Here is a 288,358-nt window from a genome sequence, read left to right on the forward strand (position 1 = left end):
GTAAAGCACTTCTGAATGCTGTCTTCCTAGGAAACCCTGGAAAAGGTAGCCATAAGTCAGAATTGACTTCCTGGTAGATTATTATTATTAAACATAACTAAAGATATAATAACTTCCTCAATAAATATTTCAGTTCAGACAATGAAAATCATGTCGTTCCATAACTAGGTCCCTATGAAGAATGTTTTTTTCAATGAGGTTGTTGAATTTCTCTGTAGCAACAAGTTGCTTTTAGCAATATTTATCTCCACTAGGACAGATTTTTTTTTAACTTGATGGGACTTAATTATCTCCTGTTGAGATTATGGCCTGGCCGGAAAGGCCTAAACAAATCCCTCAGCCATGCTGCCCAAATATTTCTGGTGTGCCTGAATTCCAGGATGGCCAGATGTGCTGATAGCTGGGAACACCTTGAGTCACTCTGATTTCTCACTGATCCAGGGAGTTACCAAAAATTCACGAAGTTAAGTGTTTGAGTTTGTACACCATCCCTGCCAGACAGGAATAGCAAAATACCCTTCTTTAGCAGCAAAACCCTTCTATTTCTGAAAAAAATCCTAACTGTTGTAAAATTGTATTATTTTATAGAAAAATCTGCAAAAAGAAATAAAAAAGAATGAAGTTCCAAACAGTTGCATATGATAGTTTCAAAAGTTCCAAAAGCAGTCCAAAAAGCTGTGGAGCAAATAAGCATTCAGAAAGATCTTGAGGCAAAGACAATTTCAGGTTAGTTCCCAAAAGAAAATAAGAAAGCTAACTATCCTAAGCTCATACTCACGTTCAAGCAGAATGTGAGTACAGTTCCAGAGCTTGTACATAGTACAAATCAAGTACCAAGACAGCAGATGGGCATAGCATTCTTCTTAAAGAGACCAGGTTATACTAAGCAAATTCTCTTTCCATTTTCATACCCATCATTCCACTTTCTAGACCCTTCACCCCGAAACCTTTTTGAAGATAATAACTTCTCCAAAGTAACTTCGCTCTCTCCCTCTTTCTTCTTTTCAGTTGAAACAAGTTTTATTAATTAGCTCATATTAGGAGTGAGTTATGGCTTTGGAAATTCCTTCTCACAAAGATAAGCCACAGATGGCATAACCTCCCAATTAGCAGTGTCTCCCCTTTCTCCTGGCCTGATCTCTCAGGAACAAAGTAATAGCCTGTATTTCGAAGGGCAATGGAAACTACCATCTCCCTATTTTTTTTCCCAGTTTCTTGACACCTCCTTAAGAACAAACCAGATTAATTTGCATCACAACACGGAGAGCTAACAAATAATATAATGATGCTTAGGAGATCCATTCCACCAGCACAACCTCACTGATTTTTAAATATTATAATTAATTCTAGGCATAAGATACTCAAAGCGATACAGGCTATGGAATATCCCATTATGCAGTCAATGATTGATTGGGTCTTGCTGTCTCTGTGCATGTCTTTTTATAATCAATTAATCCATAAAATAATTGTACATTGAACTTCCTGGTTAACCATGCCTTGTGGAATAACTTCAGTCCTGATAGTTATGTTCTAAATGTAACTTTGCCATACCCTTGTTACCCAAAAAATGAACACATTAAGTAACTGTTACTTGTGACTCCTACCTCTAAGCTCTGTTACTAGCAGAGAGATAAGCATGCTGGATAGCTCAGTGGTTTAGGCATCTGACTGTGGAGCCAGAGGTTGGGAGTTCAATTCTCCACTGTGCCATGATTAGAGATGGGTATGAAGCACCTCCCTGGAAAAGACCCTGATGTTGGGAAAGTGTGAAGGCAAGAGGAGAAGGGGACGACTGAGGACGAGATGGTTGGACAGGGTCATTGAAGCGACCAACATGAATCTGACCCAAGTCCAGGAGGCTGTGGAAGACAGGAGGACCTGGTGTGCTCTGGTCCATGGGGTCACAAAGAGGTGGACATGACGACTAAACAACAACAACAACAAATGAACCACCAAGTTCGGTGGTTCGTGCCAGTTCATCCTTTGAACAAACAAGTGTTTGGCAGTTCTCAGGCCTGCCTCTTTCAGTGAGTGGCCACTCTAAGGTTTCCCTGCTCTGCCTCCCCCAGACGCTGCCTCTGAGCGGGTGGCTGCCAGGGGAGGTGGGGCTGGGAATTGCTGAACACCTGCTCATCCAAAGGACTGTCAGTTTGTGCCCATCTCTATACCAAACTAATTTAATAGGAATCCAAAGAAGCCATGCAGTCATTTTACCATACAAATGTAGAAGAATGCAACACCTTTATTAAACCATTTCTTTAAAAAAAAAAAAACCATTAATGCAAGCGTTCATGGATTAAATCTCCCTTGTTCAGGCATGCACCTGTAACTTGTGAGCAGTGCAGAAAAAGCATTTATGAATGTCCCAAAAATTCGTAGCAGAAGTTTACCCAAAGTTATCCTTTGAAGGTGAGTTTAAAGCTAGTTATAAGCAGGCATCGGGGGTGTGTGTGGGTGGACATTTCCATTCAGTGCTGAGATAGAGCAGCTCATTTTTAATCCATGAAAGCTTGCATTAATTAATTGATTTTTTTTTTAGTGGTCTAATAAAAGTGTCACATTTCACTTCAGTGTATTTGATAATACAGTGGTGCCTCGCACAGCGAGGGTTAATCCGTTCCGGATTAACCCTCGCTGTGTGAAAACATCGCTGTATAGATCAAAAAAAGCCATTGGAACGCATTAAACTTAGTTTAATGCGTTCCAATAGCAGCTTTACTCACCGTACAGCGATGTTTCTCCGATGGCCGGCAGCCATTTTTGCGCCCTCCCCTCACTTAACGAGGGCGCGAAAACGCTGCGCGTGGCCATTTTGGGGCTTCTGGCGGCCATTTTGAAGCTGCCAAACAGCTGATCAGCGGGTCGCAAAGCGAAGGTCGGTAAGCGAACCGCTTACCGACCTTCGCTCTGCGATTTTGAGCCATAGGGGCTGTCGGTGTGCGATCGCATTTGCGATTGCTAGAACAGCCCCGTTGTGCGGATTCGTCGTTCTACAGTGCACTCGTTGTGCGAGGCACCACTGTACCTTGAAAATAAGATCTAGTTCTAGAAGGAAGGAAGGAAATTGTGGGAGCCAAAAGAAATGGACTCCAACTCTCAAAGAGAACTCTAAGCAACACAATTTGAAAGGAGAAAAGAAAGCAGAAATTTATTCCTAGTTGAGAAATTTATCTGGCTTCAAATCAAGAACTTCACTTCACTGATAAGAAATCTGCTGTTCATGAAACCTTTGAAGATCATTAATTTACCAGCCAAATGAATGAGGCCCCTGTCTTTTAATTTGATGCCAGCATCTCTCTTTCCTGTTAGTCTTTCACAAACACTAACAAACAACAAAATCTAGATGCCTAGAATTAAAAATAAAATCCCTGCAGACTTGGGTTTGAAACTTTGAAAGGAAAACTAAAGTAAAAGAAAGCTTTGGGCTGAACACAAACATGAAGGAAATGCCTAGAGATTTATGTTGAAAGAATTTGAAAATAAACTTCTGCAATGCATTTATTTGTCTTTTGAAATCATACTTTGGAAGTCTATGGGAAAGTTTTAGGGCTTGATAGTGAAATGGAGAATACTTGTCTGCTCAAGTTGAATTTCTCAGTGGTTACTTCCTTGTTAACCTGCCTTTCGGTTGCATTATCTGAGGGGGACCTTTCTGCTCTTCACGTGCTATCCAAGTCACCATCAGAGTGCAAATAATTAACAGTAATGATGTGCCATCAAGTTTATTCCATCGTATAATAGGGTTTTCTAGACGTGGTTGAGCAGTGTGCTGTATCTCGCTGGTGGTGCTCAGTGGCTACCCTGCAGCTTGCCCAAGACAAATACATCTGGCAGAACACGTAACAATCCAAGCAACCTTACCTGAATCCTCTGCAAGAGTCGGGATTTGAACCCGTGATTGGCTGGCTCTGCTGCTAAACTCTCCAACTCACTGACCTATGCCATCGATCATGTAGCTATTCTGAGCTGTATATTTGCAATGAATGAATGAATGAATGAATGAATGAATGAATGAATGAATGAATGAATAAATAAATAAATAAATAAATAAATAAATAAATAAATAAATAAATAAAATAGCTGCCTTATAGCAGATAAGAGTTTTATTCCATCTAGCTCACTTCTGCTCTCTCTCGTTTCAAGTGGCATCTTTCTGAGTCCTACCTGGAAGAGACAGAACCGAGGGTCTTATTTCGTCTGCCTGCCACATACCTTGGTACATGGAGTACTGAGAAGAAATGCATTCCTTCTCAGCTATCATGGCTTTAGAAGTCACTCGCAGAGATTCTGTGACCTCACAGCAATCTGACCAAGATTAAGGGAGGAAAACTGATTGAATGGAAAACTCTTATAATACTCTCTGCGGACTTAGATAAACAAGATCTGAGTTTCCAAAGCTCAGACAAGCTGTTTACTGGATCGCCACAACATATTAACCTGATGAGTAAGTATATTTAAGTTCTAATATACAAGAAGCCAAAATATTGCGAAGCAGCAAGTACAGAGGGCCATGAATCTCCCTGAATCAGCAATTTCGGCACTAGATATAAATATAATTTCCAGAGTAGAATCTGGCCAGGAATAGTCAAGGACGAAAAGAATTTAAAAAGCTTCCAGTCACTGCTATCTGAATCAAATACTGGAATAATTATATATAAGAACGTCAAAGATGCAGTAAACATTTCTTGTTCTCCAATTATGCTTTTAAACACCGTAAAAATGGGTAATATACAGTATACCCATTCCCAATACAGTATATCAACACATAATGCTCTCCAGGAATAGCATGGGGGCACATGAAAATCCTGGGCTCCCATTCCTTCTCTTAGAGAACACGATATGATTCAGTAACTTTTCTACTTAATAATAATAATAATAATAATAATAATAATAATAATAATAATAATAATAATAATAATAATAATAATAATGATGATGATGATGATGATGATGATGATGATGATGATGATGATGATGATGATGATGATGATGTGCCATTAAGTCAATTCTGACTTACGGTAACCCTTTCCAGGGTTTTCCAGGTAGAGAATATTCAGATGTGGTTTACCATTCTCTTCTTCTGGGGGGGGGACTGTGCAGCTGGCCCAAGGCCACCCAGGCTGGCTTTTCTCCCTGGAGGCACAAAGGGGAATCAAACTCCCAACCTCCCAATACCCAGACACCTAAACCACTGAGCTATCCAGCCAGCTTTCTGCTTTTAGCGCAGTATTAACACAGACATGTCACTCAGAAATAATTCATAGGCAGGATTCAGGTGGGTATGCTAGTTGTAACTCCTCTAATTGAGCCACTCAATGTCATCTGATGGTACTTAGCAGAGATATGATGTCCAAGTTTAGTAAGTATTGGTAGGTCCACTGACACTAGGCATTAGCCAGTATCTGCAGGGGCCTTGGAACTTATCTGCTGCAGATCCGTGGATCCTTCTGTAATAATTTATATTGCCCTCTACACCAGAGTACATTTCAATAAAATTAATCATGTACAAACATACCACACAACATTTAAAAACTACTTTTTTACCTATATACTGTATATATTTCCAAATAAGGAATGATAAAAAAAAATAACCAACTGCTAAAAACCAGCTGAAAGGTTCAGATAAAATACACTGGTCACTGATTTCTCCCAACACCCATGTCTCCAAGTTGAACTGATAGGTTTCCAGACCTCCTCTACAATTGTCCAACTCTGGTTCCATATGAGGGTGCCGGGGGAATGAATTCCACAGCCTTGGAGCCAAGGGAGGGGGGAAATGCCTGAAGCCTGGAATTTGCCACCTTAGCCCAAGGGACCTTCAAAAGTCCAGAATCTGGAGACTGAGTCCTCTTAAGAGGAATAGGGCATGACACCAGTTCCGCTAAATAGTTAGGACAGGAAGAATGTATGGCGTTAAATATATCAGGACAAAGATTTTGAACTATGTCCTTGACCTGACAGGCAGCCGAAGCAATGCCCTATGATAATAGGAAATGTGTAAGTGTCACGCTAACAGTTCTGTATCTAACAAAACAACAGAGCACTGTATCTTACCACTGGATATAAATCAATAAAGTCAACTTTGGTCCTCTGACCCTATCTGCATCCCATAATTAGAGCCCTCTGCTATCACTTTGTGGTGGCACTGCAGCTAGCGTGGCTTCATCCAATGGCATGTCGGGATTTATAGCTTGTTTGGGGAGGTACTGAAACTTCTCTGCCGTAGTTCAGGGGGACTGTGCGCCAGAGTTTTCTGAGAAATAATCCAGAGTACCTCACCAAACTACAAAATCCCAAATTGCTCAGGACAATGGAAGTGGCTTCAGACTGCTCTGACAAGGTAGTGTAGATGAACTTGGTGTGCAACAAGAATAATAATTAATAATGATCTCAGAACTGTAGAGCATTGACTCCAGCCCCTATCAAGAAGGCCCAAGGGGGAATTGAACTCCCAACCTCTAGCTCCACAGCCAGATACTTCAGTCACTGGACTACCCATGCAAGACAGTGGACGTCTCCATCTGCCCCCTAGAAGCCAATCCTAGGTGATTACCGAATTTATCTGGGTGAAAAATACACGGCCCCAGTTTACGTTCCAGAGTTGTTTATTGCTCCATCAATGTGTAGGAACATGTTTTGCCATATAAGCAACATCTGCAGGCAGGAAGCCTCAGAGACTGGGCAGCGGGAGATACATCTCTTTCCATGACATTGTTTAGATCAGTGGTCCCCAACCTTGGGCCTCCAGATGTTCTTGGACTTCAACTCCCAGAAATCCTGGCCAGTAGAGGTGGTGGTGAAGGCTTCTGGGAGTTGCAGTCCAAGAACATCTGGAGGCCCAAGGTTGGAGACCACTGGTTTAGATGATGCCAAACGTTGATGCATGGACTGCTTTGGGAAGTGGCGGCCACTGCTTCCCATGACGTCCCATCGCAGAGCCCGAATGGAGGAAGTCCACGAAGCAGAGTAAACCCATCTAGCATTGGATTGAGCAGAGGTTGGTCTAGATGATCTTCAAAACGTCTTCCTGCTTGATAATACAATCATTCTACACTGCCTGCCCGACAGATACCACCCCCTTTTCCCCCCCAGAGGCTCTGCTGTTCTTTAGAGGGGTTGAGTTTTCTTTTCCACCAGGTACCAATTTCAAGGCAGCATTTATAGGATGAGCGGGTATGTGCACAGAAGCTTGTTTTGATTCCTGCAAAATACTTACACTGAATATTTTGGTTCTCATGACTTCTGTGGCAGTCAGTCAAGACAGAGATTTCATGTGTATATTTGTATATCCTTCTGGGTTCCAAATGACTTAGCGCTGGAATTCAGACTTCTGTCATTTCTGGGGTTGGGTTGGTGGTGGTGAGGACATATTTAATATACAGTAGAACAGGACAAAGCTTTTACCTCGGGATGGACAAAGCCCATCTCTCCCATTGTTGGGCAACAGTTCCCATCAAGACTAGACAGCACAGCCAATAGTGAAGAAGACTGGGAGATACTGGCCCAGGACTGGCCGAGTTTAGAATGTACACACTGAGCTTCTGCACATACATGTGTTGTGTGTCTCTGCTTTTGTGGTTTCTCCCCAATTCCCCCATCCATGATGCAGAAAATATAAAGAAAATATTTCTTTACCCAGCGTGTTGTTATTCTGTGGAACTCCTTGCCACAGGATGTGGTGATGGCCTCTGGTCTAGATGCCTTTAAAAGGGGATGGAGCAGATTCCTGGAGGAAAAGTCCATCGCAGGTGACAGGCCATGAAGGGGATGGATAATCTCCGGGCTTAAGAGGAAGGTAGCTCTGAAAGGCCAGGTGCAGGGCAGGGGAATCAGGAGACCGGGATCTCGTGGTCTCTCGTGGGCTCCCAGAGGCATCTGGTGGGGCCACCGTGAGAGACAGGAAGCTGGATGAGACGGGCCCTTGGCTTGATCCAGCAGGGCTCTGATGTTCTTATGTGCACAGTTGCATTACGAAACCAAGCGACATACCGGCGTGGCTTCTGCAAAACCAAATTTATGATCAGTACAACCCCAAAAATTAATTAAAACAAGTGTGAACTCCAGCGAGATCTTGCAGGTTACCGTAAGTGTTTTCATTCACCAGCCTTGCAATTTTGTTAAATTTCCCACTATTCTATGTTTCTAGCTTCATTGCATAATTGGTCATCGTTTTGTGTCCAGTAGGCTGTTTTCTAGAAGCTCCTCCCTGCCCGCCTTGAGGGAGAAGAGTCCTCTAAGTCAGTGGTCCCCAACCTTGGGCCTCCAGATGTTCCTGGACTTCAACTCCCAGAAATCCTGGCTAACAGAGATGTTGGTGAAGGCTTTTGGGAGCTGTAGTCCAAGAACATCTGGAGGCCCAAGGTTGGGGACCACTGCTCTAAGTGTTGTTGTTGTTGTTGTTGTTGTTGTTGTTGTTGTTGTTGTTGTTGTTGTTGTTGTTGTTGTACTTCTGAAAAACTTGGGGTTTCTCTAATGACACTCTTCTCTCATGTGTGCTAGTACTTTGGGAACTACTTTAGGACTAGCTGTCAGAGAAATGAGGCATGTATTAGTACATATGGTGCTGTCGCTAAGATCTCTCAATCAACATGATGTAGCTTCCAGCTTGGTACACACACTAAATAATTGGTGTAATAATGGCATTGTGATCGCTCCTAGTGTTGGGATTTTCTGATTTCTTGGACTACAAATCCTATAATTCTCCAGTTCTCAACTAGAAAATGTTGAGGCTGAGCCAGGCCTAGTCTCTTCTAATGCTCATCTGAAATCTACTGAGCTACTACATCCTGTCTTGGTCACCCCATCGAAGAGGGGTGTGTGCGTAAAAAAAGAAGAAGCCAAAAACATGCACACATTTCCATATCTTGCACAAAAATCTTGCACAAAAAGACAACCTCATTGCCGGGGTAAATTTATTTAATTTCCTCCCCTGATTCTTTTCTAAATCAAAATCCCTCAATAAGTGGTTTCTTCTCCAGACACTTCTCTGCAAAAGATGACCATTGCTAAAGGCACCTATCAAAACATCAACCTTTCTCCAACGTTCCTCTCCCTTCCTTTTGTAAACAGATTGTAAAGACGGAGCCAACAGAGATCAACATATCTCGAACGATGCCAAGCGCAGCTCTGAAACATTTTTGGTGCATTAAGGGCGGTTTTTCTGACAACACATTTGGGAAAGTGATTTCTTCTCACAGAACCCACAGGGGGAGCGGGGGCACTGTGGAAAATATCTGAATATTTATTGGCCACAATCCAGCGTTTCCACCTTGAGTACATAGGAACGTAAGAGTGGCACTGTGGCGGACAAGAAGTCAGTCTAGTCCAGCATGTGATGGCCAAGCTCGGTGGGTTTTAGGTCTCTGGCTATGGTGCCAAAGATTGGGAATTCGATTCCCCACTGGGCCTCCTTGGCAGGGGCTGATGATAGGATCCCTTCCAGCTCTGCAGCTCTAAGATGGTGACGATGATAATGCTGATGGTTGTTATCATCTTTGTTATTTAGATATATGGGAGACCTGCAAGCAAGACAAGTAACTCAACAGTACCTTACTGCTCATGGATTCCAACAGCTGATACACTGAAACAAGGCTCCCTCTGACACAGGATAACAATTAACAGCCCCAATCATCATACCATTTGTCCAGTCTCATTGCTAAAGCTGGGTCAAGCTGGTGTCTCTTCTTACACCTAGTGCAATATTGTGAGACCTCTTCGGTAGTAGCTCTCTGGGGATTCACACAGAGTTTTCTCCTGGTTTTCTCTGGGCATGGCAGCATCCTCTTCTGATCTCCCATCCACATTTAACCAGATCTGACTCTGCTCAGCTTCTGAAAACAGATGAGGCTGGCCTATTCCAGGATGTACAACCTGCACTTGCAAGGATTTCTGTGGTAGTCAAAATGTTTCCGTCCTGTTTTTTTTTCCCCAGTGCAAAGCCACTCTCAGTGCCCAATGGACAGAAAGTAAGAAAATTACTTACTCCAAACTAAACACACACAATAGCTTCCCAAACACAATCTCAGAAACAGTGATGGTATCGGTGTACCTGTTCAGACTAGATCAGTAATGCCCTGCATTATATTTAAGGGGCTACTTTCAAACACTGGAAAACCAGCTTCAAATCAGCCAAATGTAGGGAGCTTCTATAGCTTGCCTATCATGATATGCCAGATTAACAGACAACAGAATTTTTAAAACCTGAACATTTGGTGGGTGGGTGGTAAGGCTAACATACTTAAGTCATCTTGCTACTTGTGTGGGTAGCTAATCGTCCTACTGGGACAGCGCTCTAAAGTCTGTATTCTTTTCTCTCTTTTTTGTGCGGTGTCTTCACATATTCACCAGACCAATTTAATATACGTTTACTGAATAGCCCAAGCATTTCCATGCACTGGTGACTCAAATGTCAACTTTCATTTTCTTTCTTTTTATTTTGAAGGGAGGGAAAAAATGGCTGGGTATCAAAGCTTAAAATAATAAGGACATTGAAAGAGGAAGACACAGCACGTAAGGCTCAGTTCTTTTTTTTTTTTAATATATATATATATATATATTTATTTATTTATAACTATAACAAAAAAATCATATACATAAAACATATACACTTACAACACAATAACAGTGTTCCCCACCACCATATACGGGACCTCTTGCCATATTCTTCTTTTTCTTCTTCTTCTCATTCTTCTTCTTCTATTGTCCTCCTCTCCAGAACTGCATAGATTCTTGATTTGGAGCTCTCCCTTTTCCCCTTATTAACACATATTCCAAAAATTTGCCCCATATTACATAAAAATTATTCTTTTTCAACTCTCCTTTCTTCATCTTTAAATTACAAGTTAATTTATCATTTAATGCTATATTCCATATTTCTTTATACCATTCTTCAATTTGTAATTCAGTCTTTAATTTCCACTGTCTAGCAATAATCAATCTAGCTGCTGTTATTAAATTAGTTATCAATTCTTTAATCATTTTGTCATATTCCACATTCTCATATATTGATAACAAAGCAATCTCAGCCTTACATTCTATATCTTTTCCACAGATACAACTTAATTCTTTAAAAATTTGTCTCCAGAAACTTTGTACCTTTTCACATTCCCACCACTTAACAACATTAAGTCAGATTTTTGCCAGTTTATGTAAGGCTCAGTTCTAAAGGGCTGAGCAAAAAGTAGATCATCCGGTCTGTTTCCAAAGTTTAAGGGTGGGGTGGACCTTCCTGTCCTTCTGTAGCGCAACCCACACACAAAAGTGAGGTATCAGAACTTGAAGAGATGACCTTTACACGGAGATGGGGGGGGGAATTCCATACTAATGATCTTAAGTTACAGGAAGCCAGATTTCAACTGAATATCAGGAAAAAAAATCTTAACTGTTAGAGCAGGACGACAATGGAACCAATGATCTTTGATGTGGATTCCTGCCTTGAGCAGGGGGGTTGGACTCCATGACCTTATAGGCCCCTTCCAACTCAATGATTCTATGACTAGCTGAGATGAGCAACTGGATTTCAGCCCTAGAACCTCTCACCCTCCCCCCAATTTTCCCCCCAAGCTCTGCAGAACTGCAGCATACTTTTTTTTAACCTGGTTCTGTTGCCTGTGCCCGACCCTACAATATTTTTATATAGGATAGGATATAAATGTTTGACTATGCAGCTTTTGCAGAAAAACTCCGGTTCTTATAAACGAACAAAATCCTGTTTTCGCAGGTAAGGGAAAATGATGAGCAAAAGCCCCCGAAGACCTCCAAGGCAGCCCTTGAGTTCTTCGAGGAGCCAAGAATGCCACTGAAATGATGGGATGTTTTCCAAAGAGAAGTTCCCAGAATCCAATAAAAGAAAAATCCAGGTGCTTTCAACTCTAGGTATGCAAACACGTTGTAAAAATTTAGGAAAATCCTGCACATCGTATGAAAACAGTGAGCGATTTATCAGTTCCATCTTTAGAAATCTGCACTTTGTTTGGACAGGATTGTGGGCCTTATCCAGCCATTAACTTGATCGGATGACCGCTCAGATCACAGCCTGTCTACCAATATGTTACATCTTCTTGCCATTGTTTTATATTAATTGTACAATTCCTGATTAGGTAGACAGGGAGTCAGTCCATTTTAAATAAACAGGCTCCAGAGACATGTGCAAGCAGAGGTGGAATACTGAAGTATTACCAAGCCAAGAAATATTCCGTTGTATGAAGTCACTCAGAACTCTGGTTGTGCGAAGCCAGAAGTTTTCAGGTGTTCACAATATAGCAAACCTGAATGCACAAAGAGAGGGAGCAAACCAGCTTTACTGCCTCTTCCTATCTGTAAAGCGAGAGTCCGAAACACCCTCCAAAGCCACTCAATTTTTCAGAGTTCCAGATCACGGAGAAAACTTTCCCAGATAATTGCAAATTTCTCTTTTTCAAACTGCCACTGCTGAAGATGCAGAGGGTGTGACTAGACAGCCAAATTATCCCAGCCTGGATAGGTCTTGAAGATGCTAAACAGGGTCGCTTCGAGGTATGGTATATCTCCCCTCAAGGAACCCTGCTTAGCATGATCAAGATCTTCTTTCCCTTTAAAGCAGGCTTGTCCAACCTGCGGCCCGAGGGCCACATGCGGCCCAGGTCGGCTCATAATGCGGCCCAGTGCAATTTTTTTGATTTTTAAAGAAATTCCAAAGTTTCAAGTTACACTGCCAGCGCTTGCGGCCGGAATGCAGCCAGGGCACGTCACAAGGGGGGGGGGGAGAGGGAAAGAAGGAAGGAGTGGGAGGGGAGAGTTGTGTGACTGCATTGAGCCGTCCCCGTCAATAGGTGGACCCCCTCCCGGCCCCATAAAGCCACCGGAGTCAAAGCTGGCAGCCTCTGCTGTCCGAGGTTGCAGTTGCCAGTAAGCGCGCTTGGAGTGGAGCTGCGGAGGATGGCTAGGGTTGCCCCCCATGCAGCCCAAACCAAATGTATGTGCGGCCCAAACCAAATTTGCATCTTCTAATGTGGCCCAGGGAAGGTGAAAGGTTGGACGCCCCTGCAAGGGGAAAGATTTCTTAAGAGCTTTCAGCAGCTGTCTTGCTATTCCCTTTAATGAAGCCACTTAACCATCTTGAGAAATGGAAATGGAAAGCCATAAGCTAATATATCTGTAAGCAATTTTGGAAATGTTGATTTTTGACAATTGTAAAGTATAATACTCTGATATATAATTGGATAGAGGAAATGCAGGAGAAAGAATTATAATAATTACTATACATTCAGAATGTTAGATATTGAACTAAATACTGTATCTGAAATATTGGATATGAAATATAATATACATAGATACATATGGACATAGTATGGTTTAGTATGGGAGTAGGACACTGAGGTTTGATGTAGTCAAAATCATATAATGGATAAGACTGAATGTGAAATACCTCCCTGTGTTTTTGTTTGTTTTATATGTTTTTGTTTGTTTTGTATGTGTGTGTGTTTTATAAAATAATAATAAAAATAAAAAAAGAAAGAAAAGAAATGGAAAGCTCTCTTTCCACTCACCTTTGGAGGGTAAGGAAAATGAAGTTTTACATTTCTTTTTGATTGTTGCTAACGTGTCAGTAATGCTTTGAAAGGATTCTTTTCTTCACTGATGTCAAAAGTGAATGAAATTTCAAATTTAGTTCAAAATTAATCTCGGCTTTGATTAATCCTTTCCCTCCTCTCCCCCCCCCCCGGAGAAAACATGAAAAGTATAATTATTCAATTTAGAGATAAGGGCAGAGGAATCGAAATTTCCCAAGATTTTTAGGAGGCTTAAGCAAAGGGACAACTTAAGCCATCTGCTTTGGTTCAGTCCCAATGATCACACAAATCAGAAGTGAACCCACATAGTAGCCCCTGACAAGGACTGAAAATATGTGGGTAAGCAGTGTTACATAACAGCACTGATGTTACCTGTCTGTCATGGGTTTGGAGGGAAAGTTCCATCCTATGGGGAGTGGAAGGCGGGACATCAGGAGGAGGGGCTGTACTGTATAAATATGTGATGCCTGTGTGGTGAAGAGGAGATGCTGAGACAGACTGTGAGACACTGGGAGGGACGAAGCAGCAGCTGGGGAAGAAGAAGCTGTTGTGGGAGTCTGTGTGTCTGACAGGGTACTACTGTGTGTCAGAGTACCAACCTGAAAGGTTCAGGGGTCTGTTGGTTAGCCAGAACTGATGGGTTCAGGGTCTGTGCTTTAAGTTAAAGGTTCTAGGTGAACCAAACTGTATGCTTGTGTGTGTGAGAATAAGCCACGTTACTTTATTTTATTCACCTGATTGCTTATTTTTCCCTGTGTGTATTTAAAATAAACTTTATTCTTTTTGTTGTTTAAAAATCCATCCCTGGTCTGTGTGACTTATTATAGGGAATGGTTGGTGGCAGCTTAGTAACTGTGTGATAGATCCCAGTAGGTCTGGGTTTGTCACATTGATTGGTGTCCAGCGTGTGGGATACGACTGGTCCAGTTGTCCAGTGGTCCAGCAAAGCCTTGGCAGGTGTGCCCAGAGCAAGGGGGGTCTAGTCAGGGACAGTCTGAGGCGCGTAGGTAATCTTCTAGGTGTACCTCACGGGGAGGTGCGCTAGTAGAAGAACGTGCCAACTGGGGAGACTTAGATTAAGGTGCTCTGAGGCAGCCTAGTTTTGGCGGGAAAACGCTGAGGCAAAACTGCATAGTAACAGTGAGCTTGCCAGCTGAGAGGCCCAGCAGAGGGGGGTAGGCTCTGACTCGATACTGTTGCAATTTAAGTGCTGAAGAACAGCAGCAATCTCTAGGGGGAGCTGGTTCTGAGGCAAAAGGAAAAAAGTGGTCGTTTTATTTTGAGGCTTGACTTTTTAAAGCAGCCTGTTCTGAGGGGGGATTATGCCCTTGACTCGAAGCCAAGTAGCAGACATGAGTGAAGTGAAAGACCCCCAGATTGACCAAGGTTCTGAGGATGAATTTGGCTCAGTGCAAGGTGATAGCACAGGAGAACAGAACCCAGAGCTCAGAAAAATACTCATAGCCCAACAGCATGAACTGAGGGTGAGGGAAATGGAGGAAAGGGAAAGAGAGAAACAGCGGCAATTTGAATTAGAGAGAGAGAGAGAAAGAATGGAAATGGAGAGGGAGAGAGAGAGAATTGCTCTGGAAAAAGAAAGAATGGCGTTTGAATTAAGAAAACTGGAAATGATGAACCAGAACAATAATAATAATAGGGATTCTGAGGGAGGCCAACTGTCTAAGGCTGACCTGAAGAAATTCCCTGTGTACCACAAGGGAGATTGTCCTGAGGTGTTCTTTTCCTTAGTGGAAAGAGCGTTTGTGGACTTCTCAGTGAGGGAAACTGAGAAGATGACCATCATGCGATCTTTAATCAGTGGTAGCCTGGCTGAGGTTTATGCCGAGATGCCTGAGGAACGGATGAAAGATTTCGCAGAGTTTAAAAAACTGGTGTTTGCAAGACATGGGATAAATGCAGAGCAGCTGAGACAAAGGTTCAGGTCCCTCACCAAGAAGCCAGAACAGACTTTTACCCAAGTGGGGGCCCAATTGGTGAGGCTGCTTGAGAAATGGCTATCGCAGGAGGGGACAGAGACCTATGAACAGCTTAAAGACTTGATAGCCCTGGAACAGTTCTATTCAGTTCTGCATGGGGAATTGAAATTCCAGGTGAGGGAAAGGAAACCAAAATCTGTGGCACAAGCCGCAGAGATCGCGGATTTTATCTCCCAAATAAGAAAGCCCTTGGGTGAGGGGAAATCTGTAGGTAAACCCAAAGAAACCTACAGCAAGTACTCTCAGGGACCAGGGAAAAGCCAGCAAGGGGGAGGGGCCCATGGTGAAGGGAAGCCCTCAGGCATGAAACCAAGCCCTCAGAATTTGGAGGGAAAACCGAAACAAGAGGAGAGAGAATCCAAATACACTAGAAAATGCTATTTCTGTCAGGGAAAGGGTCATCTGATCTCAGAGTGTGAGAAATTAAAGCAGCTAAAAGGAATGGTGCCTCAGAATTCTAGTGGGACCAAGCCAAAAGCTGTGTTCTGTGTCCAGAAAGAGCAAAGCTCAGTGTCACAGAGGGAGCCTGTTGCCATGGCTACTCAGTCTGGAACAGCTACCTATGCTGATCAGGCTGAGGAAAATGGTCCTCTTATAGAGGTAAAGCGCTGCTTGCTGGTAAAAACAGATTCTCAGTTGTTTGAGACCGCCGGGGTGGACGTAGGAATACTTGACCGTCAGTATAGGGGGCTGCGGGACACTTGTTCCCAGGTAACCCTGTGCCATCCAGATATTATTCCTAGGGAGTTTATAATCCCAAATGAGAGCATGAAGGTGGCAGGGATTGAGGGGCAGATAATCTCTCTGCCAGTAGCAGAGGTACCTGTCAACTTTCAAGGCTGGAGGGGAGCTTGGCGGCTAGCGATTTCATCGACTCTGCCAGCAGCCGTGCTCGTGGGAAATGACCTGGCTGAACATGTGAAACGGGTGCTAGTGATTACACGCTCACAAGCCACCACAGGGACAGTTCAGGGGGGTAATGATGAGCCAGAGACGGAAGCAGGTGGGGGAAGTTCAGAAGCTGTGGTGGAAACCTTAACCACAGACAGCAGATTTGGACAGGAGCAAAAGGCAGACGCCACTCTCCAAAAGTGTTTTGAACAGGTGACTGACGCCCAGCTAACACCTGAAACCCCAGTGAGATTTCTGGAGAAAAAGGGGATTTTATATAGAGAAACCCTGAGGAATATCTCAAAAGGGGGAGATGGGATCAGAAGTCAGCTGGTGGTACCTGAAAAGTATCGCCCCATGATCTTACAAAGGGGTCACTCTGACATGTTTGCTGCACACTTAGGGGTGAAAGGGCCCCTTGATTTGATCAAACAAATTTGGGAGCAGGTCACCCAGGATGACCCACAAGATGTTGTGACATACATAGACACCTTGATGAATGACCTAAAGCGAAATCTAGAGCTGGCAGCAGAAAACCTGCAAGCGCAGAAGGTCAAACAGAAAACATGGTATGACCGCAAAGCTAGAGAGAGGCACTTTGACCCAGGGGAGGAAGTGCTCTGGCTTAGGCCCTGCAGAGAGAATAAACTGCAGCTCAAATGGGCAGGACCATATAGGGTCATTTCCAAGATGTCAGACCTGAACTACCTAATAGAGCAGGAGGAGAACCAAGCAAGGAGGGTGGTTCATGTGAATGCCCTAAAACCCTACTACAGAGGGGAACAGAGGGTTTTATTCGCGATAAAAGCAGCTGAGAGTGAGGAAGCTGAATTACCCTTCTGGGAGGGTAGAGGGGAAGTAAAATACAACCCAGAGGAGGTAAAGATCAGTCCTGCACTCACCCAAGACCAGCAGCAAGAACTAAAAATGCTGCTTAGTAAATATCAACAGGTGTTTTCCAACAAGCCGGGGATAGTGAAGGGAGTGATGCATCGGATCCACACAGGGGATGCACCCCCGCAGGCAGTATCCCCATACCGAGTAATGGGACCCTATAGGGACAAGGTGCGGAAGGAGCTGGACGAGATGCTGAGGGAGAACATAATCGTCCCCTCTTCTAGTCCTTGGTCCTCTCCGATAGTCCTTGTGGACAAGCCTGATGGGAGCATTAGGTTTTGTGTTGATTACAGGAAATTAAACCGTGTAACCACTCCTGATGCCTACCCAATGCCCAGGCTAGACAACCTGATTGAAACCATAGGGGGTTGTCGGTTCATCTCATCATTGGACCTGGTAAAGGGATATTGGCAATTAAGAATTGATCCCAGGGATCAAGAAAAGACTGCCTTTTGCAGCCCTTTTGGTCTCTATGAGTTTCGAGTCCTGAGCTTTGGTCTCAGAAATGCACCAGCCACATTCCAAAGGCTGATGGACCAGACCTTGGCAGGGCTCAGTGACTTTACAGTGGCCTACATTGACGACATAGGGATCTTCAGTAATACCTGGGAAGATCACCTGATACACCTGGAGTTAGTGCTGCAGAGGTTAAGTGCAGCAGGGCTAACAGTAAAGGCCAGCAAGTGTCAGCTGGGTAGCCCAGAAATAAAATACTTGGGTCACATGGTAGGGGGAGGAATGATAAAACCCCTGGAGGCCAAAATAGAAGCAGTTCGTGATTGGCCTAGGCCCAACACCAAGAAAAAAGTCAAATCATTTCTTGGGTTGGTGGGCTACTACAGAAAGTTCATCCCGAGGTTTAGCGAGATTGCGGCTCCGCTGACCGATCTGACGAGGAAGAAGGCTGATGACCGCATCCCGTGGACCAGCGACTGTGAGGCGGCGTTCCAGAGGTTGAAGGAGGCGTTAATCAACTATCCTGTCCTGCGTGCTCCAGACTTCGACCGGGAGTTCATCATCTACACCGATGCGTCTAACAGCGGGGTAGGAGCAGTTCTGTGCCAGGAGGATGAGAATGGTGACCAGCATCCAGTGTCCTACCTGAGTAGGAAACTTCAAAAAGGTGAGAGACATTTGGCAACCGTGGAGAAGGAGTGTTTGGCCATAGTCTACGCGATCCAGAAGGCCAAGCCTTACATCTGGGGAAGACATTTTATTCTGTGTACTGACCATTCACCATTGCAATGGTTAAAGACAATGAAAACCCACAATAGCAAACTTATGAGGTGGGCTTTGAACTTACAGGACTATGACTTTGAAGTGAAGGTGGTCAGAGGGTCAGTGAACTGTGTTGCTGACGCCTTATCAAGAAGACCTGAAGACTGAAGACGGCGAAAGAACATGGACTATGTGTATATAATGAAAACAAAAAGTTAAAATGTACCTGGTTTTAAATTGGTTTGTATTAATAAAGGTAAATTGATGTAATGTATATGGTAAATGTTTAAATGCCTATTTGAAATGTTTAACTTAGAATGTAAGTAAGTATAATATGGTAGGTATAATTGGTGTTGTGTGTTTTATACAGGTTGTTTTTTGGTGAAAAGCACCTTAGCTTTCCCCCTACAAAACAACTTTTAAAGAGGGGAGGTGTTACATAACAGCACTGATGTTACCTGTCTGTCATGGGTTTGGAGGGAAAGTTCCATCCTATGGGGAGTGGAAGGCGGGACATCAGGAGGAGGGGCTGTACTGTATAAATATGTGATGCCTGTGTGGTGAAGAGGAGATGCTGAGACAGACTGTGAGACACTGGGAGGGACGAAGCAGCAGCTGGGGAAGAAGAAGCTGTTGTGGGAGTCTGTGTGTCTGACAGGGTACTACTGTGTGTCAGAGTACCAACCTGAAAGGTTCAGGGGTCTGTTGGTTAGCCAGAACTGATGGGTTCAGGGTCTGTGCTTTAAGTTAAAGGTTCTAGGTGAACCAAACTGTATGCTTGTGTGTGTGAGAATAAGCCACGTTACTTTATTTTATTCACCTGATTGCTTATTTTTCCCTGTGTGTATTTAAAATAAACTTTATTCTTTTTGTTGTTTAAAAATCCATCCCTGGTCTGTGTGACTTATTATAGGGAATGGTTGGTGGCAGCTTAGTAACTGTGTGATAGATCCCAGTAGGTCTGGGTTTGTCACAAGCAGTAATCAGGAGCAGGCTGGTTTGTGATGGCACTTGTGATATGCGGTTGCCAGAAAAAGGAGCACACCCACCTGTCCACAACCTGAATTAAACCATGGGACAAATGCCCTCCTGATCACTCCCATTGTCTTTGTCATGGCAACACTCTGGAATTGTTCTCCAAAAAAAAAAAAAAAGAAAAGAAAAGAAAAAGAAAAAAAAGACAAACTTCACTGTTGCCGCATAACACAGTGTGCCTTTCCTTTTTATAACTTAGCACCTCCGTGAACCCAGATAATTTCACAAGCTTTATTTATTTCCCTGGCCAACCTGCAATAATTACGTGAAATTGTCTGACCGTGCTTTATACATCGCTATTCGGAAACAATGCAATTTTTAAATGTAATTTTGCAATAAAAAGAAAAATGATGACTGATGTCAAAAGAGAATGAACTTTCAGGATTCAGTACAAAATTAATCTAGGTTTCGTGAGGGGGCTCTGCTCTCTCTTTTTTGCTGAGAAAGCATAAAACCACAATTATTTCATTTACAGGTAAGAGAATTGGGGAAATGGTGATGGCACACATAAAAATAAAAATAAAAATAAAATGTTATTACTGCAGAACCACATTAGGAAATGTCAAAATGATAATCTTTTTCGAGGAGCATAGTGAGGTTTAATACATTGTTGTGTTTCAAAGAGAGGCAAGTATTACTCCTATTCTAATACCACAAATTCTCTCTCACTCTTTTTTAAATCAAGGACTTTTCTTAGCATGGGATGCAGTTCTTATCATGTTCTTGAGAATGTGGAGCTGCATATAAATTATACATCGTTCCATCAAACTGAATAGGAGCCAATATTCTGTTCCATATTTACATGTCTGGAGCTCCAGCTAAACATGCTCCCACATGAGACGCCGGTTGCTCATCAAATCATGTGACCTGGTGAAATTACCACGGTAGCTTCCACAGAGGAAGCAGCAGATATGTAGATGGGGGGGTACAGTAGGACCAGCATATTAGTGAAGGATTGGTTCCAAGCGCTCCTCCTAGATGCCGAAAACTGCCAATATAAAGGCTCCATGCATAGCTTTGTCTCTGATGTCCCTCTAGTGGCCAGTTCTGGTAATATGCCTTGGAAATGTGTATTTCTGGATTTTTTAAAGTACTGTATGTGCCACACAGACACAAGAATCTTTGCACAGTGCCCTTGATCCCTGGCAATAGTTGGGAATGAAGAGAAGGGCACCCAGACATTAAAGCCACCACTGTTCATCATTATTTCTCAGCAGTGTCCAGTGTGGTGTAGTGGATAGAGTGATGGACTAGGATGTAAGAAACCCGGGTTCGAATCCCTGCTCAGCCAGGGAAACTCACTGGGTGTGCGGTGGAACTGGTAAAAAAAAAACTCCTTAAATAGCTTGCTTATTTTTGAAAGGTATAAATTGGTTCTGGCTTTAAAGCACCTATTTTTATTTATTTAAAATATTTTTACCCTTCCTTTCTCCTTAAAAAAAAGGATCCCAAGGTGTCTTATATTATTCAAATCACATTAAAAGCTGACCACAGTAAGGTATTCAAATACAGTGGTGCCTCGCAAGAAAATGTTAATTCGTTCCGCAAAAATCGCTGTTTTGTGAAAACATCGTCTTGCGAAATGCGGTTCCCCATTGGAATGCATTGGAATCCATTTAATGCATTCCAATGGGGAAAATAGTCATCGTCTTGCGAAAATCACCCATAGAGAAACCGTTTTGCAAAGCGCGGATCAGCTGTCAAAATCGTCGTCTTGCGAAAAATGGTCCCAAAAACACCTGTTTTGTGAAGCACGGACCTAGCTGTCGAAATCATCGTCTTGTGAAAAACGGTCCCCCCCCAAAAGTCTTGTGAAGCACGGATCGAAACATTGTTCAGCGAAAATTGCCCATAGGAAAAACCATTTTGCGAAGCGCTATAGCGATCGCAAAAACTCATCGTCTTGCGAATAAACCATTTTGCGAGGTAATCATCTAGCGAGGCACCACTGCATAAAGAAGAGTGGATAACAGTGTATTAAAAACGTTAAGGTAAATGCATGATTAAAAATGGATGTAGAAGAAACAAAATATAAACCATCCTGTTTGTTGTGCACTAGGCAGTCAGTTACTAAGGAAAAGCCTGCCTGAAGAGAAATTTTATTATTTGTTTGTTTGCTTTAAAATATTTTTACCCTGTATTCTCCTTAAAAAGGACCCTAGGCAGCTTACATCATTAAAAGGCAACAGTTAAAAGCAAAAAAACTGTAAGTATACAAATATTGAAAAGAATAAAACAAATACCACACTAAAAATGGTAAACAAAATTCACACCAAAAAGGATTTAAAGCAACAAGGGGCAACATTCCATTTAAAAACCCATCCCTGGCAGCCAGTCACTAAGGGGAGGCATATCTGAAGAGAAATAAAGGACAGCAAACATGGGGCCAGCCTGAACTCCAGTGGGAGGGAGTTCCAGAGTCTGGGAGCAGCCACAGAGAAGGCCCTGTCCCGTGTCCCCACCAAACATGGCCGAGGGAAAGGCATGCCCTGATAGTCTTGGCATGGTGCACACTCATACACGGCTTGCCCTGTGAAGTGTCTCCTTGTTAGGAGACCCTGAGACACTCAATCCACAGGCTGGAGAACTAGGAATAGTAATTCCATAAAACTTCAGCCGGCCCCATGAGACCTGGAAACCCTCAAAACCCTCTGAGACAGGATATTCTAAACTGAGTAGCTGTCCCCAAGGTCACCTGAAAAATTTCATGATCCTGTGGAGCAGTGGTCCCCAACCTTGGGCCTCCAGATGTTTTAGACTACAACTCCCAGAAGCCTTCACCACCACTTCTGCTGGCTAGGATTTCTGGGAGTTGAAGTCCAAGAACATCTGGAGGCCCAAGGTTGGGGACCACTGCTGTGGAGACTCTCTCTGGACCTCCCAAGTTCACCACATCGTCGCACCTGCTACACAACAAGGCCTGTAGCATCACCAAGGAAGAGTCTTGCCTATAAGTACTTCTTTTTCTCTCTTCTTTTTTACATTTACAACATGACTCAATTTCCTCGGTCAGATTCTCTCGACGATTGTGTGAAGGATATTTTCATACGGGCTCAACGATACAACCGGTTGGAAAAGTTGTTAAAAGGCAGGGATTTCGGCTTAATCCTCTGGTTTAAAATAGTTTATTATGGCCCAGCGAGTTTTAGATTAAAACCACATCTCGAAATACAAGGGCCGACTAAGAAAATAAAAATACAAATAAATAAAAGCTCTCACTCTGGCTTTCATGAGGAGACTGGAGCCGGTTTGTGGCGTTCTTTTCTTTTGGCTAACAAAGAGACATCCCATAACCCATGGTACTTTCTAATCGGAGCAACCTTTTAGTCAAATATACAGCATTTCTCTCTTATATCCCTCAGCTGCCCATTCACGTGTGTCCACATACTTTTCATAATTGACTCTAATGCTGAGATTTCAAGCCCCTGACTGTATATTTTCAATATATTCTTGTCCCACCAAAAGTAAGCTATTTTCAGAATCCGGTTCACTGAGGCATGAAAAAGAAGCCAAGAAAAAGCGAAATAGATACTTGAAGAGGAGAAAGCTCCATTACTTGGCCCACCAAGGCCAGATTCAGGGGTCACCTTAGCAAGTATGGTTGAGTATTTGCTAAGTCCCACACTTCGGTGGAGGGCGGACGCTTCTGGTCTCCAGAGACTCCTGTATACCCCCCTCCACTGGGATTCAGTATGAGATAGGTCCAAGGAGAGAGGGAGGGGGCAAGTAAACAGAGTGGTTACATGAAAAAGAGAAAAGGGATCATTTCAGAGAACCACAAAATCATGGAGAGGGGAAGAAGCCTGTAAGGCCATCAAATCCAACCCCTTGCTCAATGCAGAAATCCAAATCAAACCAGATCTGACAGAGGGTTGTCCAATTTCCTCTAGCTTCAGAGCACTCACTGCCTCTTGAGGTCATTGTTTCAATTGTCGTACTGCTCTAACAGTTAAGAAGTTTTTCCTGATATTCAGCCTAAATCTGGCTTTCTGTAGCTTGAGCCCATTGTTACGTGTCCTGCATTCTGGGATGACCGAGAACAGATCCTGTCTTTAATAGATTTGTCTGAGAATAATTTTTTTCAAGAAAAGTATGTCTATTGTTGGCAAACCTATAGTTTTGGGGCCGTGAAGCTTCAACTATTATGGGGTGCCTTTCAGAACTAGCAACGAGGTCTGGGAAACCCCTGTTGCTATTTTCAATGGGGTTGTTCCATGACAGATCCCCACACATTTTTTGAAAAGGTGAACTAAAGTTGCCTCTGGGTTCCCTCTGGGATTAGGGGCCCTGAAACTTAAGCATTGTTAGTTTCACAGTAGATCCACCCTGACACTTGTTGATGTTTACTCTTCTACACAATTGCTAGAGGTACAGAATCCTTCCTCTCTCTTTTCATCTGCCCACCCTACAAGCCAATGAGCTCCAGCAACACCAGTAAGGTATTCATGTCCTTCACTAAAATGCTGCAGTTGAGCCCAGTGTCTCCTGGTGAGCTTCTAACGGGCAACTGTGTGAACAGAATGTTGGAACAGATAGGCCTTTGATCGAATTCAACATGGCTGTTCTTTCATTCTGAAAGGGGCTGAACTCTGGGAGGATAGCCCACTGAGAAGATGTTGCTCAGAGAGCCTCCCAAAATAAGTGGAACAACTTTGGAGAGCATTTGGACCTCATTGAGGCTCCAGTACTTTGGCCATCTCATGAGAAGACTCCTTGGAAAAGACCTTGATGTTAGGAAAGTGTGACAGCAAGAGGAGAAGGGGACGACAGAGGATGAGATGGCTGGACAGTGTCTGCGAAGCAACCAACATGAAATTGACAGAACTCCGGGAGGCAGTGGAAGACAGGAGGGCCTGGCTTGCTCTGGTCCATGGGATCACGAAGAGTTGGACACAACTAAATGACTAAACGACGATGAAGGCCTACATTGGGTGGGCTGGATAACTTAGTGAGCTTGGTGCTTGTCTGGAGGTTATGAGTTCAATTCCTCACTGTCCCTCCAAAGCAAGAAAGAGCCAGCCTGAGTAGCCTTGGGCAAGCTGCATAGTCCTAGAGTGTTCCTAGCATGCTAGTCAGAGTGACAAGACTGGGAAAGAAGGCCCTTCAATAAGTCCGCTTCCCATATTCTTCAACAGGTCCTCAGTCCCGCCAACCCCACTATGTCGCCAAAGCCATCTCTCTGCATTGCCAAATGCAGTCATATTTCTCACACTAATGTTATCGCATTGAATAAGGGCCATAAATAGTGCATTTCAACAATTACAATGGTTTTGTTGATTGAACAGACAGCTGCACAAAATCCCATCTCCCCCACCCTTTCCCGCCCCCCTCACCCCTTTTTGGCAGCTGCTGATTTTACTAGCTTAAAATAAACACACCGAAGGAACTCAAACCCATTTCAGTTCTTTTGTAAACCAAACGGTGCAATTTCAAAATTAATACTAAATTGAATTAGTTTTCAAAGTGTGCTTACATTTTAGATAATAAAACATTTCATGGGAATAAATAAAGCACAGATGTACATGCCGTAAGACTGGGAGGCGGCGTTCCCGTGTTCTTAAAGCGTTAGTTGATGGGAACAGCTCATATAAAACCCGGCTCTTAACTGGAAAAATTAAGCCCCTTCATCGTAATCACAGCTCCTGTCTGTGGGCAAAGCTGGGAGGTAATACCAAAAAAGTATCTGTGGCGTCAGAAGAGTTCAGATACACGAGCCAAAAATGCCAAAGGAGGCTTAAAATAATTGCGTTCACACAACTGGGGATGAAAAAGACTCTTTGCAGCTCGCTTTAGTCATTCAGGGTGATTTCTGTTGGCAGAAATATTATCATCACCTCCAACATTTCATTGAAGTTTTGCAAAAACGGAGTCATTTGCACAATGCTAAGAATATCGGTGCTTTGCCCCAACAACAGCGGACAAATTACATGCGCCATTTTCTTCCAAGTATACAACGTGAATGGTAGGGAAACCGAGATGTCAAACATTGTCTTTTGTTGGTGTGCACGAATCGAATCCTCTTGAGCCCAGTGGCGTTTACTCCCACGCAGCGCTGGCTTGATATTTTGCCCAGCAGCAAATGATGCTTCTTTCTTCATCAAAGGACATTAGGACCTCCGTTTCCATGGGAACAGTATCCACAGTTTAACTTCTCCATGGTTTGAAAATTTTTTAAAATATTAAATGAAAAAAACTCAGAAACGTGTATTTCTACAATGTAATTACCAGAACTGGCCACTAGAGGAAGTCAGAGACCATGCTATGTATAGGGTTCGCTATTATCCATGGCTTTTGGTATCTGCAGGTGGCTTGGAATCAATCCCCTGCAGATGGAGCAGTCCGACTGTATACAATATCGTATACAATAGGCTACTAGCCAATTTATTTTGGTACAGAAAGCTCACAATTATGTCTCTTCCATCTTTCTGGTAATAGGAATGCTGTCATAAGAAATCAAATGTAGATAGGTTTGAGATGAAGGCACTGATGCAACTGCTACGGAGATCAAAAGGCAGAGATGCTTCCCTAAAGCAAGGATCTGAAGAGAAGCAGGAGACAAAATCCTGTTGCTTAGCCTAGTAAATCACACTACAGTAGACCCTTGGAACCAATGAGATGAGTCAGCTCCTCCTTGAATTCCATTGATTCAAATTGGCCTACTTGGTGATTTACTACGCTATGCTATCCATTGGAATTTACAGAGGAATTGACTCAAATCTCCCCTGATTCAACGAGCCTCTCCTAGTGTGATTTACTGTGCTAAGCAATAGGATTTTGGCCATTTACAGAGCAAAATGTATTTTGTTAAGGAAACTTTCTCTGTGTGTGTTCAGGGCATTAGGGATTGTTGTTTGTATAGTCATTAAGTCATGTCCGACTCTTTGTGACCCCATGGACCAGAGCACGCCAGGCCCCCCTGTCTTCCACTGCCTCCCGGAGTTGTGTCAAATTCATGTTGGTCGCTTAGGTGACCCTGTCCAACCATCTCGTCCTCTGTCATCCCCTTCTCCTCTTGCCTTCACTCTTCCCCAACATCAGGGTCTTTTCCAGGGAGTCTTCTCATGAGATGACCAAAGTATTGGAGCCTCAGCTTCAGGATCTGTCCTTCATTCATCATCATCATAGGCATCCTTCAGTCTTGAGAGACTATGGTATCGTGCTCTGCATGGAGGACTTGGAACAGCGTGTAGTGTGGCTGAGAAGGCCAATTCGAGAGGGACCATCCCTTCCACACTGAAGACAAATACAATCTCTCCCCTGTCCAGCTCCCTGATTTGGCTGCTTCCGGGACTGCCTCTTTGCCTCGGCCTGCTGGACAAGGGTCTCTTCAAATTGGAAGAGGCTGTGACGCACCATCTGCCTCCAGGCTGAATGCTCAGAGGTAAGGGTTTCCCATCTGTTGAGGTCCATTCCTAAGGCCTTCAGATCCCACTTGCAGATATCCTTGTATCACAGCTGTGGTCTCCCTCGGGGGTGATTTCCCTGCACTAATTCTCCATACAGGAGATCTTTTGGAATCCGACCATCAGCCATTCTCATGACATGCCCAAGCCAACTTAGACGTCGCTGTTTCAGTAATGTATACATGCTAAAAATTCCACTCGATCTAGGACTACTCTATTTGGAACTTTGTCCTGCCAGGTGTTACCAACAATTCGTTGGAGGCAACGCATATGGAAGGTGTTCAGCTTTCTCTCCTGCCATGCATGAAGGGTCCAGGACTCACTGCTACTGTATTAGGGATAGTGTACAAATATACTGCAAGATTTGGGGGCTGTGGTTCCCCCAAATGCAGAGCCCAATAACTGCAACACTTCTGATTCTGGGTCTAAGTTCCAATTTTTAGGCGAGGAGATTCTGAACTCAGCAAGACTATGGGCCATTTGTCACCTTTGAACAGATTTTGTTTCTCTCCGATTACAAATAAAGCAACACAGACTTCTCACAAAGCTGCAGCCGACAAATGTCTACAGACGGGAGAGGTCATGTGTTCTTTTGTACGGTGATGTGATGGTGCTCTGTTTTATATATTTTTTTAACCAATAACATTTGGTGCACAAACAAGGGAGTAAATAAAGAGAGTTGTGTTAATTTCAAGCTCCATTAGGAACAGGATACCAAATCAATTTTAATTCAGTGGGGGAAAGGGCAAAAATTGTAAGACACATTTTTAAGAGACTTCTAAAAAGGCATTAGAGAGAAAGGGTGTTGGGAAACAAATATCAATTGTCATTTGACTCCTATCCGTAGTGGAAGCAGAGTTGAAGATATAATCACCCTTCTCGTCACATGTCGGGAACACAAATTAAATTCTCATGTTAATGTGAACTTACCTGGTTTTGTACTTTTGAGCCAAAATTCAAATTGAAGTTCATTACTCTCCATTATGGAGAAAGCCAGAGAGTTCCAGAAAAACATCTACTTCTGCTTTATTGACTACACAAAAGCCTTTGACTGTGTGGACTACAGCAAACTATGGCAAGTCCTTAAAGAAATGGGAGTTCCTGGCCACCTTATCTGTCTTCTGAGAAACCTATATGTGGGACAGGAAGCAACAGTTAGAACTGGATATGGAACAGATGGGCGGGGTATAAATCAAATAAATAAATAAATAAATTCAAAATTGGGTACGACAAGGTTGTATATTGTCTCCCTGCTTATTTAACTTATATGCAGAATACATCATGCAAAGAGCAGGACTGGATGAATCTCAAACTGGAATTAAGATTGCCAGAAGAAATATCAACAACCTCTGATATGCAGATGAAACCACTCTGATGGCAGAAAGTGAGGAGGAATTAAAGAACCTCTTAATGAGGGTGAAAGAGGAGAGCGCAAAAAACGGTCTGAAGCTCAACATCAAAAAAACTAAAATCATGGCCATGTGAGTTAAAATTGAAAGAACTCGTCATGTTTAGCCTTTGGAAAAGAAGACTGAGGGGAGATAGGATAGCACTTTTCAAATACATGAAAGGTAGTCATGCAGAAGAGGGGCAAGATTTGTTCTTGATCGTACCTGAGTGCAGAACACGTAATAATGGGCTCAAGCTACAGGAATCCAGATTTAGGCTGCGTATCAGGAAAAACCTCCTAACTGTTAGAGCAGTACAACAATGGAACCCATAACCTTGGGAAGTGGTAAACACTCCAATATTGGAGGCACTCAGCTAGACAACCCTCTTTCAGATCTGCTTTGACTTGGATTCCTGCCTTGAGCAAGAGGTTGGACTTGATGGCCTTACAGGCCCCTTCCAACTCAGTGATTCTATGATGGAAGAACCAGGAGGCTTTTTTTTGGGAGGAAACAAATCAAACCCAAAATCAGATAAAGAGAAACAAAGATCTAATCTTCAGAATCAATTACATTCATAAGAATAAAGGAAAAATCTGCCTGTTCACAAACAGGTTTCCATGCTTTACTTAATGGCAACGCAAATAATCTCTAAAAGGTCTAAGAATGTTGTGTTCCATCTTGATACAATCAAACGGAAGACCCCGTTTTAGCCTAATGAGCATTATGATTAAATCATTCACTCACAGTTCAAAGAAGATTTTTAATTATGTCGTTCAGATGCATAAAAGGTTTCATTAAGCCTCAGAATTAATACAGCCGGCATTTCGTTGTTTAGTTTTCGCGTATCTTTCTCTGTGTATTTCCTTTCTCCTCATTAAAAAAAAAAAGGTTATGATTTAAAAAGTTTCTCCAGAAAGTATTGATTGGAGAGGAAACTATTTCAAAGCTGCAAATAGTAACAAGCAAAATAAAAATTTTAAAAAAATTTACTGCCTCCTCCACCTCACCTTCCATGCTTATTTTTCCCCCTGTTTTTAAAAACATTTTGCCACCAGATGTTCATTATTGCTGTGTAGAAATATGTATGCATTTCATACAGTGATTTGTTCACAGCATGGTCGTGCTTTTACTGTAGGGGAAATTCCATGACCACGTACATAATAGTCACTATAAAAATTCTCCATCTAGGAAAGAAAAGCCAACGGCAGAAATTAAAGATAAGAAAGCAGTGCTTAAACAGTAGTAGAGTACAACATGGAATACTGGGGCGTTCTCACCTTGATCCGTTTCAAGAAGGAGCCAATGGCTGAAATCTAGACAGACGATAGAACAAGGCTTGCTGCTTGATTCCTGATTGGTTTGCAGTCAATTATCAAGGTTACGGCACATCCCCTACTCCATCGTCTGACAATCACGGTAACAAAAACTTCCTCCACTACCCAGAGATTAGGTAAAGGTAAAGGTTCCCCTTGCAAACTGTCCAGTCGTATCCGACTCTAGGGTGTACTGCTCATCCCCGTCTCCAAGCCGTAGAGCCAGCATTTGTCTGAAGACAGTTTCTGTGGTCACATGGCCAGCGTAACTAGACACGGAATGCTGAGACCTTCCCACCATGGTGGTACCTATTTATCTACTCACATTTTTACATGCTTTCGAAACACTGGGTTCGCAGGAGCTGGGACAAAGACTAATGAGCTGCAGGAAATAACTCTTGCTCCCACTTGAAAATCCTCCGCTCCATCCATCCATCCATCCATCCATCCATCCATCCATCCATCCATCCATCCATCCATCCATCCATCCATCCATCCATCTATCCATCCATCCATCCATGTACAAAACTGAAAGACATTCTGAGTGGTTTACAAATTAATAGTAATATTTATTTTAAAAAAATATTTATTCATTCATTTTAAAAAACCTTCAACTTGGCCCCTGCCCTCAAGTTTGTTATATATTAAAAAAAGGTATGGCATGAAAAGAGAAGTGGGTGAGGCAATTACAAAACTCAGGCACAAGGACTTCCATATCTTAGCTTACTGGAATGGTGCCTGGATGACTTGCCACATTGTCCTAAATGTTGTGGATAAGAAGTCCAGACCACACCTTGTGACCTTGCAGCCTGTTCTCCCTCTGTCCCTATTTTGTAATCTCTTGCGGCAAAACCTCCACCGCATTCCCTCTTCTGCAAAGTGCTGTTGTCATAGACAGTTGCGTGTCTGCCAGGGGTTGGTGGTGCCCTCGGGAGCCACCCTCCGACATCGTCAAACGGCGTTTGATCATTTCAATATGGCCGTTTCATAAAGGGCAATGTTCCATGTCCTTGCTCTTAAAAAGAGCACCCTTATTCCTGGGGTCTGTGTGAGAGGTAGAAAGACTTCTCCATAAACAGTTTGTTAAGCAGCCATGCTGTGTGGGCTACTAACAAGGAAAAATTACAGTTCAAAGCAAACAAACGGCTGAAGGAGCACTGCTAAAATATTCAGGCTGTATTGGTTATTGAGTAATTTATTTCTAGCCCAAGTTTTACTAAGGAAAGCAAATCATGAGAATGGAAGGCTGCTGACACTAAATAATCTTGGAAATCGGGGGGAACAGTTGTAAGAAAACTGATTACTACTTAAGAATGATGAACATAAATCCTTCCAAACTCTCAAGGCCAGCTGTAGGCATCAGCAGATTTTTTTTTTCTGCCAAAGGCAGGCCTTCCTCTGTTTAAACAAGCCATGAAATAAACAAAAGTACACACAAAGAGAAGGCATGAGGGATAACTTTTGACTGCAGGAACTTCTTAGCCCCTAAGGTCAATGTTCCATATCATTTGTTCCACAGAACAATGTAAACACTGATCCAATTTGTTGGTGATCCTTCGTTTGCAAATATCGGGTGAAATCCTGTGCTGTACCTTAAGACCCATGTAAGAGTGATGACATCACCAGTGGGTACAATATTTGGTAATTAAACATTTCCCACTTTTGTCCTAAGGTTCCCATAGTTCTCATCTAATCCCTTTCATTGTCAATAAACCATGGGAGCGATGGGATGAGAGTAGGAAGTCTTTCACGACTGAAATTTTGCACCAACATTAAAGTCATCCAGAAGTTTGGACAACTAGCTGTCAGGACTGGCAAATGAGCTAGTTGATCTTCGAAGTCTTCTCCAGATGTACCACTTCTATTTGGGCTAAAGCATGACATGTTTGAATCCAAATATAATGTTGTTATGTGCCATTAAGTTGATTCTGATTTATGGTGACCCATTTCAAATGCCCTGCCATTAACAGCCCTGCTCAACTCCTGCAAAGTAAAAGCTGTGGTTTCCTCTACTGAGCCAATCCATCTGATGTTAGGTCTTCCTCTTTTCCTGATTCCTAGCGTTATTGTCTCTTCTTGTGAGTCATTCTTCCCTAATGTCCAAAGTGGGGTTAGCTTTAGCTTCCAGAGTTCAAGTTTCATTTGATTTAAAACACACTTAGTTGTAAAAAATTTTTGTGGCCCATGGTGTCCATAAAGCTCTTTTTCAACACCACATTTCAAATGAATCCGTTTTCCCCTCTTTCAAATCCATTCATTGTCATTCATAGTATCATATGGATAATCTCACTCTTGTCCAACGACATATCAAGATATTTCAGGATCTTTTTTAGTATCTTCATTGCTGTCACTTGTACATCTTAAGTTGTGGTGTTTCCTCACCATTTTCACTTCTTCATCTGAATCTAATCCTGCTTTTTATATGAGATGATTTCATGTCGTTTAAACAGCTAGGGAAATTAAAGGCACCCTTGTGAATGGGAAATAGTGATTTATTTCTTCCAGTCGTATTGACTGCTGCTTTCACTTTGCTTTCTGAAACTGCTGGTTCTTCATCTAAGGGTTCTTCTTAGAAGGAAAACTGCTGTCCTTATGTTTCTTTTGTACATTGTCTCCATATTTTACCCTTATTAGATAATATATATCCCCTGTTGAGCAATATCTGAAATCTTGGTTTACATTTCTCATTGATTTCTTGGATCTTATGGATCTCTTTTTTTCTCTTTTTTAGTGTTGTTCATTGCAAGCTTGCATTTAGATGAAGATCCCATTCCAATCACCATTTACTATTGCTTCTTTTCTGTCATTGGGGGTTTTCTTAGTCATCCCATGCAGGCTTATTTTTAATTCCGACTATAGGAATAATCTTGTATTCTTACCTGATATTATCTGTGGTTTTGATGCACAGTTCTTCTCATTTGCGCTCAACTGAGTTTAGCGATGCAAATCTAAAGAGTCTTTAGAGTCTTCAAGAATATTATTCAAATTATATTTTGGCATTGTGGTTGCTTTAGAGTTCTTCTTCTGCTTTGCCTTAATTTGTGATCTCAGCAGTTAGTGGTTTGTATGATCTGCCTTAGTCTTAGTTTTGCAGAAAATAATAGAAACTCTTTACCTTCTTCCAACTATATAATGTATTTGATTTCTGCCAAGGGCATCTTACGAAATCCAAGGGCAGGAAAGTCTGTTAGGCTGCCTGACACACATGCCTGCAATAAACAATTGTTGTTGCTGCCAGTTCCTGAAGAGGAAAGAAGCATCTAAGGAAGCTTAGGTGATCCTGTCAGAAGTCTACACTCCTAACAGATCCTAGACTCCTGACATTGCTGCTCTCAGCTTCTTAGATACTCTTAAAGCCCCTCAGACCATTAAGATGTGCATCCAAGAGCAGGCCAGTCACAAATGACCCTGCAGAAATGAACAATTCACAAAGGGCCAAGCTAGATGTGGGATTGTCACACACAGCAGGAGTGGTTCACGCCTCAGACACTTTGCTTTGCAAATTAGCTGGCTTTCTTTTGTGGTTGGCCATCAAGACCATGGATGGCATTGTGAGATATGATTCTTCTGTCACAAAGGTCTGTTGGAATCGCGTTTTTGGAACACTAACATATTCCAGCTTCTAATTATAGGCCATGTAACAAGGGGAGAAATAGGCAAATGCCGATTATTCGTTATTTGTCTCTCCCAAACTATTTTGAAGCCTATAATAGGATATAACCTCTCTTTCTCTCTGTCCCATTATATGAGTTGCTCTTGATTTCCTTGATTCCCCCCCTTTTTTTCTTGACACCAAGCCTATGCTGATGGACTTAATTTCTATACAATCAAGTTATATTATACATTTTCTAGATGAGGGAGGGGTTATCATATTAATTTACCTCTTTTCTTGACGTTAATCCATGCATCATCTCCTTGAACTATGGCTGAACAATAATGCACCAAAGCTTTGCATTTTATATACACGGGGGCGGAAAAGTTGATTTTGCTTCAGAGAGGCTGCCTTGAATTTTTAAAAGCATTTAAGAAATGGAGAGCGTTGGGCATAGGGAAGTGGATGGAATTGTGCTACCTTTGCCAATTTCTTTAATTAAAATAACCTTCATTTAACTTTGTTTTCTGCACATGACCGGTGTGCTTATGTTCCAACGGGTTAGGGCCCCAAAGGTTTACAGGATGATGGGAGCGGAGTTGGTTTGATGTCATTTGCTGCCCTCTAATGGACACCGAGGGGAGGGACAAAATCGGATCTCTTCTTGGCCAACGTGCATACAGTATAGACATTTCACCAAAGCATGTACAGTATGAACAGGCAGGGTTGATGACAGAGAATAATGAGCTATTGCTTGTGTTTAAAAATGCTGCTCTCTCTTGAGTTTGGGGGGTTTGAAGAAAATGGGATGTCATTGTTTTGTTCTGCCAGTAATCATTCCCATTCAGATCTAAGCCTGGACGGCTTCCTTTTTTCACTAACCCCCCCCCCCCAAATCCCCTGACAAAATTCCCAAGCTGGTGGGAGAATTCTGCGACTTGTAATCTTAAAGAGTAATGTTTGCAAGCTGTGATCCAAATCTCTCTGGACCTTACTCCTTACAAGACAAATCATTGTGAAACTGGGAACTGGATTATCAAAAGTAGGCAGGAAAAAGCAAACCAACAAACCTGGGTGTTCCTCACATTGTATAAAGGTACGGCCAAATGATACCTTTTTTAGACCACTAAAAACTGCTAGCTTTCAACCTATGATAGTCTTCCTCAGGCTAGGCACCAATATTTTGTGCATGTTGTTGTTATGTGCTGTCAAATCATCCCAACATATGGCAACTCTATGAACAAGCAGTCTCCAAAAACTCCTGTCCTAAAGCAGCTCGGCATATCTCTTGTAAATTCAAGCCTGTGGCTTCCTTTGGGGGGGGGGTCAATCCATCTCATATTTGGTCTTCCTCTTTTCCTGCTACCTCGCCTTCTCATGATATGCACAAAGTATGAAAGCCTCAATCGCTTTTGTGAAAGTTCTGGCTTGAATTGATCTAGACCCCACTTGTTCATCTCTCTGGCAATCCAGGGTATCTGCAAAGCTCTCTTCCAGCATCAATTTCAAACACATTGATTTCCCCCCTTTGATTTTCAACTTTCTTTTATTAGCCAGTTTTTTTCTTTCCACTGTCCAGCTTTCACACCCATACAGGGTGATTGGAAATACTGCTGTGTATGATCTTGGTTGTGATCTCCAGTGATATATCCTTACACGGGATGATCTTTTCTAGTTCCTTCATTGCCGCCCTTCTGAGTCTCCGTCTTCTTCGGATTTACTTCCGATCCTCTGATTTTGTGGATAGTGCAGAAGAAAGCATGGCAATTCCAAAAGTCATGGCCGAAGTCCGTGTCGGGTCTGCATCTTAAAAGCGAGTTCCAAAATGCAGGCTGCAAACACAAGTTAGAAGTGCAGGTTTCGAATCCTGCACCCAAAGTTTCCCAAAGGCAATAATTGGCAAGACTTCATGTCTGCATGCTCTGTTTTGCATTTTGTTCAGATCCCAAGATCCACCAACCACAGCCTGACCAAAACAAACAAACAAACAAACAAACAAACAAACAAACAAACAAACAAACAAACAAACAAACAAACAAGAAAAAACTCAAAAACCTTGCAGCTGGAATTAAGGAATTCTGAGTTTTTAAATTCCTTTGTTTCAAAGGAAAAATTTGTTTTGCATTACCTGAACAGAATGGAGGCCACAGTCCATCCATGTAGAAATTGATTCTTGATCACCCCAAGCGTTTTTCTGCTTTCTGCTCACATCTGGATTGGATTGTTTCAAAGATCTCTTTTAACATTCAGGTGCAGATTACATGATATGCCGGGCACTTTTTTTAGCAGCAGTGAAAGAAACCATGTTTGGTCTTGAGCATTCCTTTCTTCACCTCTACATCTTGCATTTAGTGTGCTTTGCTTGTTGAGTATGGCCTCGGATCTGACTGTAGAGGATACTACTACTACTACTACTACTACTACTACTACTACTCATCATCATCATCATCATCATCATCATCATCATCATCATCATCATCATCATCATCATCATCATATCTGTTATATAATGCCAGTCAATGTTTTTATAATTTTGATTGGCTGTGCGTGGTATTTTTTAAAGGAGGAGGAGGAGGGGGAGAAGCTACCAAGTCAATTTTTACTTATGGAGACCTCTTTCAGGTTTTTTTTTCCAGGTAGACAGTACTCGGAAGCGGCTTACCATTTCCTTCTTCCAGAGGTATCATGGATTGTGCAGCTGGCCCAAGGCCACACGGGCTGGTTCTTCTAGGAGCCACAGTGGGGAATAAAACTCTCAAACTCTGGCTCTACAGCCAGATATCTAAACCCCACTGAGCTATCATCTCTGAAAAATCCTACCATAGGAGGAGAAAACAAGTTAACTGGCAGAAATACAATATATGTTCCCCTTGAGGTCTAGCTTGATCTAAATTCTATGATTCCACAAGATGCCTAAGCATGAACCCCATAACAGAAGCTAATTCAGGCATTAAGCCTGAAATATGTAGGGATCAAAAGAGAGTTGTGATGTGGGGACATAGGGAGGTCCTGCCATCACTCCACCTGGAACTCACGCAAACCTTCCTGTGTTCAGTGCATACGAGGTGCGGAAAGCACTGCACTGCTGTCCCATGATGGGCAGCCCTGGCCAGGAAGGGCTGCTGTCCACAGAAACACTGTACACATGGTAAACTGAGCAGGCTTACAGTCCTTTATACCAGTGGTCCCCAACCTTGGGCCTCCACATGTTCTTGGACTTCAACTCCCAGAAATCCTGGCCAGCAGAGGTGGTGGTGAAGGCTTCTGGGAGTTGTAGTCAAAGAACATCTGGAGGCCCAAGGTTGGAGACCACTGCTTTATATGGACCTTTGAGCTGAAGACACCCAGGTGTACATAACTTCCAGGCGAGGTGGGGATAAGGAACTGCTGGATAGCTCAGTGGTTTAGGTCCCTGGCTGCGGAGCCAGAAGTTGGGAGTTCGATTCCCTACTGCGCCTCCTTGACAAGGGATGGACCCAGTGATTCATAGGGTCCCTTCCAGCTGTGCAGTTTTAAGAGCATGATGGTGAGGATGATGATCTTGCAGGGCCAGGGCTTCTTTCTTCCATCTCTGCAACTCTTTGAGCCCTCCTTGCTTCCACAGGTTTATGTCTGTTGAAGTCAGTGGAATGTTTTGTGTGATCTGACTCGGGAGCAAGGGGTAAGACCCTCAAAGACCCTCCCCAATAATGAATGAAAAAGCCAGAGGTGGCTTTGGAGTTTTCAAAGCCTCAAGTCTCCCTCCATGGATGCCTGTGTCTACGTACTTCTCTTAGTTGTTAAATAGCTTGACCCAATAGATCTACCCGTGTTTTATTTATATTGAGCATTGCCAGGCTATAGACTGCACTTCATCAGAGTGATGGCTAGATCTATCACCCTCTACCTGAAGCCATAACAGGAGCAAGCTTGGATCAACATGTCCTTCCGATAGACTAACTGAACTGTAAATTGTCCTTGACCGGGCAGATAAACACAAACAACCTTCCTTGTCAATATGCTTGGGGCCAGGAGTTGGGTGTCTTTCATCTGCGGAGGAAGGAAGTGGGTGGCAATGATGTTTAATGGGTCTCATCCTTCACATTGCATGGATAGTAGAGATGGGCACGAAGGACTTTGTGCCAGGTTCGTCTTAAGGCATTGGCATGGTACCATAAGTGCAGCACATTCACTTCCGCCAGCCAGCTCCCTCACTCACCAGCCGGTGGGCTCTGCTCATTCCCTCCCTGTCATGTGATCTTCTAGTCCTGGAAAGGAGCACAGACTTTCTTCCTCTGCCTCCTCCAGCAGCTGTCCACTTATGGGCAGTCATCCCTGCATCTGAGTGGGTGGCTGCTGGAGGAGGCAGAGCAAGGAAGTCCATGCTCCTGCCAGGACTGGAAGATTGCGGGATGGGGAGGGAATGAGCAGCACATACCAGTTGGTGAGTGGTGGAGCTGGTGGGGGGGGGGGAGGAAAGCTGCAACAACAACTTAAGATGATCTGGGACGAAATGCTTCATGCCCATCCCTAATGAACAGCTCAGCTCACATTCTGAAATTCACCCAATGCAGCCTTCTCGCATGACCATGTGGACTTGGGATGATCCTGTGTGCCTCCAACATCTGCATCCCTCCAGAGGTTTATCGCTTATAACTTCCTGCAGCAGTAGATAGCATAGTCAATGACGAGAAATTATAGACGCTGAGGTGGGAAAACACCAAACTGACGGGTAGCTCAGTGGTTTGGATCTGTGGCTGCAGAGACAGAGGTTGAGAGTTTGATTCCCCCCCTCTATGCCTGCTTGACAGTGGCTGGACTGGATGATCCACAAGGGTCTCTTTCAGCTCTGCAATGCCAAGATTATTATTATTCAGAGGGCCACAGTTGCCCACCCCTCATATTTTTAAAAAGGTAGAAAATCTTACCCACATTGCTTTCACAGCAGCTTCAGCCTGTGTTGTTATGTATAGATCCCATGCCTCAAAGTCAGCTATGAACCACTCTATTGAAACATGGACAAAATGATTTTTAAGTGGTGTCTGTTTACTTGCGGGGTAGGCCTTCAGATACCACTAGAATAGGACTCCAGTCACCATCCTCCCACTGAGCTCATGAGAGTAGCAGCTCAACAATGTCTGCAGCAGAGTTTGGAAAAGTTATTATTTTTTTTTTTTAGATAAGAAGTCCACAAAGACTCTAGACAGTGGCTCCCAAATGTGGTTCCCCAGAAATTCTTGAATTAAAACTTCCAGAAGCCTTCAATACTAGTTGTGCCAGCCAGGATTTCTGGGAGTTGTAGTCCAAGAACACCTGGGTGGCTATCCGGAGGATCCAGTGGGTTGATGATATTGGGGACAGACCCTTGAGAGAGAAGTAGGAAAGTAAAGAGCTGCTTTAAAAATAGCCAGACGGTAACACTAACCACATACAGTGGGGTCTCTACTTAAGAACGTCCCTACTTAAGAACAATCCAACTTAAGAACAGCTCCATTTGCTAAATTTTGCTTCTACTTGAGAACAGAAATCCAAGATAAGAACAGGAAAAAAAAAACCTTTCCTGCTATTTTTTTTAACCTTAGGTCATCTTAGGTTAAAAAAAAATTCTCCTCCTAGTGGTAGAGTACGTATTAACCAGCTTTGCATTAGTTCCTATGGGAACTAATGCTTCAATGTACGAACACACCTCTACATAAAAAAAAACATCCAGAACGGATTAATTGGTTTTCAGTCCATTCCTATGGGAAATTTTGCTTCAACTTAAGAACGTTTCAACTTAAGAACACCATTCCAAAATGGATTAAGTTCTTAAGTAGAGGTTCCACTGTAGTTTCTATGGACGGAAAAGAGCAGATATGGATTAAATGGTTTTCAATGCATTCCTATGGGAAATGCAGATTCAGCATAAGAACTTTTCAACTTGAGAACCACCTTCCAATACGGATTAAGTTCTTAAGTAGAGACCCCACTGTGCTTTGCCTTGGAACTGTCACAGTAACTAATTACCTTTTTGAAAGTAACTTTTCACCTTTAACGTAAATGTAAGCAACAATTCCCTTCACCAAATGCTCCAGGTATGGAATGTAAATCAACCATTCCAAACAGAGGAGCTACATATCTTGGGAAAGAAAATCCCAGACAATTCACCAAAGTTCCTCACAGTTGTATCCACCGCGATGAACAGACAATGCTTTTTTATTGAGAGAGAGAAAGGGGGAGGAGGGAAGCCTTTAGTGTTAAGTAGGACTGGCCCGTAGCTCCTTGCGGGGGCCTTTGATTTCTAAAGTTTTTTGCCAAAAAGCACACGTTCCTAACAGACTCCAGCAGAAATGCTGACATACCACCTTGAAATATGTAACCGTTTCCCCAACTTCTATCAGTCACATTTCATTACTTTTTCATCACCTGCTGCTTTGATGCAACCGGACTTGACAGATACGGGTGCACTGTCAGCTACAAACTTTGACGAGAAAGGCTGACTTTCTCAAGAAAGTGTTAGTGCATTTTTGCTGGTCTTGAGGAAAGACAATCCTGCCAAAGGTCAACCACATTTATTTAGGTCCAAAACCGTTCCTTGTCCCATGGGTGGGAAACATTTGGAGTCAATGGTCACAATGGACTTCTCTCAACCTACTGGGGACTGAGTATGTGAAGTATACGCAATATATAATATTGCCAAGTTAGGTTGTCCTGATGTGACAAGAAACCTGAACAAGGAATTTTCAACTTTTCTGACATCTCCAGTATGAGAGTGAAACAAGAAGCTCTTTTCTTTCTCCCTCAAGATCTCTGTGATTTGTGGAAGGCATCTCTGCATGAAACAGGTGTCTACAGGTGCTCTTTTGCTCTTCACCTTAGAAAAAAAGACTGCCTTGCCTCTCCTGGTGCAAAGTCGTTGATTACATCATCAAGTCTTGTGGCTACAGCTCCACATATTTCAGATCCCAGGGACAGAAAGGGTGAGGGCAGAAAGAACAGATATAAACAGCATAGAGAACAGTAGGCTACAGTGGACCCTCAACTTACGGAATTAATCCGTATTGGAACGGTGGCTGCAGGTCAAAAAGTCTGTAGGTCTAGTCTCCATTGACCTACAATGCATTGAAAACCGATTAATCCGTAACTGGCCGTTTTTGTTCCGTTTTTGTTCCATTTTGGTGTTTTTCTGGTCTCTAAGTCGATTCTCCGGCTGCAAGTTGAACCTAAATTTTGGGGCCAGAGAAGTCTGTAACTTGAAAAGTCTGTAAGTCGAGCCGTCTGTAAGTCGAGGGTCCGCTGTACTTGCATTGCCCTTTTAAGAAGGAACGAAAGAGGCGCATATCCATTACCCTTTTAAAGTCCACCACTCACTCCCTTCCAGTGATTGCCTTTTGAAGCCAATGGGGACTAAAAAACAAGAAGGGGGGGAATTAAAAATAAAACAGAGCGCCCAGCTCTGCAGCTCTTAGTGCCTTGACCATAGGCCCTTCTGCTTTGAATTTATAACTTGGCCTTGCCAATTTCATTTCTTCTCTAGGAGGAATGAAGCCTTCATGGAAAATCAGAGATACACAAAAACTGTCAAGGCCCTGAGTAAGGTTTGGTTTGAAGGGTCTTTTACATCATTCCTAACCGTTGTGGTCAGGAATAAAGTGAGTTCAGGTGTTTCTGCCCATCTCCCTATGGTTGTGTTTTTAAATCTGTATTAAGCAGTGTATATTTTGGATACTAGTTGCCTTGCATAACAATATTTTATGCATATTTCAAGCCTTCCTCTTACCATGCTAATCAATTATCCCAAAAACTTTTCAAAGAAACACATACTTTAAAGTAATGCAACAAAAATTAAAGCACGTTACAGTTTTACTTCTTTTAAAACATGCTCTTAAAAAATCTTAATTCTTTCCGCTACCTATTTCTATTTAACATGTGTTTCATCCGCCTCGATGAAATAAATGTCAGGATTTTTAAATTTCAAACAAAGATTCATTACACCGACACAATGGCAGAAACGTCGGCGCTCCTTCGCAAATGTGTTAGTCCCTTTTGTACACTAGAAATGGCATTTTCTATTAGTCAGCCTGAGAAGGTTGAAAAATGACTCATGAATTTATAAAACAGATTGAAATAAATAAATAAAATAAAACAATACAAGATGTAACAAGTATGATTGGGATAAATACCCTTAGCATTTATATGAAAAATGTGCTGGTCCTTCAACAACAGCTTTGCCTATATTCAGATGTATACTAGTTTTCCTCTGAAAGCTAAACTGACAAGATGATTAATTGTGCAATATTACTCATTGGCATCTGGCAGTTTAATAGAATTAGCTCAGCTGAAGTTCATCTTTAAAAACCATGATGGCTTTAGCATTAATGGCATCAACTTCCATTTTTCAGTCACCACAAGCAGGCAAGGGGGCATCTCCCCTTCCCCTCGGCGAAAGGGAGGGAACATGGACAGAATTGCTACCGAATAATCTAATAAGATACTGTATTTGATCTAAACAGTCATACCTTCACACACCAGGGGATAAATCCAATTATTAGTCCCAATTAGAGCAGACACACTGAATGAATGAGAATTGTTAAGCTCCATCAGCTGAATGAGTCTACTTTATTAACATTTGGATTTAGCCCCAGATGTCCAGCAGATCCATCTAAAACGAGGCTGTCCTACATCAATTCTTAGGGTGGGATGTAGCAGCCTGTCAATATTTTAAATATCAACCCTAATTCTTTGCCTAAAATGTACGTATTCATTTATGGCAGCTATTACCGTTCTACTTTTCAGCATGAAAATCTTTCCAAGCCAGTTTAAAGGGAAGAGCAAAATGGCTGGATGGAATTACCATAAAGAACAGCAATAAATGTTAAATAAATATTATCAATGCAATCTCATCTTTCTTGAGACAGTATCCTAGGGCCATAGGAAAAAAATCTCTCCCTGAGGTCAAGGGGCAGAGTTCAAATGCTGGAGAGAATCCAATCACCGATCCACCCTCCCTGCTCCATGAAGAAAATTCTCCGTTAATATCAGAAAGGAGACAGAGGGGGTGAGCAGGTGGGAATGCAGTAGAAGGTCTGGATCATAGATTCCAAAGCAAAGTGCGCTGCTTATATACCCCCCCCCCAATTATGCAAGCTACACATTGCCCTCCTACAATGAGCTGGGTACTCAGTTTACTGCCCTCAGATGGACGGAAGGCTGAGTCACCCTCGAACCTGCTACCTGGACCCATCAGGACAGAACTCAGGTTACGAGCAGAGTCTAAGCTGCAGTTCTGCAATTTAACCACCGCCCCCATGCAGTCTTAGTCTTCCAGCCCGTGATCCAATCCCCAGCTTTAAAAAACAGCGGGCTAAATCCTATATTCTTGCCATCTAGAGTTGTCCCATTGAAACAACGGGGGCTTGCTAGGCACAGCTAACTTAAGCCCAATTTACTTCAACAGGTCTGCTCTAGATAAACTAACATTAGAGGAGGCCCTAAAGACCAGCAGCAGCATTGAACACACCTCAGATTGCACCCACCCAAGCCTACTAAAGCCAACACTGGAAAAGTTTTACTGCAGTATTAAGGTGAAAATTCCTGTTTTTTTTTTTTTTTTCATTTGTTCTACAGTTTATGAATTTTTCAACCTACCCATTTTTCCTTTTATAGTGCTAGGAATTGTGGTGATGATTTTGCCTTTAGTATATTTTTTATTTTGCTTATCATCCTTGTGGAGCATGATTCTTGCTGTATCCTAAATCGGTAGCATCTTTGCATAGCCACATCCTTCTTAATGCATTAAAAGGGGGGGTGGGGGTGGAGTTGGACGGACACACACACACACACACACACACACCATAGTGACCTTTCTACCTCTTTGGGGAAATGTGTCTCCTTTTACATCCTGACCTTTATGTGTTTCGGCAAGGCGGAACTTTTTTATTTTCTCCCCAAAAGTACAATGGCTGAGAATTGATGCAAAACATTAAAGCTTGTCAGATGCTCTGACCTTAAGTTTGTGCCTTCATTGAGGAGTTCCACAGGAGCTATAAAAATATAACAGCCTCCCAAAGGTGAACCAAAGGACATATTTCTTCCTAAAACATCAGCCCTGTTTTACCCTTTAGCCTCCTTCTTATTTAAACGAAGCAAACGCATTTCTAATGGGGGGGGTAATTCCATGTTCTTTGCTTAAGAACTGCTGGGTGGCTCAGCGGTTTAGGTATTTGGCTGTGGAGCCGGATGGTTGGGAGTTCGATTCCCCACTGGGTCTCCTTGACAGGGGCTGGACCTGATGATCCCACAGGGTCCCTTCCAGCTCTGCAGTTCTGAGATTACCGTATTTTTCGCACCATAAGACACACTTTTTCCCCACAAAACAGGGGAGGGGGTGGAAAGTCTGTGTGTCTTATGGAGCGAAGAAAACAGATTATATTTTCCTGTTTTCTTCTCCTAAAAAAATGGTGCATCTTATGGAAAGGTGCGTCTTATGGAGTGAAAAATACGATATGTATCTAAATATCTCAGTTGTTTGAGATTGGAAGTTTGATTTTTCCATTGTGTCTCCTTGGGAGGTGCTGGGCTTGATGGTCCATAGGATTCACACACACACACACACGCACACACACACATGCACACACGCGCACACGCGCGCGCGCACACACACACACTTTTCCCCTCCCGGTTTTTAGTTGTTTCCCAGTATCTACTTTAGACAGTAAATGCCATGGAGCAGGGACCTGTCACAGGAGATTTTTTTTGCAAAATGCAGTAACCATCATGACGATGTAATGATGCCGATAATGGCAAGAATATCCACAATATCATAGCTAATTCATTTTCTACTCTCGGTCAGCAGGACTCTCTGACTATAATCTCTGCTGTCTTGAATGCTGATGCCCTATTTAAATTCTTTTTGGTTTCATTATATCCTCCGGGTTGTTAAACTGTTGGAATGACCCAAATTGGTGAATGACTTGACAGGATTAGGACATGCTTTCTAAAATTTTTAAAAGAGTCTCATTCAAAGGTTAACACACTAAAAGTAGGGTGTCTGCGACTTATACAAGGTTGAGGATGTTACTCTGAGCTTCAAAACTGCAGTAGATGATTAATATTTCACATCTGATAATGTCCCCAATACTCAGTTACTCCTCCTCACCGCTGCCAAATTCATGTCCACGGGAAGCTAAGCTCCTATCCATACAAACATGGGCTGAGTTAAGACAGGAGGTCCATCTGATTGCACCTTGTCTCTAATTAAACCACTCAACCCTGCCTCAGATTGATGCATTTCTCAAAATACAATGTCTAGCTAGTTGTAAAGGCTTCTGGGAGTTGCAGCCCAAGAATATCAGCCGACTCAAGGTTGGGAACCACTGCCTTACCCCCATGGAAGAAAAAAAATGAAGCTTATCTCCTACATAATCCATGTGTGCAATTTTTCTTGGAAGTGACCCCAGCTTTCTACGTAGGCTGGCATGTTAAGTCCCACAGTGGGTGGCACCAGGGCCCCAAGTGTCGCACCATCCCAAGGCCCATGAACCCCTTTGGTATCCCTACAAAGTTGACTTTTGGAAGTGAGGGGGCCACCAAAGGCCCTCCTGCACCCTGTGAGCACCTTGCCAAGTTATAGGTCTAGCCCTAAACACACCTTAGGGCTTACAAGCAGTTGCCATCAGTAGAAGGGAAGGAAAAGCCCTAAGAACTTATGACAGGTTGCATTACGAGTAGGAAATTGTTAAGAAAAAAAGAAACCCACTCTCCTGATGCGCGTGGCGAAGCATTTCTCCTTGGAACATTTGAGGCGAAGCTATTCTCTGCTTAACTGACAATGGTTTCTTCTGACGATAGGTCTATTTTACTGGGCTTTCAAAAGTGACACCAGTGACATACAATGGATGGTCTGCTTTTGAACGTAGAAATCATTGTACTTCAGTTTTAAGTAGAGATGGTAGTAGTTTATATCACCATAATCGTAGGATAGAATCAGTGCCAAGAATGCCATTCTCTTACAAGGTGACCTTCCTGCAGGATGTTAGGTTTTTCTGAGTAGCAAGAGCTGCTAGGAAACCTTCATGGAGCAATCCTCTACAGGTCTACTCAGATGTAACTTCCCTTGAGTTCAGCAGGGGTTACTTCCCAAGTAAATGATACGTCTGTTTTGCTGGAGTTCTGTTTACATGCTATCTATAGTTTGAGTGACTGCGAGGGACTTTTCTGGGCTGAAGCGATTGTATATCTCTCCAGCACTAACCAATTGTTCCTTCCAGACTTTGAAGTCAAAGAGAATCTCTCTTCTCTTCTGAGTGTTCTTTTCTCTCTTTTTAGTTTGTTGGTGGCAGTTGTTTGTTCGATGTTGATTTGTTCAGTTGGTTACTAAAGATGTGTGCAGTAAAAAAAAAGCAGCATATACCGTATTTTTGTGTGTATATGACCCCCAATGTATAAGACAACCCACTAATTTTTACCCTTGCTAGAGGCAGAGGAGCAGATGACGTTCAGCCACGAGAGACAGCTGAGCGTGGCTACTCATCCACCTCAGTCTCCGCTTCCTGTTGCTCCTCCACCTCAGTCTGCTTCTTCATTGACTGCTGCTGACACCAGGCACCTCCTCCAGTGATTGTCTCCTTTGGGCAGGGGAAAAGGCAGTGACATGAGCTGGAGGTAAGCCCTGGCAGTGGTGCTGGAGGGGGTGATCGGACGGCGGAAGGAACAGTCAATGGGTGGCTGCTTCTCCGTCTCCGCCTCCTGCTGCTGCCTTCTGTGTATAAAACGACCCTCAATTTTTCCCTCTAATTATTTTAGGGGAAAATGTCATTTTATACACAGAAAAATATGATAATTTAAGGCTGCAATGTCCAGCAACTGTAAGTAAAGAAATTTATTCCTTCTCCTACAAATGTCTCAGAGTGAGTTATTGAGACTTTAAGTGCCAGTTAATGAGGAAGGGGTGAGTTTGGGGGAACTTGTAGCTATTCTCCTCTGTGGCTCTCTGTACTTCTACTGCAGACCTGGGCAAAGTGTGGCCCGAGGGCCACATACGGCCCATGAGCCGCCCCTGTCCGGCCCGCCGGTCCTTGCTCAAGTCCGGTGTTCAAGCACTTGTTCAAGCCCAAGACAGACTGGATTTCTCTCACTGAACAAGTTGAACATCAAAACCATTTATAGCTTTTTGTCTAAAGTTGATCAGTTGCTTATCTTTAACATACCACAAAAGACCTCTTTAGTATTTGTGAAGATTAACAAGTTTAAAATAAAAACAATCATAACATCACTGTTTCATTTTATTTTTAAGTAAAGTTGGTTCGGCCCCCGAACACAGTTCAGATTTTTCATGTGGCCCCTCAATAGAAATTAATTGCTCACCCCTGTTCTACTGGGTAGCAAAAGGAAATTTATCAGAAATTCAGAACTCTGCCACATATTATACTACAGGCAGAATAAAATAAAAATCTGAAGAAGCTGGTTTTCGGTGGTTTCAAAAACAGACCAAATTTCGAGGCCATATGGTTTAGGCGACCTTATTTGTTGTTATCACTGTTTAAGGCTCTTTTTAATTTGTTTGATGTGTAAGCCACCTTGAATGTGGATTATTGCAGGAAATGGGGTATAAAGGTCAAAAGAAAGAAAAATGATTTTATATGTATACCCATTCCGTCATTTCACATACAGTAAAGGAACAGGGTGTTCGACAAGCTTGTCATTCAGTTGAGAAGGATCTGCTACTTTTAATTTTTATAAAATGTCAATAGACAGGTTTGATGGGTCTTCAGGAAGAGGTAATTTTCCAGTCAAACGCACATGCATTATTAACTTGTATAAGTGTACAATATTACTGAAGGGAGAAAATCTATATGGTACTTAAAGTGAGAGAGTTGGAAAAGCCAATTCAGCATTCATATAGCTGACCACGGAATGATTATAGCGAACAATATCAGTTTTGTTGTTAATTAGTTGCACTTGATAAGGCAGTGCTAAGTGGCTTTATTGCATTAAGATAAGAGGAAATCAAAACCTCAATAAAGCTTTTTGGAGTGATAAATCTAATAAAGATCTGGTGGTTGTTATATTAAAGCCGTAAAACATTGCCAAAATATGCAGCTAATTCTAGGCCATCAACGAAAGCTCGCGGAATGGCCTGGTTGTTGTAACAATACTCCGTACTCCTCTTCTGCAAACTTGAAAGTGCACTATGCACTATGCTCCAAGATACATTCAAGGAACATAAAACACTGCTGTGGATCAAATCAAACCACTTTTCCATCCAGTTCAATCATGGGGGAAGGTACTGGACCTCATACAGTGGGGTCTTGACTTAAGAACGGCTTGAGTTAAGAACATTTTGACTTAAGAACCACTCTCATAGGAAAATATTGACTTGACTTACATACTTAGATTTGAGTTAAGAACTGAAAAAAACCACGTGGGAGGCAGGGAAAGTGCAAAATGTGAACTTTCAGTTAACTGTTGGCCAGTGAAAAGGGTGCCTGTCTGCTTCCTCACTCCTCCCAGCGTTTAGAGAGTGGATTGGGAGACAGTCTTCGGACTGCCTGGTACTGGACTGCCTGGACTATATTTTCCCTGCCTTCCCTGAACCTTTCTTGACCTAAGAAAAAAAGAAACAAAATATCCCCCCTAGTGGTCGAAGGCAGAATAGCAGATTCCCATTAGTTTCTATGGACAGAAAAGAGCAGATACGGATCAAATGGTTTTCAATGCATTCCTATGGGAAATGCAGATTTGACCTGAGAACTTTTTGACTTGAGAACCGCCTTCCAATACGGATTAAGTTCTCAAGTCAAGACCCCACTGTATATCAATGGACTGCAATACCTATCAGCCATCCCCATGGGCTGTGCTGGCTAGCATTCAGCATCGTTTGGAGAGCTACAGGATTTCCATGCCTGTTGTCGCTCACTATGGTCTGTATGCTCTTTCCTATGGCAGGCCAGCATTCCAACTGGAAGAACTTCCCAGGTCTAAGTTGCTGGATAGTGGCTTCTGCATTAATCATCCACTCACAGAGGAGAAAAAAACATCACTCAAAAAGAAAGGGCTGAAGAGCCGTTTCCGGGGGACCGGAAAGACCGAGGACCATTTTAGGAGGCTATTACTTGGATGTCCCAATATTTGCCAAACTTGGAGGGGAGGGGAGTCAGTTGAAGCTTCGCTCCAGGTTTGGCACCTCAAACACGTAGGGGGGGGCTGTTCTCCTACTCCCGGAATTCCCCAACTGCACAAACCATAAAATAGTTCATTTTGTCAGAGAAACTTCATGAAACTTCATGGTTCCTTGTTTGTTAATAGCCACGAACGACAAACCATCACAAACCACAGCTTTGTCAGTTTGTGTCCATCTCCATTTCTCACTGTAGTGGAGAAGACACTGGGCGAACTGTCTTAACTGTTCATTATGATGCTCATTTAGCCTATAAAACCCCGAACGTATCAAAATACGTATCTCCCTTTATGAGCTTGCCCAGGTATTAAGATCATCAGGGAGGCCTTTCTCTTGGCCCCACCACCTTCACAGATGCATTTGGTGGGGATGCAGGCGAGATCCTTCTTTGTCACTGCTCCCAGACTTTGGAACTCCATCCCACTGGAGGACACACAAGTTATCCCTAGGTATCCCCTATCTTGGGCAATCTGTACAGTCCCAGGGCATACCCCCAGAAGAAGGCTATAGTGAATCATTTCTGACCACTCTCTTCCCAGAAAACACCGGAAAGAGTCACCCTAAGTTGGAATCAACTTGATGGCATGCAATTATTATTATTTATCTATCTGTTTGTAATATTATATTTGTTTATTTTGTTCAAAAAATATTAATCCTTTACCCTTTCAGCTTGTTGTATTCTTGTTTTTAATAATGTAAGCCACTTTGGGTCCTTGCAGGAGAAAGGCATGGTAAATAAAATAAATAAATAACTTTCCAAGTCCTGAAACAGCCACACTTATGGACTTAATGGGATCCTAAGAACTTTGACGAAGGAGCTGGTTTTGATTTTTCTTCTGCTTTCTCTAAGCAGAGAATGCAGAGCAGAAGTGAGATGTGTGACAACTGAATTGTGTGCTCACTTTGTGCATTTGCATCCTATTAGGGAAGGGTGTGGAATGTGATCAGCGGACAGTGGGAATTTCGCTCGCTGTTATAGATATATAATATTTCTGTAATGTGTAGCTTGGCCCTTATTGGAATACCCTCATTATGTGTGCGTGCGTGCGTGTGACATGTTCCTTTACAAAATGGCATTAAGAACATGCCATGCAGGAAGAAAGAGTTACCTTTTCTGTCACATTATTCTTCCTCCAAAGATTTTAATAGATACAGTTCACATATCCAGCTGCATGCAAGCAAAAATTAAATTGTACTAAAAAGCTAGTTTATACTGAATCAGACAATTAATTATGCAACCTCAGATGGTTTATATGAAAGACAAACTGAATGCTACTTCATCCATCCATCCATCCATCCATCCATCCATCCATCCATCCATCCATCCATCCATCCATCCATCCATCCATCCATCCATCCTTCCTTCCTTCCTTCCTTCCTTCCTTCCTTCCTTCCTTCCTTCCTTCCTTCCTTCCTTCCTTCCTTCCTTCCTTCCTTCCTTCCTTCCTTCCTTCCTTCCTTCCTTCCTTCCTTCCTTCCTTCCTTCCTTCCTTCCTTCCTTCCTTCCTTCCTTCCTTCCTTCCTTCCTTCCTTCCTTCCTTCCTTCCTTCCTTCCTTCCTTCCTTCCTTCCTTCCTTCCTTCCTTCCTTCCTTCCTCTTTCTTTCTTTCTTTCTTTCTTTCTTTCTCTTGGTATTGCAACCCCCAGAATGATTCTGCCAGATGTCAGTGCCCATATGAGATCATGCTGTATGTAGACAGGACTGCATAATGTCCACTCCTATAGGAACCCTTCTTCTGCTGCTATTTGCATTGTGAAGAAAGATCTCATTGGAGACGTATGCAAGCCTCACTTTATTCAGGCTGGCCAAATTTCACAAAAATGTGCAAACTTTCAATTTATCCAGAACCCTTCTGTCCATCAAATTCAGCACATTGGCAGCTTCTGGGGGAGCTGGGGCAGGGCTGGCATCTCACCCCAAAAATTTTGGGACAAGGTGCCCCTTTCCAGCTCGTAAAAGAAAGCGGGCAAAACCAAAACAATCGAAGTGGAGAGAAATCTCCTCTTAATCTGAATGCCACCGCATATACTTACCTTGATGGACACCTCTAGGGCACACGTAACCTTGAATGATTCTGTGGCATTTTGGCTAGTCCTCATAAACGTCATGCCCAATTCCTCCGTTATACTATAATATGAAAGAAAGTACCCATCGCCGCAATGGTCTTTTAATTTCTGTGCCTGCTGTCTATTCCGTTTCCTATTAGCAATGCTAATCTCTGTAGAACTTCTACGTTTTGCTATATATTCCCCTTCCTAATGAAAGTATAATACTCTCAGTGCTGTAAAATTCTGAATCACAGTGACCTAACTACATCAAGCTTTATTTTCAGCAGCTATCAGTTAAAACTAAAGTATGTTAGAGTTTTTCACTGTCTATAAATACAACACATAAAAAGTCCTTATTACAGAATGCTTTATTAACATCAGCAGACAGTCTTACGGCGTGATCTATGGTTGATCGATTTGCCTGAAAGCCACTTTAATATGGAGGAAGAAGATTGTTCTTCTCCAGAAAGAATGACAGCTAACAATAAATCATCTCCCTCCATCATCTTACACAGCAATGAAGTTGGGGGCCAACAGATCATAAGAACCTAAATCAGAATATGATCCTATTTTCTTTTGGAAATTGAAAAATGAAAAAAGGGCTTTCAACCCATTCTGGAAACTACCAAAACCTACAAATGTAATTATTATGAGAGCTGAGCGGAGACTTTGCATGGGTTTTTCCACCAATATTTTATCAAATGTCAAAAAAAAGTGTACCTCCTCTTTTTTTAATGACTTTTGCCATTCCTTGTGAAAATTGTCACCTATCGGTTTTCCTTGGCCTCAGTTGATCTCACTGAATTACCCTTCCTTTCCCGTTTTTGTAAATAAAATAAAATATCCTGGTGATAATGGTTACTTCCTTTGCTCTCACTAACTGTCCATTCAATTGCCTTTACTTGTTTGCTTATTTGTTTGTTGTAAATATTTTACACTGCCTTTCTCCTTAAGACTGACCTAAGGTGGCTTACATCATTAAAAGACAATATTGAAAGCTAAAAACAGTAAGTATACAAATACTGAAAAGGGTCAAACAGATGCTGCCCTAAAAGACAATAAAAGCAACACCAAAACCGCATTCAAAGCAAATTCCACAAATAATTCAAAATATCTAAATACTTCAAAGCTTAGAACACACACATCATTCAACCACAACCATCCATGAAACCCCCCACTCAAGTAGCCAGTCAGAAAGGTCTTTATCTGCTTGCGGAAAGGACTGCAAAGATGGGGCCAGTCTGGCCTCCAGTGGGAGGGAGTTCCAAAGTCTGGGAGCAGCCACAGAGAAGACCCTCTCCTGTGTCCCCATCAAATGCACCTGTGAAGGTGGTGGGACCCAGAGAAAGGCCTAATGGTCTGAACTCTCAAGCAGGCTCATATGGAAAGATGTGGTCCTTGAGATATCTTGGACCTAAGCCAATTAGGGGCTTTATGGGTCAAACTCAACACAAGTAATTCCAAAAAACAAAAGTGGGAAATATGTTGTTGGTTTCTTTGGACCACTAAAACACTAAGCACACATGAGCTTTCTGGAGTCTTTCATCAGGCTGGACACTGCAGAGTTCGAAAGGGAAGGCGTCAAAACAGAATAATCATCCTGACTTGATGCCCCAGTGTCAAGATCTCAGTTAAAATAACGTTTTGAGCTGGAAACAGCAAGAATGAGTATCAGCTTTCCCTTCATACAAGGTAGGCTGATTTGTCCTCATTACTTTTAATGAAGACCACACAGTCTTTTTTTCTTCTTAGTTTTTTTTAAAAACCCAATTAATTCTCTTTATTGTTGTGTTTGAAAAGAAAACTATGGCCTCTACTCATTATAAGGTTCAAACAAGAGTAAACCCTTGCTTTTACAGAGACCCCTTAGGATCAATTAAAAAATTGCGGGAAGCTTGAAAAGTTGCTTTCAACATTTCTCTGAAATGCCCGTTAAAGGAAATTAACGTCTTAGAGCATCTTTGTGATCATATCGTCCTTACGCCCTCCTGAATGTGCACTCCCCATTACAGAGAAAGAAGTAACTTGTAACTCATTACAGTGGTGCCTCACTAGACGATGATAATCCATTCCATTGAATCGTGGTTTTGATCGGCTATAGGAAAGCCGCTTTGCAAACCGCCGATCAGCTGTTTAAATCGCTGTCTTGCGAAGCTTAGGTCCCGAAAACACCTGTTTTGCGAGCGCGGAGGGAGCTGTCAAAATTGTTGTCTAGCGAAAATTGGTTTGCAAAGCAGGGACCAAACATTGTCCAGCGAAATTCCCCCATAGGAATCACTGTTTTGCGAATCGCTATAGCGATCGCAAAAAGCCAATGTCTAGCGAAAAAACTGTCATGCGGGGTAACTGTCTAGCGAGGCACCACTGTACTTCCATGTTCGGGGTCATGGTTCCTGATGTCATTTGGCCCATAAAAGGGCCTGTCACAGGGGTCTGTTTCCCTAACACTCCATACCCCTGCATTACATACACATACAGTAGCTGTGCTATGAAATGCGTTGGCCACCAACTTTGATCTGCAATGACACAGCCTTGGTCCTACACACATAGCGGAAAGAGGTGGCAAAGTTTTGCAATGCGTTGAGTAGGTGATTAGTATTCCTGGTGCCAGAATGGAGGAAGCCAGCTTGCAATGTCCTCTATGCTAGGTTACGGCCAGTTTTGTCTCTCCTCATTGTTATAACTGTGTACAACCATTTTTAAATTTTACATTCTTAGATCCTCTTGTTTTATTTTAGTTTAAGCAAAGTTAAACCCAGGATGATGCTGTGGGCCCCCCTCTGAGGTATCTGCCAGTCGATTTTCTTTCTTTGTTCAGAGAAGAGTTGAACTCCTTTAGTTCTAATCAGCCAGGGAAAGTCTAAAGAACGTATGCAGGGGCTTCTATGACTTTAACATAACTATAACCAACACCCCCGCATGCCTTTTCCTCTCTTCCTCCCCCCATTCAATGTCCTACATGTTTTGTTTCATATTTGTAACTTGGGGTTCATCTACCTTCTTGTTGGAGAAGTCCTTCCTGATGTGATGGTTGAGGGCAGTCATGAGGTGATGAGATAAAACAACTCGTAAGCACATGTACTGGCATCTATTTTTCGTTTTTGTTTCTAACCCTCATTTTTGTTTTGTAAATTCCCTGCCTGTTTCTCTGTACTTCTGTTAAATTCTGAATAAATTTCTTTGCCCAGCCTGCGTTTTGCACCTGTCCTTCTGATTCCACTGGGCCACAGAACTATAGTGGTTGAACATAACCACAATTTTTTAAAAAAACCCATACACTTTAACACAGGAGACAAAGGTTCTAGCCTGTCTTAATAGGGAGAATTAAGAAGCAGTGGGTAGATTTGTACTTAAACGGAGCGCTTTGGTTATATAACAGGAATATGGGGGAAAGTGACTTCCATCATTGCAGTTTGGAGTGGTCCGTCCCATTTTGAAAAGGTCTCTAGACCAATGGCTCTCAACCTTGGATCCCCAGATGTTCTTGGACTAAAATGCCCAGAAATCTTTTCCGCTAGCTGTGCTGGCCAAGATTTCTGGGAGTTGTAGTCCAAGAACATCCAGAAACCCAAGATTGGGAACTACTGGTCTACACCAATAGATTCCCAACTCATCCTGCTCCATGAGTGAATCTTTCATGGATGTGAGTCAACATTCAGTATAAATATCATGAAATGTTTTACATGCATGTACATATATGTGTGGCTTCCTGTGATTTGGAAAGAGTCAACTACCTATCTGTGTAAATTCCTGTAAAGGCAGCCAGGCTGCTAGATTACTTATCAGGTTACGGTGCTGAGTTATTTGACGTTCTGATGGCACTGAATTAGATTGCTAAAGTGCAACCTTTACAATCTGTCACTTTTCCAGATCTTTTAAGTGCCATTGATATCATACTGGAAATTTCAATCACCAGAGAGGGCCCGGCTTGGGAAATTATTGATGTCCCTAATATGGTAATATGTCAAGGCAACAATGACATTTTTGTATGGATCTCAGCTTGCGAGGGTATTAAAGGAAATGAAATGGGAGATAAAGCAGTCAAGAAAACTTCCCAAAATAATTCAAAAGATCTAAATACTTCAAAGATTAGAACACACACACCATTCAGTCAAACAACACGCAAGGCTGTTAAGTGAAGTAAAATATGTGAAGGTTAAAAAGGGTAAAGAGGTTTCACAACCTCTTCAAGAGTTTCAGTTCAGTCCTGTGGATTTCGGCTCAGAAGCAAGTTCCATCGATTTCAATGGCACTTACTCCAGGGAAAGGTGGATATGATTGTTGCCTTATTTTCAATGTAAGTGTTGAAACATCTTGATCAATGGTAGGGGAAAACAGCTGCAAAAGGTGTATCAAGTTTAATTACTTCCACAAGATACTGTTATGGAAGAAATGTGTTGTATAATTCACCAAAATTGCAAGATAGAAACAATGCCAGTTTTACAGAAACTTCAGAATTTCCCTTCCCATTTCTTTCTCCTTTTTTGATACTATTCATTTCAACAGATACACACACCGCACCAAGAATTCATTATATAAGAAAAAAAAGAATACACAAATGTGTATGACATTGTGTAAATTCATGTTCCAATGATTAATCGACAAGCTCAATTTTTCTACCATTCTATTAAGTGTGGAATCTTCTTCTGCCTGTTCGTAATGGTCAGAACCCTACTGGCTGTTTCCTTGAGTGTAACATCAATAACCAACAGGATTATGTCCAGTCTGTTAGTTTAGTTAAATATTACAGTCCTTGCCTGTTGATATCAAGTGAGACAGTAGGAAAATGGGAAGATTTCCACCTACAATTTGTCTTGGAACTATTAATAAAAAGATAGCTACTACTAGGTCTTCCAGATGGACAATACTTTTAATATAACCTACAAATGTGACTTCAGAAGAAAAATCTGTTTTATATCCTGTTATCTTCTTTTACAGTTCTCAAAACCTGTTACCAAAAATTTATATATTTCAGAACAAGACCCAAAATACATCCTCACATCCAAGTTTTGACATCTCCAACCTCTGTCCTCTGAGATCATAAATCTGCTTTAAATATGGAGTCAAATATCATCTATTCATAAATCTATGAATATTCTGCTTTGGATTCATTGAGATTATTATTCGTCTTGCAACATTGTCACACAGTCATTTCTAATTAACTGAATTAATTACAATTCCTGATTAATTGCCAAATTAATCCTCATTTGAGTACAAAACTAGGAAGGGATTGATCCAAATTCTTTTGAGTTTGGATTTGTTATTAATTTTTTTAACCTTAAGGAACACTATGCTCTATATTTTTCAAGAGAGTAGTAAATGTACTCCGTATTTGAAAATATCGATGATAGAGGGCTGACGATATGCAGCTAAACCAACGGTAAATTCTTGGAATATAATCCAAGTGGGGAAAAAACATGTACATAAGCAGAACTAAAGGGCAGGTTCTTCCTTCTTCACCTGCTGTCCATCATGTGATGTGTGTGGGAAAATTGCCAGGTGAGCGTGTAAGTTTGCATGACTGCATCCCTAACCCACAGCGGCAGAGGAATGAAACAGATGGATGGCAGCACAGTGTGTAATCACCCACATATGCTGTGCAAAATCACCAGGATTCTGGCCTCTGTGTGTCAAAATCAAGTTGTTGTGCCTTATATTCCTATTTTGGTTTAATCCACATCAAAGCAGATCTGACAGATGGTTGTCCAATTTTCCCTTGAATGCCTCCTGCGTCAGAGCGCTCATCATGTCCCAAGGTAATTGGTTCCATTGTTGTACTGCTGTAACAGTTGAGAAGTTTTTATCTGTACTTTTAAAGCATGCTCCTGAAGTTTGGAAGCTAATTGGTGGTTAGTACTGCAACCAAGACTCAGAAGGGTAAAGTCACACCATCCATCTTTCAGAACATCTCAGTTCTTTTAAGTTATGCATGAACATCCATTCCAAAGACTCAGTTCATGAAAATCTGTATATCTAGCCTAAGAGTTGTTTATAAATAAATATTAATATTTATAATAATATTTATTACACTTGTATATTGGGTGGTTTACGGGCAAAGTAATGTCACGAAGAATAAATCACAAATAAGATCTTTAAAAAACCAACAAGCATATATTTATTTATTTGCAGTATTTTTGCCCTGCCTTTCTCCTTAAAAGGATTCAAAGCTGCCATAAACAAATACAACAGCAACTTCCACTCCTCCATCCTCTCAATTTAGTCTGGTTTTCCATGTGATATGTTCTTCGTACAGACGAAAAACAGGAGATAAAATGCACCCTTATCTGACACCTTTGCCTATATAAAACTACTTATATACATATATGTATGTTTAGCCTATTCTTTATATTCCAACCTTCCTTTCTCTCCTTTTTTGTGAAGGCGAGTTGCTTCTTTTTCTTTTCCTCTAATGTATGTATAATTGAAAAATCCAGTAACTTGAAGAATACCCCCCCCCAGAAGATCCTGGGTCAAGGGCCACTGTTCATGACTGACAGCTTTCAAGATTGTTGGTTGTTCTGAGTTTTTCGGGCTCTTTGGCCGTGTTTTGAAGGTTGTTCTTCCTAACGTTTTGCCAGTCTCTGTGGCCGGCATTTTCAGAGGACAGCAACCTCTGAAGAGGCCGGCCACAGAGACTGGTGAAACGTTAGGAAGAACAACCTTCAGAACATGGCCAAAGAGCCCGAAAAACCCAGAACAACCATTAGATCCCGGCCGGAAAAGCCTTCGCGAATATATTGAACGCCTCTACGGGGAGGAAACAGTCAGACAGAGCTTTCAAGATCCTTTTTCATTTTTAAAAAAGGCTCTTCAAAATGTTTGCCTCTATCGACAAACACTTGAATTTAGACTTTACAACATTAATTATCTGCTATGGTTCAGCAAGGAAACAGACTAAGACCAAAAAAAAGTGCATTTCACAGTACAGTCATATATGCAGGCCTTCCGATTGCAGCCTTAGAGAGCTTTCTCTCTCCATAAGGAATAATCTGGTACCCTCTAGTGGCATAGTTTGAAACAGAGAAAGAGAAATAAGGATAAACTATTGGAGGTCTTATTAGAAAATATGCTTATTGATCACTGTTCCATGACTTACAGGAATGCATTCCTGTCCTTTTAACAAAAAATATGGTGGGGTTGAAAATGTCATCCCCGTGGAGGAGTATTTGGAAACCTGCTCCTTATGAGGGCACCTACCAGCACTTCTCTCGTTCTGGATCTGGAGAACTGCATGCTTTTAAGAGGCTTCTTTGCCTGAAACCCTGTAGCCTCTACCGCTAAGCTAAACCTACTCTTTCCCACCAGACAATTCCACTGAATCTTTACCATCTCAGATGAAGCAGGGGATGCAACGAGGCAAGAGTCTTTCTGGCATGGAGCCCGTTTCTGCGATTTGCTCCCCAGGGAAACCTTTAATTAGCACTGGATTTTTTTTTAGGATGCCTCCTTCAACAGACAGGTTTATCTGATTTTAAAATGCTGGGACTGTCTTTCGTTATGTTGAATTATGATTTATTGTTGCTGTGTGATTTCAGCATCTTGCAAATTTGCTTGGAAAACTGTGTGCCTGAAGAGGAATTTTACAATCACGGACATGTTTTTATTCATGTCTCGTTTGTATACAAGGCAATAAGCAAGACAAACTCCTGTTTCACTTGGCCTGCTCCGGTCGTAACTCAACGGCTGAATTCCGCTTCAGCTGATCTACAGAAGGACCTCTCGCTCCTGTACAGGCTCTAGGAAACTCACCCAGCCGTCAGCTTCCATATAATTTTGCCAGGGCACGGAACAGATTTCTATACAGTAGAACTTCTAGGTCCACATGAGAATGTGTAGACCCCATTATGAGAAACTCTGCTCTGAAGACCAAATACAAAACAATCTCCACTGGGGTGTAGTGGATAGAGTGATCTACTAGGACTCTGTTACTGCAGAACACACAAAACACAAAATGGATTTACTCCCTAAAGGAAGCCACCATGTTCACAAGAGCTGAGCAGGGTTGCCAAGGACAGGTTGTGTTGGAGATTGCTCATAGGGCTGCCATAGGTTGGAGGCAACCTGCCGGCATGCAGCAACAACATGTGTGCATATGCACCATTTGCAGTTTTCTGGTGCAAATGAACATTTGAACCTTGACATTCTTGGTTAACAGACACCAGTCAATTGAATCAACAAGAGCGCTCATCTCGAATTCTGAGATTTATGTTCCTGCTTGCATAGGTTTAAATCACATGCCTGCCACTGTTGTCATCTCCAGCTTACAAGCGTCTGATCACTGTTGCAACAAAGAGACACTCCCCTTCTCATTTCTGAGTACCAGCTGGCAAAAGGTCAAAGCCAGACTAATAATTACTCACCAAGATGGTTTTTCCTTTGTTACTATCCTGACACATTTCATTAAAACACCTTACGTATTAAATAGGACATGACCCGGATGCAAGAAAATGGATTCTAAATGAATTAAAGGATCTGAGAAAGTCTGACCAAGAATGTATAAAGTATGTGATTTTAAAAAAATGAACAAATAGATGATTTGCTGGGCTCAGAGTTAATCCCAGGCAGATACACATCTTTGCCTGTGGTCTGTTACAGTAAAACTAGGAACACCTCTTGGAGCACTTGAAAAAATGATTCTGTTCTAGTTAACACAAGGTTCTATGAACAGCAAGCTGCCATCCATAAAGGCTTATGCCAAATAAAACCTGCTAATAAGACCATGAACAAAATTCTCTCATGCTGAATATGCTGCATCTTACGAGTATTTCTGACCAGAAAATTCAAGTAGATCTTTTCTGTTGTGTAAACACACACTCTGAGGTATAAATACAGTAAAAGGAAACATTTTGATGGGAAAGATAAACCCCTGCTCTGTGGCGAGATCAGCTGCTTAAGTATGGCCAAGCTCTAGTTAGCTCTGATCCCTCCAAGATAACCCTGCTACCTGTTCTGGATATTTTCAAACAAACCATCCAGAAGACGTGGAGTCTTTCTGTTACCTCACAAGATCTTCCCATTATTACTGGAGGAGATGTGACATGTCATAGGAAAGAGAAGATGCTGCTCAGGGCTTCAGTACTGACAGGATGCTGGCAGATGATCAAGAGATGAGGCTTACTTCCACTGTTATGGAAACTCTGATCATACACAGTTGTGACACCCACATCTGCCTTCTTGTCTTCAAGGATCTGTGGCACACACTCGAGCTACTGTGTCAATGGAAGGACTGCCAAGACTTGGCCAGCTAGTATTTCAGAAGATATCAAAGATGTCTGCTCAAATGCCCTGCTGTATGTTTCCATCACAGTCAGATTCAACACAGCTCCTTTGATTTGAAATAGGCAAGTAGGCATCCAAGGGGGTGTAATGTAAAAAATAACAGACTAGGACTCAAGAGATCTGGTTTCAAATCCTCACTCTGCCATGGAAAACTCACCAGGACAGGTAAAGCCACTCCATAAATCTCTCACTTACCTTGAAAGTCCTATTAAGAGTGCCCTAAGCCTGTTTCATGCACATGACATAAAAGCAACTGGGAAGAGCTTGGAAAAGTTACTTTGGGGGAGTATAATTCCCAGAATCCTGCAGCCAGCACTCTCACTGACCTTGTAAAATAGGAGATCTTGGAAGCTTTCGTTCAAAAATGGCTTCTCCAAGCTCTGCAAGTGGGAGGCCAAGAAGCGTTCTCCAGTGGCAAAGTCCTTCCAAGGACCTCTAGTGCCGTAACAGAGAGTCTCTACTTCAACTTCCTCTGTGCCCCTCTCCTTTTCCCTGACCCCCTTCATAACTGTAGTTTGTCCAAGCAATGCCAAAACGAGTACCTTTTTTTTTTTTTTGCAATATCAGTGTTGGACCAAACTAATGCTAGTTATTACAGGCTAGTGCCAAACATGTCCTTGCAAAATATCCCATTTTCCATCCCAACGTAAATCTGCCAGAGAAATGAAAGACACAAGACAACTTCATTGCAATGAAATGTTTAATGCCCTCTATATAGTTAATCATTAAGAATACAAGTCATAAGCATTCCGAATAACTTTTGACAGGCTTCCTGCGGCCAGTTCAAGCCTTGACAACATACTAAATTTACATTCAGTGCTTTTGGAAAATAGTGTAAAGCAGGGATCGGCAACGTGCAGCCCTCCAGATGTTGCTGGAGTGTAACTGCTACCAGCCCACACCAATATAGCCAATGATGAAGAGTGCTGGGATTTGTAGTCCAACAATTACCTGGAGGGCCACATTTGATGTCAAGGCAAGTAAGTGCACTGTTCTTTTAAATGAAGGCTCAGATACTGCTGGCACGGCATTTCAACCTCAACATGCACAACCAGGGCACTTGCTCAACAGAATGATCAATTCTTGATCAAGGCAGAAGCCAATCTTCGACATCCCTTTCACTTTGGCAAGTACTAAGTGCCACAACGATACAAAGGATAGTTCATAAAGAGAAACTTATTTCTCAAAATATCTAAATTGTCCATGACCAAAAACCCACCATCACCACCACTACAAAACCCCTTTCTTGCGTAAGTCCTAGGTGCTGCTACGAAACCTTCATCAAAAGACAGCTTAGCCCAGGAGGACTCACATTACAGTTGTTTATACAAGATATGGGAGGTTGGTGGTATGAGAGTCAACACATATTTGGGGGAAGGGAGAAAAAGGCTGACTGTGAAGGACTGCTTAGAAAGTCAGCAAGATGTGGGCTACTGCTCACCTCTTCCCACATGAACACCACGGAGGCCAAACTTACAATTGTGGTTGGCTTTATGAGACCCAACCAAAAGATCCTCCTATATGACACAGAAAGCATCTCAGTACAGACTGGTCTTCTTCATGATCCTCAAGAACTCCTGCTCGTTGACTTCACCATCACCATCGCGATCTGCTTCATCAATCATTTCCTGCATCAGGAAAACAAATCACAGGGAAGCCACCATGAACTAAAGTACTGAATGCACCCTTCCTCTTCTTGTGTCCCATTTTGTCCTAATGTCCATCCACCCTCTTTCTGGAGCTTTTCACAAGTAGGATGGGATTTGAATAATGGACTACTCATGACTTTGCCACACGAATGAGGCATACAATTCCAGCCTATTCACAAATAGGTTCAATGACAATCCTGGTAGAAAACTGGAGTTTGCTTTGTTTATAATGCAAAGTCCATCAATCTGTGCAGGACATGAAAAGTGCTGGCTCTCCAGATGTTTTGCAGTTCAACAGCTGGAACCACCAGCCAGCCCAGCCAATAGTAAGAGATTGAGCGATATGTAATGAAAAATATATTGAGAAAAAAAATCCCTATCCTTGCATTTATTTCTACTGTATGCTTCCTGCTGGGTTAATCAGTTACCTTTTGATCAGGAAGATTTCCAGTGGCCCTGTCTCTGCTATTTTAACAACCTGACACACCACAATTAAACAAGTGCAGGATTGCCACTGAAATGTTATTTTTAATTTCCCTGACTTTCTTCCCTAACCTACCTTTGGCAACTTCCCTGACCACCATTCAAATATAACAACAAGTTAAAAAATGAGTAGGTCGTGTTGCATTAATGCAAATCTTAATGAAATGTTCCACTCTAGAACTACACAAGCCTGAACTGCAAAAATATTTGTCAAAGTGAGAGATTTCATACCAGCTTCTTTCAACATTAACTGCAGCAACATCTATTTTGCAATTGCACCAAAAACTACACCAAGATACAAACCTCAATTCAAGTAAACTCTGAATGCTAACAAATGACATAACATTTTTGCTATTGTTTTAAAGGTATGCTAAAAATCATATAAACGTTCTATCTAAAATGGTTTCTCTGAAGCCACATTATGAAATTTATAGTTCTGAAATTGCAGTAATAATGAAGTTAGAAATTAGAATACACGTAATCTGCTTTTAAAGAATAAAGATTTAAGATATAAAACTATCACTTCTACAGTTTTCTCTTTTTATTTTGTAACTCTTTTAGTTTCACATCAATTGTTTCCTTTTCAATTTTTGGCTTCTTCTCTTAGTCTTTTTTTAGCATTTTCAAGATGTTTAATTTGTCCCTCAAGTTTCTTCTTTTCTTCTTTCTCCTAAATTCCTTCTTGTTGCTTAAGGTGCTCTGTGTGGCGTGCATGAGCATGCCTGACGAACTACAACAGATTCATATCAGTTACAACAGATGCAAGTCCTCCACCGTTCAAAACAGCATCGTAAATCTGAAGTTGACAGACAACAGGTTCTTCATGCAAGTTCTCAATTAACATTGACTTATTAACTGAAAAGCCGCTTTCAACAGAAGCACTACCACGAGACAGGATAAAACACATTCTGACAACAGCCCACAGGTCTGGGAAACCTTTGTTGGTCATCAAAATGTAAAACGTATCCAGTCCACCTTCATCATTTTGTTTTGCAACATATGCTTGAAATTGAGGCTTGAACTACAGTATATTGTGGGCTGCTGTGGTGAAAGTCGTGTACTGTTGCTTTGATTTTTCCGCTACTGTGTCATGATTTGTTGCATGCAGAGCTTCAAGAACAGCCCCTATTCTGGCAATTCCAAGATCTGGCTTATATACAAATGATAGTAGGATCTAATACTGAGAGGCCACACACCATCTTGAACTTCAAAGGACTTCTCTCAATCAACTTTTCAACAACAGCTACTACCATGTAGCAAAACTCAGCCACTTGACATTCACTCAGTTTAGTTTCTTTCAACAGCTTCTTCGCTGCAAAAGAAATGTCAACCTTGCTTCTGTAAAGCAAGTTCTCAGCCAATTTCATGTCAATTGTTAACTATTGGGAACCAGAAGACATGCTTTGCAGCTTTTCCGATTTTACGCAACAACTCATTAGCTTCTTGATTAGTTTGCAAAGTTCTTCATACAAAAAAAGGGGCAATGTTATTTTTTGTTTTGAAACCTTTATAGAAATGGCTCACAATCTCCAGCAATCGTTTTCATGAAAGCCATTTTGCACTTCTTGAGTGGATCTTGCATTGAAGCTTTTATACAAATTGCGGGTTTACTGTGGGGAAATTTTGCTTCTTCCACATACTTATTGATGTTGTCAAAAACAGTCATAGCTCTATAAAGGCACTTAACATTCTCCAACCACCTAGTGGAGCAAAACCTCAGGGGAAATAGTGTGCTTCCAGTCATAGCAGTGTATGATGCCCTCCTAACTGGGGAATCTTTGAACAGATAATAACATGTTGCGCAAGATTGACTTCAGGTCCCATTTCATTGCTTGCAATCCTGTTTTAAAAGACTCATGTACAACATGAAGGGTACAAGTTGCAAAGTGAATCAATTCTTTTCCTTCTCCTTTACAGTCAACATTGGTTTAATTTCTTCTTTTAGTTTTCTCAGAAAAAGGTGATTTATTACATTTGGCCCAGTCATAGATACCTGTAATAATTTTACAACTGATAAAGAAGACATGCCTTGTATTCTTGAAGGCTTACACAGCTGGAATCCGATGGCTGTTGTTGGTTTTTCGGGCTTAGGAAGAAAAACCTCCAGAACACAGCCAAACAGCCTAAAAAAATTTACAAGACATGCCTTCTTGAAACTTCCGAAGGAGGTTTTCAGCAGTAGCAGTCTGAAGAAAAACACTAGATACCATGTGGAAACTTTACGACAGTAATCATCCCAAAAACAATCCATCTGTCCCTTTTGAACCACCTTATTCAAAGCTTCATCAAAACAGATAGCAAATGTTTGGCATCATTTCAGTTGTTTCAGTAAAAGATCAGAGAAATATCGTGCCAAGCAAAAAGCAACAACATACATTGCTTTTTCTCCCCCAAGATGAAACGAGCTATCTGGCTGAGAACATTTGCTTGAATAACTCACTGATGTTGTTACAAGAGTTGAATGACATCTTCTTCATCACCCGCTGCAAAGCCCACAAGCACTCTGCTGTCCTAACACAGTCCTTGATTACATAGGCAGCCATACTAGTTTGTGTGGTGGGTAATTCTTTGCCATTTTCATCATGCTGTTCATATTTTGCAATTTTTGCAGGGGCTGTCTCTTCACCCTCTCCAGTTTTACTATCTGAATTTGTACTTGGCTTTGAACCTAAACATACTGTGATGGACTGTTGACTTGATTTAATTTTCAGGTTCTTCTGATGTCATGGTCCTTGTGCTTGAGACTTCACAGCTCTAATTCCCATATTACTTAGTTCAAAGGTTTTGTAGCATACTTTACAATAACCTCTGCACCAGCAACTGGTGATAGCCCTGGAAGGAAATCAGGGTGAAGTTTGAAATCCAGCCACTGCACATTAAAAACTGTCATCTTAGAAGCCATCTTCAAAATGTGGTTTCAGATTCAGCCGTACACAGAACCACCTTGCCTGACATCAGGATGTTAGCAGATTTGTTTTCTGGCAAGTAGGAATTTTCGGAAGCTGGGAAAGTTTCACTTTTACTTTCTGGTTCCAGAAGTGAAATGAGCAGATCAGCAGCAATCTAGAGAAGCAGAGACGCCTCATTTGCAACCTTTATGCATAGGAGAAGTCAGGGAAGAGAGCTGGTACTCTGTAAACTCCAAAAAGAACAAGCAATCACAATGGAAAAAAATTACTTTGCATGGTGCAGAGTAGAAAGTGCTAGGTGACTGTGAAATCCAACAGCAGCAAAACTGTGCTGGGCTTAGCAGGAGACAAAACGTCCATGCCATACACAAGCATGACCTAAAAACATGCTTATCTTTATATGCAAGTTAAATGCAGTACTAGCAGGTAGGGATGAAAACAGATATTTAAAATTTGTATCTCGCTAAACGTTTAAACTAGCCTTGCTTTGCAAATGCTACAGGCAGACCTTGGAAATCATGCAGGGACAGAGCTCAACAAACAGATTAGGCTGATTGCTGGGGGTGGAGCTGAGAAAAAGGTGGAGCTGGGAAAGGGCGTCATTAAGTTTTACTTGTATTCTGCTACTTTTCTATTCCAGCTGCCAAAAGAACCGATCATTCTCTTGCAGCAGCAGGTCAAAAATCCACTGCTTGGACATATTTTAATGGCAATTTCCCTGACTTCAGACCAATTTCCCTGACTTTCCAGAAAGTGGCAACCCTGTGTGAAATTAGAGATGCAGAAAGATTCAGCAACTTAATCTACATTTAATAACTGATGTTAAAGACGCAGGAAAAAGTGCTACTACAAAAGATCAAGTATTTTTCACAGCTTTCCTCCACAGAACCAAGAGTGGTCTGTATGATCCTCCCTGCCCCAAATTTAATTCTCACACCAGAGGTCTAAGATAGTGTATGCTAAAGGTGAGCACCTGCCTTGGAACCAGACAGTGCATATTGTACCCGAGTTGTATTTTGAACCTGGGTCTTCCTACTCTAAACCCTTACTCTGACTGTTTTTAAAATGCCTACCCTGTCCCACACAAAGCATCTTTGCATGGAAAGCACCCTAACTACTCAAGAAGAAAAACACTCATCAGGAAAATAATTCAGGAGCTTGCCTACAGTACCTCTCATTATCTCTTGAAAACAGAATCCAAAATATTGAAAATACCCAACCATTTTCAAATGTGAAAAAAAAGCTCTGCTGGACTAAGCAGAACCCCCTCTAGTCCAATATCCTCTTCCCACAATGGCCAACCAGATGCGCCTAGGAAACCCAAAACAGAGCATGAAAATGACTTAGAAGATGGGAAACGTTACTTTTGTGGCTGAACGCCCAAGATTAGCCCAGCCAACATGGTCTTTGGATATTCTGGGAAATATGGTAGAATAATAATGAGAGCAATGTTTCTAAAAGGACAGATTTACCTCTACTACTCCCAGCTGACAATGGGCAGTCAGTAGGTTTCTGTGCCTGAACAGGGAGGTAAAATTTTGCCATGACATTGTCTTCCACTTCACTGGCAATAGTACTGGTAGAGCAGAATCCATCCATTCTCAAACACAGTGGGCTTGGTAAATCCCTAAATGGAACACTTTTAACCAGCGGCTCGTGCCCGGCATGCAAATGACTACACATTCCAAACCTGCAGCTCCTCGTCTGTAAGATTCTCCCCTAATTCTTTGGCCACACGCTTGAGGTTTTTGAAAGAGATTTTGCCCGTTTCGTCATCGTCAAACAGTTTGAAGGCTTTGAGAATTTCTTCTTTTGAATCTTTTTCAGCCTTGCCAAAGAAAAAGAAGAAAATGTAAGCTCTCCCTTCATTGAGAATCCAAACAATCTGCAATCGAGGATGAAAAGAAATGGTTGCTGAAATGGGAACATTTCTGCCCTTATGTCACTAGCAGAAATTCAATGAAATTCAATTTAAGGACTAGCAGCTTTTCAGCTTTTTAAACCCTGTGCTGCTCCAGCAGAGTCCACTCCATGTGGAGAAATTGTTTAAGCAAAACAGAGAGAAAATCTTTACAGCAGCATTTTCCCTATCTGGTTGGACAGAAGAGGGCTATCAGAAAACTAGGGAGAGAACACCAAAGTCATCTCAAGATACAGATTCTGAAGGAAAAATGTTTCTTATTGTTTGTTACATGTATAAACAATTTTTTCCTCTAGTGGCCTTGATGCGTTGTGTATGACTCTTTTCTTTCCCATTCCATCCTCATAATCACCCTGTGATATATGTCAGCCTGAGAAAGAGTGACTGAGTTCCGTGGCTCAACAGCAACTTCAAGCTAGATTTTCCAAATCCCAGCTAACACCCTAATCCCGTGGTTCTCAACCGTGGGTCCCCAGATGTTCGTGGACTACAATTCCCAGAAATCCTAGACAGCACAGCTAGCGGTGAAGGCTTCTGGGAACTTTAGTCCCAGAACATCTGAGGACCCAAGGTTGAGAATGGCTGTTCTAACCACTATACTATATTATACTGGCTATCACCACTATGCTACAATGCCTCTCTAACCGGCAATGCTTTCCTGTCAGCTGCAAAAACAACTTAAAAATATAAGTATCCCCCTGCCAAAGGCACCAAAGTGTAACTATCATCTGGACTTACAAGCAGACACAATTTTGTATGAAGTTGCATCTTACACAGTCTGGTGTAAAGATTCTAGCAAGGAAGTCTTAGTCCCTTTAAAATTTAGCAAAAAGCCAAGGTTCCGAGGCAGCTGTGCATGCTGACCTACCATTTTCTGGGTCATCACTGCTAAGAAGTCGCTGTAGCTGATCTTTCCAGTTCCTTCCTTATCGATGTCTAAGATCATTTTCTTGATCTCATCTTTCTTGGGTTCAAATCCTAGCGCTCTCATGGCAACCTGCAAAAAAGCAAAAACAGGCTAATATCTCAGCAGGAAAATGAACTGGGAAAACACCTGAACTGTCAACCTCTAGCACAAAGAAGAAGCAATGTGGTTGCACCCGAAATGGAGAATTAGTTGTGTTTCTCATCTGCAAACTCTGAGATGCACTCAGATCAAGACAACACGTAGGAGGGCCCCACTGAAATTTCCCTTCCTGGATTGCTTATAAACAAAGACACTGCTGCCATTGAGCCACTGGCCTTAAGTTTTGGCACCAATGATCTATTTCATGTTTTCTCTTTAGCACTTTTTACGGTCTGCTATAATTGGGCAATAACAATTGACAGTCTGATATGGGAGTATGGACCTGACCATTTCAATCCCATTTTGGCCATGCTGACTGAAGTATTCTGGAAACTATAATGTCAAAAAATTACTTTTTCCCCACACACACCTTTCCCTTTTCATTGTTAGCAGAAGCAAAAAACTCTCTTGACTTCAGGGCTGATTGTGGCAAAAGCCTGTACTATGATGTGGGGGACTGTACAGCAGAGGTTACAAGGGCCATCTACTGCCCATCTCTGGCCCTACTGCTTTATTCCTTCCAGTTCGACTGCTAAGCGACCTACAAGTGCAATTCTATACATATTGGCCCAAATCCCACTGCTTAGTTACACACATAGAAAGCAAACAGCTGGCAGTTAAGGAGTCCCGGTTCGGATTATCAAGCGTGCGCTAAGCCAGTGTTAACTGTCACTGAGAAGAAACTGAATGTTACACCGTTTGTGTTTCGCATGTGTGACTAAGAAACAGGACTTCAGCCATCTACACAAGGGGTAAGCCCCAATGAATTTACTGGGGCTTAGTCACAGGGACGTGTGTAATGCACTGCAACCTCAGACATATTTCAGTCCCACATGCCAATTTACCTTCAGTTCTTTCACATCAATATTCCCAGTCCCGTCAGTATCAAACAAATCAAAGGCCTCTCGGATCTCCTGCTTCTGCTCTTCAGTGAGTTCCGTTTTGGGGGCAGCCTTTTTCCTCTGAGCTGGAGCCCCCAATGCTGGCTTCTTATAGTTGGAGGCCTTAAACAATGAATCAGAAAAAGAGGAGACAACAACGTTATAAAATGCTATTCACAGGAGACACTGATCTCAGTTTTGAAACACTGCTTCAGAACCATGTAGCCAAGGTCTAAGACTTAGGAAAAAATTAAAAGGTGGAGAGAACAGGTGCCAAATTTCTCCAGATGATAAATCTTCATTCCAAAATAGATCTTTGGCACAGGGAACCACAGAGTGAGTAATCGGAGCCCTACTTCTAGAAACCTTAGATTGTAGAAAAGAATGTTGCACTTTGGAGACTGAATCTTATTCTGCAAAAGATCCAAAGAGCTCCTCAACCATCAATGCAAATTAGGTGCAACAATCTAAGGCAAACAATGCAAATTAAGCACAAAAGCCTACTGCAAACACCAAAGATAGCTGATGTGGCATTACCCTAAAATGTTGAATTATTTTCCATCCCATTGCCCTACATTTAATACATTGAGTTTGATTTACATAGCTAATGTAGCGTGTATTTATTTAAAATATTTTACTCTGCCTTTTTACCCTGCCTTTCTCCTTCAAGATACCTAAGCCAGCTTACATTGTTAAAAGTCAATATTTAAAACTAAACACAAATACTAAAAAGGACCAAGGAAATGTAGGTCAGATTGGCATTCCACTCAAGAAAGGTTAGAAGTCAAAACAAGAGAGAGAGAGAGAGAGAATTTACAGTATTAAATTCATGATTTAACTAGTAATAACTGGATTATGCAATTTATAAAACTTTGTACTGCCAAATAACCTTCCCCCCCTCCAAAGTACTCACTCACAGCAACATAGTCATGTCAATGCACCTTCAGTCTGGCCCTAAATAGTTTGATTGTTATCCAGAACCCGAAGAACATTTTCCAGGGGTTTTTTCCCAGTCAAACTCTGTCCTAGAAGGCACTGTAGTTGTAAATCAGTATGCATGCATTTTTCTTTTGAGTTGGCTTAAAACAGTGGCTCCCAAAATTGGGTCTCCAGATGTTTTTGGACTTCAACTCCCAGAAATCCTGGCCAGCCCAGCTGTTGGTGAAGGCTTCTGGGAGTTTTAGTTCCAGAATCCTTGGGGAACCAAGGTTGGGAACCAATGGCTCAAAAAGTTAAATGCTCTTCCTTCCTGAGGGGATGGGGGGGGGGAGGGAGCCAATTCCCTTGCCTTGAGAAAACTGGAAGGTGAGAGATGGGCTGCTTTCCATCTCTCTCCTTTTTTTTACATGCAATTTGAGAGTTGCAGCCTTTGAAGTTCTGTGCAAGCATTTCAAGAATTGCAAAACAAGAAAACACGCTATGCCTTTCACATGCTGCCCCCTTTATTTTGCTTTATTTTATTTTAGTGCTTCTTTTCTACCTGCAGAGACCTTTAAAAAACGTCTAAAATGTAGAGAAAAGCATCCGAGTCATGACGGGGGGAATCTCTTCCAGCCCTCCCAAAAGAGGGAAAAATAATAAATAAATAATATAATATAATATAATTAGTGGTGGGATTCAGCAGGCCAACAAACGGTTCTGCAGAATCAATAATAAATTAGCTACCGGTTCTGTAGAACTGGTGCGAACCTGCTGAATCCCACCACTGAATATAATATAATATAATAAATAAATAAATAAATAAATAAAAAGAACATCCTGAACTCCGCGAAATTAATTAGGGGGAAGGCAATCCAAGGCTCAAAGGGAACGACTGACACATGCAAATGAGGGGCGGGCTCAACCCGCACGCGCGGGCCGGACCGGCCAATCCCAACCGGCCCTGGATCATCCTGTGGACCACGACTCGCAATGGCAACCTTGGCGACGATTTGCATAAATTAGCATACGAAAAAAGGGGCGGAGCCCTGAGGAACCGCCCCCCTCCTCCTCGCCCGGGCCGTTCAGTCCACTAACCATCCCAAAGCGGGGCCGCCCGTCGTCGGAACCCGCTCGGACTCCCTCAGGTGCTACAAAAAGCGGGGACGGAGTTCCAAAGCGCCCGAGCTCAACCGTCACCACAGCAGCACCAGCACCACCGCCGCCCCTCAGTATTAGGCCTCCCCATTGGCTCCTCTCCTCACGCGCCGGGCCCGCAAGTAAGCGCCTTCGGGATTGGACGCTGCGTCGGGCATGCGCGCGCGCGCGCGCGAGAGAGAAAAAGAGCCGCATTGGGGAGCGATTGGCTGGAAATAAACGATACTGGAGCGGAGAGGGAGAGACAGCTTTTGTAGGCGGGCCTTCCTTCGGATTGGTTCCAAAGGCAAGGGCGGAAGAACCAATGGGCGAGGAGTCCGGCGCTCGGCCGATTCTCGGCCTAGGGGGCGGAGGGGAGGCGGAGCCGACGAGAGGGAGGAGCCGGCAGGTATGCTGGGCACTGATTGGAGGGGAGCAGAGGTGGGCGTGGTGGCAGAGCCACGCTCGTGGGAACCCACCTGTCCGTGTCATCTGGAAGCGCGGAGGGGGGGTCGTGTGTGGGGCGCCGTGGGAAGAGCCAAGGCGGCGGCATCGGGGAGAGGAGGAGGCGCCGCGTCGGGCGGAACAGCCGGGAGCGCGTGCCTTTCCGGACGTGAGTTCCGCAGGCTCCCTAACCTCTGCGGTCGTGTGAAAGAGTCGTTTTCGTGTTGGGCGTTTATTTTTAACTTGTTTGCTCTTTATTTCCACTTTCTTGTCTTCTTGCTCTCCGGCTAAAAAAGGGCCCCGAGAAAGCTTGCACGTTGATATTGACAAATCTAAGCTCCCTTGCAAGGTTGCACGAGGATGAAGGGAGAGCAGCAGAAAAGGAAAGCGGGATGCGGAGGGAAGAGGAGCAGCGGAAAGCTCTCCACCTCAGATTCTTAAAGTTACTATTAATTTCCTTGTCGGAATAATAGGATAATTCTAGTTAGGGGGAAAGAAACGGAGTTCTTCTTAAGAGAGTCGGTGGTAACCTTTTATTTAATTAATTAATTAATTAATTTTTAATTTTATTTAATTATTTTTCTTTTTTCACCTTGGGAATAAGTGATTATAGGTACCAATTATTACTTATTAAGGTAAGGTTGTTATCTTAGTGAAATTAAATTAGGGCTACTGGTAGAGGTCTGTGGACTGATTGAAGTGTGATGCCTATGGTGCAGGATTTTGATTTGTGAAAAGATGACAAAAATCTGCAGTAGTAGTTTTTTCTCATTAAAAGAAGCTATCTGGGAGGTTGACTGCTGAACTGGTCACTCTGGCTCCTTCTCACCCAGCACCTTTTTGTTAATGATCTGCCGTGTGTATTTAATACTTCACTACTGGAATATGAAACTTTTGTGAAGAGGAGAGGAGCAGAATGTTGTTGAGTTTTGAAATGTTATAGTTAACTTTCCTCAACTGTGCAGAGGAAGTGCAGGGACTCACAGATTAAAACAGCATCAAGTTCCCAAATAGTCCACCCCTCTCTGATTAATTGGCACTTATACTCTCAAAAATTTACTCTGAGATATTAATAGTATAAAGAATAATTTTTTTTCATTTACTTACAAATGTGAATATAGCAAAAAGTTAACAACATGACTGCTTTTAACAATTCTGCTTCAATGTACTTTAACAGACATTTTCTACCAACCACCATTAACGGATTAGAGAGTCGGGCTGGTAGTTGAGAAATCAAGTACAGTACTAGACTAGAGATGGGCACAAACTGGTGGTTTATGGCTAAACCACAAACCACCACAACCCTCCATAAAAAAACAAACCAGTTTGCTGTTTGTTTTTCTGGTTTGTGCTGGCGGGGGGGGGAATCCCCTTTTGCCAAAGCAAACGAACCGGCAAAGGGAAAATTTAGCATTTCGGTTTGTTTGGGCAGAACGAAACACGAACCAACCCAGTTCACCGGGGTGTTTGATTCGTGGTTCGTTTTGTGCCCGTCTCTATACTAGACCTTCTTGGGGCGCGAAATTTGAGTCCTCTTGGCCAGCCGTGCTGGAACTAACTCTGTAACAGTTATTGTGCAGTGAAGAGGAAAAGAAGGATGTGTTCTACTTGGACTCATTAGTTGAAAGTACAAATGAAATGAATAGTAATGCATAATGCATATTAAAGGGTTGGGTTGTTGTTTTTGAAATGTTTGCTTGCTTTAAGTATGTATTTTAAACCTAGGGATAAAAAGAGTGAGAACCATTGTATTCCCTTAAGAGGAAGACGTCGTGATATAGCTAATATTGCGCCGATATGGCCACACGACTGAGGCCGGTAAGCTAGTTTATTTCTTCCAGCTATCTTTTCTTTACTTTCAGTGGGAAGGGGGCGTTTTTTGGTTGTTGTTGAAACTAGCCCAGCAGTCTACCAGATGGTCCCAGGATCTGCTAATTGATCTCAGTGTAAATCAGTGCTGGAGCTGATGGACATCTGTGGCCTAGAAACAGTCGAGAATTGCAAATGTTCTGCCTTCCAAGTGTGGTAGAGTTTGGCTCCTCAAAACCTGACCCAGCACGGCCCCTGTCAAAGATGATGGGACTAGCCATTCAGAAACATCTGGAGAGCTTAATGTCCCCTATCCAGACAGAGTCAATAGTTGGTACTGTATTTTGACATCCAGTAGGACCCCCTTGTCTGTGGGATCAGTATCTGCTGATTCACTTAGCCATGGTCTGAAAATATTAAAAGAAAAATCTCAGAAAAATATATTTCTAACAGTTGATTTAACAGAACTGGTCACTAGAGATGTGGGTATTCGTATATGAATACGAATATTGCTCTGCAGCTGGAGTTAACGGGGATCCACTAACTGGGGCGGGCCTGTCCCGGCAAGAGGAGGGAGGATAAGTCTTCCTGCATAGCTGCTGAGTCGCTTGCCACGCAGGAAGAGAGAGGGGCTGGAAGGATGAGCAAGGCTGCCACCGCTGGACAGGCAAGTGGACGGTCCGGTCCCAGGGGGCAAATCACCGTTAACTCCAGCTGCACGGGGATATTTGTGTCCATACATGGATACCCCCATCTCTACTGGCTGCTAAAGGGAGTCAAAGACCAAGCTATGTATAGTGTTTGCTCTTATAATACAGTACTTCATTAGCCTCTGCGGTGGGGTTTGGAACCGATTCCCCGCATCTATGGGGGTCCTGCTGTATCTTACGATACCTCTAAATTCCTTTCTACATAGAGGACCTGTTGCGAAGCCTGCTTTTCCATCAAGATCTGAACACTGTCTTCTGCATGTGGACTCAAACTGTACTAAACTATTGGAATAGTTTGTAGCAGTGTGTGTGTGATGGAATACCATCACGATCGGATTTGCCACTTAGAAAGTCATCGGACCGAGAAATCACTCTGTTTTGGACCACTTATTTATTTATTTATTCATTATTTATTTAATTTATATGCCGCCTACTCTACCCAAAGGTTTCTGGTCACTTGTGGCACCGTCCACTGTGAGCTATTTTCCTGTGGTCACACAATGCGCAGGATAATCGTGAACTGGTCTGACCCTATTCTAGGCTCAAGGTGGACTTTTTTGCTCCAGTGACATGGCTCCTCTTTTTTTGGAGCCAGGCTGGGGGGATTCCTGCACAGATGGAAAGATCATTTTAAGGGAGGCCGTTCCCAGCAACTCAGCCCTTTCCACTCTGATCAAAGTGATCCTTCCTTACAATCTGATCGCATTCTCTGTTGCGGCTCTTGATGGAATGAATTCTTTCATAACCCTTTCCTCTTACTGACAGCCAAGAAAAGTTCCACCTTTTGTTTTGTTTTGGCAAACATTTGTACCTGCCCACTAGTGGCTGGGCTTGTTGGAGGATTCTGGGAATTGTATTCCAAAAAATGAATGTTTTCCAAGTCCTGCTTTCCTACAAAAGTCCTGTGTGAATGCAAAGACCTATTTATTCAGTGCTGTGTTGCTAAGAAACGTTCTGTATTTGTATCTGCTGTTTCTTGTTGTGGCTCTTTTGAACAGGCTAGTAAGAAGTGCGCTGTCATAGGTGGCTCGGGGTTTCTGGGTCAGCACATGGTGGAGCACCTCGTGGGAAAAGGCTACACGGTCAACGTGTTTGACATCCGCAAGGGCTTTGATAATAACAAGGTCCAGTTTTTCCTCGGTGATCTCTGCCGTAAAGAGGTATGAAGCAAACTCTTTTAGACTACGTGAAAGCACAAAACTAGTTGAAGAAGTCCATTCATGTATAAGAGGGGACCCAGATTTCAAATGGTTTTCTTTAAAGTATTGAATAATGCCAAAGATCATCATATTTCTACTCTCTTATCCATAGTATTATTAATGGTAATACTATCCTGGACTACCATTATTATATATTGACACCCTGCTAGAAAGACAAACAAATTAGGTCCTAGATCAAATCAAGTCTGGAGGCAAAAATGCTGTCCTACTTTGCGCACATCATGAGGAGGCAGGATTCTCTGGGAAAGACAGTAATGCTGGGAAAGATAGAAGGCAGCAGGAAAAGAGGAAGACCCAATACGAGGTAGACTGACTCCCTAAAGGAAGCCACAGGCTTGAGTTTGCAAGGGCTGAGCTGTTGAAGACAGAATGTTTTGGAGACTCCTCCTTCATAAGGGTCACCCTAAGTTGGAGGCAACTGGATGGCAGATAACAACAATTAATGGTAGTTGTGATCATAGTTATAATTAATAAGATGTTACTGTATCCTCTCTTTTAAAATCACCTTCTGACCCTCCCCTTCTTTTGCCTCCACTTCTTGCCCAGGATCTGCTCCCCGCTTTGGAAGGGGTTACGGTTGTGTTTCACTGCGCCTCCCCAGCGCCGTCCAGCAACAACCGGGAGCTGTTTTATGCAGTCAACTACATTGGGACGAAAGTGGTCATTGAGGCTTGTAAAGAAGCTGGCGTCCAGGTAAGGGCAGGTCTGGAGGTGCCAAGCAGATTGCAAGAGACCGGGCGCTGCTGCTGGCAGATTCATGGAGCAGAATGAGATGTCCTTCAGTGTTTATTAGCCATGACAGCCATGGGAAAATCATTATTAAGAATGGGGGATGAGGCACAATAAGAGATTGTAATGAGAAAAGTTTTCCAGGTTCTATTAATGAGTATAAAGTGATGCTGACTTTGCTGGAAGCAGTCTCCTTTGAGTACCACTTTCTTGATCGGCTGGGGAGAAGCAGCCGAGAGAGAGCTGTGGCCTTTGGTATTTGCACCTAGACTTCCCAGTATCATCATCCTGAATACATGGCAGAGCAGCATTCTGGCCTGGGTGGACTCTGGCTTCTTGCCTTTCCCCTGATTATTTAAAAGTTACATCTAGTTTCTCCTCCCTGTAAGTTCAAGACAGCAAATAGGGTTCTCCTCCTGATTTATTGTTACAATAGAAGTAGGACGGTCTGAGAGAGGATGATTGACCCAAGGCCACTCAAGTGAGTTTGAAGGACAAGTGGGGACGTGAGCCTGCATCTCCTATGAATCTCCTACGTTCAAAATGCTAACTCAGGAATGGGGGAAATATGGCTCTCTAGATGTTGTAGGACAACAATTCCTCGTGTACCTCACTTTTGGCTGCACTATTTTCTTTTTATTTGTTTGGGAGTATGTTTACCCTGCCTTTCTCTTTAAAAAGGAGCCAAACTGGTTTACATCATTCAAAGGCGACACTTAGATCTAAAAACAGCAAGTATACAAAGACTAAAAAAGATCAAACAGATGCCACACAAAACAATGGTAAACAAAAGCAACATCAAAAGCACATTCAAAGCAATAAGGCAAAGTAATCCATTAAAAAAAACCCACTCAGGCAGCCAGTTATTGAGGGAAGGCTCGCCTAAAGAGAAAGGTCTGCCTGCTTGCAGAAGGAAAGCAAAGATCAGGGCCAGCCTGGCCTCCAGTGGGAGGGAGTTCCAAAGTCTGGGGAGCAGCCACAGAGAAGGCCCTCTCCTGTGTCCCCACCAAATGCACCTGTGAAGGTGGGGGGACCCAGAGAAAGGCCTCTCCTGATGATCTTAACACTTGAGCAGGCTCATAGACGTTCTCCCTGAGAGGGCTTGGATCCAAGCCATTTAGGGTTTTATCGATTAAAGCCACCGCTTTGGATGGTTCCTGGAAATAGAGTGGCAGCCAACGGAGCTGCTGTAACAGGAGATGGGGAGAGTCGCTGCCCGGCATGGCCTGGATGACTTCCCAGCGCCCTCACGGCTACACCCACGTGGCTCTTGCCACCACCACATGGTCTGTGTCTTCTTACAAAGCACTTCTTTTTCTTCCTTCTTTGATCTCGCACTAGAAACTGGTGTTAACCAGCAGTGCCAGCGTCGTCTTTGAGGGCACGGACATCAAGGATGGTTCGGAGGACCTGCCGTATGCCAAGAAGCCCATTGACTACTATACGGAAACCAAGATTCTGCAGGAAAAGGTCTGGTTGGCTTCCCATGTTTACTATCGTGCCACAGGCAGGGATGGGCAGCACGAGGTCAAATGAAGTCCAGCAGCGGATCATCGTCAGCATCTTAGAACTGCACAGCTGGAAGGGATCCTGTGGATCATGGAGAGTCCAGCTTCTGTCAAGGAGGCCCAGTGGGGGAATCAAACTCCCAACCTCTGGGTCTACAGCCAGAGATCTAGACCCCTGAGCTATCTAGTAGATCTCTGGGTAAGCTGCAGTTGCTTAGCGAGACATTTTTTTTAAGCTCAAGTTATTGGCTGACAAGCTCTGTTCCAAATCAGGAGGCTTAGAATTCTTGAACGGTGGTAAAACAGGTGGCTCTGCAAATCATCTTTGTTTCTCTGCTATATGATGCCCCAGGTGTGCTGGCTATACACCTGATGGCCCAGCAACATCTGGAGAGCCACATATGGTTATCCCTGAGCCTAGGCTAATCTAATAAACCACAGAGGGGACTGCATCAGAGACAGAAAAGGCCATTTCTGGCCCTCTCAGTGTACCAGGGTTAGGCAAAACATAGGAGAATTTATTTCTGTGCTCCCGTTGAACGCATGAAAAATGCTCTTACAGAAGAGAAGCGGTGTTTTTGTCGATCCAACAGTCCTGTAAAATGAGTTGTTTATTTAAAATATTTTTACCCCACCTTTTCCCCTTAAAAAGGACCCAAGGCAGCTTACGTCATGAAAAAGACAATATTCAAAAGTGAAAAAAACAGTAAGTATAGAAATATTTTAAAGGAATCAAACAACTATATTAAAAACGGTAAATAAAATCAATACTACAGTATAAGCAACAAGACCCAATGATTCATTTTAAAAAATCCATGGCAAACAGCCAGTCACTAAGGGAAAAAACTTTCCTGAAGAGGAAGGTCTTGGCCTGCTTGCAGAAGGACAGCCAAGATGGGGTCAGCCTGGTTTCCAGTGGGAGGAAGTTCCAAAGTCTGGGAGCAGCCACAGAGAAGTCCCTCTCCCGTGTCCCCACCAAGCGCACCTGTGAAGGTAGCAGGACTGAGAGAAAAGCCTCCCTGAAAGGGAGATGCAGTCCTTGAGATTAGGTTGAGAGCTGATCCAGCCCAGACTTGGGCTTCCAAAGTCCCAGTTCCCCCGTACTATCCTCTTCTAAAATCTCAACACTGTGTGTAGCGACTTGGAAAGAAAAATCTGAGCAGGCTTGATGCAGGCAATTTGTTTAAAGCTGTATGTTCCTTTTCTTTTTAACAGTGTTCTCTCTCCTAATGTTGCATGGACTCACAGCTCTGTGTCCCTTTCAGGAGGTGCTGAGCGCCAACAATCCAGAGGGCCCTTTCCTCACTGTTGCCATCCGTCCACATGGCATATTTGGGCCACGAGACCCTCAGCTGGTGCCCATTCTCATCCAGGCAGCCAAGAGTGGCAAAATGAAGTTCGTCATTGGGTAGGCTACCTTGCCGGTTGGGCAGAATTACAGTGGTGCCCGGCATAGCAACGATAATCCGTTCTGGATATATCATCACTATCCGGAAACGTCGCTATATGGGGCAGAAAACCCCATAGGAACACATTAAACTCAGTTTAATGCGTTCCTATGGGGGGAAAACTCACCGTTAAGTGAAGATTCCCCATCCGGCTGCCATTTTGCCGCCTCGGTAAGCGAGGGCAGGGCGCGAAAACGGAGCGGGTGGCCATTTTCTTCATCCGGCGGCCATTTTGGAACCGCCGATCAGCTGTTCTGCAAACATCACAATGCGAAGATGGGTAAGCGAAACGCTTACTGATCATTACAATGCAATGTTTTGCCTATTAAAACATCGCAATGCGATCACAAAAGCGATCGCAAAATCCGCATCGCTATGCAGATTCGTCGTTAAACAGTGCGCTCGTTATGCGAGGCACCACTGTATATTGTCCATGTTGCAAACCCTTCGTTTGCCCTTCGGTCGCAGTCTGAGGCTCCCAAAATCCCTTGACCAACATCTTTGCTACTGGAATTTTCTGGGAATTGAAGCAGAAAACCAACCCAAGTTATTGGGCTGTTTGAACGAGTCCGGCTTTTGTCCCAGTGCCTGGATTTTAACAGGGATCTCATGAAACAGAGCTGGTGCACGGCGGTCAGTCATTTTTAATGTACTGCTTGGGCCTAGAGCCGTGCCTAGTGGGTGTTCTCGGGAGTGATGGTCCAGAAAAAAATAAATGTTTTTCTAAGCACTGTTTGGAACTTGGTCAGGGGTGATCTGTTTTGACTTAGCAGTTGAGGACCCTTGGCTTTTTGTGAAACATTAAACTTCAGTTCTTTTCCTTGTCTCCGGGCAGCGATGGGAAAAACTTGGTGGATTTTACATATGTGGAGAATGTGGTCCATGGACACATCCTGGCTGCGGAGCAACTTCAGCGAGATTCTCTCTTGTGCGGGAAGGTGAGTCTGCCTTTTTTTCTGTTGCATTAAAGGTACTTGGGGAAGAAAAGCAACTGCCTACTTCACTTCACTTCTACACCACACCATTAGTGCAAGCACTACTGTGGGTGGGAAGTAGCAGGATTGGTCGTTGAAGGTGGCTTTGCACAATTCTGTTTTCGCCAGGTTCACAGACTTAAGGAGGGGAAGGAGCCTGGCATATCTCACTTGGTAACTTACTCCACAAATTAGGGGCCACCATTGAAAAGGCCCGATTCCTCGTTGTCACTTTTTTTGACTTCCCTCGGTGTGGCCGCTTTTAGCAACGTGAACTGAGTGGAGAGAACAGGTTTATGTATGTACTGAAACTCGTTCCTAATTTACCTGAAGATTTGCTGATACAGGATAATGTACAAGCAGCAACTTGGAGAGAATGAATCCAGCAATCTGATGGTACAGAAACCAAGCCGTTGCCTCACTGAGGCCCTGAAGGCTTGGCAGATAGCCAGTTTTTTTGTATGCTGCCAAAAGAAGAGCCTGAAGGGGGCAAGTGTTTCAGATCCAGAATGTTTGCATCATTTTTTTTAAATCCAAGTTCCTTCCAGTGCCCCTTAGCAGCTGAACCACAATGCCCATGCGCCCCCTTATTGTTGGTTAGGGATGATGGGAGTTGCAATCCAGCTGCTTCTGGCCAAACGTGAAAAAAATTAATTTTTTTCATGGCACGGCTGCTAGAATCCGACAGCCATCCTCGCTGGCTCTAGGATTCTGGGAGTTTTATTTCAAAAAAGAAACTCGTCCAGGCAATCTCAATTCTGCAGGGCCCCATATTTCCTATCGTTCTGCAGATTTTAGTGCCAGTAGCGAGCAGCGCTCTTCCTAAAGCCCTTTTCCGTTGTCACAGCTTTACCTTGATTATTTTTGTCTGCTTTTTTTTTTAACTCACAGGCGCTTCACATCACAAACGATGAGCCGATCCCCTTCTGGGTGTTCATGTCTCGCATCCTGATAGGCTTGGGCTATGAGGCTCCCAAATACCGCATCCCTTACTGGCTCGCCTACTACCTGGCCTTCCTCTTATCCTTGGTGCTGATGCTGCTCAGGCCTTTCATCATCATCAATCCTACCTTCACCCCTATGCGAGTAGCCCTGGCGGGGACCTTCCACTACTACAGCTGCGAGCGAGCCAAGAAGCTCATGGGCTACAAGCCCCCGGTCAGCCTCCGTGAAGGCATTGAGAAGACGGTTGAGAGCTACCCCCACCTCCGCCGGACAGCATAGCTGTTGGGGAACCAAAAAGAGCATCTAGAATCTACGCCGGGAACTAGCTGTCCACTGTATCACCCTTCACTCTGGCCTCTGCAGCCGTGGTCTGGGATTGTTCTGATGTAACAGCTGTTTGTGGCTAACGTGTTATAAGAAGCATCCCTGGAATGGTCTTTACTTTGGATGGAAGAAGTCCTTAAGCAGTAATAATAATAATAATCTTGGAACCACAGAGCTGGAAAGGACTCAGTGGATTGTCGAGTCCAGCCCTTGTCTAGGAGGCACCGTGCGGGAATCAAACTCCCAACTTCTGGCTCTGCAGCCAGATGCCTAAACCACTGAGCTATCCAAGAAATAGTTTGGCTTCAGGCAACTTCAGCATTCCTTCTCTGATCAGGCCTTTCACACTCTTCCATTTTCTAAGCAAAGCAAAGTACGTAAAGCAAATTTGCTCAGCTTTTGGTTTTGATTTTTTTGGAAGGCCCGGCTCTTTCCAAGACTTTGAATGCCAGTGATGCACCTCCACTCTGCTCCGACCTCGGTTACGCCAAGGATGTCTGGGTCTTTTGGACTGGAGCGCGAGGGAGTGCTGGAGTGCCCTACCGCTGTGGTGCAGCCTTGCTAAAATTCATCTTCATCTTTCATTTCTAATGCAATTCTTGAGTAACACTATGAAACTAAGCTCCCTATTTCTGGAAATACCCACCTGTACACTGCTGTCTGCTTTCCTGAAATGCATAAACATGGGTCAGGATGTGATTGTTAAATAGATCTGTTTTTTGCCTCTTAATACCTGTGTAGAAGTCTTTTTTACACAGCAACACCTTCCTGTAATGTCATTTAGCATTGTTGGTTCCAAGACCTGCAAGCGATAACCTTAACCTAAAAACACAGATTTTGGCCACTGTGGACTTTCTCAAAGTTTGCAGTAGCAGGCAGGTGTTAATGCTGATAATTTGTGTTTAATAACTGAGCCACACACTGGTGCCGGCTGCAGGATCTCTCCTTTTTGGATCCACTCAAAGGCTTTCTTCCTCTGCCCTTGAATTTGTTCTGGTGTCTTGAGCTATCTCATGGCTTCTGAAAGAGATTGTCCTTTAATTGGGCAAAGAAAGGGAAGCCCAGAACAATTGTCTGGGGCTCTGGTGTAGTGAGATTTTGGCAAGGGTACAAAACAAAGGATTCCTGATCATGACCTTGCCAGGACAGCCAATGGTAAGGAATCCTGGCAGCTGCAGTCCAGTAGGCATCCTTCAGTCTCCAGAGATTATGGGAATGTGCACTGAATAGAGGACATTGACCACCGTCTAGTGTGGCTGACGAGGCCAATTCGAGAGTGACAGTCCCTTCCATACTGAAGACAAATACAATCTGTCCCCTGTCCAGCTCCCCAGTTTTGCTGCTTCCAGGACTGCCTCTTTGCCTCGGCCTGCTGGACAAGGATCTCTTCAAATTGGGAGAGGCCATGATGCACCGCCTGCCTCCAGGCTGAACGCTCAGAGGTCAGGGTTTCCCCATCTGTTGAGGTCCATTCCTAAGGCCTTCAGATCCCGCTTGCAGATCTCCTTGTATCGCAGCTGTGGTCTCCCTCGGGGGCGATTTCCCTTCACTAAGTCTCCATATAGGATATCTTTTGGAATCCGACCATCAGCCATTCTCACAACATGCTCAAGCCAACATAGATGTCGGTGTTTCAGTAATTTGGGCAGCTGCACTCCAGCAGCGTCCAAATAGTCTGCCTTTCCCCACTCCTGCTTTTGAGACTTTTTACTGTTTCTAACAAAACCATTTCATAGGGCTGTTCTTTAAAAAGCAGAAATCACTCTTATCCTCTGTTACGAATTTCTGGGTAAAATTCCTTTGCGCTCCACAATAGAAGCACAGAGGCCCACATGGGAGAATAGCGACATGTTCTCCAGATAGTCTATTGCTGTCTCATCAACAGATACTTAAAATCTCAATAACTCCTGAGACATTTGTAGAAGAAAAATAAAAAAAAAATTCATTACTTACAATTGCAAACAGATCAACAGCAAGCTAAGAATGGCTTCCAACAGACTAAAGAAGGGGAAAAGGGAATTCAGTAGAGAGGTGGGTCTCTGCTTGAATTCAGAGACGGGAGGGAATGATGGATGTGTATCTCGGTTTTCCAAATCTGGGAGCTACAGTGAGTGTTTTTGCAGTCCCTGATTGTAGCTGCTTGATGCCACTTCAAATTTGAGGAGAGAATTCTGAGGATCTCGGATGAAAAATCCCAGGATTATTTAGAAGGAAACCATAACAGGGGTATCAAACTGATACAGGTGGGTAATGTAAACACACTCTTAGGATACGTCGTAATATTGTCCAAACTAATACTACTGTAGATTGCTACAATTGACAGATACCTTGGAATTCTTCTATAAAAGCAGGAGATGCTTTGTACAGATAAAGAATACAACGGGGAAAAGAAAGCCTTCCTGTTTGCAAAATTTCATCTCTTGTGTGTTCCTTTTCCTCAAAATCCTTGGCTCAGCTCACTGTGGACAGGTGACTATCCTGTGGTCCATTTCCAGTGCCGGCAGGCATGTCAATTGCTGTAGAGTGCAAGAATGGAGAACGCGTTTTGGCCCCCGAGGGTGGCAAATTCCGGTTTGGGAATGATCTGGAGAGCCATATTCCAGCTAAGGCTGAGGTGGAAGCTGCAAGAGGAGACCAAAGCAAAGTGGGTGGAACCAGTTGTAGACTGGAGGTAATTCCTCTCCACTTTCGGATCACGCATGTAATGTACAGCCCAGTTTTGGACATCTCTACTAAGGAGTAAGCTCCAGGAAAGCAGTTTTCTGGACTGTGCCCCAGAACTTGGTTCCATGCAGTGCTTTCGAGAACTTGCACAGTTATAATGCAAGCCCTCTATGCATATTCCTGATACAGTTCAAAGAAAAAACGTGTCTTAATTTTTGCATGAAAAGCCCCGTAGTAATAATAATCAAGCTAGCTGAATAACTCAGTAATTTAGGGAATGCCAAGTCACTTCTGAGTATGCTCTACCTGGAAAACTCAGAAAGGGGTCACCATAAGTCAAAATTGTTTTTGACTTACGGTCATTATAAACTGCTTAAGGTATCTGGCTACAGAGCCGGAGGTTGGGAGTTCAATTCCCCGCTGTGCCTCCTGGAAGAAGAACCAGCCTGCGTAGCCTTGGGCTAGCTGGACAGTCTCAAGGGTGCCCCCTAGAGGAAGGGAAGGGTAAACCACTATTGCATAATTACTACCAAGAAAAATCTGGAAAGGGATGGTTTTGACTCGATGGCGCACAATTATTAAACATTGTCAGCAACTTTTTTGGCGCATCATCAAGTTTTGCCTCTAGATGGTGCACATCAGCCATAATTCTGTATACAGTACTTCTATAGAAATAATATTGCAATTAAAATATATATTAAGAATTTTACAGTTTCCTGCCATTCCTGGACACCTAAAATCTGCCATCTAAAGAGAGGAAGGAATGTCTGTCTCTCTGCCCACACAGACAACACAAATGTGACAGAAAAACCCTGAACGCACCAAATGAGCAGCTTTTCACTGGTTTTAAAAAGTTGCAGTTGCTGCTGTTTTCAGCGTCCCTGTAATGATTAAATTCTCTATCCAACTGGAAGCTAGAAGCTACAAGGAATTAAATTTGACTGAATTCAGAGGTGATGATTTCCTGCTCCCTGTCTAGGTAAGACTCCGTTACCTTAAACAAGAAACCCACCTTGCCTCGCTATGGGGCAGGTTATTGGTGGGTCCCCCACCCCAAAACCCACACACACTCCATCTCCTCCTGGATCAAACAGGAATCCAGGGATCCCTAATGATGACAGCCTGACCACAATGATGTGGCAAACTTCAATCTCTTTCCCTCCTTTTCCACCCTTCTAGACTTTGGAGAGAAAGTGAGTGCATGGGGAGGTTGAGTTGGGAAAGACAAGAGAAATGGGGTGGTGGTGGAGGATGCGTGGGCATGCGCAAGCATATGTATTAGCTGTTATTTCCATGTCTTTCCATCCCACTTCCTAAACTCCAAAGCACAGAGGATCCAAGCAGCTTATAGTATTAAAAGAAACAAAGTAAAAAACACACAAATAATAAATTGCTACAATTTTTTTAAAGCATTAAACAAATATATTGAACTCATAGAAGGAGCGAGATTACAAACATCTTAAAAACAAAACATGGCTTCCTGATAGGGAACAATGGGATTGGACCGTGAAAGAATGAATTCCAAATTTATTAACAGTGGCAAGATTAATGATAGCAAAGAATCGGAAAGTAAAGCGTGATTGTTCCACTAAATGATTGGTAGAAAGATGTATGGAATTCAGATAATGTGATATCAACATTAAAAGGGGTTGATAAATAAGAGTATTTTCAGGGATATCTGGGGAGTCTTTGTTGTTGGTGTTTAATCGTGTTTGACTCCATGACCCCATGGACCAGAGCACGCCAGGCCCTCCTGTCTTCCACTGCCTCCTGGAGTTTGGTTAAAGTCATGTTGGTCACTTCGATGACACTGTCCAACCATTTTGTCCTCTGTCGTCCCCTTCTCCTCTTGCCCTCACACTTTCCCAACATCAGGGGCTTTTCCAGGGAGTCTTCTCTTCTCATGAGATGGCCAAAGTATTGGAGCCTCATCTTCAGGATCTGTCCTTCCAGAGAGCACTCAGGATTGATTTCCTTCAGAATGGATAGGTTTGTTCTCCTTGCAGTCCTCAAGACTCCTCAAGAGTTTCCTCCAGCACCACAATTCAAAAGCATCAATTCTTCGGTGCTCAGCCTTCTTTATGGTCCAGCTCTCACTTCCATACATCGCTACTGGAAAAACCACAGCTTTTGACTATGCGGACCTTTGTCGGCAGGGTGATGTCTCTGCTTTTTAAGATGTCTAGGTTTGACATCACTTTTTATGGAACCTGTGTAAAAGCAACCATCTACCCATAGATCTATTGTTGTGGTTTAGTCGTTAAGTTGTGTCTGACTCTTCATGACCCCATGGACCAGAGCACGCCAGGCCCTCCTGTTTTTGTGATTGCATAGGTTGTGTTGTTTTTGGGTTTGTGTATATTACCTTTTTGGGCGGGGAGGGGTGTACCTTAAAAATAAAATTTAGAAAAAATTAGAAGAAACTAGTCTTTCTTTAAAAAAAAAGACAACCCAAAACTTTAACTTCCTAGCTGTTTAACTTCCTACACTCTGCAGAAACTGCTCCCCGCTGTCCTTCCTTGCTCAGGTGTGTTGAAATTGAGCACTCACCTCCTGGCAAGGTGTGACTCCCGGGCTCGTGTGGGGTGAGGATTACGCCCAGGGGGCAACGCCTGTTCTTTGCCACGACTCCCTCCGTCATCAAATTCTGTGGCTAAAACCGGCAAAGCTGTCAGGCTCCTTAATCGGTGTCTGACCCTGCCGCGCCCTTGGTTGTTTCTCTCAGCTGTTTAGAAAGACAAAGGTTTCATGATCTTCAGCGGAGCCGTCCGAAAACAGAACCGTTTTTTCTCACCTCTTCCCACACCCTGACCATAGACTGGAGGAAGTGGCTTCCTGCAGCAGCTGGTCTGAGGTATTGTGGAACAGTAGCAAATTGCTTGTTATTGAAAGGGTTAGGGTTCTGTTCTATAGCCAAGGAATATGAGGTTTGCCTCTGGGACCCCTGGACAAAATAAACTGACTGGCCTTGGATACTCGGCTCTGTGATTGCCTCAGGCAACGAAATACCTGTTGCCCAGTTTTGTGTTTTTGGTTAAATTCATCTGGCTGCGCAACAGATGCACGGAATAACCTCAGGTTCTCCAGTGTAGTCCACCCCTTTCCTCATTAACTGGCACTTACAGGTACTTGCAGTAATCGCTCACTCTGAGACATAAGCTAAAGAATAAAAGGTTTCATTACAACTGAACAGATGAAACAGCAAACTGACAAACATGACTGCTTTCAGCAACAGAGTTCAATAGACTCTAGAGAGGGGGAAAGTACTGAGAAGAGAGGCGGGGCCCTGTTTGAATTCGGAGGCAGGGAAGGAATGATTGGTTGCTGCCAGATAGATTGACAGTCACCCCAGCCCACAGAGGTCCCTCCCAGCCAAACTTACTAAAGGCAGCATGCGAGGTTGCAAAAACTCCAACAATCTATTGAGTTACACCTGCTATGACTACTGTAGTATTTTGTGGGTTTAAAAAATATACTTTGCTATGTTGTTAGAAAGGGGAAAGACAAAAAAAATCTAAAGGTTATAGCACATACTTTATCTTGGTACATGGGAAAACGGCTGCTTTTGACTTGACTCCCTTCTGATCGCTTGCACCCATACTAAATGGGCCTCTGTGAGCCATAAGCAACAAGGAGCACGTGTGAGGAAGAACAACAATGCATGTTCCCATTAATCTGAAGGCAATAACTTACTGAGGGCTGTGCCAGGATTCTAAGCAAGCAATCTGAACCCAACCCCTGTTGTGTAGCAGAGTAAATTGCCCTAGAGGAAGCCTATGAAATCCATGGGGATTTGGTGAACCAATTCTTCTGTGAGCTCAATTGATTGGAATTAGCCAAAGTAAGTCAACACTAGAGTAGGACCATGTGAATCAATGGAACTTACGGAGGAGTTGACCCACCGAATCCCCCCTCATTCATTGGGCCTACTCTAGTCTGACTGGCTATGCTAAGCAACAGGATTTCGCCCACTACAGCTAGTCTCATATCAATGATGTTCAAGCGCTCGATGTAAATGAGAAGCAACAACTGTTTGAGGCTGATAATCTCGATTCCGAGGAACAAACACATGAATGAACGTGGTTGGTACCTGTAGGAAGAGACAATGGACTGGAATCTGAGGTTCCTGATCTTAGGGATATTAGCAAAACCATCTGCATCCCGGAAAAAGATAATGAAAAATTGGTAGAAAACAATTAACAGGTTAAAGACCTGTTTGCATATTGAGTGTCTGTCTCAATTACAACTTTGGAAGAGTTCGCTAGCTCTTAATCCTTTTCTATTGTGCTTTCTCGCTTCCTCCCAGTAGTTCTGCATGGCAAAACAGTTCATCACAGCAAAAGTTAGAGGCTGCACGCTTGGTTGGTAGCAGGGCATGAGAGAGGGAAGGGTGAGGTCAGCAGGACATACCAGAGGAACCGGCATGATGTAAATCTTTGTCATGCAAGGGATTCCCTTCAGTCTTTTAAAAAAAGAAAAAGCTACTGCCAAGCTCTCTCCCGGGCCACACCCGTGTGCAGACCGGGCAAAGATGAGGCTGTTGTGTTGTTGCTGTTGTTTTTTTTTAGTCTTTGGGCTGCAAAAGAATGTGTAGTTCCTCCATGTTGGTGGGAATTGGTCTAAAACAAGGTAGTGGCTACAATCCTCCGCCCCTTGAAAAATGCAAGGTGCGTTGGGAGAGTTATGGGCGAGGGAAGCCTGTCTTTGAACATATATATATATATTTAAAATGTATACACATGTATACATATCCTGTTACAGCAACTCCACGGGCTGCCGATCCATTTCCAGGCAGAATTCAAAGATTTTAACCTACCAAGCACTCAACAACTGGGGTCCAAGCTAAGATCATCAAGAGACATCTTTCTCTCAATCCCACCATATTCACAAGAAATTTAAATGCATATATGCTTTTGTATTTATTTATGAGTCAGGTTTATATCCCACCTTTTCTCCAGTGAGTTTCGTCTACCGCATATAGATCTTTTTTCTCTCCACAATTTAGATTTGTTACAACCCACTGAGGTAGGTGAGGCACACAGAGAGTGGCCGATGTGTTTCATGACTTTAGACGAGATTTGGGGTTAGACTTACTTTCTCCCAGTTCAGCTAAATGGGATGGGAGGAAATGCCAAGTTTTCTCCCTTCTTTGCTTTAATGGGTTTCTTTCTTTCTTTTTGATAATTCTTCTCAATCAAATGGAATCTGGTTTCTTCTTCATTTTCACCATCTAATTTCTCAGTATGGAGAGGGCTATGCTGCGGTGTTTGTTTTAAAGGTGAGAAGCCTCTCAGAAAAAGGACGTAGCAACCCTAATTCAGCATTAATTTATGAAACCAAAAACCTTTGCTCATTTAAAAAAGCTCTGTTAAGTGATCCCTGTGATGAGGTAAGTAGCCGGCTACATAGCCAGAGGTTGGGTGTTCAATTCCCCACTGTGCCTCCTAAGAGAAGAGCCAGCCTGTGTAGCCTTGGGCAAGCTGAACAATCCCAGGGCACCCCCCCCCCAGAAGAAGAGAACGGTGGACCCTTCTCAGTAGCAAATACCTAGGAAACCCCGGAAAGGGTTCTCATAAGTCATAATTGACTTGACAGGCCATAATTCTTATTTATACCTAACTTCTGCCTATCCCTGATATATAATGTATCTACATTACATAGTCAAACTTGTTCAATGTCATTGTAATTGCCATGGCTCCAGCCTTAAAAATCTGGGATTTGTAGTCTGATAACATCTTCAGGATTCTTTGATATACTTCAGGGGGATGTCCTGGACCAAAGTGTGATGCAGCACAAGCAGTTAGGGACTATAAGAGAAAGTCAGAATAATATCAATCAGGTTTCCTTAAAAACCTATCGGCATAAGCATCATTCAAGTCCGAAGAAGCAAAAATTGAAGCTCAGCTTGATACTACAATATAGCCAAATGACTACTAGGTCCATTACTGAAACAGCGACGTCTACGTTGGCTTGGGCATGTCGTGAGAATGGCTGATGGTCGGATTCCAAAAGATCTCCTGTATGGAGAATTAGTGCAGGGAAATCACCCCAGAGGGAGACCCCAACTGCGTTACAAGGACATCTGCAAGCGGGATCTGAAGGCCTTAGGAATGGACCTCAACAGATGGGAAACCCTGACATCTGAGCATTCAGCCTGGAGGCAGGCGTTGCATCACGGCCTCTCCCAATTTGAAGAGACCCTTGTCCAGCAGGCAGAGGCAAATAGGCAGTCCTGGAAGCAGCAAAACCAGGGAGCTGGACAGGGGACAGACTTCATTTGTCTTCAGTGTGGAAGCGACGGTCACTCTCGAATTGGCCTTCTCAGCCACACTAGACGTTGTTCCAAGTCCTCCATTCAGAGCACGTTTCCATAGTCTCTCGAGACTGAAGGATGCCTAAACAAAACTAGGTCTAGCAGAAGTAATGCTTTTCCTGGTTTTAAAAGAAAACAAAGTGAAAATGGTTACTTGATAACTAACATAAAAAACAATCTGCCAGCAGTAGTTAATACATTCCATTTCTGAAACTATGATGTTATCATTACTTTGATGGCTAGAGAGTTCTAGTCCATGTGAGCCTTAAGATCCACTCTGTGTCTGCAGGATATAATGTTTAAGGTCTTGCACTTGCCCCAGCCATGAGGGCAGAGGTACAGCTCCACAGGAATTTTGCAAAACATTCCCTCAGGCATTGTTTGAAAACAAAGACTAGTAAAATGCCTTCTGCATTAGGCAACTGGGATGGTTAGACAGTGCAGTGTCTGAGATAGGATAAAAATGTAGGGCATTGATCAAAGCATGTGTTAAAGTGGACCAGAGACTACGGTTCAGTGATGCTGGCGTACGGCTGGCCGATTTTAAGAAATGGCCTGACAACATTTTAGAAGTTTGTACAGCACTTTCTGTGGCTGTGGCAACAAAGAAATCGCTACTCAAGAATGAGAGCATTCTGTGTAAGAACCACTCATCCTTCTTATGTCCTGTTTCTGCATATTTTATGGCATTTATTTATTTTTTAAAAGTATTTTTGCCCCACCTTTCTTCTTCAAAAGGACCTACTGTGGCTTCCATCATTAAAAGACAATATTTAAAAGCTAAAAAGTATGGGAATATTTTGAAAACGGTACTATTAAAAGCTGCAGAACAGTCATTTCCCCATGTTGGGTCCCCAGATGTTCTTGGACTACAGCTCCCAGAAATCCTGGCCAGCACAGCAAGTGGTGAAAGCTTCTGGGAGTTTTAGTCCAAGAACATCTGGATTACCCAAGGTTGAGAACCACTGTTCTAGAACAATAGCCCTCCAGACCCCCTTTAGCCATAGCTATCAAAGGTGAGGGATTACATGCCAATGTAGTGCTCTGGAGATAAATGCTACCTACACCATTATACAATTATGATGGTTTGATTCTACTTTAATTGTTATGGCACCGTCCTGCGATTTGCAGTTCCATTAAGTGCTTAGAACCTTGTGAGAGAAAGTTTCTAGTGCCTGCTTGTCTATGCAGAGAATTTTTAAGACTCACTCCTTGCCAAAAAAAACATCTGGATAGCCAAACTCTTTAACCGTGCAATGTCAAGACAGGTTTAGAAACCCATGGTGAAAGGTGGCCGGTGATGCAAAAGCAAGGGGGCTCTGATGGCATGAACAATAGAGGTTCTCCTGGTTTCCCAGAAAGATCTCAGATTTAGTATCATCCTTGCCCTTCGCAAGAGAAATGCATTCTTCTTGCCACTTGCCGTTGAAACGAGAGGGAGGCTCAGCCAAGAGACTTATGGAAAAACCAGTTTGATTTCCTTTCATCAGGTAGATGTTTTGACTTCCACACCCAGCTTCTTGACTTTCGGCATCATTCGCCCTCTTCTTGGGAACAAGAAGCAAGCAAAGCCCTCTAGCTGCTGCTCGGTAGGAGACTGTTAATAAGAAACAAAAGGGCAGTCAATTATACTTCAAGGTTCTTATATAAAAAGCTGTCAGAAACAGATTAGCCTGCCTTGATGCACACTCAGCCCATGAAATGGGCCACCTTAGAGGTTCAGCAGCTCCAAGAAGGGGACCCAATAATTATAATGCTTGTCGCACTTAAGGAGGCTTCTAGCTGTATCCCGTTTATTAGCCATCAGTCGGTCTCCAAATTCCAAAACAAAGAAAAAGTTCGTCCAAAACAAATATTAGATTCCATACAAAGAAGGGAAAAAAACCCTCAAAGATGTAAGAAAAGCTGCTAAGAATTTCTTTGTGAAATGTTGAAAACCAGGTTACGGCAAGATGGAGAACAGGTCCCTAACCCCTTAAGCCATGCCTGTGTGGAGTTGCTTGCCAACCGGACAACCTGGAACAGAAGTTATACAGTTGATTCAACTAGGTGCGATAAGGTGATAGAGTTCTCTCTCGCCCTAAAGACCATCCAGGGAAAAAGGCTTAATTTTTTTTGGGGGGGGGGTAGAAGAAACACACAAAGATCTGGTGTTCACACCCATGCAAAAGGGGGGTGTTTCCTGGACATTTGAAGGGGGTGGGTGATGAGAATTGCCCAGCGCATGGGCAGTAAGGGGCATGAGATGGCGCAAATCCCATGCCATGCACTGCTGCTGGTGGTGACTGGTTTTCGTTTCCTCGCCCACCACACCCACCTGGCACCCATCTGGGCTCCGGTGGGAAGCAAAACTGCGGTGACTCAGTTTCTAACCCTCCCTTGTCAAGACTACGAGGGCTTGAGTGACACCGGGCAGGGAATGTGAAGAATGTGCCCAGGGAGAGGCACCTCCTGGTTGAAGTGAAGAAGGGGGGGTGGGGGTGGAAGAGGGGGGGGAGTGCCTCTCTCTTTCTCTCTTTTCCTGTCTCTTCTGCGGATGGAGGAACCTGTTTGATCCCCTGAAGGGCAAAAAGCACCCACCCACATTGCTGGCTCCTGCCCAGAACAAGGCAGGGCCTTTCTTGACAAGCCAGGCTGGGGAGAATGTCGCTGCCTTGCCCACACGCTGGCTGCTGCTGAAAGCCAGGACAAGGGAAGAAGCGAGTGCCACTGCCAGCCGCCACCGAGGGGTCCTGTTTAAATGACCCTGGGGGTCTCTGAGGAAAGGGGCCGCTTCTGCTGAGGGGGCTGAGAGAGGAGAGGTGAGTACCACCACCGTTGGGCTTTCGCAGAGAGCACAGCTGCCTTGAGTGGCTTGCGTTCCCCTTCCTTCTTGGGAAACAAAGGCCTTTATCTGGGATGGGAGAGACCCACGAGGACACCCTTTCCCACGACCCATAGCCAGGACTTCGGGTCAAGCTGCATCCGTAGATGTGGATCTGAAAAGCTTGATCTGGCTCTGAAGTACAGGCTTGGGTCTGAATGGGTAGACCTTGGCAGAGTTCCTTTCTATGGACCAGAACTTCCAGAATCCTTTCATCAGCACCGTCTCCGAGGTTCAGAGGCGACCTCTTTTCCCTGCTCTAAGAGGCTGCTGTAAATTTCAGTGATCTGCTTGCAACAGCTTCCTAAAGCAGGCAAAAGAGGTCGCATTGGAACGTTGTAGGCGATGCCGACTCAAGGGTTCCGGACGTTGTGGTCTTTAGCAAGAAAGCCTGCCAATTTTGTAACGACGTAGAGGGAACACTTTAAATGTCTAGGGAAGTCAGTGGCTCACAATGATAAGAACGGACGATAGCGCCAAACAATAATGAGCAACAGGGATGATATCCGCTGGGGCTGTTGTGTGGATGGGGCCAAAAATTTAATAAAATAAAATCAAGCAGGACCACAGTCAGGGATGAATAAAGGTGACAGTTGGATCATACAGACATGGGCAAATCTTAGAAGATTTGCCTCTTTTGACTACAACCCCCACATTCCTGCAGTCAAGAATTCATCTGTGATTTTTTTTAAAACACAGTCTAAGTTTCCCACATATATAGTTATAAAATCTCAGCAATGTATTTACAACAATTATGTGAAGTAGATGCGCGCTGGAAAAGAGAGAGGTGGGATTCAAACCAGTGACATTATAGCTTGTCTCTGTGGAATGTGACTTTTTTTCTAGTACAAGGGTGGATAAGGATTCACTGGGAGATGATGGGGTGTTATACAGAAGAATTCTGTAGTACAGAGAATTTTAAGGTGGAAAAGGAAGGGTACGCCAAGGGTGGTTTGAGCTAACTGCAGTTTTCACAAAGCCACTGAATAGTTCCATGTGCCCGGTCTTAACGCTGGTGAGTTTTATACCTTATGTCGGTATCTCTTATCCATCCAGGAAGCTCAGGTGTGTTTAGATTAGTGTATGCTAAGAATTTAATTTAAGTTTTAATCAGAATTATCCGCACCGTACTTTATGCATGGGATATCATTGTTGCTGCTGCTATATGATCTCCTCAACTCTTGCAAACTCAATCCTGTGGCTTCTTTTAGGGCGTCAGTCCATCTCGTACATGGCCTGCCTCTTTTCCTGCTACCTTCTGTTTTGCCCACCATTATTGTCTTTTCCAGAGAATCCTGCCTTCCAGTTATGTGCTCATAATAGGACAGCCTCCATTTCATGTTTTTTTGGGGGGGGGAGAGAGAGAAAAATGAAACTGGCAGATTTGCCCATCTTAATAACATTGGATGGGTCTTGTTCTCCCCTAAATCTCCGGGGTCTACTCACAGTGCCAAAAAAAAATGCTCACCTGCCCTCCCCCGCAGAAACTAGAGGTCGTTAGAAGCCCATTTTTAATTTTTAACAACAGATATTTTGGCCTGTAGAGTGGCCTGTCGAGGGAAGAGGCTGCGATCCATTTTAAAAGACCAAAGTCTTCCAGAAGTTGCAATTCACTTTTTTTTAATTTTAATGAGGGGGGGGGAAAGATCAGCAGAATGTTATGACGCTCCAAATGTATCTTTGTGAGTGATTTGATCTAAGCCCAGGGCTTTGAGCACTTAGCCAGCTTCGTTTCAATCCCTGTTTGTTCAGCAGCGTTAGGGCTGCCTCGTGTGATTGCCGCCTGTCTCTCCATCTCTCACCCCCCCTCCCTCTTACCTTTAAAACCTACACGGTGCAGCAGTGCCTGCTCCGTGCTCAGACTAGTTGCACCTGTTAAATTCCAAAGCTTGGAAGTTTGCACGTGTTTTCAATTCTGCAAATAGTTCTCCGATTTCCTCTGTTCTCTGAGCCACGAGTCAATATATAATTGTTTTGGCGGGGTTTCTTTTGGAATAGTCCGAAGAGTTATTCAATAAAGTATGTATCTTATTTTGCAACTTGCGTTAGTAAATAGATTATTAGGACCTTCTTAAGCCAGTAGATTCTTTGCCTTTTGGAAGTTTTCTCTGTTGTATAATAATCATCACGAGCTTTCAGTTCATTTCTGACATAGGGTGACCCTTTTTAGGTCTTTTTAGGTAGAAAATGCTCAGAAGTGCTTTACCCTTCCCTTCCTCTAGGGGCAACCCTGGGACTGTGCAGCTTGCCCAGAGCTACATAGGTTAACCTTTCTCTTGGGAGGCACAGGGGGGAATTGAACTCTCAGCTCCTGGGTACTCAACTTATTGAGCTATCCCAAGAGCTAATAATAATATAATAATCATGTGCCATCAAGTCCATTCTGACTTATGGTGACTCTTTCCAGGGCTTTCCAGGTAGAGAACACTCAGAAGTGCTTTACCCTTCCCTTCCTCTAGGGGCAGCCTTGGGACTGTGCAGCTGGCCCAAGGCCACCCAGGCTGGCTCTTCTCCCAGGAGGCACCAAAGGGGAATCGAACTTCCAACCTCTGGCTCAGCATCAAAACTATAGAGCTATCCCTGTCACAGCTTAGAGAAAATCTCGTCTACTGTTTAACTGTTGCGCCACAGGCACAACTTTAATTGACTTTCGCAGGAGCATAAGAAACATCCCTGCTGGATCAGGCAGAGATTTTATCACAAGAATGAAACGGTGGCCCTCCAACTGTTGATGCGCTTCAAATCCCACGAGCCCCAGACAGCATGACTAATGGTTAGGCACCAGGGAGATAAATCTACTCCAGTAGGTTCTGGGAAGCTGCGGGTTCCCCATCACCCAATCCTGCTTTCCTTTTTCTCCCAGTAGCCACTGGGATGTCTCCCCCTTGCATTTACTTTTGTACATATTACACTACATTGCTTTTATTTATTGCCTTATCTGGCTCTCCAAGGAGCATCGGATGAGACGCAGGCACATTCTGCCCAGTGCAAATATTTATTTTATGCTAGCAGCATCCCTGTGGGGTAGGTTTTTCTGAGACACAAAATAGGGAATATGTGACAGGCCTGAGGTCACCCAGTAACTGCACCAGTGAGCTGGGATCTAAACATGATCCTTGCTGGTCTTTGCTGTTGACCTATGGCAACCCTACAAATGACCGATCTCCTAAATGTCTTGTCCTCAACAGCTCAGTTCTTGCAAACTCAAGCCTGTGGCTTCCTTTAGGGCGTCTGTCCATCCTGCCTTCCTTCCATTCATCATCAGCTTCTTCCTTCCTTCCTTCCTTCCTTCCTTCCTTCCTTCCTTCCTTCCTTCCTTCCTTCCTTCCTTCCTTCCTTCCTTCCTTCCTTCCTTCCTTCCTTCCTCTTTATTATTATTATTTGGAGATTTATGCCACTTTTCACAATCTATGTTCCTGCATATATCAATGCAGAGATAAAAGCCTGCATGCACACACGCCAAACAATCCCCATGTTTGCTGTTCCTCCTCTGTCAGTAGTGACAGAGAAACTGTGTTGTCAGAAGTGGGGTTTCCAAGAGCCAGGCCTAGCTACTGCCAGTAAATGATGGACTCTGTGTACTTGCCTCTCAGGCTCAAACTGTATGATAGATTTAATACATTATTAGAAGCAAAGCTCCCTTTATAGGGAAAAGACATCTGTTTACCCTGGCACAAAGTTGCCTGGCTCTGCATGTTGCAAATTTGCTTGCTGACATGTATCATCAGGAGGTAAAAACAGAAATCATGTGGACATCAGATTGCTCAGACATGGAGCTTTGAAGGAATTGTGTGACTGGAGGGAAAACATTGTAATAGGCTTTTTTTCTTCTAATGTGTGATTTCACCTGTAATAAGCAATTCTAGCCTCTGCTCTTTACAGCTTCAAGCTTCCCCTAGTGCTTCTCTATCAACCTCTCTGAATAGCAGATTCTTCTTCTATCCATCTGTTGTTATCCAGATGCAGTGCTCAGTTGTGGGTAGCAATATTGCTGCCAAATCATCTCTTCTACTTATGCTGAATGGAGGCTTTCAAAATCTCTAATTGATTGGGTGAGATATAGGTATAAATTATGGCCTAGCACAAAATGGGTCATACCTTTTACACGCAGAGATCTTTCATCTATTTATTTCTTTTACGTTTTAACATTTGTCTCACGCTCCTCCCCACCCTAATCCCATTGCCGTCAGCTATTCTAGAGGGAAGATACTCACACATCCCCTACGATCAACATTTTTGCTCTTGCTAATCTGGTATGGCGGAAACTGCTGAACCGATCCTGCTGTATTGCACATTTTATAAAGACTCGTGCAATCTACTTTTTTTAACCCAATTTTAGAACATCATCCGAATGTGGTCCATCACTTTCCTCCCCTCTGATTCATCCAGTGAAATTACAGCTAAGGTTGCAAAATTTTGTGCAGTGGCTTGTTTAATCAGAAAACACATGATTAAATCACTGCAGTAATTGGATTAGAGACTTACACTTAACCGCAATTTGAGTTTCAGTCTGCTTTGTACTGATGGGAAGTACCGTATGATTTGATATTGTATTTTAGTTTGGGATATCTTATTATGCCGTATAGTCATAACAAGGGATGGGCCCTCGAGTTGTGGGACTTGTTGAGTTGGGCTTGAGTTGCATTGGCGACTCGACTCAGAGTTTTTTCATTCAATGACTTGGACTTGATGTTTGACTCTGAAACCCACCCACCCCTCCCTTTTTTCCTGGGGAAAAAATCTTGGGACTTGATAGCAAAGACAAACTCAAACTTGGGACTAGGGCCAATATCCCTGACAATAACAATAAAATCAACCCCATTGGCTCATTGAGACACGATTCAGGTTTTTAACTGCAGAGGCTGGGGTTCGGATCTGGGCTTCTGGCATCCCTGTGGTGGGGATGGTGTAGGTGACTACCTACAGCCTAGAGATTATGGATTACTTGCTCTCCTGAGTCCTCTCTATTCTGGGAAGGGGTTTCAAGGATGAACCAGCCAGTTCCTCCGTGAAGATGATGGAAAAGTAACTTTTTGGACCATAACTTGTCGCAGAGTTTGGAACGTGGGTTGAATTCCTTTAGCTGCATCAAAATGCAGGGGTTCACGGAGTGGAATAGCTTCAGGTTCTCCTTTTCTCATGAAGTGGCACTTCCAGTCTCAGTTAACTCACTCTGAGACATTAGTAAGAGAAAGAATAAAAGGTGTCATTACTTACAATTGAACAAATCAAACAGGAAACTGACAAACACGTTTGCTTTCGACAAGAGACTTAAGCAAACTCTTGAGGAGAGAAACAAACACTCAGAGATGCAGGGCTCTCTCTGAATTCTGAGGCGGGAGGGAACAATTGGTTCGTGTTGGATACCTTGGCAGTCTCCCCAGCCAAGAAAGATTGTTTCCAGCCACACCTGCTAGAGGCAGCATGCAAGGTTGTAAAAACTCCGGTATAACTCCTCCCCGAATAGAGGGATCCTTGGATAATTCTGGGAGTGGTAGTCTAAATAAATAATTTTTTCCAAGATTTTATATTATGGGAGCTTGACATCAGGGTCAACAACAAAAAAATGTGAATAATCATTAGGAATTAATTAGGTAACAACTCTAATTGCACTTGCCAGCTGAGGGGTGAGGCACATCAAATGTGTCAGTAACAGCAATTTCTCCTTCCCATAGAACTGCTAAGGCAGGGTGCAGAATCCACAACTCTTCCAGTGTCATAGGACTACAATTCCCATCATCCCTCATTATCAACTATGTTGCCCTGAGCTGCTGGGTGCTGGAATACACCCACTTCAGGAAGGCTAGAGGTTTCCCTGTGTAGAATCCTATCAAGATTTTACTCTGGATCGGATTCTAACCTGAGATTAATTACCTGCAAACTGCAGCTAATTAACGAGGTGCTGGCTGTCCAACTGGCTTGTGACCAGACACTCTACCAGCACCTTGTTAATTAGCTCCATTCTGCTACCTTAGCTTATGTGATTTCTCCTACCCCAGAGTGAAGCCCTAATGAGATTTTTGGGCAGCGTGTATTTTTTGAAAGATGGAGTGGAGGGATAGATTTCCAAATCTGGATTTCCAAGTCTCCTTTATCCTGATACTCTGGACCACCCAATTTCTGTGCCCTTCAAGCCCTTCTCAGTTCAAATGGGCCCAAACCATTCTTGACCTGCTGATGAAGCAAGCAAAATGCCTCTGCAGTTCCCACCTCTTGCTTTTTTTATTACTTTAATTATTTTTAATCTACCGTGAGGTTGTAACACAGTGTGGGAAAACATACAACAGTTTCTGAAGTGAGTAATTTTGACCTTTTGGGAAGACGAATTAAGCTTCTGTTCTAGAATATTTCCTTTAAAACGGCAGAGAAAAGGGACAAAAAGGCCGAGTGTCGGGTGAGATGAAATCCCAGCGACTATTTAGATGCTGCCGTGTTCTGAAATACTTTGTTTTTCACCCGTTGGAAGTATAGGATACATAAAACCAACAGCAGATATAATAACATCTTCTACTTGGGTTGTGGTTTGGCGTTGTGTTTTCCCCTCATGGCTTCCTTGAAAACGGTCCTGCAGTAAACACAACAGTCCAGATGCCCTAAACCTAGCCATTTACTCTGGATCGGAGCCACTTGATTCCTGCTTGCCTCTTTATCAGAGGCAAGTGGCCACTCTGTGTGTGGATGTTTACCTGTCTGCCTCTGTGTGTGTTTCTGTGTGAATGTGAATGCTTCTGTGCATGTACACACATGTGTGAATACTGCACACACACACACGTTGGCTACTGTGCCTTTCAGTCATTCACCTACAATGGGCACCAACCAGCGATGAAACTAATCCTATAGAGGTGGTGGGCACCACCTTTTTTGGCATACAGGAGCTACGCCCAAGCCTTATTAAAAAAAAAATCCGCCGAGACATGTGATGAAGAGAGCGTGCAGCCCTCACCCCCTTCATCATCTCTTGTTGCTCAGACGAAAAGCGAGATTCTGAGCAGGAAAGCCTTTTCTGTATGTGTGTAGGATCTCTCTCTTAAGCAGAACTGTAAACAAAACCGAACACCCAAACAAGCCAACTTTAGCAGACTGAACCCCTTTATAATCATCCTTACATCAGTGGATCAACAGGTTGGGCCTATGATAAAGTACTAGATCTTATTTAGTCATTTTGTAAATATTTGCCTGTTTGGGCTCCCAATGTGCAGTGCTCTCTGACCGGGGCTTCCAGCTCCACCTCCGTACACCTACCATAGTTTTGTATACCAACTAGAGGAATTTAACCAAAAATTCAAAACTTTGCAACAGTTTGGGCATCGTCGCCCCCACTCCGACCCCGACGATCTTTTAATCCAAATGAAAGTGAGAGCCACCATTCATTTAATGTGGGCCTGATGCCCCCCCCCCCAAATGAAATGGTACACCCTGGGAAATTAAAATCTGTTAATTAAGTAGTGCAGACATAATCTCCTTGCAGGATTTCCATGCAAAGATCAGACAACCGCCAAGATATATCTGTCTAGGATCATTAGTAGTGGTGCCAGTTAGAAAATAAATTTACGAATATTAAATTGCTAAGGAAGCTTGAGATGTATTCCATGATTAATCTTTCAAACAGTTAAAGATCTAATTTTTAAAAAAAATTTTTTTACTAAAATTACCAGTCAGATTAAAGTCAGATTTGGGGATTTGTTAGTTACAGTAACAAAGTAACATTTCTCAACAGTAGCAAAGTAACATGTCTCAACATTGATTGTTGTTCAGAATAATGTTGCCATTATATGGCGATTAAAAGAACTCATTTTAAAATCAACAATGAAATTTTGGACAAATTAGGATAACAGGATTATTATTATTATTATTATTATTATTATTATTATTATTATTATTATTATTATTATTATTATTATTATTATTATTATTATTATTATTATTATTATTATTACAGTATTTTGAACCACTTCTTTTTAGCCTGTGAAATGTCTACAGCCTGTTGGTTTATCTTGGGTTGGTCCTTGGCAATGGAATTTCTCGTGCTCTGCATAATTGTTCTGTAAAAACGATCTAAAATGGGTTACAAAAGAACAAAAATCAATCCGTTCAAGATGTCTGTTCCCTAGACTGGCACAAGACATAATTTCCTGTTTGGCGGATGAGAAAATCTCCGTCCAAAAGGCTTTAGGAAGGAAGAAATTGGGTGGAGAACGACAGAGCTGGTTATAATGAAGGAAACCCTTAAGACTGTATGTCTAGATGACTTTTAAAGTGCCTTAGGCATTCAAGAGCCTCCAATTTTTGCCAGTTGGAAGAAATGCACTGATCCGTTGAGCGCAATATGCATGAAATAAGGATTTTATTTGAATAGGGGGAACATTTCTAGAAGATGCTAAGATGCTAACCTCAGGTGGTTGGTGGTGATGTGGGAATCCATATGGAACCTGCAAATTTATCTGATTTATTTTGCTGGCTTTCAGCGTTGCAGTTATCTGATAATTTTGCAGAGTTTCCTGATTGCTAATGTTTTCAGTTCCCCCAGTTTGTTCATGAGTTCCAGATTCTTGAATCTGTATATTGACTTATAGGTTCACTATTTTCAGCACTTTGTTTTATCGCAACTCTTTTTATTAAAAACTGCTCTGAGATTTGAAAAGTTAATCGATCAACTGATAATTATAAAACCTTTAATGGAATTTAAAGTGAAGTTAATAAACTGAAAGAGAAATATGCTTTTAGATAAATTTATAAATAAATTGAAATATATCTAGGAACATCAGGTCTAAATAGTATCTAGATATAGTTTTGGGATTCCAGCTGCTCAGAACAGCTGGGACAATGGTGATGGGAGCAGTAGCTGGACAAGATATGGATAGATGCCAGTTCTGTCTCCACATTTATTCTGGCAATACGATTACAGGACCTAACAACGTCACAAACAAGATCAAGGGTACCTTTACCTGCTCCTCTGCCAATGTTATCTACACTTTCTTTTGCCAACAATGGCCCTCTGCACTTTACATAGGTCAAACAAATCAGTTTCTGCACAAAAGAATTAATGAATACAATGTGGACATTAGGAAGGGCAATACACAGAAACCTGTTTCAAATCATCCTCAATCACTGGGCCTACTGGCTGGGAATAATTAGAGTTGGAGTCCTGCCATTTCCCCATCCTGGATTTAAGGGCACTGTATTTGTTCCAACTTGAGTTTTTTTGTTACAAGTGATACATCCAGTGCTTCACAAGACAAATGCCTCACAAGACAAAAAACTCGCAAGACAAATGGTCTTGTCAACAGGGTTGATGACTCGCAAGACGAATGTTCCTATGGCCGTGCTACGCAAGACGAATGTTTCCCGTTTTTTGTTCCTGCCTCATGTTTGCTGATTTTTAAATGTTTTTCTATGATGTTTAAAAAGTTAAAGTTTTTTGATTGACATTTTTAAAATCATCTGCACAATATGTATGGCTTTAAAGAGCACTTAATAAACCCTTTGTAAACCAAATTTGACTTTGTTCTGACTTTTTTTGCCCATAGGAACGCATTAATTAGATTTCAATGCATTCCTATGGGAAAACGCATTTCGCAAGATGAATTTTTCGCAAGACAACATTAACCGCGGAACGAATTAAATTCGTCTTGCGAGGCATCACTGTACAGTGATTTTCAAATCTCCCAATACACCGTGCATGTTTGCAGATGTCTATATATACCTTCTTCTCCCGTAAGCAATATACACACAACTTTCCCTCTCTTTCAGTTTTGTAAGCTGTCAGCAAGGTTTGACTGCTGGCTGTGCAGGTCTCTTCGTACGGCTGTGAGAGTTACCTATGGGGATGGAGGCCAGTTCTAGATGGGGTGCTGATATCAGTGTGTAGTCTGTGTGTTCCCTGCAGGCTTCAGAGTCTCAGTGTAAGGAGGGAGTCACTCTGATTCAGCAGATGAAGGGGGAAAAAATAGAGATAACATTTCACTGACCCAATAATTTTGGGAGAAACAAAAAAGAAACAGGATTCCTCTCCAACGGTGAGCAACAAGGTCAGTTCTACTACTTTAGGCTGTTTTGAGCTATTTCTAGGATTCCTGACAGTCCTGGAAGGGAAATTTGCTCTTTGAAACCCATTTATACTTTAGGCATGATTATATGTTTGCCTCTCTCCCCTGCACCGGATGAAGGGTTGGAACAGTGGGGCATAGACTCCCCAGTGAACTTGCTTTGCCTCCACCTTCCCATTCACCTGTGGAGGTAAAGAATAAGAGCAAAAGGAAGGTCATATGGTATCCTTCCCATGTTTTAAGCTACAACTCTTGTCAGTGTGACTACAAGAAGCAGAAAAGCAGGAATTACGATGACTTCCTCCCTTTTAAAAATGTTGAAATGTGACACAGCGCTAATGTGATACAGCGCTAAATTTGACAAGGCCAGGGTGTGGGAGGAAAAGAGAGAGAAGCAATTCAAAATTTCTTTGTTGGAAAGGAGAAAGATGCTTACCGGAAGGGAATGTTCTGGTTTACTTGCCACATACCTGAAGAACTCATGATCACTGTCACCTAGGTCAGACTGGGTGTCGCCCCTTCAGCCTGATATAGGCAATCAGACTACAAGCCGAAACAAAGCAACTTGCTAGGAATTGTCACAAAAATGTAGACCCCTTCACTGCCCATTCAAAAACAAATCAGTCTCAAATATTTTGCATCAGGGACGGTTAATTATACTACACTGTTCCTGGGAGTTAAACCTTCTTTCCCAGCTACTGTGACAATTGCAGTTGAGCTCAGAGATATCAGGAAGCAAACTAAGGAGGGGGACACATGATGTCACAGATCCTGCTGCTCAGAAAGTCCAGGGGCTTTAACCCAGGGAGCCCTGGGTCTACCTAACGTTTTGGGTAATTCGTGGTCCACCCACGTTTTGGGTAATTCTGAAAACCTCAGGGTTCCTCCATGGACACCAATTACTTGGTGCACCAAGGAGGGTTACTTGCCTCCTTTTTGTGGATGGTGCAGCTTTTGCAAAGTCAAGATCTAAGCCTGGTGAAAAGGTTTACCTTTGTCATCTGGTGAAGGGTTAGGAAACCTCCTACTGCAAACTGAAGTAGGGAATGTCTTGTCCAGCTTCTGACAACTCATTGCTTGGCATCTTGGTCCTACCCCATATAGCTCTGTGTCAACTTGCTTTGTTGCTGTTACGTGCCATTATAGCACCCTTGACTTATGGTGACCCTATGAATGAGGGATCTCCAAAATATCCTGTCCTTGATAGTCCTGCTCAGCTCTTGCAAATTCAGGCTTGTGGCTTCCTTTAGGGAGCTAATCCATCTCATACTTGGTCTTCCTCTTTTCCTGCTGCCTTCCATCTTTCCCAGTGTTATTGTCTCTCTCTCTAGATGTGGAGCTGGATAAACGCACTGGCAAAGCAGCTACCATGTTCTCTAGACTCACAAAGAGAGTATGGCTTAATAAGAAGCTGACGGCATATACCAAGATTCTGTTCTATAGAGGCTGTGTCCAGAGCACACTCCTGCACTGCAGTGAGTCCTGGATCCTTTGTGCATGGCAGAAGAGGAAGATGAACATGTTCCATATGTGTTGTATCCGACACATTTTTGGTATCACCTGGCAGGACAAAGTTCCAAATAGAGTACAGTAGTCCTAGAACAAACTGGGATTTTTAGGATGTTGACATTTAGTCCAGTTGTGCCCAACTCTAGGGCGCGGTGCTCATCCCCGTCTCCAAGCCATAGAACCAGCGTTTGTCTGAAGACAATCTTCCATGGTCCCGTGGCCAGCGCAACTAGACACGGAACACCGTTACCTTCCCACCGAGGTGGTACCTATTTATCTACTCGCATTTTTACATGCTTTCAAACTGCTAGGTTGGCAGGAACTGGGACAAGCGACAGGAACTCAGTCCATCGCTTGGATTCGGTCTTACGACTGCTGGTCTTCTGACCTTGCAGCACAGAGGCTAATAATCTTATGATTTAAAAAAAGATGACAGATGTTTACAGCATGTATCCATTACTGAAACTGCAATGTCTACATTGGCTTATTAAAGCCATCTTAGGTCCTTTTTAAAGAGAAAGGTGGGGTAAAAGATAGATAGATAGATAGATAGATAGATAGATAGATAGATAGATAGATAGATAGATAGATAGATAGATAGATAGATAGATAGATAGATAGATAGATAGATAGATAGATAGATAGATAGATAGATAGATAGATAGATAGATAGATAGATAGATAGATAATATTTCACATCCATTTACTTAGAAAGGAAACAACCCTGAGCAATTATTTTAACCTGGGTCTTTCAAGTCTTAATAGCCATCCAACGTGATGCAGCTCATAGACTTCCCATCAGTTCTACCTTATTTCTGAAAAAAAAGGGTCTCATGTGTCAGCAGCGTTTTAGGAAAAAACGGGGGGAAAGGGACAGGGCTGGGTTTAAATTGCTTTTGTGACTCATGTGTGGAACAAAAAAAGAAGAAGAAGAAGGCTGGGAAGGGAAGCTTGTTACTCCCCAAAGCCATTCCTAGGAAGTGCCTCCGACATGCCCAGTTCTGCACGAATTTGCAAAGCCAGAAATTCCAGTGCAGCCTGAGCATCTGGGAAGGCGCGATTCCAAGTCGAAGTGAGAAAAGAGGCTGACGTGATGATGGTTTAGAGTATCTGTGTATGCAAGCATTTGCCCTTGCTCATAGGAGTTCTCAGCCTCCAAACCAGTTAACTAGCCTGCTGCTAGTTAACTGCTTGTTTAGGACACGGCACCGTCCACATCGTTGTCACGATGAATCACCTCCTGCAGAGGACACACACTTGCTGAACTGCGGTTGTAACTGTTAGATGTAGGACCTGCAACGAAATGCTGAAATACTGGATTCTAACTCACCCACTCTTGCAATTTTTTTTAATCATCTGCTGATTGCCAGCCAGGATGATGCTCTGACTGAGCATGCCATGGCCTCACTGCGTTGCAGAATTCTGGATAAAATTCTTCTAACTGTACAGTAGAAGTGCAGGGATCCAGAGAGCAGAAAAGCTTCAAGATCTCCAGTATTTTTGTTGTTTAGTTGTTAAGTCGTGTCTGACTCCTCGTGACCCCATGGACCAGACCGCGCCAAGCCCTCCTGCCTTCCCCTGCCTCTCCAGTATAGACCATCCCTTTTATTATTAACTGGCACTTACAGTCTCAGTAATTCACTCTGAGACATTTGTCATAGAAAGAATAAAATGTTTCTTTTACTTACAGTGAACAGATTACAGCAAGCTAACAAACATGACTGCTCTCAACAACAGACTGCAACAGATTGATTGACTGCAAAAGACAAAAAGGAGGGGTAAAGGGCTCAAAAGCAGAGAGGTGGGGCTTGCTTTGAAGTCAGAAACAGGGAAAGAATGATTGGTTATTGCTGCATACATTGACAGTCATCCTAGTCCAGAAAGATTCCTATCTGCCAGACTTGCTAAAGGCACCATGCAAGGATGTAAGAACTCTAACTAGTGATGGGCAAGAATCAGAAAAATTGTGACTTGTTTTGATTCGTCAATCAAGGCTGATGAATCATGAATTTATTATTATTTTTCTGATCGATTGATGAAGAGATTTGTCATTTTTTCTCTCTTTAAAACCCTATAAAACAGCCCCCAAAGTGCCTGGAGACATGATATTTGAGTATTTCCCTATGGATTTGATGTCTCTAGGTGCCTTGGGGGGGGCATGTTATAGCCAAACAAGTCAACGAATCAAGAATTGCTAACAATTTGTTGATTCGTTGGGGGCATTGATTTGTACGAATACGAATTGACAAATTAGTAATTTTTTTATGGATTTGGTGATTTGTTTTTTAATTCGTGCCCATCTCTAACTCCAACATACTGTACTGTCTTGGAGTCCCTTCCCTTCTTCCCCATCCGTTCCTCCTGTACCTCTAGATGTTTTTTATTTTGGCAGAAGTCCCTCTTATCCTTGAGTGATACCATCCTGGCTACGTGAAGAACAGTGCTCAGGTGCGCATGTGCAACCTGGCAAGAAAATGTCAGCATTTCCCCCTCCCGTCCTCTTGTCAGTCGCCATTCCACGCACAACGGAGCCCCTTCAGTCTTCCTCTGGCTTTTCTGTTGCTGTTTTTCCATTTCCTCTTGGTGTTGGAAGGATTGAAGTGCATATGTGGGTTTAGTACGCCCGTTTATATTTGAACTTGGGATTTTTCTGTCAGTTCCAATGGATGACTCTTTATAAATAGTTCTTTTGTTAGGATGAGGAAGTGACCTGTCCTGACAATCAAGTGGTTCATGCTGCTCTCTCTCTCTCTCTCTCTCTCTCTCTCTCTCTTTTTACATCTGTGTCTCTTCTGCTAGGCACCCTTTTTGGCCATTTCATTCCTCTTCCCATCCCATCACATGTTTGGTTTCCTCCTTGTTTTCCCTGTGCATGTGCAGTTCTCACTGGGCATTTTTTACGGGGATTCACCCCCCCCCCAATGATTTGGTCTGTTTGTTCATTTTTGTTTCTGCAGGGGGGGGAAAGATGCAGAACTTAAGGTTCTCCGGCCCTGCTGGCACTTCCCTCTGAAGTCTGGGTAGATGTTGCTTGGGCTGTACAAGAGACAAGTCACCTTGAAGGCCTGATTACAAGTTCTGCACCCCCCCCCCAGAATCCCCAAACCAAGGATTCTGAAGTTCAGTCCACCACTCAAATAGCGGGGGGTCTCATGCTCTTCAATGGGCATATCCCTCCCAGTTCTCATCAGAGACAGGAATGTGCATGTTGGAAATAGAAGAAGAAACTTTAGAGGGACAGTGAAGGAAAGGAGACCCTTCATGAACCAGATGAGGTCAGATCATTGGCTCTCAAAAGTGTATCCAAGTTTGGAAAATGGAGCCAGTTTACCAGAGATGAACGAACTTGACATAACATGATCTGATAAATGAAGACTTTACCAGGGTCTTTCATACAGGAGGAGATCATCCTTTGGATAAGCTGGATATAAAGTGCTGGATAGCTCAGTGGTTTAGACCTCTAGCTGCGAAGCTAGAGGTTGGGTGTTCGATTCCCCTGTTATGCCTAATTGACAGGGTCTGGACTTGATGATCCGTAGGGTCCCTTCTAAGTTTGTCGTTCTAAGAGGATGATGATAATCGTTAGAAATGTGATGCTGGAGCAGAGCTTTCTCGATACCCTGGACTGTAAGAAAGAAGGACAGAAAGATGATAAAAGTTTTGCCTTCTGGGGTGTGTGTGTGTGTTAATATTCCCGCCTCAGGTGGTGATCTATTTCTGCCCTGCTTTGTTCAACTGCAAGATCTACTCCTGTCGACCTTTCGTACGGCATTTTTCCACGACGATGCATGCATCTGGAGACAGGTGTCATTTGATGATATTTCCTTATGAGTGCTATTTTGCTGGTTTGTCTACACCTGGCCGCACCCTGTGGACAGGTAAAACGAGAAAGGGAGGGAGGGACAGAGTGAAGCAGGCAGGGGTGGGATGATGAAGGTCCACTGAAGGGCAACCTGTGTCGGGAGTGAGAGGCCAAGAAGCCATTCTGGATGTCGGTGGTCAGGCAGCACCAGGATGGCCCAGCACATCCCGGTTCATCCCTCCACAAATACCATCCTCCTTTATGGAAGCAAACACTGCATGATCGATTCAAACCTGCAACAGAAAAGTCCAGAATGATCCAGAACAACCCTAGAAGGCCTGGAGGCCACACCACGGTGTGGATGACACCTCATGAGTCAGGAGGAAAAGCTGCCCGACACATGGGACCAAATTAAGACAAGCTATGGGATGTTCAAAGGGTCCTGTAGCTTTACCTGCAGGATTCTGTTGCGACAAATGTGAAACTGAGGAGTTTTTAAAGGAAGCCTTTAGAACAGGGGTCATCAACCCCCGGTCTGTGGCCTGGTGACGGTCCGTGGGCTTGCCAGAACTGGGCTGCGGATATGGATCTTCAACCCCCTTGCATGCACGTGGGGCGTGTGTGTCACGCTCATGCGAGGGGCATTTCGCATCCACAGTGGGTGTGTCACACTCATGCAGGGGGCATGTCACGCTTGTGCAGGGGGGTGTCGCACTTGTGGCGGGCATGTCACGCTCATACAGGGGCATGCCGCACCTGTGGGGGGGCGTGTTGTGCTCGCGCATGGAGCTGACTCCCCCCAGCTGGTCCATGGCCCCAAAAGGTTGGGGACCACTGCTTTAGAGGATTTTGTAAATTGCAGCTTCCATGGGCTCACAGTTAACATGATATTGGAAACAGAGTTCCTTGAAGCAGTGAAAGACATCTATTTACGAAAACACATACTTTCACACAGCTTCATAGCTCAGGGTGTGACTGCAGGGTGTGGTGTGGACTGGTGTAGTCTAAATAGGATTGCTTGAGGGAGGGAGGGTGTGTGGGGACATCAGTATGCTATTTGGCACGAGCCACATATCCAAATGGCGTATCTCGTCCCCTTTGGCAACTTCATGGTTTCCAGTTCAGCCATATCTAACTACACACACAGATTCCTATGGGGACTGATCAAGAGCTGTGGGCAAATGATTTATATATATATAAGTTTTGCAATGAGCTAGTTAATAGCTGAGTTGGGGTTTATGGTCTGGTCATCAGTGAAACCTTTGTTTCTGTTACTAATCAGAATTTAGCTGGGAAATCAAGAACAGTCCAGTTCTGTCAGTCTTTATTTCTTTCCATCTTTCCATCTATTTATCTAACTCTCATGTGGTTGGACAGATCAGTGAGTTAAGTATCTGGCTGCAGAGCCAGAAGTTGGGAGTTCAGTTCCCCACTTGTGTCTCCTGGGAGAAAGGCCAGCCTGTGTAGCTTTGGGCCAGCTGCACAGTCCCAGGGCGTTCCCCCAGAAGAAAGGATTGGGCATCCACTTCTGTGGATTCTGTACCTAGAAAACTCTGGAAAGGTTCACTATAAGTCGGAATCAATTTAATGGCATGCAGTTATTATTGTATGTAACAGAAGAAGGGAATGATAAGCTACTTTTGAGTATTCCCTACCCTGAAAAGGGTTGCCATAAGTTAGAAATCTCATGAAATCACACCATTCCTCATCATTTCTGTCTCCTGTTTTGCTACCACGATATTTCTCAAAGCACTGCAGAATGAGAAAGCATCTGTTAAAAGCAAATTATCACCCGAAACAATTGCAACCGAAACCATCAACAGTAAAGTCAAGGGGAAAAAAAAGAATCAAGGGAGCTATAGTCTCCAAGAGTAACTTTTCCAATATTTTAATTCCTTTCTTTCCAGTTACATCTACTAGAACAAAAATCTTGGAACCGAGACACAAGATAACAAGCGGTAACCATGTTATCCCTCAGTGCTGCAAAAGGTAAGCGGGGATTTCCTGAATACTCCACACCTAACCCAAACAAGGGAAGAGAAGGAGAAAGAAGGAGCGTGGGGTGCTTTGAACACGCCCTCGGAAGGGAAGTGGAGATACTTAGCATGGATCACCAAGGACACGCAGTCTACACGGAAAAAAGCAAGTGTGCCATTTGGAAAGCTAATGAGATTTCAGCTGCCATGTTGGGTAGCAAGACTTGACACAAAGGTGGGGCAACGAAACAGAAGATGGGAGGTGGTTTAGATCCTTGTAGGGCAGTGGTTCCTAACTTTGTTCTTCAACTACAACTCCCTGAAAACCTGACCAGCCTAGTTAATGGTGAAGGCTGCTGGGAGTTGCAGTTCAAGAACACCCAGGTTACCCATAGTTAGGAACCAGTGCTATAGATGAAGTCCGACATATGGCGGAGGCTTAAGTTGTCTTTGTCATATTGGTTTTCTTTGTAAGGAAATAGAGGGGGGGCTGGGGAATCACATTAATCATGAGCAAATAAGGCATCTGGCTGTGGAATTTGATTCCCCCCACTGTGCTCCCTGAGGTGGGTGGAGCCAGCCTGGGTAGCCTTGGGCCAGTGGCACAGTCCCACAGCATCCCTAGAGGAAGGGAAGGGTAAAGCACTTCTAAGTAGTCTCCATCTAGAAAACCAGGACAAGGTCCAGTTCTAGCACCGCTTAAAAAAAACAACTATGATGCCCTCCTGCATCGTGAAGTGAGGCATCCAACCATATTTTAAATAAATGAATAAAATAAATCATTTTAATCATTTTCCTTTCACTGAGAGTACCATTTCCCCTTAAATAACCTGAAAATAAGCCCTAGTGTGATTTTTCAGGATGCTCGTCATAGAAGCCCTACCCCAAAAATAAGTCCCAGTGAAGGGAAACCCCGCCATCCACCCTTGTGCAGCAACCAGAAGAAGAGGAGAGGACTGTATTTGAATCAATGTAGATGGCTGCACATGAAAAAAAAAACGCATCCCCTGAAAATAAGCCCTAATGCGTTTTTTGGCGCAAAAATTAATATAAGACCCTGTCTGATTTTTGGGGAAACACGGTATGTGGCAGTGGTGGGATTAGCCTTCTAGATCCCCTCTCGGGGTCTAAACCCCTCAGTGTTACACATGGGTCAATATAATGGGTTCATAACAGAGCTGTGACTTTGACTCAGGCATTCCGAGTCCTCTTTCTGCACCTTCTGACCCGTCATATTTGTTGTCCCTTCATTAGATGGCGTCATCTTACCTAGCGAGGAAGATCGGAAAAGGATCCTCACCCAGATGAAAGTGCGAACGACACTGAAAGGGGACAACAGCTGGATCCAGCAGAAGAGGTCTGACTCGGAGGAGGAACAGAATCACGGCATGCTGTGAGTACAGAGATCTCTCTTTGTGGGTTTCCTTCCTTTGAAGGTCCAGTGGCGGATAACCTCTGGGTCACAAGTCTCTCTGTACTCAAGCGAAGGGGACCCTTAGGTAGCAGATAGGCGGCTCATGATCAAAGCAGGGCCCCATAGCCTCACCTCAGAATTTCAGGGGGAGTCCATCCAGACCCTGATTCTTCCAACAGGGCCATGACTGAAGCTTTACAAGTTTGGTACAGAAGTTGACACAACTTTTAGTCTACTCGAATAGTTATTGGCCTGGTTGCTTAGCATAATCAATTGCACTAGAGTAGGTCCATGAAACCAACAGGGATTTAGAAAGTCGACTCCTCTCTAAGTTCCATTCATCCAAATGGGCCCATTCTAAGGGTCATTTGTTATGACCAAAGTCACAGAGATGGTGCATTTGAATCAGTGGAACCTATGGTGGAACTGACTCACCAAATCCCCATTGATTCAGTGGGCCTCCTCTAGTATGACATATGACACTAAGCAACAGGATCTCTTGAGATCCTGTTGTTTAGTGTCGTATGAGAATTACAAATGCTTTCAAGTAAACGTTAGCTGAGCATCTAGTATCTTCTTGCTTTCCAAAGCCCCTTTGATGCTCTTTCATAAGAAAACAAAGAGACTTACAGTGGTGCCTTGCTTAACGGCGATAATCCTTTCCAGGAAAATCGCTGTTAAGCGAAAATGTCATAAAGCAAGAATAAAAAGCCCATTGAAACGCATTGAAAACCGTTCAATACATTCCAATGGGCTAAAAATTCACTGTCCAGCGAAGATCTTCCAAACAGAGGCCATTTTTCGGTGCCTGTATAGCGAGGAATCCGTCCTTAAGCACAGCGGGGAGCCGTTTCAAGCACCCGGTGGCCATTTTGAAAACCCGACAGTCAGCTGTAAAGATCGTCGCAATGCGAAGAATCGGTTCCCGAAGCAGGGAACCGATCATCGCAAAGCGAAATTCCCCCATTTAGATCATCATTTTGCGATCGCTTTTGCGATCTCAAAAATGTCGTCGTGAAGCGGATTCGTCGTAATGCGGGGTAATCATAAAGCGGGGCACGACTGTATTTATTTGTGTGTTTACTGATCAGAACCCAGCTGGAACTCCCAATTAAAGCAGATTTCTTGAAGGTCTAAGATTTACATATGTGTAGACTCAGCATTTCAATGGATCTGCTCTAGTTGGGATTGCCAACTGGATTTAGGCCTTAATGTTTGTTTCTACAAAACTGAACTTTCTCATCAACAGTGTATTTGCTCTTCAACGCAATCATATGCTCTTTTTGCTCTTCCCTTCCACCATGTCCCTTTGTTTTAGACATTCACCGCAAAGGACCAGGGCTACTGCTGAGAGATCTCCAGTCTCACAAAGAACGTTGTCACCTAATCACAGGTGCCTATGAGGAAATGTTGCTGGGTCAAACTGGAATGTTTAGTCCATTTTTAGAAAACCTGCTCCCTCTGGTGGTGAAAAGACATATTTTATTATAACAACTTATTTTTTTCTTCACTTCGGTACTTTGAATTTAGTGTGCTTTGCTTTTTGATTGGACATTGAAAAGGTAAACACAAGCTTAATTTGTGTGTTTCATGACTGAAACAGGTATCTCCAAAGAAAGAAATCCTCTTCTGGAATGGAAAATAAGTTAATCCTAGGGCATGCACATTCGATCCTGACACACATCTTGCTTCCCGTGGAACCTGATGGGATAAAAGCCATTGGGGATTTTGGTTGTGTATAGTGGGGCTTTCAGGTCTATATCTGGCATACTGGAGAGAAGTCGAGAACAAAATTGATGTAGAGTCTGTGCAGGGTTTTCTAGAAGATTTCTAGGAGCACAAGGCAGAAACTATCAGGTTCTGCTTCGTCCTCTTTTCCTTCTGTTCCACATTATTTATTTATTTATTTATTTATTTATTTATTTATTTATTTATTTATTTATTTATTTATTTATTTATTTATTTATTTATTTATTTATTTATTTGCCGCCCATCTAGACATAGTCTATTCCGGGCGGCTCACAACATGTATGATAAAAACAATTTAAAATATACAGAGTTTTACATAGATAAAAACAAAGCAATATAATATATAAATTCTAAGTTTATAGTTTTAACAATTAATTTAATGACCACCTTTCCTCCTCCATGAGGAAAGAAGCCTGCGTACAGAGACCAAAAGTAGAAAAAGGCACTTTTGTGGACTACAGCTTCTAAAATTGCCCATCTAATGTGGCCCGTTGGGAGATTCTCAGAGTCGTAGTCCCAAAGTAACTTTTCCAACATGGAGAGAAACCCTATCTCCAGATGGGAATATTTGCCAATGGGATAGTAAAGCTAGAGAAAACAGATGCTCTCAGATAAGGCACAGCTCAGCCTTCTGTAACCTGTGCCCTCCAGATGTTTTGGACCTTAATTTTTATCCACTTCAGCGGAGATGACTAATGGGGAAGCACTATGGGAGTTGTGGTCTCTAAAACATCTGTGGCTAGCATAGCTTGATGACAAACAGAGAGAGAGAGATCAAAGCATGTGGGGCCCTTCAAGATCCAGAATAGGTACGTATGACTCCAGACCTCTGGATGTTTGGGACTTCAACTCCAAGGATCCATAACCATTTACCATGTTGCCTCGGCAATCTGGGAAATGAAATCTAAAACATCTGGAAGACCAACATTTCAGAACCACTGGTCTCGATCTAGATCGTTTGCCTTAGCCCAGTGTGTTAACACTCTATGAACTGGCCATGTTTTCTTCTGCTGCTGTGATGCTGAACTTTGATTGACTCTTTCTCCTGTCCTGCCAGAACGATCTCTACAGAGCAGTCCTCCCAAGGGGAACCACAGTCTCCTCCAGCACTGAAAAGTCCTTCCAAAAAGTTAGTGTCTCTCTTTTACTGAAAAAATAACACAGCACTTGATTTGAACAGCAACACCACAGGCTTTCTCTGACCCCTAGCATTATGTGTTGCAATGTGTGAATTTCTCTTTGCATTATGGACTTAGACAGTGATTCTCTGTAGAATGTCCAAGGGTAAATTAAAGCTTTATGGTGGTAAGCATAACACCTAAACGTGAAAATTATATATTCCAGATAACATATTTATTGCAAAATGTGACTCAGCAAGACCTTTATGACTGAGTAATCATGCTTGCAGGCAAAGCTTTCCTCCTGATAGCAAATTGCAAAACAGAGCTACCCAATTTGCAAATTAAGGTTGGTATGAAAAGCATCTCCTCTACAATCAGCCATATGGATCATTTGTAGTGTTTAGTATGGTCCTAACTGTGGAGATGACAAGCCCATCTCAAAGAGGAGCTTTACAAACATAGCAGTTCTTCTCTTGCTCTGTTTTTTCTTTTCTTTGCTTCTAGTGGAGATCGAAACTTCTACAACGGTTGTGCGAATATAGGCATGTCAGCATTTTGGACTCTCTTTTGAGGGTTGGCTGTGCACAACGAGTGCCTTCCTTTTTGAATTGATGTCAGTATTGCAGACTTCAATAACCAAGAAAGCACTACGTATTCAATCGCCTATGTGGTTATTTCTTTTTGGGAAATAACGTATCTCTGCTCTCCATCTAGGTCTCCCACCCCCACAGCACCTTCTGGATATCTCATCAGGTGAGTAAAGAAAGGCCAGACAGTCAAGTAAGAGACAGACTGTTCCTCAAATCCTGTCCTATTCCAGATTTTCAGCCAATGGGGGTGCTGTTGCTCAAGGTAGTCGAGAACAGTGCTTGGAACTATAGCTCCCAACTTCGGGACTTTAGCTCCCAACCAATCAGATGGCAAGGCAATGGTCATGTGGGCTGGTGGATTCTGGGAGTTGTAATCCCATTCCACACTGCAATTTTTGGTTGCAGTTCCCATTGATTGAATTCTACCATTCCATAAAATGTGATCCATAAAATGTCCTTCCTCCTTCCTCTTAGGGGAGTTTTTATGAAGACCGTTGATAAGACTTCTCCTTCAAACACAATGTCCAACGGATCACCGAAAAGGTTTGTCTGATTGTTCCTTTAGACCTGGAAAGGGTATGTGACTTTGCTTTTGCCATGAGATATTTACAAATCTAAAACACCATCCCATGATCACCAAAAATATGCAGTCTAAAAATGGGAAATAATTGCACAACGTCAGAATATTGGCTGAAATCTGTTGCTTAGTGTTGGAAATCATACTAGAGTAGGCCCATTGAATCAGTGCGGGGTTTGATGAACCAACTCCTCTACAAATTCCATTGATTCAAAGAGACCTACTCCAACACCGTTAGTTTGGTGTCCGACCTTATTTCAGTACAACTAGAGTAGGAACTTTTGAATCAACGGAACTTAAAAAAACAACAACAGGTGGCTCATTCAATTCCCCACTGATTCAATGGGCCTCTCCTTGTGCCATTTACTACACTAAGCAACAGAATGTCAGCCATTGCCTTGTATTGACTGAGAAAGCCACAAACATGTTTTTCAATAAATGAAGACGGAATATTTGGAAGACATGGACGGGAAGAGGCTGAAATGTTCTTGGCACAGTCCAAAATGCAGCCCTCCCATGCTTTAGACAACAGAAGCTCAGCCTTCCTCATTCTGATCCCATTCATCATCACTTCAAGCCCTTGATTATCTTTAATTGCATTCTGTTTTCAGTGCCAAGAGTGCAAGCCTACCCCGCTTTTCTCAAGGCTACAAGATGACCACCGATGAGTACAAGAAACTGTGAGTATAGCATTGAGGCCCTCAAGTCTTTGGCTCAGTCTCCATCAAGGGCCCAAATGGTGGCCTTCCCCCTTACACTTGGTGGGATCCAGCCCCCATCTTCCCAAATGGAAAGGATGTCGTATTTCAAGGGCTGGTGCCATCTTTGCTGTCCTTCCACAAGCAGAAGAAGACCTTTCGCTTCGGGCAGGCTATCCTTTCAATGACTGGTTGGCCAACTGGCTGTTAATAACAAGAACAGCAACAAAATTTATCAAATCAGATTTTTTTATTGTGACCCACAGATCAGACCAATCAAAATTTATCCTTTCTTGCCTGTCTTTCAGAGCTCCTTATAACATCAAGCGGGAGCTATCAGATCCAGGAGAGGTGGAGCACTACGTTTCCCCAGATGAACAAAAAAAGAGGTATTTCATCATGGCTAACCCAGTTCGGCACATCTGAGTACGGGCACTGGTCCTGTTCATTAGTTTCCAGACTTTGTTGGTTTGTTAGATTTCTATCCTATTTTTCTTCCAAAGAGCTCAAGATGGCATAAGATGGAGTTCTTTCTCCCCTCTTCACTCTTTGGTCCCATGTCACCCTCATGGAATACAAGGCACATTCACTCACATCCAAGCTGGAGAGCTAACCTTGCTCCCTTTATGGACTTCCCACTCATTCTGGCTTGCGGCTTCCAAATCTTGTTGCAGAGTTTTGAATTGCTGGTTAAAATCCACCCTCTCCTCTTTTTTTTGGCTATGCAGTGACAGAGTTGCAGTACACGAAGTGTGCCAGGTGACACTAACAAGTAGAGTTTCCCAGACTTATGAAGTTACCATGGCAAGGAAACAGTATTGATAGCAGAAATAATTGCATTGAATCAAGTTATTTGCAGGACATATATACATACACATACAGCTTTGTCCTTATTTCCAGTCCAGTGGTCTAACACAGCAATTCCAATAGAGTTCAGGCATAAATCAGATCAGAGTCCATATAAATCAAATTCAGCAATCAGAGTCCATATAATTCAGTCCAGCAGTCAGAATCCTTCTCCAAGATTCCTCTACGATACAGCACTTTTCACCAGGACACCACAGAGTATGTGTGCTGGGTCTGCTTGCTTTATCCCAGGGTTAGCCAATCCTAGGTTTTCTTTCTCAGCTGATACGAGTCATGTATTACCCCAGCAGCATAAATTCTTACTTGGCTTACTATTCTTAGTGTGGATCCTTACAATTACTTACAGTGTTTTTGCTCTTTTTACAGTTGCTTAGCACAAAACTGTATTAACAATTCTTCCAGGTTTATGTCAAACCTGTCATGCAGTAGAAGAACTGAGACTCACAGAGAAAAATAGTTTCAAATCCCCAGATAGTCCACCCCTTTCTCATTCCCTGGCACTTAAAGTCCCAGTAACTCACTCTGAGACATTAGTAGGAGAATGAATAAAAATGTTGAGTTACTTACGGTTTTGAACAAATCAACAGCAAAACAAGCTACTGCCTTCAGCAGACTAATGAGAGGGAAAGAAACACTCAGCAGAGATGAGGGGCTCTCTTTGAGTTCGGAGGCAAGAAGCAATGATTGGTTAGTGCTGGATAGATTGAGAGTCACTCCAGCACAGACAAGTCCCTCCCATTCATTCAAGCCAGAGGCAGCATGCGAGGTTGTAAAATCCCTTGCCTTTGTGGCACCTCTGAGTCGGGTGTACCTGTTAGTCTCTGTCTAGTAGCAAATATGGCAGCTTTAGTACATTGTGACTTTTCCAAGTTCTGGACTGCCATCTAGGTGAGAATGGACCATGGTCTGTGTATAATCCTTGACTGCCCCTACAGGTCTAGGAACTGGCATTCTTAGAGGCAGAAGGCCCAGCTTCCATCTTGCCATTTATCCTCTCTGTTCTTTCTAGGACCGAAGCAGCGAGTAGCCTCCTCAGGCGAACTGCCAGCAGAGAACGTTCCTATGTGCTTTCGGCTGCAAAGAAAAGCAACGGGTGAATTTGGAGGGAAGGGAGATTAATAAGGGGGGGCAAGAACACTTGTTTCGTGGTGCTGAGAAGGCCCATTGTAAAACCAGCCAGTACCAGCATTCCGCCGGGTCCAGTAGTACAGCTTGGCGAGTGGGTGCCTGGCTGTGGAGCCGGAGGTTGAGAGTTCATCGACCCACTCTCTGTCCTAGGAGAAGAGCCAGCCTGTGTAACCTTGGGCACGTTGCACAGCCCCAAAGCATCCCCAAATGAGGGAACTTGAGTACTGCATATACTTCTTATACTCTATACCTAGAAAATCTAGAAAGAGTTACCGTGATTTATTGGATAAATTATTGGATTCATGTCCTACTATAGGGTGGTCAAATGTCCTATTGCATTGTCCTCCCAAATCCAGGCATACTTACATTACATAATAGCAGCAAAGAAGAGTTCACTCTTAACATCGGCTATATGAAAAATGAGGAGGGAAAAATATAATTCAATGTTTTGTGGCAATGAGGGAGCAGGGAATGGGTGTTTTGGATCCAGGCTGACAATTATATTCCTCTCTTCGACTTGCAGTCACAGTTTGGTGCATAAACGTCTTCTGGAAATATTAATTTTGTCACGTTTGTGGAATTTTTTGTGTGTGTCTTCTGTAGGATGGCCTCACAAGAAGCACTACCTTTTGTAGCCAAGAGGTGAGTAAGGAGCCCCAGAAATCCCAGTAACTCCGAAATCAATGCTTATAAATGGTTTTTGTTTATGTTGATGCCAGCTCTGAGAATCCCTTCCTCCCGTCCGTCCGTCCGTCCGTCCGTCCGTCCGTCCGTCTCTCTCTCTCTCTCTCTCTCTCTCTCTCTCTCTCTCTATCTATCTATCTATCTATCTATCTATCTATCTATCTATCTATCTATCTATCTATCTATCAAGGGAAGCTGACTATTAAGCCAAATTGAAACCAGATTCAAAAATACACTAGTTTAAACTTACAATGAAAACATGCCGTTATTTCTTTGTAACATAGCTTAAAATTATAATTTTGCCAGGACAATAAGGATAATGCTTTCTTAACATTTATGAACTGCTGGACAGCTCAGGGGCTGACTTAAGGACCCATGGGCTCCGTTCCAGCACTGCAATTCTAAGATATTATTATTATTAAGAAACACCAGGCATAGTCAATCAGAATTATAAAAACATTGACTGGTATTATGTAACAGATACAAGTTTTAACCAAATATCTAAGTATCTGTCAAATATTGACACAGTATATATGCTTTTCCCATATTGCTGGTTTTTGTAGCTCTGATAACGCTATTTCTGGAATCTGCAACTCCTTATAATACTGTGTGAAATTTCTTGGTGTTGTTCCCAAAGCCCCAATGATGATGGGGACCTCTGAGGTATTCTTATTATTTGTAAACAATGCCACAGTAGAAGGAGACGAGTCAAGAACTTGTATTTCAGAACTTTTTCTGAGAGCAAAAACAATGACTTCAGTTTCTGGAAGAACCCTAATACAGTGGTCCCCAACCTTGGGCCTCCAGATGTTATTGGACTTCAACTCCCAGAAATCCTGGCCAGCAGAGGTGGTGGTGGTGAAGGCTTCTGGGAGTTGTAGTCCAAGAACATCTGGAGGCCCAAGGTTGGAGACCACTGCCCTAATAGACTCTCCTTACCATGGCAAGCAAATGAAATCAAGGGCCGGCTCTACCATTGGGTAGAGTGAGACAGTTAACTTAGCCAGCAAATCGTCATTCCATTGACTATGATTGTTATTGTTGCTGCCCTGAATGAGATTGTGGGACTTCCTTCCTTCAAGTGTCAAAATAATTTGGTCAGCCCTGAGAGAGGAAGCAGTTGCCTTTCACTGTTCTCCCTCAGACATTAAAATAAGTAGATCTGGCCCTCATAAAGTGATCATGAGGCTGAGAACATTCTTGTCTGTTTAACCTTAGTATAGGGAATATCTGTTCTGGCCATTTGTTTTGATTTCTTTAACGGGAGTCTTCTTTAAGCTAGTGCTTCATATGATACTTCTTCTTTCTAAGATGATTGCATTTCCATCTGAAGTCTGTGCATCCCCGTTCAAAAGCTTGGATATATTAGTGTGTGTGTGTGTGTGTGTGTGTGTGTGTGTGTGTGTGTGTGTGTGAGAGAGAGAGAGATCATATGTATTAGGACCATATGTATGTATGTATGTATGTATGTATGTATGTATGTATGTATGTATGTATGTATGTATGTATGTATGTGTGCACGTGTGTGTATACACACATATATATACATATAAAGTACATACATACATATACATACATATACACACACATACACACAGACACACACACACACATATATACACACACACATACATATACATATACAGTACATATATATACACACATATACACATATACAGTACATATGTGTGTGTGTGATATGTATGTATGTATGTATGTATGTATATATGTATATATGTATATATGTATATATACACAGACAGACAGACAGACAGACAGACAGACACATATATATACAGACATATATATACACACATATACACATATACAGTACATGTGTGTGTGTGTGATATATATGATTCTCTCTCTCTCTCTCTCTCTCTCTCACGCACACACACACACACACACACACACACACACACACTTTGCAAGCAGTCTGAGATAACGACCGCATAATTCATTGGAACTTACTCCTGAGTAACTTCAGAGCTTGGAACGTATATTTTCACGGCATCTCCAGAATCTCCCAGGCTGAGAGGTTTTGGGAATGATAGCCTGGAAAAGTAATTTGGTCAAGTTTTGCTGCCACCTCCAACAGTTGTGCATCATTCTGATGAACTGGGTTTTATTTTATATATTCCTGTGCCTTGAGGTATGTTCATTCACCTGTGCTGTTATCAGCTTGTCGTGATGGACGTAGGGTTGGGCCCACGGTGAGGCAGAACATGGCAGTTACCTCAGGCAGCTGATTCCGAGAACCAGAAAAGATCAAATGAAGAAAAATAGGAGATCTGAGCGAAAAGAAGGACTTGTCATTGACATGTGGCTTTTTTCCTCATCCTTAAAAGGATTGTTGAAGAGGACGACATGGGTCCACGTTCTAGAAGTCAGACGGTGCCTGCCTCCGCATGGTTCCATAGTCGTGGGAAGAGGTTTGTTTGTTTGTTTCAAGTATCTTTTATCTGTTTTTCAGGACACCCAGGTTTCACAAGGATGACTTAAAAATAACAAAAATATGAAATGCAACCAAACAGCTCGGTCCTTTCATCTTAGGAACTTGCATGGAAGTTTTGCCATATAGCCGCTCAATTCTAACTCTAGTGCCTGATGAAGTGGACATGTTCCCCAAAAGCTTACATTAAAATAGGGCAGTTTGTCTTTAAGGTGCCACAACATTTTTGTTCTTGTTGCTTGTTGTTTTTGGTTTGTTTTGTGTTTCCTGTTGAACAGCTTGCACAGACTCACACGGATTCAACTTTTTAAAATGTGAATGTCCCATTGTACAAATCAGACTCTGGGCAAGTTAGTAGAGTCCATGAGCTAGGCTGGTTAGAGCAGTGGTCCCCAACCTTGGGCCTCCAGATGTTTTTGGACTACAGCTCCCAGAAGCCTTCACCACCACCTCTGCTGGCCAAGATTTCTGGGAGTTGAAGTCCAAGAACATCTGGAAGCCCAAGGTTGGGGACCACTGGGTTAGAGGATTCTGGGCGCTGTAGTCGAAAACAGTAGAATTTTCAAGCTGGTCAAGATTACAAAACATGAATTTACAATTACAATCCTAATACATATACACAACAGCAGTGAAAGCTAAGCACCACATACGACAGCGCTCGTACAGACCTGAACAACTGTGTCATCTGTTTTGTCTTGTGGATAGCTCAGTGAACTTTTGAATAGCTCAGTGGTTTAGGCTTCTGGCTGAGGAGCCAGAGGTTGGGAGTTCGATTCCCCCTTGGTGCCTCCTTGAGAGGGGCTGGACTCGATGATCCCTATGGGGTTCCTTCTACTCTGCAGTACTAAGATGATGATGACAATGATGAAAAGTCTGTTGTAATGTGGTTTGCAGATCTCCTTGAGTGAGGACTTTCAAACACACATTTCAAAACTCATCCCTAATTCTCTCACTTTAATGGGTTTCCATGATGCCCAGAGATCAGACGATTTCCTCTGCTAATCTTAATATCTGAGCAGGGCAAGACAAGTATAAGCTATGCTTTGGATATTGACAGGATCTATTCTTAGTCAATACAACACACCAAAACATTTTATTGCTTATTTTTGAAGCATCTGACCTTTTCTAAGCCCTGTAGATTTTTTTTAAAAAAATAGAACTTGGAGAGTGAAGTCAACACCCTCTGGTGTGGGCTTTGGAAAAGTTCTTTTTCAATTATCTGTCCAAGAATTCCCCCCAGTCAGTGGCCATATTTGCTACTTTAGCCCTAAAAAAATAACTTTTCTGGATTAGGTCAATGGTTTAGGTCCCTGGCTGCAGAGCCAGAGGTTGGGAGTTTGATTCCCTCACTCTGCCTCCTTGAGAGGGGCTGGATTTGATGATCCAGAGGGTCCCTTTTGATGATGGTGATGATAATGACTATGGTCTCTGCCTACAAGCTCACAACTTAATAAATATGTTATAAAAATGAAATGGAGTTGGAAGCAAAGCATAAAACAAGCCATGCAGTTTTATCTGGCTTAACCAGCATAGTTTATGGGGGAAGAATGCAGGAAACTGCAGGGTAACAGTGCCACAGACTAACTATGACGTGGTATTTGCTTGCCAGCAACACTAATGGAGAAAAGAGAAGCATGGGGGCAACAGCATGGAATGAATCAAAAATGGCAGATGCGGCTTTCAGTGCCAGGTTAGTACAAACTGTATTTCCTTGTCCCCTCCCTATTATGGGAATGCAGCTAATATAGTACAGTGGGTTGAAGACTGGAATCCCATTGCACTTCCTGGGAGAGGGACCGGCCAAAGTCAGCTAGAGCATCTTAAATGTCTTGCCACCTGCGTCGCCTTGGCCAAGCTGCACAGTCCCAGGCAACCACTAGATGGAGAAAGTGGTACCCCTCTTCTGAGCACTTTCTACCTAGAAAACCCTATGAGGGTCCAAATGAGTATAACAGTAAATATATGGGTGGAGATCATGATGGAAACCCGGAATTGGGGAAACGCTTTGGTGGTTTGTCCTAGAAGGCACACTGCTTTTTTTCTCCACCTGGGGGTGGACCAGAAAAATCGAAGGGGGGGGGGACGTGTTCCTTGGTTTTCATACCCTGACCATTTCCAAAGCTCACAAGACGCTGTTCCTGGGAAATTCTATTTTTCCATTTCTAAAAAGATTGGGACTAAGCTCAGAGCGAGGAACAGGGCAGAGATGGTAAATTATGTCCTACTAACTTTTTTTTTTAAAAAAATCCCAGTGTGCCAGCCCTACGAGACCTGGTTCCATTACAACACTGCCACCAGCCTATACCCAATTTTCCATTAGAAAAAATGGATGCTGGATCAGGTTGAGTCCACGCTGTCCAAAACTTAGAAGGGCGTGTCATCATTAAATATCGCAATGGATGCTACCTTGTTAGATCCTAAGGACCTTAATGCTGGGGTCAAATATATCAGCGCTGTATAGTGATAGCTGTTTGATACCCCTTTAACTGTCATGCCTACGTCTTGTGGAATCCTGGGATGTGGAGCTTTCTGAGATAGATGGAATTTTCTGCTGAAGTTCAGGGAGATGCACAAGAGCGCTCTAGCACAGAATTCAAAGCACCTCAGCAAACCTTCAAGGAGAAAGGTGGGGTAAAGATAAATAAATAAATAAACTACAACCCCCTAAATTCTTTGGGATGGATCCATGACAGCTAAAGTGATGTCAGCTCCTTTTTAAGTATCTCTCTGTTCATGGATTTGCTTTCCCATAGTGGCCAATTAAATGCGTTGAAGGCAATACTTCACTTCTGTTCTAACTCCCCCTAGTCTGCAGGCGGCTGTCCTGTTTCCCCCAGGGCCGCTTCGCGATGTTTTGCTACCTCAGGCAAAGGGCAGGAAGCTGAGCCCCAGTTCTTTCATGGAAAGAGAATAACCATGAAACTTTTTTAAAAAAATGCTTTTGATGATATAGTCTTTTCTTGAGGTCAACCAACTAGCTTGAAGGGGTACATACCAACTTACTTACACTGTGGAGCTGTAGCAGCAGGGGGAAGTGAGCGAGAGGTGGAAGCAAATCTAGATGCTTTTGCAATCTTTGGAAAGCAGAGACTGGAAAAAGTTCATTTTTTTTTTCTATACCCGCAACCAGAATTTCTCCGCCAGGTTGCAGAAGCTGGATCGATTCTGGGATTTAGAAGACAGAAAAGTAACCTTTCTGTGCTCTGTCTTGCTCCTGTTGCTAAGAAATCTTGCTCTTTTCTTTATCCCTCTTTTACAGCGTTGACACCAGCACCAGCAGGAGGAGCCAAGCCTCCCAGCCCTATGAGGAGAGGTCATCTGCACTCAACCCATTGGGTTCCCCAATGGCCAGGTAGAGCAACGCACAATGAACTCACGGATTCTCAGTCCGTGGCATCCTTCTGTCAAAGGACCTCAATCCCGCCATGTTAGAAACCCAAGAAGGACATTTGTTGTATCTTATCAATTCAAAGGACGTTTCAAGGACATAAAAATTGCAGCAGTGTCATTGAGAGTAACATACATCAGCAAACGTAATTTGCTATTTCTCATTAGATTTCGTAATTATAGTATTAAACACGACCGCTGCTCCTATGCTAACTGTAAAACACCGAGATAGTAAATAGAGATATTGCAGAGAATATGACAAAACTGAGCAATACCTTGGGGCTTTTTAAAGAGAAACGCAAGGTGAAAACATTAAATACATATTAATTTCTTCCACTTTCATTACTTAGTGAGAAGCACGATAGAAACTTCAACGCCACGACCGGTACTGAAACACGAAGAGTCCTTTTTTCTGATGACAGGTAAATGTCCAAGGATAATACTGCTTCCAACACCACACTTCCCTGTTGTTCTAGGGTGGAAGAGAAATTGATCTGGCCCAAAGAGGTATACTGATTCGTCCAATTAACCCCTCGCAAATTGATACATGACCTGGGCCATACTTATGTGGTGAAATCAGCAGTTTCTGGAGCTTTTGATCTGGTTCCAAAGGCATGAGTGGAAGTATGTGTACTAAGGAAAAGTGTACACAGAAATGTATATGTTACGGAAAAGTAGAGCAGCTGGATAGGCCAGGGGTTTAGGCATCTGACTGCAGAGCCCGAGGTTGGGAGTTTGATTCTACACTGTGCCTCCAGGGAAAAGAGTCAGCCTGTGTAGCCTTGGGCAAGCTGCAAAGTCCCAGGACAGACACCCCCAGAAGAAGTAAATAAGTGTTGACTCACTGGAATCCTACAGATGCAATTAATTGTTATTCTATTGGACTACAGTGGTGCCTCGCTAGACGATGATAATCCATTCCACTGAAATTGCTGTTTAGCGAAATCATCATCTAGCGAAAAGCATTTCCCCATTGGAATGCATTGAAACCTGTTTAATGCGTTCCAATGGGGAAGAATCGTCATTGTCTAGCGAAGATCGGCCATAGGAAAGCCGCTTTGCAAACCGCCGATCAGCTGTTTAAACCACTGTCTTGCGAAGCTTAGTCCCGAAAACACCTGTTTTGCGAGCGCGGAGGGAGCTGTCAAAATTGTCATCTAGCGAAAATCGGTTTGCAAAGCAGGGACCAAACATTGTCCAGCGAAATTCCCCCATAGGAATCACTGTTTTGCGAATCACTATAGCAATCACAAAAAGTCAATGTCTAGCGGAAAAACTGTCACACGGGGTAACTGTCTAGCGAGGCACTACTGTATTCAGTTTGGGATTAAGAACTGCATCTAGGCCATTATGTTAGAGGAAATGCTTATGAATGGTGCACATGCTAAGAAATGTGTGAAGAAAAACACATCTGTTTGGAGAAATGTGTTTGAAAAGGTGTACAAATACTCATGTGTACCTTTGTGTTGCTGAATTCACAAACTGATCCAAACCTGGGAAATAAGAAACTTCACGACAGTGAAATGAACAGATTATTCCATTCATCATGTGTGAAGAATTGGGATTTTAGAGTTTCTTGATCCCAAAATAATAGAAAGCTGGTTGCAAAAAGCCAGCCAGAATTGTTTGTTTTCGTATTAACCGGACTGTTTTGTTTTTGTTTCCATGCACAGCTGGGAAGGAGGAAAGCTGAGAGGTGGAATAGACAGTCAACCATCTGACGTTCCTTACATTGTCATCTCCCCGGAAGGAAAGCCAAAGAAGTAAGGATGGAGCCATGTGTCTGGCAGTGCAAATAAAACTAATCCATGGATGATTAACCCATCGTAGGGAAACGTCTTAGCTAGACCAGCCAAAGGACACAAAATCGCATAAAACTTTTTTAGATTGCCAGATCTGCACTTCATTAGTCAAGTAATTCCAAAAACAGTCGCAAGGGGACTAAAATAATCTGACCTACCGTGTTTCCCCGAAAATAAGACAGGGTCTTATATAAATTTTTGCTCAAAAAAATACATTAGGGCTTATTTTCAGGGGATGTTTTATCTTTTTCCTGTGCAATGATCTACATTGATTCAAATACAGTCATGTCCTCTTCTTCTGGTTGCTGCACAAGGGAAGAGGGCGAGCTTACACTTAACTGGGGCTTATTTTTGCGGTAGGGCTTCTATGAGGAGCATCCTGAAAAATCATACTAGGGCTTATTTTCAGGTTAGGCCTTATTTTCAGGGAAATGGGGTAATATTGAAATCTGCTTTATGTCCAGAGAAGGAATGCCACATTGAGGAAATAGCTTGCCCTGTTGTCCGTCCAGCTGGCCACACTTCCTCACAAGGACTCGTTGCTTTCCCTCCAGCAGCAGGTCCACCTCCCATGATAAAAACAAGGTTGCTGACTCCACAGTAGAGACGCATCATCGGCCCGAGATGGGGAAATCTCTTCAAGAAACAGAGTTTGGCTCCCGAAGGTAAAAGATGATAGGAAATGCTGTTTTCAAAGAAGTGGTCTGTATGGGTCTAGCCGTAGAAGAACACCAATTTGGGTTTTTTTGAGATCATGATGGCGCAACTTTAGGGTTAGTCCAACTCTTGGGCAGGGTGAACCATCTACCTTAGATGGCCGATGCAGAGAAGTGGGGAGGAGTTGCAAGATATTGGCATCCGAGGCCACAGCTGTGTGTCTCCTTTAGCTAACCTGCTTTTCTTCACAACCTACAAACGATGCTTGTCCTCTTTACTTATGCAGGCAGGAGGCAGTCTCTCGACTGGCACTACACACATGGCAAAATAAGTTCATCAGAGGCAAAAACAACAATAACAACACTTCCTATGCTTATCCACAGAAGAGAAGGGGAAGTGTTCAATTTGCCAAAATCCTGAAGTGGCTTGTTTATTAAGCCACTTCAGGATACCAGAAATGGACAACGGAGGGAGCCAGGCTAAATAGGGTTTCTTGAGGTTGGTATGCCATTTGGATTGAGGATTGCATCAGATGGCACATCACCCTCTGACCAAAGGTGACCTGATTTAGACCGCACCAGTCCTACCCAAAAGGGACAGTGTAGCTGCAGTCCAATTCTAATTATCTCAGTTACATGAGACATACGTACCCCAACTTTTTTTCCTGTTAGAAAAGTAACACTTGGGAAATGAGTTAAATAATACTTCTCCTTCTAGAGTTCAGTGATGTAAACATCTTGGATCACATCTCACAGAATCTGCCAATGGTCATACTGACTAGGGGATTCTGGGAGGTTAAAGTACAAAACCATAACTGATCCAATGCCTGATGAGCAGAACTTGTTTTTTCTTGACAGGCCTGTCTTGGATCACAAAGTGGAAAGTGGCCCCAGAGAATTCAAATACCGAAGCCCAGGTTCTCAAGTCACAGAGTTCTCTGAACATGAACCAGACACATCAAAGTAAGAATTATGCGTGAATGTCCAAAAAAAAAATCAAAGGTAGTCGTGTTAACCCTTGGTTCACAAACAAGTAACACCTTTATGATTAGGGACCAACCACAAAGTCACAGGGAGCAAGAAAGCTTTTATGTCCTCCAGATGTTGCCAAGTTCTCCCCCCAGTGGATGCTGGAAAATGTGGATAATAGTGAACACTATACATTGCGTGGTCTCTGCCTCCCTCTAGTGGCCAGTTCTGAAAACTTCACCTTCAGAAATATATATTTCTAGGATTTTTCTTTTTTTTCTAGTTTTAATATTCTCAATGTGGATAAGTGAATCAGTGGATGCTGTCTCTGCAGATACGGGGGTCCCTACTGTATATTAAACAAACTTGGACCGGGTGGTGGAGAAGAACAGGCCGGATGTTAAAACCACAAAGTCTACACTGGTCATATTTTGTTAGGACTGCGTGTGGGAAGGAGCCTGGATGAAAACAGCAGCAACAAATTTAAAAAGAAGAATGGTGCTCTAACACGCATCTGACTGCCGTGGCTGGCCCTGTTGTGAGGCTCAGACAGAGATTGTAAAAAAGCCTCCAGCAATACAGCCCCCAAACTGTCATAATATAAAATCCAGAAGTTCCCTGGAACTCTATCTAACTTTAATTAAAGCACACAGGATCATTGTTAGGTAGTGATGGAAGACAAGATGGACAAGGTGCTTCTGTCCGCAAAGGTGTTGATTAAGTTTCTCCGGATGGTAAAGGTAAAGGTTCCCCTTGACAATTTTTGTCCAGTCGTGTTCGACTCTAGGGGGCAGTGCTCATCCCCGTTTCCAAGCCATAGAGCCAGCGTTTTGTCTGAAGACAATCTTCCGTGGTCACATGGCCGGTGCGACTTAGACACGGAACGCTGTTACCTTCCCACCGAGGTGGTCCCTGTTTACCTACTCGCCTTTGCATGCTTTTGAACCGCTAGGTTGGCGGGAGCTGGGACAAGCGACGGGAGCTCACTCCGTCACGTGGATTCGATCTTACGACTGCTTGGTCTTCTGACCCTGCAGCACAGGCTTCTGTGGTTTAGCCCGCAGCGCCACCACCTCCCCGTGGTAGGCCTACAAAAATACAGTCCAGCCACATGAAAGGAGGTAAAGTTTCTGAGATGCTTGGACAGAGATTTAAATCCACAAAGAACCTCGCCGGTTTGCAGGTGCAAAGTAAAAGGGAACTGATAGAAGGAAAAAGGCGTGTCTTCTTCATCTAACAAGGATCTTTGTTCTCACAGGGCTCACACTTTCACCAGGGAAAACCGAGATGCTCTCCCAGGAGCGAGAGACGACGTGCCCGCCCACCTTGATAACGACGAGAACCTTGACTCGAAAAGGTATGGGGTGGGTTTGGCATCGGTCTTTCACCCATCGTCATCCTGGCTTCCAGAAGGTCTGGAACACATTTTAGCCGTCTTAGGAAAAGAGCCTCATTTCATGCAAAGACATCATCCTCTTGGAGATAAGAGAGTGCCAGAAGATGCTGCGCTTGGTGGCTAGCTGTCCAGGAATGGCATTGATAGCTGATCAATGAAGAGCCCTTTGATCTTGGAGGAACTGATGACATTCTCCTGGCTGCCTAGCTGTTGCCTCGATTGGCAAATTATTATGATTTTGCTTTCTCATTAGTCCACCGTTTGCATGTTCCATGTCCCAGTAGCACTGAAAGGTTTACTTGCTTGGAAGGATAATATTTTAAGATTAATAACATGAGATCTGACCCTTTGTGAGAGCGATAGAAGTTGCTTTGAGTCTATGTTGCTGATCTGGCAATACACAACTGTTTTCCTGTGAGTGAATTAGCACTCTGCTTCCGTGTCCACCCCTTGACGCGATAATGAACAGCTGGATTGAAAAGGGATTTGGGAGTGGGGGTGCAGGAATTGACAAGCTGTTTCATGAGTAGGAATACACCTAGGATGCTTGCAACCCAGGACTGGCATTGGTCTCTTCTCCACTTGCAGGACTCTCTCTGGTTTTGAAACGAAGACCACGCAAGAGGCAGCATGCGAGGCTCCGAGTGACAATGAATACAAAAAAGTAGAGGCTTACCTGGCAAAGTAAGAAGAACTGAAATACGGATGTATTGCAGGCTGGATCCTTCCACTTGGGAGTGCCCCCAGCTAGCTTCTTTCCATCCTGAACATAAACAGCCTTCCCCGATTTGGTGCCTCCAGAGGTGTTGAACTACGGTGCCCAGTATCTGGCTGGTTGGGTGGGGATGATAGTTGTTGTAGTACAACCCTTCTGAAGGGCACCAGCTTGAGGAAGACAAGGCTGGAATGCATCAGATTTGCCCACGTTTCTGTCTTCCTTTGGCCAGGTCCGGCTCGTGGTCCAGCGAAAGCAGCGTTAGCACCACCGGGACTCAGAATGAACCCCTGAGAAGTTCCAGAAGGGATGAATCAGACTTGGAGACTGCCAGGTGAGCGGTAGATCCTGTTGCAGAGTTTTGAAATTTCGTGAGTCACTTTCCTCAGTTGTGCAGTGGAAGTGGAGGAATTTCTCAGAGGATAATAGTTACTAGTTCCCAGATAATGCACCCTCTCTCATTAACTGGCATGTACGGTCTCAGTGACTCACTTTGAGACATCATTAGTAGAGCTGGGTGTGAGCTGCCTGATTTGACAGTTCACACCAGTTTGTCCAGTATTCAGCGTTTCCCAGCCCCATTTCCTCTGGTGGGCACCCCCTTGGAGGCAGCCCCTGGCTTCTCTCCTCTGGACCACCTCTGAGTGGGTACCTGTAAGAGGAAGTGGACCTGGGAAGTATGGAACACCTGTTCATCCAAAGGAAAAATGGGCACAAATCACCAAACCCATCTCTAATTATTAGTAGAAAGAATAAAACTGTTTCGTTTTACTTACAAATATGAATAGATCAACTGCAAACTCATTAACAACATGACTGCTTTTAACAACTCTGCTTCGATATGCTTTAACAGACGTTTTCTACCAACCACCATCAGTGGACATTAACAAACACTCTTAAGGAAAAAGAACTCTCTCAGCAGAGAGGTGGGACTCTCTTTGAATTCTGACACATGAGACAGAACTATTGGTTAATCCTGGTTGATTGGCAGCCCCTCCCAGTCAAAAAAGATAGAGGGCAGTCTGCGAGGTTGCAGGAAACTCCAACTGATTCAAGCACCATTCTTTCTTGGACGGGGGCATCCTTCTGAAGCAGTGCATGTTTTGCCTTGGAGAGCTTTCTAGCACAGGGACGAATGAGCCATTTTTTCTTGAATCCCTTTCCTTCCTGCTGTGGATGATGGGATTCATAGTCCCAGGCCCATATGAAAGGACTGGCCAGGGCTCCTGTAGCATCTGCTGATGCCTGTCCTTTCCCCGCTCAAAATTCAGTCATTGAACTTTGGCCAGTCTGACCGTTAGGCGGCACGAAGCATCCCCTTGGGGGTGTCAGACGCTAAAAGACAGCAGAGGTGGCCTTCTGAATGTTTCTGTGTTGGGATATCTGGGAGAGGGACACGGCTTGCCTTGACTTCCCAGTGAATGAGCCTGCTACCCCTTTTGTTTGGGAGAGAAGGCTGCCTCGGTTGGCTTAAGCCCGAGAAGTGGGGATGACGTCTCACCCTTTGCCTCAAGCCGCAGAACGCGGGCATTTAGAAAACAGACGCCTGGCACAGAGGTGCCTCGCTTCGAATAGCGTCCATCTCCTTCCTTTCCTTGGCAGGTCCAGCTCACTCTCCACAGAGAGTGGCATCGCCACTCCAGAAAGCCAACGAGGAGAGCCTGGGTCAGATTCAGACCCTGCAAGGTAAGGCGCTGGGGTGGGCGGCCTTTTGTGGTTTCACGTTCCAAGTTGCAGCCCACGAAGACGAGTCCCTAGCGGGGCTTCCTTGTGAGTAGGCCTGGGTAAGATCGGTGCTTGAGGGACACATTCATATCACAGGATGCCATCAAGAGTAGAGCAGTGGTGGGAAAATGTGCGTGCTGGTAATGGGATTCTGGAAGCGGCAATCCAAAAAAAAAAAAAAAAAAGGAAGGTTTTTCTCAGTTGTTCTTCTTGACAAAGACTGGACAACGTGTGCCCTGTCCGATATGTGCATTTCCTTCTGGCTGTTTTAGCCTCCTTTCAGGATGCTAACCATCATTGGCAAAACCAAAACCAAAAAATGAAAAAAAAAAAACCCATCCACAAACCAGCCTCACTCTGCATTAAAACCAAGCATGGGAAGAATCTGCACCTTGTTCGAAAGCCCTCCCAAACAAGGTGCATGCTCCCAGCACGCCATCTTTAAATAAGTGGCTGTTTTAAATGCAACAACGGAATGTTTTTTCACCAACGTAAGAGTATTGGTAGGGTGTGTGTGGCTGCTTAGATGGTTAAGGCCATCTGTCTTCAAAGGGGTTCACGCCAAATGCATTTGGACGGCATCCCTAGCTGCGAAACTATCTAAACCAAAAAGAAAAACCATATAATATATTATTTATCAATTATGATTTTTCCACATTCAAGAAGTTGATTCCCCGAGTCTCCCGTCGTACGTGTTTTAAAGCTGTTGTTTCCCTCCTTGTTCAAGTTTATTATGACTCCCCATACATTTTTTTGCATTTTAAAGTGGCGAGGAAAATGGGGGACAGTATCAGCCACTGCCAGTTGCCTGTGTGGACCCATATCATTAAAAAATAGCTACACTTCAATGCTTTAAACATATATATTTAAAAGTACTTTTAAAAAGATATTTCAGAGTACAGTATAGTTTTGTGTGTGTGAGAGAGATTCTCTACATCCCTTCTGTTCTCAGCAATGTGACTATTGCTTTAACGGTTTTTATTATTATTATTATTATTATTATTATTATTATTATTATTATTATTATTATTATTATTATTATTATTATTATTATTATTATTATTATTATTATTCCTAGCTTTAATATGTTATTGTTTTATATTTAGTAACTTACGAACTCTATGCCTACTCTCTCTACTGTTTGCAGGCCTTTTTAGTTTGTGTCTCTTGCTATTGCGATAGGCAAGCCTTTGACATGGGAGGTAAATAAGAACGTTCAACATATATTAGGGACGTCGTTTCTTTTCAAATTGATAATAAGTATCCTGAATAATTACTTTGTGAGATGTGTCCTGTTAGTTTGCCAGTTTTTTCTCTCTCCACTCATTCTGAAAGAAAAGCCACCTGCGTTTGGGTAGCTGATTGGACTGTGCCGTGTATAAAGACGTGATTAGGACTCGTTATATCATGTCTTTGATCCATTGCCTGCTCTTCTCCGGTTTCTTGTGGCTTCGTCCTCTCCCCTCACTTCTTCAAAATGGATGCCAGGGGCTCTTACATTTTCTTGACTTCAGCATCCATGAGTAAATGCTTACTTTGGATATATCTGAATTAATTCCAAATAGCCAAACATTCCTTCGAGTAGGACTCGGACTCTGATAGACACTTTTTTATTGAACATGTTTCATGGAAGATGATCTGTTTGGCTATTTCGGCTGTTCTTGTTCCTCTTAGGGTGCTTTATATACTTCCTTTCTCTACATGGCCTCCAATCCATCTAAAAGTCGTTGTGATGGCACCATTGAAAACAACAGGCGTTGAGGTCATGGTGGATCCCTTATTCCATTTCTTTTTAAAACGGACTTAATAGCTGGATTGGGATCATTTTGAGTGTTGCATCCTTCCTTTCTAAACGTTTCCTCTTCCCTTTAATGAGTTATGGACTTCCTCCTTTCTTATCTATCTAATTTAATCCTAAACATAATTTACTTGGATGCAAGATGCGTTGGTTTCTACTGAATTTATTCCCAAGTAGGTGTACTTAGAACATCAGCCTTTGAGTTCTTATTCTTCCTTTGTATGACGACAGTTTGTACCTTTCACAAACTATTGGGTCTTATTTCTCCAAGCCTAGCCAGATGCTATGAGTCTTCTTCTCAGTCATCTGCTTTACACCTGGAGAATATTCTCTATCCTCTTATCTACTGTCACTTTTTGATACCTGCTAAGCTTCGCAAAGAACCTCACAATCACTTGAGTTTTGGACGCTATCTGTACCCTTTTTCTTCAATGTGAATGTGATGCTTTGGGATTTTGTTTACCTGTATCACGGGTTAAACCAAAATCCTCCACATTCATGGAGCTCAAGAGCCATCACAAGGATCCTCTGAGAGATCTTACTGTCTGATGACAACGAGCGTTTCTTTTATACTCTCCAGAGGGTTTACTTATGGCATGTCAAAGACCAGTCTTAGGACACTAAGCTATGTGGACAACCCAGTTTCCAACTCCAGTGCGATGGAGAGTGGTCGTAGTGCAACACTGTCCCGTCTGGGTCACCAAGCTAACAATACCACCAGGTCATCACAAACTGATTTCGGCACCCCTTCCTTTCTGTACAACCCACGGTACGACGCCAACACATTGGAGAGAAGCCGTAGGCAACCATCACACCACAGCAATTGGGCGTCCAGTTTTGGAAGGTACAGTGACCCATTTTTTAAAAATATATATTTCAAAATGAAGCATTAAGCACTTAGCAAAGTGACATAAAATTAACCTTAGCTAAACTTTTAACTAACCTTTAAAGGTAAAGGTTCCCCTTGACATTCAGTCCAGTCGTGTCCGACTCTAGGGGGCGGTGCTCATCCCTGTTTCCAAGCCGTAGAGCCAGCGTTTGTCCGAAGACAGTTTTCTGTTGTCACGTGGCCAACGCGACTTAGGCATGGAACGCCATTACCTTCCCACCGAGGTGGTACCTATTTATCTACTTGCACTTGTGTGCTTTCGAACTGCTAGGTTGGCAAGGACCTGGGACAAAGCGATGGGAGCTCACTCCGTCACGTGGATTCGATCTTACGACTGCAGGTCTTCTGACCCTGCAGCTCAGATTCTTCTGTGGTTTAACCTGCAGCGCCACCACGTCCCTAACTAACTAACTTTAAAATCTCTCAATTCATATCTATTTCAATGTCTTAATTGCTAAAACATCAGCAGTAACATGATCTCCTCACATATATTTCTATATTCTTATACAGGTTCTCTCTTCTCATCCTTTGCTCCTTTCCTAAACTGTCTTTTCGTGTGTTTTTTAAAAACATTTCTCTGACTTATTTATTTTTTAATTTCTTCAACTGTCAACCTCTGAGGTCCGCTGGTAAACCAAACTACTAACCTTTACTTAAATTTTCTAAGGAAAAACACGTTGGTTGTTGTGGGTTTTTCGGGCTCTTTGGCCATGTTCTGAAGGTTGTTCTTCCTAACGTTTCGCCCGTCTCTGTGGTCGGCCTGTTCAGAGGACAGGAGTAGCAGAGGACAGTGCTATTCCTGTCCTCTGAAGATGCTGGCCACAGAGACTGGCAAAACGTTAGGAAGAACAACCTTCAGAACACGGCCAAAGAGCTCGAAAAACCCACCACAACCATCAGATCCTGGCCATGAAAGCCTTCACAAATACATGAAAAACACATTGCTTTTGCTTCCCTTACAAGCTCCTAAAGGAGCACTTTGGTTTATATTCTGACTGGTTTCCTTCAAGAGGAATAGAGCAAACTCATATGAGAACAGGGAACCAGACTAGTTCCATATCAATCTCTTGATTTTCCCGACACCTTTAAACTGGTTGGTCTAGTGGGCTGCTTTTTGCAAGCGGCTCATGGACCGGGCTTTGCTAGGTAAGCAGAGTGCCATCTTGTGGGTATTTTAAGACATTGTTATCTATATCCTAACATTTCACGTGTTATAGCAGGCTTGTCCAACCTGTGGACCGTGGGCCACACGCGGCCCAGGTCAGTTCGTAATGCGGCACACTGCAATTTTTTATTTTTAAAGAAATTCCAAAGTTTCAAGTTACACTGCTGGCGCTTGCGGCCGGAATGCGGCCAGGGCACGTCACAACGGGAGGGGGGGGAGAGGGAAAGAAAGAAGGAGTGGGAGGGGAGGGGAGAGGGGGGTTGTGTGACTGCATTGTGCCATCCCCGTCAGAAGGTGGACCCCCCTCCCGGCCCCATAAAGCCACCAGAGTCGAAGCTGGCCGCCTCTGCTGTCTGAGATTACAGCTGTCGGTAAGCGCGCTTGGAGCGGGGCTGCAGAGGACAGCTAGGGCTGCCCCTCCCATGTGGCCCAAACCAAATGTATGTGCGGCTCAAACCAAATTTTCATCTTCTAATGTGGCCCAGGGAAGGTGAAAGGCTGGACACCCCTGTGTTATAGGCCAGGCAAATACTCATTTCAATGTTTTTACACGTGCCATATTTCCAGCCTCAGCAAAAGACATTTCTTCAGAACAGGGTGAGCTTGCATCACAGTCCTCTGTTTGAAGGGCTATCAAGTCTAGATCTTTTTTAAACAACCATGAGAAGGAAGTGGAGAGGTCTTGGTGTTAACTCGTTTAGGGCTTGGGCAGAGAGTCAAACAGCCACCTAGGTCATCTGAGCAGCCTTGACTCACTGTGATAAGATAGGTAGTACTTGTGTTTAAATGATAGCAGTGATGTCTAGATTCGCATCAATCTGTATACATTAGTACATACAAGAATTCTACAAATTTATCTTCTATTTTTCAGTGGCGGGTTCCCTCTTGGTTTGGTGATGTGTTAAGTGACCGTTCCAAAGGAACTCTGTTCAATTGTATCCAACTGTATTGTGGGTTGGGACAGCGACCAAGCAATGATTTTTTCACTATTAAGGGGGTCCCTGCCCTCGTGCGAAGCTCCCAAAGGCTTCCCTGCAGCAAAATAGAGAGCTGAGGGACACAGGTGGGCATGAAATGAACCACAAACAAAACAAAAAACCCCAATGAACTGGGCTGGTTCGTTTCACAATTTGGTTCGGGGATCCCGTTTTGTCAAAGCAAAACGAAACTCTGAACTTTTTTTCCCCATTGGTGTTTTGTTTGCTTTGGCAAAAGGGGAACTCTGCCCACCCCCTTCCCTGGATGGATGGATGGATGGATGGATGGATGGATGGATGGATGGATGGATGGATGGATGGATGGATGGATGGATGGATGGATGGATGGATGGATGGATGGATGGATGGATCGATCCATCGATCCATCGATCCATCGATCCATCGATCCATCGATGCATGGATGGATGGATTTTTACCCCACCTCTCTCCTTTTAAAAAAAGGACCCAAGGCTTAAACTGATTAATTCCATTGCCCAGAACCAGTTTATGTGGGCATATCTACACAATGAGGATTTTGCCGTATGTGGGGAGGTCAATCCTGTCTTTGAAATACTCAAAATGAGCTCTGCTAGTTTACGTGTATCACTGAAGATCCCTGCACCTGTATTTTAAGGATGTTGTCTCCTCTGTCTTTCTTGCTCTCTTGTTGACCCTCTGGCTGTTTTCTGTTTTGTTTTTCCCTTAGTCGGGCTTACTATCCATTCAGAGATGGCCCGATGTCCGGCTCCCCAAGAAGCCACAGGATGCCGTTCTATCAGGACACCTGTGATCCAGAGAGCAAAAGGTAGTGACATGTTTAATAATATTAGTTGGGAATGTAATTCATTCAGAGTTTGGAAGAGTTATTACTCTTTTGGTCTCATCTGAAGCCAAGTGTGGGTGAGATCGTTCTTCATCATCATCATCATCATCATCATCATCATCATCATCATCATCATCATCATCATCATCATCATCATCATCATCATCATCATGTGACATCAAGTCAATTCTGACTCATGATGACCCTTTTCAGGGGTACCAAGATATAGAGCGTTCAGAAGTGGTTTACCATTCCCTTCTGCACTCTGCAACTGTGCAGCTTTATTAAGGTCCAAGTCAGCGACATCACTGTCCATGCTGGCAGGGAGATTCTTGTGGCTGAGTGTGTCAAACGGTATCTTTTTCAACCTTCGAATTAGGGAGGTGAATTTTGGCTTGTCTCATCCTTGCACAAAGTAATGAAAAACATCACGAACATTTCTCTTTGCCAAAAAAGGGGATTCCCATTTCTTTCCGTAAGGTTGTATGCACCTGCGAATTTGATTTTTCCACAAAGCCACTACCTTTTGGCATAGATTTAAAAAACGACAGAAGCATTGGGTGGCTTGTTCGCAACTCATTGATGAAGCCACCTGTCCTTCTGCGCTTGATGTGTGTGCGCTCAGCCTCACAAAGGGGGGAGACCCAGAGGCACGGTCTGCTAAGTGTGGAAACCTTGATGGGGGCAAGGGATATCTGTTTCTCATTCTCACAGCGGAAGTAAGGATTCTCAGCGAGAAGAATTATTCACAGCTGGATTAAGAACTCCAAAAGTTCTAAACTGTACATACCGTATTTTTCCGTGTATAAGACTACACTTTTGTCTAAAATCTTTAGACTAAAAATTGAGGTTCTTCTTATACACGGAAGTAAGCTGAGGCGAGAAGTGGAAGGGAAAGCAGGGATCAAAGCGATCCTGCAGCGCTTTGATCCCTTTCCCTCTACACTTGCTAAGCCCCACTTATTTTTCTTAATTTTGGATTAGAAAAGTTTGGGGCGTCTTATACATGGGGGCATCTTATACATGGAAAAATACAGTATTTTAGATGCATATGCAAACTGGCAGTTTTGGACTGTTCTTTAAGTCTTGATGAAAACAGAAAAACACTGGCACTTTTGAAGGTTCATTGAATAGATGGATGCGGCCTGAGCCACTATGGTAAAAGGGAGCATGCAGACGCTCCTACATACTGTGAGCCCTTCAATCCAGTTCGATATGGTTCCTTTTGAAGCCTGGTGGTGTACAGATGGCCAGTGCTCCTTCCCTGTGGCAGTGGAGCTACTATGACCCAGATACCCTGGGGGAGTTTTAGCCTCCCTACGCTGAAAATGGCAGGCAGGAATGGAAAACAATGAAAGCCGCGACTGTTCTCCTGCAAAGGAAAACTGCCGCAGGCTGGCATAAGCTCCTTCTCTGACGGGACAATCTATTGTTGGAACAATACAGGATGTGACATGCCATGGTGATAGCTGGTGATGTGAAATTCATGAAATAATTAACCATTGCCTATTGTTGAGTTGATTCTGACTTAGGGTGACCTTTTGCGGGGTTTTCTAGGTATAGCGTAGTCAGAAATGGTTTATACAGTATTTCTTTCTTCTGGGGTTGCCCTGGGACTGTGCAGCTGGCCCAAGGCCACCCAGGCTGGCTCTTCTCCCAGGAGAAACAGTGAGGAACTGAATGTCCAACTTCCGGCTCTGCAGCCGCCAGACACATCACTCACTGCGCTATCCAGCCAGTCAGAAATTTGCATTCAAACATTTGCTTATTTGGCCAAAAGGGGAGGGGAAAAAAAGTGAACAATTCTCATCATGTCAAATGACCACAAATAAATTTACAAATATGTTGTATGCAGCCAATTTCCAATCTAGTTCAAGGCTTCACTGCCAAAAAGAGTACTTACCAATGTTTGGGATGGCTCTTGCTCTCTGAAGACCTAACCCATAGCTCGCTTAATTTATATCCCGCCCTGCCCTCTGAATAACCAAGGATAGGTGAAAAGAGGAAGGCCAGGTCATGTGACATCCATAGCTTGGTTCTCCCCAAGATGAGAATGACCAGGCAGGGCTCAAGAAGGATGGCTACAAAGCTGTCACTACTTCTCTCCAGCATCTGCTAACTCAGGCCATTGCTTCACTCTGCCCAATGATTTGGCCAACCCTGTGCATTACTTTTGTGTTGTGGCTTATTCTCAAAAGATACTGTCTGGCCTGAGGGCATTTTGGGACCTCTGCAGGTGGTGCTCGAGTTCATTCATACATTTGTTTATTTGCCCAAAGCAAAAAAAAAAAAAAAAAAAAAAAAAAAACCACCAAAACAGGCAGTTCCCATCGCATCAAAGGATCACGAATAAATGTAGTGTGCTGTAGACCATCAGAATGACACAATAGATAAACACCAGATAAGGGTTTCAAACCCATCCAGCTTGGGATGGATCAGTACAGATAAAACAATCTCTTCACCCAAGGGCTTTGAACCAAACGGAAAAGAGAATAAATGATGACACACAAACGGGACAATCAACCCAAGTTAGAACTGCATTGTGAGAAGCAAGGGCTTACTCCGGCTTCATCTTCTCCCTGATGTGCTTGTTTTCTATATGCTGGCAGTTTGTTATGCAAGGGAGCATCTAGGCTGCAGTCTGAACTGAGACACTCATAGGAGTCTGCACAATTTACCTGGGACACTGAAGGTTTTTATACGAAGAGGGGAACAAGAATCACGACCAGTTGGAATCTCTGATCTTTAACACACGTTCTCTGTCCCAGATCTTGGAAAAGTTCCTTTTTCAAGAATCCCCCAGCCTGCATGTCTATAGGCCAAGCTGTCTGGGAGGTCTAGTCCAAAAAAACCCCAAATTCCACTCTGTTCACCACATTTCCTCCCTTTTGTAAGGCATTCGAGGGAATCCTTGCCCCCCCCCCCGCTATGACTCAGATAAACCCTGTACCTCAAGGAGGCAGAAGACAGGGGAGGTCTCTTTTCTCGTTGCTGTAACTTTCAAGGCACACATCATCACACTGCACACGAATAAATGCAACTGCTGTCTAATATGGTTACAGTATTAGAAGTTAGCTTTCATATTTTATTCTCGGGAGCCCAGAGCAGCAGACATGTTTCCCTTCCTCCATTCTAGGCTCACAACGAACCTATAAGTTGGATGAGGGTCTAGGGGATACTAAGTTAGCCCATTGGGGCACTGAAAAGTTACTTTTTTGACCAACAGTGCCCAGAATCCCCCCACCAGCCGTGCCAATGACTGCTGGGAGCTGGAATGGAAAGCATTTGTGCATGGAGGCAGAACAATCAGCCTTTGGCATTATACAACTCATAGGATCCCGGGCTGGCTACAAGTGCCTGGGAGTTGTAGTCCAAGAATGTAACTTTTCCAAACTGTAGCATCTACATGAAGGGTAAAGGGGTTCTGTCCAATGGCTTTATATACATGCATGTCTAGCGCTATGCCACTTTCCGTTGCCCCATCCACATCATAAGACCAAAAGCCTGGCCAGTCCGGCTTTTAAGCCAGCTCTCTGCTCTTGGTCTCATCTCATGCCAGATTCTCTCTTATTCTTTCCTGCTGATCTATAGCAAAGGCCTCCTTTTTGTGAAGGAGTCCGTTAACAGCACCGAATTATCCTCCTCGCCGCGTTACAACAGGTAAGGCAATGCAATGCAGAGGGGTTGGGTGATGATCTCTATTGTACATAAATTCATGATGGTTCTAAACTCATGGCAGTCTTGATGAATCCATGGGCGAGATTTTGTTTCTGAGTCTCTTCTGCGGTGGTCCTTTGCCCCTGTCCCCCCCCCCCCAACTTGGGAGAGGGGCATGAAGGCTCCTCAAATGCTTTGATGTCGTGAAGAAGAGAAGTCAGGGGTGTAGGTGGAAAGAATGGGGTAGATAAATTTGGCCTTCCAGATGTTTTGTGTCACAGCTGTCATGATCCCATGGCATGATGGGTCATGCTGGAGAGTCAAATGGCTGAAGATTGGCTCAGAAGATCCAACAGGCTTTCTTTCCCTTCTTTTTCTCTTTTCATCTTCTTTGTTTCTACCTTTTCATTCATATTTTTTGCAAATGGCATCCACTTCAGGCTGTTGAGGACAGGATGTTTGGAGAGCACCCATTTATAAGGTCGCCATGAGTCGGAGGTGACTTGCTGGCCCATAACAACAATGCAGATGAAGTCAGTCATGGCCCTTCCCATTTCTTAGATGACGTCTGAGCTCTTACCATGCTCCTTTTAAAAGTCTTGCTTTTTCCCCCCCTTCTACCTCTAGTCGCAGCCTGGTTGATTTGTCTGAACTTGAGAAATTAAGCCGGAGCAGCTCCAGCTATCTGAATAGCAGCCCCCCCAAAAGGTATGAACATTTCTCATTCTATAGAGCTGTTCCTGGTTAAACGTCTTTCAGAGAAGCCTTCCAAACTAGACAAATGTGGTAGGGTCTGCTTATCCTTGGGATCAGGATCTTAAAAACATTAAAAGAAAAACCCTAGAAATATATATTTCTAAAGATGACGTTATCAGAACTGGCCACTAGAGCGAGCCAGAGGCTATGCATAGCATTCACGATTAAAATAGCATTTCCTATCATCTGCATTTTCCAGTATCTGCAGAGTTGCTTGGAACAGATACAGGGGTTCTGCTGTAATAATAAAATGACATGTAAGCAATAATTATTCCACAGGAACGACCTCTTGTCCTTTAGGGCAAAGTAGCACATTTATTCCACTATCTGGCTCATTAAGATGTAATATGGCATTATCTCCATTATGGAGGCTGTTTGAAAGGAAGAACAAAGTAGATCTTGTTAGCAGATGTTTAAGACATAAGACATAAGACATAAGAAATTTATTTGTCATTGCGCTCACAAGTGGGTGCAACGAAATGAGGTGCTCTTCCCCAAGGTAAAACTGGACAACACTACAAAAAAAAAGTTAAAATATACACAACTTTCACCATCCAAATATAGATACCCCGTTTTCTCTCAGCAATTAAAAAGTCCACCAAAAACTTATGGCCCCGCATTTAAACTCAATACTGCACTTGGGTAAAAACTGTTCTTGAATCTGCTTGTCCTTGCTTTCAATACCCTGAATCTCCTTCCTGATGGTAATAGTTTAAAGAGCTGATATCCCGGATGAGAGGAGTCTTTCAGTATGTTAGATATCTTCCTCTTACATCTGTTCTTATACAATTCTTCCAAAGAGGGGAGTGAACAGCCAATGATGTTTTGGGCCGTCTTGATCACCCCTTGAATTGCCTTTTTCTCTGCCACTGTGCAGCTCGTGAACCATACACAGAGACAGTAGGATAATATACTCTCAATTGAACTCCGATAGAAGGTGATTAACAAACTCTCAGTCAATTGTTGCTTTCTAAGAATCCTTAGAAAATACAACCGTTGTTGTGCCTTCCTGATTAACGCAGCGGTGTTTGCACTCCAAGTCAGGTCATTTGTTATGATAGTCCCAAGAAACTTACATTCAACCACCTGTTCCACACAAACTCCATCTATATACAGTGGCTGAATGTCTGCTCTTTTTTTCCTATAGTCCACTATGAATTCCTTGGTTTTTTGGATGTTAAATAAAAGATTATTTTTTTTGCACCAGCGGGATAGCTGTAATACCTCGTCCCGATACGCAGACTCATCATCCCCAGAGATAAGTCCTACTAGTGTAGTATCATCTGCAAATTTGATAATCCTATTACTGGGATGGTTATTGGTGCAATCTGATGAATAAATGGAGAACAGTAGTGGACTAAGGACACAGCCTTGTGGAGTGCCAGTGCTGAGTATCTTGTCAGTAGAGATGTAGTCATTCAGTTTAACCCTTTGTGGACGATTTGTTAAAAAATCCCAAATCCACAGACAGATAGAATCTGGAAAGTCAAGATCTTTAAGTTTGTCTATTAATCTGTGGGGTATAATGGTGTTAAAAGCAGAGCTAAAGTCCGCGAACAGCATTCTTACATAATTCCCTTGTGTTTCCAAGTGGGATAAAGCCATATAAAGCACAGTATTGATCGCATCCTCGGTTGATCTATTTTCTTTATAAGCAAACTGAAGCCCATCAAAGGAATCAGGAAGGCAGGAGATAATATATTTCCGAACTAACTGCTCAAAGCACTTCATTAAGATTGAAGTTAGTGCCACCGGCCTGTAGTCATTCGGACTGTTTGTAGGCAACTTTTTAGGCAGTGGAACGATGACGGAAGCCTTGAGACAGACGGGAACTGTGCATAGTGTCAGGGATCGATTAAAAATTATAGTCCATATCCCGGCTAGCTGATCAGCACAGTCTTTTACCACCCGACCAGGAATTAAGTCGGGTCCAGCTGCTTTTCTGGAGTTAACCACCTTCATAGTCTGTCTCACATCCTGCTCATTCACAATGAAGGGGGGACTCTGCTGAGTAAATGATGGCAAACGAACAGTTTCAGTTTGATCGATCTCGAATCGAGCAAAAAAGTTGTTCAACTCCTCAGCCACCTCCACGCCTCCGCCCGAGGAAACCTTTTTTGCTTTGTAGTTTGTTAGTTGTTGAACCCCCTGCCAAACTTGCCTCATGTTATTGCTGAGAAAGCAGTCTTCAATTCTCCTCTTGTATTCGGCCTTAGCTTGCTTAATGCCTCTCCTCAAGTTCGTTCTTGCTGCACTGTAGTCTAGATCATCTCCAGACTTAAAAGCCTTATTTCTAGCATACAACAGGCGTCTAACCTTCCCGGTCATCCAAGGTTTTTGATTGGGATAAACCCGGATACGTTTATCCACTGTGACCGTGTCAATACAGTGTGCCATATACCCTAACACTGCAGCTGTATGTTCTTCCAGATCAGGATGGTCAAAAACTTCCCAATTCGTTTGTTCAAAACAGTCCTTTAACTGCTCCATTGCTCCCTCCGGCCAGCTTTTCACTGTCTTGACTACTGGCCCTGACTGTTTTCTCAGAGGAATATACTCCGGAGCTAAAAACAGGGACATATGGTCAGACTGGCCCAAGTGTGGCAATTGTAATATCCTGTATCCATTTGCAATATTCGTGTAGACCTTATCTAAGGTGTTCAGCCCCCTAGTAGCACACCTTACATGTTGATGGAATTTGGGGAGGACTGCACGTAGATCTACATGATTGAAGTCTCCTGCAATAATGTATACAGCATCCGGAAATTTACTTTGCAAGTTGCCAATTTCATCGCCCAGATGACCCAGCGCCAAATCCGCATTTGCATCCGGCGGAATATAAACAACAAGAATAATTACAACGCTGAATTCCCGTGGAAGGTAAAAAGGTCTGCATTTAACAGACAGATATTCCAGCTCCAAAGAGCTATGACGTGTTATAATCTCTGAGTTTGTGCACCAGCTCTCTCTAACAAACACGCACAATCCTCCTCCTCTGCACTTCCCCACATTCCTGTCTCTGTCCAAACGATGTAATAAAAAACCTTCCATATCAATAACAGTGTTTGGAATAGTGGGGTTCAGCCAGGTTTCAGTGATTAACAGCACGCAACAGTTTTTCACAAACTTACTTGAGGAGACCTGTAACCTTAAGTCATCCATCTTGTTTGCCACTGATCTGGCATTAGTCAGAAAGAGACTTGGGAGTGGTAGTCGCTTTGTCTGTTTTTGCAGCCTATACAAAACACCAGCCCTACAGCCCCTTTTCTTCTTCCTCTCCTTACGTTTCCTTTTCCTTCTCACTCTCGCTTTTGCCGGAATTACAGTCCACAGAGAGCCGGGGGACCTTGCAATCTCTGATGGTATGCCATGTTTCCAAATAAACTTAGCTGTTATCTCCTGTTTACATTGTAATCCAATCCTCATAAGTTCACAATTGCTGTAGAGTATATTCACTCCACCAGAGGTATTCACAACACCAGATAATACACACAAAAACATCCATAAAGAACGCCAAGTTGAAGAGCACTGAGCTGCAGCACCTGAATGCGCGGCCATTTCCAACTGTCATTTGCAGCTGCACTGAGGAATTTATTTCATAACGTTCTTGTTTCGATTGATGTTTCTGTTCTGGATGTCTCTGGAGTGCTCCGGGGACCAGGTTTCCAATGACCACGATCCTGTTGTGTCTCTTCCACAAGGAGACATGGCCGTGTTGAAAGGGAAGGGGTGTTTGTAGGTGGGAAACATGATGGAGAACTTGTTTGCTCCCCTTCGGCTCACCCACGACTCCCTTCTCCCTTCACCGCAGGACCCCGGAGGACCTCTGCACTTACTGTGGCCGTGAAATCCGCAACTGTGCTAAGATAACCATCAACAACCTCCGAATCTGCTGCCATGACTATTGTTTCCGGGTAAGGCAATTCTAAAGTGAGGAAAAAGTTTGGAGGGAATGAGAGTGGAGCCGTTCCGCACAGGAGTGGGTCCACAGACGGTCGGTTTCGCTCAGCGTTCTCTTCCCTTGTTGGACCCCGAGAGGCATCTGGGAAACCCATAAGGAGGACATGAGTGCAAATTCACCCTACTGCTCCTTTGCGGGGGCAACACAAATGAAGAAAGGCGAATTGCAGGATAAACAGCAACCGTTGTGCAGTCTTTTTCATAAAGCTTGATTAAACAAGAGAGAGTGCAGAGACGGCATTGCAGAAATACCCTAGAATGGGCCCTATTGTAATATTTTTTTAAAATGCAATTACAGAATTATACTAGGAACATATCTGTGTGACAAGGGGATCAGCCTCGAGACTCTCGTTTCAACTCCACTGTGTTCCTCCTGCCCCCAAATTGTGCTCCCTGAAAATGCTTCTAGCATCCCCAAGTATGACGCTTGAGTCTCGAAGCCTGGTTATCTGTCCCACACAGACAGGTGATCAAACCTTCCCTTTTGGGCTTTTCATCCAGTGGTGTAAAGGATCCAGGATCCTCCAGACTCAGGCTTTCCTGCTGTCTGCCAGCTTAACTACAGTCCTCACAGCAGCTGAGACAGAAATGGATTTCCCGAAGAACAATATAATGTTGCAACCTACCCCTGATGCAATGTAAAGCATTTGAGGATAGGGGTTAAACTGCAGTACTGCAGTCAAGGCTCTACTCACAACCTGAGTTCAATCCCAACAAGCTGAGTTGGTTGGCTTGAGGTTGACTCAACCTTCCATTCTCCTGAGGTCAGTAAATTGAGTACCTAGCTCACAGCGTGGAGTGGGAGGTCAATGTGTTGCCTGCATATTTAAATTGTAAACTACTCAGAGAGTGCTTTAAGCCCTACGGGGCAGTATATAACCAGCACGCTTCCCTATAGTGCTGAACGGGCCAGCAGGAGCCGTTAACTTCACAAGAGACCTGCTTCTGACTGACTGATATGAAGTGCTGTAGCTGCTTGCAGTTTTTGGACTTTCCTGGAGGGGGAGGCGTTAGCTATGGGGACTGTTGCGAGGGAGCCCTTGAATTTTGAAGTGTATTAGAATTAGACATCCCAGGTTGCAACCTAAGTGTGTGGGAGGAGGGAGGAAGCTCTGTAGTGTAACGTGCTTTGCATGCAGAAATTCCCGGGAGGACGGCTTGACCCAGTTTGCCGTGGATTCCTATATGCCCCCGTGCGCTAAAACTTGCCACTTTCCCCACCCCTGTCCGCAGTGTGGAATCTGCCACAAGCCGATGGGAGACCTCTTGGATAAAATCTTCATTCATCGGGACATCGTCCACTGCGACAAATGCTATGAAAAGCTCTTCTAGGTGAGTGGGCCATATTTTTTTTTTTTTGAGCATAGAAATAGAAAGGGAGTGGAGGAGCCGGGGAAGGAGGCAGAGAAGAGGGATCCACCAGGGAAATTGTAGATTCATCCCAGGACGGTGCGATCCAGACATATGGGACATAGCTATGCTGACAGGGGATGGTAGGAACTGTAGTCTAACTGATTTCAAGAGGAGTCACTGGTCTAAATGAAGGTTGGCACAGAACACATGGGTATGAAACCTGTGGTCTATAAGGGGCAAATAAGAAGCCCCTAGCCCCTTCTACCCCACCCAAAATGTAGCAGTTTGAGGGAGAGAAATGACTCAGAAATTCCCTTTGTGCCCTCGGGGGGGGGGCTAGAAGCAATTTTGCTGTATTTTAAGGGCCAGTACTTTTATCTGCACCACACTCTTATTTTTTAAAATATATATTTATGGCCTCTAGGGGGCACCAGAGGACTTTTTTTTGCAACACCTTGTTTTTTTTGGCGTGTGTTTGTGTGTGTGGGTGTCCCTGGACCTCTGGAGGTTGCCCACCCCACCCATTATCTCTCCAATTATCTTCTAGGATGACCTGTCTTGGAAGAGCCAGGCCAAAAGGAAGCTTGTCAACAGCCATGTGACCAGAGATGATCCCAGGGTCTTCTGACACAGCAAATAACTTGATCTCTCTCCAGTTACTTCTCTTCTGCCACTCTTTCTCTAGTGCAAACTCTTCATACCCAGAAGGGGTTCAGTTAAGCAGTCTGTGCTTATAGCTTCCTTATGTCTGTACATGACTTGACCTTGCATTGCCCATCTCCTTGCTTCTGGATAGCTCCAATTGTTGCAACGCCCACCCCCCGATAAACCACCCCTGGCGCTCATTCTGTTGACGATGTTCCCCAGAATAAATAAGCGAAAATCATCCTGGTTACTGATGAAAACAAAGGAGCACAAGATCATGGTGGCCAGAACAGCTTGGAAAAATTGCATTTTGGGCAATGAATTCCACAATCCCCAGTTGGCATGGTGTCTAGGGATTCTGGGCAATGTAGTCCAAAAAGTAAATTCTCCTGTCTCTGGAGCTCAGAGTCCAAAATGTAGAAGTTGGATAAGTTACTTTTTTTAAAAAAGGATACAGATACCCATTTCCTGAAGCTGCTTGGTTTCTAGACTTGATGGTTGCATGTTTTCTGGAAGCTGCAGTCTTTAAAAAAAAATCTAACCTCTCCAAACACTGCTAAACCTATTTATTTACTGGTGCTGCTGGTACCTTTGCTCCATAAAGAGACACTAGCATGGTCTATACCAGAGTACTTTTGTTTGTCCCCAAATAGGTCTTCTCGAATGCTGCAATACAGGGATGAGGCTGGAGATGACACCCAAGTTGATCAGACCTTAACCCTATCCTGGCAAGCTCAGCTCTAGATTGGTCGACCAGACCAGATAGGCAGGATATAAATCAAATAAATAAATTAAAAAATAGATCACAGTTGCCCATCCAAACGACATCAGATGGCTTGTGTCAGATCATTAAGGAAACCTCAGTATTAAGATAATAATCATGTGCCATCAACTCAATTCTGACTTACGGTGACCCTTTCCAAGGTATTCCATGTAGATAGTGGTTTTTCATCCCGTTCTCTGGGTGGGTGGGGGTGCCCTGGGACTGTGCAGCTTGCCCAATGCTACACAGGCTGGCTCTTCTCCTCGGAGGCCCAGCGAGGAATCAAACTCCCAACCTCTGGCTCGGCAGCCAGAGACCTAACTCACTAAGCTATTCAGTGAGCTTGGCATTAAGATATGGGAATGTAATTCCCACCATCCACAGTCATCATTCTTGGTCAAAGAGCGGCAGATCTGAGAACACTGTTTTGGGTGTGTTTGTTATTCTTTCGCCTACTTCCAGTCAAAAGACAGCTATTTTAAGCTCTCACTCCTTTTAGGATCCCCTAAAAGAGACCTAAACCACTGAATTATGGAGCCAGCTCTAATAACTGTGAGCCATCCATTCAAAAAGGGGAGGGGGGAAATCCCTGGAGTGATAGAAAAACATGAGTTACTAGTGGAATATGTATGCACAAGAAACCTCTAGGCTGACCAGTAAGGGTCCTTACTTTGAAAATTATGGAGTGAGGTTCCCCCCTTCACTCAATTCACACATTACAAGCTCACTCTGGGACGCTATCTGGGCGAACCTCATCCCGTTGCAAAATTAAGCCACTGCAGTGATGGGGCAGGGCAATCAATCCCACAATGGTGTTTTCATTGTTCATGATTGGCTTGGGGTTCGGGTCATCATCCCCAAATTCTTGCAGAGTTCTTGGGAAGAGGAATGAGATTTGGAGGATTAGTAAAAAAAGCAAGCCAAGGTGAAAATTTCTATGAAAGTAAGCATTCTTGCCTAGTTTCAAGGCAGTAGTAAAAAAAATATTGACTTCTGGTAGGGGAGCCTTTTAAAGATTCCTTTAGTTACAAACATCACCTTTCCCATTACTCATTCTTAGTGTGGAATGATTGTAGATTAACTCTCATGTGATAAAATAGCTGGCCTGGCTGCTTTTAGCAAGATCTTTTGCTAATCCTTTGTCAATATTTACTTTCTAGGCTGACTTCCTTTACACAGGCTTTCAACTCTCCTGTAATATCGGAGACCTAATTTTACGGAGCAACGGGTGGCATTTCAGGAGCTAGGTGAATTTCAAGGTCATTGTAAACTGCTAAGGGGACGGGAGCTTTCATAGACACAGGTGAGCGGCGGGTGGTTGTGTGCCTGCATCCTTTTGGCTGATTATGCTGATCTGTTTTCTGCGAACAAACCCTTAACCGGCGCACTCGAACCTAATAAAAGTTACTTGCAGAAAGTTTGCTTGAGTTCTTGATTCAGCGATCCGTGCAATGGATTTCCTAGTGCCCAGGAGTAAAAGAGGTTTTAAAGGTACATGTGTCATTCATAGAATTTTAGAGTTGGCACATTGAGGCACAGAGTAGATGATTAGTTCTCGCACCCAAACGGTGCATTTGTCACTGTTCTGATCACTAACCATCATCATCATCATCATCATCATGTGTCATCAAGTCAATTATGACTTATGGCTACTCTTTTTAAGGGTTTTCCAGGTAGAGAATACACAATTCCCTTCTTCTGCGGGTGTCCTAGGACTGTGCAGCTGGCCCAAGGCCACACAGATTGGCTTTATTAGTAGGAGGAAGAATGGGGAATCGAACTCCCAACCACTGGCTCCCCAGCCAGAGACCTAAACCACTGAATTATGGAGCCATCTCTAATAACTGTGAGCCATCCATTCAAATCTGACTTATGATGGCCCTTTTTCAGGGTTTTCCAGGTAGAGAATACTCAGAGGTGCTTTACCCTTCCCTTCCTCTAGGGGCAGCCTTGGGACTGTGCAGCTGGCCCAAGGCCACCCAGGCTGGTTCTACTCCCAGGAGGCACAGAGGGGAACTGAGCTATCCAGCCCGCTCTCCAACTACTAAGAACAAGCAGAAAGATGCCATTTTAGAATGGTGGTCACGAAGCTGAGTGGGTGGGGTTGACACAGCAGAACAGGTGGGGGGGAGATGTCACCTTTCTGTGTAGCGGTGAACCACTGTTGCCATCGTGCCTCACCAAGCCCTCCCCGGAGGTGCAAGGAATTGAACTTGGGCCCTTCTGAATGCAAAGCATATGCTATTCCACCAAACTACAGCTCCTTCCCTTGGAAATGGACACCTCAGTGGACGTTTAAATGTGGCTTTCATGTTGCATGCTGCGATAAAGGTCTCTCCTATGTAGGTCTGAAATTAAAAGCCACTGGCCTGTCAGAATTCATCAAACCAGGAGACTAGTTTTCTGTTCTTTGATGTCCTCTGTTCTTTGAGCCATGCCAAAAGAATAAAATAAACAGAAGGATTCACACACAATAGGACAGCAGAGGGGCTGGGTAGCTTTGGTGGCTGATGCTGCCTGGAGGAAAAATATAGGCTGAATATCCCAGCTCTAGTGAGCTGTGTAAATCCCCCCACCCCAAGTTACAGGGAAGTGAATTCCCAGGATATTCCTGGGCTATGCAATTTATGCAAATTGTGCTTTGTTGTTGTTGTTTAGTCGTTAAGTCCTGACCCCATGGACCAGAGCACGCCAGGCCCTCCTGTCTTCCACTGCCTCCCGGAGTTTGAAATTTTGCTTTACAGAATAATTAAGACACTCCTGGGAGGAACACGGCTCAAAAGAAGCCTTGCAGGCAACCGTCTGCTGCTTTATCAGATGTGAGACGCACAGAATTCTTGCTAGGATACACCAGAAAGTGGGGTCTCAATGACACATCGCTAAAAGAGAGGACGAACAAGGGCACTGGGTTTGTGTGAAATTGCACGTGCTAATTTATATGTATGGATGCAAAATTGGTAGTAATTTTTACAGTGTAAGAAAATGAAACTCACTCTCGTGGGAAGATCGGCCGAGGGGGTTGTTTGGCGGTTGTCAGTCTTGCACAGGTGTAGCCTGTATAATTAAAACTGTAAACCGCCCGGAGAGTGTAGCGCTATAGGGCAGTATATAAGTCCAATAAATAAATAAATAAACTATGGATCATCATCCTCTTAGAACTGCAGAGCTGAAAGGGACCCTATAAATCAGGGGTTCTTAACCTTTTATTTACCATGAACCCCCTTTAAATATCTTTTGTTGCTGCGGACCACCAAGATTTAATTCAAGATTTAAAACCCGAAAGTGCATCAAATATTTATTTAAAGTTTCTCATGAAGGGTCTCAACGTCAGATATTCCTTTTAAACTTTTTAAGATGACTGGAAGAAGCTTCATTTCGCTTTGAGCAGGATGCAGCCTCGTCAACAGCATCGGTTCTTTTACATTTCAAATTCAGTGATCCTTTCCGAGGCTCAGCCAAAATGCTTTGTTACAAAATTCCCTGCAGTAATATCCCACCTATCCATTCTAAAGGAAATCAACTCTTGAGTGTTCACTGGAAGGACAGATCCTGGAGCTGAGGCTCCAATACTTTGGCCATCTCATGAGGAGACTGCTGAAGACGAAACCTTCTGGAGGTCACTTGCTTGTAGGGTTGCCAGAAATCAAAGCCAACTTGATAGCATTTAAGAACAACAGAGAACACTCCTCACAAAGAGGCCAGTTTCACGAGTAGTTGGCAACTGTGCTCACAAGCGTTCATCTTTCACGCGTCCACACAGTGCCTTTGCACAAGCTTTTAATTCTATCTACCCTTGGATCCCCCTGCAAGGTCCTTCCGAACGCTCCTTCTCATGCAATTTCGACTTTGGACCTGTCTCGAGATAGTGAATGCCGCACCTGCTCCGGCTCCCTTGAAGCTATTTGGCAGGGCCAAAAGCAGGGCAATATTTACGAGCAGCTGACAGAAAGCACGTCCATTGAATGTGTATTTTACACCCTTCTCTCCTCTGTTTTAATTGGTCTTCATTGACTTTTGGTACTGTAAAAGCACCTGGAGTGCAGGGAGGCATGGCTTTGGAAGGCTGAAGGCAGCAGGAAAAGAGGAGGACTCAATACGAGATGGACGGACTCATTCATGGAAACCATGGTCTTGAACAGGGCATTTTGGAGGTCACTCATTCCTAGGGTCGAGTCGCTCCCACAGAGGACCTGGAGAAGAAAGGTTGCAAAAGGAAGACGAACAGTCGAGCCTAGCCATCCTTTTTATCTTTCCGCCTTAGAGGGAGGTCGATTTGCATGTCATTTCCATGTCATTTGCATGGCGTCACAGCCACACCCCCTCATGCATGCCCACCGGGCACGCGCGCGCCCGCACTACCACCGCCTCCTCCTCCTCCTCCTCCTCACTTTTATTCCGTCCCGCAGCCACTGCGCAAGCGCACCACGAGAGAGAGCGCGAGCGAGCGAGCGCCCCAACCAAGCCCGCCCTTCGGACGTTTAAAATAGAGGAGGAGGGGGGGAGGAAGAGAAAAGGGCGTGGCTTAACCACGAGGTGGACCCCGCCCTCTTTCCCCCCCCCCGTTCGGAAGGGGGCGGAGGAAAGGGTGAAGAGAAACGGTTTTTTCGTTCCATATGCAAATAAGGCCGCCGCGGCCGCCAATGGGAGCTGAGGCGCGCGCGCTCGCTCGCCATCCCACGCCCCCTTTCTCTCTCTCTCTCTCTCTCTCTCACACACACATAGAGAAAGCCGCCGCCGCCGTCTCTCGTCGCTGCAGCGGGAGCCTGCCGGCCAGGTAGAACAGAGCGCGCGGGAAGCGGAGGGGGGCGCGCGTGCGCGCTGGGGATGTGAGGGGGGGCGAGCGAGCGAGCTTCCCTCAGAAGGGTCGCGGCCCCGATCCCTCCTTTCCTCTTTCCAGCTGACCAGCGTGGCCGGGGAGGGGAGGGGAGGGGAGGTGGGGGCGCGGGCGTCGCTTGCCCTTCTCTCGCTCTCTTCCCCCTCTCCTCTCTCTCTTCTCCGAGACGCCTTCCCCACCTTCTCCCTGCCTTGGGAGGCCTTAAGCCTCTCCTCCTCGACCCCCCCCGCTCCCCAATATCCCCTCACTTGTCAAGAGGAAGAAGCGGGCTTCTCTCCGCCTTGGACCAGGGGAGGAGGAGGCCCCGCGACCAGGCTCGGGGGTTTGTGTGTGTGTGTGTGGGGGGGAGAGAGAGCCTTCCCTTCCCTCAGCAGCCCCCCTTCCCTCACGGGTCCGCGCCTCCTTTCCCTTCGGGGAGGGGGACAAAGCCCGGCGACAGAAAGCCTCCCTCGGCTTGGCTTGGCGACCTCGGTTTTTATCCTTATTTTCCCTCTCAGAGGAACCCTCTTTATATCGCCGTTGGAGCCTCCCTCCTTTTGATGTGTGTGTGCGTTTCTGCCTCAGTGTCCCCCCCCCCTTTCTCCTCAGAAGGCCATCCTTTTCATTGCTCTGAAGGGAGGAGGAAGAGGCATCCTGGGGGTCTCTTCATCTTCCCACCTTTTACCTGCCCCTTCTTTTTCGCCTGAGAAGACCCGACACGCCCCCATTTCACTGCTTGCAGGTGTGTCCTCTGGGGGGGTGATGATTGCCCCCCCCAATGTCTTTCTTAAATCCTGGGATGGCCAGTGGGCAAATTCCCAATCTCCCCATCTCAAGAAATGGAGGCTAACTTAGACCTGAACTACTTGGGTTGTTCGTCCTGATCCTGCTTCCTGGAATAAGATGTCATTAAAAATTAAAAATTATATATATATTTTACTTAAGGAGGCTGCTGTCTGTGTTGATTCTTCTTGAGCCCCATGAAACAACTCCATGGATTTGTGAGCTCACCTATCCTGACCAGGCTGCTGCTCCTGCGGTTGCTGTTTTGCTGCTTCTTGGCAAATGGGCTGGTAAGATAACGATTCTTCTAAGAATAACCCCCCCCCCCGGGTTGCTGGAGCTGGTCCTGGTATAGAAGTGGTCGGGAGTGCTTTGCTCAGTTGAAGCCATCTCCTTGAAATAGGAGTAGAGATAGGAGCGGGAGTAAATTGTGATGCTTCAGTAGGATCTTTATTTTGTCAGGTCTCGGACATTCAGTTGGAAAAAAAGTAGATGAACAGTAAACCTCCCCGTTTGATGTTCCTTAATATATTACACGGTCATCAGGCTGCATCTGGTTTTGTCTCAAGACAAAAAAAAGAGGAAAAGATTCAAAGTTATGTGAGAACACTGAGTTTCTTAATAAGTGGCTTGATGAGCTTTAATACTTTGTTTCAGGGGAAGAAAACAGGTTTTCTTCTTCTTGAAAGATGGGTAAGAACAGCAGCTTCATCTCTGTCTAGCAAGGGGTGTAAAAATATATATATTTCAACATTTTGCTGAAAAACAGAAATAATGGTCATCTTCTCTATAGCCCTTGATATTGTCTTGCATTCATTATGGGTGTGATTCTTTGTGGAGTGTTTCTGTTTTACAGCTTTCTGGTGATAAGTGAAATCTCTTCTGACAATAATGTCTTGGTGACTAGGTACTAGATTAGAATGTCTGTTCCAATCATAAAAATAAAGATATTCATAAGTGTGTATCAGCATTCACCTGTAGGTGTTCTGCAATCTCCTGTTTTGCTTTCTGAACTAAAATTGCCTGGTTTTACTTGTAATGCTGCTTATTTTACAGTAAATTCAATTCCACTCTAGTAGTTCCAGATTTAGAATAAGAGGCAGTCTTCTTCCTTCTCATGAAGAACTTAATTTGAAATAACATTGAGCACTTGTGTAGTTTTAGGAACTCACTAACATGTTTGGGAATATCTGTTGGCTTCCTAATACTTTTAGAAACACGCATTGGTTCAAGACTTTTAAGTCTGAGCAGAAAAACATTTGAAAACTTGTTCTAAATTAATAGCAGCCTTACTAGTGCAAGGTCCATTTAGAATGATGATGATGATGATGATGATGATGATGGGGGGGGAAATAGAAGCTTGTGTGGTCACTTTGTGTTTCCTCATTCCTGCATTTTTGGTGCACAACATATGTAATTGGGATGACTGTAATTAAAGATTGAGTGCATGCCTGTTGGCATCACTCTGTTTTTATGTGGGTCTGTAGGCTTGTGTACTTTGTTTAAAGTCAATTGACAGAAGTTATGTACACACCCTTCTCTGTGTCAACATAACTACTCTGTTTCCCTGAAAATAAGACCTAACCTATAAGCCCTAGTATGATTTTTCAGGATGTTTATAATATAAGCCCTACCCCAAAAATAAGCCCCGGTGAAGTGAAACTCTGCCCTCCACCCTTGTGCAGCAACCAGAAGAAGATAACATGATCTGTATTTGAATAAATGTAGATTGTTGTACATGAAAAAATAAAACATCCCCTGAAAATAAGCCCTAATGCGTTTTTGGAGTCAAAATGAATATAAGACCCTGTCTTATTTTCGGGGAAACACGATAGTCTGCTTATAGATGAGAATGCAGCTTCAGATCAATCAAGAAGTTATGTGTGTATATTTTTCGAAAAACATAAAATACTATGTACGTTGAAGCCCATGTTTTGCTGTTTGTATGTTTTTAGAAACAAGCCTGCTAATTATCTTTGATTCATTTTGTTGTAGATCCCCTCTTACCAAATCCTGAAGAAGGACTGGAATGTCCTGCAGTTCTAAAGTGAACAGATAGGAAGGTAATAACATACCCTTTATTTTTCATGGCCTGAAACTGACAATTCACACTCCAGTTTTCCTAGGTTCAATATGATTTTTCCCCTTTTGTTGTGTGAAGGAAATAGAATGAGTGAACAGACGTATCTAAGCAGTCAGTTACATAAGAGAAAATTATCCTATTAAAATGGTAATGTTTCAGTTATTGTACCATGTATATCTGGTTTATTAATGTTTTAGCCCTTTAACAAGACAGATAGTGACCCTTTATATTAGGGACAGAACTAATTATTTCATAAAATCATGTTGTCAGTGACCAGAAGTGTGCATGAGAAATGTGAGAAATGTGCTTGCTAGAAGAAGCCTTTTAAGTTATGTGTGAGAGATAGTTCAGTTGTTGCCTCTGAATCTTTTATCTGGAAGATACTTAGGCAGAAGTAATCTGTGGTTCTTGTTAGGACCTCAGGGAACTAAAGCTTGTTAGGACCTCAGGGAACTAATTCCATATGGACGGGTCCCCACAGAGTCAGGAAGATTACAGACCACTTACTTTGCACATACTTGTTAGAGGTATATGGACTACTTGTGTTCTCTTAGCTGTGCTTATGAGTACTGTTTATACTGTGAACATGTAATTCGTGTCACTGTGTCCTGGTTAAGAAAGGCTGGCAGATAAATTGCCTTCAGTTTGCCTTTCTTGTATGACTGAAGGATCCAATTTTTAGGAGAGCTGGTATATTCAGCTTCAGGGTGTTCCCTGTATTTAACATACATCTTTAAACTTTTCTCTAGCAAACCTCCTCAGTGATTCCATGAAGATGGTTGTTCCTGGGAGTGTCCCTATAATTCAGTCAGATCACAGTCTTGGAACTGAACTGAGCCGTGGTTTACCAGAGAACTCAGTGATGGGTCCAGATGCAGAACCAATGGCTGATCAAGTGGGCCCTGAGCTGGAAGAGGTCCGCAAACTGCAGGAACTTGTGAGGAGGCTTGAGCTCCAGAATCAGCAGTTGAGAACTAGAAGTCTTCGAAATCTGCCGGAGGCAAAAATGCTGAGCCAAGCTGGCGCTGGAGTGGATAATTGCAATTCCAGGCTCAATGGGATGGAAATGAATAATAGCATCAACACACTGATGGATAAGCAGGAATTGCAGATAGTGGCAGACCTGCACTGTGCACTGAGTAAAATGAGGTCAGAAGCAGAAGAAAGCAGTGAATTCTTGAAAAAGGATATAGAAACCACAGTGCAGCACAGCTGTGGAAGTGGTTCTGAGAAATATCCTTCCAACAAAGAGTTTGTGGGCAGCACAGAAATGGAGAACAACGATGCTAACACCAGTGACTTCTCCAGTTGGGATTATGGCAACACAGTGCTAATGAAAGACTTTGCCACCGCGGATATTGACCCACTGCTGAAAATGAGTAAAGAGAGAACAGATGAGGAAGAGACAGCTTTTGATGAAGTGGAACTATTGGAGCTTGAGAATGGCAGTGATGAAGAAGACAGCTGGTATGTACCATGAAATTTTGGATTCAGTGGGTAAATCAAAAGGATTCATGTTAAGAGGGCATTAGATACAGCTCCAGGCCAGTATCTTTTTCAGTTTCTTCTGAAGGTCCTACTAGCATAGTGATGTGGAATCATGCCACTTGAGTGTTGCTGTTGTGTTAATGGTGATCTCCATGAAGAAAATCCACCCTCAGTTTTTATAGGAGTAACTCTTGCATAAGCAGTACAGTCTTCTGTTACAACACTGGCCGGACTTTGAATCCTCTGGAAATTCATTAGGATACCAGCCTTAATTTATAGAGAGGACTGACTTTTAGTTTTTATTGGAGTTATGTTAGGAATTGCTTTTCCCAAGAGGTTAAAGCAAATTCTTCCATGGAAGAATAACTTTTCTTAGACATAGATCTTAGGGCTGTCATTGAACTAGTTCTAGAGATGGAAAGGTAAACACATTAGTGTGATGGGATATAGGCAGGACATTGGTCATGCATTTAATTGTGAGGGAGGAGTTGGACTGGATTTGTCTCTGAATCATTCAGAAGACAGACATAATGAGGCAACATTAAGGAGAAGTGTTCATCTTCTAAGCATGAAGAGCCTACATCCTGTTCAGAGGATGAGGATCACATTACACATAAGGGGTTGCCAGATTTCATGGAGAGCTGTTGTCAAGGTTCTTGCTCTTGCAGATGAAGTATTTAATGCATAAGTGTTAGTGTAAGTACTGATTTACATAATAAAATAATATATGAGATATTCTTAAGCTGTTAGTTCTTGTGACATTCAGCTATGAGTTGTTTTATTTAAATAACTGTATTGGTTGAAGTCAGGTAAGAGAAAGGCGGCTGACTCTGTGAACTTCAGTTTTTATTTTGTTTTTCCTGAATTGATTATATTAGCTGTCGAGACATTAGGATTTATAATTTTGTGTGGAAGAGGTATTTGAAGTGCTGTACGGAACTCAAATAGCAAAAGCTGCCACGGCAATTTGTTGTAGTGCTAGTTGCTAGCTCATGCACAACTGACACCTTGTCAGATTATTGAGAGAGGTTCTACAGTGGGAATTCCACACATGCATAAATATTGAACAGGATACTGGCCTGCATATATTTTGTAAAGAACTTTTTCATCTTAAGAGAAGTAGCTTACTTAAAGATGTATGTGATTACTTCTATGCAAGTGATTCAACATAGTAGTTGTAGCTACTGGTTGTGTACCAATATTACTTATCTGCTAGTTTATGATACATCTTCATTTTTCAGTTGTTACTTTCTTTTGAAAGGATATCACATCTAGCAGTTTCCGGTAAATGCTTATGTGACACTTACATGCTAGAGTGTGTTGTTCTTAACAGTTCGTGTTCTTCACAAGCAAAAATTCCTGGTCTGTTTTGATGTTTATGTGTATCTCTGTGTGCATCAGAGTGGATCTGACTTTAATCAAATAGATTTAAATCTCTATTTAAATTTAAAAATGGGATTTTTTGATGATTTAAATTAAAAATATTTTTTTATTTTTTTAATTAAAAATACAGTTTTTAAAAATGTAATTCATTTTTATTATTTTTTTTAATTTGTCCTGGTGTTAATGAACAAGTGAGACTTAAACATACTGATTAGAAACTGAGACTGAGAGTTAATTTCTACATTGAAATTAGGCTTGAAGGCAAAGCCAGGAGCTGACATACGGTACTGTGATAGTATCCTGTGTGACAGGATGTGTTTCTTGAATATCAGTTAACTGGGCTAAACAATTATATATACATATACAGTAGTAGTATACAAGGAGATTGTAAAATTTTGTAGTGCTTGAGTAAATAATGAAAGTATTATTTTCCTGTTTAAATTATAATAAAGGACTACCTTCGTTTTTTAACATGTGTTTTGGTTTTGTGGTTTTTTTAAATCTTAAGGTAATACACGTTGACAAAAATCCTATTGTCTAGAATACTAAATTGCACTAGAGTAGGCTCACTGAATCAATAGGGGTTGAATCTGCTCCTCTGTAAGTTCCATTGATTCAAATAGACCTACTGTAATTGTGGCTTACTATGCTGAAATAAGTTGCAGTTAGAATAGGTATATTTGAATCAATGGAGGAGTTGACTCACTAAATCACCATTGATCAAATGGGCCTGCTGTAGTGTATGATTTACTACACGAAGGAACAGAATTTGGGACAAAGTATTTTTCTCTTTTCATTTGATTTGCCCGTATTCGGAGAAGTGAATAACAAACTTTGGAAATTCTCATGCTTCTTTTTCAATTCCTTCCTTTTGATGGTAGATTTGTATTTTCTCTAACTGTAATAGAAATGTATGATAAATATTGTTTAATTTGTGTAATCTTTAAGTAGTTTATTTTAGTGTTTTGCTGAGATATATATTTCAGGTATTATCTACATGGCTTATCTGCTCTACCCTCAAGTTGCTTAAGGCAGCAAAGCAATTGCTAGACCACTTCCTTTACTTTAGCACTGTTGTCTGCTGAATGCAATCACGCATCCCCATTTGCAAAATTTGTTATGTTAATAGTATAGTACTGAACTGAAGTGTAGTAGGTCCATTTGCTTTACATACAGTGTAATACTTACTGTATTGTGCTTTTTTGGTGTTTGTTTGTGTATACATACACACATACCCAGAGTTCAAGTTGAACATTTAGTTCCAGCTGGAGTTAGACTCATTGAATCGGTGGGACTTTAGTAAGGCAGCACTTAAATAAGACTCATTAGGTTTTTGGGTTCCTTCTAATTGAGACTAGTCGTCGTTTAGTCGTTCAGTCATGTCCGACTCTTCATGACCCCATGGACCAGAGCACGCCAGGCCCTCCTATCTTCCACTGCCTCCCGTAGTTGTGTCAAGTTCATGTTGGTTGCTTCGATGACACTGTCCAACCATCTCATCCTCTGTCGTCCCCTTCTCCTCTTGCCTTCACACTTTCCCAACATCAAGGTCTTTTCCAGGGAGTCTTCTCTTCTCATGAGATGGCCAAAGTACTGGAGCCTCAGCTTCAGGACTAGTAGTTGGACTTAAAGAGTTTACTTAGTCTGTAAAGATAGATAGGGTTGAACTGTATTTTATTTGGCAAACTGGCATATTCAACCTTCCATCCTTTTTCTTGAGGCTGTATGTCTCTCCACGAAAGTCATCAACAAATGAAAAGGAATCTCCCTTGAAGTGGTGCAGACAGGTGTTGGACCACCCAAGTCCTGAGACAGAGGCAGCTTGCCGAACACTTATTAGCAGACTTGACCAAGGTAGGTGAGCTGATTTGCTTTGCCAGGATTCTGCAACATTATGTCTCTTAAGTCGTCACCAAGAAAGAAGAAAACTAAAATGTCTTCCTTTAGTTTGTTACAGGAATTTCTAGGTATGTGATATGGAAGGAGATACTGTACTCAAAACAGTTCATTTCTTCTGTATTTGAAGCCTGCTACACAATACAATCAGTCAAACAAACTTGATGTCATTATCTTTTGCTTTGTTCTTTACATTTTCTTACTAGGACAAATTGCATTGCTAGTAATGGCTGGGCAGGGTGCCACAGAGGTAATCTTCTTAAGCTCACTGTAGCTAAAATGGTTTATAATTGATTCTTGTGCCAAGGTGTCATAATAGGAGCATGACTTTTGTCTTCACAATGATACTATGGAAGCATCTTTAGCAATCTCACATAAAATATGAATCTTTTTGAAATGCTCCCTTCAAACAATAAAAGAATTCTTCTTTTTCTAAATAGTTTTTTATTTTATATTTCTTAATTTTATATAATTGTTTTAAACAGGGGCAATCAACACACCTCATATGATATGTGTGTACATAAAACCTAGCTGTATGGCTTGTTCTTTAAACTATAAATGTCTTTTTGTAATTCTGAGAACGCCAGCTGTGTCTAGCTCTCTCTCACACACGCACATACACACGAACACACACATAGAGTTTCCATTCCCCTCCCCTCCATTTTAAACTTTGGGCAGGTTTCCCTTTAACTTTTTCTACAGTTCTGCTCTTCCACCAAGGCACAGTGATTGTGATTATTCTAAATGCAGTGAGCTGTAGAATTCAGTCAAGGCTCTGGTAGCTAGTAGAGTGGAGCGAGAGGCACATCTCTCCAAAGCCTAGTTTTGTCACTTGGCATCAAATCAGAGTGCTCAGGGAGGCAGAAAGACTGTGTAATTCCCTGCTGTGTGGTGGCCAAATGTTAATCTTAACTATTTTCAAAATGGCTTTTAATATGCATTTGTGGAACATTGCAATAACTGAATCTTGAGTTGTTATACTAACCTGTATTGGTGGACCCTAGAATTAGTAGTGTGGGTAAAATCAAAAGGATAGAAATATTTTTATATAGTTTTGTTTTTCTGTTGCTTCTTCTTTTATAGCTGCATCAGTTTCTCTACAAGACACTCACTTAGTTTTCACATAATTTAAATGTCCATTGTAGAGGGATTTAAAGAACAAGATGGTTCAGAATAAGGCTTGATTGTTCACTGTGTGCATAATGGCCACTCCTTTCCAAACTTACAGTATTAATGTATATTAAATCTCAGCAATGGTTAATAATGTGAAATCTTAGGTTTTTCATGTTTCCCAACCACCTGTGCAGTATTTGTGGGTTTATAATAGTTCTGTCATTAGTATACTATCTTCCAAAGCTATATAACACATTTGCATAGAAAGTACATGTATGAATCATTGTGAAGTGGACCAGAGTTTTCCCCACTCCCCATAAGATCCATGGAGAATACCCTTGGGAGACCCAAAACCAAGGATGGGTAATATCTTTACTAGAAAACTAAAAGGAGAAAGACAGATGAGCTCTTGAACCCAGCAGACCCTTGTAGAAGCTTGAGGGCTCAAGGGGGAAAAAAGCTCAAAAGCTGTTTGATGAAGCATCAGGACCCATATTAAAGTAATGTCCACAAGATTGAGACTTGAGATTCATTGCATCAGTTCAAAAGTGTGGGCAGCATAGTTTTTGAATTTCTTTCGTTCTGCTAACTCCTGCGACATTGCTGGAACCAGTTGTATTGGCTCTTGCCTTTCCATTGGACCATTTCAGCAATGTGGAGAGGGGGGATCTGCTGCTTGGGTAACAGCCTATCCTCCATATTACCTTACCCGGGCTTCATGCTCTGGAGAGGACACTCCTCGATTCAGAGCATGTTACCGTAGTCTCTCGAGACTGAAGGATGCCTATGTGTCTTTCTGTCCTCTCCCGCCTTCCTCAAGCTCTGCATTGCCTAGCCTGAAGAAAGGTCCTGCTGGATTCCAAAGCTTGCTTGCTTTCCATTTTAATGAGTAGCCTAGTGAAGTTGTCATTCCCCCCCCCTTTCAGAATTTTATGCAATTAACATGACTTGTACAGCTTGAGGTACCACTGTGCCTATACCTGGTCCAACCTTTTGCTGCAGTAGCCTTGTATGTGATATTTCTTACTGCAGTTACCTATTGTTTTATTCTGTTTTGTATTGTGTAAGCAGGGTGGTGCAAAGCTTTTTTTATTGCTTTGCCAATATAAGTGTTAATGGTACCATGACTGCCCTGAACTGAGCTTAACTTTGCTTCTGATCTGAAATGCCCAAATGAGAAACCTGTGTGTTTCCACTTTCATATTTTTTTCAGAAGGGAGACTTCTTATGTTTTGGATAACTCTTCATCTCATCTGTCTGTATGTTGCCAGCAAAGCCTGTTGAAATGAAACACATGCAGCTACCTCAAGTGCACTTGATTGAGGGTACTGTTAGAACAGGCAACAGCAATCCATTGCTAGCCTGATACTTGTGAAATGAAGTACTAAACTAGGGAGAGAACCATCTGAATATATTCAAATTTTGGATATTTTTAACTGTCAGCTATAGGTGGATTGACTTGCTTTGCCTCCTCCCTTCAGCATCTGTATTCAATGTGGTAATGTTTCATGGCTTTCTTGTATTTTCCTTTAGCCAGTAGGTGGAAATCCCTGTATTGCAGTCCACTGGCATCTCCAAACGTGCATAATTTGAATACAGACACAGGGTCCTGTAGCAATGCACTAAACTCGCCCGGGCACTACAAATCAACTAACAAACCGCTACTAACTTGTGGCAGCTCAGGTATGGCATGGCAGTGGGGACACTCTCAGAGGACAAGAAATGGGAGATTCATGAGGGGCTGAGGGGAAAGCTCATTTGGTATCTTCAGTCTTAATATGATTACCTACGTGTTTTTGCTTGGGGAGTGGTCTTGGCCAACTCTGGGAAATTCTAAAAGGGAAAAAAATCTTCAGGGGGAAAAAATCATTCACAGAACATTTCATTAGAAGACAACATCCTTTTGGCACCTTATGTGTTTGCTTTGCCACATCATGCTTTGTGCTGAGACTCACAGTTAAAACGTGCATGTGTAAAGTGGGGTTAGCTCCCCATTTACCATATTCTTCTTTCCCTGAACCATACAAAGGCAACAGATGGTTATAGTTTTTAACTGCTTCTTGCTTCAATATTTTATTTTGTTTAAAAGGTGATGTAGAAATCTAAAACGTTATAGTACACATACAAACTGTTTTTTTAATAATATTTACTGCTTGGAGAACATCTGATGAATAGCTTCCAAGGTCATGAGTTAGCTGGAGATGCATGCTTAAGAAAAGCTCCTATTTTGTTGTTTAAGCTGCTGAAGTCCCTAAAATCATGTTGGCAAGGAAACCACCGGTGGTGTCTGTGTGTATATGGAAAGTAAGGACTCCTAACGAAACTGTTCTAAAGTTTTTAATGGTGCTGTTTCCTTGCTTGCCACACCTGTGTTTCAGAGCGTTAGCACTTTGCTTCCTCTTGCACAGCGTGGTTTCACTCTTTAACTGAATCCTTTGGAGGTTAATTGCTTGCGGAACAGGAAGCGCTCCTCATTCTGATTGAAATGACTAGAGAGAGTAATTAATTTAAGGAAGAAAAAGAGAACTCTTCACATCCATGGTTTTAAAATTCTAGTGTAATATTGTGTACTTGGGAAGATAAAGATACACAGATGTGGATGTGCACACTCCCTCTCAACTGATCAGTGCACAGTGTGATAATGGATTTCTGCTTAGATTTGGCTTGGCCTACATGGTTAGTGTGCAGGCATTTGAAGTGTAAAAGAAAAGTTGCTGCTGTCTAGTTAGATTCTGTGGGTGAAAGTAGACATTAGAAGTTGCATTAATATCTTCTCCGTTTAAGGGCCTGATACTGGGATTCTGCCCCTCCATATAAAATATAAGTGGGTCCTTGGTATGCAAAGGGGTGTGAGCTGGAGCAAAGGGCTGAAGCCCCAAAGCAAGGTCCTGAACCTACTGGTGTTTTAATTTAAAAAAAAAAAAGCTGAATGCTGATTACACAGTTGGCATCTTGTCTCATTTGCTCCTGTATTGCCTTTATTTTCCGGAACAAGCACACCGGCTAATCTTTGTTCTACTTCTGTGAGAAGTTATAGCAGGTAGATTTGATTGCAGTATCTGTTGTGAATGTTCACAAGATGAGGGGGGGGAGAGACTGTTAAAGTTTCTCTTGGTGCATAGACACATGGACTGTTAGTTCTGCAGTAAATGTGGTAGAAGCAGTTAAAACAAACATCTAACCTTTATTACATTCAAGAGCCCTTTAAGCCCTCATTCTAACCAGACAGGCACATGCCTAAGAAAGTACTTGGGAGAGGAGCAATCATACATTTGCTCCTCGGAGAGTCAGGAAAGGAGGGAAGTGAGATTGATAAGCAGGTCCTGAGAATATCAGTCTAAGGCAAATGCAGAAGGAAGTGGAGGTCAGAGAGTTGAAGTGGAGGACATGATCTCAAGCTTCTCTGCTCCCAAATGACCCTTGTGATAATCTGGGCTGGATAGGTGCTAAGAGGCAATGCTCAGAGTACACCAGGTGTACACTATGTGCATATACATACTTGTATCCTGCTGTATAGTTAATTTGACTTCTGGGTTGGTCAGTAAGCTCTAGTTCCTTGAAGGTGTTTCAGGACTTAGCAAATAATCACTCCCCTGATTGTTGGTAACAAGAAAGAATTTCCCTTGTGCACTCAAACCTGGGAACTTGAAAGAAAAATTATAATTATTAGCTTTCATTTTAGACCTAAATGACCCACATTATGTGTTGGGGACTTTGAAAATGATTCAAAAAGCAAACATTTGTGAAGGCTAGTAATTTATTTGTAGTGGAGTTTGGTGGGCTGAAGCTTGTACATCTCTGTCTGTCTTTGTTTTATTCTGTATTTTCTTTGTCAGTTTATCTATTTAATAGTTGAAAATGGTGTCTTGCAACAGTTTATGTCTGAATTTGAAAAGAGGACAGCTGGGCAGACTTCTGGCTTGTGGAAGGTTTACTCTATTGTTTGCTAGAACTCTCTAGTAAGAAAAGAGATTTTACTGAAGTGGTGGTGTAAAAGAAGTTTCCTAATATTTAAAAATACAGAAAACAGGATTTGGAATGTGAATTGAGTACAAGAACTTGATGGATCTCACATTTCTTCCATATGAAAAAACACTTCTGATTACCTCAGGCTTTCTTCTAATCAGCAGCATAGTTTAGAAGTCGTTTTGTTATCAAACCAGCTGAGAATCAGACACTCTTGCCAGTCTGCCACAAGTCACTCAGCAGTTTCATAGCAGATCCCAACCTATTGTTTTCCCGTTTGAATAAGTTCAAACTTAGTTCCAGCAGAATAAGAGAAATTTCGATTGATTCAACATGGGGTTTTGAAATATGAGTACTTGGATCTAGTAGAGCCACTTAAATATCAGCATGTATACTTTCCTTGAAGCCTCTGTTGCATAAGGCAAACACATTCTGTATGAAAACATTTCACTCAAATTGGGGAAAAAAAGCACTACCGTAGTTTAACAGAACTAATAGTTCTAATTTTGACTCACAGACTAATCCTGTACTGTTCCTGTTTTTCAATTGACAATACAATGTGCAGTTTTGTCCCCCCCCCTTTATATTTGGGTAGTGAGGTATGAAGGTAATTGCTGAGAGCGGTAGAAGGGCAGCCCTAGTCCCCTCCCCCAGAACAACCGCTTGTCACAGTAAGGGATGTTGGATGTGTGTGAGTTGTTCCTGGAGCAGTGCCCGTTGTTTATGTTCTTTGGGTAGCCTTGTAGGAGTGTGTCCCAAGATGGAGTCTGTTTTAAACACAAACTGTTGATAACATAAGTAGAGGTGTCCTCCTGCCTTTTTTTGTGTGGGGGGGGGAGTAGTCCACCTCCTTTGTAATCTGATCACAGAAAGGAGCTTGTTTGTTGTGAAATCACTGCTAGTTAATCATAATGGTGAACATGGATGCTTCGTAAGCAAATGCACATTAGAGTCAAACAAGGCTGTCAGGCTGCTTATAAAAGGCTGTTTGAAATAATTTGCAATCCCCACATTGGTATTTTTCTCTCTCGTGCCCCTCTCTTAAGGTTATTTGAGCATGTATTCAGCATTGAGCTCCCAGTCTTCCGTTGATAGCGAACTCAGTACCTCAGATGACTCCATCTCAATGGGCTATAAACTTCAAGACTTGACTGATGTGCAGGTTATGGCCCGCCTACAGGAAGAAAGTATGTATTATTTCCTTCTCCGTGTTAAGACCACATCCTTTTGTATAAGAATTTGCTTCTGCTGCCAGTTGGAGCACTATACATATGTGCTCTATTTGTTCCTTTTTATCTCATTGTAAATAGCACGCGAATACTGTACTGTATAAATATACTACTTTCTAGACTAGATAATGGTGTGGTTTTAATGAAGAAGTTATGTTGGTGTCACTATTTGAGCTGATAAGACTTTACATAGAACATTACTAGTACTTACCAAGCCCCTTAGTCTCCATATGAGTTTAATTGTAGATCTCCATGGCTTAAAACAGTAAGCAACATTCTTAGACTTGTATGCTTTTTGCCTCCCCATTTTTAAAATCAATTTTGTGAACTTAAAAGCTTACATATTTTCTGAATATATATTTTGAAAAAAAAATGTAGCCTACCTGTGGATTTTGTTTTGGTCCTCTGTCTCAATCAACACAACTATTCTAAGGAATTACTATTGTGTTGTCAGTTGTAGATTGGGATAACCTGCTGCTGAACTTTTTGAAGCCATTTCTAGTGCAAATGCTTTAGGTTCACATGCAAGCTGATTTGGGGACAGAAGTAGGTTTGGTGTGGGGAACATGACTTAAGTATGCCAATGTGGCATTTGATGTCTGATTAAAATTATCATGTGAAGAGATCTTAGAGAAGAACAGGCAAAAGGAAACAAGTGATATTTTAAGTGCTTCCTTCTTAGTATTGTCCAAACAGAAGACAGTTCAGGTAATTCATGACAGATGATACATACATCTTGTTTCCAACACCCTTTGCCATTTGTATAGTCATGTGAACACTGTTGGCTTGCAGTGTATCTGCTAGGATTATTAAACATAGGATAATTACCCTCCATCCTGATTGTGTAGACTACTAATTACATTGTTTGCTTCCATCTTGATTATGATAAGAAGAAATCGGTGTTTAGTAACCAGGTTTGGTTTGTTTCATGTGAAGATATCACCTGGGGTGCTCAGAGCAAAGAGCATGTCTGAGCAATGATTGTGCTTTGTGGTTTGTAATGCTTCAGGTCTTCGTCAGGACTGTGCCTCCAGCTCGGCCTCTGTTTCCCGCCGCAGTTCTAGTGCTTCTTTGCATTCCTTACGCAGAGGCACCTACAGTGACCAGGACTTTGACACATACAGTTTGGAGGACGAGGATGATGACTGTTCCTTTTCCTATCACAGCAGTCACAGATATTCACCATCCCCACTCAGCTCCCCACGCTGCCAATCCCCATCCACCAGCACAGATTATAGCAGAGTAACAAACACCCGTATCCGACCCCCACGGAGAACAATGCAAAGTCCCATGCAAGAGAGGTCAAAGTATTCTGGGAATGAAGGTATGTGATACTATTCCCGAACCTTGTCAGTTCTGAGACTATATCAGATGAGCACTATACAGAACCTGTTGGGTTTCCTTTGCAGAGGAGCTGCGGCATAGTATGCCTAACCTGGCCAGAACAAGTCTGCGCTCCTTGGAATCAGTAAGAAATAGCCGTAGTTTGGAATCAGATCTGCAGGTTCCCAGTAGCCGACTTTCTAGAATCCACCAGCCGTCAGCCGGTAAGTTGGCTGCTTTTTGCTTTGTTTTTTTTAAAGTGCCACCTAAAATAACGGATGATGCAGAGGTTGTTAGTTGAGTGTTCTGGTTTAAAGAGGCATACGCCTGGATTTGAGTGGAATTGCAATTTTGCTGAAGCAGCAAATTCAAAGTGTGGATTAATTTTTGCTCCGAGATATACTGGAGTACCCTTTATCAGCCTCATCTGGCCAACCTGCTATGTCTATTCCTGAAGAAATTGAACACAGCATTGGCCATTAATCTCCTAGTCAGTATTAGGTTGGATTATTACAGTGTATGTAGGGCTGCCTTTGAAGACATTTCAGAAACTTGAGTGGTTTCAGAATGCAATGACCAAAGTTTTGCCTGGAAGTAGTAGATGGATCATATAATGCCAGTTCTTTACCAGCCACATTGGCTACCCATTTTCATTTTGGATTCAATTCAAGGTGCTAGCTCTGGGCTTTGACACTCTAAGAACCTCTTTCTCATCTGATCAAACTGAAAATTCTACTGTGCCTCTGGGGCACTTATGCTTGTTCCCTTGCTGATAGATGTATAACTAGTGGAATGAAATTTATGCTTGTTCCCTTGCTGATAGATGTATAACTAGTGGAATGAAGAAAAAGCTTTTTCAGCCGTGACATCCAGACTATGTTACTTCCTGAAACTGGTTCATTTAGCTCCTTTATGGTCTGATATCAGGGCTACATTGATCTTTTCTGGTGGATATTTGCAGAAGGCATCATTAATGACTGTTTTCCTGTTGTTTTTAATTTGTTTTATTTGTCTGGTTTTTTTTGTTGTACTGTAGTCTAACATTTTACTCGTAAATTTATATGCTGTTTCAGTGTTAGAGGAACTGTTTCACCATAAGGAAATATACTATGCACAATTTTGATGTGCCTAACACCTTATCTTGTTTAGGAACATTTCATTCACGTCAGAAAGGCAAGAAATGTATTTTGTAAATAAAGTCTTACTTGGCTCACTTGTGCTTTCTCTTCTGTTCCACTTCCAAGGTTTGACTCCAAGTAAGCTACGCTATTCCTCTAGCACCGGACAGCCCCCCTTAACAGTCCGACAGCCAATGAAAGCAGGGTCCTGTGCAAACTCTCTTATAACATCACGGCAGCCAGTTAGAGCTCCTGGTTATGCCAGTCCTGCTGGGAGAGTCCGAAAATTGCCATCTTCTGCACTGCCCCCGTATTCTGCAGGTAGCAGCAGTTCTGCAACCAGAAGCAATAGTATGACTGTAGGGGCAAAAAATTCACTGCCTAAAGGTAGAACGTCACTTGGGGGAACACCCTCTCTGAAGAGTAAGCTGACTCAGCCAGCTAAGAGGTAAGAGCTAAAAGCCTGAATATGACAATGAAAGAGAATTGTTTGGGTTTGTGCCTTTAAGATCTAGTTATAAGAGCCTGACCAAAAATCATCCACAATGTGTGGACTTCCACAAGCATAGATCAGAAATATTAGACGTCTCTCAGAATGCCATCTTTGACACAAATAAGGTTCTGTTGGAATCCATTGGAAGTTGCTTACAAGTGGTCAGTTTTAGAACCCTAAAATATATAAAAGGACTAAAGATATAAATGGGAGTTAAGAAACTGGTTCTGTTAACTGCAAAGGTGGGCCAGTCGAGATTCTCTAGAAGTTTTAGGCCTGCAGCTTCCATCTTACACAGTTGTCAATTACGTGTTGTAGTTTATTGATGCTAAACAAATATCGGATGAAATGCTATTTATAGTTTACTCAACAGGCAGTGTGTGGTTCCAGAGGGCAAATGTGAATTTACATGTATGAAACACAGTGCTTGAATCATACATGTAAACTAACATTTATATTATTTTAAACTCTATGGTTCAGTATCAGTGCAAGTGACAGTGAAAATCCTAGTGTTTGGTTAAAATGATCTCCACTATATGAGAACTTCTGAAAGATAGCCGTGGAGCTTCCTCCTTCACATGTCTTTTTAGGTTTGTGATTATCCCTTCCTGTAACTTTAGTGCATCAGTTTTAATATGAGATCCTGCAGGTTGTATGTTTCAAAGTGACCTTTCTGAAACAATCCCTCTCACACACAACGCTAAATACCAGTTTTCATTGTTGAATGACCTAGAGCAGTGGTTCCCAACCTTGGGTCCCCAGATGTTCTTGGACTACACCTCCCAGAAAACCTGGCCGGCACAACTAGTGGTGAAGACTTCTGGGAGCTGTGGTCCAAGAACATATGGGGACCCAAGGTTGGGAACCACTGAAGAGAGCTCTTTCATTCCTGATGTGTCTTTTTTGGGTGAAGGAAAAAAAATAGGCAGTGTGCTAGCCATCCTTGCTATATCTAGTTGTGTCTTGGGAACATAATGATGGTTACAACTTCTCAGACTGTGGACGTGCATCAGAATACATCTATAATTATTGTTTGTGTTCTTGCACTTCTTTAGAAATTAAATGTTAGAGTCGTTCAGCAGATCTGGGACAGGGGTTGTCTTGCATGTTTTATTTTTTTTTTTAACAGCAGAGCATTTAACTTGTTGCAGTCTACAAACTGATAAATTACATAAATACTGGTCATGTGTTTTGATTTTTATTCTACTAGTGCAGAGGTGTCAAACTCAATTTCATCTTGGGCTGCATCAGTGTTATGGTTGCCCTCAAAGGGCTGGTTGTATCTGTAAGACTTTATAAATGTATCTCTTGAAATTTGATTATTACTGCACTTTCTGGCTCTTTACTGCTTGGAATGCTGGGATTAGAAGTCCCGCTGGGCGGATTCCCAGCATCCTTGCGGAGCATTATGGGTGACTGAGCAAGCGCCTGCATATTGAATACTGCACAGTAGCAGGAAACACTGCGAGGACCACATGAAACAGCCCAGCGGGCCGGATTCAGCCCACGGGCCTTGAGCTTGACACATGTGTACTAGAGCATCATGTAACTTTGTTTGAAATATTCAATCTCATGTTCCAACAGATTTCCAAAGGCCAATGTTGTTTCTGTTGATGACTCTTGGAAGGATGGGTGTTACTGAGCCAATCTGAAGATGTTGATAAACAGTGATCTCTTGGTGGAACTGGACAATAAGCCCAGCTGGCTGGGCTGGAGGAGGTTCTCAAAATTCGGCTTCTCTCCATCAGCGCCAGACCTGACCAAGTCGGATAATTGAATTCATGCCACCTCTTGCCTTTTGCCTAGACGATGGTGGAAATTGACTGCCTTTTTGTTCCTGCTGTAACATTCTTGCTGCTGAGCCTTGTTGATAGAAGCTTTCGTACCTGCCGTACAGAGGGCTGCCTGATGTCCACACTTGAATATTTACTCTTGGTGCCCACACTAAGGGGAAAGAACCAGGGAGAGAATACCTGTGGCACTGAACAGCTTTTGATTCGTTGGCTGTCTTGTTCTGCAAAAGGGTCTAGAGAAATTAGAAATGACTGTTTACAATTATCATCTGGAGTACCCTAAGTTTTGTAGGAAAACCAGAAGGATTTTTACTTGTCCTGAGGAAATGTATCTTGACTACTTTTGTTATTGTAGAGTTGAAACAGCTTTTTTAATGATTGACAGTACACTTGAGATTTGTATCACCTATCACAGGGGAGTGTCTTAAACCCATAAGCAGCAGGACCACTTCCAAGACCCTCCTCCTGTTGTCTTGGTTGCAGTGAAGTCACATTGTACCTATTCTCCCTTGTCTTCTTTAGCTGGGTAAGAGTTCTGTTATTGATGTAGGTAGTGGTACCACTTTTGCAACTGAACATGCAGTTGAAATATTTATCTCACAAGTCTTCATCTAATCACAGATACTAAAATTCTTTCTGATTTTGTACAAGTCTTTTCTATTCTCTTTCAATGAAGGAACATGGTTTTTAAACTGTATCAGTGGTTGCAGGAGCTTGCAGAATGCATAAACAATCGTAACTGAAAATAAGGATGGGTTTGCCAACTGTATTTCCTGCTACTAATATGACTTGATAATGTAGTTAATAAATGTGAAGGGGCTCGTATTACCTTGCTGTCTTCAGTAGAAAAGTTGGTTCCTGCTGGTTTCTTTACGCAAGAATGTATAGGTGGTGGGATTGTGTCTTTAAATGATTAAGCAGTTTTCCCTTTCCACTTTCTTCCTTTGTGTCAGAGGCACCACAGTACAATTAATTTATCCCGTAATTTTTACCTAGTTGTGGGCAATATTGAGAATATTAGGGATAGCTAAGGTAGAGCCATCCATAGAATATATTGTGGGACATACCTTACACAGACTTAGGTGTAGAACTGTCGGTGTAAACCCTGTTTTCAGTTCTGCCAGAATAAGAATGTGATTCCTTTCTACTGACTGTCATCCTTGATTAAGGCAGTGTAGGTTCCTTTGAAGAGATGGGGTGGGTGGGGGAATATCTATACCTCAGGACTTAAATACACATTAAGTGTTCTCATACATGAAGCTCCTTCAGTGTGTGTGATGAGTAGGAATTTTGTACAGTGGTGCCTCGCTTAACGACGATAATACGTTCCAGGAAAATCGCTGTTAAGCGAAAACATCGTAAAGCGAAATTTAAAAAACCATTGAAACACACTGAAAACTGTTCAGTGCGTTCCAATGGGCTAAAAACTCACCGTCCAGCGAAGATCCTCCATACGGCAGCCATTTTCAGTGCCTGTATAGCAAGGAATCCATCCCTAAGCACAGCGGGGAGCCATTTTGAGCACCCGGCGGCCATTTTGAAAACCCAACAATCAGCTGTTTTTGATCGTCGTAAAGCGAAAATCGGTTCCCAAAGCAGGGGACCGATCATCGCTAAGTGAAATTCCCCCATTTAGACCATCGTTTTGCGTAAAGCAGATCTGTCATAATGTGGGGTAATCGTTAAGCAGGGCATGACTGTATATGCTATAGTTGTAATGGAACTAATATATTTGAAAACAGCAGTTGTACAGTACATAAACAAAACAGTGCAGTTTTGTCAGAGCAATAGAGCAAATGCCAAAGCTTTAGCTAGGGAGGATTGGCAATGAAGAATGTACTGAGCTAAATTAAAGCTTTAGATTAGGCATCCTTCAGTCTCAAGAGACTATGGTAACATGCTCTGTATGGAGGTCTTGGAACAGCATCTAGTGTGGCTGAGAAGGCCAATTCGAGAGTGACAATCCCTTCCACACTGAAGACAAGTACAATCTCTCCCCTGTCCAGCTCCCTGATTTGGCCAGTTTTGGGACTGACTCTTTGCCTTGGCCTGCTGGACAAGAGTCTCTTCAAAATGGGAGAGGCCATGATGCACCGCCTCCCTCTAGGCTTGAATGCTCAGACATCAAGGTTTTCCATCTCTTGAGGTCCATTTCCAAGGCCTTCAGATCCCACTTGCAGATATCCTTGTATCGCAGCTGTGGTCTCCCTCTGGGGCGATTTCCCTGCACTAATTCTCCATACAGGAGATCTTTTGGAATCTCACCATCAGCCATTCTCATGACAAGCGGAAGCCAACATAGAAGTTGCTGCTTCAGTAATGTGTAAATTAAAGCTTATCTATTACAAAAGTCACGTAACAAGATGCTGAACAAATAAATACCAAGTGCAATTTGACAAGTACATTTTTTCTTGGCTACTGGGATAAGTATTTTCCTTTAGTCAAAGAATGTAAATGATTGTCCCAACTAATAAGTACAACTAGTTCTTCCAGTAGAGGACTTCATGCAAGCTTACAGATGAAGTCATAGGTCTTTTTTTACAGTAAGCTACTGACTCCAAACAATTAAAAAATTTATATAACCTCATTGCTTGCAATTAAAAGCGAGGTGACTGCTATGATTACAGTAAGCTGAGGTTTCTACTGAAACTTAGAATTCCACTGGGATGAACGTAAGAGGCAATCTTTAAAATCAATGTCATCCTATAGTGGGTGGAAATAAAAGCTAATACAATCATGAACGAACAGCCTCCCTTTGCTTAAACAACAACACCCCAGACAACTGGAGCTTGTGATTATACTCATTTCTGAGAAAGTACAAAGGGCACTGGACATCACTTAAGAAAAACTGACTCACTTTTTCCATCCGAACATGGAAGGATTAAGCTTGCTTTTTAAAAGCCTAATTGGTTTGAAGGAAGAGTATGGAGTCAAAGGAGTGGACTTCTGAGTTTATGGATTTAGTCCCTTGTGTGAAGTGAAAGTGAACCCCTTTGTAGAACACGGATACACAACAGTGGGATAGCTCAGCATAGATGACCTTAACTATCATCACCCAATGGCTTATACCAAATTCCATAATACATGGAATTACAATAACTTTATTCAAACAGATTAATTTTATTTTACAGTTATGCATCAGTGCATTTTTAAAACAGGAAGCAATTTCTTTTATGTTTACATAAGGGCAATCAAAACAATAGAAAACCCAACATTTACTAAGAGGTCCTAAAACATGCACAATTAAACATTGACTTGTGCCTGGGAAGATGTTTGATCAGAGGGGAGAAAACATGAGAGAAGAGCCCTTTTGAGCAACAGCCTGAATCAGACCTTGGCAGCCACTGCACCTCAGGAGGTTCCAAACTCTGCTGCGTCGTGGAGGGTGTGCAAAAGGACCCGCCTTGGTCTATATGTTGCAAATAACCTGCTGGGGCTGCAGGAATTAGTGGCAAAAGAACTACACAGTAAAAGAGCAGCATGGGGGAGATCAAGTGCCTTCCTATCAGTACTGACAGCCGCAGTGTGGCTAGCACATTTCCCATAAAATTTGCTCACTCACAGTCCAAGACAAAGCCTTAACCTCTTCCAAAACAAAAAGATCATAGACTTAAGACGCCAGCTCACATTGCAATCCTCACAGGGGCATCCCTGAAAGTTACATGGAAAATTCCTTCTCTTCTTGTACACTGTCACCTGAGGCAACAACCCCTTTAAATAAAATGCAAGTCTCCAGACAAGTGCTGCCAAAAAGCACTTGCAGTTACTGCAGCATGCACAATTTTTTTGGAAGGCACTGTCTCGTGTCAACCTGTATTTCAGAATCATTCTGGAGGTGTGCATGCAATGAATGGTAGAACCTAACTATTTTAGGGACAGCTTCCTGTATTTCACATTTTAAGTGAGCCTTAAATACTCCCCCCCCACCTCCCAAAATCACCAGCTTAAGATTCCCCCAGTGTTTTATCCACCCTTATGTCTAATGTTATGCCTTGCAGGTTAGGAACCATAATTGCACCATATTCAGAATCATCGCGACAACTGCCAGTCTTGTGTGCTGTGCCATGGCTCCGGCTTAATGCAAGGGTGTGCTGCTAGAGCAGCTGGTTAGGTCTCCCTTACTCCCTCTGCCGGTGTTGGCAGAGCACCACAGCTATTACAGGGTGAAAACCATTCCAGACCAGGCAAGAGGAAAAGACTCTCAAAACAAACTACAATGAGCAGAAACATTAGGAGAACATCAAAACATTACATAATTGCCAGTCACCCAAGTCACAAAGCAGAGCTCACCAAGATGCTCTACAAGAGAAGAACCACAGGAGGATCTTACCAAGGACATGAGTTTAGGAAAGGCACTGCTGGAAAAGAAATTATGGGAAGAGCTGGTCATGTGTACCTGGGCCAGGACACACAAACAGGAACCCAAGGGCGTTCAGCAGTCCATATGCAAGGGCTGAAGGATGTACTGCCAGCTCTCCCCACCCTCTCCAGCAGGGCATCAGGACAGTAAAGTGCAAAGCATGATAATACAGAAATATGTTTAGACCCTCCCACTATCAACGCCTTCCTTTCTTGGACAGCTCGACAGTTAAAAGACAAAACTACCTTCAAGTAAGTTTTTTAAAAGTAACTCGGCTGCCTGGAGGTTGTAGTTCGGGATGCCACCCAATATATTTTGGGGTGATAAGGCAAAAACACTGAAGTGTCCTGGAAGGATGAAGAGTAAGGAAGTCAGAGTTTGTTTTATGAGGGTTCTTCTTGCAGGTGTGTGGTCGACCGGTTCTGACAGCTACTTATGTACACAACTTGGCCACGAAAGCCCCCCACAAGCCGCTGACACAATGATGTAAATTATGACCTGTGTAGAGAAGACATAGTCATTTCAGTGACTTCCCCGAACACCCTATTTGTGACTATGAAGAAAGTGCCATGTATTCTTTAGAGCAGTGGCCCCCAACCTTTTTGCCTCCACGAACTGGTTTAGTGGGTGGGTGGGTGGGGTGTGGGGGGGCATGTGTGCATCTATGCGCATGGGGGGGGGCCAAAGAGATTTGTTTCCACAGCCTGGTCCTGGGAAGGCCACAGACCAGGGCCAGGCCACGGACCGGGGGTTGGGGACTCCTGCTTTAGAGCATATAGTACCACTGTATTTTTCAACAAAGACTGCTCCAAATTCCCCCTCTTGCTTTTGGGATAGTTGTTTAACCTGAACAGGTGACACGTCATCAGTATCATTGCTAGCCAAAACGTTCAAGGCACTGGAAGCATAATCGTACCCAGAACATTCAAAATTCTACAAGGCTATTCCTCCCAGTTATGATGTTTCCAGGATAGAGAATGGCAGCAGAATAGAATAAAACTCAAGGAGACTTCATGGGTGCCTTGGCCTCCTAGACAGAAACTCAACCTTGCTGAGTAGTTATGGACATCCCCCCCCGCCACCTCTAGATGAAACCATACGTGTAGAGCCACCCCCACCCCCAGTCCCTTGCAGGCCAGATGAATACAGCAACTTACAATTGATACTATGGCAATTATAATGGTGAGCTTGAGGTTCTTCATGCACATCGCTCTAGCTAGGTTCCTGCTGGTTGTTTTGAAAGTGACAGACTATGGGAAGAACACAGGAGAACTAGTATCAAGTAATCTACAGTGGCCTTTTACCAACGATCATGACCTGTATATGTAATATTTTGGATTTCCCAGAGTGCACCATCACCAACTGCCCCAGTCTTGTTTTCAGAAGATGAAGAATATCACAGCACCTGGAGGGATGCTGGACAGGACAAGCTGGACAGAAAACAATGAGATCTGAAGATATGCTTCATTCATCTCTGTTGGGGGCCTTCTGAGAGCTCCAAAGATGCTCAAGATACATCTATTTCATTAATTTGGATCAGTTTTATGTGTGTATTTCTCATTTACACTTGGCCTACAGGCCTTTTCATCTAGAAAAGATTCAACGGTGAATTGATTTAACAAAGAAACATATTTTGCTGTTCTGAACAAAGATGACACAGAAGGTTGGAAGATGTTCCATGTGGCGTGAAAAAAATGCATCTCAAGTTTCAAAGACTGGCTACATCAAAAAAGGCATCACCTAATTTGCACATCACCCTGTTATTTCTTTCAAAACACATGTTGAAGATGAAGATATGGCAACTACTTGAGGGCTTGAAGCTCTTTCCTTTCAGTTCTATATATATGTTAAGATATTCCCTAGTGAATTCAGCCAAACAGGCAACTGAAGACTGTGGGACTGTGAAACGCTTTCTTCAGTAGATCTCAATGCTCAGTAAGGCTTGTAGGAGAGAGTAGAGTCTTTTGGCTTGGTTGGACCCAATGATAACTCATAACCAGCTCTATGAACTGTTTCCTTGCCCCACTTCCAAAACTTACCGAATCCACAAGATTTTCAGTTTTGTCTATCAGCAACTCCAGCTTCTCTCCTCTTTGGGCCACAAGGTCTGGGATGAAGAGAGAGTCAGTGAAAATCAGTGGGAAAGCAATTCCACTGCTGCTATTGACAAAACAAGCTGACAATATGTACAGTACCCATGAGATCTCTGGGCCGGGTGTCTCCTGAGTTTAACAAGATGCATGATTCAGCAGAGCATGAGCTGTTTAGATATGCATAGAAAGGCCAGTAGCTTGGGGACAGTCTCCACACTAATCCAGGAGAAGGCAAGAGTATAAAACAGAACCAGTGTTTCAATTTTGTTCCATCCAGCCTTCTGGCACATAAGCCAAACACAATGACACAGGCCCACAAAAGAGCTATTTCCCCCCCCTGCTCCCACCCCACCATGAAGTCCAGGCAGAAATGCATTTGTGCTGGTGCAGAAAAAAAAAAGACCCTCATCTCAGTTAGACCCAGTTGGATCATCCTCAGGCAGTCATTCTCATGCATATAAGAGTTACAGAGGCTCACTGCACCTTTGCCAATACAGTACCTATGTTACGGACCATGATCCCTTTGAGTTCATCCACCTGGGCCTGCGTCTCTGCCACCTGGTCAGGCCCTTTATTCTCTGAATGGTATTTCTGCAGGGCAGGAGGAAAAGAAGACAGAGGAGTATGTAATGCTTCTTTAATGAAGCACAAAATATTTCTACAAAAATCTAAGAAAGTCACCCTACAAAGAGACTGTGCCCAGGGAACTGTACACAGATTTTTTCTTTCCAATCTCACTTCAGCGGTTTCTGCTTTCTGAATAATTCTCCTCTTCCCTCCATACTGTACCAATGTACCTCCTTGCTCCTCCTGGTACTCATATCTGTCTCTTTTTCACAAGGCTGGGGTAACTTTGCCTCTCCAGATGTTTTGTGCTCCAGTTCTCACAGGTTTTTTTTTACCATTAGCTCTGTTAGCTAACACTGGTGAGAGTTGTAGGTTAAACCATTTGGAGGGCTGAAGCACCCCATGCCTGCTCTACAAACTAACTGGAATTTATTTGGCCCATAATTCTGAAGTTTGTGTGCCAGAAAGAAAACTGTTTATTTTGGTCATAGGTCTTTACAGAGAAGATACAGTATATAAAACTGGAACCATATAAGTAAAACTATACAGGTTTATGACAATTTAGAATCAGAAGGCTGCTTTCAGAAGAAAGAAAACATATCTTCTACTTTCATCGATGGAGAAATGACTTAAGTTTTGGGCCTGCTATACAAAGTACCTGCCAAAATACACATGTAAGCCACTGGGACAAAGTATTTCTTGACATGCAATGCCTATAAGCCTGCTTCTCATTAGTAAAGAGGAAAGTACATCCAACCTGCCCTAGAGGGATAATCTAGGACAGACTATCTCCCTAAGATTTTAACATCATGCCCCCCTGTAGGTTTCTGAGAAACCCTCACACCTCCCTACTTCTCTTTTATTACCAATTTAAACCCCGTAGATCTGAAATTAGCAATTTAAAAACAAACATAAACATGTACTAAAATTATCCTAAAATAAGCACAACATGAACATAGAGGAACACAAGAATGTACTGTAGTGAGATTTACATATACATGCTATGAGCCACTTCACTCCCTCTATGCTTTCATGATATGAAGCAGTTGCTTTTCTGCCACTTTCCTCTACTATGTACTTTATTTATTATCCTGCCTTTCTCCCCAAAGGTGGGATCCAAAGGCACGAACTCCTGCCTAACCTTTGGAAGAAAATGCTGTGCGTGCCTGGACAAATCCAAATTTGCTCAGAATTAGCAACAAAGAGAAAAATCGGTCTGTTGCATTTCTCCAGGTGAGAAATGCTCTTGGGCAGGAAGTCCCAAATGACAGGGAGCTGCCCTATATCTAATGGCGGTTGCACTACCCTCAAATTATAAAGTTTGTCATGTGGGAGATCTCTAACTGATTGCTGAAGCCAGGAGGGCTTTATCTCAGCCTTGGATGGCGTTCTGGTTGTGCTCATACCTAAAAATTACAGTCTAGTCAATATACCCTATATTTCAGCTAGATCACATTAATGGAAGCATATTCTATATAGGGCTGCCCTTGAAGACTGCTTCAAAATTTCAGGAAATGCAAAAACAATGCTGCAGACAGTTTTCTATGTGCCACATCTGGGGACTGTTACTTTCAGATGGTACTGGGAGATAGTCTGTTCTTCAGTAGACCTTAAAATATTAATTGTAATTACTGGAAAGGGTTCGCATGACAACACTGAAAACATCACACCCTTCCCAGTATGAATCTGCATACTTTCCAAGACCATCTTGTGAGCTCAGTCGCTTCCAGTACTTTATCATCACTACACATTTCGGTGCACAGGGCTGTTCTTATTTTAGTCTTCTTGATTCCTTTTAGTGCTAGTTTTGATTAACTGATGGTTTTGCAAATTTTGTTGGCTTAATGAGTATTTCTTGGTTTAATGACTTGTTATATAAGCTGCTTGAAAGGATACAGTCGGTGCAAGAATCTTGGGGCATGTCTGCACTGGCAGAATAGCTTACTATTGCTTTTGGCGCTGTTTGGTTTACAGCATCCACATGTGTTTTGACCTAGAGCAATCCAGCCTGCCCATTTTAAAGCTGTTCTGTCCTTTCTGGCACAGCAATGGGGCTACAGTGGGTTTTTTTGGCACGATTTGGAGCACTCCTAATTAGCTAATTCTGTAGCCCATGCTGATTAATCTGCACCATAAAAGAGCTGCGGGTGATGCTATCTAAGATAATGACCCAGTGATTTGGTGGGTTGTGATATTGAGAGGGCCAATGGAGAACCTGCCCCCCCCCTTTTCATCTACTCTGCCATTTAAAAAATATGTGTATTTTCCTATTGCTGCAGCACTATTCTAGATAAATGAGATACAGTGGCAGTATTATATGCACCATGCTAAATAGATGCATTTGCTGTTGCACTGTGTCACTTCATTCAAAATGGAAAGTTGCCTAAGCCTGCTAAATGATGGCCATGAGAAAAGGCAGGGAAGGGGGGTGTCATCAAAAGGAGGACAAATTAGACTGATCCAAAAACCTGCCTGGACCCTTCTCATGGGAGAAGAAACATAAAGCAGTGTGAGCAGAAGGATTGCTCAAGTGAGATAAAATAGATCGCACTAAATATAAGAACCTTTTAAGTGTGAACCAGACTGCTCCAGTTCCCCCTGTCTGGATGTGCCCTCACTTACCAACACACAGATTACTTCTGAATTCAGTAGATATTTTATAGAAACTAGAATAGAAACTAGTAAGCAAACTTTTGGGGTTTGAAAAAACTGAAACTCCTTTACTAATCAAAAGTAGTGTGGATAAGGCCTCTGAAACTACATGCAGCATTCTGCTCTGGAACTCACCAGCTGCGCAGCAAGGACACTGGAAAACTCGCTATTCATAGCATACGGTAGGGCTGTTTGTGCACGAGAACCGTAGGTGGTTTGAAATCGCTTCTTGATTTCGTTGAGGAATGTGAAAGCTCTGGAACGTTCAAAGTCCTATTAAGTAATAAATAACATTATAAATCTTCAGAACAATGCATTCATTTCAGATAAATGCATAACAGCTATCAGTCATGAAAGCTAAAACAGAGCCTCCAGGAAATGCATCTTAAGAGGATCTGGGCTGAGGACAGACACCTGCTGGTTGGCTATTGCTGAAAACGTGACAGTGGACTTGTCCCATGATCCAGCAAATGAAATCTTGTGCTATGAGAAGCCAGGCCAGCTATTGATACCCTACCCTGTAATCCACTCCAGATACCCAAATATAGAGGGTCACACTGCAAATGCCATTTCAATTTGCAATCAATTTACAATTCTGGTGACAGATCATTCAATTTGGTGATTACACTGGCCCTTTCTTGCCACCTGCCTCAGAGCACCTGCAGGTTTTGTGCTGGAAAGTATAAACCAAGTGGGGCAAAACAAATAAATCAAAAAACCCAACCATTTGTCTAACGAAATAAGAAACCCAGAATGTTCCTTGCGAATGATGAATAGTATCTTTGTAAACAAACCATTAAACAAATAGTCCAGTAATCACACCCAGGGAAACCCCTCTGTTATCCACCTATTAGATTAGGCATCCTTCAGTCTTGAGAAACTATAGAAACCCCTCCGTTATCCACACCATTCAACATACAGCAGGCACCTCCTGAGGATGCCAGCAACAGGAGATAATGAACAGAAATCCTCAGTATGATACATCTGAGTTCTGCCAGGAATATATTAAAACCATTGACAGCACAGCACAGAAAACAAAACGTTAAATCCTCCCAGTAGTCACATCAAACACCCTAAAACAACTGAGTCTTACAGAACTTGAAAGACTAACAAGCGTTCTTTGGCAAAGACTTGCAGATTTTTGCCTGCTTTTTCAGATGCGTGATGTCAGGCAGATAGATTTTTGACACAAACACAGGGAACAACTTTACACCAAGGAGTAACATTCCTCCTCCTGTTTTTATAGCGATGCCTGCCTACTGAAACCTTACTCTACCCTTCTCATAAAGCAGACTAATGTCCAGGAAAAAAATTACGCCATGTTAAAAATTTTAAAACACTCTTATTATTTGGCAAAACAGAAATACAGCTACTTTCCTGGAAATTATGTACCTTGCTTAGAACACACACAAATCCCAAAGTTTTTAGGGGGAACAGCTATATAGAGTGAAGGAGGGAGAGCTGTGTGCACTAACAAAGAGCAGAAATAACTTTTAAATATAGCCAAAGTATTATAATCCTTAGAGCTCTGGATTAGGATTTGGGAACTCTAGGTTCAAGACCCCACTCAGATATGAAAGTTACCATGTGATCTGGGCTAATCAGTCTGCCTTTTACCATTTCTCAGAATCATTGTGAGGAAAAAACTGGGGAGGTGGAGAGCAATGTGTGATGCCCTGAGTGTCCTAGAGAAAAAAACAAAATGCAATAATAAATGCAATAAACAAGAAGTATGGATACTTTAAAAACCTTAAACATAGGGCCTAGATCTGACTCTACATATTGGTGACAGGCAGCATATTCCCAATGTCACTCTCTTTGGAGCAGCCACCGATAAATAGCACAAGTATGTACTTATGGAAGCCATATCACAGGATTGTCCTACATACTTACATCATCAGTGATGCACAGGTATATAATCCGGTCCTGGCAGATGTAGTGGAACAGGTAACTAGAGGAAGACAGGACACCAGCACAGTATTTTAAAGACAACAGAGGCAGTGATTTGACCCAATAGCCTCCAGGCTATACTGTGCTAAAAAGCCTTTGTGATGCATCAAGCGCACATGCATCAAGCACACATTTCCAGTCTGTTCTTCCATAAAGAAATCACTGTTCTGCCCGGAACCATGTTTCATTAGACCTCCACTTCTTACATGAGATGGTGAAGCAATTGTACAGGAACAATTCCGCCAAGAACAGGTTCAAATCATGACATTTTTTCATTTTGCACAAAGTGTGGAGAACCTGCCACTCCTGAGCTGATTTATCACCCTCTTTGTAACTTGTTTTAAACAAAGGAACCTGACCTGTACCTCTGGGCATAAATTTTGGAACTTTTATGTTTCTTCTGCACCACTTGCATCTCTGCAACATCCAGCCTGAATAAGACTCCTGTAGGAGTTGACAGGCAGCTTCAGTTTGTGACATACTGAAGTTGCCTGTCTAATAGGTCTAATAAAGGTATCATCATACCCATATCTTAGAGAAGTCTGTTATCATACCTACTCACTTTAAGAAATTAATGCCCTCCATTCAGAAACTCATTGGCTTCACAACCACTCAGATTTGGCTGGCCTTTACTATTTACTTCAGTGGTCTTAGTTAGCAAAGAGATAGCCTGCAAACCAGTAAAACCTGTGAGATGCTAATGGGCTGAAGCCAATTCTAGTCCTCTACTGTCTTGTGAAAAATGTGTGGGCAGTACATATTCACTTATGTATTTGAAATTACTTACTAAAATGCAAGCTTTTATCCATTCCCAACCGAAAGCATTCATTTTGATCTCTCCTTGCTTAATGGCTTCTGGGCCTAATGATTTATGGGGAATGGTCTCAATAACATGTAGGTTTAAAAGAACCCTGGTGCCTTGCTCCATTGCTAAACTATCCTCAGGAAGTGCATCCTTCCTGACATCTTTCCTCAACTACTACAATCTCATTCTAATGAAGAAAGGCCTGGTCTAGCCTGTTGTTTTAGGTGGGCATCATGAGCAAAGCAAGTAAGAAGCTAGTGGAAGTCATTAAGACCTCATCTGCATATCACTTCAAACATCCCATCCCTTTTTACAACCTCATACCACAGGACTGCTTTCATTTAGTTTCCTCATTTGCAAGCAGCAGATCTGCACCCTACCATCCCCTTTCTCCCCAGCAGTACTCACTTTCCATGTGAATAAGTAAGCTTGTTGTTCTCAGATGGTATCTTGGCTAAGATTTGCTCTGTCACTTCCAGGAAGTTCCCTCCACACCATGCATGTTTCGCCAGAATTGTGGAGCCCCTGGCTACCACTGCAAACAGGATAGCCATGGCTGTGGAGCGGCTGCAAGGACAAGAGACACAGAAATAAAGGATTCACCCATCAGACTATAGCAAACCACACCTCTGCCATTGTCCCATAACCATTTGTGTGTGTCATAAGAGAACCATGCCACAGTTCCATAAATGATGCCTGCCCCTTTTCACATGCAAAAGCATTGCCTATTTTACACAATAACTGGCAAAAGTTCACATTTTAGATAAGCAACATGCAATGGCTCATTTTTCCTCCCCTTCAGCTCAGCTTTCTGCTATCCCGATCACAAGACATCCAAAGAGCTGAACATTCTTGAATAATGATCTTTTCCGTGACAAAAGGAATGGAGAAACAGAAGGCAAAATACCCTGAAGGCAGGAGAAGATGGGAAGACATTTCAAGCCAGCTTCATCCAAGGAGCAAGTGCCAGTGAAAGGAAATCAGCTTGATCTGATTTGATACTACTGACCTTCACAGCAGTCATTATTGAATGTAACTAAAGAGCTTTAGCATTCTTAGCAAAAGCTCATCTACCTACTTCAGGTGATTCAAGGGGTCACAGATTTGTGACCATTTCTTATTCTATTGCAAGCTGGACAACCAAACTCCTGTCCTGGCGTTTTAATAAGTCCATTCACAGGTAACTGTTGCCATGCTCCACATGGAAGGACTACACAGCTATAGGTTATCAATTTATTTCTATCAGTATCAAACAAGAGTTCCTGTTTCCCACAAGGAAATTAGAATAAATTTAATCTGCTCTGTGCACTGCTATCCAGTAGAGACTTTTCTTTCCATCTGATCCTTATTCTGCATGCAAAACATGTGTTTTCCCATTGAACAATCTTTATGTTGTTAAGTGCTATCAAGTTGCAACCGACTAGGGTTTTCAATATATGTGAGATACTTAATGGAGTGGTTTTACAGATACTGCCTCCAGTGAGTTTCCACAGCTGAGCAGTTGAACCCAGACCTCTAGAGTTTGTCACCCCATCCACTATATCTCACTAGTTCAATGAAGCACGTTCCCTCCCTATTCTGGAGTAACTCCAGTAGACAAGTTCTGGCTTCCTTTGATATTTTACATATTCTGTAACTGGACAACTGGACTGGGTTATTATTTTGTAAGCTCGGCTTTGTCTGCTGGTACAGGAAAAATGGTAGTGTGGACTGGCATGGCCATGAAGGAAACAGATCTCCAGCCTACACCCTGTTTGCCTTGATTTTTCTCTTAAAGTACCTCTTGTTGCATCTTCTTTCTCCACAAGCTTAATGGTGCAGATGTCTAAAGTTATGTGTGTCAAAAGTAAGGCACAGATACAACTCATTTCCCACTTTCAGGTAACTACAACATTAGTACACATTAACTAAATAAGGATGTTCGATTTACATGTCTAGGGCTTAATTTACCCTGCCTTTTAGTCAGATCCCTCCTCACAAGTCTAATTTCTGGCATCAAGTAGCTGTGGGCTACAATCCACAAAGTACTGCTTCGAATGTAGTATAAGCTTACTACATATACAGTACGTCTCTAAACTAGCACCGTGTGCAGCCAATGTACTATTTTGCCTCCAGTGGCAAGAATGAAAGTGAAGCAGCAACACTGCAGCATATCTAACAATACACACTCTCTGTATGACGCAAACAAACTACCAGACCATTTCTAGAACAGAGACATAGCACATGATTTACTCTAATGCATCACCTGATCACTCAAGATGCTTAGAAGGCTAAACATCTGACAGTGCAAGCAAAGCTAAAATGATAAGCCAGTCATAGACCTGAGTGATCTACATTTTCCCCCCAAATAAATATCCATACAGTCTGTCCCTTTGGCTACTACATTATTTGAAAATCGCATTACTACCTAGCAGGAAACAAAGTTTCTCAATGAATCTTGGCTCCTGAGAATTAATATCTCTTAACTGGCTTTCTGTAAAGATTCTTAGATCAATGTCCAGGAAAAATAAGTCCCTTCACTGAGCAATGAGAAGTGGGAAAAGAGAGTGACTTAAAGCGCAGCTAACTTCCCATAGAAAATGCCAGGTAGCTAGCAACCAAGCTTATTATTCATAGCAAGATACATGTACCTAGATTAGATCAGGCTGTCATCTTCTTTAGAAACCTTGAAATTTCTCTGCAGTCTATTCCCCTTTGCTGATTAGTGACATATTGGGTAAGCACTGTGCATTTCCTTCCTACTTATCTACAGAGGCTGATGAAATTAAACTGCTCATCTCAACTACCCTCCACATTGTTTCCAAATACATGCCCTCATCTTGTTCTTCATAATTTCCACAAGGAAGCGCTTGGATGAATATGAACCAAGATTCTTCACTGAAAGTGAATGTGTGACTTTGCAGCTGGTGCTAGAGGTACACAACAGAAAATCAAACACTTGATTTCTATATCAGCCTTCAGTTATGCTACCTATTGTCAGCCTGCTTGACACCCTGACTGAATGCTCATTCTTTATCTAGCAACAAAAAATGGTTGATTCAAATGGGATGAAATGTATAGGCTGATTAACCTGAATCAAGACTAGAAATCTGCAAAGATCTTTTTGGAATTTGGTGCTGGAAAAAAAAAACTACTACCCTACTACTCTTCTTTGGGGGCAAACCACTTGGGTTTTTGGGGACTCCAGATTCCAGAATTCTCCAAGAGTTCCCCAAGCACATTTCTAGGAGTCCTGCCCACAGGCACACACCTAAAGAGACCAAAATTTCACTGGACCCTATCTTCCAGACTGTCTTAGGGCTACTTCCTGCATAAAAGGGAACCACCCCAGTGCTTCCTAGGAGACCTAGGTCTTTGTGGAAGGTGCAATTGTCAGGGGGTATCCTGATTAAACTCTAAAGGGCAGCAACATTATACATCCCATAAAGATCTAGGCCTCTCAGAAAGCACTGGGACAGTTTCCTTTTTGTACAGGAAACAGCCCTGGGACAGCCTTGAAGATGAGTGAAATGCAGACATTCATAGGTGTGAGCCCGTGCGCAAGAACTTCCACAATTTTGCCTGGGGAATGTTTGGAGAATTCTTGGACTGGGAAGTCCAGAAATGAATGGCACACCCCTACTCTTTACATGGCGCATCTTCTGTAGTGTTAGTTACAGATGTGCAAAATATGAGCCTTAATTTTCCCTTCCAACTCTCTAAAATTTGAATGGAAAGCTTTTGATGTTCAAGTGTGCCCAGAAGTCACAATGTTGGCTTCTAGTCTCATGGTTCAAAGGACTTATCTGGAAAGTCTTCTCCAGCTTACATATAGAATAAGCAAAAGCCACAGTTGCTCAATGGAGCTATCTCCTTTTCACTATTATGCATGTTGCATGCTACAGTAATTTGTACAAAGCCCTGCCCCCTGCCTAAAGCCCCATAAGAAAGAAAAATTAATTGCAATTCTATCATCACAGTTCATTAAAAGGAAAATGTTAAATACGACTCCACTAAGGTAAAGATTCCCCTTGACATTTAGTCCAGTCATGTCTGACTCTAGGGGGTGGTGCACATCCCCGTTTCCAAGCCATGGAGCCAGCATTTGTCCGTAGACAGTTTCCATGGTCACGTGGCCAGCGCGCCTAGACATGGAATGGCATTACTTTCCCACTGTGGTGGTACCTATTTATCTACTCTCATTTTTAGATGCTTTCGAACTGCTAGGTTGGCAGGAGCTGGGACAAGTGACGGGAGCTCACTCCGTTGCATGGATTCAAACTGCTGATCTTTCGACCTTGCAGCCCAGAGGCTTTGCTGTTTAACCTGCAGTGCCACCACGTTCCATGAGTCGCCTAGTACAGTTATTTCTTTTCCCCCTGAAAAGCTTATTTATTATTACTCTGGCTAACATTGCTTGTTTCAATTATTGCCCCCCCTCAGAAAATCTACTTATTTAATATTAATTCAACATGGACAAAAAAGTTATTTCCACAGTGTAGTAGGACAACTGTGATCCAATGTGCTGTTTAGCTGCACAAGTGCAAACTTGTGGGTACTACCTCTGATATGAATCGCAAAACTGCAAATTTAAATGATGTCCATTAAAATGATGTCAATTACTCCCCCCATCCAAAAAAAGAAAAGAAATTGTATGAACACCACATCCATGTTTTCCTGTTGCTCCAAGGCCTCCAGAGCACTAGAATGAACTACTGAACTGTAGTTTCAAACAGGCACCTCAAACACTAGAGAAAGCATGACAGGCTTTTTCCCATTCCTGCTGTATATTTTGTATTGGACTTCAGAACCTTGACCTGAAATTTCAGCTGGACTTACTACCTTATGTAAAACTAATTTTACACAGCACATTTTGACCACATTCCCTTCTGGACAACTATATAGCCTTGTAACAAGGAGACATTCAGTTGATGAAACATGTTCAAGTGAGAATTCCTTAATTATCTCCCTCACCAGACGTGTTGGACTGCACCGGCCACACTCCACAATCTGTGTCCTCTCAGGGAAGTCCTTCCTTTTTTTGTATCTTGCACTCACTCACGCTCCCTTCAAATCCTTTTTGTATAAAGCCTTCAGTACAATCATTTAATCAACATCCTCTAGTGCAGGTGAGCCTTAGGTTACCTATAACTAGACTGGACACAACAGCACAAGCTTTATTTGGCATGAGCTTTCACGGATTTCTTGCTCACACGCACCAACTGGACATGTATTCTTCCTATCTATCCTTTCACTAATTTTATCCCCAACTCAACCCCCTCTAGACTGCAAACTTTCTGAGGCTGAGATTTTTCTCCCCTTGTTAGTGATTCCCCAATACCATGAAGTGGAGGCAAGAAGATTCTTAGGGTTGTAAAGTACCAGATATAAAAACGTACGATTATCTCTTACTCTTCGGATTATTTGATCAAAGGGCAGAGCACAGATGAAAGTAAATGAATATTTACACATTCTCTCTGTTTATCCTTCCTTTGCTTTCACCTTCCTCCACACTTCTTAGCCTGAGAAGTCTCTGCTTTTGCCACACCCCGACTGTCTTATGTCAACTACTACAAGCTCAGTGGGGGTGAGGTGGGGGAAAAAGAGAGGCAAGGAAGGACCTGTTACAGCCCTGTTACAGGCAACATCTAAATCAGACCTGTTACAGGCAACATCTAAATCACTGGTTCTTAACCTTGGGTTACTCAGGAGTTTTGGACTGCAACTCCCAGAAGCCTTCACCACCAGCTGTCCTGACTGGGGTTTCTGGGAGTTGCAGTTCAAAAGCATCCGAGTAACAAAGGTTAAGAACCACTGATCTAAATCACCACCACCCCGAGGGAGAACCAGAAACTCTGACCTACTGAACATGTTTCTGTCTACTGTGCAATCAGAAAAAAGGAGGGAAACACAGTATGGTGGAGTGGGTAAAGTTATGGGCCCAGGAGACTGCAGCCAAAAAAATCAAAAGACTGAGACTAGGAAGGGCAGTGATGAAGGAACTAGAGAAGATCACCAAGTGTAAGGATGTGTCACTAGATACTAAGATGATCCATAGTCTTGTATTCTTGATCACCCTGTACGGGTGTGAAAATTGGACAGTGAAGAAAGCTGAAGGGGGAGGGCAGAGAAGGATTCCTCTCAAATATGGTGCTGGAGGAGAGCTTTGCCAGCTGAGCAAGTGGGTGCTGGAGCAAATCAAGTCTGACCTATTTCTGGAGGCAAAGTTGTGCAAACTGAGGCTTGTCCTCCTTTGGGCCCATTCTGAGAAAGCAGGATTCTCTGGAAAAGACAACAGTGCTGGGAAAGGCAAAAAAAAAGGAGAAGGAAAAGAGGAAGACCCAATATGAGATGCATTGGCCCCCTTAAAAAAAAAATCAACGAACAGCCTTGAGTCTTCAAGAGCTGAGCAGGGCTTCTGAAGGCAGGGCATTTTTTGGAGATCGCTTCTTCATAGGGTTGCAAGGAGTCAGAGGCAACTTGAGGAAACAGAACCACCACAAGGACACAAAGAGACCTGGGTTCAAATCCTTATTAAGCCACAAAGACTTCTAGGGCTGGTGGAAGTGCTAAAACCACTCCTTTAAAAATCCCTGGAAAGCCCCATCCGGGTCGGTACAGTATAAGAGTTCTGCTTTGATGGCCAAGACTATGAGGAAAGCATCCTCTGGAAAAGGAGGAAGGGAAGACATGCTGGGGGGGGGGGGGTAGCTCGGCGGCTGAGGTCTCTGGTGGGCCTCCCGGACAGGGGCTGGATCCTGGGATCCACAGGGTCCCTTCCAGCTCTGCCGTTTCGAGGTTATAAGCCCAATAGGGAGCCCCTTCTCTACAAAGGAGTGACCGGGAGGGGGGGAAAGGGGGAGAGAAAGAAGGGCTCCGTGAGCGTCCCCTCCCTCCCTGCCAGGGGCCGTTGCCGAGGAGGGAGATGAAGCCTTGTCCGGGGCCATTGTTCCCTTCAGAAGAGGACCCTTCCCCACCCCCACCGTTACCTCAGGGGCAACAGCCAGCCCTTGAAAGGTGAGGAGAAAACCTCCTCTTCCCTCCCCCCCCCACACACACACCCCGCCCCAGCTGACGCTGTCATGGAAACCAGCGCTTCAGACCCACCGCCCGTCCCCAGAGACTCGCCCGTCCACCTACCTACCTGGTTGGTGGGGCCCAGGCCCGGACGAACCCCGCGTCTCCTGCCCGGCTCTCCTTCCCCCACCTCTTTTACCTCAGCCGCGTCGCCTCGCAGGAGAAGCCAACAGCGCGTGAGCTTTCGCAGGCGGCCCGCAAAGGCCTCCGGGAAATGGAGTCCCGTCGCCAAAGCGACCGAAGGAGGACGACAAGCCGCGAGGGAAAAAAAAAAAAGAGAGAAACCGGAAATGCCTCCCGCGCTGCCCTTCGGGAATTGGAGTCTTACGTTGAACTACGAACCGGAAGTTCGGGTTGAAAGCTGGTGTAAAGGGGGGGAAATAGGGCTGCTCAGCTTGACTTTTCTAGCACCCTCGAGGCTGCCGAAGGTTTCTTCCTTTTCCTTAGGCGAGGGGAAGCCGCCGTTCCTGCCCTGAGTAGGCCGTTACCCCGCTGCTTCCTTCACACCTGCTCGGTTTGGGCTGGAAGTCTCGGAACGCCCGGGTTCTTAAGGGTGCCGCGAAAGACTACGGCTCCCATGAGGCTTCGCGAGGGGCGCCTACGGGTGCCTGACGGGGTCAGTCCCTGAGTTCTGACTCCTGGCGTTCATCTTCGCGGCCAGCGTGCCTGCCGGCTGGAAGGATGGGCGATGAAGAGGAGGAGAGGAAGAAGCCGCGGGTGCTGCAGATGGTGAGACCCCCCCCCTTCCTCTCTTTTGACCAGGGCTCCTGCTTTGTGCCTTTTTTTAAGGACAGGCTGAAGTCCACTCGATAAAGCTTTTTTTTTTTAAATCAATTTTCAGTTGTCATCGTGATTTTAAACCAATTTGATATTTAAGAAGTTTTAAAATCCACCCTGCCTTTTATAGATTTAATCATATTAGTTATACTGCGTCCTCCGTGATAGCGTAATCCCTCTGAAAAGCAGCTCCAGGTTCTGGTTGAGAAGGCTGCATAATGCCTGCTGGCTTTTCTGCTTAAACGTCCATGGCTAAATCTCAGCTCTTGCTTCTCTCCCACCCTCCTGACAACGGGGATCAGTCAGTTTGGACTCAGAATTTTGTATAAACCAATCTGGGGAGGGTTTTTTTGTTTTTTGTTTTGGAGAGGGAATGAAATACAGTGGTGCCTTGCTAGACGATGATAATCCATTCCACTGAAATCGCTGTTTAGCGAAATCATCGTCTAGCAAAAAGCATTTCCCCATTGGAATGCATTGAAACCTGTTTAATGCATTCCAATGGGGAAGAATCGTTGTTGTCTAGCGAAGATCGGCCATAGGAAAGCCGCTTTGCGAACCGCCAGTCAGCTGTTTAAATCGCTGTCTTGCGAAGCTTAGATCCCGAAAACACCCGTTTTGTGAGCGCAGAGGGAGCTGTCAAAATCGTTGTCTAGCAAAAATCAGTTTGCGAAGCAGGGACCAAACATTGTCCAGCGAAATTCCCCCATAGGAATCACTGTTTTACGGATCGCTATAGCGATCGCAAAAAGTCAATGTCTAGCGAAAAAACTGTCATGCGGGGTAACTGTCTAGCGAGGTGCCACTGTAATTAAAATACTGAGTAGAATAATGTTGAGTGGCAGGAGGTCATCCACTCAGTTGACATCTCTCCGCTTCCTCGACCTTCACCAGCGAAGGCTTCTGAGAATCGGGAGCCAAACAACAGCATCTGCAGAAATACAGATTTGCCCAAGCCTGGCTCAGGGGCTTCCGTAGCCACATACCCCCAACAGGAAAAAAACATAGCTGCAAACAGACTCCTTCCTGGGGACGGTAGCCTGAACCTCACCAGTGGGAACGCAGGCTGGAGCATGGGTATTTAATTGGATGCACTACGGCTTCTGGAATTCTTTAGTTAACATGCACCCATGTGGGATTCTGGGAGTCATAACCCAAAAACAGTAATGGTTTGCAGACCTCAGGTTTAGTACTCAACGCACTGTAGTTTCTGGAACTGAAATAGGCATTTGCCTCCTTTAAGCTCTTCCGGTCGCTGATGTTATCTTTTATTTTTGTTACCTCCTGCCCCCTTGCTTTCCCAACAGGTGAGAGCTGAAGGGTCAGATAAGAGCTGTGTCACATTCGTGCTCCATAATGAGGATCACACTCTCGGCAACTCCCTGCGGTACATGATCATGAAAGAGTAAGTGCAGTCCCTGATGTGACCAACCTTGCAACCCTTGTGAGTACAGGCGTGCAACATAGAGCCCACCCAGAGTCAGCTGGGAAGGCGTGCATCGGCTTTTTTTGCAACAGGCTATTAGTCCTGACCTAGTGTTAGAATTGCCTTTCTTTTTAAGACAAAAGCAGGCCAGAATTCAGCAAAATGGTTCTCCCTGATTTCATATCCACGTTTGTCATGAAACAAAGAAGGGGCCTCCCCTTGATTTCACAGAAGGGATTCAAAATATAGAGAGGACTTCAAAGCTCCCGTGAGCACCACCTCCTGACAGTGTTTCCTTCAAGACTCTTATCTACACGGCACGCAGGAATACCCCTTTGATATTACTTTAACTGGGATGTCTCCAAGCTGAGGAATCCTTGGATCTTCTAGATGGATGATGAAAAATTCTAAGTCTTGCCTCAAACTAAGAATCCCAGGATCCCGTAAAATAGAGGCATGGATGTTAAGGGAGCATTAAGCTAGCATAACGAGTATAGGTATCCTTGGAGGTCCTTCTCTCCACCGCCGTGATCCTTTTTTTCTTGTTTCTCTGCAGTCCTGAAGTGGAATTCTGTGGTTACAGCATCACCCATCCTTCTGAAAGCAAAATCAACTTCCGTGTCCAGACGAAAGGTGATGTATCCATCTTGGGTCCTGGAGGGTCCACAGAGTGGGCCTGCTGGCTCTTTCTTTTTGCAAGAGGCATTGTCCTGACTGAGATGTAAGATGGAGAGAGGCGGGTTCTGTAATTTCAGAGTTCTCTCTGTCCCATTAGCAGGTGGGGATGGTTGCCTTCTATCTTAAAGCAAGGATTCTTTTCCCCAAATGTAGCAGTGAAGGGGCTGAGCTTTGGATCAGGGCATTTCCAGGATAAATACCTCCTCTGTTGTAAATTAAGTGACCTTAGGCAAGCGCCTCTCTCTCTCTCCCTCTCTCTCTGCCTGCCTGCCTGCCTCACTTCTTCTCCCTTTCCCACGTGCAGTGCGGGCAGCGATAATGCTGACTTACATTAACAGGATTGTTATAACCATTGCTGCTACATAATGCATGCAAAGTGCTTTGAATATTTGAAATATAATAATTGTGTGCTGTCAAGTTAATTCTGACTTATGATGACCTTTTCCAGAGTTTTCTAGGTAGAGAATACTCAGACGTGTATTCTATACCTAGAATTCCCTTCTATTTGAATATTTGAAAGTGCTGGGCAGGTACTGCAACCCTGTATTTAACACAACCAGTCGCTATAGGTGATTGAGAATTCCATGAAGTGAGTGAGCAGGATGATGGAGGAGGTATGGATCTTTCTATCCTATTTGTTTTTTGTGCCTGCTGCAGAGAAAGGAAAGCCCTCTCCACCATGATCTACAACTTACTCTCCCCTTTCTAGCATAATTAAAATTGTTTGGTAGATTAGTGAGTTTTCCAAGGTGCTCATTTACAAGAAAGAAAGGAGATAATGATGCAACGTGTATGATTGTGGGGGAAGGAGGAATTCTGAGGAGTTCTTGCCGACATCTCTCTCTCTCTCTCTCTCTCTTTCTCTGATAGTCCTTGATCATGCATCACTTGGGCATAGGGGGAAGTATTGATGGGCAAGAAGGTTTTGAATCCTCACAGTTCTGCTTGATCCAGAAATATTTATCTTCCGTGTAGGAGGTGTTCCTGCTGTTGAGACCTTCCAGAAAGGGTTGGAGGAACTTATGGGCGTGTGCCAACATGTGCTGAACACCTTTGAGGTAAGTCTGTACCCTCTCCCTTAGGGTTAGGAATGATTCATATAAGGAGAGGAGTACTTTTGCTTGGAGAAGATGAAAGGGGGGAAAATTTACGTGCTTGGAAATCTTTGAAAGGCTGCTTGGTCTCTTTTGCTCCAACAGAGAGGAAGAAAATAATTCAGTGGACTTGGCAAGGACACAGTTTTTGGCTGCATGTTCAAATACATTTTTAACAGTGCAATAAAAAATCAGAATTCAGTTGTATATTGAACCACTAAAATATGGTGGGGGCAAAAGGAACTAAGGAGAACTTTATTTGTAGATGAAAATGAGGAATTGTTAATAAGTTGTTAGTTTCCCTGTTATTGGCTGTTGTATGAATGGAAAATAAGCACTGGAAAACAGTGGAGGGTTTAAGTGTAGTATGGGTAGGATGTGGTTGATTGGTCTGTTTTTAAAAAAATCAGGCTTGCCAACTGAAAATGGGGAACAGACAGAATAGTAGTATGAATACAAAATCGATGAATTAGCGATTTTTGAATGAACGTGGGGATTCTTTTTTTTAATGCATGCCTGTCTCTAGTGGAGATGTATTAGCTCAGTGGTTTAGAGCTTTGGTAACAGAGCCACGTGGTTGGGAGTTCAATTCCCCCCGGGCCTCCTTGGCAGGGGCTGGACTTGATGGTCTCACAGGGTCCCTTCCAGTTTCTGCAGTTCCAGGGTTCTTTTATCTAAGCCAAGGCCAATCAGCCATCTGATGGGAGGCTATGATTTGCGCCACTGAGTGGAGTTGGGTTAGATGACCTCAGAGGAACCTTAGTTTAAAACTGATGAATCTTAGTACTACAATATATTTGTGAAGCCTTTCACGGCTGGGATCTAATGGTTGTTGTGGGTTTTTCGGGCTCTTTGGCTGTGTTCTGAAGGTTGCTCTTCCTAACGTTGCGCCACTCTCTGTGGCCGGCCTCTTCAGAGGACTGGAGTAGGAACTCTGTCCATGCTCTGTCGGAGTTCCTACTCCAGTCCTCTGAAGAGGCCGGCCACAGAGACTGGCGAAACGTCAGGAAGAACAACCTTCAGAACACGGCCAAAGAGCCCGAAAAACCCACAACCACCTTAGTACTACAGTTTGAGGAGAAAACAAAGAGGCTGTGTGTTCTCATGTGTTCTGGCTTTTCACGCCTCTAAGTTTGTCACGGGTACCTACCTAGGAAACCCTGAAAAGGGTCACCATGAGTCAGAATGGACGTTGATGGCATGCAGTTAGCATTATTATGTATTAGTTGCATTCAAAGAAATGGGTGATGTATCGTTAAAAGTAAATACATATAATAGAAGACCACATGTGGAAACTGCTAATGACACCCTGTAAATGTGAAAAAGAAAATGGACGGAGCTTCTTTTTTCTTCTCCCCACCGATCGCCAACACATGAGTTCATTCTGTACTTCTGCCTTCCTTCACCCGGTGTCCCCCATACTGGCTGGCATGATGGGACTTGTTGTCACAACACATCTGGAGACCACCAGCTGAGAGGGGTTGCTGGATCCATTGGTGGTGGAAATATGTTGTCTTGAAAGCATGAGCCATCTCCTCCGAAGGATTCTGTAGTTGTGTGGGCAGGGCTGGACAAAATGATCTTTGAGTGTCCTTTTAACTTCCTGGTTCTGTGGCCATGGAATCCCTCACGCAGGATCTTTCTTTGTTCTGTTGTAGGCCAGCATAGAAGACTACAAGGGCCAGGAGGATGTGAATATGGAGTAACCCTCAGGGCACCGACATGATGGACATCCTTGTTCATATCACATGGCTGGTTTTGGAATGTGACTTTTGGGGAAAGGTTTTGTTATTATTATTTTTAACAGATTTTGTGGAACTTTTCTAATAAACGCCAGATGACTGAATCATCATTCTGTATTCCTTCTCAGTGCATTTCAGAATTATTTCCCCTCCCACTGCCCTGGGAGTGCTGAGAATTGCTGTTTGATGGTCGAAAAATATACTTTCTCTATTTAACTGTAAAATAAGTGTGTTTGCAAACCAGGTTTGAAATGTTTTGATTTCATTTTTATTTTCTTACCCCAGAGATGATATCAATGGAGCGCTATCCAAAATATTTAATAAGTGCAAAGCAGGATGTTTAATAAATCCAAAGCATGATCGCAGTTTAGTGCTTCTAACAGGACAGTCCATCTTTCAAAACTTTGTTGTGTTAAAAGTGGACATGGATGGGAGAGGAGCGTAGCTTTCTGACAGTTGCAACTTGCCATAAAAAGCGATGCACAAGGCCCTACAAATTGCTTCTCTGGAGGGGATGCTTTGCACCTGTTCTAGGTGCATAAGGATCCAAGTTCAATACTTGGCATATCCAGGTAAGAGCGAAGAAAGACACCCACCTGGGAGACTGGCTAAGAGTCATTGTAAACAATTGTGAACCAGACAGAAAGGTTGTCATCCCTAAAATAGCATGGTCTACAGTGGGGCTTTTAATGAACATAACTGAGTCTCTGAATTCTTGGCGTTTTTTGTTTAATAGGTTTGTTTTTAAAGTGTTAAATGTTTAATTCAGTTAATGTTACTGTTATAGCTTAATTGTTACTATGTAGTGTATTGTGTATTTATTTTTACTTTTAAGTACAATAACAGTGAATATATTTGCACACAGAAAATCCAGGTTAGGCCTAGCTGCATTCACGCTTCCTGTTCCTGCCCCAATGCTAGCTGGAAGCTTTCTTTCTGAGTGGGTAGTTTGGGCAAAGCTGGGCTTAGCTCAGCCTCCAAGCGTAAAAATTTTGATTTTTTTTTCCTCCCAGGTGTTTAAAAGATGTCTGTAAGGTAGGCAGAACTCCCAGGAATGGAGAATTGTGGGATTTGTAGTCCGCAAAATCAAAACAAATCCTAACTCCATTGCCACCTATGCAGAGCACTATACAGTGTAGTCTGTCCCTTATATATTAGCCTCAGGTGATTGTCTGTACAATATCTGTGTTCTCCGGAGACTCACGTGAGACCAGCAAATCAAGTAGAAGTATTAAGTATTTAGTAGATTCCCAAGATCACCCGTCCATAACTTCACTTTGCTATTAATAAGAGCTCCATACCTTTCATGCATGCTTTATTCACACTGAGAGAAGGGCCAGGCTTTGAATGTCACTTTTTTTTAACACAACAGTTCTTTCCCCTGCTGATTGACAGATATTGTCCCAGGGATGAGTTGGCGACAGGATTTGCTTGCTTTGAATGTTGTTGTGTCGGGAAGGAAGTGATCCTGAGGGTTTCTTAAATCCTTCCCTCTGGTTTCTTCGGTGCCTTAACATATACCAGCAATGGAGAGAGGGAGGAGGCAGCCTCGGTGACCCAGTGGAAGGTGAAGGCAGAGCCCATGGGCCGAGCTACATGGTGATTCCTCCAGCCCGTTGCGTGCATCTGGGTGGAGAGCCAAGGAGGATCTTTCCTTGGGGGTTAACCACGTTGGGGGGCTATCTGGAAGTCACAGGCAGGGCTGAAGTTGGCATGGTGGGGCAGAGCCAAGAGTAGGCAGGCCTGCTCCACTATACATACTCTGTCACCCTGAGGTCTCTTACTAGGTAAGGAACAGATTACTTGGGTGGAGAGTGGAACCAGTTATTTGCAGCGGGTTTTTGAAATCATCCTTGAGAATGACCTATGGGCAGGCTGGGTGCATGCAGTCCAGGATCTTTGGGTCACCCATCTGTGGCTTGCAATACCTATAGCTTAGGTGCAGTTTGGTTGGAGATGGGTAAACTAGTCTTACATAATTAGTCCAACCCTTTGCTCGGTGTAGTAACAGTCTAAGGATGGGATTTTTAAAAAGAATTTCTTAGACTACGAATCCCATCCTTCCCCATTCCAGGAATTCTATTGGACTTTTGTATGCCTTACAGACAACTCAATGTGGCTCACCTGGGGTGGGGGGGAAAAGGACATCGGCTAGAAGCCTTTGCAACTCAGCTAGGCCTAGCTGTGCCCAAATGTCCTCTTCCTGCCCTGGTGCAAACTGGGAGCTTTCTTTCCGAACAGGAAGCTTGAGTGTTTTAATCTAGAAAAGCACTTTATCCAAGCTTTGGCTTGCACCATTACTCAAAAAGAAGATGTTGACCCGGTCAAACAACTTTTAATCCTTATCGAAAACAGCAAAATACAACCTACAAGAAAGTCATACTGAGTCACAGAGTCACTTGATTACAAATCCTTTATAAAACATTCAGAAATAGGACTTCAGACAGGAGACGCAATTGTGGCAGTGTCGACAAGCTGGAGACTTGGTCACATTTAGGAAGGGTCGGTGCGCAACTCATGGTTCACTGTCCAGAGTGAGAAATGCTCTGTTGCCATCCTGGAGACCAGCCTGATGCAACACAGTACTTTCCAGGTGGTCGGATCACAACGCCTGTCACCCCAGCCAGCACGGCCCATGGGTGGCACAGAGGTGATGGAGGTTGCAGTCAACCTCTGTGGAGGGCACAGTATTCTAGCTGGCCTAGTGAGAAACTAGCACAATCTTCCGTTGCCTATCAGAGACTTAAAGTGGACTGATATCACAATTCTGCACATGTTTATTCAGAAGTGAATCTCATTGGGGCTCCTGGGGGAGTCTTTCTCAGTTAGTGGCTCCAGGGCTGTAACCGTCACCTTGGAGGCATGATTTCATGGTCTCACCAGCTCTCCAGAGGGGTTGGTGCTCTCTACAATATATACCTCACACAGGGCAGCAGGATTTTTCTCCTGCCAACCTAGCAGTTTGAAAGCATGTAAGAATGCGAGTAGATAAATAGGTACCACCTCGGTGGGAAGTGTCTAGTCGCACTGGCCACGTGACCATAGAAACCGTCTTCGGACAAACGCTGGCTCTGCGGCTTGGAGACGGGGATGAGCACCGTGCCTTAGAGTTGGACACAACTGGACTAAAACTCAAGGGGAACCTTTAACCTTACAATATATACATTTCATACATGCGAGAGAGAAGAAATAACAACATGTTGGCAAAAGCCAAAGTAAATCAAGGAGATTTGATGGGGCACTAGCGAAATATTCTAGCACAGAGGTCCAGGGGGAAAAAGGCAAGCAGGCTGTCGGAGAAAAATGGGCAGAAGTCCATGATGCTGGAAGGATGTCCAAGGGGTAGGATATCTGCTGCCATCTTAAGACCGTAGATTAATTTAGGCTTTTGGTATTGTATCCTGGGCAGAAATGAAAACCTCCAAATGGCAGCAATGGCCTGAAAACCCCTCTCAGTGGCTGTGGCCCACTGGCGGTGTCGTCAGGCGCTTTGGTCTAGCAGGCAGATTAGCTGGTTCATCTTGTGTTCCCTTGTATTGTGTGAGAAGGAAAAGGGTTGTGTCCTTGTTCCTGCCCTCTGGGACTGCAAAATCTATCCGCCCTAATCAGGCTGTGACTGATAGGCACTGGAGTCTCCAAAATCTAGAAAGCCCCAAGTTCTGGGGAAGCATAAATGTCATTACCTCCAGATGTGTTAAGACTACAACTCCCAGAATCCCCGGGCTATGTGGTCAACGAGAAAGGCCTGTGGGAGCTGCAGGCCAAAGCATCAGAAATGGCAAACATTTTTCCACCTATGCTCTCGGCTTTTTCCAGCCATCGACCCCAAACACCATAACTATATCATTGCCCAGCTACAACCGGAGGGTTGATGGAACATTAGGGGGCAAATACAGTGTTTTGTAAAGGGCCAACTGGCTGGGTTTGCCAAATTATACAGGCTGTTCTACTTTGCATTTTCATCTCATCATTGCATTGTAATTTGTCAGAAATCGGTCGATTTTCCTTTCTTTTTCTATGGTGCCATCATTTCATGAATCTTATTCCCTGTTTATCTGCTGGGGTTTAAATAACTTTTCAAAATTCATGGCACTTGTGGAGAGCCTCAGAGCATCTCCGGTGACAGCGTTTGCCCTCTGAGGCAAATCAAGGGCCTCGTTTTCAGAAGACCGAAGGGTGCTTTGATAGCCCTTTCCAAATTCTTGAAAGGCTGTCCTAGAGAGGAGGGCCGGCAACTGTTCTCGACCGTCCCAGACTGCAGGACATGAAATAATTTCAGCTACAATATGCTCACTTTTTATGGACTCCACTCTTTGGCTTGGTGTCCCTGCGCACTCTGATGACATGTCCTCTGAGAACTTCTTCACAACTGGATTTGAACCCAAAACAGTGTCCCACTATTGCTTTCGCGCAGGGGCTCCTGATCTCTGCCGAAGGAGGCCTAAATGATGCTCCCCATGATGATGGACGTCTTGAGGAGGGCTAGAATCAAAGATAACAACCACCCTTGGTGGTTCTTGAGGGAGGTTTGGTCTGTTCACCAGCAGGTCTTCTGAAATGCTCAGCTGCTTAGAGGAAATAGGGGGCATGGGGGGTGGGGGAATTACCCTCCAGGGTAACATTAAAGGATGAGGAAGAGGAGAAGGAATAGCTGGTGAGCTGGCAGTCTTTATAAAGTTGCCCCCAAAGAGAGGAGATTCCCGGGAGGGGGAAGGCACAGAAAGCAGAGCGATTGAGACGAAGCGCCAGAAAAGCCACCGGAAACCTGATGAGGTTGAGGGTCATCTTGGGTGAAGCTTTCCGTCGGGGGGGTTTATCCACATTTCTAAGAAGAACTGTACTTGTTACTCAGATGGGAGCTGCTCCTGTCCAGGCCCAAATCCTGCCCTTTGGCTTTCCACTTCCCGAGGGAAGCTTTATCATCCGTTGGCACCATGCCAAGCGTGGGCGTTTGGCACCAGCAGCAAAGGCAAGACTGTGGGAAAGAAGCCAGAAGAGGACAAGAAAGAGAAAGAGAGGGAGAGAGAGAGAGAGAGATGTTCAGGGCCTCCGGTCTTTGGTGCAGTCGCAGAACGAGGATAAGCCCCCCCCAGCCCAGGGAGAAATTGGGGGGAACTGGATCCACAGGTATGCCAAGATGGAACCCCAAATTCCTCTCTTACCTGAAAGCAGTTCTTGAATTTCTGGCTGACAAAGTAGAGAGCCACAGGGTTAATGCAGGAGTTGAGCGAGGCCATGTTAATGCCAAAGTAGTCCATGACCAGAAGGAAGCTGGGGGTGGAAAGAGAAAGCGGGAATATTCCATTGGAATGGAGTGGCCCAAAATACAGAGCTGGGTTTTAGGAGTGGAAAGGGGCCAATTGTGATGGGTGGCAGATGAAGGGAAAGGCCATTCCGCCTCCTTTTCTAGTCTCCCTGTATCTCCTCCTACTATCCTCTCTCTCTGTCTCTCTCTCTCTCTCTCTCTCTCTCTCTCTCTCTCTCTCTCTCTCTCTCTCTCTCTCTCTCACTCACTCACTCACTCACTCACTCACTCACTCACTCACTTCAAGAACCAGCAGTTTCCTTTCTCCAAATGGCCTTGACAGAGGCACGTGAGCCCAGAAGAGAGTTGGGGTTCAAGGCCCTGGCCAGGACTGTAGAGTCATTCCGCAGGGCATTTGAATGTACAGTGGTACCTCACTAGATGACAACCCCACTGTACGATGAAAGCGCATGATGATGACTTTTTGCGCTCGCTATAGCGACCCACAAAACAGTCATTCCTATGGGGGAATTCCGCTTGACGATGATTTGGTTCGTGCTTCCCGGACCGTTTATTCAGAAGACAGCAATTTTTTTCCGGCGATCGTTGGCTTCCTAAAATGGCTGCCCTGTGTTTTCCGGACCCATGCTTTGCAGGACAGTCATTTTAACAGCTGATCGGCGCTCGCAAAACGGCTGCCCGATGGGCGATCTTCGCTGGATGACGAGGTATTTTCCCCATTGGAACGCATTAAACGGGTTTCAATGCATTCCAATGGGGAAAGGCTTTTCGCAAGACGACGATTTTGCTTAACAGCGATTTTCCCGGAACAGATTATCGTCATCATGCGGGCACCACTGTAAAGGCTAGAAGGAATAAGTGAGGAAGGCGAGATGCCCTGAAAAGGATTCAGGTTGACCCTAAAAGAGGGTCTGACCCTAAAAGAGACTGACATCCTCTTCCTGCAAGTGGTAGTCACAAGGCAGTAAACCAGCACTACCTAAAGGAAACATATGCTGCAGCCTTGTGCATGCAGAATCCCTGTATCCCAGAGTGATTTTTTAACCTATGAAGTGCAAGTCACTGCAAGACTTAAGCTATTTTCTTAATAGACTTCAGTGTTTCTCTGAGCAGTTGTTGTCTGTACCTGATGTTTTGCTATCTATAAATTAACCAAATTCTCCAAGAGATCTCACCTAAGCAGCTCACATCGGTCAGCATCCCTCGGGTTGTAGATGGTCTTTTTGAGGATCCTGCTCAGATGTAGAGGTAGCCAACAGAGAGCAAAGATCACCACCAGGCAGAACACCGTTTTGGCCACTTCGCGGCGCTGGAACACACAAGTCCATCCAACGAGGTTAATGAACGAAAGGGGCAGGAAAAGAAAAACACCATGCTAGAGATCCAGTTGTTCATCACAGCTAGAACAGATCCATTGGTATGAACTGGATTGCTCATTGTTGACCTGATAAGTCACATGAAAGGGAGTAGCGGTTGGGTAATTCAATGACTTAAGCTTTTGAGTCATGTATCAGAGAGGGTCAGCCTCTCTCCCTACCTCCCCTCCATTCCCCTCGTTCCTGCTATTTCATGTCTCCCCTTCTTGGCTGTCCTGTAATGACCTGCAATGAAAATTAAAATCGGAGCAAGAATAAATCATGCAATATTGCAGACACATTTTGGACTATGGTGGGTGACAGAATTATTTAAAGCCAATGCTCATGGAATCCCCAATTCTGCTGGACTCACAAATGAAGGATGAAAGACAACTCCAGTGGCTGGAGAAACAAAGTGCCTTACAGAAAAACCACAATCTGCAGGCGATTTTTGCGTGTTTTCTGCTGAGCAGAAAAGTCTTTCCTGGTATAAGTGTAGAGTCATGTACCGTTGTCCTGCTGGGCAGGGAGTGTCGTTATAGAAGCAGTGGGAAGATCTTCATGGAGACCACAACTTGCACAAAGGCAATGCCTGTGGGACTTTCCCACTTCCCTAAAGGACTCCCTGGCTCAATCGTGAACCTTTCCCAGAATCCCTCAGCCAGCATCCCTGGCCCTCGGACAGACTGGCTTGGAGATTTGGGGAGCTGGTTCAAAAAAAAGTAACTTCCCCAAGCTGTGGTCAGAGTAGACAGCAGTGGGCTAAGCAGAGCAAAAGTCTGATCCGCCTGGAAAGAGTCACCCGTTCTAGGGGATTGGTAACCAAGGCCCGTGAGGAAAGACTGAAAGAACTGGGCATATTTAGACTGGAGAAAAGAAGACAAGAGGGGAGATTGGATAGCACTTTTCAAATACAGTGGTGCTTCGCTAGACAGTTGCCCCCGCATGACAGCTTTTTCGATAGACATTGACTTTTTGTGATCGCTATAGCAATTCGCTAAAGCGATTCCTATGGGGGAATTTTGCTGGACGATATTTGGTCCCTGCTTCGCAAACCAATTTTCGCTAGACGACGATTTTGACAGCTTCCTCCGCACTCACAAAACGGGTGTTTTCGGGACCTAAGCTTCGCAAGACAGCGATTTAAACAGCTGATCAGCGGTTCGCAAAGCGGCTTTCCTATGGCCGATCTTCGCTAGGCAATGAAGATTCTTTCCCATTGGAACGCATTAAACAGGTTTCAATGCATTCCAATGGGGAAATGCTTTTTGCTAGACGATGATTTTGCTAAACAGCGATTTCAGTGGAATGGATTATCATCGTCTAGCGAGACACCACTGTATGTGAAAGGTAGTCGTATGAAGAGGGGCAGGATCTCGATCATCCCAGAGTGCAGGACACGTAATAATGGGCTCAAGATACAGGAAGCCAGATTTTGGCTGAATATCAGGTAAAACGTCTTAACTGTTAAAGCAGCACAACAATGGAACCAATAACATCAGGGGGTAGTGAGCGCTCCAAACGCTGGGGGCACTGAAGAGAAAATTGGACCCCCTTCTGTCAGTTCTTCTTTGAATTGGATTCCTGCCTTGAGCGGGGGGAGGGGGGTTTGAACTCGACGGCCTTAGAAGCCCCTTCCAACTCCACGATTCTATGATGTCGGTTCCTCAATAACTGGCCAAGGAAGAAAGATGGCTTGATAGCCAGTGGGCCTCACCCTCTTCATGTGGTCGTTGAGCGCTATCCTCATGCCATTCCGCTTGCTGAGCATCTCGCAGGACATGAGGGAATAGAAGACACCCGTGCAGGCCAGAGGCAAGCAGAAGTAGAAGCCGAAGAGCCACCAGTCCTTCACATCCTTGTAGAACTGGGGACAGAAAGAAAATGGAATAAGAACAGCTGGCTTTGCCTTTTAGGAAGGTGTATGCGTGTGACAGAGAACAGTTCCATTTGCATTGATTGCTTGCATCTTTCCCCCAAGGAGAGTGGTTGCCTAAGTTTTCTCACTTCCTGAAGAAGTGCTCCTACCACTTCTTTCTGCCCTAGAAGTTCCTTTGTTCTCTCACCTCCTGTTTTGTTCTTGGAGCAAGACAGAGGGTGGGTAGGCTTCTCTGGGGAGGAACATGAGCTGTACAATATGGTCGCTGCTGCCTTCACTCTGAGCCAACCAGGGCTAAAGGCCTGGTGCTCCACCATCCAATGGTCAAGAATCCTAGAAACGGAACCATCGGTCTAACAGCATTTCTATGGCAGTCGTCTCAACCTCCCTTGACCCTTCTCAGCATCACAAAGAGGATGAACCAGGTGAGCCATCAGTATGACTGAGGACAGTCCTCACCCTCTTTTAGTCCTCTAGATCTTTTAGGCTTTCGTTTCAGAAGCTCCAGTCAACATAAGCAATGGTCAAGAATTCAAGCCATTGAAACCACTGGTCTAGCAACATTTTTATGGGTGTGAAGATGTATGGGGCGGGCTCAGCTGACCTCTCAGCTTCTATGGAAGCAGAAAAGGACAAGGGGTAGATCTTTCTACTTTACGGGTTTATCTTCCAGACTCTCTTCCCTGGACCCTTCCAGGAATAAAAGCAGCAAACATCAGTCATGTGAAAGATGATGGACATTTTCTAGCATACAGGAAGTTATCATAACTCAACCATCTTAGTAGGGAATTTGGTTCTGAGGATTTTGGAAGAGATGTGGTCCCTATTGATATCATATCAGCACTCTACCTATGGGTCCTTTTTTCTTCCAAAGGCCTGGTCCTTTCCCCTGGAACTTCGTAGGAGGCCACTTTTCTTTCTCTGTTCCCCTCTCAATCTTGTTCAATTTTTGTTCTTCATTGAAAGAGGTTCTGGTTCTTGGGAGCATCGTTCTGATTTCCAGCGGCTCTCAAGGCTGTTGGCTAGAAACGAGTATGAACTGCTGAACTGGCTTGTCCTTCATCTGAATATGTTTTTCGTTGCTTCCCAAGCCTGCCTCCTTTGGTGACTGCCCACTCAGGGGTAGCGCCCAGAGGAGGCGTGGCAGGCAAGCCTCTGAGTGGGCGCCCAACAGAGGAGGCAGGGATGGGAAGCGCCGAACACCTGTTTGGACAAACTACACGAATCACGAGTTCAGCAGTTCATGCTCATCTCAACTGTTGGTTGGTCAACCCTACTCTTACCCTATTCTACCCAGGTGAGAACGCACCATCATGAAGCCATATGGTTGCTCAGGAGCCAACATGCAGACCCAAAGCATCTGTTCACGGTAATTCAGCTTCACCAGGTTAAAGGCCACAGCTTCAGGGATGGCAAGGATGATGGCCACCGCCCAGATGAGGGTCACCTCGACCGCCTTCCACATGGGGATTCCAATCCCTTGGATGCGGCTCCAAGAGGCTACAGCTCGGTACCTGCCAGGAACACCGCAAGAGGGATAGACACAAGAGATGAAGTGTACAAAGCATGGTTCATTTTTACGCACATCTGGGCAGGAGCCACCCCCAGTACAACTGCTTCCTTCAGCATAGCTTTTTTTATGGGTTAAAATTTGTGGCAGAGGGGTTAAAACTGCAGTACTGCAGTCAAGACTCTGCTCAGAAACTGAGTCCAATCCAGATGGGCTCAGGGAGCTACCTCAAAGTTGACTCAGTCTTCCATCTTTCTGAGGTTCTGAGCTCCACTGGGTTGGGGGCAATGTGCAACCGGCATAATTAACTTTCAAACCACCCAGAGAGTGCTTTAAACACTACGGGGCAGTATCTATAAGCACCACGCTTTCCTTCTTTTTTGCTTTTAAAGTGTTAAACAAACACTAAAAGAGGGCGGCCATCGGGACAGACGTGGGATGGTCAGCTTATCAGCAAACTTCGTTACTGGGGCAATAAAGGTCGGAGATTACCTGTCTATACTGAGAGCACAGAGGCTGAGAACGGTGATGCCCACGGAAGCTTTTTGAACAAAGGGCACAAGTTTGCAGACCTGCACGCCAAAAGGCCAATCCTCTGCCAGGAGCTGAGAAGGGGAAACATAGTGTTAGCAGACCATCTCATGGAGAAACTCAAAATGAAGGACAATTATCCTTTGCGTCTCCTTTCAAGATTAAACATCTCTGGCTGAGTTTTCTTGCTTCCCTGCATCCTTTTCTTCCCTTGCATGTTGTGCGTTTTATTGTTTTTAAGATTGCCAAATCTAAAGGCAAAGAGTTAGTTTTTTAAAAAATCCTGATACAGTAGCTGCTCTAGTTCCTCTGCCCCTTCGAAATCCAGCTGGTACAGTGGGGTCTCGACTTACGAACGGCTCGACATACGAACGTTTCGACTTATGAACCGCTCTCATAGGAATATATGGACTCGACTTACGAACTTAGATTCGAGTTACGAACTCTTTTTTTTCCTTTTTTTAAAGCTAAGTCATCTTAGGTTAAAAGGAAAAAAGAAAAAAATATCCCCCTCTAGTGGCAGAAGGCGGAATAGCAGCTTCCCATTAGTTTCTATGGACGAAAAGAGCAGATACGGATTAAATGGTTTTCAATGCATTCCTATGGGAAATGCAGATTCGACTTAAGAACTTTTCGACCTGAGAACTGCCTTCCAATATGGATTAAGTTCGTAAGTCGAGACCCCACTGTACTTGTAGGAGTTCTCGGTCCACATACTGCTGAAGCCTGCTCTGTAGGATTTTGAGCATAACCTTGCTAGCGTGTGAAATGAGAGCAATTGTACAGTAGTTGGGGCATTCTTTGGCACTGCCCTTCTTTGGGATTGGGATGCAGACTGATCTTTTCCAATCCTCTGGCCACTGCTGAGTTTTCCATTGATGATGATATAAAAAAGCAGCACACTGGTCCTTTGATATTGGGCTGTGGCACCAGGGTGTGTGACATGACCCTTAGCCTGGTTTGTTCCTTTTCTTTAAACCTAGTCAACAAGCTGCAGAAGGTGGGGGCTGTAGTCTCGCACATCTAGGAGCATTGGGTTTGTGAAGGTTGTTCTAACCATTATGCCATTCTGCATATATGGAGTCCCCTTTCCTGAAAAATTAATCTTGCTGCTGCTTGGTCAGTGTTCCACCTTCCGGGTGGTTACACAAAATATCTACATGTTGCATTCAGGACATGTCCAGTTTTCACTCATCAATGAAAAATAGAAAACAGTTTCTAAATCTTAGCTAAATAAACTTTAGGAACAAAGCATGATGTAAGCAAAGAATCCCAGTTTTAAAAACATCTAGTTACATTTACCAAAAGTCTTCACGTGTGGTTGACAGTGATTTAATGAGTTCAGGAAAAACTCACCTTCCACCAAACATTTAAATTATACTACTTAGTCAACTCTGTAGGAAGTCTAATTATTAGACTGGTTTATTTTGGATCAGGCTGGACAGTTTTATTTTGGGTCATGCTAACATAATTGGATTACATGCATTAAGAGGAGCTGAAGTGTGTAACAATCAGGATAATTCGATAAATACCCAGAACAGTCTTTCCTCATTGTGTTATATAACAACTTCTCCAGTTTGCACAGTGTTTGGGGTTTTGTTTTGTTTTTTTACATCAGATACTAAGATCTGGCAGCTTGATTGAGCAGATGAAGATTAATTTACAAAGGCTAACACAGCTTTGTAGCTTTTGGTCTCTTGCCTTGGGACAGGAAGGAAGACAAAGCTTTCAAATTCATTTAAACTGTTGCTAACTGACATACAGCATCAGCCATGCTTTGACCAGGCTTTAAAAAATCCTTTCAAAGTATCGTTGGTATGTTTGCAACACTTAAAAAGAAATGCAAACATTCCTTTCCCCTCCCTTCCAAAGGCAGGTGGAAAGGAAGCTTTCCATTTCTCAAGATCATCAAGCGGCTTCAATAAAGGGCTGGCCAGCCAGCCACTTAACTATCCTGAGAAATCTTTCCCTTTAAAAGAAAAGAAGATCTTGATCGTGCTAAACAGGGATACTTGAGATGCCGTGTGGTCAATTCCTGCATTTGGATGCAAGGATCACCTTGAAGCAACTTTGTTAAGCACAATCCAGACCAGGAATATTCAACCATCTAGTTGCGTCCTCTGTTTCCCTGCATTCAGCCTGTTGCCTAAAACAGAGTGGAAGGGAAATCATGTTAAGTTGCCATCCCATTCCAGGCAGATCCTTCTTTGCATGTCCGTACTTCTACTGGTCATGAGATCAGTGACAGGATGGGGACTCTGCCAACATCGGTGGGGTGGGGACATTTATGTGATTTTTCTTCTGCTCTGGTTTTGAAATGAAACTTTTGAGACATTCTTATGGGGTTTTGCTGTATGGCGTCTATCTTACTGTTTTCTATTCTGTATTGCGACATGTTTCTGTTTACCTTAAGGGAAAGCAGTAGACAGGCCAAAGATTTCCCTGGCCCAGCATTCTCCAAGGTGGTACTCTCTCCATCTTTGAGGCTCAAACTTTAGACCCAGCATGGTGGACAGTCAGGACTGTGGGAGTTATTTGAGGAAAGCTGAAACTCTCATGTATCTTTAAAGATAAATAACTGTGTGTGTGTAGCGCTTCCTGTTCCAACTTTCACTGTGTTGTTGTTATGTGCCGTCAAATTGCATCTGAGGTATAGGCATTCCAATAAGGTATTCAAGGTATGTGAGATATTTAAGGAGTGGTTTAATGAGGTGGCACTGCGGGTTAAACCGCTGAAGCCTCTGTGCTGCAAGGTCAGAAGACCTGCAGTCGTAAGATCAAATCCATGCAACAGAGTGAGCCCACTTGCCCCACCTCCCGCCAACCTAGCGGTTCAAAAGCATGCAAAATGCAAAAAAATGCAAGTAGATAGATAGGTACCACCCCGGTGGGAAGGTAAAAACGGTGTTCCATGTCTAGTCATGCTGGTCACGTGACAAACGTTAGCTCTATGGGTTGGAAATGGAGATGAGCACCGCCGCCTAGAGTCGGACACAACTGGACTAAATGTCAAGGGGAACCTTTACCTTTACCTTTTTTACCTGTATCATTCTCTCTCTCTCACACACACACACGAGTTTCCATAGCCAAGCAGGAATTTGAACCAAGGTTTCCTGAATCATATAGGGACATGGTGGCGCTGCGGGCTAAACCACAGAAGCCTGTGCTGCAGGGTCAGAAGACCAAGCAGTCATAAGATCGAATCCACATGATGGAATGAGCGCCCGTCGCTTGTCCCAGCTCCCGCCAACCTAGTGGTTCAAAAGCATGCAAATGCAAGTAGATAAATAGGGACCACCTCGGTGGGAAGGTAACAGCGTTCCGTGTCTAAGTCGCACTGGCCATGTGACCAAGGAAGATTGTCTTCAGACAAAATGCTTGCTTTATGGCTTGGAAACTGGGATGAGCATCGCCCCCTAGAGTCGAACATAACTGGACAAAAATTGTCAAGGGGAACCTTTACCTTTACCTTCCTGGATCATAGTTCATCACTCTGTCTACTACAACTCTCTCTCAACACAGAGCAAGGGATTTGCTAAGAAGTCCCACTCAGGGAAGAAATCAGTGTCACCACTTCAATGCCCATTCCAGACAGCAGGTGGCAGAAGAATTTCGGCCTCCTGTATCAATGCTAAGAAGGGATGCTAGGAAAAATTATGAGATCCACATTTAACAAGATTTCGATCTGTTGAATTCCTGTATGAACTGGGATGTATTTGTGCACCACAACATGCAGCTTCTGGAATGCTGAGATTTTTTTCTCTCTCTCTCAATTGGAACTTTAAAAATACAATGTATTCTCGAATGTATTCTTGAGAACACATTCAAAAGCATTACAACTAAAAACACACTTCAAGTGCGTATATTAGAGGTATGTATGTAAATACATACAAAATGCATTCATTTACAAGAACACTTGCAGAAAATGTGCAAGTGAGGTAATCTGTCTGCAAACATATTTTATTTTAGGGACCATGTGCATAATTGCACAAACGGGTATACAAAGGTTCATGTGGAATTTCTTTGCATACATTTTGTCTGGTTTGCAAACTAATGCGAACAGAGTTGGAAACGAACTTGCTGTCTGAGACAGAATTTGGACTCTTTTTTTTTGGACTGCAACTCCAAAACAAAAACAAAACAAAACAAAACCCTCTACAACTACAATTCTCATAGGCACCACTAGGATTGGGGTTGATGGGAGATGGAAATTCAAAACAACTTTTTTAAAGCCCTGGGAAATGAGAAATTGTCAACATCGAAAGCCGCCAAGCCCACCAAAACCCATACATTCACCTAGATGTTCACCCTACAGCTAAGGCAGCCCCAGCTGGTATGCTACCCTCTTAAGGGTTTGCAACTGTTTTGACTCCCAGCCAAGGCGCTCCCTGACTCATTTTAAATCAGGAGTTGCCCAGGCTAAGATCCAAAAAACAACCTGAAATCCTCGAAGGGGCCCATGAGACTGAAATGTTCCACAAGGGTGTTTAGCTCTGCCAGAACTCCTGGCTGAGAGGGCTAGATTTTACTGCCTTTCTGACATCTGACTAACCTCTGGCAGTTTGCACTGTATAACAGAAGCGCTATTGTCTCCTCTGTTGCCATTGAGCGCAAAAACACCAATACCAGCACCACCGCCAGCACAGCAATGGTAGAATTTTTTTTTTTTAAATGGAGGCCTCTGCTTGGATGTTTTGATGATAACATCTGGGGATGGTGGAAGGCAGCAGGAAAAGAGGAAGAGCAAATACGAGATGGACTGACCCCCATCATAGAACCCACAGGCTTGAGTTTGCAAGAGCTGAGCTGGGATAGCTGAGAAAAAGGACATTTTGGAGGTCCCTCATCCATAAGTCGGGGGTGACTTCAGCGCACATAACAACAACACAAACGACTTGGAAGTTAACAGCGAGCTTCCCTGAATGAGCCTCCCACTTTGGTAAAACAGAGGGCCAAAGTAGATGTGATGGAGAGCCGAAAGCTTGGGAAGCCATAAGTGGAGCAACCCTTTAGGTTTCAGCTATCCCATTTCAGAAGGATCTGATGCTTAAATCTTGAAGATCCATCTGCAAGCGAAGCTCAATTGAAAAGGAAAGAGACTGAGAGTTCGGGGTGCATAAAGCATGGGCTCTATTAGCAGAGCTTGGAAGAACTGTTTTCTTGAATTACAGTTGCCCATATTACAGTATTGGCAACCAACTAATTTCAAGACACTTTCTACAAAGAACCTGGCTAGTCTCCCACAAAGAACCTGTGGAGTGGAAAGTCCCTGCAGTGTAATAGTGTGGAATGGTGCTGCCTTGCACAGGAGTTGCTGCAACACGAGCAGCCATCTCCAAAAACACTTGCAGTAGCAATATGTGTGCAAGCCCATATATGAGCAGGATTTCTTGCTCTGTGGAAGCTTGGTAGGATTCTGGCCCTTGGTTCCGAAAAGGAGGCATCCAGGAAGTGCCATGACCTCACCCAAACAGCAGGGGGAGCTCTGTTTCTCTCTCTCTCTCTCCCCCGCTCCCCCTTAGGCAAGCCGCTTACCTTATAGACATTGATGGGCAAGGCGATGAGGATGTAAAGAAGGTCCCCGAGAGCCAGGCTGGCAATGAGGACATTTGGCCCGTTCCTCATGCACTTGTTTTTGTAGATGATCCTCAAGAGGGTAGAGTTGCCGATGATGCCCACCATGAAGATAGTGCAAGACACAAAAGTGTTGATGTACTTGAAGGCGTGCCGGATCTCTGTTGGCTTTGAGCACATGACGGAGGGCTGAGGGGCTGGTGTGAGGACATCTCTGAGGAGGTCTCCTGATTGGTTGGCCTGAGCTCTGGAGCCCGGGAGGATGCCCGGCTGGATAAGGCTGTAGGCTTTCTCTTGGTCCAGAACCTCCAAAGGGACAGTGCTGTCTCTGGAGCTGTGGACTGTCTGACTGGAAACGCCCAGGATCAGCAGGTTGGTCAGGCAAGAGACCAGCACAAGATGAGGGAGAAAACTGCCCATTAGGAAACAAAGGTCAAGGGCCAGCCAGAGTTAATATGGGGTGGTGGATTCTGGTCACCGTGCTCAAGAGATTTCCAGACAGGAAGTGACCTACATGACAAAGGGAGGAGAAATCTGAGTTAAATGACACAAGACAGTGAGCGAAGGAGAGCATAGTCCAAGGGCTGGTTCAAGACATTTGGTGGTTTGATGTCAGATAGCAAATGATGCGCCTCCCACTCACCTTAATCAAAATGTATACTACTCAAAGCCAGCTGAGTTACTCTGATGCATGGGAATGAACAGTCCCCATCTGTAACAGTAAGAATAAAATAACAACAAATTCAATCGCTGATAGGTTGCTGTGCTCTTTTGCTGCCTGATTACAAAAACAGCTGTTAAAAAATAGGAGAGGAAAATCATCGTCATCATTGGTTTTCATACTGATGGACATGAAATCTGATGACATTTATAGACCTGAAAGAAGCAAGGTGATTCTACCAAATTGTAAACCCCCAGCTTCATGGATTCACATCGCAGGATCTTCTAAATGTGCCGTCTTTCTGTCTGTCTGCCTGCCTTTAAAAAGACAGAAGGAAAGAAACAGAAGGAAACAAAGCGGGGGTGGGGGGAGAGAAGAGGCTGAAACAATTTGTGCTCCATCCAGTTCAATCTGAAACATATTTATAAACTGCCTTGACCCAAAACTACCTTCACTCCATAAGACGCACCTTTCCATAAGACGCACCAATTTTTAGGAGAAGAAAACAGGAAAATGTAATCTGTTTTCTTCGCTCCATAAGACACACAGACTTTCCACCTCCTGTTTTGTGGGGAAAAAGTGTGTCTTATGGTGCGAAAAATATGGTAAATCTTCACCACCACCATCGGACCTCATACAAATTGATTGGAATCAAGACGATTCACTTCAGAACTTGGAATCTGTCCATCTGTGGTGTACAGCCCTAATTAATAGATCTTTTGTCCTTCCAGTTCCAGCTATGACTGATATATAATATCCGTATCTGTCCTGAGGTAAGCTGCTTGACTCTGACTCATGGCCAGGCTGGAATTTCAGTACAGTTAATCTCTGTCTGAACTCCCTGAGACCTGATCGTTATTTTGGGGCACTGCAGCTTTCAGAAGATAGCTGGGAGAGGGAGTCTAAAACAGGATTTCTCCAGATTGTGGTTGATAGATGGCCAGAACAAACACAGCAGGAAGCTGGCAAAGAGGCACCATCTGGTTTGGAAGCAGAGAACCTTTTCCCTTCATCTTTCTGGATCGTTATGACCAGTTCTGGGTGCCAGTACAGTAGGCATTCTTCAGTCTCAAGAGACTATGGTAATGACCTCTGGATAGAGGTCTTGGAACAGCATCCAGTGTGGCTGAGAAGGCCAATTCGAGAGTGACACTCCTTTCCACACTGAAGACAAATACAGTCTGTCCCCTGGCCAGCTCCCTGATTTGGCTGGTTTCAGGAGTGCCTCTTTGCCTCGGCCTGCTGGACAAGGGTCTCTTCAAATTGGGAGAGGCCGTGATGCACCGCCTGCCTCCAGGCTGAACGCTCAGAGGTCAGGGTTTCCCATCTGTTGAGGTCCATTCCTCAGGCCTTCAGATCCCTCTTGCAGATATCCTTGTATCACAGCTATGGTCTCCCTCTGGGGCACATTTCCTGAACTAATTCTTCATATAGGAGATCTTTTGGAATCCGACCGTCAGCCATTCTCACAACATGCCCAAGCCAACGTAGACATCACTGTTTCAGTAATGTATACATGCTAAAAATTCCAGCTCATTCTAGGACTACTCTATTTGGAACGTTATTCTGCCAGATGATACAAAAAATGTATTGGAGCCAGCACATATGGAACGTGTCCGGCTTCCTCTCCTGCCATGTGCATAGGGTCCAGGATTCACTGCAATACAGGAGGGTACTCAGGACACAGGCTCTATAGACCTGGATCTTGGTATATGTTGTCAGCTTCTTATTGAACTATACTCTCTTTATTAGTCTAGAGACCATGGTGGCTGCTTTGCCAATGCATTTATCCAGCTCGACATCTAGAGAGAGGGCTTCAGAGATCATTGAGCCAAGGTACGCAAAGTCATGAACAACCTCCTATTCTTGTGTGGAGATGGTAATAGAGGGAGGTGAGTCCACACCCTGGCCCATAACATGTGTTTTCTTCAGGCTGATTGTTAGTCAAAAATCTTGGCAAGCCTTACTAAAACAATTCATAAGTTGTTGGAGGTCATCAGCAGAATGCGCAACAACAGCTGCATGAAGAGGAAGTCCTGCATGCATTTCAGCTGGACTTTGGTCTTCACTCTCAATCTAGAGAGATTAAAGAGCTTTCCATCTGATCTAGTCTGGAGATAGACACCTTCTGTTGCAGTTCCAAAGACCTGCTTCAGCATGACAGCAAAAAAGATCCCAAACAGGGTCTGCGTGAGGACACAGCCCTGTTTCACTCCTGCTTCGGATGTCAAAGGGTTTTGATGTTGAGCCATAAAAAAACTACAGTGCCCTTCATTTCCTCATGAAAGGACCTGATGATGTTAAGGAGTCAAGGTGGTGTTGATCTCTTTACAGCACTTCAGCACTTCAAGGGATGTTATCCTTTCCAGGTGCCTTGCTGGAGGCAAGGGAATCCAAGGCCACTTTTATTTCTGCCTGTCTTGGAAGAGTTCAGTGTCCAACTCTTCCAAGACAGGCAGGCACTCAATGTTATTTAATGCCTCTTCAGTTACTACATTCTCTCTAGAATATAGCTGAGAGTAGTTCTGCACCCAGCGTTCCATCTGCTGTGCTCGGTCTTTAAAGGAGTAGATTTCTTCTGTATTGGACCTAAAGCCTGCTTGATACTGTCATACATTCCCTTGATGTTACCTGTGTCCGCTGCTTTCTGTATCTGAGAGGAGAGCTGAAGCCAATAAATATTAGAACATTTCCTGGCAGCCTGTTGGACTTTGCTATGAGCAACTCAAAGAGCCTGCAAGTTGTACTCACTAGGACAGGCTTTGTATGCTGCTATAGCTCTCCTCTTTTCCTCAATGGCTGGCATCAACTCCTAAACCAAGAATTAAAATCAAAGCAATGCAAGATGCCAAACAAAGAGCAGGTTTTGGTCTCCCAGATTGGGTATTGTATTATAGAGCCTGTATTAGTCTGAATAAAGGAATGGATAACTTTAGATAATGATAGACTACTCAAATTAGAAGGACATGATTGACAGTTAGGTTTGTATGATTTGCTATGGTACAAAAAAATAAAGAGCAGAAAACTTTCAGCTCACATATGATAAAAAGAGCCCTACTTGGAAAAAGATCATCCAGCAGATTTACCAAAAAAAACACCAGGCTGGGTATCACCCATAGAGGCCTTTACACAACCCAACCTCATGACAGAAGCGAAACTTTTAAGTTATCAAGATCTATAAAAGATGGCTGTGCGTTAAGGTCCAAAGAAGAGTTAGAAACACAAAACATATCTAGACTGGTGGTCCAGAGCACAGGTGGAATCTAGCTATAGAAAAGATAAAATAGAGGGCTTTTACACAGAACAAACGATATTCAACAAACTTCTGCTGGGCTCCTATGATCAAGTAATTAAGAAAATGTATGGTTATTTGCTTGAAACTAAAATGCAAGATGAGATGGTAAAAGAATGTATGACTACTTGCACAAAATATAGGCCATAATATTGATATTGATCAATGGTTGCAAATATGGAAAAATAACAAAGCTCACAAAATCAGTAAATTTCAAGGAGAACATATATAAGATGTTTTATAGGTGGCATATGACTCTGGAAAAATTGTCAAAGATTTATACAGAATTGTCAAATGTCAAATGTTTGTTGGAAGTGTGAAGCACAAAAGGGAAGCTTTTACCATATGTGGTGGACTTGTAGAGTAGCGCAACAGTATTGGACATCAGTACATACTCTGTTACAAAAAATACTGCTTTTTAATATTCCACTAACTCCAGAATTGTTTTTACTGAGCATTATACCAGATAATATACGTAGATAAGACAAAGAACTACCTAGTTATATATATAGTCACTGCAGCCAGAATTCTTTATGCTAAGAACTGGAAGAAATCGGAGATACCAAAACAAGAGGAACTCATTGAGAAGATATGGGAAGTGGCAGAAATGGATGTTTATCAGAGGTGTTGGAAGACTGTCCAATACAAAAGGCAACTGAATGGTGGGATTTATTATATAAATGGCCTGAGTCACTAGTTAGTGCTTGAATAATATAGAATTAAACTAAGATGTAAGTTGAAACCTGGAGGGCAATCAAATTGTAGAAAGGTGAAAAGTCGACTTGATATCGCAACATGAACAAACAGATTGAATGACTGTACATTTTGTGTTCTCCTTCCCCCTCTTCCCCCCCATATCCACCTCTATCTTTTGTATTCCTTACCTTATCCCTAGTTTTTAAAAATAAAAAATTAATTAAAAAAGAAAGTACAGACACCCTTGATGCTAGCTGTTTGAAAGGTGACACGTTTGCTGTCCTCGTTAAGCTCTATAATGTCTCTGAATTCAGTTAATAATAGTAATGATGTGCCGTCAAGTCAATCCTGACTTATGGTGACCTTTATTCAGGGATTTCCAGGTAGAGGATGCTCAGAAGTGTTTTACCCTTCCCTTCCTCTAGGGGCAACATTGGACTGTGCAGCTTGCCCAAGGCTACACAGGCTGGCTCTTCTCCTGGGAGAGACAATAAGGAATCAAACTTCCAACCTTTACCTAACTCACTGAGCTATACATCCTCTGATGTTACACTGAACATCATTTCTCAGAAGCCTAAACTGCATGGCTGATGCCAAGAGATTATGAGATATCATATATCACGCCAAACATTTAGAGGGCTTCTGTTATTCAAAAGAAACAAAAATTGCCAGAACCAACACATACAAATAATAAAGCAATGCAAAAAGAAGGATTTTTTTCTGCTCAGCAGAGAATATTTGACTCAGCTTTATTACATTCAGACTTTCAAACCTATATCCATAGGCACAGAGACATCAACTTGCTTTCTAGAACAAACTATAGGCAAATCTTTCAGTCTACGGCAATCCTGGGTACAACATACTTTTTGTTTTTATGTACTCTGAATGGAGAATAAAACCCACAGGGATTGTTACAAAATATGTGCCTTAATCACAGGCAAAAAGAAGAAACTTAAACATTTCTTCTGCTCAGTTATACAGTTCAAGAACAACAAGATTCTAGTAATATTCTGATTAACTAACCCATTAATTAAACTGTCCTGGAAAAGAACGGAGGTGCTCCCTCAAAAATAAAGGCTGTTTAAAAAAAGACACAATAACAGGAATCAGAAGAGAAAGAGAAAATTGGGGGGAAGCAATGTTAAATCCACACATTTGGGGATGGGGAAGAGCTTGGAAAAGTTACTTTTTTGGGGGGTCTACAGTTTCCAGAATTACTCCTAGCCAGCATGGTTTATAAGAGCCAAAAAATTACACACAAAATATATACAGGGAGACATTCCATACAGCACTAGGTATATCAAGGAGATACCTCTAAAATCTCAAGAATAGATTACTGTACTGCTCGTTAAATAGAGTTGTCCTGGAAGATGCCCAATTCAAGGGGTTGATCTTGACCTACTCAACCTTGAATCATTTGGAACTTTGATACATGTCGGAATATCTCCTCCAAAGAACAATTGCCCATTTCACTCGTTCTTCTCAGGCCTTTGCTTCCAAGAGAGGTGAGAAAGGTCTCAAGGAGGAATCGGATCTTCTCAGTGGTGGCCCAGTCCCGATGGAATAAACTTCCATTAGAGGTGTGCCAGGCCCCCTCCCTCTGAGTATTTAAAGGACTTGCAAAGGCAAAACTCTTTAAAATTACCTTCGAGGATCTGGAAGTTGAGTCATGGCAACTGGACTTCTTTCTTGTTAGCTTGAAAGGTTTCGCTCCTCATCGAATTAGCTTCTTCTTCACTCTGAGGAGAGTTGATAGAAGTCCCCTAATCTATCCTCCATGTTGGTTTCACTTCCCCCCTGGTCTGAATAGGCTCCTTAGAAGGACAAAGGGCTGGGGATGAAGGATAATCCCACTTCTGCAGTCCTTCTCCACCCATTGTCATGGGCCGTTGATGCTCTTACCAACTCTCCTCAGACTGAAGAAGCTACTTGGATGAGTAGTGAAGCGTTTCAACCTAATAAGAAAGAAGTTCAGTTGCCAGGACTCAACTTCCAGATAAGCTCACCTGGATGACTGAGTATCTTCACAGATATGTACATGGCTGTTCTCCACTAATCGGGCAGTATAGAAATCATATATATATGTGAATGTTCTTTTTTTTTTTAATCAAAACTGATCCAGACACTGGAGAGGAGATTTGTATAATTGAATAAATCTGAAGCTGGCATAGAAATAAGCAATATCTAGGCATCTTCTTCTGCAAGTAAAACGGAGCTGCTTGGATAGAGGACATATTTTCTGTGACTGTGGAGAAATTCAATCCTTGAAGCAATTATGGGCATGCAGTTTATGCCCCACCACATCTATGAAACAAGATCTAGGAAATGGCTGAGATAATACTATTGAAGTAGCCCGCTTCTGGTCAAAATTAGTCTAATTAGCTTAACATTTTATTTTGTTTTTAAGTTTATCTATATTGTATATATGTCCATAATTTTAAATTGTGCCACATTCTTGATACAAATAAAGGAAGAAATTCATCTTGATAGTAGCAGTGGTAGCAGTGTTGGTTTTATTGGTAGTGACCATAACCATAATCAATAAAATAATGCAAAAATGATCAGACCAGACCTCATGATGTTCAATGAGTCCTTCCTCTGCAGAAGACCAATCTAAACTCCTTTATTGACTTTCATAATGATTTCAGCCTTAGGAGTGGGCATGATAAAAGAGATTTTAAAATAAAAAAAAAAAAGGTTGGATGATTACAGTCATTTCTGCAATGGTAGATCCATAGCTCTGGGTTTCTAAGATGATGACGATGATCTCTATCTCACACACCCAAGCATACATATTCAGACTACATATATATAAAAAATCTGTCAATATGAAACATTTTACCTGCATTTACCTTCTCTAAAAACATATGCCTCATCACTCTGTTCTTTATGTAATGATAGCACTGGGTAGAAGCATGGATGTTCAGCCTCAGATGTGGGGAAAGCTACTTTTTCGGTTTACAACTTCCTACTCTCCACAACTCACCTGCCCAATGGCCGTGTTGGCTGGGCTAAGTTGGAGTCTCAGAAAGGAAACTTTTCCCATCCGTGGTTCAAATTCTTCAGTGGGAATCACTGGCGATAGTTACCAGCCTGGATCAATCACAGGTGGAACACTTAGTTTGTGACAACGAAAACCAATTCAGAACCCGAAGCTGTGGTGGTAATGTCATCTCTTAAATCCATTCCCACTCAGCGAATCTTCTCTGCTCTTCACCTCTTCCATCTTTCTCTTCCAACCAGCCCAGTTTCCATCTGTACCCCCATGCTAAATCTGTTCTATTTTCCATTTTGCAACTTATCTTAACAGTCTGTGCATCAAATAAGCTATTTTCCTTTCTCCTCCAAACATGGTTCTCAATACACTCACACGTTGACCTAGGCATGTGCAAATTAAGCAGATTTCCCTAGTCTCTCCTGTTTGTTGTTTTATTTTATTTTATTTCTATGCCAGTTTTTCCCCTGGTGAAGAGACAGACAACCGACCGCTGCCCAGCCCATCTTAGCTGCTAGGCAAAAGGCAGAAGGATGCTAATGAGTGGGCCAGCACAAGGAAGAAAGAGGGATCCCCAGAAATAAAAAATATGCACTTTCTATAAGCCAACTCCTCTCTTCTGTGACAGAGAGTTCCTGGGTCTTAAAAAAAAAAGGAGTTTTTTCCATCTCTGACTCCACGCAGGATCATGCATTATATGTAAATCATATACTGGAAACCAGAGATACATGGTTTTGTTCAAATGGAAAAAAAATATCAAAGTCCATCCATAATAATAAAGGCGTTAATGGATTTAGCCACACATTTTAATTTATTATATTCTGTTCGGAGTACAGTACTCGGAAAACTTTGTGTCAGAGCTTTTGTTTACCTTCCCAAATTTCCAGTCTTCATGAAGAGGTGTGTTCTCTGTGTTGGTCTCAAGCACAGCAAACGTCCCTTCCCATCCGGTTGTTTCTGTTGCACGGCGGGCTGTGTGCCTTGGGATGTCACAGGGCTTTAGATCCAGTTGTGTCCCTTCCCTGGGGCAACGGAAGATCTGATGCTACTGCCGTGCGTGAACCTGACCCTTTTTTTTGGCTGGAATGTTTCTAAACATGAGTGAGTGAGTTGAGCCTTATAAAAGGGCTCGTGGGCCTGTCCCGCCTCTGGCTCCGGACAGGCAGCCAATGGGCGTGAGCCAAGAGAAGACATCCAGGCAAGGAAAAGGATGGACATGGGAATGCAATCATGTGGGAGAAGGCAATTGTAAACATGTCGTGTGCTTCGGGCAGAAAGGAGATGGAGGAGGGGGCTAGGAAGCGACTTCCAGAGCGTAAACACCATGAGGCTGTTGGCCTGATTCTCTTGTGGCTGAATGGCCTCTTATTGGGAACATTTTAACTAGTGCTGAGCTTTAAAAGAAAAAAAAAAGAAATCCAAAATAAGTTGTATGACTCCCACAAACGTTTCCCACTATTATTGAGATCAGAATTAAGGGATGCTACTATTGTGGATCGCAGCTCCAGAATCTCCACGGAGCCAGGCGGTGCTTCTCCTGGCTGGGGATGCTGACAGTCTATTTATTTATTTATTTATTTATTTATTTATTTATTTATTTATTTATTTATTTATTTATTTATTTATTTATTTATTTATTTATTTATTTAATATCCCCCCTATCTGGTCAATTACGACCAGTCTAGGTGGCTTACAACATAAAATACAGATAAATGCAAAAAGAATTATTACGTAATAAACAAATTCAGGAAAGTAATTTTTTTTTCCAGTTGGGGGCATCAGACGATGATGGGAGTCTCCCAAGAATTAAAAAAAGTAGGGGCGAAAAACCTGTTAGAATAATGGCTATGTAGCCTCTGTGGCTGGCCATTGCTTAGGGCCCGAAGCTGTCTAGGGAATGCAGCGGTTTCACGTTTTGGACTGCATGTGGCATGGTCAGATGCCATCAATTGTATGATGACTATGTGATGTACAGGCAGTGGTGAACCGGCCCGACCCTTTTTTCCAAGGGTACCTGCACTTTTTCAGATCATCCACAGTAGGGATTGGATCGCTCATTTTGAGTTCCATCTCGGCCATGGGCAATTAATTGCCAGGACTGAACCGAAGCAGCCATGGTGGGTATCTCATCTCACATGAAGATTTGCTGATGCTTCCCAATCAACTAAGGTGGTATGCCACTTCCCAATAAATATATATTTTAAAAACCCATCCTTTCTCCCAACTCCTTTCTTCCCAAAGGGGTAGACAGGAGAGGACACATGGGAGCAGAGTGAGAAAGATGGCTTAAATAGGGTCGCTCTGAGATGCACTGCAGTTTCCGACTCTGAAACCACCTGGTGCTTCCATGGGAACACAATAATTGCTCTAAATGGCCGTCATGTTGCCTCCGACTTATGAAGCAGAATTCTCTGCTTCCTGTTTTTAAATCCCCTTCTCAGCTCTTGTAAATTCAAGCCTGTGGCTTCCTTTAGGGAGTCCATCCATCTTGTGTGCGGTCTTCCTCTTCTCCTTCCACCTTTCCCAGCATGATTGTCGCTGCTAGAGAATCTTGCCTTCTCTTGCGGCGTTAGGATCATGAGCAGTTTTCAAATGTGTGCGCATCCTTAAGCACATTGATTTCAGGGAACGTGCCACAAGCTTGGGCATTTACAGATTTCCAGTTGCATATCAGGCTTAATTCTGCATTTAGGGTCAGGGAATATGGACTGGCTAAATCCCTACAGGAAACTCAGAGTTAATTTCTTGTTGTTTTTGTGTGCTGTCAAGTCACCCTTGACTTTTGGTGACCCCATGAGTAAGAGATCTCAAAAATGTCCCTGTCCCCAAGAACCCTGCTCAGCTCTTGTAAACCTGTGGGTTCCTTTAGTCATCCCCTTCCTCAAGAGATAAAAGGAACAACAGGTACGTTTGACCTTGGAGTTCAAAGTGAAGCAAGGCAAAGGCTAATAGAGTTTTTCAAGAGAACAATTTGGTCATCACAAACACATACTTTTCCAAAAACACAAGAAGTGACTCTATACATGGACATCACCAGATGGGTGATAGCGAAATCAGATTGATTATGTTCTTTGCAGTCAAAGATGGAGAAGCTCTATACAGTCAGCAAAAACAAGACCTGGAACTGACTGTGGCTCTGATCATCAGCTTCTTATAGCAAAACTCAAGCTTAAACTGAAGAAAGTAGGAAAAAACACTGGGCTTTTTTGGTGTTTGGTCGTTAATTCATGTCCGACTCTTCGTGACCCCATGGACTGTAGCATGCCAAGCCCTCCTTTCTTCCACTGTCTCCCAGAGTTGGGTCAAAGCCATGTTGGTCGCTTCGATGACACTGTCCAACCATCTCGTCCTCTGTCCGTCCTCTGTCGTCCCCTTCTCCTCTTGCCTTCACACTTTCCCAACATCAGGGGCTTTTCCAGGGAGTCTTCTCTTCTCATGAGATGGCCAAAGTATTGGAGCCTCAGCAACCAACATGAATTTGACCCAACTCCGGGAGGCAGTGGAAGATAGGAGGGCCTGGCATGCTCTGGTCCATGGGTCACGAAGAGTCAGACACGACTAAACGATGACAATGGGACCAGTGGCCATGATCTTAGTTGTTTTTTTTTCATGTTGAGCTTCAGACCATTTTTTGCAATCTCCTCTTTCACCCTCATTATGAGGTTCTTTAAGTCATCCTCACTTTCTGCCATCAGAGTGGTACCATGTGCATATCGGAGGTTGTTGATATTTCTTCCGGCAATCTTCATTCCGGTTTGGGATTCATCCAGTCCTGCCTTTCGCATGATGTATTCTGCATATGTAGGGAGAATACAGCCTTTTTGTACTCCTTTCCCAATTTTGAACCAGTCAGTTGTTCCATATCCAGTTCTAATTGTTGCTTCCTGATTTCTCTGGAGATGGATAAGGTGGTCAGGCACTCCGATTTTTTAAAGAACTTGCCATAGTTTGCTGTGGTCCACACAGTCAAAGGCTTTTGCATAGTCAATGAAGCAGAACTCATCGACTTCTGCTTCATTGAATTATGTATGCATCTTAAGATAATTTTTGTCCACATTTTGAAAAGTCAAATTGATGTTATGGACAGAAGTGCCTCAGACTGTAAACAGATTAGCTGCGCTTTCTCTAGCTGGTGCTCCTCGCTCCTGTATTCTGGTTTCAACCAGATCACACAAAAAGCCAATGGTGTCACAAACTGTTTACCGAGAAAACTTGGCAGACCAAACTTTTCCAGCCATGAATGAAATCAGCAGAGCTGGGAATGGGCATGCTGGGTTGTTAACAAGAAGTCAACAAAGAGATTTGGGACACTCGCTTGTATCGAATAAAATCTGCTAGCCTTCAAAAGGCCACAGAGGTCTTGGTATTTCTCCTGGAAACCAAATAACCCCATTTTGCTGAGAAACATATATTTTTTAATGAACTTCCATAAACAGTGTCTTGGAAGTGGGGGGTGGGGTGGCAGACTTGAGTGCTGGATGCCTTTCTAGCCATCTCTTGAGCTTAATTCGTGGAAAATCTAGAAAGCTGGCGGCAGTTCTAGCTCATAATTCTAGTTCCCGGGATCCCTCCCTGAAGCTGAATAGTGGGACTTTCGGAAGAGATATTTATCTGCACATAGGAGACAATCTAAGGTCGCTTCTGTCTCATTTTCAGGATCAGAGGATATCCCTCAGTTGGGGAATCGTGAGGTGGAGCAGGTAGTTGCGTTTCAGTGTTGCTGGAGGGCCACTCTATGAGCAGACTAAGAGTTCAACCACTTGGTCTGTTTAAAAAGGTAAAGGTAAAGGTTCCCCTTGACAATTTTTGTCCAGTCGTGTTCGACTCTAGGGGGCGGTGCTCATCCCCGTTTCCAAGCCATAGAGTCAGCGTTTGTCCAAAGACAATCTTCTGTGGTCACATGGCCAGTGCGACTTAGACACGGAACGCTGTTACCTTCCCACCGAAGTGGTCCCTATTGATCTACTCACATTTACATGCTTTCGAACCGCTAGGTTGGCGGGAGCTGGGACAAGCGACAGGAGCTCACTCCATCGTGTGGATTCGATCTTACGACTGCTTGGTCTTCTGACGCTGCAGCACAGGTTTCTGCAGTTTAGCCCACAGCGCCACCACGTCCCTACTTGGTCTGTTTACTCCTGCTTAAAAGAGTTCAGTTGCCTATTGATTCTGATAGGCTTAAGAGACCTACGTGACGTTACCGTAGCCTCAGCTGAAGCCCTTCCACTTTCTCAGTTGGGAATTGTCTGGTTGGTTGGTTTTCAGATCTATTGTCCCCATCTGGTCCTTTGGGCTGAAGATCCTTGGAAGGGCCACGCCTTCCAAATGAGACCTTTCCTTCAGGCGAGCCACATTTAGGTGCCTTTTTATCAGGTCGAACTCCCAAAATGGAGAATTATGGGATTGGTAGTTCGAGGAATCCAAAAGTCTCATCCCGGGGCATGTACTATGAGTTCTCCCCTGACATCAGGCGTGATGTGATGTGTGTAGGAGTGTTCTCGACGCGGAGCAGGGCTGCCTCTCTTCATGGGGGTAGACAGGACGGGGGTGTTCTCTCCAATTCCCCCCATGATTGGCAGGTTCATTGCAACACACATTTTACCCTGCAAGGAAAAAAGAAAAAACAGCCACTGGCTCTAAACTCTCCTTCAAATGCTACAGACTTTTCTCCCTTTTAGGAAGAAATCAACACCCCCTTTTTCACCAAAGGGAAAGTTTCACTAATTAAGAGTTCCTGGCTAGAGATGAGCACGAATCACCGGTTTGGCAGTTTGCACCGGTTCGTCTTTAGGGACAAACTGCCACAAACCACCAAACCACTGGTGCCCGGTGGTTTGTTTGTTTGTTTGTTTGCTTGTTTGTTTGCTTGTTGATTGATTGATTGATTGATTGATTGATTGATTTAATATCCCGCCTATCCGGTTTGTGCCCATCTCTATTCGGGACAGATTCTGGGCTGTGATCGATCCGGTTCAATGGGCGGAGACACGGCGTATAATGGGAAGGGCAAGAGCCAGCTGAGACGGAAGGAGGAAGGGAGGCGGAGGTGTTATGTTGTGGAAGCTCAACTCTGGATTACATTGAAAGAAAACTGGTGACAGGTATGGGCGTTCGGAGTGAATAAATCAAGATCTGTGGGGGAAAGGGGGCCATTTCTATCCACATCAATCCCACACAGCTTTGTTTGAATTTTGTTTGCAACCTCTTATTGCTGCCTGTAGCTGGTATAACCGGGAGGGGTTTCTCTGTGCTGGGACGATTATCCAGCTATTCAGCACTAACCAATAATTCCTTCTCACCTTCTAAGAGAGTCTCGCCTCTCTACTGAGTGTCTCTCCCCCCCCCCCCTTTTAGTCTGTTGGTAGCTGTTGTTTGATGATCTGTTCAGTTGGTTGCTAAGTATGTGTGGAATAAAGAAAGCAACCCATACATACAATGCTGTAACTTCAAGCGACTGTAAATAAATGTGGATTGTTTGTTTGTTTGTTTGTTTGTTTGTTTATTCTATTTCTATCCCGCCTATCTAGTCAATTAAGACCACTCTGATTGTTTATCTTAAAAATGTCTCAGCTTATTGAGACTTTAAATGCCAGTTACTGTAATGAGAAAGGAGTGGACACTGGGGAATGGTAACAATACTCCTCTGTGGATCTCAGTACAGTGGTGCTTCGCTAGATGATGATAATCCGTTCCACTGAAATCGCTGTTTAGCAAAATCATTGTCTAGCGAAAAGCATCTCCCCACTGGAATGCATTGAAACCTGTTTAATGTGTTCCAATGGGGAAGAATCATTGTTGTCTAGCAAAGATTGGCCATAGGAAAGCTGTTTTGCGAACTGCCAATCAGCTGTTTAAATCACTGTCTTGCGAAGCTTAGGTCCCGAAAACACCTGTTTTGCGAGTGCGGAGGGAGCTGTCAAAATCGTCGTCTAGTGAAAATCGGTTTGCAAAGCAAGGACCAAACATTGTCCAGCGAAATTCCCCCATAGGTATCACTGTTTTGCGAATCACTATAGCGATTGCAAAAAGTCAATGTCTAGCAAAAAAACTGTCATGCGGGGTAACTGTCTAGCGAGTCACCACTGTATGTTTATTGTTGTGTCAAAAGAGAATGTTACCAGAAATTCAAAACTCTGCAACATTAAAGAGGCCTTGGGTCTAATCCAGCATGGCTCTCATTACATTCAAAGTTCTTAGAAGTAAACAAATTGGGTAAAGATTCAGAAATACCCTTTGGCTCCTGTTTGCCATGTCTGGTTTTTCAGATGTGACCATGTTACAGCTTCTAATTGAAGAATTCATAAATGTTTCATGGTTCAGTGTGCCAGCTCCTGTGGCTTTCTAATAAGTCAACTGATGTTTTGAGGTCTTCTTTGTTTGCTTGTTAAAACATATTAAATCGTAATTTGGAAGAGCTTTGAAAACTGTTTATTTTTTGCTTTGAGCACTGCCACAAATCTTTGTCAGAGGCTTGTTCTGTTGGTAGACCTCTGGTTATGACAACGTTGTTCCAATATGGCTAACAATTTTTCCACACCAGCAGCAATCACCACTAGAGATGGGCAGAATTGTTGAACTGGCAGCTCATGCTGACTCATTTTTCAGCCAAACAGGTGTCTGGCACTTCCCAGCCCCGCCTCCTCCAGCAGGTGCCCCATCATAGGCAGCAATCAGAGGAGGCAGGGAAGGGAAGGCGGGGCACCCATCAGAGTAGGTGGGGCTTGGAGGTGCTGAACACCTGTTTGGTTGGAAAATGGACTGGCAAAAACCATCAGTTTGGTGGTTCAGGCCCATCCTGGATCATTACAGTGATGCCTTGCTCAGCGATGTTAATCCATGCAGCAAAAATCGCTGCTAAGCGATGTCATCACTAAGCGATATTAAAAAGCCCATAGAAACGCATTAAAACGCCATTAACACGTTCCTATGGGCTTCAAAACTAGCCTTAAATGAAAATCCTCCATAGGGGCGACCATTTTCGGTGCCTCTAAAGTGAGGCAACACAGCGGGCGGCCAATTTGTTTATCCGGTGGCCATTTTGGAATTGCCGATCAGCTGGCTGAAAATGGGGGCTTTAGGAGTGCATTAAACACATTTTAATGAGTTTCTATGGACTTTTTAAAATTGCTTAGCGATGAAATCACTTAGCGATGTTTTTTCCATAATGGATTAACATCGCTAAGCGAGGCACCACTGTACTAGTCCCACTCTATTCAACACTGGTTAGGTCTCATCTAGAGTACTGTATCCAGTTCTGGACACCACACTTTAAAAAGGATGCGAACAAACTGGAGCAAGTTCAATGGAGGGCAATAAGGATGATCAGGGGAAAAGAAGATTAAAGGGAGATAGGATAGGCGTTTTCAAGTATTTGAAAGATACAGAGGAGGGGCAGGATCTGTTCTCAATCGTCCCAAAATGCAGGACACATAATAAAGGGCTCAAGCTACAGAAAGTCAGGTTGAGTCTGAATATTAGGAAAATTCTCTTAACAGAGCAGTACAACAATGGGGCCAAAGGCCTCGGGAGGTGATGAGTGCTTCAACTCTAGGGGCATCCAAGAGAAAATTCGGCAGCCATCTGTCAGGTCTCCTTTGTTCCAGATTCTTGTATTGAGCAGGGGGTTGGACTTGATGGCCTTAGAGGTCCCTTCCAACTCCATTATTCTATGATTCTATGAACCTATGAAACTCCCAACATCGACCCCACCCCCAAAAAACATGTATGTGGTTTTTTTTTAAAGGAAGATCATATTCCTGGAGGTGAACAGGGCCCCCCTGTAGCTGTGAGATTAAGCCACATCAGCCATGGATAAAGAATTGTCCAACTCCAGTGCAACTACATGGAGGACCAGAAAGGTCAGAACTAACCAGGGAGGGGGGGCAGGTTGGTGTTAGTGCCAGGAACTCAATTCCCTTCAATGGCCAGACAGGTTGGGCCATTGAAGGACACCTTTCCCCCCAGACTGTGGAACTCCCTCCCACTGGAGGCCAGGCTGGCCCCATCTTTGTTGTCCTTCTGCCAGTAGGCCAAGACTTTTCTCATCAGGCCAGCTTTCTCTCAGTGACTGGCTGCCTGAGTGGGGTGTTTTAATGGATGGGTGTGCGTTTACTGCTTTGAATGTGTTTTTGGTGTTACTTTTGATTTTAGTGCAGTATTTGTTGATCCTTTTTAGTATTTGTATACGTACTGTTTTAGCTTTAAATATTGTCTTTCAATGATGTGAGCTCCCTTGGGTCCTTTTAAAGGAGAAAGGTGGGGATAAAAATATTTTGAATACATAAAATGGAAAATTGAAGTCAAGTTCAGAGACTTCAACGGGTCTGGAATGCACAGACACCCTATCTGAGGTGGTTTTGCATACTGCCCCCAATACTGGGCAGGAGACAGTAGAACTTATAATATCATATTCACTATTTTTCAATCTGCAATAAAACTTTATTTTTCTTTTTAAAAAAGGGAAGTGTCTCACCACTAAACAGAACTTATTTAGGGATTTGCTAGTGAAAGAAAGAAAGAAAGAAAGAAAGAAAGAAAGAAAGAAAGAAAGAAAGAAAGAAAGAAAGAAAGAAAAAGCCCTTAAAAGACTAACAATTTTATTTCACTGGTAGCTTTTGTGGATTAAATTCCACCTCCTCAGGTTAAGGTTTTTTTCTTCAATCCTTTCAGATGTTGGTGCTTTCTTTCTTTATAGCATAAATTTAAAAAGGGCTTTCGAAATTGTATGCCCACAGCCCATTTGCTTTTCCCAATAAATTCTTCTTTAGACCAGAACCCTTATCATCTCCAATTGGTATGGCTCTGGGGAATACAACTTGTTTTCTAAGATGTCACGAGGGTAGCAGGTTGAGCTCTCCCAGTTGGCATATGTGTTTTTCTCTTCTGATAAATAATAAAGCGTTGTCAATTTTCATCAAACTGGTATTGCCTACCACAGCCTTTACATAATAGGAACAATTTGAGCTAAACAGCTGATGTATTTTATTTCTCCATGTGGCTGTGTTCCTCCCCGCTCCCTTTTCTACTCTTCTGTGTCCTAATAATGTTGCTTCGATGTTCATATATAGGCAGAAGGCTCTTCTTGGCTCTTGCAAATCCATGCGTGAGGAGAGACAATCGATTCTGGCTGTACATGCTAAAAAGTTTTCATATGATGCACTCGGTACGCAGGGAGTTTCTGGATCCTGTCCTCAGAGCAAAGAACAAAGGGAAATCCTTCACGGTGTGATTCTGAAGTGTCCCATGACTAATTCTGGAAGGAATAAACCAGCCTAAACCAGAGGCCCACTCAAAGCACGGATGAATGAGAATTTGGCCCTGAGTGAAATGGACTAAGAGCCATGCAAGAGCTGATGAATGGAAAGCTAGACTTAAAGACAAAACATAAAGACATTGAAGGCACAGGAGATGTTATGTGAAACCAAAGGCATTTGGTCTGCCTTCTGCTTCTACTAGAAATGACTTATTGCTGATGAGGCAGAAAAGCAGAAAGTAAACAGTGGAGCAGGAAAGAGGATGTATGTAACCATTGCAAGAGTCACCAAACTGGATTTCTCAGGCCCATCGCCACAAATGGCAAGACACAGGACAAGCATCAGTGGCAAGTTATCAAGCAAGGACCAGCCTCTGTAGACTGAAGGCTGGAGCAGATCGATGAGATTCTAGGGTATGGAACTACTGTCAGATCTGATTTATATCCAGATATTTGCCATACATATTAGGACTTGAGCTAATTTAGAGGTGTTCTCAGGGTTCTGAACTTGCTTTTGGGTGTGCGGGTGTGTCCTTTGCAAAGGGACACAACATGGCACCATCATCTTTGAGTATGTGGTGGACCAACTATTTATTGGCAAAACTCCTACCAGCTAGCCAGCCCCTTCCTTCCTTCCTTCCTTCCTTCCTTCCTTCCTTCCTTCCTTCCTTCCTTCCTTCCTTCCTTCCTTCCTTCCTTCCTTCCTTCCTTCCTTCCTTCCTTCCTTCCTTCCTTCCTTCCTTCCTTCCTTCCTTCCTTCCTTCCTTCCTTCCTTCCTTCCCTGATCAGGGAATACTGTGTAGCTTTAAGGAAGTGAAATATGCCTTTTAGTGTCCCCACTTCACCGACCTTAGTGTTCCCACTTAGAGATGTGCATGAAGTGCCGAACTAATCAATTGTGTGGTTCGTTCTTCAGCCAAGGAGATGGTTGGCGCTTCCCAGCTCCGCCTCCTCCAGTAGGCACCCATTCAGAGGCAGCAGCCTGGCTTCTTCATCCCACATTCTCTGGGTGGGTGGCTGCCAGTGGAGGCAGGGCTGGGAAGTGCCGAACCCTTATTCAGCCAAAGGATGAAGCAGCATGAACTGCGGGTTCTGCAGTTCGTGCCCATCTCTGTTTCCCTTCACTGCCTTTCTCATAGCACAGGGCAATGTGTTTGGCGTCCCTTCATCCTGAAATAAACACTGGCACCCATAGCAAGAAAATGGTTCAGCAGATAAAGGCAGGGCAGCAGGCATGAAAAGAAAGTAGAAAACAGGAGGCAGGGATTAAAATAGTCCCCGATTAACTTTGACCTATGCAGTCAAAGCCTACACAAGAGAGTCAGGTATTTCTATCACCTACTCATGCACACATACACACCCAAGTCTGATAAAGACCCAGTGCAGCTACTTAGGAGGAAAGGTGAGAAAATAACAGAACACAGCCGGTCCATGGGAGGCCACCCTGAAAGAGGCCTGGAAATCTATGACAGGAACTGGGCCTTCTCAGTAGCGGCCACTCCTTTTCGGAATACGTTACCAGCGGAAGGGCGCCCGGCCCCTTCCCTCCCAGCATTCTAAAAGCTAATCAGAACTCAACTTTTTAGAGAGGTTTTTCAGGATATCCTCCCTTTATAATTTTTTTTTAAATTTAAAAAATCCATGTTGCACCTTTATTCTGTTTTCCGACCATCATCACCATGGGGGTTTTTCTTTAGGGGGTTATTTCAGATTATCTTTAAATGGATGGGGTTTGGGGCAGGGACTTCTGTTTCTGTTCTTCGCTTATAAACTGCCTAGAAGAATGGCAAACAAACAAACAAACAAACAAACAAACAAGAGGCAACGTATCACTCTCCTGTTCCCATGACTGAACATGTAATGGTTGCTTGGTCAGATCGTTGAAGAATAGACAAAGCCTTGTGAAATCTATCTGAATCCTCTCTAGAGTTCAGCAACTGGAGTTTCGAGGAGAGGTTTTGTCTGTCCTTGGCACTTCAGCTGTCAATCTCTCTCTTTTTTTGTTCAGATTCTAACATTTTTACCCTCCCCCCCCCAACCAGGCAAAATTCAAGGACTGGGAAGGGCGCCTTAACTGGCTTGACCATGCCTGGGGCTTCTTGAACCAACCTGTATCTGCTTTGCTAACATAGAACTGGGCTCCATTTTACCTTCTTGGGCTCCATGATCACTGCAGATGGAGACAGCAGCCCCGAAATTAAAAGACACCTGCTTCTTGGGAGGAAAGCAATGACAAACCTTGACAGCATCTTAAAAAGCAGAGACATCACCTTGCCAACAAAAGTCCGAATAGTCAAAGCTATGGTTTTTCCTGTAGTGATGTATGGAAGTGAGAGCTGGATCATAAATAAGGCTGGCCGCCGAAGAATTGATGCCTTTGAATTGTGGTGATGGAGGAGGCTCTTGAGAGTCCTCTGGACTGCAAGGAGAACAAACCTATCAATTCTAAAGGAAATCAACCCTGAGTGCTCACTGGAAGGACAGATCCTGAAGCTGAGGCTCCAATACTTTGGCCATCTCATGAGAACAGAGGACTCCCTGGAAAAGACCTTAATGTTGGGAAAGTGTGATGGCAAGAGGAGAAGGGGATGACAGAGGATAAGATGGTTGGACAGTGTCTGCGAAGCAACCAACATGAATCTGACCCAACTCTGGGAGGCAGTGGAAGACAGGAGGGCCTGGCATGCTCTGGTCCATGGGGTCACGAAGAGTCGGACACGACTAAACAACTAAACGAACAAATGAACATAGAACTATCCTTGCTTTGCCTCATTTTGAAGGATTTTTTTTTTTGGCAAGGTCCTCCACTGCACAGTTCCGGGAATCTGCTACCGCCTTCATTGTTATGCAGCATCCTATAGAATCCCAGTGTTCACTGTTTGTTGAGGTACTTATATTTCTCTGATAGAGAGCTCCATGAATGTTGAACTGCAACATTAGGGCTCTCTGGCAGAGAATTCTAAGTTTCCCACCAGACTATAAGATGCTATAGATTCTATCCACAGTCATGAAAGTCATGGATCAAACTCTACCCCTTTGGAGTAGAGCCAGCCTGTGTATCCTTGGGTGATCTGCACAGTCCCAGGGTGCCCCCAGAAGAAGGGAAGGGTAATCGGCTTCTGTTTATTCCTTATCTAGAAAGGATCACTATAAGACGAAATTGACCTGGCGGCATGCCGTTATTATTAAACTGCTACAACTATGTGGTACGGAGGCACTCAACTTCTCTCCCAGGCAGTGCCGTGTAAATTAAACAACTAGCTATTGTTCAAGAAATGATTGCAGGAATTTCAGTGGTGTACATCTGCTCCTTTTCCAGTGCAATCTACTCAGCAACGAGCCCCATTGGTAGAGACAGAAAATGCCACTGATTCACACTCATCAGAACCTCATTGATTCAATGGGCCTATTCGAGTGTGTGATTTCCTGCAACGAGCAACAGAGTTTTGGCCAAGGAGAAGCTTACGTGAGGCTGAATATCTTTGCAAAGCAAAGATACAGAATTCATACAGAGAGGGGCTAAGGGGAAAGCGATAGAGGCCAAGACACAGTGTGTAGAATCACAAGCGGTTCTTACAAATGTGAACAGCTTCACACCAAGCAAACAAAGCAGCTCTTAGTTCTGTCTGATCACAAGCAAACTCTGGTGCCTCAGCGTTATTAGCTTACAAAGCACTACTGACTTCCCGGCAGTGTATGGAAGGGCAGAGTATTTTAAAATATCATACAATATGCTCTTATTTGATCTCAGGAGAAACTTGTGATTGAATGGGAATCCGTGTGGAAATGCCAGCTTGAAAATTCTCTGTTTTCCTTGGCAGGACTGAGATTCTTACACAGTGCGGGTGGCATACAAGTCAAATAATAAATAAATAAATAAAATTGAGACCTTTAGAAGCCCTAAGCATGGAAAAGACTATGGCGCCCCCAACGAATATAAAGCACAGCAGGACCCACAGATTGAAAAAACCCATATAACGTGTACCTTATATGTGTGAAAACATGGCAATTTTAATCATATAGCGTGTGGCAAAAAAGAACCACACACTGTACACAAAATCATACATACAATCAAATTACTGGCTAAATCTTGAGCTTTCCCGCTTTGATCAATCTACAGATTTTTGTCAGAATTTATAAACTGAAAAACAAAAGCATGAGCTTAAACCCTGTTTTGGGGTGCTTTTTAACAGTGGCTGTTATTTCTTTTGGCTTACACATGTAGCATGGATATAAAAGACCAGCAACTTTTTAAATCCTTATCCCCACCCAATCTCCCAAAATGCAGAAGTAAAAATTAAAAACAAACCAACCACACTGCAAGCGATGATGATTGATCATTTCACTCAAAGCATGCATTTTCTTGTTAGGTGAATTTCCAGCCAGCCAAGGTGCCAACCAACTTCCGGCTCTGTCTTGGCCTTAATTCTTCCCTTGTTGGGGCTCTGCATAGCCTGGTTCCCAGGTAGAGAAGATTCTATCCACAATCATGAAAGTCATGGATCAAACTCTACCCCTTTGGAGTAGAGCCAGCCTGTGTATCCTTGGGTGATCTGCACAGTCCCAGGGTGCCCCCAGAAGAAGGGAAGGGTAATCGGCTTCTGTTTATTCCTTACCTAGAAAGGATCACCATAAGACAAAATTGACCTGGCGGCAGCCAGTTATTATTAAACTGCTACAACTATGTGGTACGGAGGCACTCAACTTCTCTCCCAGGCAGTGCCGTGTATGCCTAAATCACTGAGCTATAACCCGGCTGTTCTTCATCATTAACAATGCAGGCTGGGGATTCTGGACTCAGAGTCTAAAGCATCTTAAGGTTCACCAACCCTGTTTTTGTTTATTTATTTAAAATATTTTTAGCCCACCTTTCTCCTTAAAAAGGTCTTTGCCTGCTTCCGGAATGACAGCAAAGATGGGGCCTGCCTGGCTTCCAGTGGGAGGGAGTTCCAAAGTTTGGGAGCAGCCACAGAGAAGGCCCTCTCCTGTGTCCCCACCAAACACCCCTGTGAGGGTGGTGGGGTCGAGAGAAAGGCCTCTCCTGATGATTTTAACACCCTACCCATAAAGGGAGACATGATCCTCAAGATAGCTTTGACCCAAGCCATTCTAGAGTTGAGCTGCTTTGATATTTGTCAATAATCCATCCCATCCTTTCTACTAAAGATTTTACCGGGACGATGGGTGACAGGACTATCTCTTCCTTAGAACAAGAGGACAGTGTGAGGCCGTATCTGATATTTTCATGCTGGCAGAAGGCTAGGGCTGTTGGGCATGCAACATGTGTGTCTCTGCGTGTTTTGTGTAATGTTGAATCGGAGGATCAAGAAATGGATTGTGGCGAATGTTTGTCCCAAACAAGAGCGGCTTCCGAATGTTGTACGCTAATGGGATTCTTCCAATGTCTGCATTTATTTGCACATTTTGTCTAATCTTTATTATTCCACCCCCCTTGACTAAAGAGAGTACAGATTTTTAAAAGTGTGTATCTTTTATCTGCTTGCATTTTCAAATGTCTGTATTGCTTGTGCACACTTTATTTTTTTTGGACACGCTTCCAAAGGTCTAAATTCTCAAGGTGTCGCGTCTTACCTGAAAAGAGGCAATTTCTTGATGCGAGGTGCATTTCTTCGCCTCAAAAGGTACACAAGGACTCCTTTTGTCGAGACTGCCAAGTGACGTTCTTTTCCATCCTTCTTCCAATCTTAGGAGCTCAGCATTCTTTAAATCAGCCGTTCTCAACCTTTGCTTTTGACCATGGCCACATGACAGAAATATAGGCGTAATGAGGATTGTACAAGTTGCAGAACGAACCATATAAAGTGGTGTGTGAGGAACTGTTTCCAGTCTGTGGCCCCCTTCCCATGGGGCCCTCATTTAAAATGGCTGCTTTAAATAAGTAACTAAACAAACAAACAAATAACCCCATCCAAGATGGCCGATTGGTTTCCCTGCAGCTGCTGAATTAAGGATGATATCATGGCCTTCCTAGAGACGGTCTCTGTTCTTGAATTGCTTGAGGCAAATTGTTATGTTTTCCAGTTGTGGATTAGCGGTTTGCCGCGCCAGCACCAGAATGAGCTGAAGTCCCATGATCATCCATAAAAAACAAGATCAACCAAGTGACAATCCGGGCCTGCATTTTAGCTCCAGGCTGACACTGCCCTCATGGATGTCACATTTCCACTAATACTTTAAACTTAAAAGTTGTAAAGAGCTCTGTGCTTGTCGCTTTGTGACCTAACTTCTAAGATGCTCTGCCTTTCTCACCATCTCATGTGGCACGACAGTATATGTAATACAGTGGTTCTCAGCCTTGGGTAATCCAGATGTTTTTGGACTGAAACTCCCAGAAGCCTTCACCCCTAGCTGTGCCGGCCAGGATTTCTGGGAGTTGTAGTCCAAGAACATCTGGGGACCCAAGGTTGGGCACCACTGATCTAAAGGGACCCATCACTACAGAGACTAGATAAAGCTTCCTTTTATTACACAGCAGGCTCTGATCGTGTGTGTGGATAGAAATGGGGACAAACTGAGCCACAAAAAAGAGGGGAGTGTCAGCACGACAGGCTTGAGGGGAAACTACCATCGGTCTCTGAGATATTCCAAAGATCGTACAAAATGTCTTTAGAAAAACTAAACCCTAAAGGAGCCTTCTGTGTGGCTTTGGAACTCCCTCCCACATGAGGCCCGGCTGGGCGCCATCATTGCTCTCCTTCCACAAGCAGGCAAAGACCTTTCTCTTCAGGCAGGCTTCCCCTCAGGGACTGCCTGCCGGTGGGTTTGTTTTTTTAATGAATTGTTGTGCCTTACTGCTTTGAATGCATTTTTTTGTGTGGCTTTTGTTTACCATTTTTAGTATGGTATCGGTTTGACCCTTTGTAGTATTTTATACTTACTGTTTGTAGCATTCAATATTGTCTTTTTAATGATGCAAGCCACCTTGAGTCCTTTTTAAGGAGAAAAGTGGGGTAAAAAAAGTAAGTAAGTAAGTAAGTAAGTAAGTAAGTAAGTAAGTAAGTAAGTAAGTAAGTAAGTAAGGAAGGAAGGAAGGAAGGAAGGAAGGAAGGAAGGAAGGAAGGAAGGAAGGAAGGAAGGAAGGAAGGAAGGAAGGAAGGAAGGAAGGAAGGAAGGAACTGGTAATGAATAGAAGGAAGGAAGGAAGGAAGGAAGGAAGGAAGGAAGGAAGGAAGGAAGGAAGGAAGGAAGGAAGGAAGGAAGGAAGGAAGGAAGGAAGGAAGGAAGGAAGGAAGGAAAGGGGAGCCCTGACACAGACACAGCCTAGTGACAACAGAGAAACCTCAGTGAACATGGACACTCGGACAGAAGATTAGGGAAGAGATGAGTAGCAGAACCTTCACACAGAAACTGGAAAGGAAGTTGTTGTACAATTGTATTCTTACTAGGTATTGTATTTTTCCATGTGTTCAACCCCCCAATGTATACAACGACCCCTTAATTTTGTCCCTTGCCAGAGTCAATGGGCCGCCATGAGGGGTGGCCCAGCGTGGCTGCTCCAGCTGCTGCCTTCTGTGTCTAAAACGACCCTCAATTTTTCCTCTAATTATTTTAGGGAAAAGTGTCATTTTATACATAGGAAAAATATGGTATACAGTAGGACTCCCTCCCCCCACATCTGTGGGATCAGTATCCACTGATTAATTTATCTGCTGGCTCAATATACTATATTAAAAAATCTCAGAAATACATATTTATAAATATTTGCAGGGTGTATTGAACAGAACTGGCCACTTTAGTTGTTTAGTCATTTAGTCGTGTCCGACTCTTCGTGACCCCATAGACCAGAGCACACCAGGCCCTCTTGTCTTCCACTGCCTCCCGGAATTTGGTCAAATTCATGTTGGTTGCTTCAATGACACTGTCCAACCGTCTCGTCCTCTGTCATCCTCTTCTCCTCTTGCCTTCACACTTTCCCAACATCAGGGTCTTTTCCAGGGAGTCCTCTCTTCTCATGAGATGGCCAAAGTATTGGAGCCTCAGCTTCAGGATCTGTCCTTCCAGTGAGCACTCTGGGTTGATTTCCTTCAGAATGGATAGGTTTGTTCTCCTTGCAGTCCAGGGGACTCTCAAGAGCCTCCTCCAGCACCAGAGAGAGAGAGAGAGAGAGCGCCAAAGAGAGAGCAATGTGTAATCTTCTATATTTTGTTGTTTTTTGGGGGGGCATCTGCAAGGAGAGAGGCTTGGAACCAGTCTCCCTCGGATACCCCAGTCCTACTGTACTTGTTAAATGCAGTATGATTTTCTGTTATCTGGATCAACATTCAGGACTTCTGGGGTTTGTGATTGCAAGGAAAGGAAAGGACCAGTTGGCCAGCTGGATCCCTGAGCAGCTGCCTGGAACATCTGATGTCAGGCCCACTGGATTTTTCCTTGTGTCAAGTGTTCAAAGCTCCGCGATAGAGGTTCTCAAACTTTTTGGCATCCTGCCCCTCTTTTTATTTCCACAGAATCTACTGCGCACCATGAGACTGAAATTGAATTAATTACGGTCAAAGAGCAGCAGCAAACAAGCAACGCAGTCCGAAACCAAACCAAATGTGCCGGGCGCGTCATATCGTGCTGGCTGGGAGGCTACAGAAGCAGGTGTCGAGCATTCTCTTCCCCCTTCCTCCTTTCTGGTCATGCCTAAACACCAAGTATTTCCACACAAAATTCTTTGGTGTAATTTGTGACCTTGGGGGTGGGGGTGGAGAAGAGAAAGTGGGTCAGAGGCCATGAAAAAGAAGATCTGTCTTCTAGCCGAAGGAAGACTCTCCTTGGCATCACAGCTGTAAGAAAGGTAGAACATGAAAAAAAGGGGGTGGGTGAAAAAAAACAACATTTTTTTGACCCTGCAATTGGGAAAACACAGCCAGGTTCTTGATTGTGAGAGACCAATTGGATAAAAACCACACAGTAAGGCAGAAATAGGCAATTGAAGAAGCAGGGGCCGTAGACTGCCCACTAGACCACGGAGGGCCACCTCTAGGCCAAGTGACCCCTTTCCTGAAATTTTTTTTCCTACAAAAATGGCGGGACTTTCAGCTGGAAAATATGTATTTCATGCTTCCACGTTTTTGTAAATGGCCGTGGGCAGATTCCAGATCCTTGCCAAAAGAGTTCTGCGCCCACTTTTCTCCACCCCACGTTGGGCCTGTCCCACTCCAGCGTCCATGGGCTTTGAACAGCAGCTAGTCCTCACTGAGAGGTCAACCGTTGCCTAAAATACACAGCAACTGGGAAGAAGCCAACGTACATTGCCCTGTGGTGAGTCAAATGATGAAGCTCGAAGGTTGAGGCCCAGTGAGGGGTCCCCACCCCCCACTTTGTGATGCCAGAGAGAAACTGGAAGAATAGGAAGGTTCATTTTTTGGGGGAGGGGGGAGAAAGAAAATATATATAGGTCTTATAAATCAAGAATGGTTTGTGGGCAAAAGTTGGTCATGCACATTAGGGGTGACTGGCTTCGTGTCGAGCTGGTGAATGGAAGCCTTATTTACCTAAGACAGAATGTTCTCTGTGGATCCCAGCGTGTCCAATGATGGTTGATGAGTCACAAGCTGAACATGTGACCGTGGAGCTGTTGAGCGTCTCTGAGTGGTCCTATTCAGAGAGGTTTTTTTAAAGAAAAATCTAGATAGGAGTGGACCTGGGGGTGGGAAGGGGTCATGCCAGAGACATCCCCACCCGCTCCTCAAGTCAGAGAAGCATTACGGTACGGACTGTAAACTGGTGGGGTTTGAGGACTGTGATTTCCCGTAGGACCGTTACTGGTGTCAGCACATTCACTCCAACGAGATGCTGGTGCTAAGGCCTTCTCCTCCTGAAACAGCACTGAGAAAAGGATGTATTCGATTTACAGTGGAAAGGTTTAATCAATTAACCGGTTAGATTCATTTGCTTAATAATCACTCACTGAAACAAAGGTGCCACTGATGAGACAGACAGAGATAATAGAGGGCAAAAAAAAAACACCAAAAACAAACCTCAGTCCCAACTAGAATAAACCCATTAGAAATGAATGGGGATTGCCCATTGCAAATAACAAATGTTCCGTTGGTTTTAACAGTCTACTCTAGCTGGGCCTTACAGGGATGTAGTGGTGCTGCAGGTTAAACCGCAGAAGCCTCTGTGCTGCAAGGTCGGAAGACCAGCCGTCGTAAGATCGAATCCATGCGAAGGAGTGAGCTTCCGTCGCGTTGTCCCAGCTCCCGCCAACCTAGCAGTTCGAAAGCATGTAAAAATGCGAGTAGATAAATAGGTACCACCACGGTGGGAAGGTCACGGCGTTCTGTGTCTAGTCGCGCTGGCCACGTGACTGACTACAGAAACAGTCTTTGGACAAACGCTGGCTCTACGGCTTGGAGATGGGGATGAGCACCGCGCCCTAGAATCGGACACGACTGGACAAAAATTGTCAAGGGGAGCCTTTACCTTTACCTAGCTGGGCCTTACATTGGGTTTAATCTATCTGTTTCTCCATAGCTTTACTTATCTTTTGAAATGTTTCTCCCCTTCAGGATTTCTTCTCTTTTTTCAACTTTTAAAATTTTTCTTAGTCATTTGCTGAATGCTAAATGCAAGATTTTACTGTCACAGTTTACAATGCTTGATTGTAGTACTGCGCTCTCTCTCTCTCTCTGTGTGTGTGTGTGTGTGAGCGAGAGACAGAGAGAGAGAGAATTATGTGTGTGTGTTTGCACACATGAGCACGTAAACTGCTTCAGAATCTTGGACAATAAGCAGTCTTTAAATAATTTTAACCAAATAAAACAGTTTAATAAAAGTCCTTATCAAAAAGTGGAGCAGAGCTTGAAAAGCTACTTTTAAAAATGCAATTCATCAGAGTTATAGTTCCAAGCCACCTAAAATTAGTTAGTATACCAGTTGCACCTTAGGGTTATATTTGAGTTACTTCTAAAAATATCTGAATGCAACAACACAAAGACACAGCAGAAGCCAGACTTGTAAGTGCGTGCTCTTTTCCTTTCCCACTTAGGAGACCATATTCATGTACTTATAAAAATAACTTGTGACTGCAAAATGAGTGAAATTATCCTGTGTTAACATTATAATCATAAAGAAGTTATAATCTGTATTATTGAGAAAAGGAATTAATTACAAGTAGCTACTTATCAATTACTAGTTACATCCAGCCTTTATGTCCTCGTCTACAACAAACAAACTGTAGCCCTTCTCAGGCATTCAAAAAGAGATTAAACCACCACGCCAAGAAAGAAGTCTGTCAACCCGGACCCCTGTGTTCTCACATACAAAGCAACAGTTTTTGGGCAGGACAGCCTCTTCTACGCATAGAAGGTATCCACAAAAGAGATGGGCAAGAAGCACTTCTTGCTGGGTCGCCCTAAGTCACATTCCCTGCCTCCCCCATTGGCACTCCTACTAACCAGCCAGCATACATTGCTGGTTCCCTCTCCCATCATGTGCTCTTCCAGCCCCAGCAGGAGCGCAGACTTCACCTCCTCCAGTAGCTGACCACTCACAGGCAATGCTGCAGGAATCCTTGACCCACCTCCTTGTTTGGGTGGGCAGCTGCTGGAGGAGGCAGAGAATTGACGTTTGTGCTCCTGCCAGGACTGGAAGCTCATGCAATGGGGAGGGAACAAGCAACATATGCTGGCTGGTGAGTGGAGGTGCTATGGGGGGGAGCAGGGAATCTGTGGCACCTGTGGTGCCATGCTGACAACTTAGGACAATCCAGCACAATGCACTTTGTGCCCATCTCTAGCTAAACCCCCTGGCAAATATAGGTCTTAGTTGCATGGGTGCCCTGCCAATGCAGAACAAGATATCTTCTGAGCCATGATTCTTCATGTAAGCAAAGTTGCTTTGGGTGGCACAGGGCTCGAACCCTCCCTTCCCTCTTGAACACTCAAATAGGGCTTCTATGGTTCCTAAACCCTTCATTCCAGGAAATTTCCATTACCCGTTTCTTTCATGGTCATGTCAAGGTAGCATTCGCACGTCTGCATGTACCTTTGGTAGCCACCACCCTCTCCAGAAATGGATGTAGGCTCCATCACATGTTAAGCAAAATGTTCCTTCTTAGACATTCCCACTTTCCCCAAAGTTCCATGTCTAAACTATCAGACTTTTAAGCAAAGCCTGTGTTTGTTTCTTTAATTTATACACCGCCCTGTTAGTGCCAAAGCACTATTTGGGGTGGTTTACAAAATCCACATTCCACAAACAGGAAGCACTAAAACACAACACAAATAGCAATAATGTAAGAAAGCATAAAAAAAACAATGGCACCAATGAATTATCACAGAAAAGCGGAATTGGAGGCAAAACACTCAACGCTGCTTGGGCCATAAGTTAGTTTCCAGGAGAGATTTGAAGTAGAAGGAGTGCCATAAAGATACAGTGGTGCCTCGCTTAATGAGTGCCCCGTACAGCGATGAATTCGCATAGCGATCCCTCTTCCGGGATCGCTAATGCGAAGGCATCATTCGGCCCCAATGGGCGAAATTTGCATAGCGAAGGTCGGTAAGCGTTTCACTTACCGACCTTCATTTTGCGACCCGCGGATCAGCTGTTCAGCGGGTCAAAAATGGCCGCCGGAACATCCGAAATGGGCGCGGGCAGCGTTTTCGCGCCCTTGGTAAGCGAGGGGAGGGTGCGAAAACGCTGTGCGCGGCCATTTCGGGTGTTCCGGCGGCCATTTTTGACCCGCCGAACAGCTGATCCGCGGTCTCGCTGCGGCCGAAATGGCCACGCGCAGCATTTTCGTGCCCTCCCCTCGCTTACTGAGGGTGCGAAAATGGCTGCCGGACCCAGAAAACATCACTGTACGGTGAGTTTTCTGCCAATTTCTGCCAATGGCTTTCTTTGATCCGTACAGCGATGTTTTCGCATAGCGAGGCACCACTGTACAAGAAGACTGCTGGATCATGCCAAAGACCGGTCTCGTCCATAATCCTGAGAGCACCCGGTTTGCAGTACTTTTGAGAAACCCATGCACAGGATATTAAGCTACAGTGTATCGTGCAGAATACATTACAACCCCTGCATCTGTAGGATCGGTGTCTGCTGATTCACTTATCCAAAGTCTGAAAATATTAAAAATCACAGAAATATACAGTATATTTCTAAAGGTGAAGGTACCAGAACTGGCCACTAGAGGCAGTCAGAGACCATGTGTTCACTAGAATGATAACTATATTTTCACAATGTCATTATCAGAACTGGCCACTAGACGGAACCAGAGACTATGTGTTCACTAGAGAAATATATTTTCATAATGTCATTATCAGAACTGGCCACTAGAGGGAGCGAGAGACCATGCTAAAATAGTATTCACTATAAATCCATGTTTTTCAGCATCCTCAGGGCAGAGGCTTGGAACCGATCACCCAGGGATATGGGGGTCTTACTGTATCATCAATGGTGTAGTGGAACCCAGGTCACAGAGTCATCAGGAGTTCTTATTCTTGCCATTATCCCTTCCCGACTTCCCCTCTGTGCTTCGCTGCATTATTCAACATTTGGTGTGTGGGTGAGAGAGAAAGGACTGGGGAGCAATCTCCCCCATTATAATACAGTGGTGCCTCGCAAGATTAATTTAATTCATTCCGCGGTTAATGTTGTCTTGCGAAAAATTCGTCTTGCGAAACGTGTTTTCCCATAGGAATGCATTGAAATGTAATTAATGCGTTCCTATGGGCAAAAAAAGTCAGAACAAAGTCAAATTTGGTTTACAAAGGGTTTATTAAGTGCTCTTTAAAGCCATACATATACGGTGCAGATGATTGAAAAAATTTCAATCAAAAACTTTAACTTTTTAAACATCATAGAAAAACATTTAAAAATCAGCAAACATGAGGCAGGAACAAAAAACGGAAAACCTTCTTTTTGCGAAGCACGGCCATAGGAACATTTGTCTTGCGAGTCATCAACTCCATTGCCAAAACCATTCGTCTTGGTTTTTTTGTGTGTGAGTTTTTTGTCCTGCAAGGCATTTGTCTTGCAAGGCACCACTGTATAAAGTAATTTGGGAAGACATACCTGAGTGGATCATTTTAGAGCCATTATATAAGGACTGGGTGCCATCAAGCCATTTCTGCCTTATGGCGACCTTTTCCAGGGTTTTCAAGGCAGCGAATACACAGAAGTGTTTTCCCATCTCCACCTTCGGGGGGCGACCTGGGACTGTGCAGCTGGCCCAAGGCGACACAGGCTGGCTCTTCTGGGAGCCACGGAGCTATCCAGCCAGATCCATTAGCCTCCTAAAATACATGCTTCTTCTAGTGAAAATGAAAACCACCACAACTGATTCAACGCCACTGTCTAGATTTCTTTGGACTCTCTTTTTGTGGGTGGGTGGGGCTTATAGGGATCCCCGTCATGCATGTGCTTCAAAAATTACTGCTGCAACACGATGTGAATTAGCCATGTTGTTGACTAATATCCTGATGGACATATACTGAAAGCCCGGGAGTTGAAGAAAAGTGTTTCAAAGAAGGCCCCTGTTTTCCCCCCAAGATTTCCATGTCCTTCTAATTAGCAAACTTCAGGAGGCACCAGCAAAACCCATCTCCAGGGTTTTGAGCATCCCGACAACATGGAGAGGTTAATTGAAGGCACGGTGCAAATAAGCTCTAACCTTCTTCCTTTGCCCTTGTTATGTTAACAGCATTGTGCAGGCTGACTTAATGACTCCTTATTACCTGGCTTCCTAATTAACCTCCTGCCCTGAAATGCAGAGAGTTTAAAGAAGGCACTCCCAGCTCAGGGACTATCCAGATTCTTCTGGCCTCTGGGTGAATGGAGGTATTTCTTTGGCAGCCAAGCTGGCCGACTCGGGGTGCTCCAGATAATCCATATTTAATGCCATGGACACACAGAACATTGGCAACTTGGGAAGATTTTTGTGTTCATGCCCATCAAACTTCAGGGTTGCTTTGTAAAGTTTCTGCAACAATTACAGTGTTTCTTGCCCTTATATTATTTTCAACACCATTCTGTGCAGGATCTGTTAGACCCACATAGTTTGTTAATGATCTTTAAAGTTTCCCCCCTTTTTTAGAGAGTTATTGCAGGAGTAGGCGCTATGAGCAGGGGTTAAATCATTCTAGAAATCAATTTTGGCAGTGGTAGCAATCATACCCGAGACCACCGCCTGGTATTATTTTTCACTTCCTGCTGTGCAAAATTGGATGATAGGGACAAGCACGGCTGTGACTCTGATTTGGCTTCACGACACGGACCAAGAAGGTTTGCCTATGTGACGTCATCGTTATACCAATTCCGAGTGAGAGTGCAAATCAATACCCTCACTCTGGATTGGCTTCATGAAATCACACAGTCACCTGGATTTCCTTATTTGATGGCACCGCCACAAGAGAAATAAATATCAGAGCTTCCCTTAATTATGCATGATTGTTGCTACAGCCGCTTTGTCTGAGCTGCCTCTTGTCAAACCGGAAATTTAGATCCTGCTTCTTTTCAAAGCTGTAAGTGTATCCTTTTACAGTGCTAACACTGACATAGTGATATATTCAGTAGTGATGCAAAATTTCATTACATTTCTCTGAACACTCCCTGAACTCTTGTCCTGACCAATCCTTTATTTAGATCAGCTTGAGACTTTATTTTTCTTTAATTTTATATAAATCTATATACGTTTCACGCCATGTGTACATACCGGTATTTTTTTGCGTTTTTCCCAAGGTATGCATGTCTGTATATACTTTCCCTCACTGGATAAAGGTCATTTTAAAGATCTATTTTAATGTATTTTTAACATGGTTTTAACGAGGAGTGTTTGATATCCTGAACACTTTTTTTATTGGAAAGGTAGGAGAGAAATACAATAAATAAACAAAGCATGTTTGCATGCCTTTTTCAACAGTATGCAGTTTTAACTATTTGAACTTCTAACCTACAGTATATGCATGATTTCAGCTATGCAAAGTGTACGGCAAGTCCTTAATATGTGAGAATTCCTGAGCAAATTCTGCATTGCTTAAATCCTATTAATCCCAAGGAGAGCATTCCTACTAAATAAATGAGATTTACCTAACAGTCAGTTCTGCTGGAATTCTATTTGAAACCTCGCAAGCCACCTTCAGTATGTGTGACTGAAAGGGTTATTTCTGGACCAGGGTGACTGAATATCCAGTACTAACCAGCTGTTTTTCCAGTCTTTGAATTCAAAGAGAACCCTGCCTTTTTGCTGAGTGTTCTCTTCCCCTCTTTCCGAGATTGGCGACAGTTTTTTGTTTTTTGTTTGCTGTTGATCTGTTTGGTTAGTTGCTAAGTATATATGCGCAAGTCTGTAATTCCAAGAAACTGTAAGTAAATAAAGTTTTTTAAAATTCTTTTTCCTAAGTATCTGGCTATGAATTCGATTTCCCACTGTGCCATGATGATTAAATGTCTCCGAGTAAATTCCTGAGAGTGTAAGTGTCAGTTAAGCAAAAAGAGGGTAGACTTGAAGATGATCTTCTACTGTGTAGCAAAATGAATTTCACCCGAAATACAAAATTCTACAATAAATTCAGCATTCAACAATGGTTATACTCTTGATACAATGGTTATACTCTAACTGAGACTAGCAATAGTATCTAGGCCAAAGAGTCATGGAAGTTACAAAAGAGGTAATTTAGTGAGGACACTAAATAGAGGATTAAATTCTTTCCCACCCCAAACAATCAAACCCATTTAGATACAGAGCATTTGTGATTTTCCTTTGTTCATTATGTGACCCCTGCTAAAGATCACCTATATAATTTACCCAGGAAATATAAAGACAGATTCTCTGTGTGGCTGTTGCAGGAAAATTGAAACCTACAAACACATGTAATTTCTGTGTATTCTTGCTTTCACAGCTGGGGTCCGATGGTTGTTGTAGGTTTTTCGGGCTGTTTGGCCATGTTCTGGAGGTTTTTCTTCCCCATGTTTCGCCAGTCTCTGTGTCCGGCATCTTCAGAGGACAGGAGCTAGAACTCTGTGTTCTGGTGTAGTGTGTGGGATAGCTGAGTGTTTGTAGCTGTGGGATCAGCTTTTTGTCCTTTTCAGGAGATTGGGTGATTATGGTGATCAGGGTGCTGTACTGCAGCTAAAACTGTGCTCACGACCTGGGGTTCAAATCCCAGGTAGCCGGCTCAAGGTTGACTCAGCCTTCCATCCTTCCGAGGTCGGTAAAATGAGTACCCAGCTTGCTGGGGGGGGGCAATGTGTAGCCTTTATAATTAAAATTGTAAACCGCCCGGAGAGTGCTTGTAGCGCTATGGGGCGGTATATAAGTCCAATAAATAAATAAATAAATAAATAAATTATTGTTATGGGTGTATTATTGTGATCTGTCACTGTGATTGATGGGTGTCGTTAGCTAGTCTTTTGTGTTGTGAAGTGATTACTGGTTCTTGTGGCTGGGTAGAGTTCGTTTTTTCAGTGCTGGGAGCCAGGCTTGGTTGAGTTTTAGACTTTCTTCTTTTTTGTTGAAGCTGTGCTGGTGTTTGTGGATTTCAATGGCTTCCCTGTGTAGTCTAATATAATGATTGCTGGTGTTGTCCAATACTTCTGTATTTTGAAATAGGATTTCATGTCCAACTTGTTTCAGGGCATGTTCAGCTACTGCCAATTTTTCTACTAGTTTCTACTTGAAAATATAGAAAGATGTAACTTGCATTTCTTTTAGTAATAATAATCATGCTCCTTCAAGTCAGTTGACGAACCTTTTCAGAATCTACAAGATAGAGAATATACCAGAGTGGTGTCCCCATTCCCTTATCTTGGGGGTGCCTAGGACTGCGCAGCTGGCCCAAGGCCACCCAGGCTGACTCTTCTCCCTGGAAACACAGCAGGGAACTGAACGCCCAACCTCTGGCTCCTTTACCAGATATCTAAAACACTGAGCTATCCAGCCAGCTTGACATTTTTATTTTTTACCACTACCCACATATGATGTCTAAAAAATGTTCTGGAGAACATCGCATAGAGATGGTTTCCCCAACCTCTTCCCAGGTGTGCCGGGTTATGAGTCCTCGGGTCTCCAGTCAGCCCAGACAGTAACGGCTGGGCATTGTATTCAAGAAAAGGCTGGTAAGAGCACCAAGGTGGCAAAGACTGGCCTTGGCCAAGGTGTGTAGCTTTGACTTTCTAGGTACTTTTGGACTGCAGCTGCTGTAATCACTCCCCTAAGTCATGCCCACAAAGTACCCTAATTCAGGGCTATAGTGAAAGTACAGTGGTGCCTCGCTTAATGATTGCCTCGCTAAATGATGAAACTGCTATACGATGACTGTTTTGCAATCGCTTTTGCGATCGTAAAACGATGTTTTAATAGGCAAAATCCGCTTTGCGATGATCGGTTCCCTGCTTCGGGAACCAATTCTTTGCATTATGACGTTTTTAAAACAGCTGATCAGTGGCTTCAAATTGGCTGCCCGCTGTGTAAAATGGCTCCCTGTTGTGTTTTTGGACAGATTCCTCACTTTACAGGCACTGAAAATGGAGGATCTTCGCTGGACAGTGAGTTTTTCAGCCCATTGGAATGCATTGAATGGGTTTTCAATGCATTTCAATGGGATTTTTTATTTTGCTTAACGAGGATTTTGCTGTACAATGATTTCGCTGGAACGGATTATCCCCGTTAAGCGAGGCACCACTGTATATTAGGTTTTTTCTTGTGAGGCTCCCATTTGGTTCTACAGGGCCCTCCTTTATACCTCATGGAAGAAACAGTATTCAATACTAATCCATAGATTTCATTTCCAACCCTCCTCTTTGTCCATAATGGGACCTCTGATGGTGTTTTTAAAAACCAGTTCCTCCTCTTTTTGGCCAAACAGGAAGGAAATGCATTGCCCAAGCTACGAACTTCTATCCTTTCCAAAGTTTGGGGCCCAATAGCTCCCGGGCTTTGGTTTGATCCTCTCTGTAGCGAACCTTCTCCTTTTTCCCTGCCGATGTTTGTTAACATGTGCAGAGTCAAAGCAAAAGCCTTTTCTGGGCATGCTGGAGGCCATGTGGCTTTAATCACGGGTGGAAAAAAAATCTTGAAATACACCTCCTGCTGTGCCATGGTGTTAATAAAACATTTCTGCTGGGGAGGGTGCGTGTGTCTATGTGCATCCGAGAATTTTTGCTGGGCATTCGTCTGTTTTCTATCCTTTCCTGTGAGCATTTTACGTTTCCCACTTGCACAGAGGAAGGATGCAGGGCCCTGCAGGGAGATCCTGCTATCCCTACATTCTGTGCTCCCCTCTGCGTTTCTAATCAGAATCTAACCACGGTCACATATTATCTTATGCTGATCACCTCTCTCCTCCATGCAGGAAAATTAATTACTTGCCATTCATAATGGTTGGTTATATTCTTAAAAAATACCTCCCTGTTTCTTGAAAACATCTAAAATAATTCCCTTCTGTTACTATGGATGAAGTATAGCTTTCAAATGTTCACCGAGACTGCCATGCCCATCAACTTTAGCAGGCATAACCCATGCCAAGGAAAGTCTGGAGGGCAGCGCATTGCCCAGCTCTGCTTTAAAACACAGACATGTTTTAAGAGTGCCTTCTCTGTGGCTGCACCCAGAGACTCTGGAACTCCCTCCCACAGGAGACCAGGCTGGCCCCATCTTTGCTATCTTCTGCAAATAGACAAAGACATTTCTCTTCAGGCAGGCTTTTTTTTTTTTAAAAGATCATTTTATTCTGTGTTTTACTTGTGTTTTTAAAGATTGCTGTTATTCTGAGTTTTAAGATGACGTTTGTTTGAGGCTTAATACTGGAATTTATTATTTGGTTTTCAGCTTTGTTTCTTTCCATACTATAAAGCTGCCTTGAATCCTCTAGGTAGGAGAAAGTCAGCATGCAAACAAACAAACGAACAAACAAACGTGTTGGGACAAAGCATTTGTTATGTAGGACTTAATCTGAATTAGAGGTGGGCACAGACTACCAGTTCAGTCATTCCTGCCAGTTTGTTATTTGGCCAAACAGGTGTTTGGCACTTCCTAGCCACTCAGAGGCAGTGCCCTGGCTTCCCCGCCCTGCCTCCTCAGGGTGCCACCTCTGAGTGGGTGGCTGCTAGAGGAGGCAGGGCAGTGAAGCGCCCAACCCCTGTTTGGTCCAAGAATGAACCAGCACGAACCGCTGATCAGGAAGTTCATGCCCATCTCTATTCTGAACCATATTGTTTCCTGAGAGGAGAAACAGAAGCTGACTCCATTCCTCCAGGCCTTTGCCCAGGGTCCCCACCCCCACTGAAATATGCAACAATATGAGCCTCCCTGGGGGGGACGCTTCCATCTTATTAACCTGCTGTCGCACCTTACACTCTCCACTTTTGACTGACAGTAAATAATAAATATTGGTCAGCTGCCCCGGTTGTGAGACAGGGAAGGGAGGTCAAGCACAGAGCAAAGGCGATCTCACTGCGTTCCCAATAGAAGAGATTTAGGAGCAGCTAAATTTAGAGAAATTACGACGATTGTCTCTCGTGTCTGGGCACTCCTGCAGTTCTTCCCTCTGACTGCCTATTCCTAAGCATGTCTATGCAGAAATAAGTCTCACTGCTTTCAGTCAGGTGTGTACGTGGAAAGCAGAGCTTATCTTTTTGGGCTAAAACTTCCAAAATGCCTGAGTCAGTGTTGGACTGAGAGAGGGATTCTGGGAATTGTAGTCCACAGGAGAAACTTTCCCTACCTTGGCTAGCACGAGTGCACTGACATTGGCAGCTCAGGTGGCAACTGCTGTGGTATTCCATTTTTCTTCAAGCCATTGCCTCCAAAGGTGGCTGGTCACGATGGGAGTTGTAGTCCATCTGGCTGGGGGTAACGAGAGTTTTTGCGGCACCGACATAGATGTACAGCTTCCAGACCTCGGAAGGTCATCCAGACCTGTCAAATCTCATTTAAAAGGGGATTAAATCTGACGATCAGATTGGGAGTTGGATTCCTCTTTGTTCCTCCTCCAAGTAGAGCCAGCCTGGGTGGCTTTGGGCCAGCTGCACAGTCCCAGGACGCCCCCTCAGAAGAAGGGAATGGGAAACCACTTCAGAGTACTCTCTACCTAGAAAACTCTGAAAAGTATCACCCTCAGTCAGATGTGAATTGATGGCACATTATGATGATGATTAATTTAGGGACCATCATAGCTCCATCTTGTGGCAGTGAATTCTACAGCTCAGCTAGCTACTGTTCAAAGGAGAACTTCCATATCAACTTCATTAAAACCATACACCAGTTTTAAGTTCAGGAAGGAACCAGTTTGAATCAGCCAAGTCTAAACTTTAAAGAGTTACGAAAAACAGCAGCTCTCCTTACCATTTAATTACTCCTACATTTCTTATAATCTGAACTTGTTGGTGTGGTTTCAAAAGAAACAGAGAATGAGTTCGTTCTATCCTCTGTGCGAGATCATCTGTGTGTCAGCTCTTCAGGTATTTGAAGATGGCCTTCCTAGTGCCTTTTAAATGCCTTTTCTTCAAGCAAAAGATGCTCACCCCTTCAGTCTCTCCTCATAAGGGTTCCCAGTCTGAGTTTACCTGTCTCTTTATGCTCACTTCCTGCTACCAGATTATTTTAAGATGACTGGATAGCTCAGTGGTTAAGGTTTCTGACTTCGGAGCCAGAGGTTGGGAGTTTGATTCCCCACTTGTGCCTCCTGTGAATAGAGCCAGCCTGGGTGGCCTTGGGCTAGCTGCACAGGTCCAAGGTTGCCCCTAGAGGAAGGGAATGGGAAATCTGAGAATTGTCTACCTGGAAAATAATGAAAAGGTTTGCTATATGTCATAATTGACTTGACAGCACATTGTTGTTGTTCTTGTTGTTCCCACATATTCATTAGGACCACACCTTCCTCCCCCTCTGTTTATGTTTGCAGATTATGTGGATGGATGGAGAGAGAGACGGACAGATAGATCATCTGAGAACTTCTGCTTGGCTAGAAAAACATGGGTATAATTATAGTAAGTAAGAGGAGGGTAGAAATAAATTATAGCAGTTCTGAGAAGTTGTTGGATATTTTCTGACATTACTTCCCTTGACCACTTTGCGTGACATGCCAGGAAAAAAAATGCCCCCATGTTGTAGCATGATTTCCACGAACTGCCCCCTGTCCAGAGATGGGACGAGTGGCCTTTCTAGACTAGAGAGTCTGATGGTGTGAAAAGCCCAGAGCTGTTGCCCTAGACAGTAATGTCTCTCTCTCCCCCCACTCTTTGTTGGCAGGGTGTGTTTCTCCCTCCCTGCACACTAAATATGTTATTATAATGTCCATGGGGAGACACACCTTAGGATAGCTGAGTGTTTTAAGTATCTGGCTGTGGAGCCAGACGTTGGGAGTTCGATCCCCCCCCCCTGTGCCTCCTGGGAGAAGAGCCAGCCTGGGCGGCCTTGGGCCAGCTGCACAGTCCCAAGGCTGCCCCTAGAGGAAAGGAAGGATAAAGCACTTTTGAGTATTCCTTACCTCGAAAACCCTGGAAAGGGTTGCTCTGAGTTGAAATTGACTTGAGGGCATGCAATTATTATTAAACTGCTACAAATTATTGTTGCAATTAATAATTTGCAATAAGTTGAAACTGACTTGAGGGCATGCAATTATTATTAAACTGTTCTATGGTACAGATGCACACAACCTCAGAAATGACTTGGCAGCGTGCAGTTGTTTGTTTGTTGCAGTGGCATTCCCTTCCCTGGTGTTTCGCCCCTGCGCCCGCCGGCAAGGAGATCCGGGACGTTGCGCATCCCTGGTCCCTTGCGCGTCGTCCGGACCGGCGCTCCATCCTTTCCTTCGCGCTGCCTGCCCGTTGCGCCTCTGCCGGCGAAGCGCTGCTGCGGAGCGGCCGGAGAATATGCGGGGGGGGGGGCCGACGATGAGACAGACGGGGATGATTCCCCGTCCGTCCTCAGCCCCCCATGGCCGGTAGATGGTGCTGATAGGAAAGCCATCATCCTCGTCGCCAGGGCTTGCTGCTGGCCACAGTTTCCTTTCCACGAATAACGCTCCCCCCCCCTTTTCCCTGCGCCTCCCCCGGTTTCCTATCAGTGATGCTGTAAAAATAAACCCACATGGCTCCGTTCACCATGTGGGCGCACGGAGTTATTTATGACATCCAGAAGATTACCGAAAGAGCAAAGACAGGCAGCCGTTTGAAAGCCACAAGGTAAAGCTGGCTTCTGGGCAAGGCAGCTGGGGGGGGGGGTATTTCTCTGGGTGGCTAATGGAAATGTAAGCCCTGATTAATTGCGGAGTTCAGCCTATTCATCTCTGCCCGGATGCTTCTTGCTGCCAGCTCGATAGCAGCCAGGCATCCCTTGCTTTTTTGGGGGGGGGGGCTGGGGGCTGGCGAGGGGGTTCCCTCCCTCCAGGGCTGGAGGAGGAAGAGGAGGGGTGGCGGCTGTGGGGTCTCTTAAGGACCACCATCCCGGGAAAGAGTGTTCCACCACCTCTGCCGACAAATATACCTCACTGTACTGTAGTATAGTCTAGCCCACATTTTGCTCGGATAACTGGAAGAAGATGATGGGGGTCCCGGCTGAAATCAGGAGGGAGAGAGAGAGAGAGAAGGGAATGGGGGGGAAGGTTCCACATGTAAAGAACAGGCTTAGTATGGCCTAATGCAAGCTCATTCCCCCTCCCCACAGGTCTTCTCCATGAACTACAACTCCCATTGTCCTTGTTGGCTGTGGATAATGGGAGCTCTCCTCCCTTGCATCCGGAGCTCAGTAGGTTATGAAAGGCTGCCTTAGGGAAAGAAATTGAACGGGAGGTTTCAAAGTCAGAGCAAGTGGCTTGTCTTTGCTATCCATGTAAATGGAGAAAATATTTATTTATTTATTTATTTATTTATTTATTTATTTATTTATTTATTTATTTATTTATTTATTTACATCCCGCCCATCTGATCAATTGACTGCTCCGGGCGGCTAACAACACTTAAAATAAAACTATTTAAATATAACGTCAATATAGAGCGTCAGTTGTTCAAAATACATTTTATTGTTCAAGGACAGAGCAGCCAAACAATATGGAGGGGTAACACCAGAGCCTTGGAATAACTAGTTAGGCTTGGTTCAACCTAAATTTAGTTATACAAAGGGATAAGTAAATTAGATTACAATTCTAACAGAGGGCTTGACTAGGCATCGTAATGCTCCTGTTTTTGCATTGAGTCTGGCACCCTTGAAAGAGAATCAAAAATCTCTAACCACACGATGTACAGCTAAGCGCACATTTTTTTTTCTGGCTGGGAAGCAGGCTTTTAAAAACAGCCACGTGGGGGTTGTTTGTTTTAAATCAACTCTGGTCACACTTTTTTAAAACTCGTTTTGGTATGAGCGACAGGGTGGATTTGATTTAAATCAGAATGATTAAAAATGTTAAAAATCATTTTTTTGGGTGATTTAAATTTTAAAAATGATTTCTTTAACGTCATGATTTAAATCATTTTTTAAAAAAGTCCTTGATTTCCCCCACCACCCTCATGTGCAATCACCAGTGCTAAAGTAAATAGCATGTGTGGGGGTCTGCAGAGCATCAAGGAAAGTGAAATTTTGCCCAATGATTGTAATATCATTTTTCTGTGGGCAGTTTCTCAACCAGCCCTTTAAGAGAAACCAAAGGAATTTCCCCCCCCCCTTTATTTTTAGGGGATGCAGTTTGAGTCTACCAGAGTCTTAAAAGACACTTCACTTCCTCTACCACTCTGCTGAGAAGCAGAGGAAAGTGTTCAACTTGCTGATGCCGTGAAGTGGCTCGCTTATTAAGCCGCTTCACAATGTCGAGAATTCAAACTGGAAGGAGCTTTGACAGTAAAAAAAAAGTCTTGCCTTGTGTCCATTTCCAGTGATCACACACACTGGAAATCGTCCAAAACGGAGTGATCCTACCAGCACCAAGGAAGTAGAAGCCCTTGATAACTAGGGTACGATCACTCTGGGGGTGGTTTAATTCAGCTATTACATCATGTGATCACCGGAAAAATGAGCCAACCAGCTGGTCCCCGCAGCAGACCGAACCGTGGGACAAACACCCTCCTGACTGAACTCGTTGGTCCTCCAACATCAACCTATTCTTGTTATGTGCCATCAAGTCAGAACTGGCTTACAGCTGTCCTAAAGAGAAGGGGTTTTCAAGGTAAGTGAGGAACGCAAGAAGTGGTTTTACTGCTTCCCCCTTCCAACAAGCTTCCACGGCAGGTCTCCTCAGTCCTCGTCCATGACTCTATCCATCACTGGGTACCCAGAAAACAGCTTGTGAATCCCCGATGTGTGCACGTTTTTGAGGCAAGTTGTGTTCCTTTCTTGCAACAAGTACAACCACATTGCTTTAATCACGAGGATCGCACCCCTCCAACATTATTTTCCATGCCTGGAACGGAGGTCAGCTAAATCCAGAGGATGCAGGGAAACTGGAGAGGTGGGAGCAAGGAATTCGTCAGATGTGTGGTGTGTGTGTGTCTCTCTCTGTGTGTGGTGTGTGGGGAGGAGGAACCCTGCCTAAGAGTTGTGAAGCTGACTAGAGCCAGCTCCCCAACTATTCCCCTCCTGATCTTGTTCTAACTTTGGCATTAAGAGGGCTAGTAGTAATCAGAGACAGCGTCTCTTCTCTTTTTTTTTACAGTCTCGATTGGACAGGACTTTACGGCCCTGGAGGCCACCGCAAAAAAATGGCTCTTGCTGGGTAGTTTTGTTTTTGTTTTCGTTTTTTTGTCAGGCCAAGCAGGTGCAGGGTGCTACCTTTGGATGGCCTTCTGACGGAGCCACGACTCCGGTGGGGTTTCCAGGGCCGATTAGAAACTGATTAAATATTAAAACAATTCATTTTGTACTTAAACTGTTTCGATGGCTCCTGCTGACAGCAGCTTTGAAGTCGGCAGCAAGAGAGGGGGCAGTCTTTTGTTTCCCCCCCCGCTCACTCATTCATCCATGTGTGTGTGTGTGTGTGTGTGTGTGTGTGTGTGTGTTTGTGACTAAAACAAGAAGCATCTATATAGCTGTGAGAAGGGACTTCTAGTATATACATTTGTTCTTGTCATCACTGGACACCAGGTTGCCTCTGAGTCCAAAATGTGACCTCCAAAATGTCCTGTCCTAAAGCAGCTCAGCATAACTCTTGCAAACTCAAGCCTGTGGCTTCCTTTAGGGAATCAGTCCATCTCATATTTGGCCCTCCTCTTTTCCTGCTGCTTTCTGCTTTTCCCAGCATTCTTGTCTTTTCCAATGATTTTTGCCGTCTTGTGATATTATGTATTTATTATTTCAACTTGTATGCTACCCCATCAGTGCAAAAAACTCTCTGGGCAGTTCACAAGACAACCACCATCATTTAAAATCAACAGGACAAAATTATAGTATATACAATAAAACCCCATCACTAGCTAAAAGCCCGCCTTAAAAGAGAATGGACAAATTTAAAACCAATCTGGGCATCTCAGGTCAATGGTTAAATGCACTAATAAAAAGCAGCTTTATATATTTCTGGTTTTATTAATTTCCTAAAAACAGCAAGAAATGATACCTGACAGACCTCTGTAGGACGTTTGTTCCAAGGTGCCGTGACCGAGAAAGCACATCTTTTGGTGTCAGCTCTTTCAGTTCCCTTGGGTATCCTGATTTCAAGGGCTGTGGGCGAGACAGGTGGCTGTTTTGTGTGAGAGATGTTGCAACTGGGGCAACACACTCTACTTTGCTGGTGCCAACCTACCTCAGTGCCCTGATGGGGCCCAGAAGCCTGTCCGGGCATCGTCCCATCACACAGCTTGAGACTCCAGAGTTTATATTGTGGCAACATCAACCACCATCCCTTTTCTTCATCAATAACAAAACAAACAACACCATCGCCTGGCTTCAGAATGCAGAGATGATCATCTGCTTTTCCAAAGCTGTCTTCCTGGCTTCCCCGTGCCGAGAGGGCTGGGCCAGCCCAAGCCCTTCCTGGTAGTCAAAAACAGCATACTTGACTAAATGATTAATTCTTTTCTGGAGTTTTGTGTTTCATATGCCACCTTGATGGCAAACACCACCCTCTTGCTCATCGAGGTTGAAGATTTCTGCCACTATACATCCAATGGGCAAAGCCTACTTTGCTGCCAATTGCCTCGGTGCCCGATGCCTATTAAGAACATGCTTTCCCGCCTACTTTGGAGCCAACTACCTCAATGCTTGATGTGGCAACACACTCTATGTTGCTGCTGCCAACTTCCTCAGTGCCCGATGGTGCAAGACACGGTACTTTGCTGCTGCCCACTACCACAGTGCCCGATGGGGCAACACACTCTGCTTTCAACTTAGTAGGTAGGCAGAAGTTGGAACAAATTACCCATTAGCTCAGATCACCAGTGGCCCCGCGGATTAACCGCTGTAGTAGCAGCCTGGCCGGGCTCTGCCCCACCCACACAAAGCCTGTCTGTGCAACACCCAAACATGCCAAGAGGGCCATCTAAGTCCCCCCACCCAAAACTCTGAGGGGTATCTTTATCATATCCGGACAGACTTTCCAGCTCTAAACGAGTATCTTTGTTGCCCCATCGCCCAGCTTCAGATTGCAACACTGATCTGTTTCCGACAGCCCCATGGATTAACCACTGTTAGTAGCCCCAACCCTGTTCATCTGATGGTGCTGCTGGTGCTGTTAGAAGTTGCAAGCTACCTCAGTTGCCTCCTGGGGGCAAAAACCTTTCCTTTGCAGGCAAATCTGATGTTGCTGAAGAAGACCAGAGTCTGCTCTGCTGCCTTTTGCTTCCGTGGCCCGATGGGGCAAGACGTGCCACTTTGTTTCTGCCAACTACCTCAGTGCCTGATGGGGCCAAAAGAGCCTGTTTTTCTGCTGCCATCGTCCTCAGTGCCCGACGGAGCCAAAAAGCCTGCTGTGCTGCCAAATACCTCCTTGCCTCCAGTCCTCCTGAGGGAAAACTCTACTTCACTGGCAAATGTCATGTTGTGCTGAGCTGAAGACAAACTTGATGCCTCTGCAAAGGGATGTCTCATTCTGCTGGGGCTAAATATAACTCCCCCAATGCAGTGGGCTTCTGTGCCATGTGGTAAATGCTCCTGGGGGGACCCAATTTGTGGGTGAATAACTCGGAGTTTCGATATCCAATTGTCACCAAAGTTGGCAGGCATGTTGGGGAAAGATGTAGGAGGCTCTGTTGTGATTCTGGAGTCTCTAAGTCCATGGGGAGCTTTCCTGGGGGGTCCTCTTTGTGACTATATAACTTGGGGGTCCGTGATCCAATGTTCACCAAACTTTCAGAATTTGTAGAAGTACATCTGAGGAAGGATTCCTGCAAATATGGTGTCTCTAGGTCTTCAGGGGCCAGTGTTACAGCCATTTAAAGTGCAAACAAAACAACAGACCAATTTGTCAATTCGTCGAAGAATATTTGTATATTTGTATTCCTTGATTTGTTAACCTTGACGAATAACAGATCAAAATGAATCACCATTTTTTTTTCATCCATCCCCATCTCTAATTCCTCATGATTTCAGAACTCACTGATGCACTTTCTCCACCTCTGGCTGAGACCTTCCCTTCCTCTTCTTGGTGCCGAGCATCCCATTGGTATCTAGTTGGGAACCAGGATGCTTAAATACATGATCCAATCTACTAGGATTTTTCTGATGGACATCCTGGAAAAGCCCTGTCCAGTCATTTGTAAGCATTTGATATCAACATATGAGGAGAAGGACCTTCTAGCCCCAGCCCTCTTTACCATGACTTCCAGACCCTCTACATTGAAAGATGTCATGTCTGAAGAAGAGATCTCTGAAGCAACCCCCAAGATGACATGTCTGCTATCTCTGGAGACCTTCCATATGGAACGGTGGGAAGCCAGGCTTCTAGCTGACATGGAAGACCTCCAGGGAGAGCAGAGGCTTGCACCTCTGGATGCTTGTCTTTCAGGTGCAGAGAATGACAGAACTGGGAATGGAGAGGGTTAGTACATGAATCCTCTGGTGTGGAAGCAACACACTTTTCAGTGACTTGAGTAGATCTGCTGCACGAAGGACCAGATGAAAAACCTCCGCATGTCACTCATTTGGGCCAGGTGGTTGGAGGTTGCTCCCTTCAAACATGCACCCTCTCCCTTGGTCAGGTAGCTAGGAAGAGGAACAAGGAAAGAAAGAAGGAAAAGGTTTCTCTCTTCCCACAACCAGAAAGAGAAAAACCCACCCCCTTCCCTCTGTTCTTTTCTCCCTCTCCCATTCCCTCCTCCTCAGCCGCGCGCGAGATCGGAGCAAACTCTCAGCAGAGCTCATTATCCCGCAGCCCAGGCGCTCCGGTGAGGGCGCCGAGGTCCTGCGTGGAATGATTTGGAGGATGATTTGTATTTAAGACACTCGGCTCTCCCGGCACTGGAGGGAAGTGCGCACATGCACGGACGCTCGCGCGCACGCACAAATTAAATAATTGAACTAGCCAGGTGGGGCGGAGGGAGGGAAGGAGGAAGAACCAAATAAAAAAGGAGGGAGGGAGGAGGAAGATGATGAAGGGGAGGCGTTGAGGCCTTCAGAGAGAACTGTGGATCTTGACTTTGCTGATAGGAAAGGCCGAAGAGGTAAACAAAGACTTCTTTTCTTTAAAGATCATCTTGAGGATCTGGGAAGTTTTTCTTTTTTTAAATTTCACCTAAAATTGTCGTCGTCATTGTCATCATGGGCAGCCAATTCTATTCTGACTTGTAGTGACCTTTTTCAGGGTTTTCCAAGTGGAGAATACTCAGAAGTGGTTTCCCGTTCTCTTCCTCTAGGGGCAGCCTTGGGACTGTGCAGCTGGCCCAAGGCCACCCAGGCTGGCTTTTTTCCCTGGAGGCCCAATGAGGAATCAAACTCCCATCCTCTGGCATTGAAGGACCTACGCTGGCAGCTAATATTTTTTAAAAAAATTTGAATTTGGAGGTGCATAACAGATGTATTACATGTCGCCTAGCCAGAACTGACTTATAGAAACCCAAATGGGGCGTTCAAGATAAGTTTGATATTTAAGGAGTGGCTTTACCAGTCTCCCATTCAATTGAGTTACCATGGCTGAGCAGGAATTTGAACCTAGGTCTCCCGAGTCCTGGTCCATCACTCTATCCACTACACTGCACCTGATATCACCATATCACAGAGCGCTGAAAAACCGGGAGCAGCACTGAGTAGGGGTGAAACCAACAGAGGGCTTCTTTGATAACATTCCAGCTCTAATGATGAGATTGTCTTCCTGTGTTGTTGACATGGTTCTAAACTGCACATTTTAACAACTAATCCTAGCCCATCAAAGATTCTGCCTCCAAGAGAGGACAATGCTTTGCACGAGACAGAAGGAAACAAATGGTCTAAGCTGGAACTGACTCTGGATGCCATCTATGGCAGGATTTCAGAACCATGGCTAAAGGAAGAAGACAAGGTACATTGGCTTTGGTCTGATATAAATGGCTATGTCTGACCAAAAGAGCCAACGTGAAGACTGTGTTGCCTTTGAGCAATGTGTCCGACTAGTTCAAGGGTTTTCTGTGTAGTCACAAGGGAGAAATCTAATTATAAAACATTAAAAATATTTCTTGTAATACAATGTTGGCTATGCATGGGAAACCTGGCAAAGACAAAACCACTAAATTTCCCTTGAAAAAAGGTTTCAAGTCAAGAGGCCACAACAGAGGTAGCTTTGTCTCGTGTGTTCACCAATCTAGCTTCTTGGGATGGTGTGACATACAAGAGAGCCTTCACCAAACATCCTGAAGTCTGGGCAGGCTTTTACAGACTTGGGGCCTGCCTGATTTTCCCATCATCTGCACTGCCTATGACACTAGGGCTAGTGAGGTTTTAATCCGAGATGTCTGTAAGGTCCCGGATAGTCTACTTTTTCTCCAAAGGGTGCAATGGGGAGAGGTGATGACATGGGTGGGGAATGTACCTCGGGGTCTTGCTGGAGATCTCCTTGAAGCTTGGAGCAGAGGTATCTGGTGAAAGGATGACGGATCTAGGTCAAAATGACACGCGCCAAGAAAGAATGGGTGGTAGTTTGTCTGTGTCTTCTCAGAGCTGATGGTCAAGGACTTCACCTTGGAAGGTTCTGTTAATGAAATTATTGCAGACAGAAAGAAACATAACACAGGGCACCACTGGCATCTGTACATGGAGGTGGGGAACCAAGGCATGTAACCGGTGGTCCCATCTTCTCCTTGCTTTCTTCTACTAGGCTGTCCATCTACAGTTTCTGTGCATAAGTAGTAGGACCCCTGTATCTGCAGGTTCAGTATCTGCTGAGTCACTTATTCACAAAAATATTCATTCATTCATTCATTCATTCATTCATTCATTCATTCATTCATTCATTCATTCATTCATTTTTTATTTATTTATTTATTTATTTATTTATTTATTTATTTATTTATTTATTTATTTATTTATTTATTTATTTATTTATATATCCTGCCTTTCTCCTTAAAAAGGAACCTAAGGTGGCTTACATCATTGAAAGAATATTAAAAATGTTAAAAGAAAAAAATCCTAGTAATATATATTTCTAAAGATGAAGTTATGAGAACTGGGCATGAGAGGGAGCCTGAGAGCATGCTACGTGTAGCGTTTGCTATTAAAATAGGATTACTATGAGCTGCATTTTTCATTGTCCCCAGTGGAGGGCTTGGAACCATTTCCCCGTGGATTACCCAGCTGTAGTTGCAGGCAGAATCTTTACACACAGAGTATGTGCACCATTAGAAATCGGTAGAGCTGAGCAAAATGGGATTCCCTGTCCTAATTCAGTAAACTCTTGCCGGCTGGACCAAAGTACATGGAGGAAAGGAGGGCAAAGTCACAGCAGTCATGGAAGGAGAGATAAGGACCTTGGACAGCACCCTGCAGAAAGCATTGACCAAAACCTTTTGCCACCAAGAGTGCCTTGTCTCAGCAAATTACAGAAGCCTTGTGAGACCGCATGGATGCTGGCCAATCTGGGCCTGCTGTTGTGCCTCTGAGAAGCTGTCTGAATCTTTAAAGGGCTATTGTCCTATTATACAATTCCAAGGACTACATGAAGGTGGTGGGGATGCACCAAAACTAATGAGTCTGAGTGGGCCATTTTCCGGCCGTTCAGAGTATTTCTCAGAAATTTCTTTTCCTAGAAACATTCCTCTCAGCTGATACTGAATGAAACAAATGGAGTTTTGCTGAGGTTTTTTGCTCTGTCAGGTGAAGAAGACAGTGGATGTAAAGAAGTGGTGGAAGGATGACATGTCAACCCTGTCGTTTCTGTTAAATGCATGGAAATGAAATTAAAGAACAGTAGAACTGGATCACAAATTACACCTGGTATCTCTACCCCAGTCCTAAGTGACAAATCTGGGGAAGCTATTTTGCCAAATATTCTGAGCTGGGAGAGAAATTCTCTTAACTGTTCAGCGAGGCCCTGACAAAGAACAGGCTTAGCAGAATTTTCAGAAAATTCTTCCCCAAGAAATTTCTGCCTGTCTCACAATTGTATGCAGAACAGAACCCTTTCCTTCTGAAACCGTGTCACTGTAGCTAAATTGATCAAAGCTAAATTGATGGAGTAGTACCTAAGCGGGTGGGTGCTTACGCTACAGTAAACCTGTTAGCCTTAAGGTGCCACAAGATTCCGCGTTTTTCCCATAGTGTTAGTGCACATGTTTTCTTCCATTAAACCTCACAGGGGTGTGTGTGTATATGTGCGTGTACATGAGTCAGACCTGGCAGCTGGAAGGATCCTCTAGAGGTGGGCTTGACTCACTCGACAGCAGGCGACCTGTATCTTTGATTGCTGGTAGATTTCCACAGGAGACTCCTGGTGGCGATTTACACACACCGTGTTCGGTCTGAGGTATTGATTTTATGCGCTCATGACAATAATCTGGATGCAGGGCTGAAGCCACAGGGGAAGGAATCTGACCATGCTACTTGGAGCAACGTCTCCAAGCTTTTCTAATATTTCGGCCAATGAATAACAAAACACAAACCTGCCATCATCTTTGTGGAGGGACTTGGTTGGTTGGTGTGTGTTTTTAACAGTTTAATTTGATTTGCTTTATGCAACGAAAGAAATAACCAGTAGAAAGCCAAGCCAAGTGTGCTACTTATAAGCCACACCATAGTGCTTAAAGCACTCTCTGGGTGGTTTACAGTTTCGAGCTGGCTGCCTAATTTACTGACCTTGGAGGAATGGAATGGTTTACTGAGACTATCGGGATCGTACTCAGGCTGTGAACAGAATCTCTACTGCAGTACTGCAGTTTAACCACACTGCGCCACAAGATTCCTAGAGATGGTAGAACTTTCATGTAGTGTTTTGCTTTGATTTCTTATGGCCGTTCAGTACACCCTAGGCCACTGGTTTCTGAATTTGGAAAGCCAAATATTCATGGGTTTACAATTTCCAGAAGAATTGACCATTGACAATTGACAAAGCTTAGGCTTTGAGGGTTATAGTCTGGGAAAATCTGGGACCCCAAATTTGGGAACCTCTATCCTGGTGGCGCGGTGGGCTAAACCGCAGAAGCCTCTGTGCTGCAGGGTCAGAAGACCAGCAGTCGTAAGATCGAATCCACGCAACAGAGTGAGCGCCCATCACTTTGTCCCAGCTCCTCGCCAACCTAGCAGTTCGAAAGCATGCAACTGCGAGTAGATTAATAGGTACCACTTTGGTGGGAAGGTAAAACAGCGTTCCCTAGTCATGCTGGCCACGTGGCAATGGAAACTGTCTTTGGACAAGCGCTGGCTCTACGGCTTGAAAACGGGATGAGCACCACCCCCTAGAGTAGGACATGACTGGACTAAAATTTCAAGGGGAACCTTTACTTTTACCTTATCCTAGGCTACCCTTTAACCAGCTAATATCCTGACTGTAGCCTGTGAATGATACAGCCTAGAAAGATTCAAAGGTCAGGATGGAAAGTGAAGGATTTAATAAAATGCACTCACCATGCACTGGTTCCTGCAATTTAAAGCAAACCACAGCCTGCTTTGTAGTTTTCTGAAATAACAGCAGGAGGCTGGGAGTAGCCTAAATGGTGAGGGAACAAGCTAGCCTCTGGTTTTCTTGCCAAAAAACCAGGAGTGCCATCTGGGCAAGACGTTGGGGGAAAGCTAGAGGAAAATGAGTTGAAGAATGTTCATAGGAGCAAGAGGGCTGACATACTGCAAGTAAGGGTACAGCCGCACATGCCGAAAGAACACCAGTTGGATTGATTCTACCATTACTTAAATCATTTTATAAATTTCCATTCAGACGATGCACAGGTAACATTGATTCATTTGGCCAGCCAATTGGTTTTTTTCCTACCTTGCTGGCATGGCCTTTTGAAAATGATCCGATCCTTGTACCAATTCAATCTTGATCATGTCAACACATGTGAATATTGTTGTTGGTTTATTAACTTTGCAAACAGGTCAAGTTTTTGAGCACCAGGGTCACTGTATGTACTCTTTATTAATGTTTTTAAAAAATGCATAGTGATAAATCACTTTTTCTTTCATTTTTTCTCTCCACAACAGTTTACAGATGTATCACTTAGCCAATGTCTTCCCATCTGTAACCGCCATCCCTGCTTTTGTGGAGGTTATAGTTAATTTCCCCCTCTAGCTTTTCAACAATAATTCAAGTCCATTTTAATGCTGCCCTCCATCTGTCTAGTGATGTATCCCACCATGTGGCACATGGACTAACAGTTGAAAATGCCATGGAAATGGCACATATATGCTGCAGCAGCAATATATTACTTACTCTTTTTTTAAAAGAAAAGCTTAGGGTAGCAGAAACAGGATGAAAAATGAATAGATTTATTTGGGATGGTATGTGTAGCCTACGGAACTGGTACAAATAGTAAGAAATATACCAATTGAACTGACAGCCATGTGAACAGATCCAGCGGCATGTATACTAAATGATTATACAAATATATTGATATAAAAAAGAGGAAAAAGAAATTATTCAAACGCCTGTGCGATTAGCCCTTAAATTAGATGATAACAAGTGAAATAATACCTCTTGCCTTTGGAATCACTGATAGTGGTTTGAGAGAGTACCACCATTGCACAGCTACCCAGTTTCCCTGAAAATAACACCTAACCTGAAAATAAGACCTAGTATGATTTTTCAGGATGCTCGTCATATCAGCCCTACCCCCCAAAATAAGCCCCAGTTAAGTGAAACCCCACCCTCCACCCTTGTGCAGCAACCAGAAGTAGAAATGACTACATTTGAATAAGTGTAGATTGTTGTACATGAAAAAACGAAAACATCCCCTGAAAATAAGCCCTAATGTGTTTTTTGGAGCCAAAATTAATATAAGACCCTGTATTATTTTCGGGGAAACACAGTAGGTACAGTGTTGGCATGGGTCTTAAGAGATCCCCAGAACCACGAAGAGTGGGTAACGTTGTCCGTAAGACCAATCTCTCTCTCTCTCTCTCTCTCTCTCTCTCTCAGCTTGGCCCACCTGAACGGACACTTGTGAAAGGAGAATGATATTGGCTGTCCTAAGCTGCCTGGTGGAAGTGAGGCATGAATGTCTTAAAAAAAACCAAGTCTAATAAAGGAACAGGAAATCTGGAAACTGTAAGAGAAACTAAGTGCACTGCTGAAGCGTCACTAATGTCAAGAGTGAGTGAAGGCCCCGTTGCTCCTTGAAGTTTTTGTTTACCCCAGCTCTACAGCGGCATGCTCTTTTCATACAAATAAAATGAAAACGTACGGCCACTGTTGCGTTAGAGAAATGGCGAAGGTTCCTGCTCACATAACCTATCTCTCTCCTCCTCCTCCATCCTGGATTTCCCCCGAGCCATGCAGATGACCCATTAAGCAGTGCATTAAGGCCAGAGAGCCAGAGCGAGAGCCGAGGCTTTATTTAAATGTGTCCATCTCTGATCTCAAATCGAGTCAGATTAGCTTGTACTTTAGCCTTTATCCAGAGCTAACAAGTCAGAGGAGGCAGGGAAGCTAAAGCCCAAAATCAATAACTCGGGATCCTCATCAGTCTTGTGTTCACTGCCTCCCTTCAAACACTCAGGAAAGCTTCCAGACGCTCCAGCCCAGACAAGCCTCGGATACTTCGCCATTGGCTCAGAGAGACGCACGGCGCAGCGTCAACAGCTCCAGCGCTATTATAGTTTCTTGCACTGAAATGGGCAGGAATAAACATATGGGGAGATGGCTTACAAAAAAAATCAGGTGATCGGTTCACCTTGGCTAAAATGGTCTATTAAAAGGGTTACGGTGTGTGGGCCAAAGTTGCCTGGCTTTGCTTCTCTGTCTTGGGCTTCCGAACGCTTCCTGTGTGTATCTCCTTGGACAAGCTGCTCCACCAATTCTCACTGATTTATTACTGATATTATCCAGCTCTTGAAAACATTATTTTACAAAATGACAAATCCTGGAATGTCCCAGCAAGTATAGCTATGGCCATAATGGCTGCCCGACTCTGGGAGTTCTCAACCAAGAAAGCCTCCCGCTGGAGGCCAGCTTAGCCCCTCTATGCTGTCCTTCTGCAAGCTGGTGAAAGCCTTTCTCTTCAAGCAAGCTTTCCCTCAGTGACTGGCTGCCTGAGTGGGTTTTTTTTTAATGGACAGTTGTGCATTTGCTGCTTTGAATGTGTTTTTGGTGTTCCTTTTGCTTTTAGTGTGTGTGGTTTTTTTTTTAGTATTTGCATACTTATTGGTTTTAGCTTTAGGTATTGTCTTTCAATGATAATGATAAGCTCCTTCTGAAGGAGACAAATCCAATCTGTCCCCTGTCCAGCTCCCCAATTTTGCTGCTTTCGTGAATGCCTCTTTGCCTCGGCCTGCTGGACAAGGGTCTCTTCAAATTGGGAGAGGCCGTGATGCACTGCCTGCTTCCAGGCTGAATGCTCAGATTTCAAGATTTCCCATCTGTTGATGTCCATTCCCAAGGCCTTCAGATCCCGCTTGCAGATATCCTTGTATCATGTTACTATAGCCTCTCGAGACTGAAGGATGCCTAATCTAATCTAATCTGAAGGAGAAAGGCAAGGTAAAAATATTTTAAATAAATAAATAAACAAAACTAGCACATTATTCTACTCTGTATCTAAACTCTTCAAAGTTTGAAACTCTTGTGTTTCTCTACAGAGACTATAACCATGCGAGTAAGGAGAGACGGATGGAAGGAAGAGATACCCACCCATCCAAAAAAGTATCATCAATAGCAATTTTTAAAAATGTTTTTATGTTTTATTTTTATTTTTGCAACCAGCATCAATGGTAAACACTTTGCAACTTAGTCACCCAGGAGCATCTTAACCGTAGTCTTAAATATGTATTATTAATGGAGAATGATTTATTTTTAACTTATTAAATAGGTCATAGAGGCTTCCGAATGCTGCCCATATCCGATTCTCCTGCAGGCTGGTGGTTGCAGAAGCTGTGCTACAGATTTCTGGGAGAAAGCCACAGCAGAATGCTTGCATTAGGATGGATTCACACGTTATTCTGAAGCAAGAGTGAGGGAGAATTTCTTCAGCCACTTCCCCACCCCCTTATAAGTACCTTTTAAAATCTGACACCTGTATTTCAATGGGGCAGGAAGAGCATAAAGGCTATTGTTGTTGTTGATAAATGAGATAGGAAGAAAGCAACATTAAGTGTTTTGCATTTGATTCTCTGTAATGTCACAATGTTTTGGTGCTGAGTTCAAATTGCTACCTCTCCGCCATACAGCAGGCCAATTCAACACAGTCCGTTCCATTGAAGGTGGAGTCGCACCTTTTGAATTCGGCCAGGGCACATGGTTGAGAATTTTGTTCTCAAAACAGTGCACCCCATCGGCAAGCCACTCTCCGACCTGGCAGCGAATCACGTCATCCCACCTCCTGCCAAGAGTGGCTAATCAACTGCACGCTCCGGAGCAACAGGAAGGGAGCGTGGAGCTCACGGGAGCTCTGGAAGGTGAGTGGACAGTCTGGCCCCAGGGGACTGGACCCTCATTATGTCCACCTGTGTGGGGGTTTTTATATTCATATTTATATACGAATGCCCCCATCTGCAGAGGCATCTCCATTTCTTCCAGGACTACCCATCATTTCCCATGCTACAACTAGTCAAAGCCGTAGTCTATAAACCATCAAGTGATCTTCTTTTGAAATCCCTTGGTGCCTTCCAGTAGCCAGCGGATATTTGCAATGTGATCTCGAGTGCCTCTCCATTATCAGAATCCAGCTTTATAAACTGCATTTATTTATTGTATTTATTTATTGGTATCATTTATTTGTGGTGCTGGAGGAGGCTCTTGAGAACAAACCTGCCCATTCTGAAGGAAATCAACCCTGAGTGCTCACTGGAAGAACAGATCCTAGAGCTGAGGCTCCAATACTTTGGCCATCTCATGAGAAGAGAGGACTCCCTGGAAAAGACCCTGATGTTGGGAAAGTGTGAAGGCAAGAGGAGAAGGGGACGACAGAGGACAAGATAGTTGGACAGTGTCATCGAAGCAACCAACATGAATTTGACCCAACTCCGGGAGGCGGTGGAGGATAGGAGGGCCTGACGTGCTTTGGTCCATGGAGTCACAAAGAGTCGGACACAATTTAACGACTAAACAACAACAAATCATTTTTAGGCTGCCTTTCTCCCAGGGAGGGGATCTAAGGTTTTACAGTATGTTTGAGTGCTGTAGTTCTCACAGATAACTAATCCATCAGAAAGAAGGAAAATAGGCTAGAATTGAAGGCACCTCCATTGGTTTTTTGAGGATACTTTGGTTTCTGGGGCCGGTTCCTGCAAATGGAGCCGGATAATACAGGAAAAAAGCCAGTTCCCCCTTCCCTCTTTGGACAATAAGGGGTAGGTTTTATTTTCATGGCTGTGCAATGTGTACCAGGCTGCTCTTGGAGGCTGCTGCGTCCCCTGAAGGTTTCATGTACAAAAGCCAACAGCTCTGAACATTTAATATTCCCTCAACACCAGCAGTGGGAGAACTTCCACCATACCTGAAGGTAAGAGCCTGTTTTAGGGAGGGTAGAGCACACTGCATGCTTCTCAATGCTCTCTAATACTTTGCTGCCACCTGCTAACAACTGCTGCCTGAGGCAATTTCCTCAAGCAGCCCCGTGGCTGGTCTGGTCCTGTTGGCTTCTTCTTCTCTTCCCTTAGGTAAAGGTAACAGTTCCCCTTGACAATTTTTTTGTCCAGTCGTGTTTGACTTTAGGGGGTGGTGCTCATCCCCGTTTCCAAGCCATAGAGCCAGCGTTTTGTCCGAAGACAATCTTCCGTGGTCACATGGCCAGTGCGACTTAGACACGGAATGCTGTTACCTTCCCACCGAGGTGGTCCCTATTTATCTACTGTACTTGCATTTGCATGCTTTCGAACGGCTAGGTTGGCAGGAGCTGGGACAAGCGACGGGGGCTCACTCCATCGCGTGGATTCGATCTTACGACTGCTGGTCTTCTGACCCTACAGCACAGGCTTCTGTGGTTTAGCCCACAGCGCCACCATGTCCCCTTTCTCTTCCCTTACTGTGACTTTTTGATGATTTCATGTGGATCCGGGGTGCGGAAGAAAGAACACACACACACACACACACACACACACACACACACACACACACACACACACACACACACACACACACACACACACACACACACACACACACACACACACACACACACACACACACACACAGAGAGAGAGAGAGAGAGAGAGAGAGAGAGGGTGTTGTACACGAAAATCCTTTAAAAGCTCATGAATACGAATCAAGGAAGTTACTTTACCAGCCCCATTACATTTAAATCTAGTGGGCTTTTTGAATATTCAGAATCAAAGAAACTTCACCACGAGGTTTTTTTTGTTTTTGGTTTTTAAATAAACAAAATTATGTCTTCCCCTCCCAGTCCTGTCTCTGAGTCCTGTCTCTCCCAACTAAAACAGACAAATCAACAAACGAACCAACCAAACAAACAAACAAACAAACAAAAACTGGGCTAATTCACGAGGGAAAGCCCAGACTTCTAAACCGAACACCTATTCATACAGGTTATCTGGGGATCTTTCACATCATTAGATGACAGTGAACTTTGAAATCCTGATTTGGAGACCGGAGAGGAGGCCAAAGAGGAGAAGGCGAAGACGCAGGGCAGGATAGGGGCCAGTGGCTTGACAGGAGTTCCCCAGTGAATTGCTGGGCTAGCCCAGCGCTGGAATGCTCTGGACCTCAAATTGGCTACTGTGGCTTTGAAGCTCTACTCACTCTTAATCTCTCTCTCTCTCTCTCTTTCTCTCCTCATCTCTGTCTTTCTCCACCCCATCTCTCTCTCTCTCTCTCTCTTTCCTTGCATCTATGAATCATTCATGTCTTTTACTTTCCCCTCTGAGGTTCCTTTAAAAAAAAAAGGAAAAAAAAAAGAAGAAAAAGCCGAAGAAGTTGTAGAAGAAAAAGAAGGGGGGGAAGAGTCGCAAGAAAAGCCTTACACACGCTCACACAAAGCCCAGCCTTGTATTTATGTTCTTATTGCTCTGTGTAGCTTATTATTACCAGTGTCGAACAAATTACTTACACGATGTTTCCATCGCACTGTCAGCCCTCAGAGCAACTCTCTTGGTGGGGCAAACTGTTTCATTTTTTCCATGCAAATGCGCCATCCGGGCAGCATGTTAACAGACTCGGCAAATGCTGTTTTTTTTTGCCCGTTGCTCCAAAAATAAGCAAAACAAACAGGCGCCAAAACAGCCAGATGGAAAAGGAAGAAGAATCCAGGGATCCACTGGATCCCACCGCTTCACGCCAAGCTCTCTTCAGTTCATTGGCCTACTTGAGGGGAGGGAGGGAGGGGTGAAAGGGAAGTCATTCTGTTCCTGCTGCTTTGAAGCCTTCCAGCGCAGGTCTTGGTAAAGTTACTTGGTTGGACGTCAAGCCCCAGAATCCTTAGCTAGTATGTTGGCTGGTAATTCTGGGAGTCAGAGTCCAAAAAAGAGCAATATTCCTAAGCTTTGATGAAATATACCTTTTGTCCCTCCCTGCCTCATAATTTGGGGAAAGACCCTTTGCCCACATCCACCTGATCACTGTGTGAGATCTGTCTTCAGTCTCTCCCTCCCCATCTTTCCTCCTTCCTTTGCCACTAGAGATGGGCATTAACCAGAAAAATTGGTGGTTCGTGGTGATTCGTGGTTCATAGCTGCCCACAAACTGTGAATCATGGACTATCATGGTAAAGGTAAAGGTTCCCTTTGACAATTCGTGTCCGACTCTATTGGATGGTGCTCATCTCCATTTCCAACCCATAGAGCTAGTGTTTTGTCCGCAGACAATCCTCCGTGGTGATGCGGCCAGCGTGACTAGACACGGAACACCGTTACCTTCCCACCGAGGTGGTACTTATTTATCTACTCGCATATTTGCATTTTGCATGCTTTCGAACCGCTAGTTTGGCGGGAGCTGGGACAAGCGACGGGGGCTCACTCCATCGCGTGGATTTGACCTCACGACTGCTGGTCTTCTGACCCTGCAGCACAGAGGCTTCAGTGGTTTAACCTGCAGCACCACTATCATGAACCCCCCCCCCCTAAAATGAACTGGTTTGAGGTTTGTTTTTGGGTTCATGCCTGCTGTCTCCGAGGATGATGCCGGTGGTGGAGGAAAAGGAAGGGGGGGAATCTTCAGTGCTTCATTTTGTTTCGGCAAAACAGGATCAGTGAACTGAACCACAGAGCGAACGACAAACCTGCCCAGTTTGTGTTTTTTTCGGGTTCGCGATTTGGTTCATTCCCATCTCTGTTTGCCGCCCACTCTACCTCTGCATTCTTAGGTAAAGCTGTTAATCACATCCCAAGGTAGCTCAGCCTGGGTGGACCCTCATTTACCTCTATTTAGGAAAATTCAGATGGTTGAAAATGTTCAATAACTTCTAAAATTCCTTGAATATCACCCCTTCCCTCCGGTCAATATGGGCCTCTGTTTCCAGGGCAACGGCTGTTTCAGTAGAGATAAAATGAATAGAGCGTGCCTTCCTTGATTTGGACATTTTTGAGAATTCCTTGGGTCTAGTTCCTTAGACGCATTTTAAAAAGTATTCCGAAAACACCTTTTCAAGTTGCTTTAGAGTTCATGGAACTTTCTACTTAGCCATTCTGAGTAAACATGGGCGTGGGGGTGGGGAAACGTTAGTTTTCCTTTCTCCCATATTTAGTTAAAACCAAAGCACACCCTCAAGCAAGCTATGAGAGATTTTGCAAAAATGATGAATCTGAGGCTGTCCGACATTGAGCTCATCGGGAGAAGGTAGGATTCTCTGAAAAAGACAATAATGGTGGTAAAGGTGGAAGGTAACAGGAAAAGAGGAAGACCAAATACGAAATGGACTGATTCCCTACAGGAAGCCACAGGCTTGACTCTACAGTTGCTGAGCAGGGCTGTTGACGACAGATCATTTTGGAGATTGCTCAATTCATGGGATCACCATAAGTAGAAGACTACTTGATGGCACATGTCATCATCGTCATCATCATCATCAACAACAATAATATGGTATTGTCCAGCAGAAGCTACACCATATGACTCATCTGCTAGTATTTAAATAAGATGGAACTTATTTAAGTTCGAGAAGAAGTAGGAAAATATAGATCCGTGGCTGGGTGGTTTGAATGATTTTTTTAAAAAGGTTTCTGATTTTCACCTATTTAGTAATTAAATGACTTTTCTGCCCCTCCCTCTCAAACTATGTGGCTGAAAATAAGAAATTGGGGGTCCCGAGACCAGAAATGGATTTTTCTGTGGAAGAATTTAGCTCATTTTTCGTACTCAAAATCAGTCCCTGTGCTCAGAAGAATTCTTTGATTCAAAGCGCGTGCATTTTGTGCTCAGCTTTAGTTAGAGTATCTGAGGATTTTCGTGAGAAGTAAAAAGCCCCAAATAAAGTACATTTCACAAGACTGGAGTCTGCCTCCCCCCCCCCCAAAAGGAGAGATTCTGTAACCTTCTTGGCATCAATTTCCTTTTTCTTACACATTTTCCATTCCTGTGCATGGAAAAGTTGAAGGCACAAGGAAAAGAAGCAACACTTGCAAAGTGGATTGACGAGCTGTTGAAATATTCCGAAGCATTTTGTAACAGAAGAGCGGGGGAGCCTTTTCTGTTTACTGAAAGCTGCTTTTTCCATAACCAAGCTTTCAAAAACAGCACCTTTCAGGGATTTTTCCTAGCACGCATTTTGTAAAAAAACAAAAAGAACAAAATATCCATTAGAGCATCATGTGGCATATTTCCCCTGCACATGTTTGTCTTCCATGATTAACTTTGTATTGTCACATAAACGTTTTCCAAAGCCAAACAGATCTTTATTACAGGGTAAGCAACAGAAAGACAGCTGCTCACTTCATTTCTGAGGACCAGCCTGGTGAAATAGGGTGTTGCAGAATATTGAATTTGTGGTTATATTCTTTTCACTGTGCAGCAGAAGTGCAGGGATTCAAAGAACAGAACTGACTCAAGTTCCTCAGAGTAGTCCACCCCTTTTTTTTTTCATTAACTGGCACTTACAATCCCAAAGATTCATTCTGAGACATTAGTAGGAGAAAGAATAAATGTCTTCATTCTTTACCATTGAACAGATCAAACAGCAAACTGACAAACATGATTGTTTTCAGTAAAGGGCCTCAACAGAGTCACTGCAATAGACTCTACAGAGTGAATGAGACACAGAGCAGAGAGGCGGGCTTCTCCTTGAATTCCGAGGCAGGAAAGGAATGATTGGTTGATGCTAGATAGATTGACAGTTGCCCTAGCCCAGGGAGGTCCCTCCCAGCCAAACCTACTAAAGGCAGCATGCGAGGCTGCAAACCCTCTAATATAGAGCACCAAACTAGTCCCTGGAAAATCAAATTTCAGGCTAACATTGAGTCATACACTTAGTGAGGGACCTCAGTCCAGTCTCAGCCTGACCAATCTCACAGAGATGCGGGGATGGGATAAACTGGGAGGGGAAAGAATAGCATAGTTTTCAGTTCATTGGAGAAAAAGAAGCATATGAATGTAACTCATAAATTATAAACCAAGAATTCCCCCACAGAACCCTTTTGCATACAAAATTTAGCTTCATTCACGGCTTCAGATTTTGTCCCACAGAGACCCGACACAACCAGAAGTCTGTACAGGCAGAGTCATAAAGAACAGTTGTGGGCCATCGTGTCAAATCCAACCCTTTCCTGGGTTTTCTAGATACAGAAGATACAGAAATGCTTTACCATTCTCTGGGTTGCCCTGGGACTGTACAGCTTGCCCAAGGGCACACAGGCTGGCTCTTCTCCCCGGAAGCCCATGGGGGGAGGGGGAGAATCGAAATCCCAACCTCTGGCTCTGCAGCCAGAGACCTAAGCCACTGAGCTATCCAGTCAGCCTGAACAGACATAACCTCCCCCCCCCCAATAAAAATATTCAAGAGACTATTCTGGAAACCAAAGCCATAACCAGCAATTTTCGCACCCGGAGCAACTTGCTTCAACTCTTGTCCATTTCCTCTTGAGCCTTGGTTAACACCCTGCCCCCAAATTTTGTTCTTTTTAAAATCTCTCTCTCTCTCTCTCTTGTGTTACCTCCAGAGGCTAAGGGGCAATGCGCCCAAGCCTCTGCTCATCTGACCTCACAAAAACCCGACGAAGCAACTCCGGCTGAGAGAAAGCAGTTGGCCTGATCTGAGGTCACCCAGGGAGTTGTGTGAACTTCGGTAGCAGTGTAGACAATCTGGTGCCAACTGGATATTTTGCACTGCAGTGTCCATAGTCCATAGTCGTTCTGCCAACTCGTGCGACGTTGCTGGAACCAGTTGTATTGGCTCTTGCCTTTCCATTGGATCATTTCAGCAATGTGGAGAGGGGGGATCTGCTGCTTGGGTAACAGCCTATCCTCCATATTACTTTACCCAGGCTTCATGCTCTGGAGAGGACACTCCTCCATTCAGAGCATGTTACCATAGTCTCTCGAGACTGAAGGATGCCTATGGTCCATAGTCCCCAGTCTCTGGGCGTGCCGGGGAGGGGAGACCTAGGGTAGCTGTGCTCCTAAACATCTGGAGGATCCTCGTTTCCCCATTCCAGTGCTCTGCCATACTGACTGTCCTATAGATGAAGCTTGAATCAGGACAAACAAACCCTACGGGGAGGAAGGCAGCAATTCTACACGAATGGCCCCGAACCCGTCCTTCAAAGCAGCTCAAGGAAGGCTCACCTATTGGGGGAAAGGATCAAAGGGGATCTCACTTTCCATGTCAGATCATGTGCGAAAGAATAAGAAAGACAAATACGTCGCCTACACCTCCCTGAAAGACAGCAAGTTTTTATGACCCTGTGATGGGGATGAGTCATCCATATGATGGTCCCCAGAAGGGCTGGCCTACATTTTGAAGAATGATGAAGTTGCTTCAGATGGCTTAGGTTGTGGGGAATGGTCACTGTAGCCCGTCAGCCATTCTTCCTCATGGAAAATAGACCACCAATGAATGTAACAAGTGATCTCCATGAGGAGGGCAGGAATGTAGAATAGGCAGGTGGATAGACCAGCTGTGTTTTTAATCTCTTACCTTTTCAGGTTTAGGGACAGCTTGCTGTTCTTAGGTTTATTTCCTTTCTCCTCCTCCCTCTGGGGTCATTCCCTGTTTGTTCTTCTCCTTATTTGAGAAAGATAAACATACTGCTCTTCGAGAATGGCTGCCAGCAGAACTGCACACGCGAAAGTGAGCTTTAACGCCTCCCGGAAATAAGTTTGGAAAATCAGTACCTCTTTCCCTCTCACTTTATCCATTCATGAATGGTGTTCCTTAGACTTAATACCAATTTATGGAATGGTTATTCCTTTTCCTTAGTCAATACTCAACAATGGGTCATGGAACTTTTGTCAGCGCTGGTGTCTCATGACGGAAGCAAGCAGTGGATCGCTTCATGAATTTTGGAGTGATGTGAACCCCTTATTTGGTCCACGAGCTGTCTTAATCTGCACACTGAAAAACCAAATAACATGTCTTGAATCCCCCACATGCCAAGGCATCCCCTTTTGTTGAGGGACAATGCTTTGTGGACTCAGCCTTGAAGACAAAGACTCGCCATTCCCCCCGCCTTTATCCTGTATGTGGTCAAGATATTTTCTGCTGCTGTTAATTGGGTATTTTTATTTACTGAGTAAATTTTGCAGAATTGTGGTAACTACTGCTTTGATTTTTGGATTTTTAAAAATGTGACGCGTCGGATGGGTTGTCTGTGTCTTTTAAGCAACCAGTAGGTTCTTCTCAGCTTACTATGTGTGTGTGAAATCTGTTTTTTTTTGCTTCTTAAAGGGAAACAATACTTACTCTGAGGAATCTTGCATAGCTTGAAAATTCCTTCTCTAGGTGTGTTGTCCTGTCAAGATAGCCTAAAGGTTTGAGAAGGAGGAAATGTAATGAGAACTAGAGATGGGCATGAATTAAATCATCCATGATGTGGGCAAGTTGTCATTGTACTGGCACAGATTTTGTGCAGGCATGGCATCCTCCCCCCTCCTGCATCCTCTGCATGCTCACCCATCCCTCAGGCAATGTGCATTCCCCTCCCTGCCTCCCCAGTGTGACTGCCCACTCACCTTTTGCAGCCTGCTCTTCCATCTTCTGCTTTCTCCATCAGCTGGCCACACAAAGGCAGAGAGGCAGGAATACCTGGCCTCTCTACTAACCTGCGTGGTCAGCTGAGGGAGAAGGCGGAAGACGGAAGAGCAGGCTGCAAAGGGTGAGTGGGCAGTCGCACTGGGGAGGCAGGGAGGGGAATGCACATCACCTGAGGAATGGGTGAGCATGCAGGGGAGGTGGGCACCACCTCTGCACAACACCTGTGCGGGCATAGAAACAACTATCCCAGGAAGGGGGTGACTTTATTCATGCCCATCTCTAATGAGAATTCTTGCTATCTGTCCTGCACCTCCTAAATTGGTTTCCTGCCCTTGGCTGCTTTGGAGGACTCTTCCCGATCACCTGTATTCAGATAACAATCAAATTCTAACCTAGTTCATTCTGTACATGCAGCCGGGGCAGAACGGTCAACAGACTGTTAAGTCTGGAAGGAGGTGGCACCTTCCGGAGGCCAAGGAACATGTTGCCCTACCTCTCCTTTTTTCAGCGCAATGTCTAAAATCGACTCTGAGTGTTGGCAACCCATTAATACTGTGGGCACATTTAATTCATGCAATGTTTATGAAAATGCGCAATAAATAAAGCCAACCAGCACGCAGCCTATTTGAGACATGGGTGACAACCCTCCTGAATTTTTCATAAGGCAAGGGGGAAAGCAAGTGCCTCCCATTAATAAGACTAGTTATCACGTTTGATATTTTAAAGAGATACGACTTCTCCTGAATATCACAACTAGAAACAGAAGTAACGGGTAAGCCATTTTCCTTTGCTGTTGTATAGGGAAAAAGGCTCCATACTAATCCAAGTATTCGGAGTTCCAGGCCACCTCTGGGTGTGGGTTTCACGACCTGCTCTCAGCCTTTGTGATGCTTTGTGATACAGAACAGAAGAACAGTATTCTACCTAAATAAGTCCAATCTGCAAATTTTAGAAGACGCACAAAGATAATTGTGGAATCCCAAAACACACACACACACACACAGGAATACTTTAGCCAATGGATGTGTGTGGTTAAAAATATCTATATTTGAAAAGAAAAACAGATAGGGATTTCTGTGCAGTGAGGGAGAAGGGCAAACACATGCAGAACCAAGACAGCACCAACTGGTAAAAAGAATAAGAACCTTAACAAGATGGAGTGTGGGCACAGAACCATCTCACCACAGATGAGTTGTGAAGATCATTCTCTACATGCAGGTATAAGGATCTAAAAGAGTAGGAAACATGATGGATCTCTGCTTTAGATCCCTGGAAAGCCACTCCCAATCAGCAGGATTCGAAAATAGGTTTTTTAAAAAAATGTGTAACCATGCCCTTAGATGGAAAGAGTTATTTTATCCCATGATCGCAACATGAGACGGGAGATGCTTGTTTTTTAGTTACATCTCCAGCATCCATGTTGACTGTGGGACTCTGGGAGTTGCAGTCTAAAAAAAGGATGTCCTGTCTCTAATCACACCTGATTAGGATAGCTCAGTGGTTTAGGTATCTGGCTGGCCAGAGGTTGAGAGTTCAATTCCCAGCTGTGTCTCTTACCAGTAGAACCAACCTGTGTGACCTTGGGCAAGCTGCACAATCCTAAGGTGTCCCCAGAAGAAGGGAATGGTCAACCACTTCTCAGTACCCTGTACCAAAAAAACCATGAAAATGATGATGATGGTGGTGGTGGTGGTGATGACGACAACAACAACACCTGATTAGAGCTTAGAAAAGCTTTGGATAACAGTTCCCAGTATCCTTCAAACAGTAAGAATGATGGAAGTCGGCAGTCCAAAAGGAGACATTTTTTCACCTCTGCACCAGATGCACTGACCTTACAGGAAGCAATGTCAAAAAAAGAGAGAAGGAAGTCCCTGGCCCATTGAGATGATCTAACCCCTAGAACTTCCATGGTTACATCCCCACCAAAAATCCTGTACCCACACCGGAAGAGTTTAAACCCCTGGAAACTGGGGAAGCATCCAACCAAATTGGTAACGTTAGCCAATTGAACTACGCTGACCATCTACAACCAACCCTGTCCGTAAAATTATCTTCAGTGTTGACAATATAGTTGGCTGGATAGCTCAGTGGTTTAGATAACTAGCCGGGGAGGCAGAGGTTGGGATTTTGATTTCCCACTCTGCATCCCAGTAGAAGAGCCAGCCTGTGTAGCCTTGGGCCAGCTGCACAGTCCCAGGGATCCCCTCCAGAAGAAGAGAATGGCAAATCACTTCTGAGTATTCGTTACCTGGAAAACTTCAGAGGGGGTTGCCATAAGTCAGAATTGACTTGAGAGTAGATGATGATGATGATGATGATATAGGGCAATGGTCCCCAACCTTGGGCCTCCAGATGTTCTTGGACTTCAACCCCCAGAAACCCTGGCCAGTAGAGGTGGTGGTGAAGGCTTCTGGGAGTTGTAGTCGAAGAACATCTGGAGGCCCAAGGTTGGGGACCACTGATATGGGGGCTTCTGGGTGACATTTTGTTTTCATCATCAAACAAGACTGTGTACTTAGGATGAATAACGCTGTGGGCTCATGGTGGGAACTTACGCTATCTTACGATGTAGGACTAAACGTTTCCAATTTTCCACCTCCTAGTAAGTCTGTCACCGACACTCATGAAATCCAATGGCGCTGCATTACTGTAGGGGGCATGGCCACGATCCATTTGGATGGGTGATTGAACCAGGGTGTACCTAATCTCTGCCTTATGCCATCACCTTTATGCAAGACAACTCTCCAAATCAAGACCAAAAACTTGGAAATGTTTCCATTTTACTGGGGCTGTAACTTCCAAAGCACCCAGCCCTCACGGGTGGAGGGAGACCATGTTGCCTGGGAATGCCGGGAGCTCTTGCCCCCAAACAGGGAGCCATTCCAAGCTTGTCTAGAGCAATGTAGGACCTGTACTACGAATCCCTTCAGCTATATTTTTATTTTGTTGTTCACTTTGGTTCCCTCGACGGAAGTCTTACAAAAAGCGCAACCGTGTTCTTTACCCAGCCACGTGTTTCGCTTTATAGAACAGGTCGTTAAGGAACTGGGTTGGTCTCTCTGGCTGCTGCCCTGAGGTGTGGCCCAAGACATTTGGCTACCTGAGGCGAGAATCTGCCTTCCTGTTTGACAGGAAGGACCAATAAGGTGTGGCCACTGGAAATTTAGTTTATTTATTTATAATATTCACACCTTGTCTTTTACCTCAGGAGGACCCGTGGCAGCTAGAACTGCCCGCCACCACACCTTAAGGCAGCAAATGCTGAGGAGGAATGGCTGGCGGCTGTTCTTGCTGCTTGCCTCCCAGGGTCTCCTGCTTGAGGCAACCGCTTCGCTCTGGCAAAGGATAGGGCCGGCCCCCGTTGCCAAGTGCTTTGGTCCGTAGCTGCAAGGAGCAAAGTAGGCAACGAAGCCACTTGGACTGAGGCGCTCCCACAGCATCCTGTCAGCACTTTCCACCCTGACCTCACTCATGCATTATGCGGGAGGTCACTTGTTGACATGGTTTCCCCCCCCCCCATTTCATTTCCCAGTCCTCCTGAGCATCCTTTTCTCTTTGTGCAACCCCTTCCTTGCTTCCCTTCGGCTTCCTGAATCCGTAGCCTAGCCAGGGAAGAGGAAAAACCCAGGGAGCCCAGACCGTCTCACCTGGCTTGAGAAAAGAGATCCAAGCAGCAAACCCAAGACCTCCCCCCCCGGGGGGGGAAAGATGAGAATAAGGAGGAGGGCTCCAGAATGAGGAAAGTGGGTGAAATGCTGTTGGAAGCGAGTGGTGTTAATGAAAAATTCAACAGTGGTGGGCCCAGACGCATTGGCAAAATTGCAGAAGCAGGGACGATTAATATTTAAAAGGGTGAACTGCCTTGCTTGGCCGCATTTTACGCATAGATTCCACATCCACAAGCCACCCCTATACATGCACATACTTGGTTGTGGAGCCCTTTCCCATAAATAACAATATGCTCTACCCTCATTGACTTTTACTTTTTCTTTCTTTCTTTCTTTCTTTCTTTCTTTCTTTCTTTCTTTCTTTCTTTCTTTCTTTCTTTCTTTCTTTCTTTCTTTCTTTCTTTCTTTCTTTCTTTCTTTCTCTCTTTCTCTCTTTCTCTCTTTCTCTCTTTCTTTCTCTCTTTCTCTCTTTCTCTCTTTCTTTCTTTCTTTCTTTCTTTCTTTCTTTCTTTCTTTCTTTCTTTCTTTCTTTCTTTCTTTCTGTCCATCCATCTGCCCTCCTGTCTGTCTGTCATTCTGTCCATCCATCCATCCATCCAACCCACCCACCAATTGGCTAGCCATTGGCTGTGTCCATTGAACCTGGACCTAGGTCGCCCCTTCTGCTGAGCAGTGACCAGCCCATCCATCTGAGCTACGGCACCCTGCTTTGATCTCCTGGGGTGGGTGGGTGGGAGAAGAACAGCAGCTGTCCCGTTGCAGCAGGAGCACAGCAAGGCAGGGGAGCTGCGCTGCAAGAAGGAATAAAGCGCATCATTTATTTTTCATGGGGATGGGAGAGCAGGTTGTCCTATTTAGTCACATTAGATGCTCTGTTAACACAACAGAAATACACACGCATGCACGCACACACATACAGACACACACACACACAGACACACACACACACGCACCAGCATTAAATGCTTCTGGGAAGAGGAGTCTTCTGGGCTCTTGTTTTAAGAAGAAAACTCTTTCCATACTTTCTAGGGGTTAACTGCTTTGGCATCGCAAGAGGTGTGCCCTTAAGAGTTCCTGCATGAAAGGTCTTCTGGGTTAAATTGCTGGGTTAACTAAAAGGCACAGGGGTACAGGAACAGACCTGGCACAGATGTGAGAACTGGTTTTCATAGAGAAAGATATTGCTCGTTAAAAGATTCTAGTCCCCAATATTTTGGGTAAAATGATTTTTTTTAAAAAAAAAAAATCTAAGCACTGTAGTAACTGTTTTAAAAGTCCAGGTTCAAAAGGGCTAAACATACAATAGCTCAATAAAATGTGTTATTTATTATTCTTACCTTCAGAATAATGGGTCATTGTGACACCTTAAAAACTGTTAGTTTTATTTAAAGTAAATGTTAGCGAACTGCAGCCCATTTCCTCCAATGGTACTCCATGAAAGCTTACGCAAATAAAACCTCTTTTTTTTTGTCTTTAAAACTTATTAGTCTGCCCCACAAGCAACTGACCAACAAAGGTATGGCTTCAGGAAATTCCTACATTTGTACCCCACTAGAAAAAGCCTGAAAGAGTTTGTAAATAAAACAGTATTTTGAATATTTCACTGCGCAAAATATTGAAAGTAACACAATACTGTACTTCAAAAGTCTTGTTTGCAACATCAGCAGAAGAGAATGAGTAGTCCCAATGGTGACTGGGGTAGAGAAACGTCTGGAGGGCAGCAGTAGTAGAAGGTGACACGGGTGGGGGGATCTTCCACAAACAACAACAGCGACACTCATGCTACTGTGTGGAAGACGGCAGTGTTAAACCATTTCTTATCTTTAAACCCCTACAATGAGGGAGGCCAAAATGAAATAAGATAGTGCTGGAAGTTGAGACTCCTAGGTCAAGTGGCAGGTACTGGGGAAGGGCAAAAGTCAGATAGAAGTAGTGCTGTTGCTAGTAAATAAGTCATCATGCTTTCTAGATAAACTTGGTCTACCTCTACTACATGTAGCAAAACTATAACAGCCACTTCTTCTCTGCAAATCAATGATAGCTAGAGAGTGAGCACCAAGAAGTAGGTGAGTGAGCGGTGTATTATCTTCTGTAAGTCATTGTTGGAAATATTCATGTTCTTCCCAGCAATAATTACATGTATGCTAGGAAAGCATAGCCCTCCCTTCTCTGACTCAGTTTCTTGTACTTTATGAAACAATGCTCTGGAAACCCTCTACTGCAGCACTAAACACGGCAACAGTTTGCTTTGCTGGAGACACTTGTGTTCATTTGGCTTTAGATTCATTTGATTTTCTGTATTGTTTTTAGGAATGATACATAAGCCGGCTGGGTGATGAATGTAATGGAAAGGAAAGATACACGTTTTACGTCAAACCATACAATGTAGACCTATCACAGGAGAATCACAGTGCTAACCGAATCTAGCAAGTCACACCGAATTGCCCGGGAGGCAGAATGTGGGAAACAGGCAGTAGAAGCTGTTGGTATCAAATATTTTAAAAAGCAACACCTTTTCTCTTTCTGTTATTCCTAATAACAAACAGAGGTAAATCCCGCATACAAAAGTCTAAGATGGGGTGGGGGTGGTGGAAACAGCTCGGTTTTCTTGCAGTGGGAATAGAAAGGAGCTGGTCTAGAGTGAAGCAACTGATGGAGTTAGGAACAGATGATTCTCAAATGGGATTTTCGTGGGGCAAAGGTCAAGCTCATTGCAAAGCAGTGTTTGGGTTTGAAACTGAATGAGGGACAACAGCATCAGATCCTCGGCCATGGTGGGCTTGTCGGAGTCAACCAAGGAGTTTAAGCTTGGTATCAGAAACTGCTCCACTAGCATGCCCTTATTAACAAGGCCAGGAGATGGCCTTCTAGTTTGCTAAGAAGTCCTGGTAATAGGAGAGGGGAAGGGAGTGGTGTGTGTGTGTGTGTGTGTGTGTGTGTGTGTGTGTGTGTGTGTGTGTGTGTGTGTGTGTGTGTGTGTGTGTGTGTGTGTGTGTGTGTGTGTGTGTGTGTGTGTGTGTGTGTGTGTGTGTGTGTGTGTAGGTAATATTGATATGGGGGGAATAAGGTGCATTTATCAGGATCATGGTGGCGCTGTGGGCTAAACCGCAGAAGCCTGTGCTGCAAGGTCAGAAGACCAGCAGTCGTAAGATCAAATCCACGCGAACGGGTGAGCGCCCGTCGCTTGTCCCAGCTCCCGCCAACCTAGCGGTTCAAAAGCATGCAAATGCAAGTAGATAAATAGGTACCACCTCGGTGGGAAGGTAACAGCATTCTGTGTCTAAGTTGCACTGGCCATGTGACCACGGAAGATTGTCTTCAGACAAAAACACTGGCTGTATGGCTTGGAAACGGGGATGAGCACCGCCCCCTAGAGTCGATCACGACTGGACAAAAATTGTCAAGGGGAACCTTTACCTTTACCTTTATCAGGATCCCATCTTATAACCAGAATGTTGCATGGAAGGAATGAAAGTAGGATGGCTACTTAAGCCCTAGTCCCCCAAGAGAAGAAATGCATCATCCAAAAGAGAGAGAGAGAGAGAGAGAGCAAAAGAGGTCACAGATCTGCTTTGTGAATGCCCATATGCATTTATACGTACAGCTGCAATTTTAGAAATACAGTAATAGTAATCTTAAAACTGCAGAGCTAGAAGGGACCCTATGGATCATCAAGTCCAACCCCTATCAAGGAGGCCCAGTGGGGAATTGAACTCCCAACCTCTGGCTCCCCAACCAAAGACACAAACCACTGGCCTATCCAGCTGTGGCCTAAATCCAACATGATGCTAGTGGAGTGAACGTCCTCACTTGCACCATTGTGCAGATCACACCTTAGTGCTGCCTTTTATGCAAGAAGTTGCACAAAAGGTTATATGCAAGTACACCGCACTGCAGATGCAAAAGGGCCTTCAGTTTTGGCTTTGTGCTAAATCTTCCTTCTCTTGCATGTTTAGCAGATAGTTTAATCCACATCGGTTTATAGAGGGCAGTTTTAGATATTTGTAAACGGTGGTTTTAACTGGGTTTTTCACGTGAATTATCGGCTGCTTGGAATTTCCACGAGGAAGGGTGGACCGTATATTGAACAGAACAAAGTTAACTCTGAAAATGTGAAAACATTTTCATGGTAGAACTTGTGCTAGTGCTGTGATATTGCATTTTCTCTAGAGATGAGCACAAACCGGGGGGGGGGGGGAGAGAAATCGGGGTGGTTCAGAAAAATGAACCGATTCGTGGTTTGTTTGTTTGTTTTCCAGTTGGTGATGGGAGAGGTGAACCTGGTGCCTCCAACCCCCTCTGCTACTCTACCACCTCCTTCCCACTGCCCCTGTTTCCTCCCTATCCGGTCTTGCCACCTCCTCCTCTTCCTACACCACCACCCTCTGTAGAAACATTGACCTGACTTCTCTTCCAGCAGAAACAAGTTCGGTCCTTCATGTCATTTCGGCAAAACAGAATCCCTGAACCAGAACACGAACCAGCCGGGTTTGTGGGTTTTGTTGATTTGTCATTCGGTTCGTGCCCATTTCTAATTTCAGTCTTCCATCAATTTTTTTTTAATCAGTGTGCACCTTTCCTCAAATGTCATCTGTTCATTGGGCAATGCGCAAGGGGTCAGCCCACTCTGCTGACCCGTGTTCATGCTGTGTCATGTAAACAAACAAACAAACAAATAACATTTCCATGCTTTTTTTATGGAGTAGCACTCAGCAAACCTCCCAGGTTGTCTGAAGTGATACACCCAGATAACAAGGTCCCCCACTCTAGTCAGAATCTGGCCTTACTCAGGCATGAATAATGGATTACTCAAACCAACCAGCTGCAAAAATGCAGTCCCTGTTCTCTTAGGTTAATCTCACTCCCATGAAGATCGGGTATTGATTTTATGAGTGATCTCTTCATCTCCCAGTGAATGGACACCTGCAGCCACTACAGCGTGGTGAATTTCTATGATCACTTCCAGATCTTTCTGACGCTCTTGCTGAGATCTGCTGAATACTCCTAATTTACCAGTGGGTTTCATTGTGACGCCAGGGATGTGGTGGCGCTGTGGGTTTAACCGCAGAAGCCTCTGTGCTGCAAGGTCAGAAGACCAAGCAGTCGTAAGATCGAATCCACGCGATGGAGGGAGCTCCCATCGCTTGTCCCAGCTCCTGCCAACCTAGCGGTTCGAAAGCATGCAAATGCGAGTAGATAAATAGGTACCACCTCGGTGGGAAGGTAACGGCGTTCCATGTCTAGTTGCGCTGGCCACGTGACCACGGAATCTGTCTTCGGACAAATGCTGGCTCTATGGCTTGGAAACGGGGATGAGCACCGCCCCCTAGAGTCGAACACGACTGGACTAAATGTCAGGGGGAACCTTTATTGTGACACAGACAAGTGTGAAAATAAAACCTTGTGAAACAGCACTTGGAAACAACTTGTTCTAGTAATGTATTATTCATTTTTCTGGTCAACAAAAGCCAGTGTCCTTCATTTATCTGTGACAGGAGCAACAACGTTAACATTTTGAGTAATATTATCTGTGCCATGACATGGGTTTTGGGGGCCCTTTTGGAAATTTGGGGGCATTTATTCTTGTGTTTTTCATTCTGTGTTTATGTATAAAGAAACAATTTAAAAGTAATATGTCAATGACACATCACTAAGGAGTCATAGAACATGTTACATTAAAAACAAAACCACAGATTAACATCAGTAAATGAGTTTAAAGACAACAAATGACAATAAAGAATGACTTTTGCTCAAAATAAGTTTCGCAGGTTCGGTTCCACAGTAATATTAGGAAGCTGTGTATTAGGGTACTGTATAGGTTGACTTGGGTGGGTAGGGACATTATTTTCAGTAGCACTTCAGGCAGCCATCTTGTTCTGAACCGGTGTCAGAACCAGTGAGCAGGATACTTCAGATTCAGATTTATATAACTGGAAACTTAGCATGCGTGCATGAAGAAAAATGTGAACCTTCTGAGCTCCTCTGCTTTCCATTACAAGGCTCATTATAACAGTGGATTGAGACCATTTACCCCACGCCACCTTGCCATACCACAGAAATTTATTTGTATTTCTATGTACATTTTGTGAATGTAGACATTTTGGTACATATTCCTGTCATTCGTGTACTCATGTTCGAGCATGTTTCTCAGATGTTTCAATAAAGCATTGGTTGAATGTATTTACCGTGGTGGCTCACTTAACGATTACCTCGTTAAACGATGAATCCGCTTGACGATGAGGTTTTTGCGATCGCTTTTGCGACCGCAAAACAATGTTTTAATGGGCAAAATTCGCTTCCTGACGATCGGTTCCCTGCTTCAGGAACCGATTCTTCTCATTATGACGATCAAAACAGCTGATTGTCAGGTTTCAAAACAGATTTTTCACTGCACAGGCATCGGAAAATGGCCGCCATATGGAGGATCTTCGCTGGACGCTAAGGTATTTAGCCCATTGGAATGCATTGAGTGGTTTTCAATGCGTTTCAATGGGCTTTTTTATTTCGCTTGACGAGGATTTTGCTCTACAGCGATTTCGGTGGAATGGATTATCCTCATCAAGCGAGGCACCACTGTATTTGGTTTTTTGTATCACCCATTGAGTGAAAAGTCACTGCCCTTGGGCGGTTCACAACAGAGTTAAAAAGTCCCAGCCAATGAATGGTAAAATTATACTTGAATAGAAAGAAAGAAAAATAGTAAAAGACAGCAACGATAAAG

The 288,358-nt window shown here is 43.6% G+C and overlaps 7 protein-coding genes across 14 annotated transcripts; 4 read left to right on the plus strand and 3 right to left on the minus strand.

Annotated features, from left to right (window-relative positions):
* Positions 1–60,436: 60,436 nt before the first annotated feature.
* On the minus strand, positions 60,437–70,945 carry LOC110088399 (centrin-2). 2 transcript variants are annotated; one of them, XM_020810641.3, is made up of 5 exons: positions 70,676–70,945; positions 68,624–68,782; positions 67,581–67,709; positions 66,482–66,619; positions 60,437–61,378 (listed from the first exon to the last, which is right to left on the minus strand). In XM_020810641.3, exons 1-5 carry the CDS (start codon positions 70,928–70,930, stop codon positions 61,289–61,291), a joined length of 771 nt encoding a protein of 256 aa, XP_020666300.2. In that variant the 5' UTR covers positions 70,931–70,945; the 3' UTR covers positions 60,437–61,288. The 2 variants fall into 2 exon arrangements, 1 of the variants encoding a protein (XP_020666300.2); XR_013538794.1 differs by having other exon boundaries at positions 61,308–61,378; positions 66,264–66,619.
* Positions 70,946–71,104: 159 nt separating this feature from the next.
* NSDHL (NAD(P) dependent 3-beta-hydroxysteroid dehydrogenase NSDHL) lies at positions 71,105–81,555 on the plus strand. Of its 2 annotated transcripts, none has more exons than XM_072981514.2 (8): positions 71,105–71,123; positions 72,884–72,976; positions 74,676–74,837; positions 75,444–75,590; positions 76,968–77,096; positions 78,400–78,542; positions 79,418–79,520; positions 80,448–81,555. In XM_072981514.2, the coding sequence occupies exons 2-8, from the start codon at positions 72,956–72,958 to the stop codon at positions 80,778–80,780; spliced, it is 1,038 nt and encodes a 345-aa protein (XP_072837615.2). In that variant the 5' UTR covers positions 71,105–71,123; positions 72,884–72,955; the 3' UTR covers positions 80,781–81,555. The 2 variants fall into 2 exon arrangements, with proteins under 2 accessions (XP_072837615.2, XP_072837614.2); XM_072981513.2 differs by lacking the exon at positions 71,105–71,123 and adding an exon at positions 71,191–71,327.
* A 10,909-nt stretch (positions 81,556–92,464) lies between these two features.
* Positions 92,465–148,390, plus strand: ZNF185 (zinc finger protein 185 with LIM domain). 2 transcript variants are annotated; one of them, XM_072981082.2, is made up of 28 exons: positions 92,465–92,603; positions 109,930–110,011; positions 111,253–111,391; positions 112,731–112,805; positions 114,219–114,290; positions 114,997–115,035; positions 115,347–115,415; positions 116,061–116,129; positions 116,456–116,536; positions 118,024–118,107; positions 118,746–118,784; positions 121,175–121,258; positions 122,888–122,968; positions 124,538–124,630; positions 125,016–125,087; positions 126,339–126,428; positions 127,022–127,132; positions 127,982–128,086; positions 129,351–129,449; positions 130,077–130,172; positions 130,436–130,537; positions 131,806–131,889; positions 137,464–137,562; positions 141,172–141,240; positions 141,865–141,945; positions 145,805–145,907; positions 147,187–147,285; positions 147,854–148,390. In XM_072981082.2, the coding sequence occupies exons 2-27, from the start codon at positions 109,987–109,989 to the stop codon at positions 147,283–147,285; spliced, it is 2,160 nt and encodes a 719-aa protein (XP_072837183.2). In that variant the 5' UTR covers positions 92,465–92,603; positions 109,930–109,986; the 3' UTR covers positions 147,854–148,390. The 2 variants fall into 2 exon arrangements, with proteins under 2 accessions (XP_072837183.2, XP_072837184.2); XM_072981083.2 differs by having other exon boundaries at positions 127,025–127,132.
* A 5,018-nt stretch (positions 148,391–153,408) lies between these two features.
* Positions 153,409–173,045, plus strand: LOC110088393 (SLAIN motif-containing protein-like). 2 transcript variants are annotated; one of them, XM_072981331.2, is made up of 11 exons: positions 153,409–153,488; positions 154,473–154,600; positions 156,306–156,373; positions 157,143–157,860; positions 160,985–161,118; positions 163,807–163,956; positions 167,286–167,426; positions 168,478–168,792; positions 168,878–169,015; positions 170,036–170,357; positions 171,987–173,045. In XM_072981331.2, the coding sequence occupies exons 4-11, from the start codon at positions 157,163–157,165 to the stop codon at positions 172,042–172,044; spliced, it is 1,956 nt and encodes a 651-aa protein (XP_072837432.2). In that variant the 5' UTR covers positions 153,409–153,488; positions 154,473–154,600; positions 156,306–156,373; positions 157,143–157,162; the 3' UTR covers positions 172,045–173,045. The 2 variants fall into 2 exon arrangements, with proteins under 2 accessions (XP_072837432.2, XP_072837434.2); XM_072981333.2 differs by lacking the exon at positions 163,807–163,956 and having other exon boundaries at positions 153,410–153,488.
* A 2,235-nt stretch (positions 173,046–175,280) lies between these two features.
* On the minus strand, positions 175,281–191,900 carry VAMP7 (vesicle associated membrane protein 7). Of its 4 annotated transcripts, none has more exons than XM_072981339.2 (8): positions 191,818–191,900; positions 185,031–185,189; positions 183,761–183,818; positions 182,003–182,140; positions 179,149–179,239; positions 178,595–178,662; positions 177,713–177,805; positions 175,281–177,053 (listed from the first exon to the last, which is right to left on the minus strand). In XM_072981339.2, exons 2-8 carry the CDS (start codon positions 185,174–185,176, stop codon positions 176,985–176,987), a joined length of 663 nt encoding a protein of 220 aa, XP_072837440.1. In that variant the 5' UTR covers positions 185,177–185,189; positions 191,818–191,900; the 3' UTR covers positions 175,281–176,984. The 4 variants fall into 4 exon arrangements, with proteins under 4 accessions (XP_072837440.1, XP_072837435.1, XP_072837436.1 ...); XM_072981334.2 differs by having other exon boundaries at positions 191,746–191,887; XM_072981335.2 differs by having other exon boundaries at positions 191,742–191,882.
* Positions 191,901–192,040: 140 nt separating this feature from the next.
* LOC110088396 (DNA-directed RNA polymerases I and III subunit RPAC2) lies at positions 192,041–197,505 on the plus strand. Its single transcript, XM_020810638.3, has 5 exons — positions 192,041–192,407; positions 193,763–193,860; positions 194,438–194,514; positions 195,535–195,617; positions 197,312–197,505. The coding sequence occupies exons 1-5, from the start codon at positions 192,360–192,362 to the stop codon at positions 197,357–197,359; spliced, it is 354 nt and encodes a 117-aa protein (XP_020666297.3). The 5' UTR covers positions 192,041–192,359; the 3' UTR covers positions 197,360–197,505.
* Positions 197,506–199,716: 2,211 nt separating this feature from the next.
* LOC110088401 (endothelin receptor type B-like) lies at positions 199,717–222,224 on the minus strand. Its single transcript, XM_072981193.2, has 8 exons — positions 222,026–222,224; positions 213,472–214,020; positions 207,898–208,010; positions 207,205–207,409; positions 205,734–205,883; positions 203,837–203,970; positions 202,558–202,666; positions 199,717–202,370 (listed from the first exon to the last, which is right to left on the minus strand). Exons 2-8 carry the CDS (start codon positions 213,928–213,930, stop codon positions 202,221–202,223), a joined length of 1,320 nt encoding a protein of 439 aa, XP_072837294.2. The 5' UTR covers positions 213,931–214,020; positions 222,026–222,224; the 3' UTR covers positions 199,717–202,220.
* Positions 222,225–288,358: the final 66,134 nt, after the last annotated feature.

Source organism: Pogona vitticeps, chromosome 11 (genome assembly GCF_051106095.1).
Source record: "Pogona vitticeps strain Pit_001003342236 chromosome 11, PviZW2.1, whole genome shotgun sequence".
NCBI classification, from domain to species: domain Eukaryota; kingdom Metazoa; phylum Chordata; class Lepidosauria; order Squamata; family Agamidae; genus Pogona; species Pogona vitticeps.

Bases quoted from the DNA above. Each gene is read 5' to 3' on its own strand.
- LOC110088399 (XM_020810641.3), bottom strand. From the start codon at position 70,930: ATGCGGCTCTTTTTCTCTCTCGCGCGCGCGCGCGCGCATGCCCGACGC. The intron at 67,710-68,623 runs GTAAATTGGCAT...GCTTTTTTGCAG, and splicing joins TTGATGTGAAAGAACTGAAG to GTTGCCATGAGAGCGCTAGG. The intron at 61,379-66,481 runs GTTTGGAATGTG...TTCCTGATGCAG, and splicing joins TTACAGACGAGGAGCTGCAG to GAAATGATTGATGAAGCAGA.
- LOC110088401 (XM_072981193.2), bottom strand. From the start codon at position 213,930: ATGGGCAGTTTTCTCCCTCATCTTGTGCTGGTCTCTTGCCTGACCAAC. The intron at 202,667-203,836 runs GTGAGATCTCTT...TTCCACCCCCAG, and splicing joins GACCGATGTGAGCTGCTTAG to CTTCCTTCTGGTCATGGACT. The intron at 202,371-202,557 runs GTAAGAGAGGAA...TCTTTCCCACAG, and splicing joins AATTCAAGAACTGCTTTCAG to TCTTGCCTTTGCTGCTGGTG.
- LOC110088393 (XM_072981331.2), top strand. From the start codon at position 157,163: ATGAAGATGGTTGTTCCTGGGAGTGTCCCTATAATTCAGTCAGATCAC. The intron at 157,861-160,984 runs GTATGTACCATG...CTTTTTCTTGAG, and splicing joins AGTGATGAAGAAGACAGCTG to GCTGTATGTCTCTCCACGAA. The intron at 167,427-168,477 runs GTATGTATTATT...GTAATGCTTCAG, and splicing joins GGCCCGCCTACAGGAAGAAA to GTCTTCGTCAGGACTGTGCC.
- LOC110088396 (XM_020810638.3), top strand. From the start codon at position 192,360: ATGGGCGATGAAGAGGAGGAGAGGAAGAAGCCGCGGGTGCTGCAGATG. The intron at 193,861-194,437 runs GTAAGTGCAGTC...GTTTCTCTGCAG, and splicing joins CGGTACATGATCATGAAAGA to TCCTGAAGTGGAATTCTGTG. The intron at 195,618-197,311 runs GTAAGTCTGTAC...GTTCTGTTGTAG, and splicing joins ATGTGCTGAACACCTTTGAG to GCCAGCATAGAAGACTACAA.
- VAMP7 (XM_072981339.2), bottom strand. From the start codon at position 185,176: ATGGCTATCCTGTTTGCAGTGGTAGCCAGGGGCTCCACAATTCTGGCG. The intron at 183,819-185,030 runs GTGAGTACTGCT...GTCTTCCTCTAG, and splicing joins CTTACTTATTCACATGGAAA to TTACCTGTTCCACTACATCT. The intron at 182,141-183,760 runs GTAAGTATGTAG...ATTACTTAATAG, and splicing joins ACCTGTGCATCACTGATGAT to GACTTTGAACGTTCCAGAGC.
- NSDHL (XM_072981514.2), top strand. From the start codon at position 72,956: ATGGCCACACGACTGAGGCCG. The intron at 75,591-76,967 runs GTAAGGGCAGGT...ATCTCGCACTAG, and splicing joins GTAAAGAAGCTGGCGTCCAG to AAACTGGTGTTAACCAGCAG. The intron at 77,097-78,399 runs GTCTGGTTGGCT...TGTCCCTTTCAG, and splicing joins CCAAGATTCTGCAGGAAAAG to GAGGTGCTGAGCGCCAACAA.
- ZNF185 (XM_072981082.2), top strand. From the start codon at position 109,987: ATGTTATCCCTCAGTGCTGCAAAAG. The intron at 121,259-122,887 runs GTTTGTTTGTTT...TTTGCTTGCCAG, and splicing joins TTCCATAGTCGTGGGAAGAG to CAACACTAATGGAGAAAAGA. The intron at 130,173-130,435 runs GTAAGAAGAACT...TCCTTTGGCCAG, and splicing joins GTAGAGGCTTACCTGGCAAA to GTCCGGCTCGTGGTCCAGCG.